At 49.4% G+C, this 272,335-nt stretch overlaps 9 protein-coding genes, 1 non-coding gene and 1 pseudogene across 46 annotated transcripts in view; 2 read left to right on the forward strand and 9 right to left on the reverse strand.

Annotated features, from left to right (window-relative positions):
* The window catches only part of PKN3 (protein kinase N3), an 11,664-nt gene extending 4,755 nt beyond the window's left edge, over positions 1 to 6,909 (reverse strand). For 2 of the 9 annotated variants that reach the window (XM_060154204.1, XM_060154201.1), the window contains exons 1-11: positions 6,547 to 6,897; positions 4,305 to 4,545; positions 3,963 to 4,108; positions 3,208 to 3,319; positions 3,007 to 3,134; positions 2,618 to 2,801; positions 1,047 to 1,193; positions 854 to 963; positions 601 to 744; positions 109 to 184; positions 1 to 20 (exon numbers count right to left, since the gene is read on the reverse strand). The exon at positions 1 to 20 is cut by the window's left edge and continues 443 nt beyond it. In XM_060154204.1, the coding sequence (XP_060010187.1) occupies positions 1 to 20; positions 109 to 184; positions 601 to 744; positions 854 to 963; positions 1,047 to 1,193; positions 2,618 to 2,801; positions 3,007 to 3,134; positions 3,208 to 3,319; positions 3,963 to 4,108; positions 4,305 to 4,545; positions 6,547 to 6,570 (1,332 nt within the window). In that variant the 5' untranslated portion in view covers positions 6,571 to 6,897. Of the gene's footprint in view, positions 26 to 108; positions 185 to 600; positions 745 to 853; positions 964 to 1,046; positions 1,194 to 2,617; positions 2,802 to 3,006; positions 3,135 to 3,207; positions 3,320 to 3,962; positions 4,109 to 4,304; positions 4,546 to 5,392; positions 6,298 to 6,546 lie in introns of those variants that run through there. The other 7 variants (XR_009541482.1, XR_009541481.1, XM_060154208.1 and 4 more) reach the window with 7 other exon arrangements.
* A 3,087-nt stretch (positions 6,910 to 9,996) lies between these two features.
* SET (SET nuclear proto-oncogene) lies at positions 9,997 to 17,982 on the reverse strand. Of its 2 annotated transcripts, XM_060154218.1 has the most exons (9): positions 17,544 to 17,982; positions 16,563 to 16,670; positions 15,953 to 16,010; positions 15,148 to 15,290; positions 14,707 to 14,810; positions 14,496 to 14,609; positions 13,491 to 13,661; positions 13,243 to 13,389; positions 9,997 to 11,815 (listed from the first exon to the last, which is right to left on the reverse strand). In XM_060154218.1, exons 1-9 carry the CDS (start codon positions 17,614 to 17,616, stop codon positions 11,792 to 11,794), a joined length of 942 nt encoding a protein of 313 aa, XP_060010201.1. In that variant the 5' UTR covers positions 17,617 to 17,982; the 3' UTR covers positions 9,997 to 11,791. The 2 variants fall into 2 exon arrangements, with proteins under 2 accessions (XP_060010201.1, XP_060010202.1); XM_060154219.1 differs by lacking the exon at positions 16,563 to 16,670 and having other exon boundaries at positions 17,544 to 17,979.
* On the forward strand, positions 17,615 to 28,852 carry LOC132523130 (cold shock domain-containing protein E1-like). Its single transcript, XM_060153676.1, has 3 exons — positions 17,615 to 17,629; positions 18,190 to 18,274; positions 27,936 to 28,852. Exons 1-3 carry the CDS (start codon positions 17,615 to 17,617, stop codon positions 28,535 to 28,537), a joined length of 702 nt encoding a protein of 233 aa, XP_060009659.1. The 3' UTR covers positions 28,538 to 28,852.
* Positions 28,853 to 42,235: 13,383 nt separating this feature from the next.
* Positions 42,236 to 62,616, forward strand: DYNC2I2 (dynein 2 intermediate chain 2). Its single transcript, XM_060153677.1, has 9 exons — positions 42,236 to 42,532; positions 53,331 to 53,579; positions 59,122 to 59,231; positions 59,726 to 59,883; positions 60,462 to 60,571; positions 60,982 to 61,149; positions 61,347 to 61,579; positions 61,910 to 62,067; positions 62,283 to 62,616. The coding sequence occupies exons 1-9, from the start codon at positions 42,236 to 42,238 to the stop codon at positions 62,519 to 62,521; spliced, it is 1,722 nt and encodes a 573-aa protein (XP_060009660.1). The 3' UTR covers positions 62,522 to 62,616.
* On the reverse strand, positions 62,614 to 123,578 carry SPTAN1 (spectrin alpha, non-erythrocytic 1). 8 transcript variants are annotated; one of them, XM_060154169.1, is made up of 58 exons: positions 123,461 to 123,578; positions 112,253 to 112,492; positions 111,154 to 111,279; positions 106,982 to 107,122; positions 106,605 to 106,751; positions 105,117 to 105,250; positions 104,809 to 104,953; positions 104,577 to 104,731; positions 103,753 to 103,888; positions 101,436 to 101,537; positions 100,425 to 100,562; positions 99,807 to 99,917; positions 99,165 to 99,242; positions 98,899 to 99,054; positions 98,467 to 98,671; positions 97,526 to 97,707; positions 96,925 to 97,168; positions 96,602 to 96,724; positions 95,811 to 96,028; positions 94,940 to 95,032; positions 94,506 to 94,640; positions 93,288 to 93,436; positions 92,144 to 92,203; positions 90,834 to 91,032; positions 88,725 to 88,829; positions 88,267 to 88,290; positions 87,453 to 87,488; positions 85,269 to 85,316; positions 84,416 to 84,507; positions 83,995 to 84,139; positions 83,708 to 83,889; positions 83,057 to 83,156; positions 82,739 to 82,936; positions 82,491 to 82,637; positions 81,325 to 81,428; positions 81,057 to 81,219; positions 80,647 to 80,661; positions 78,880 to 79,011; positions 78,470 to 78,607; positions 77,549 to 77,653; positions 75,465 to 75,673; positions 74,507 to 74,627; positions 74,201 to 74,322; positions 73,782 to 73,914; positions 71,966 to 72,064; positions 70,304 to 70,463; positions 69,579 to 69,655; positions 68,738 to 68,947; positions 68,062 to 68,358; positions 67,557 to 67,669; positions 67,172 to 67,189; positions 65,989 to 66,051; positions 64,702 to 64,756; positions 64,044 to 64,240; positions 63,861 to 63,914; positions 63,629 to 63,775; positions 63,397 to 63,544; positions 62,614 to 63,085 (listed from the first exon to the last, which is right to left on the reverse strand). In XM_060154169.1, exons 2-58 carry the CDS (start codon positions 112,487 to 112,489, stop codon positions 62,960 to 62,962), a joined length of 7,497 nt encoding a protein of 2,498 aa, XP_060010152.1. In that variant the 5' UTR covers positions 112,490 to 112,492; positions 123,461 to 123,578; the 3' UTR covers positions 62,614 to 62,959. The 8 variants fall into 8 exon arrangements, with proteins under 8 accessions (XP_060010152.1, XP_060010155.1, XP_060010154.1 ...); XM_060154172.1 differs by lacking the exon at positions 92,144 to 92,203; XM_060154171.1 differs by lacking the exon at positions 85,269 to 85,316.
* An 11,548-nt stretch (positions 123,579 to 135,126) lies between these two features.
* On the reverse strand, positions 135,127 to 180,076 carry GLE1 (GLE1 RNA export mediator). Of its 4 annotated transcripts, none has more exons than XM_060154209.1 (16): positions 179,918 to 180,076; positions 174,707 to 174,928; positions 168,725 to 168,835; positions 164,998 to 165,146; positions 164,679 to 164,739; positions 164,190 to 164,444; positions 148,982 to 149,213; positions 148,275 to 148,387; positions 148,045 to 148,114; positions 143,157 to 143,299; positions 142,862 to 143,052; positions 142,227 to 142,356; positions 141,352 to 141,456; positions 138,359 to 138,441; positions 137,505 to 137,568; positions 135,127 to 136,317 (listed from the first exon to the last, which is right to left on the reverse strand). In XM_060154209.1, exons 1-16 carry the CDS (start codon positions 180,014 to 180,016, stop codon positions 136,249 to 136,251), a joined length of 2,097 nt encoding a protein of 698 aa, XP_060010192.1. In that variant the 5' UTR covers positions 180,017 to 180,076; the 3' UTR covers positions 135,127 to 136,248. The 4 variants fall into 4 exon arrangements, with proteins under 4 accessions (XP_060010192.1, XP_060010194.1, XP_060010195.1 ...); XM_060154211.1 differs by having other exon boundaries at positions 142,862 to 142,898; positions 143,135 to 143,299; XM_060154212.1 differs by lacking the exon at positions 143,157 to 143,299 and having other exon boundaries at positions 142,862 to 142,898.
* A 1,940-nt stretch (positions 180,077 to 182,016) lies between these two features.
* ODF2 (outer dense fiber of sperm tails 2) lies at positions 182,017 to 212,807 on the reverse strand. Of its 11 annotated transcripts, XM_060154181.1 has the most exons (22): positions 212,622 to 212,754; positions 211,348 to 211,487; positions 209,885 to 209,975; positions 208,920 to 209,036; positions 208,518 to 208,643; positions 201,819 to 201,989; positions 200,735 to 200,895; positions 199,821 to 199,950; positions 199,129 to 199,260; positions 195,716 to 195,787; positions 194,539 to 194,610; positions 194,301 to 194,417; positions 193,481 to 193,666; positions 192,847 to 192,956; positions 190,977 to 191,112; positions 188,542 to 188,652; positions 188,292 to 188,396; positions 187,103 to 187,261; positions 185,656 to 185,756; positions 184,008 to 184,170; positions 183,459 to 183,584; positions 182,017 to 183,011 (listed from the first exon to the last, which is right to left on the reverse strand). In XM_060154181.1, the coding sequence occupies exons 2-22, from the start codon at positions 211,377 to 211,379 to the stop codon at positions 182,823 to 182,825; spliced, it is 2,607 nt and encodes an 868-aa protein (XP_060010164.1). In that variant the 5' UTR covers positions 211,380 to 211,487; positions 212,622 to 212,754; the 3' UTR covers positions 182,017 to 182,822. The 11 variants fall into 11 exon arrangements, with proteins under 11 accessions (XP_060010164.1, XP_060010162.1, XP_060010161.1 ...); XM_060154179.1 differs by lacking the exon at positions 211,348 to 211,487 and having other exon boundaries at positions 208,575 to 208,643; positions 212,622 to 212,807; XM_060154178.1 differs by lacking the exon at positions 211,348 to 211,487 and having other exon boundaries at positions 201,840 to 201,989; positions 212,622 to 212,807.
* A 7,319-nt stretch (positions 212,808 to 220,126) lies between these two features.
* On the reverse strand, positions 220,127 to 221,192 carry LOC132523132 (peptidyl-prolyl cis-trans isomerase A-like; annotated as a pseudogene).
* Positions 221,193 to 222,585: 1,393 nt separating this feature from the next.
* Positions 222,586 to 234,391, reverse strand: CERCAM (cerebral endothelial cell adhesion molecule). Of its 2 annotated transcripts, none has more exons than XM_060154190.1 (13): positions 233,693 to 234,391; positions 231,351 to 231,461; positions 231,058 to 231,175; positions 230,365 to 230,499; positions 230,006 to 230,210; positions 227,422 to 227,541; positions 227,087 to 227,163; positions 226,887 to 226,993; positions 225,869 to 226,001; positions 224,369 to 224,496; positions 224,047 to 224,250; positions 223,402 to 223,654; positions 222,586 to 223,091 (listed from the first exon to the last, which is right to left on the reverse strand). In XM_060154190.1, exons 2-12 carry the CDS (start codon positions 231,422 to 231,424, stop codon positions 223,402 to 223,404), a joined length of 1,554 nt encoding a protein of 517 aa, XP_060010173.1. In that variant the 5' UTR covers positions 231,425 to 231,461; positions 233,693 to 234,391; the 3' UTR covers positions 222,586 to 223,091. The 2 variants fall into 2 exon arrangements, with proteins under 2 accessions (XP_060010173.1, XP_060010172.1); XM_060154189.1 differs by lacking the exon at positions 233,693 to 234,391 and adding an exon at positions 232,897 to 233,119.
* A 6,977-nt stretch (positions 234,392 to 241,368) lies between these two features.
* On the reverse strand, positions 241,369 to 241,577 carry LOC132524011 (small nucleolar RNA U3). Its single transcript, XR_009541778.1, has one exon. It is a non-coding gene; the product is annotated as a small nucleolar RNA U3 (small nucleolar RNA).
* A 9,756-nt stretch (positions 241,578 to 251,333) lies between these two features.
* Positions 251,334 to 268,033, reverse strand: URM1 (ubiquitin related modifier 1). Of its 7 annotated transcripts, XM_060154197.1 has the most exons (6): positions 267,933 to 268,033; positions 263,812 to 263,882; positions 255,527 to 255,608; positions 253,965 to 254,013; positions 251,911 to 252,012; positions 251,334 to 251,585 (listed from the first exon to the last, which is right to left on the reverse strand). In XM_060154197.1, the coding sequence occupies exons 1-6, from the start codon at positions 267,965 to 267,967 to the stop codon at positions 251,574 to 251,576; spliced, it is 351 nt and encodes a 116-aa protein (XP_060010180.1). In that variant the 5' UTR covers positions 267,968 to 268,033; the 3' UTR covers positions 251,334 to 251,573. The 7 variants fall into 7 exon arrangements, with proteins under 7 accessions (XP_060010180.1, XP_060010183.1, XP_060010177.1 ...); XM_060154200.1 differs by lacking the exon at positions 251,911 to 252,012; XM_060154194.1 differs by having other exon boundaries at positions 251,334 to 252,012.
* Between the last annotated feature and the right edge of the window lie 4,302 nt (positions 268,034 to 272,335).

The following is a 272,335-nucleotide window of genomic DNA, read 5'->3' on the forward strand; positions in this document are numbered from 1 at the left end:
TGGGAAGCCCTCAGGAAGTCCTGACCTGGGGCAAAAGGGGGCTCAGTCCCGGGGTCTCCTAAGGGTCCCAGCCCTGCTCCCTACTGGCCAGCCTTCTCCACTCCACACCTCTGCGTTTTGAGAAAATGCGCTTCTGCCTCTGCAGCCGGGGCCTTCTCTCAATGACAGGGTCACAGAAGGTCACCTGCGGGGGCAGGGGGCAGGGCTGAAGACCAGTCCCCTCCCACCCCACCTGCCACGGGCACCTCCTCAGCCTCCAGGTTCCCAGCCTGAGCCCATGTCAACAGACACAAGAGCCAGAAGGACTCAGAGAGATGGATCCAACATCCTCATTGGGACCAGTGGGGAAACCGAGGCCCGGAGAAGAGAGGTGGTCCAGGGTCACACACGCGGCAGGGCAGACAGGACAAGGATGCAGGCCGCTAGGCTCCCATGAAGTCCTCAGAGAGGGGCAGGGAATCCTTCCTTCCTCTAGATCTCCTCCCTCTGGGCTTCAATTTCCACTCCTACGTGTGGGTTCAGAGCACAGGCTCAAAGGCCCTTCTTTGCTCTAACGGAGCCAGGGGCCCACGAGGTCAGAGGGCAGGGGCCAGTGGGCACCTGGACAAAGAGCAGCCCCTGCGGCACCAGGCTGAGGGAGAGTTGGTGACAGGCATTGTCCAGGAAGTCCTCCAGCCTCAGGAAGGCCACGCCACACAGCTGCCGCCAGTCCCGCCAGTGCACCCCAATCTCCAGCTCTCGGGCCTGCAGTGGGGAGGCCAGGTTGAGGGGTGGAGCATGGCACGAGCCACTACCTGGCCGGCCTTCCACCCTACGGCCCATGGTCACCCCTGTCCACACAAGGCAGCCTCACCCGCTCCAGGGGGATGACAAAGGTCTGGTCCCAGGACTGCTTGGCCACAGGCCCCCAGGCCGTCTGGCCCACAATGCGATTGTCCACCTTCAGCACGGCCAACACCTCACCTGTGGGGCCAGAGCCAGGGCTCAGGGCAGGCTGGGAGCGGGGGTCCCTCGCTGTTCCCCAGCTTCCCGTGCCCCCTACTCACTGGCCAGCTCGCCTCCACCACGCTGCTGCTTGGCCCTGCTCCAAAGCCAGCCCTGGGAGGGGGTCCCGGCCAGCGCGGCCACGGGGGAACGTCCAGGCACAGCTGTCAGCAGCTGCTCACAGCCCAGGAGATGGACCTGCAGCGTCCCTGCCAGGGAGCATGGTGGGGGGCCGTTATCAGGTGCCATCCTCCAATGGACCCCTGGGACCCCAGGAACGCTACCTTCTCCTGGAGGTATAGCTAAACACAGACCTTGCCCACATTAGGCCTCGGCAGCCACCTGCCACCCTTGGGGCCAGCCAACTGGTCCTCCCCTCCTGCACACTTTCTACGTGTTGGAAGAAGCAGGGACACACAGGCAGAGGAGTGAGACTCAGACCTCAGCCGGGTTGCACGGGACCGCAGCGCGTGGCGACACACTGCTCAGGGCTCAGGGCCTAGGAACAGCGCCACGGCAGGGATGAGAGCCCAGGGAAGAGCAGGAGGCCTGATTGGCGGACCTGTCCCACCGCTTCCCCGGGCCCGTCTCCCCATCTGCACAGCGGAAAGCAGCGCCAGCTCAGCCCTACCTCCTGCAATGGGCACAAGCGTGTTTTGCCAACCAAGCAGATTCATTTTAGGGTCATTAGAGATGTGTCCCTCAAAGGGTAGAGGAAGCAGTGGGACTCTGGCCGCCCTTGAGGACATACACTGGGCCTAAGAGCACCATTTAGGGAGTCTGGGCCTGGGGTTTACACTCTGAGAGACCTCATAAAACAAGGCAGTGCCAGGGTGGAAGAACGATTGGAGGAATACGGGTATTCAGCCAGAGGACAGGATGTGGGGCGGCCCCAAGTACCTGAATTTTAGGCCATTTAACAAGCCCTTACCCCCACCTTCCCCAACTTGTCTACTTGGCTAACTCACATAAGCCCTTCAAGGCCAAGCTCAGACACCACCCCCTCCAGGAAGCATTCCTTGATTCCCCAGGGGCCGGGTGAGGGGGCCCATCCAGCCGCTGTACTTCCCCTTCTCAGCTCTGCTCACAGTGGGATGGGGCCCGTCCACCCTGCATCAGCTCTGTGCTGGCAGGGACTGGGCTCTCTAGTTGGCACCGTGTCCCAGGTGGGAAGTTCAGGGCTTCCAGAGTTGACACTGTTAGATTATTTGGAGGCAGATCCAGCTTGGGATAAGGAAGAACTTTCCAACAGCCCAAACTGCCTGGGACTGGGTATCAAGGCCTCCAGGGCTATGAGCTCGCTGACACTGGCAGTTTGAGCACTCTCATGGTTCCTCACTTAAATAATAGCTTCACCGACTGAGCGATCAAAATGCCTGCACGGTGCTGAGCACTTCACACGCAACAACTCACTGAATTTTCGCAGCAACCCTATGAAATAAGGTGCCGTTATCATCCCCATTTGACAGAGTGAACAACTGAGGTCTGGAGAGGGGATGTCAGTTGCACAAGGTCACACAGCTAGGGGATGGTGAGGCCAGGATTGGAAGTCTCCAAGATTCTTCCCCACTGTGGTTCAGGCTCCTCCCTGGAAGGGAAGGAGAGCTCTGAAGTAGGAGGGACTCACGGGTACCTGTCATGGCGGTGGGCTTCACGAGTGTCCCTGAAGGCTGGGGGTTCCCAGACACAGCAGTCCGCAGCTCCCGGGCCACTCTGCCACGCAGAGGGTGTGCAGGAGGCAGTCCCTCCAGCAGCTGCTCCAAGGCCAGCCGCAGGAGGTCCAGTTTCTGGGAGGACTCCTGGAGCTGGGCCTGAGCCTGCAGAAGGGATACAGGGCCATGGGGTAACGGCGGGGGCAGTGGCTCAGGCCACCTGGAGACTCCCTGGCTGAGGTCTAGACAAGAATGTGCCTCCTGTTTCCTCATTGCCACCCCTCACAGCCAGTCCAGCGGTGTCTCCCGCCACTGCAGAGGGTGGTACCACTCAGAGAGGAGCAGCAGTGGGTGGGGACCATGATCTGACCTCGGCTAGCACCTTGCGGTCCTGCGTTCGCCGGCTACCGAGCAGCTTCACCACGTTCTTGGCGCCCTCGGCCACAGCAGCCTCGATGCGTAGCCGGTGCCGCAGCTCCTCCACCAGCAGCTCCGGTCCTGGGGGGAGGGGGTCAGCCCTCAGGCCCATGCCCGGCTCCGCTCTGCCCATCCACACTTCTCAAGACCTCACCTGGCTCAGGGGACCCGCTGGCCTCCAGGCTGCTGATCTTCATTCGTAGCAGGGCCACCTTCAGCTGGCTGTCCTGTAGCATCTGCTGGGCGGCTGCCAGAAGCTTCCTCTCCTGTGGGGTTGTAACATATGCCCCCTGAGGCCAGGACCAGGCCGGAGCCTCCCTGGTCAGACCAGGGACTGGAGCAAGCCTCCCCCATCAGTCCAGAATTGAAGCTAAGCCTCTCTCGGTAGGCCAGATACTACAGCCAAGCCTCCCTTTTTAGACTAGGTCTGGAGCAGACCTCCCCCATCAGACTAGACAAGGGAGGGCTAAGGTCAAGCCTCCCTTATTAGATCAGGGTGAGCCTCCACCTCATGCTGGGGGTTGGGACAGGTTGGGAGTTGGGCTGAGATTCCCCATTAGACTGGTGTTTTGCCTTCTCTGTTAGACAAGGGGTTCGAGCCATGCCTTTCCCACCAAGCTGAGATTTGGGGTTCTGCCTCCCCCGTCAGACTAAGGGTGAGACTGTCTCTCTTACAGGGTCAATGGCCGGGTTGCATTTCCCTATCAGAATAGGGGCTGGTAGTGGGATGAAGTGGGAGATTGGGATTGACATATATACACTAATATGTATAAAATAGATAACTAATAAGAAACTGCTGTATAAAAAAAATTCAAAAATTCAAAAAAAAAAAAGAATAGGGTCTGAATCACCATCTTCTCTAATAATCTGAGAGCCAAATCTCTTCCCCTCAGATCCCAGGGGCCTTACCTTGGGAGTGCCACTGGCATACGTGTGGGTCATATTCTCGGCTCCCTGCTTGACCTTCAGCTCTACCTGCAGCTGCCTCTGTAGAGCCTCCAGGTGTCGGGCCCTTGGCTGCTCTGCCAGCGGACGAGGTCCTGAGGCCGCAGGTTCTGTGTGCAAAGAGCATGGGGCTCATGAACCCCTCCCCCAGAGCCGAGAGCCCCTCATGGCCTAGCTCTCTCCTCCCTGCCCCTCCCGGGCAGGGGCTACAAGAGGAGGCTCTGCGAGAGGTCAGGGCCAAGGCCAAGGAGCTGGGTCAGCCTGCCGCCTGCTGTCCCGAGGGGCCTGCTCAGATTCCGCACTCACCAGCCGGGCCAGGCCCGGGGCCAGGCAGCAGGATGCGGGCATGCAGCTCCCGCAGCTCCCCGTGCAGCTGCTCCAGGCGGCGGTTGGAGGACCGCAGCAGCTGCTGCACGTGGCCCAGGTGGCGGCGGTCGGTGGCTACCCGCCGCAGGTTCTCCACACCCTCCTTGATTTTCAGCTCCTTCTGGATGGCCCGGCGGATCGCCTCTTTCTCATCCCCTGGGGGCCACTGGCCCGCCCCAGGCTGGAAAGGCAGAGGCCTTAGTCCCCTCAGTCCCCACCTCCACGGCCTCAGCTCATCACAGGCGGAGGGGAAGGGAGGCAGGCGCAGTCAGCACCCAGGACTGACACACACGGTTTGGGAAGCATCTATGAGCTTAGAGCTAGCATCCCTAAGCCAGATGGAAACCCCAAGGCTATTTATCCAGCCCATGCTCCTGTCCTGTGCCATCAGAGAGAAGAGTAAGGGGGAAAAAATTGTTAATGTTTACATGGTGTTCTGTTCTAAGAACTGTGCAGACATTAACTTGTTGATCCTGACAGCAACCCCATGAGGTAGGTGTAGTTATTATCCCCATTTTATAGATGAGGAAACTGAGACACAGAGAGGTTAAGTAATTTGCCCGAGGCCACAACACAGGGAAGGAGATGCACCGTCATCTCTTGGGCCCCAGCCTCTCCCTGCCGGTCACGCTTACATCAGGCTGCTCTCAGTCTGGGATCCAGGCTAAGGTCTGGGGACCAGAAAAGAGGCTTGGCACTGAGAAGGGCCCCACCACCACCACCAAGGTCACGCAGACAGGGAAGCCTGTGGCCTGAGTGGAAGCTAGGGCTGTTCCCCTGATCTTCCGACACCCCAGCTGGCAAAGCAGAGGCACAGAGGGGTTGAGGAGGTCTCCGGGGCCCACTCCCAGCTCAGCTCCTGGGAGGAATTAGAAGGCTCTCTCACTGCTTCACCCCAAGCGAGAGCAAGAAAGAGGAAAAGCTCCTTCCCAGAGGCCATTTCAAACCAACGGGTGCTGCTGCTGACCTCAGCCCAGGGTAACCCATGATGCCCCCAACCCAGGACTGCCTCAGAGCCCTCACCTTACCTCTCGGCTCTCCATCTCCCGAGCCCAGTGGAACCTTGGGGACCCCCACCCCAGGCCTCCGCTGGCCCTCTGGCCCGTCTGTCAGAGGGCAGGGGCGGGGCTCAGGAAATCCTTTGAGGGCCCTAGGCCAGAGGGCCAGAGCCAAAGGCCTGAGCAAACAAAGATCCCACGGAGCTGGGGGCCCGGCACCGGGGTCCTGAGTCACCCAGCTGCCGCTGCTGGGCGGAGGTTAACAGGAAATCGGAAAATATGTACAAGCCACGGCTGGAACAGGCAGAGGGACCTCCGGAGGAAGGGGGAGGGAGGGCACAGACGCAGCCCTGAAAGTTGCCCAAGGGGTGGGGGCACTCTAGGAGTCTTGTGGACAACACTTCACCCTTGACCAGAGCCCATGGTCCTGCCTGCTCTGGGCTGGAATCCTGCCAAGTGCGCACACACCTCTCCCTTTCGGCTCCGCGGCTGGGGCGCTATCTTGTGCACAAACGTCCCCACACCCATTTGCTCTGGGCTAGTATCCCACCTCTCCCCACACCCCAATAAGACACACAGCCTCGGTCCCACGCGAACCTATTGCCAGCTCCGGCAAGAACCCCGCCCCCTCGCCATTTGGTCTGGAACCCTGTGTACCCGAGGGTTCCCCCGGGAACTGGGTAGGCCCCTTCCTCTGGGGTCCCCACTCGCCGCCTGCCTGTGTGCTCTGGGAAGGACCCCACGACCGCGAGGGAGTGGCACCCTCCGCCTGCCGCACACATTCTTCTCCCCTCCCAGGACCCGTCCCTAGGTGCCTGCACGGCCCCCTTTGCTTTCGCAGCGGATGCACATCGGCCTTAGAGTGTTACCTGGAAGAACGTATTTTAGGAAACTTTGGGGCCCACCCTGGTGGCCCTGACTGCGGACTCAGACGTGCTCATGGTTAGGCCTGACTGGAGGCTCTGATTCACTTGGAGGTGATTTGGGGACGTTTCCAGGAGGCAGGAACGACTTACCCCCAATGCTCAGGTCTGCCCTGCGAAGGTGTAGGGGGGGCGCAGGGCAAGGGCTGGGAAGGGACACGGGGAGGGGCTGGGGACGCGGCCGGAGCCCGGGGCGGTGAATGAGCCTCCCCCTACCCCCCGGCCCGCGCCCGAGGCCCGTCCCCTCCGGGCGCCGTTCACCTGCTGCGGCGCCCCCTCTTCCATGGCGCCGCTCGGGCAGCTCGGCCCCTCCTCTCGACCACTCCGGTTCCGGAAGCCCGGGCCCCTCCGCCAGGGCTTTCAAACTTGAAACTTCCCGGGAAGCGGCGCCCGAGTCGCGGGATCGGGCGCCCCCTCCCGAGGTCCGCTGGCCCTCGCGGGACCTGGGATCAGCGCCGCCTCTCGGCCGCGAGGGATCGAGCCCGGCTCCTGACCCAGAGGCCCCGGCGCCTCCCCCGGATCCGATGTTCCGAGGGATTTGGAGCCCAGCGCCCCTCATCTGAGGCCGCGGTTCCCGCTCCTTGAGACACTGACCCCCGCCCCGCGATACAAGGGCAGAAAAGGACATTTCCCGGGCCGGAGTTCTCCAGCTGCCGGGTCGCGCGCCCAGAGGGGCGGGCCCGGCTGGGGACAGCACCGCCTGCCGGCCGCGGGGCAATGCCTGTGTGGTCTGTCCTCTCTGGGCCGGGTCAGCCTCTTCCTCGGAACCCCGCCGCGACCTGGCTCCCGCCCGGAGTCACTCTTCCTCTCCCATGTCATTGGTGTAAAATGGGCTAATCCCATACCTGTCGCCCCCCAAGGAGGCTTGGCCCTGTCTGTAATCACTGTAAGAATGTATGCGTGGGAAAACAATAAAGCCTTACCCATATTACACCAAATTACAAACGAATCCAAAATCCCTCAGGACCCCCGCCCCATCACTTGACTAGACTGGAGCTTTCTGGTTCAGCCAGAGCTGCTCAGCCTTTGCCCTAAAGGGCTCATCTAAACAGAATACACATTTAAACCTTGAGAAAAAGCCACCATTTCAGGAAACTAGCCTGCGCTAGGCGGTTCTTGCAATGGCTTAGGTACGTAGGGGACCCTGGTTCTTTACTGCCTAGTCTAGAGTTGTTTAGGCAATTCCTGTTATCCTATGCTCACCAGCACTTTGTGCCAGGACTTTACTGGAAGGAGCCTTGTCCAAGGGGCCGGAAGTGAGTAAGGCTCAAATACTGAAGGTGGCTTATTTGCTGACTTGGAAGAGGTGCCCTCCAGTGCTTTTATAGGAGGAAACCATGTCAGTTCCACTTTGCTCTATCACCTCCTTCACAGTGGACTGGAAAGTGAAATCGGCAAAACATGGGCAATCCTGGGATTGTCCTGCAATGGGAAATCAACCAAGTGACATGAACATATGCTAAGGAGACTTGGTTCACTGGGGGACATGCCGACTTCATAATCAGAGCCAAGTGCAACACTTTTACACATATACAAATCAGAATTATTGAAGGTTAGACATTTAACAGCTAGTAAGCAAGCTGGCCAGGCACATGGTAAGCTCCTTTAAGTGGGGGTTATCGAAGTGCCCTTAGCTGAATGTTAACAAATAACTGAGAGGTAAAAAGACTACCAGCTTCTGACTGTAGGTCATGGGTTTCAGAAAAAAAACATCAAACGAGCAAAGCTCTGCCTTTCAGGAGGGTATCTAGTTCCCATCTTGAGGCTCATTTATCCAATCCTCCAGCCAGAAAGCTGAATTACGTGCAAGAACAATGATTTTTAAGTTTGCTGTGAAGTGTTTCACTGTCTCAGTGGCCACTGAGGGAAAGGGGTTCAGAAATAGAATACATCCACCTTTCCTAATGAACCCCAGGCTGGACAAACCTATAGCCCTGGGCTGATGGATGAGTCTGACAAGACAGCTGCATCTTACATGTCTGATGGTGATGGTGCTTCATAAAATTGTAATTCTTAGGAAAATTGAAGTTCACATTTAACACCCAGCGGGTAGTGAATAGCCCAGACGAACTCTGGCTAACAAGCTATTAAAGTTGTGTAACATCAACCTGAAAGGAACTGTCCCAGCAGGCTACATAAAGAAACATTTACCCCTTTCTATACTTTTTTTTCCTTCCTGGTACTGCAGACATCAATCGATCTACATTTAGATTTGCCTCCCTTGGGTAGTATCTGAGTATGCAATGTTACTAACTAATCAAGTTGTAACACACCCTCCACTTTAAAAGTCCTCCCTGTTCTTGTTCTCATCACAAAACTGCAGTCCCTGTCCCCTCAGGCCCATTAAAAATAAAACTTGTAAGTCTTCATTAAATGAAATCCTGCAAGTCTTCGTTTTTTGCAATAGAATCCCATTCTGACAATAGCCAGAAAGGGTTTATAAGCAAAATATAACAAAAAAGGCAAAAAAAAAAATTTGTGTTTATGGGACCAAGTGAAACCATGAAACCAGTTGTGTTATAAAGCAGTAATGATAAAGATTACCAAATTAATATACAAACACAATTATACAGTCCTCTGAAGCCCCCAAACTCCCAAGAATCCATCAAGTAAGAGACTCCTACTTTTCAGCACCCAAACAGCTAACACAGGTGAAGCAGGGCAGATGCCAAGCCAATCTGTCAGCCCAACAAGACACTGAGGTACTCCAGACATTTAAACTCTACATTTTAGAGCCAGCATTGGTTGAAATAATAAGGGCCTGTCATGGAGGTCAGAGAGCACAGACTAAAGTCTTAAAAAATATCAGTACATCACTGGAGAGACAACCTCGATTGCAGAGCATTCCGTACAAGTTTTTAAATTAAATGTAAAGACACATTACAAGCTACTGTCCTCTCTGCCCCAGTTCATGCAGTGAAGTTCCCCTTGTAAGCAGAGTATGGCACAGCTTTGGAAGAGGATGTCCCAAGAGAAATGAGCTAAACAGCCACTATTTGCTCTTTCCTTTTTAGATGTCCTTGTACCAAAGGCGCTTTGAGCCATTCACCTGGCACTTCCCAAAACATACTTGCCTAAGGGCCAGCCCAAGAACTCTTGCAGTTGCAAACAAAGCACACTACTTTGTAGCCATCTTCCAGTACACTAAGTTTGCCCCTTCTGCCTTCTCACAGCCTAGCACTCCTTCAGATTTACGGCCACAGCGGAAGCTAAAGGGTTGTCTCAATAACTGGGAAGAAATTACCTTTAGGGGCTCCTATCTTTTGACCACATTCCCCAAAATAAACATTGTAGTTTGATTAAATAACCTAACAGTGCCATGACCTCACCAGCACATTAAAAACCAGTTTTGGTAAGCTGTCACTCTGTGAAACAAAAATCACAGGCTTACTTCATGAGTATTACTTCAAGTGACTTGTTTTTCTTCCATAGTGAAAAGTCCCTTAAATGCTGACTTCAAAATCAAAATACAGGAATCCCCTCACGAATCTATAACATTCCAAGTAACAGTAATTTGTCCATGACTTCCAAACATACCTTTCCACATAGACGTACCTATGATCTGAAGCACAGCTCTCCCCATTTCCCAGTCACTACGAACGGAAATAACAAGACCAGAAAACAAAAACAAAGCAAAAACTAGCTCATCATCTAAATTCAAAAGCAAGTACCAACATTTCTCTGTAAAACAAGGAGAATGACCCCAGCCAAAAAAATCTTTATGTTCCTTTATTGGAGCAAGATTCCTGACCAGTATACAGTGATGTATTTGCTACAGAGACCTGTGCAGAAATTACATACTATCCATCTAGACAGGTTTTCGTTACACTTTGCCTACTGATGGAATAGTTCCATTTATAAAGTTTTTATACATCAAAAAGCTTTGAATTTGACCAGACGGTCCATTAATTCATCTCTGAAAAAGCTAAGTGGCATTTAACTTTAGCTACTATACTTTACAGCATTAAAAAGCTTATGCATTAGGTAGCTTCTCAAAATGTGATTTATGCACAATGGCATTTAGCAGACAGAGCAGAGTCCATCATCTCCCCCAGATTCACACAGACAGGTCTCATTTGAGAGCTATATGCTAAAAGAGCTGGTACTTTGAGACAAAAGTACTCCTAACCTGAGTTTCTTACCACCAATACGGACTTCTTACTCTGAAAGCCTGTCTTCTCGGCCACATTTTACAGTGCCGGCGAAGACATGCCAACAATCGTCCTGTGTATGAACTCGGCAGTAGAGCACCAGGTCTGTCTGATGGTGGTGGCAGGCACTATTATATCCAGGTAAATAAAAGCCCATATTTTGAAATGGCAATTTGAGATACAAATCAAGGGTACAACATATTCAGAACTGAGCTTTCAGCAATCTGATATCCCAAACGATGTGAAAAATTTCAGAAACTGATGTCAAATTGTACCCATATGGGTTCCCAGCTATGGAGACATTAATACATTGATTCAAATCCCTTTACTCAATCAACATAGCCCTGAGGTCATCCTGCAAAGTGCATATCAAAAAATACGAAGTTAAGGTGACAAAGTTTGACGGTAACATTATACAAGTCAAACTTGCAAAGTCATATTAAGTATATCTGTTCTGAGAGAAAAGCATCAAATCCTTTGTGTACACATTTAGTTTTATTGTAACAAAGCAACTTGTACACTTTTAACGTTTAAAACTGAGCATCATCTTTCCTTTCCAGTGAAACAAAAAGAAAAATTTAAAAATAAACAGGAACAAAATTACAATAGAGAATGTCAATTGCAAATAAGATCCTACAGGTTCTGCTGATTCTCCCATCGAGTGGCAGGGCTCAAGTCATCATTAGGAGAGAATTTTATTTTAAAAGTGTCATCTTAAACTGCAAGGATGTCCGTTAAACATCACAATTAAACATGCCAAAGGAGAAGCCATGTTGTCAAAATGCCCACTTAACCCACCCAAACATCTCAAACCCACCCTTTGCTGACCTTCTATAACCCCATTTTTTTAAGTTTTTTTTTTTCTTTTTTTAAACAAGAGAAAGTAGACAGATACATGTTGGTAAATGCTAACTGTCCATATTCACATAGAGACACAGTGTAATCTCTGAGCCCAATATACAGAGAAAGGAGGAAAAAAGCTAGAATTCTATGCACTACTACACAGGGGCCTAGCACCCTCCAGCTTCCAGCAGAGCTAAGGGAGCAGAAGGTTTTTCTTTTTTCCCACAGAGCATGATGGTGTTGATTCCATAAAGTTTTTGTTGAGACAGGAAGGGATAAAAATGAATTTGGAACAGAAAAGGGTAGAGATTCTTTTCCCACTGAATTCTGCTCAAGGTATTTCCCCCCAAAATAAGTTGTGAGCCATGGTATAAAGGAGAAAAGAGACCTCAAAAACAGGGCAACTGAGCACAAGAGGAGAAGGAGAAAAAGAAAAAAAAAAAAAGACTGCAACTTGCTCCCAGGGACTGGAGAAAATTAAAAAAGGAAGGTTGGAATCCATCAGTGTTCCATTAGTCATCTTCTCCTTCATCTTCCTGTAAGGAAAAAAAAGCAAGCAGTTAATCTTTAGGGTTAATTCTAAGGCCAGTCCCCAATATTCATATGGACCATGATGGACTCCACAGAACATGACATGCCAAGGGAAATTAATTTTAGGAACCTCTACCGTGGTCCCTTGGTATGTGCGAAGGATGGTTCAGAACCCTCTCCACATACAAAAATCCTTGTGGGGGGGCGGGGGGACGACTTCCCTGGCAGTCCAGTGGTTAAGACTCCATGCCCACTGTAGGGAGTACAGGTTTGATCTCCAGTGGGGGAACTAAGATCCCGCATGCCGCTCAGCATGGCCAATAAATAGATAAAGACATATAAATTTTTAAAAATTTAAAAAAATCCTCAGGATGCTCAAGTCCCTTAAATAAAATAGCACAGTACTTGCATGCAACTTACCCATATACTTTTAAAATTGTCTCAGATTACTTATAATAACCAATACAATGTAAATAGTTGTGAATACAATGTAAATAGTCACCAGCAATTGGCAAATTCAAATTCTGCTTTTTGGAACTTTCTGGAATTAAAAGAAAAAAATCTGTTGGTTGAATCTGAAGAATGGGAACCCACAGACACGAAGGTCAAACTATACATCAGGGCTTCCCTGGTGGCGCAGTGGTTGAGAGTCCGCCTGCCGATGCAGGGGAGCCCCAGTCTGGGAAGATCCCACATGCCACACAGCGGCTGGGCCCGTGAGCCATGGCCGCTGAGCCTGTGCTCCGCAACGGGAGAGGCCACAACAGTGAGAGGCCCACACACCGCCAAAAAAAACCCAAAAACAAACAAACTATACATCAGTCTTCATCAATTCTTTTTTTTTTCCCCAGGGCAACGCAGCTTACAGATTTTAGTTCCCCGACCAGGGACAGGAGCTGGGACTCAGCAGGGAAAGCACCCGAGCCCTAACCACTGGACCACCAGGGAGCTCCCCAATCTGCATCCCAATCTGATTCTTGATTAAAAGACCCAGTGATGTTTCAGACAAATTAACTTTTCAGAAGTAACCAAATCAGACATCTTTCAGACCAAGTAATACAAACCAAAACTCACTCTATCCCAATATGATTGTTAAGAATTTTATAGTTTGTCCAAAACATGCGTATTTTTGTTATTTGGGAGATTTCTCAGAATTTGAGCAGCTGCACTGTCCACAGCCCTTTCATTAAGTACTGGCTAGGGAATGACATAATTGAACAGTTATAAGTGCTAACCACAAAAGCAGAACTAATTGAATCACTGATACAATGAGCTTATCAAAATTTTCAACCTTGGACAAAACAGCCTATCTTTTCTACAAGTCTTCCCACAATTTGTTGGGTCAGTTCCACCATACAACATAAATAATCTCCAAAGTAACATGGTGAATTCTTTGAAGATTTTCTTTTTGGATTTAACCAAATCTTTTTACCTCTCCTTCCTCCCCCTCATCATCATCTTCATCTTCTTCACCTTCATCCTCATCCCCTTCTTCATCAATATCTTCCAATCCTTCTTCCTCTTCATCATCATCATCATCTTCTTCTCCTTCCCCCTCCTCATCATCCATGTCTGGAACCTAGGGAAAAAAACACACACAAAAAACAAAGAGTCACCTCAAGAACTCATTTTCAAACAAATGAAACAAGTGCAACCTTGAAAAGAACACTCTCAACTCACCAAGTAGTACTGTAATGGATTTGGCCAAATATCATCTTTGATGACCTCTCCTAACTCATCTGCACCTGCATCAGAATGATCAGTAAACCAGGTGAAGAAGCTTTCTGGTTCCTCATGCTGTCTCTTCCTGCTGGCTTTATTCTGAGTTTGACTTGAACGTTTTGTCAAATCCTAAATGAAGATGGAAGAACTTTTGACACAGGCTCACTACACCTTAAATACCTATAATTTAAAGAAGATTTTAACCCAAAAGCAGAGCAAAAACTGGATGTTACATTATCTACACCATTATTCTTATTTTAAAAAAGTTACAAAAAGTACAGCTAATAAAGAGAAAGAGAAGCCCAAGAATTTTAGGTCTACAAAGAACGCCGTCAAATTTATATGTCAAGCTTCTCTTGAAAGTTACCATCTAGACTTGGCTTTTTTTTTTAAACAAAATTAGTTCCACTTCAACAACCAGTATCTTAACACAGTATAATTTAAAATATATTTACTACTTAAACACAGAGAGGGCTTCCCTGGTGGCACAGTGGTTAAGAATCCGCCTGCCAATGCAGGGGACACAGGTTCGAGCCCGGGGCCGGGAAGATCCCACAGCCTGCGGAGCAACTAAGCCCACGTGCCACAACTACTGAACCCGCGCTCTGCAACAAGAGAAGCCACCGCAATGAGAAGCCCGCGCACCGCAACGAAGAGTAGCCCCCACTTGCCGCAACTAGAGAAAGCCCGTGCGCAGCAACGAAGACCCAACGCAGACAGAAATAGGTTTTGGGAAACCGCACGTTACCAATGTAGAAACCAAAATGATTTAGTCCACCTCAACAAAAACTTGCTCTATAATTTATAAGACCACAAGCTACTGTATTTGACTTTAACAAAATAGACATTTTTATATTTTAAGGATCTGCATTTAACACATCACAAAAACACCAAATATTTAATTAAATGGTTCAACTAGATCAAACTAGAGAAAATATCAATGCCCAACAATCCCTCAAATACCTTTCCGGATTTCCATTTGATTTCAGTGGACTTTGAAGATGGATCACCACTCTCATTCAGATGAAATTCTTTGGAGAGAACTTTATTTTCAAAGTAAGGGTTTTCATCAAAATACTACAATAAACAGAGAATTAGAAATCAATACAAAACAGCCCTTCTAACCAATACTCAAGTTGATTTCCATAGTGACAAACAAGTTACTGATACTTACAAAATCTATTCTGTAACCTGATTTAATATCTTCAAATTCTGTCACTTCAACTCTTGTCAAATAATGCAGCGCCTCTTCATCCTCCTCCCCAAGCAGTGCAGACACTAGATCAGTAAATAGGCCAAATGATTATTAAACAAACATTAACAAACAACTCAAGCAATCCCTTTTAAAATTTCCCGAATTTGGTTTCATAAATCCATTATAAACTGAAAACCAAATGGCTCAGTGTCAGAGCTGTCACTTTCTTTTATCAAGTAATTAAACAGAATCCCAAATTAGAATAGGATCTCTTCTAAATAGAAAGGATGAATTGCAAGCCTCTCCCCGTTTCAACCTCTGCATGTAATCAACATGGTGGACCAGGTCCTCAACCAAGGCCCCTCCACTCTCTAACAAGTGGACACCCACACCCTTTAATAATGCTTTGCCGCAACATACCTTGTGGATGGTTAACAAATGTTGTTACCCAAAAATTTGGGATTTTGGCGATCAATTCCGACCTCTTCTGAAAAAACGGTTGGCGGAGTTTGTTATATTTCTGTTCTACTTTCAAAATCTCCTCACTGGCTTGTTCGTTAAGTCTGAAGCAAATGAAAAGACATGTTGACGAGGACGGTACTTAACAAATACAAAAATTGCTGAGATTACAGAATATTTACTCTTATTAGCTTTAGAACAACGCAAAGTACGCATTTATAAAAACCAAATCACCTAGATTTTTGTAGCCAGAGACCCAAGTCAAAATTGAGATGGCCATTTGATCAGCTTTACCAACAGGCACTGGACAATTGACAGTCCTGACGGTGCCCAAACAGCATTTTGGTAACTTTGTATATCTATCTACTCTGTTACCAGGCCAACTTCGATTGTTTCCCTCAGGCAGATCAAGAAGAAAAAAAAAAGCTGCCAACGAAGTAACAAAGTTATAAGGCGAGTCAGAGCAACAATGATGCCATAATACTAAACTATCACAATAGCACACAACTGCAACTCAGACAACTTGTAGGCTTCGAAAGCAAACCCTGTCTTTACAAGGTCAATGTATTTTAATCAGAAACTTTTTGGTGACTGTAAAATGTTTCACAGGAAAATAACACTGAATCCTCATATTGATATTTCCAACTAAGTTATAATCATCTCCACTTGGCCAGTAGATACAGATGTATTTGGCCATAGTTTCAATATTTACCAAACCATAAGATGCATGTCAGAAAACTTCAAAGCAAACTGAGAAAAACTTTACCTGTCTATTTCATTTTGTACTTCATCAATATGTTCAATTGCTTCTTGCTGTTCTTTTTCTGCAAGAAAAAGCTGCATGAGACTCAATACTAATTTGAAAATAAATTTAACTGCTTTTCCTTCCTGATGTTAACAGTCTGTGATGTTATATCAATAAAGCTGTTTTAAAAAAAAACTTGCCTACTACTACAAGGCATGCTTTCCACGTGTTCATGTGTATAGTTGACAAATTACTTTTCAATTAAGACTATTCACAAATCATGCTGTTAGACTAGTCAAAATGTTTGACTGTAACGCTTTTACGAGTTCTATTACAAGACCAATTAAAGTTTCTATAATGAGATAATAAACGCTATTCAGAGATCCTTAAGTTCTCTTTAAAAAAATCACATAAGCCTGCAACAGAGTAGCACCAGCTATTAACTAGAATACGGAAACTAACCCATGACAATAACAAAAATTAGGACACCACCTATCTCCATGGTGAAATCCCCTTTTACACGAAGTTGAAACTATTGCTCAGTATTGATTACTATTAAGACATCAGACACGCCTACAAAGATAGGGAAGGCCCTGGGAACTACCTCACCACCGTAAACACTCGACTTTACCTTCTAAGAATATGAACCCCCGGATTCGAATCCGACCTTTCTCGCCCCTCCAACCCAATTTCAGGCGGGCTGATCTCAAGAGGCGGCCCCGCACGACTTTGGAGCACACTTACAGGGAGCAAGCATGCAGTCAGAAACTATGGGCCAAAGAACGGAGAGGAGGAAAAGGGGGTGTGCTACGGGAAAGGCACCCTTTTGTCCGGTAAAGACCGCAAAACCTACAAAGCTAAGTGGGCGTGAAGGGGCCAGATCGCGCGGTTCATTTCCGGCAACCAGCCCGGGTGGTGCAGCCCCCCTGCCGAGAAAGCCTTTACGGAAAAGGCCAGTAGGTTTGCTCCGAGCCATTGTAAAGACCCTCCGACGCCCCGGTCGCCGCGCCAGGTTTCTCAGCGCGCTGCCGCGACGAGGTGGCCACCCCACGTGGGGGCTGCCCGGGGCCAGCCAGAGCATCCTCCGAGCAGCTCGGGCCGCGGCGCGGCCGCGTGCTTCCCCGCGCCCCCACCCCGCCCCAGCTCGAGGCAGAGGGCCGCGCCGGGGCCGGCCTCCGGGTGGGAGTGTGGGGGCGCCGCCCGCGGGCCGGGCGCGAAGGGGGAGCCGCGCGGAGGCCCGGGCGCGGGGCCGCGTCCGGCCGCACCATGTGGCGGCGACGGCGGCTGATGGGAGCGAGGCATCATGGCGGAGCACAATAAAGAGAGGCTTCTCGGGAGGGAGGGAGGGGGAGGAGAGCGAGGGAGGGGGGAGAGGAAGGGGGGGTCTCCTCCGCCCGCGCCGAGCAGGCCGCAGCGCCCCCGCCTCGCAGCGCCGTCCGCCGCCGCGGCGCCACCCGGCCCCGGCCCCGCGCGCACAAAAAAGGGCGCCGAGGCGCGCGCCGGCCCGTCCGCCCGGCGCCCCCCGCGCGCCCCGGGCCCCGCCGGCGGCCAGCGGCCGGGCGGGTGGCGAAGATGGCGGCGCGGGCCGGCCCCCGCCTCGCCTGCTCCTCACCTGAGGTCTCGTCGGCCCCGTCGTGGTTGGAGTTGAGCTCCTTTTTACTGACTTTGGCCGCCGGCGCCGACATGGTGCTCTCCGCGGTCGGGGGGGGAGCGGGGAGGGGGAGAGAAGGGAAGGCGAAGGGGGCGGGCAGCGGCTTCCCCTCACGCCACACGCGCGGGCGCTCGCTCGGTCCGGCCGCCTCCTCCCGGCGCTCGCTCGCTTTCCCTCCCCCTGGCTCGCGCGCGCTGCCCTCGCGGCCTGACGACGAGGGGGGGGCTGGGGTTGCGTGCCGGGCCCCGGCCCGGGCTCCTGCTTACGGAGGGGAGGCGGCGGCGGGCGGGCAGGCTGCTCTGCTCCCTCACTCACGCTCCGCGCTCCAGCTAGCTGCTCGATCTCCCCGAGCCGCCTCCTCCTCCACCTCCTCCTCACGGCGAGGGGCGGGCGGCAGGGCGCAGGCGCGCCAGGCCCCGCGCGCACGCCCCGCCTCCGGCCAGAGAGGCTCGCGCCGCCTCACCATAGGCTAGGGCGCCAGGACCAGCGGGCGGAGCCGCGGCGAGGAGACACAGGGCCTGGCGAAGAGGCGGGAGGAAGGAACGCCGCGACGTACGGGGACTGCCCCCCGCGCCGCGCTCCCCTCCCCCGCTTTCCCCTTCTCCAGCCCGACCCGGGACTTTTGCGCGCTACGGGCGCGCGGCGGCCCAAGGGGCGGGGCCTCGCCAGGCTGCGCGCAGGCTCCCAGGCGGGTATGTCACGTGGTGGCGGAGCGGCTTCCCCTGTCTGCCTGGTGGCGCGGGGAAGAGGGGTGTCTGAAGCCCCCCGAAAGCGCAGGCCTCGTAGTAGCCTGGCTTCAGAGCACTGGAGCCCAGATATATATCCACCCCGGGTTCTGCACTCTGGGACACTACTGGGGCGCCCCTCCTCGTGGGGGAAGGAAGGCGCCACCTCCATCCTATTTCCCAGAGAGGGAAGCTGCCTTCGGAGTCAGGCTTGTTTGCAAAGCCCGAAGCTGCCCAGTCCACTCACAGGGAGGGCCTTTTCCTGCCTCTTAGTCCAAGCTCTGCCCAGCAGGCTGTGTGCACTTGGGCAAGTCATTTTCCCTCTATGGGCCTATTTGTTATGAAATTACAAAATTCAAGAAAGGCTGACAAACGGAACGTTGTGTTAAGTGGTGATGTTTAAGCAGGGCCACGCTAAAGTGGAAGTCCTCTGAAGGCAAGGAGGTGCCACATTCATCCGCGGGTGCTTTTGACCCAATTCAGTGCCTAATTCAAGGAGCTTGCAAGAATCCGTACAGAGTGCTAAGCGCCACTCCCAGCAACCGCGCCTGCATCGCACAACTGCAAGATGGAGTCGGCTGTGTTAATTTCATTTCGCTACGTCAGAGAACAAGGCCTGCTTTAGAAGCCAAGTCTTGAAACAGGAAGGCCAAGGCATTTCTGTTTAAACTATGCTTTCCAGGTAATGCAAATGTACCACTCACTGCTCTACTCCCTCCTGCAGGGCCCCAAGACATGGACACAAAAAGTCTGAAATCTCTCCTTGGGTGTTTATAACCAAAACCAGGGGTTGGATTATTTGCCTTCCAGGACTCACATGTTACTATCAGTTCTTAAAGCTCAAGCAGTGTCTTTCATGTTCAAGATAATCCATTGGTGGGTGATCGATAAATGTTAAGTGGCAGACAGTCCATGGGAAGAGAATACAAATGTCTTCTTGGGGCTTTCCCCAAACCCCAGAAGTTAATCTTTCTCCTCCAAACCTTATTATTCTCAATTGAGTCCAGCTCAATCCATACCCATCCCAATTGGACAGGATTTTTAAGGGAAGAATTATTAGCACCAATGAGAAGCTGGGAAATGTTTGACAACCAGCTCCCAGAAGAGAAAAAAACACACCAAAAACCCTGATTTGTAGCATTTGCTGATTTCAGTGATGTATAAATACTCCTACCATGGCAAATTTCCTGCTACCACTTCTTTTTTTTTTTTTTTTTCGGTGCGCGGGCCTCTCACTGTTGTGGCCTCTCCCGTTGCGGAGCACAAGATCCGGACGCGCAGGCTCACCGGCCATGGCTCACGGGCCCAGCCGCTCCACGGCATGTGGGATCTTCCCGGACCGGGCACGAACCCGTGTCCCCTGCATCGGCAGGCTGACTCTCAACCACTGCGCCACCAGGGAAGCCCTCCTGCTACCACTTTGATGTCACTGAAGAGAGATGGAAAGAAATACCAGGCTCCAACTTCCCTGGTGGCGCAGTGGTTAAGGATCCACCTGCTAATGCAGGGGACACGGGTTCCAGCCCTGGTCCGGGAAGATCCCACATGCTACGGAGCAACTAGGCCTGTGTGCCACAACTACTGAGCCTGTGCTCTAGAGCCTGTGAGCCACAACTACTGAGCCTGCTTGCCACAACTACTGAAGCCCGTGTGCCTAGCACCTGTGCTTCGCAACAAGAGAAGCCACCGCAATGAGAAGCCCGTGCACTGCAACAAAGAGTTAGCTCCCTGGGCTTCCCTGGTGGCACAGTGGTTGAGAGTCTGTCTGCCAATGCAGGGGATGCAGGTTCGTGCCCCGGTCCGGGAAGATCCCACATGCCGCGGAGCAGCTGGGCCTGTGAGCTGTGGCCACTGAGCCTGCGCGTCCGGAGCCTGTGCTCCACAACAGGAGAGGCCGCAATGGGAGAGGCCACAACAGTGAAAGGCCCGCGTACCACACACAAAAAAAAGAGAGTAGCTCCTGCTCGCTGCAACTAGAGAAAAGCCTGTGCGCAGCAACGAAGATCCAGTGCAGCCAAAAATAAACAAATAAAATTAAAAAAAAATTTAAAAGAACAAAAATACCAGGCTCCAGTGCACTGCTGAAGCATGTAGCATGGGCCACAGGCTGTGATAAATACACGCATTTCCTTCTCTTTCAGTCCTCACAAAATACAAGACAGGTATTTATATCCTCATTTCACAGATAAACTCAACTTTTTTTGATACAGGTGGCAGGACCAAGGCTAATGGATAACAAAGCTCCTGCCCTAAGGACAGAGTTTTTCCACTTTTTTGACATGAATTACAGTAAGAGGTACATTTGACATTAGGACCCAGTACACACCTACACACAAAACAATGCTTACCCTCACTGAGTGTGATGACTCTTAATCTTCTATTTTCTTTAAATGCAGGTCACTCTCCACTAAAATGATTTCATGACCCACAAATGGGACGAAACGGTCTGAAAAACACTGTGCTGAAGGCTGCTTTCATACACAAAACAAAGCCTGCTCACCGGTTGGTACCAGTGACCCATAGCATCTCCTAAGTGACTGATCTACCAGTGTTTCCCATGTATCTGCAGGGGCTCCAGGGAGCCTTTTAATGCCTTCTGGTTAGGCAATGGGCTTCAAGGCTCCCACCCCAGCCCTTAGGACCATCCTGTTCTTCCAGACCTTTCCCACAGCACTTCTCAAGATGAATTCAAGGAGCACACACTAGGAAGTGGAAGAGAAAGAGAAAGCAAAAACGCCAAGTTTCAGTAAACAAGGGAGTGGCGTGGACACACTAAGAGATAATTCACCCACCGAATTATTCTCTGTGGTCTCTCTCCCCTCCAACCTTAGGAGCTCTGCATTCTCTCCTTGGCCTCTCACCTCACTCTCAGAATTCCTCTCCCTTCTCCTTCCCAGCTTCCTTTGAAGGAGGAGAATCCCACAGCTTAAAGATTGGAACAGAGATGCTGGCATTCCCTGAAATGCAGCAGTGTCCCAGGATGAACCACCTTGGAGGGACCGTGGTTGCACCCTGCCGTCCCTTCTGGTACTGTTAATTTTCCCAAGAAGCTAAACAGAAGGCGACCAGAAGGACTCATCCACATTTTGCTGCTCACAAGTGGGAAAGAGTTTACTATCCGTCTCAAGAGCACTGGTGATGAGCCAATCGCTGTCTTGTGTTTCACTTCCACTTAAGCCTCACAGCAAGCCTAACAGATACGACTGAGCCCATTTTACAGACGAGGAAAGAAGCACAGGTTATGTCACTTTCCCAACGAAGTCACACAGCTGGATGCAGCCAGGTTTCGAGCCCTGTCCAGCTTTACCACATCGGGACATCGGCTGGGCAGGAGGTCTTTGCACCTCATTTGGAAGGGGATGGACTGAGACCCATTAAACGTAAACTTTCCACATCACCCAACAGATCCACAGGAGCTCTGCAATGAGGGCTCCTCACCCACTGCTCCTTCCACAAGCAAACGTGGACCTCAGCCAAGTGAGCAAATTAGGAAGATTCGTGGACTCCAAGCCCCTCCCCTCTATGCTGAGCCAGCTGGCTGTCACTTCCTGGGGCAATGCTGTCCTGCCTTCCAGGACCTATCCAAACTCACCCTCACCCCCTCCAGCTGCCCCCCTGCCGCGAAGGCCCCACCACACCCGCGATCTATCTGGGAGGCCTAATCACCAGAACAATGCAGTTTGTGCTCAACTCCAAGCTGTGTGTGTGCAAAACACAGCCCTCACCTCCAAGTTAAGTGTTAATGGGGCGTGGGGCAGACATGAAACCAACAATTGGAATGTACAGGCCAGGCTGGGGTGACTCTGGGTGCTGCAAGGGCAGAAGGGGGCTCCTAACACACAGCAGCTGTCGCTCAAAGGAGAATACCTGCAAGGAGTGACTTTCCAGCAGGAAGCTGCAGAACGAGTAGGCATGCACAGGTAGGGAGAGGAGAGCGATCCAGGCAGAGGACAGACAGGCTTCCCGGCCCCGAGGTGAAAGAATGGAGCCCCAGGAGGTGAAGAGAGGTTAAAGGTGCTGGAGGGAGCCTGAACCTGGAGAGGTCGGCAAGGACCGGGTGGGCAGTGCCCCGGAAGTCTCTTAGTCAGTACGTCGAGGGCAATGGGAAGGCTAGGAAGGGTTTTAAGCCAGGGAGTCACATGATTGGCTTTGCTCTGCCTGGAAGGGAGGAGGAAGCCGGAAGCAAGAGGCGGAGGAGGGGGCAGTAATCTGGGCCAGAGTTATGGGCGGGCAGCGACAGCAGGAAAGAGGTGGACGGATATGAGGTGTTGAGGAACCACCAGGACTCAGGGATCTGATGGCACGTGGAGGAGAGGAGAGGGGTCACCCGTGTTTCCCCCAGCCTCAGGCTGGCTACTGGTGTCACTTGACCAAGACAAAAGGAATGAGTTTGGGGGCTGGGAGCGTAGGTGTGGGGTTGGGGCCAGGACCGAGCTCACGCGTGCTCCAGGCCTCCCACTTTCACCCCTTCTGGTTCTTCCTTCACATACACCTAATCCATGCACCCCATGCTTAAAACTCTTCAGGGGAATTTGCAGTCATCTCAAAAAGTGTGGGGCAAAAAAAAAGAAGAAATCACCTAGAAGTCAATCCTTGCAAATCCTTTAAATCTCCAATAAAACGTAGTGTCCGGACGTACCTTCCTTCGGCAAGTTCGGAGAAGCAGACTTTTCCTCTGGCCTGGAGGCAGGAGTCCGTCTCGGTTTCTTCGGTTTCTTTGCTTGGGGTGGAAGTGAAGACTGGTGTTTGGGGGCCATGCTGGGAGAAAAGCCAAGAATCCACCCAAGGGAAAAAGCTCGTACCAGGAGCTCTGAGAACTAAGGCTGCCCCAGGTGACAAGAGGTTTAAATATACACTGGAGCCGCCTGGAGGGGATATTTACGTGACAGTGGGACACACCCATTCCCCCTCCCCCAGCCTCAACCTCCTACCCACCCTCCAATCAAGATCAACTTCTTTTACTTGCTCTTTGCTTTTCTCTCTAAGGGCTTTCTCGGCATTGGGGTAGGGGGGCGGAGGTGTTTTCCTTGGGCGGGGAGCAGTTCTGTGCTTTCCGGGACCCTCCTGGTCTTGACTTGAAGCACCAGTGGCCCATCCCCCAGTCCTGTCTCAAATATTCTCTGTAGGCAGCACTGCCCACATTGAGAACTGTACTCTTCTTTTTTCCTCTGGCCTCCTAGAAGATTTAAACGTGCTCTTGTCTCACCTCACCCTGGAACATTCTTCAGTCTCCCCACTCCCACCGCCTTGTCTGGCTAACTCCTTCCCAACCTCCATGTCTCAGCTTGGAGGGATAAACGAATGTTAAAATAAAGGAATCCAGGACGTCCCTGGTGGTCCAGTGGCTAAGGCTCCCGCTCCCAATGCAGGGGGCCTGGGTTCGATCCCTGGTCAGGGAACTAGATCCCACATGCCGCAACTAAAAGATCCCGCATGCAGCAACAAAAGATCCTGCGCTGTGCGCTGCAACGAAGATCCTGAAACTAAGACCCAGCACAGCCAAATAAATAAATATTTTAAAATAAAAGAATCCCAGTCGAGTATTAGAAAGCAAAAGGAAAAGCAGGTACCCTTGAGAGGACTTGGGACAGCCGTTCATTCTTCTCTCATTTCAGGTACGATTAGAAGGTTAAGAGTTTGAAGAACCTGTAGAAGGCATGTTATCTGGCGGAGGGGTCCCAAAACCCAATGCCTGTCAGGTAACAGCTATGAGTAAGGCAAGCAACTGGAATTCACAACAGCTGGAGGAAGGTAGGTTGGTATAACCACTCTGGAAAACGTGTGCCGGCTCTATCAAAGCAGAGCCTGGGCTGAGTTACTCTTACCCAGCAGTTCTACCTACAGTTCCCGCCTACATGCTCAACAGACATGCATACCTGTGTGCGCCAATATGTGTGACAAATGTGTGCAAGAATGTCCATAGCAGTGAGATTCTTACTAGCCAAAATCTGGAAACAATACAGATGTCTACCAACAGCCGAATAAATAGGTTTTGAGATATTTATACAACGGAACATGATAAAACGATGAGAACAAATGAACTACAGCTATGTGCCATCGTGTGAATGCAGCCTACAAACATAATGTTGAGTGAAAGACACAAGACACAAAATAGGACAGGCTGTGTGATTGCACTTATATAAATTACAAAAACAGACAAAACTGATCTATGCGGTTAGAAGTCTGGAGTGTGGTTACCTTTGCCCTGGGGAGGGACATCATCTGAGGCGGGATTAAGGGCCTTAAACCTTTCTAGTGATGCCCAGTTTCTGGATCTGGGGTTTGCTACACCAGTGTGTTTGGTTTGTGAACCCCAAGCTGCCATATCTTTGATTCTTCTAAAGAACAGCCAGAGGTATACATTTTGTTTTCAATCTTTTTTTTTGGCTGCTTCAGGTCTTAGTTGCAGCATGCTAGTTGCGGCAGGCGGACTTCTTAGCTGCGGCATGCAAACTCTTAGTTGTGACATGCATGTGGGATCTACTTCCCCGACGAGGGATTGAACCCGGAGCCCCTGCATTGGGAGCACGGAGTCCTACACACTGGACCACCAGAGAAACCCCAGAGATACACATTTTTATACGAAATCTCTGGATTTTTAGAAGCTAGCAACTAGGGCTTCCCTGGTGGCGCAGTGGTTAAGAATCCGCCTGCCAATGCAGGGGACATGGGTTTGAGCCCTGGGCCAGGAAGATCCCACATGCTGCGGAGCAACTAAGCCCGCGTGCCACAACTACTGAGCCTGCGCTCTAGAGCCCGCATGCCATAACTACTGAAGCCCATGTGCCTAGACCCCATGCTCTGCAACAAGAGAAGCCACCGCAATGAGAAGCCCGCGCACTGCCACAAAGAGCAGCCCCTGCTCACTTCAACTAGAGAAAGCCCATGCGCAGCAATGAAGACCCAATGCAGCCAAAAAAAAAAGTTAGCAACTAATTAAACTTTTTTTTTTTTTTTTTTTGCTGTATGCGGGCCTCTCACTGCTGTGGCCCCTCCCATTGCGGAGCACAGGCTCCAGACACGCAGGCTCAGCGGCCATGGCTCACGGACCTAGCCGCTCCGCAGCACATGGGATCCTCCCGGACCGGGGCACGAACCCGCGTCTCCTGCATCAGCAGGCGGACCCTTAACCACTGCACCACCAGGGAAGCCTAATTAAACATTTTAAAACATACTTTGTGGACCAAGTAAAGCATGTCATCAGGCCACTTTCAGCCTATGAGCCATGAGTTCACAACCTCTGAGATAGTGCAATGATTTTCCTTTTTTTTTTCCTGTTTGTTTTCTTTCCATTAATTACCCTCTTAAAATAAACCTAAGGCATAAGTCAGTGATGTCAATACTGATAAAAAGCTGAGCTATTTCTGGAGGAAGACTGAGCACCACCAACATCTCTTACTCCCTTCCATCCCTCCATTCTCTGACAGCTTCTGAGGGACTTTGGGCTTCTTCTAAGACATTTTAGTTTCACAGCTAGGCAAGCTGAGACCTGAAAGAAGTGATTTACCTAAAGTCATGAGGAGAATAACTGAGTTAAAACTGGAGCCCCAGTTCTGGGGTCATTTTATCACAAGGATGCACTTTCTAACCAGCCTAAGTGTCAGTGTTTACACCTGTAAAATGGATGATAATAATACCTGCCTCTTTGTTTCAGGATTTTCAATTAAGGACAAAGAGTCATCTTTCTCCTGTTTTTACCAAAGAAACTGTCCAAAACAACAACATGGAAAACAAAAACAAAAACTCTCTTTTGATGAAACTGGGAGTCAGCTAAACCCCAAAGCACAGAATAGGTGGCTGGATGGGCAAAGCAGTGGAAAAGGAACAGGATGTATGCAGGAAGAGAGGACAGATGCCCTAGCTACAGATTTCTGGGAGTATCAGAAAGGACACTTCTGGCAGCTGAGGGGCAAACCCTAAATCCCTTGCTTGTAGCAGCCAGAAGGGAGTGTACTGACAGGATGCTGCACCAGCTCAGTTCCTAGAAACAAAGGAGAAGGGGGTCAGTGAGGAGTAGCAAAAGGAGCTTCATGAGACCCATACAAATTCCAATTACCTTGAGATTCCCTTTTATCACCCACCAACCTGAGATCCAAAAGTTAAAAACAGCCTACCTGGGAGAAGGCACCTTAAATGGATACAGTCCCTTGGGAGGGCAGTTTAACCGTCAGAGTATCTATCAAAAGTGCAAAAGTACATACCCTTGACCCAGAAGTTCCCCTTCTATTTTTTATCCTACAGATAAATGAGGTGGCACCTATGCAAAGCAATTCACTGCAACATCATAAAAGTGAAAGCTTGGAAACAACCTAACAACTTCTTTGGGCTTTGGGTGACCAAAGGGTAAAACCTATACAGTAGAATGAGCTGCAACCATTAAATCAAATAGGGAAAAAGAGCCATGGTGAAGTGAAATAAGCAAGGTCCTACTAAGCAGGTAGTATGTTACCATTTGTGTAAAAGGAAGGGTAGGAAAAAAATACATGTTCACTTATTTGCCTGTATACTTGTAACACAGCTCTTAAAGGACTCCTGCGAAGGTGATAACTCAGCCATCCCTGGGAAGGGGACTGGGTGGTGAGAAATGAAAGGACAGGGATACAGAGAGATCTTTCACTCTTCACCCTGTTGTACATTTTGAATTTTGAACCTGTGTATATATTACATTAAAACAAAACAAAGATTACCTGAGCTCTAGTACTTAGAATCACTTACATCACATAAGAACAGCACCCACTTGGTACACGTCAGCTTAAATTCAAACGTGCAAGACCCCACCTTTCCTTTCCTCCACAGCTTCCAAAAGTTGAACTTCCTGGATTCCCAGAGGTGTTACCAGGCAACTGTGCAACTCTGCTTCATTCCAGAACTGGCTTCAGACAAGGTGGAGGCAAGGCAAATGACCTCCCTCCGCTCCACCCAAAAGTTGACAGGATCATGACGTTCCATAACCCTGAGGCCAGGCTCTCCCTGGGAACCAGAATTTTCCAAATCATCCCAAACACCCGTAGCCGTATGAGAGGATTTCAATAGCATTATCCTTTGAAACCCTCCCATCAACCTTTCCAGGACAGTATTATGTCCTTATTTTACAGATGGGAGAATCAAACCAAATGAAAAATTGACAGCCAGAGAATCTTGTCCAAAAATCAAAAGGATAGGAATAGAAGACTCAGGATTCAAACCGGTGTCTTTCTGGACTTCCTTGGCTGTCCAGTGGTTAAGACTGTGCTTCCAAAGCAGGGGGCACGGGCTCAGTCCCTGGTCAGGGAACTAAGATCCCACATTCTGCGTTTCTTGTCTTAAATGGGTGCCAGGGCCTGAGGGTCATTTGGTGCCTCTTTCATTGCCCTCACACTGTTCTCTGGCTCCTTGGTACTTATTAAAAAGTTAATAATAAGGAATTCCCTGGTGGTCCAATGGTTAGGACTCAGCACTTTTACTGTCCGGGGCGGGGACTAGGGGAAGGGGAGGATGGGGTGGTGGGGGTAGGGGGAAGGGGGGCGGCCGGTTCGATCCCTGGTCAGGGAACTAAGATCCTGCAAGCTGCATGGCGCGGCCAAAAATAATAATAATAATAATAATAGTCTAAAAAAAGTTACACCGGTATCCCACCATCAAGAGATAGGAGCTACTATTCGCCCCTTGAGGCGTGTTGATCCAACACGGACTGAGTACCAAGGAATGATTGAGATCATGGATGAAGTGGATATGAAAGGTGAGGTCTATCCATTTGGCGTAGTTGGGCTGGCCAACAAAGGGGATTGCCTACAGAAAGGGGAGAGCGTCAAGTTCCAATACTGTGTCCTGGGCCAAAATGCACAGACTATGGCCTACAACATCACACCCCTGCGTAGGGCCACAGTGGAGTGTGTGAAAGATCAGTTTGGCTTCATTAACTATGAAGTAGGAGATAGCAAGAAGCTCTTTCTCCATGTGAAAGAAGTTCAGGATGGCATTGAGCTACAGGCAGGAGATGAGGTGGAATTCTCGGTGATTTTTAATCAGCGCGCTGGCAAGTGCACTGCTTGTAATGTTTGGCGAGTCTGCGAGGGCCCCGAGGCTGTTGCAGCTCCACGACCTGATAGGTTGGTCAATCGCTTAAAGAACATCACCCTGGATGATGCCAGGGCTCCTTGCCTAGTGGTTCTTCGTCAGCCAAAGGGACTAGATAACTCAGTGGGATTTGGTGCCGAAAGAAAGATCCGTCAAGCTGGTGTCATTGACTAACCACATCCACAGAGCACATCATTAATCCACCATGATCAAGTTGGGGGGATTCTGGTGAAGGGTTCTGAATATCTCCCTCTTCATCCCTCCCAAAATCTGGAATACTATTCTATTGAGCTATTACACCAGTTTTAACACCTTCCTCATGCTATGTTTAAAAAAATAAATACATTTAAGAAAACCATTTAAAAATTATGCACAGTTGCAGCCTGGAGAACTTAAGGTGGCGCCTTATAGTATCAATTTTAGGAGCTTTATTTGGTTCATTTAATGCAACTGGTAATTGCAAAATCCACTTCGCCTGTGTAAGTGAAAATTATAGACTGTTACCTTGTTGACCCTGTGAAATTCTGCACTTGATACTTAGTATGTACTCTACCTTCATTACTTCTGGCAAGATGTTCTGCCTTAGCACTCAGTTGCATTCTTTTTCCTTTTCTTTTCTGTTCATTATGCTTTAATTCTGAGGACCATATTATGGTAGAATATATTAAAAATTACAAAAATTTGTATAGGCAAACCAATTCTTTAAGTTGTGGCCAAATGTTATTTTTCATATCATTTATAATCTTGTCACAGTCCACTTAATGAAGTTTGGTTAGATTTCAGTGAAAATTATCTTCCAGGGTAGTTTTTTCCCCCACCTGGGAAGGGGGGGTAACTTTACCACAATTAGTGCATCTGGTACAGAATTTCATGCAAATGAGGTGTGCCAGCAGTGTGATAATTTAAACGTATTTAAACAAAAACAGAAGGATGAATGCACAAACTTGCTGCTGCTTAGATCACTCCAGTTTCTTTTACTGCTTTCAAAACAAAACAAAACAAACAAAAAATAATTTAAAAGTTGTGCCTGAGGGCTTCCCTGGTGGCGCAGTGGTTGACAGTCCGCCTGCCGATGCAGGGGACGCGGGTTCGTGCCCCGGTCCGGGAGGATCCCACATGCCGCGGAGCGGCTGGGCCCGTGAGCCATGGCCGCTGAGCCTGCGCGTCCGGAGCCTGTGCTCCGCAACGGGAGAGGCCACAACGGTGAGAGGCCCGCGTACCCCCGCCCCCCCCAAGAAAAAAAAAAGTGCCTGAAAAAAAAAAAGATAGGAACTACTAACAAAACATATATGTCCTATAATATGTATTTGTGTGCAGTTTGAACAGGATTATTGTACAAAGCTGGTTTTTAGTCTAATTTTTTCCATTAACGATTTTTCTTTTTCTTTTTTTTTGTTTTTATTTTTTTGTTTGTTTGTTTTTTTGCGGTACGCGGGCCTCTCACTGTTGTGGCCTCTCCCGTTGCAGAGCTCAGGCTCCGGACGCGCAGGCTCAGTGGCCATGGCTCTCGGGCCCAGCCGCTCCGCGGCATGTGGGATCTTCCCGGACCGGGGCACGAACCCGTGTCCTCTGCATTGGCAGGCGGACTCTCAACCACAGCGCCACCAGGGAAGCCCAACGATTTTTCTTTAACATCTTTTCATGACATTATATATACTCCTGTGACAACATTTTTCATTACTATATTGTTTTCTGTTGGGTAAATGTCTTATAGTTTATTTAACCAAAACTTGACAATAGAAATTTAAGATGTTCCTACTATTTTGTTATTATAAGCAATGTTGTGATAAACATCCTGGCAACTAAATCTTGACACATATGATTATTTCCTTAGAATACATTCCTAGAACAGCAATTGTTGAGTGGGAAAGTATGTAAAATATTAAGGGTTTGTAACATGTTGCCCAATTGTCCAGCTGCTCTCCTGCAGTGTTTGTGTATATTTCACTGAACCCTGCCTCATTCTCTGAAGTTCATATTCAGTAGGTGGAAAATTTTATCTCAGAAAAAGTTTTTCTTTTCTTTTTTTTCTTTTCTTTTTTTTTTTTTTTTTTGCGGTACGCGGGCCTCTCACTGTTGTGGCCTCTCCCGTTGCGGAGCACAGGCTCCGGATGCGCAGGCTCAGCAGCCATGGCTCACGGGCCTAGCCGCTCCGCGGCACGTGGGATCTTCCCGGACCGGGGCATGAACCTGTGTCCCCTGCATCGGCAGGCGGACTCTCAACCACTGCACCACCAGGGAAGCCCTGATTTATTCTTTATTGAAGTACAGTTGATTTACAATGTTGTATTAATTTCTGATATACAGCAAAGTGATTCAGTTATACATATATACATACATATATATATACATACATATATATGTATGTATATATACTCGTTTTGGGGGAATTTTTTTTGGCCACATCGCATGGCACGTGGGATCAGGATCGAACCTGTGCCCCCTTCAGTGGAAGCGTGGAGTCTTAACCACTGGACCTCCAAGGAAGTCCCTATATATTCTTTTTTATAAAAAAAATAAATTTATTTATTTTATTTTTGGCTGCATTGGGTCTTCGTTGCTGCACGCAGGCTTTCTCTAGTAGCGGCGAGTGGGGGCTACTCTTTGTTGCAGTGCGCGGGCTTCTCATTGCAGTGGCTGCTCTTGTTGCAGAGCACAGGCTCTAGGCTTGTGGGCTTTGGTAGTTGTGGCACACGGGCTCAGTAGTTGTGGCTCGCTGGCTTAGTTGCTCCGCAGCATGTGGGATCTTCCCGGACCAGGGCTCGAACCCGAGTCCCCTGCATTGGCAGGCGGATTCTTAACCACTGCCCCATCAGGGAAGTCCTATATTCTTTTTTATTATGGTTTAATACAGGATATTGAATATAGTTCCCTGTGTTATGCAGTAGGACCTTGCTGTTTATCCATTCTGTACGTAATAGTTTGCATCTCTAATCCCAAATTCCCAATCCATTCCTCCTCCATGCTCCCTCCCCCTTGGCAACTACAAGTCTGTTCTCTATGTCTGTGAGTCTGTTTCATAAATAAGTTCATTTGTGTCATGTTTTATTTATTTTTAATTATTAATTAATTAGTTTTTACTTTTTGGCTTGCTGAATGGCTTACAGGATCTTATTTCCCTGACCAGGGATCGAACCTGGCCCTGTACACAGCCCCCCCACACCCTGGCAGTGAAATCGCCAAGTCCTAACCACTGGGACTGCCAGGAAATTTCCTGTGTCATATTTTAGATTCCACATATAAGTGATATTATATGATATCTGTCTTTCTCTTTCTGACTTACTTCACTTAATATGATAATCTCTAGGTCCATCCAGGTTGATACAAATGGCATTATTCCATTTTTTTTTTATGGCTGGGTAGTATTCCATTGTATATATATATCACATCTTCTTTATGCATTCATCTATCGATGGACATTTAGGTTGCTTCCATGTCTTGGCTATTGTAAATAGTGCTGATGTGAACATCGGGGTGCATATATCTTTTCAAGTTACAGTTTTGTCAAGATACATGCCCAGGAGTGGGATTGCTGGATCATATAGCAGCTCTACTTTTAGTTTTTTGAGGACTCTCCATACTGCTTTCCACAGTGGCTGCACCAATCTACATTCCCACTAACATTGTGGGAGGGTTCCTTTTTCTCCACACCCTCTCCAGCATTTGTTATTTGTAGATTTTTTTTTTTTTTAAGTTGGGTTGACTGCGCAGGTCTTGTTTGCGGCATGTGGGGCGTGCGGGATCTTTAGTTGCGGCATGTGAGATCTAGTTCCCTGACCAGGGATCGAACCTGGGCCCCCTGCACTGGGAGCGCCGAGTCTTAGCCACTGGACCACCAGAAAAGTCCCGTTATTTGTAGACTTTAATCATGGCCATTCTGACCAATGTGAGGTGGTACCTCATCGTAGTTTTTTTTTTTTTTAAGATTTATTTATCCTTTATTTTATTTTTATTTTTGGCTGGGTCGGGTCTTAGTTGTGGCATGCAGGATCTTTCGTTGCAGTGCATAGGCTTTTCATTGCAGCGTGTGGGCTTCTCTCTATAGTTGTGGCGTGCAGGCTCCAGGGCACGTGGGCTCTGTAGTTGTGGCGTGTGAACTTAGTAGTTGTGGCGCGTGGGCTTAGTTGCCCTGCAGCATGTGGGATCTTACTTCTCTCACCAGGGATCGAACCCGCGTCCCCTGCATTGTAAGGTGGATTCTTTACCACTGTACCACCAGGGAAGTCCCCTCATTGTAGTTTTGATTTGCATCAGAACAATTTTTCTTATCTTTCTTGACAATGGCATTTCTTATTTTGTAAATAGCCCATTCATATCAATTTGCCCAATTTCCTGTTATGATGTATCTCTTTTCTTCATTAATTTATAAGTGTATTTTATATATTAGGCATATAAACCTCTCTTTTACATATTGCAAAATATTTTCCCTAGGTTATTTGCTTTGCATTGTATTTTTAGTGGGGTTTTTTTTGTTTGTTTTTTGTTTGTTTGTTTGTTTGTTTTTGTGGTACGCGGGCCTCTCACTGTTTGGCCTCTCCCGTTGCGGAGCACAGGCTCCGGATGCGCAGGCTCAGCGGCCATGGCTCACGGGCCCAGCCGCTCCACGGCATGTGGGATCTTCCCGGACCGGGGCACGAACCCGCGTCCCCTGCATCGGCAGGCGGACTCTCAACTACTGCGCCACCAGGGAAGCCCCTTTAGTGGTTTTTAATTTTTTTTTTGAGACTCACTAAAGTATTTTATTTTGATGTAAGCAAGGCTCTCAAGCTTTTCTTTTAAAAAAAAAATTATTTATTTGGCTGCGCCCTTAGTTGCGGCACGTAGGACCTTTTAGTTGCAGCATGTGGGATCTAGTTCCCTGACCAGGGATGGAACCCAGACCCCCTGCACTGGGAGAGCGGAGTCTTAGGCACTGGACCACCAAGGAAGTCCCAGGATTTTCCCTTTAAAAGATGAGAATTCCCTTGTCTGAGACTTTGAAAATTGCAAGGAATTGATAGCTCAGCCTTTTGTGGAGTGGATATTATATGTTGTCAGGCACTGAGCTAGGCCTTATGGTTGCAGAAATGAAAACGATATGGCTCCATCATTCAAATCTCATAGACTAATGGAGTGTGTGTGCTTGCAGGGATTTTGAGGGCAACACCGTTTATTGAGCAATTTAAGTATTCTATTCCGCTCTGAAATGTCACCTTTGACATACATTAAAAAATATACTTGGGCTTCCCTGGTGGCGCAGCGGTGAAGAATCCGCCTGCCAATGCAGCGGACACGAGTTCGAGCCCTGGTCCAGGAAGATACCACATGCCACGGAGCAACTAAGCCTGTGCGCCACAACTACTGAGCCCGTGCTCTAGAGCCTGTGAGCCTCAGCTACTGAAGCCGGCACGCCTAGAGCCCATGCTCTGCAACAACAGAAGCCACCGCAATGAGAAGCCCACGCACCGCAACGAAGAGTAGCCCCTGCTCACCACAACTAGAGAAAGCCTGCGCGCAGCAAGAAAGACCCAACTCAGCCAAAAAAAAATAAATTTATTAAACATGTATGTATATATACTTAAGTCTGTTTCTGGACTTGCTGTTCAGTTGAATTGATATCTATGATTATCCCAGTGTCAATTCCATATTCTATATTATTATTTTACTTGGACTATTTTCTTTTTTTTTGACTTCAACTTTTTTAAAAAATTTATTTATTTTATTTATTTTTGGCTACATTGGGTCTTTGTTGCTGCACGCGGGCTTTCTCTAGTTGCGGAGAGCAGGGGCTACTCTTCATTGCGGTGTGCGGGCTTCTCATTGCGGTGGCTTCTCCTGTTGCGGAGCATGGGCTCTAGGCATGCGGGCTCAGTAGTTGTGGCACATAGGCTCAGTAGCTCTGCGGCATGTGGGGTCTTCCTGGACCAGGGCTCGAACCCGTGTGCCTTGCATTAGGCAGGCAGATTCTTAACCACTGCGCCACCAGGGAAGCCATCTCTCTCTTATTTTTAACAGCTTCTTTTAGGTGTAATTTACATGCTGTATATTTCACTCATTTGCAGCATAAGGTTCAATGATTCTTGGTAAATTTACAAAGCTGTGTAACCATCACCACAATCTGATTTTAGAACATTTCCATCACCCCAAAAAGAAACTTTATGCTCATTCCCACCCCCAGCTCCAGGCAACCACTAATCTACTTTGTGTCTCTATAAATTTGTCTTTTCTGGACATTTCATATAAATGGAATCATACAATATGTCATCTTTTACATCTGGCTTTACTTTATCTGTTTCTTAATATGTAGTGAGCCTGACTTCTTGCATTATTCTTCAGTTTTAGGAAATTTCTCGGGCATTTTTCAGAGTAAAATGATTGCTCCAGAAGAAGTTGTTATCACACAGAATTAAACTATAGCCCCAGGACTTCCCTGGCTATCCAGTGATTAAGACTCCACGCTTCCACTGCAGGAGGCGCAGGTTCGATCCGTGGTCAGGGGACTAAGATCCCGCATACCTTGCTGCACGGCCAAAAAATAAAATGAAAGTTAAAAAGAATACAAATAGGGACTTCCCTGGTGGCACAGTGGTTACGAATCCGCCTGCCAGTGCAGGGGACACGGGTTCGAGCCCTGATCCAGGAAGATCCCACATGCCGTGGAGCAACTAAGTCCGTGTGCCACAACTACTGAGCCCGTGAACCACAACTGCTGAAGCCCGCACGCCTAGAACCTGTGCTCTGCAACAAGAGAAGCCACGGCAATGAGAAGTCTGCACACTGCAACAAAGGGTAGCCCCCGCTCACCACAACTAGAGAAAGCCTGTGAGCAGCAATGAAGACCCAATGCAGCCAAAAATAAATAAACAAAATAAATAAATTTATTTTAAAAAGGATACAAATAAATAAACTATAGCCCCAGAATAATTACATACATCATAACCTTACAAGGTAACTGATTGAAGGGTCTCTTCGTGTATTAAACCAGTTTGCTTCCTAAAAACAAAAGACATATAACTCAGCTGCATGGCAAATCATTCTTCCTTTCTGAACCTCAGTTGTTTGTTTGTAATCTGTATAATGGGGACTGTAACACTTGGAATCGTGAATATCCACTTGCTTTACCTCCACTCTCCCTCTGTAGGGCCACACCAGCCCCTGGTGTGGCCCTACAGAGGCCACAAAAAAGCATGCGCAGAACAGGTACGTTAATTATGGCTACATTTTATTAAGCTCTCTCAGGTGCCAGATGCACTGAATGTTCACAATGACCAGGTGTGGCAAGTATTGTAATCATCCCACTTTATGTGTTCACTCAAGGTGGGCACATATTTATTGATGACCTACCTACTGTGGGTGAGCACTGGCCTGGCACAGGTAAGCTTGAAGCCAAAGAGACAATGGTCCCAGCACATGGTAGAGTGAGGAGACACACACTGCACAGCAGAAAACAAACAGTGAATGTGTAATACCAAGTTAAGAAGGCAGCCAAGCAGGATTGCAATGGAGAATAACAAGGAAAGCCTCTTTCAATCAAGTCTTCAGGGAAGGTTGGTCTAAGAAGAAAAATCTTGTCTCGGACTTAAAAAATAAAAAGGAGGGAATTCCCTAGCGGTCCGGTGGTTAGGACTCAGTGCTTTCTCTGCCATGGGCCTGGGTTTGATCCCTGGTTGGGGAACTAAGATCCCGCAAGCCATGCGGCACCGCCAAATTAAAAAAAAAAAAAAGGAGCCAGCACCTTGCAGGGCTGGGAGAGAAACATTCCAGGCCAAGGAAAGTGAGGCTCAGAGAGGGACAGGAAGGGCACAAAGTCACACAAGGACTACAGAATAAGCCAAGATTTGAAACCCTAATGCCAGATGCCAAACTCCCCTCCATGACATTCTAGTAACCGTCGTTAACCCAGCTAAGTGTGGGGACTCACAGGAGGTCCGAAGAAAAATCAAGGCCTTGTTTGACCCTGAGTGGACGGATGGCTGCTCAAGGCTGGGGCTGAAGCTACAGCAATGCTTGTGAGTGCGGGGAGGATTTATCATCCTGGGCTCCCGGTTGGGGAAGGGGCGGGAGTTGTACCCCATTGTCCTTCCCTTCCTTCCCGCTCTCAGACTCCAGCTCTGACAAAGCTGTTTTAATAAGTTTATTAAGCCTTTGTCTTAATCCACCTTTGAGCAGGGGACTTTCCTGGTGGGGGAGGGATGGGGCCTGTGCTGGGTGGAAGCAAAGGCCGAGAGGCAGAAAGCGGGCAGGCCAAGAGGGAATCTTGAGGCCTGAAGGGATTGAACTGACTTCTCAAATGTCACCTCCTCCTAGAGGTCTTCCTTGTCTGCCCTAGATAAAATAGCTTTTCCCAGATGTACCCTTATCCTTCTCTGTTCCCTTCCCCTGCTTTTTCTTCTAGTCTTTGACTTATAGTAGGCATTCTATTAGTATTTGTTGAATAAAATAGTTATTTGTGCTCTTCCATGTGAGAGGCATGGGGTTGGGCCTTTTATCACCACATCCTTCCCACCCCACCCTCCATCTCCCCAGTAGTAATGATCCTAGGCTTCTTCCAAGCCCTTTTTACCCTGTAATTACTTATATGTCAAGGCTCAGAGTGTAAATTCCAAGAGAGCAGAACTGCTTGGTGGTGTCGGCTGCTCCTGAGCACTGTGTCTGACACGTAGGGAGTGTAGGATAATCATTTGCTGAATAAATGAATGAATGAGTGAATGAATGAATGAAGCCCTTACCTGGGCTGGTAAAGGCCTCCCAGGGCTGAGCTGGGAAGCCTGCCTATGTGACTTTGAGGTAATGCCTACTGCCCAGAACTCCATGGGATTTTCCTCTTCTGAGCGGCTCTTATTTCACTGATACTGCCTTTACTCTAAATAGTTCTGGGATTCCTCTTGAGTAAGTGTCTCTTAAACCTCAGAGCACAAAAGAATGACCAGGGAAATCCCAGAGCCCACCTTAGAGATAATGAATTAGCGGGGCTGTCCTGGGCTAAGGGAATCTAGCTGTTCACAATCCATTCTCCACTCTACATCCAGGCATCTTCTTAAAATACATAAATCCAATCAAGTCACTCCCTTGCTGAAAACCCATCACTGGTTTCCTGGTGATCTAGTGATAAAGTCCAAGCTCCATGTCCCTCTAGCATCTTCATGGTCTGGCCCCTGTTCACATGCACCATCAAGGCACCAGGTTCTCTGTTGCTTTGGGGACTTCTTCGCAGAGTTCTTCCTTCTGCTTGGAAGACTCTCCCCCTCTTCCTACTCGTAGTTTTCATCTTCAGGTTGTCCTTGCCAGGCTGACTTCTTTTTCTTCAGACCTCAGCCTAGAAGCCCTCTCCTCCCTGAGGCCCGATCCGCAACTGCAGAGGGCCCTCTGCTGGCCACACATACCTGGCCATCGCCGAGAGCTGAGGCACGGTTTTGTGACTGACTCTCTCTCGTGCAACTGTAAGCTTGTTGAGGGCGGGAACCATCATAGTTCCCAGAACCTATCACAATGCCTAGCTCATAACTGGTGTCAACCCGGGGGAAGACGGCACTGATTTAGATGGCCAGTCGTGTGTGTGTGTGTGTGTGTGTGTGTGTGTGTGTGTGTGTGTGTGTGTGTGTGCTGAGAACCTACCCTGTAACTTAGGACTAATCTTTCCCATCCTTTAAGGCCCAGCCTTCCTTTGTGTGGTCTCTCTGATCCCTTATGGCTTGGTGGTAATAATAATGTTAATAATTAAGAAGTACTGATAAATACTGATAACATACTATGTACTGCTTTTTGTGCTTGCTTTCCAAGTATTAACTCATTCAGTCCTGTTTCAACCCAATGGGATAAGCCTAGCAACCTAATTTTATAAATAAGAAAATTGAAGCATGGAATGATTTAAAGAAAGGAGCATGGTCTTTGGAATCAGGCAATTCTGGGTTTTAGTCCAACCTCCAACTCACCAGCTATGCATGACCATGGGCAAGTCACAAAGGTCTCTTAGCCTTCGTTCTTTCCCACATCTGTGAAATGTGAGTTGTAATAATACCTGACCTATCAGGATGTTGTGAGAATTCATGCAAAGTGCTTATAGCACATATTGAGAACTCCATACTCCAGGAGGTGTTATTATTATACAATTGTTTTGTCCTTGGAGCATGGTAGAGACATTCAGAAGTTGAGTTGTTTTACTAAATAGAACTGAATGTTCCTGAAAGAATTGTCACCAGGGTTTTAAAATGGGGATGTCTTCTTTTTTGACTCTTTGTCTCCTTGAATATATTTGAACATTCTCTGAACACACACTGACTGAACTTTTTTGCAGCAAGAAGTAGAGGTAGGAAGCAGGAGTCTTCCTGGAAATGCCCTGGTAGGCAGGGTGAGGCCTAGTTGAGATTTAAAAGGGGTTCTGTCCTCAGGAATTCCCTGGCGGTCCAGTGGTTAGGACTCCAGGTTTTCGCTGCTGAGGGCCCGGGTTTGATTCCTGGTTGGGGAACTAAGATTCCACAAGCGCATGGCAAAGCCAGAAAAAAAAGCGAGTGGGGCTCTGTCCTACGTATAAGGCTAGAAACTGTTCTTACTGATGGCTAGACATTCATTCAATTAGTCTTTACTGTGTGTCAGGCACAGTGCTGGGCTCTGGGGACATCTATGTTCCCCATGCTGGAGGAGCTGACCCACTGGGGAAAAGACAGGCAATACCACCTTGTTACTAAATTACAATTTTGAGGAGTGCTCCAGAGAAGAGAAACTCAGTCCCCTGAGAGCCAACAATAGGCTTGGGATCTGGTTTCGAAGTAAATAGGAGAGCAGGGAGGAGTGCTCCAGGCAGAGGGAAAGTACATGGAAGCCAGAGGTCAGGTGGAGGAGTTTGAATTGCTGTCATGGTAACAGGGAATGGCCAGAGTGTCTGAGGCTTCAGGATGGGAAAGAGAGGGCTGGAGAAGCACCACAGGGCCACTTGCTGCCCAACTGCACGTTCTCCTCCCCTTCCTCCTCTAGTGAGCCCTGCTCACCCTTTCAGCCTCCTCCTTTCTGGCATGTATGCCTGCTCAAAACTCTCCTACCCTGGAAATGTTTCCCCAGCTGTCCTGTCCACCCAAGGTATAATACTCTTTCCAGCACGCTAAGCATGTGTCTGTTCATTCATTCCCTCCTTTCTTTTCATAAATAAACCACATAAAACTTGAACCTTACAAAGAGAGGAAAACTTAAATTACCCAGAGGCATCTGTTATCCATATTTGGATCTATACCCCTAGGTTTTGTTAGAAACATATATTGTTATAAAAACAGGATACAATGTATATAAATTGCATTTTATAAAAACTTTAATATCCTGCAAACATTTTGCCACATTTAAATAGCAAATAACAACACTCTTAATGGCCACCTGAGATTCTATACCATGTACCATAATTACTCAACCAAAGGCTTACTATCCATTCTTTCTCAAATATTTAGTGAATACCTGTTGTGTGCCAAGACTTTGCTTGGAAATTTAGGCTGACTGGGCTTCCCTGGTGGCGCAGTGGTTGAGAGTCCGCCTGCCGATGCAGGGGACACAGGTTCGTGCACCGGTCTGGGAAGATCCCACATGCTGCAGAGCGGCTGGGCCTGTAAGCCATGGCCGCGGAGCCTGCGCGTCCGGAGCCTGTGCTCCGCAACGGGAGACGCCACAACAGTGAGAGGCCCGCGTACCAAAAAAAAAAGAAATTTAGGCTGACTGCAGGATCTTGTTATTATCATAGTAATACTATCGTAAATGAATAGTTGCTGAATATCCTTGGGTCTCAATGTCTCTGTGAATCAGATGTTGATTCAGGAAAAATTCCCAGAAGTAGGATTTCTGGATTAAAGAGGAGGCACACTTTAAGGTCAAATTACCCTCCAATTAAGTTTTATCAAGTTACACTCACGCTTACTTTCTATGTTCAGCTTCCCAATACTATCCATTACTTTCTCTACTTCCTCCTTTCCCTCCTAAACCCTCTTCAGGCTGGCTTTTGTTCCCACTACTCTCGTGCAATTGTTTGGGACATTTAATACTATGGGCCACCCTTTTCTTCTTCTTGTTTTTAAAAAATTTTTAAATTTATTTTATTTTTTTATTTTTGGCTGTGTTGGTTCTCCATTGCTGTGTGCAGGCCTTCTCTAGTTGCAGTGAGCTGGGGCTTCTCTTTGTTGCGGTGTGCGGGCTTCTCATTGTCGTGGCTTCTCTTGTTGCAGAGCACGGGCTCTAGGCGCGCAGGCTTCAGTAGTTGTGGCACGTGGGCTCAGTAGTTGTGGCTTGCGGGCTCTAGAGCTCAGGCTCAGTAGTTGTGGCGCATGGGTTTAGTTGCTCTGCGACATGTGGGATCTTCCAGGGCCAGGGCTCTAACCCGTGTCCCTTGCATTGGCAGGCGGATTCTTAACCACTGTGCCACCAGGGAAGCCCCACCCTTCTCTTCTTGAAATAGTCTCCTTCCTTACTCAGGTGAAGCAGGTCTTATTAGCCTCATTTTTACAGCTAGGAAACCAAGGCCCAGAGAGGTACCAAGTCTATTAAAGAGGACATAGCACTGTTCAGGCTTCATATCCAGGCCTCCCGACTTCCACAGCCTTGAGCTTCTTATTTTTATTTTTTTTTAACGTTTTTTATTGATTGCTGGGAAGATGTTTTCATTTATTTATTTATTTGGTTGTGCTGGGTCTTAGCTGCAGCAGGCAGGCTCCTTATTTGCGGCTCACCAGCCCTTTAGTTGTGGCAATGTGAACTCTTAGTTGCAGCATGCATGTGGGATCTAGTTCCCTGGCCAGGGATGGAACCCGGGCTCCCTGCATTGGGAGTGTGGAGCCTTAACCGCTGCACCACCAGGGAAGGCCCATTAAGCTTCTTTTTGAATGTGATTTTTGGAACCCTTGGTGATGTTTGCAAGTGTTTCTAGTGTTAAGAGGGCCTCACCAGGAGAATTTTGTTTGGTTCTACTTTCCTTCTAGGAAATTTCTATTGCATTCCATTCTTTCCAGTGTTGCTAATCTAATCGGTCCTCACGGCCTTGGCTGGAACAGGGTCCCAATGAGGACTCAGTCGTGGGTACAGAGGGGCCTCTGATTGGGCAGGTTTCCATCCCTCTGAGAGTTCAGGGAGAGGAGGAAAGCAGCCCAGAGGACCTGGCCAGAGTATTCTTGCTGAGAGGCTCAGAACGGGGCCTTGGGGCCAAGCAGCTTTCCGGGGGGTCTTGGGCAAATGTGATGCAGGCTTTATGGGTGATCTGGGGCAGTTATTTTTCAGACAATCAGCACCCTCAATCGACATGTAACAGTTGATTCCTCATAGTTACCTTAAGGATTATTAAGATCAACATACAGAAAGCTCTGGGTTCTACCTGACACATGGTAGATACTCAGTAATTGGTAGTTGTGCAGGCCTTTAACTTCGGTTTAACAAGCATTTTTCCACATTCGACCTCATTTGGGCCTTCCAACTACTCAACCACACTGGATCCGCATATGGTTGTTTAAAATCGCCATTCTGTTGTGGCAGAAACTGAGGATCAGACGGCTAGCACTTGGCTTCAAGGTGGTCGCCAATTGGAGCTCTGCTGGAGCACTCGGCAGCTGCGCCAGCTCTGCACCCCGAGGCCCCACAACTCCAGCCCGCCGCGACCACAGCCCCCCGCCCTCGCCTCTGCGCCTGGCCGCTTAGCGCCATCTTTGAACTTGGCACGAGCGCGTCGCTTCCGCACTTGTCTCCCCACCCAGAGTAGACGCGCATGCCCCAAGCGGGCTCCTTCTGCGTTTGGAGAATCCAGAACTGGTATTGCTTGTCGCACGGTCGGAAAAGAATAATTTATCTCTTCTTCTTGGATCTTGGGGTGCGGGGGGAGGAGGAGAAGGAGGTGGAGAAGGAGGAGGAGGAGGAGGCGCGCTGACAAATTCAAAAATGGCGCCGATAGCCTCACCTTCCCAGCCTTCCGCTCAGGAGGAGCGGGGGCGAAGGTTGCGTCGGACTGCGCCGGCGCCGGGGTTGGGGGGGCGGGGCGGATCCGTCTCCACGGTAACCCGCGCGCAGCCGGGGCAGCTCTGCCGCGCGGGAAGCGCGGGTGCTGAGGCGCTGGCTTCAGGCGGGGCTGCGAGCACCGAGCGGCCCGAGCGGCCCGGTCCGCTGCAGGACGAGACCCTGGGCGTGGCGTCCGTGCCCTCGCAGTGGAGGGGCGTCCAGGGCATCCGCGGGGAGACGGTGAGGGCGCGGGTTTGGCTCGGGGCGACGTGGGCGGGAGTGCGAGGGGCCTCGCGCGGCTGCCGGCCCAGGTTCTGAGGTCCCACCGTTTTATTTTTATATTTTAACTCGCAGAAACTAACCCTTTGGGATACCCTCGTCTCAATTTCCCCAGTCTTTGAATAGCAACAAAAGAGTTTTTCTTTAAAACCTCTAAAAACCCCACGTTTTGAAGGATTTCGTGTGAACTGCGGTTTTTAGGCATTTCAAACTAACTTTCACTTAAAAAACACGACCAAACTGCATTTTCAGGTCGAGACACACCCGTTTTCTAGTACGTAGTTTAATCCAGAGCACAGAGACGAGGTGGTCTGAGATGAGGGCAGGGCTGCAGGGAGGGCTTCTGAGGGATGTGTGTGTAGACTTGGAGCCCCTGCTGCGTCGGTGGCGATTCCTCCGTCACCAGCGGGTGAGCTCCCTCCCGGAGCTTGTCTGCATCGGACAGGAAATAAACTATGTAATAAATAAGTATACTGTGTGTTAGAGGTGAGCAGTGGACATGGACAAAAGAAAAAGGGCGAGGGATTAGAAAGTCTGGGTGGGGGAGTGAGAGGTGGGCTGCAGGGCGGGCCTCATGGAGAGAGTGATGTTTGAGCGAGGACTTGGAGTGAGAGAATTCACCAAGTGGATACCTGAGGTAGAACAGTCCAGGGAGAGCAAACTTCAAGTGCAGAGGTCCTGGGGTTGGAGCCAATCTGGTGTGTGTGAGGAGGCAGGTGGGGCTGGAGGGGAAAGAGAAGGGGAGAATAGTTCCAGGTGAGGTCAGAGAGGGTAAGGAGAGGCAGGTCAAGTATAGGGCTTGCTCATCATTGTAAGGATGTTGGCTTCTCCTCGGTGAAAATGAGCATTGCAAGGGGGCTGCATATTTCCCAGCAGAGGAAACTCAGGCTTAGCTTGCCACACAGGTGTTAGAACCTGCAGAGACCATGTCCTCACCAACACCAATACCAATGAGGTTTCTATGATGTCGTACTCTTGAGGACAGGTTTCTTGCCTCTGGCCAGCAGTCTGCAGGTCTCAAGCCAGATTTCATCTGGCTTCAAAGCACTTCACACTTCGCCATGCTGGATAGAAATGGTTCTAGTTAAAAGCAAAGGCAGCGGATAGTTTAGTTATATCTATCCATCTTTACTGAAGGTAAATGTGTAATTCACATTCACTGGCTTTGAAAAACTACTTGAAATAGTTCTTGTTTGCTGAAGATTCAGATTTAATTTAATTTTTTTTTTGGGCTGCGTTGTGTCTTCGTTGCTGCACGCGGGCTTTCTCTAGTTGCGGCAAGCCAGGGCTACTGTTTGTTGCTGGTGCGCAGGCTTCTCACTGCAGGGGCTTCTCTTGTTGCAGAGCACGGGCTCTAGGTGCGCGGGCTTCGGTACTTGCAGCACGCAGGCTCTAGAGCTCAGGCTCACTAGTTGTGGCACACGGGCTTAGTTGCTCCGCTTTGGTACTTGCAGCACACAGGCTCTAGAGCTCAGGCTCGCTAGTTGTGGCACACGGGCTTAGTTGCTCCGCTTTGGTACTTGCAGCACACAGGCTCTAGAGCTCAGGCTCGCTAGTTGTGGCACACGGGCTTAGTTGCTCCGCTTTGGTACTTGCAGCACACAGGCTCTAGAGCTCAGGCTCGCTAGTTGTGTGGCGCACGGGCTTAGTTGCTCCGCGGCATGTGGGACCTTCCCGAACCAGGGATCAAACCTGTGTTCCTTGCATTGGCAGGCGGATTCTTAACCACTGGGCCACTGGGGAAGTCCAAGATACAGATTTTAAAAGATTCCAGGTTGGGAACCATTGACTCAGTCTAACTTTTTTTTTTTTTTTTTAAAGAATGAGATCGAGGCTTGTTGATTTTCTTGTAGCTATAGTTTTAACCCGTAGGGCTCTAAGAACTGATTCTAATACTTGAGGTGTAAAGGCTTTCATCTCAGGTGTTTCAGTTGAATCAGTCTTTCCTGTCTTATTAAGGAGATTCTTTATTAAGTTGTAAGACTGTTGCAGGGGTCAGAGGAAAGTGGTAAATTGCTTTTTCCAAATTAACTTGTTTCTCTTTATAGAAGTTTCTCTGTCCAAAATTTAGAAAAAAATCTGGATAAGCAAAGACTGGAAATAAAAACCACCCCACAGTCTCATTGCCCAGGCATTTGGTTTATACCTGCTCCTTTTTTGTTTTGTCTGTTTTCTCCCATTTTTTTTTTACAAAAATGGAATCACACTGTACATAATATTTTGTAGACCCACTTTTTTCACTCAGTACATCCTGAACATCCTTTGTGTTTAAATTTTTTTTATAACTTCATTTTATTTAATCAGTCCCTTTTGAAGGACTGTTTCCAATTTTTCTCTTATCGACAAACCCTGTGATGAGTGTTTTAGCTAAATTTGTATGCAGCTTCTTAATTTTTTTTTGTAAGTTACTTTGGAAAAGCCGAAAATTGTTCTTTGCTTGGCCCACATAGTGGTGCAATATTGGAGTGTACTTTTACGTCCCAGTGATGAATTTTTTATTTTTAAGTATTAATGATCTTTGGCCTGATTTGACTTTTCTTGTCCTGTTTCGATTGGTTCACAGAGGGACAGGGTCCTGGACTTTGGGACCAGTCTGTGGGTTTGAGTGCACAGACTCTTTGGGGGCTTGGCCTTGGGCCAGTCATGTGATCTCTTCTGCAAAATAGGTCTTGGTAGAATGCTTCTGTGGGATTAAACGAGAGGCTCCTAAGAAAACAGTTTGAGATCCCAGCTCTGTTCAGGTGGGGGGGATCACGAGTGTCAGTGCTCAGTCAAGCAGCTGTGTGAGATGAAGGGCTCCTGATTGCCTTAACCTTACTCATCTGCTTTCTCAAACTTGGCTGCCCTGGAATGCCCTGGAGAGTCTTGAAAAATATGAATGTCTGGTCCTTACCTCCAGTGATTCTGGTTTAATCGGTATGGTGTGACCTAGGAATCTGGTTTTATAAAAGCTCCCCAGGTCATTCAACGTGTGGCAAAACTTCAGAACCACTAATTTAATCCACCCTACTCTGCAGCAGAGTTACCTTTCTGAAGCCCATTCTGACCCTATCAGAATGTAGGGTGCATTTTTCCATTTTTTGTGGTGAGATACTTATAAAATTTACCATATTAAAGTGTAAATTCAGTGATATTAAGTACATTCACAATGGGCAACCATCACTACCATCTAGTTCTAGAACTTTTTTATCAGCAGTTGCATTTTGGGCATTCTGGTTTGTCTCCTTTGGACTCTGAGCTCCCAGAGGGCAGGGTGTGGGTCTTGTGTACTTTTGTATGTCCCAGAGGCCCCCAGGAAATACTGAATTGAATACTTATTCTTGTGTCCTGTCATCCATGGGCATGGTTCTGATGCATTTCTCCCCTCCTGCTTTGGCTTGGCTGGTTTTTTGGGTTTTTTTTTGCGGTACGCGGGCCTCTCACTGTTGTGGAGCCCACGCGCCACAGCTAGAAAGAAGCCCATGAGCCACGACGAAGAGCCCACGCTGCAACTAAGACCCGATGCGGCCAAAAATAAATAACTATTTTTTTAAAAATCCCCCAAAAACCAACAACAAAAAGAACGAGAGGTCATACCTTGAAGTACCTTGATGTTGGTTCTGGGTTCAGTTACCTGCACACTCTTGGAGGTCTCACACCAGCGAGACAAGAGACAATGTAACTGTCTATGTTGCATCACAAAATCACAAAATCTACTCAGCTCAACTTGTTTTTTTTTTTTTTTTTTGGCTGTGCTGTGAGGCTTGCAGGATCTTAAGTTTCCTGACCAGGGATTGAACCGCGGTCCCAGCAGTGAAAGTGCCAAGTCCTAACCACTGGATTGCCAGGGAATTCCCATCAACTTTATATCCAAGATAGTCCCATCATACAGCTTCTGCTAGTTAACATCAAAATGTATTTCACACCAGGGTCAAATTTTGTTGGTATGCTGATAAAGAGCCGCTGAATTAGGTCAGGAGTCATCTCGGCTCCCATCACACCTGAGTATCATCAGGTGTGTGTATAAGTCTCAGAAAGGACATGGAAGGGAGGGCTGGGAAGAGACCTGAGGGGAAGGGAGATTCTGGGAGGGAGGGGGGGCAGCAGTGAGCCTGAATGAATGTGGCAGTGACAGTGCCGAGCCATGTTCACATTGGCAACATTTCTCAGCCCCTGAGGAGGAGCCCTGTCTCACCCCATCCTACCCAGGTGAAACCTGGGTCCCCAGAGAAGGGGAAGGGGGGCGATATGAGCACTGTCTGCACCTCGAGGGCAGAGATGAGGGCTCTGGGGCCTGGGGTGTGGCCATGGGAAGTATATAGCTGAGGGGCTAGGCCCACATCTGGGGTCTGAGTGCCCTCCCCATGGCATCCGCTGGGGGCATGTTAGCAGAGCAAATTCTGGGACCCCATCCTAGACCTACTGAACCAGAAACTGTACAGGGAGGAAGCAGCAGTTTGTCTATTAGGAGCCTCCCGGTGATTCGGGGCCCTGCTCATTGATGACGCTAGTCTAGAGTGGTCTCTGAGGTCTTCTTCTACTCTGGAGTCAGGTGTGCGGCTCAGGTGGGTTTTGGGGGTGAAATGATGGGCTGTGTGCTCCGTATTTGCTGGTAGTGGTTACTGCCGAGGGGAGTGAGGGGGCTCAGCCTTCAGCTGCATGGTGTCCCAGACCCCTGCCTATTCTCTGTGTGTTTCTGTATTTCGTCATCCTCCCAACCCCCATTTTAACAGATATTACAAAGGGGTGTGTCTCACGACTGATGTGTATATTTAATATAGTTTCCTCCTGAAGAGCTATTACTAAATAATTGGTATGTTTTATTTATTTATTTATTAAATTTATTTATATATATTTTTTATTTTGGGCTGCGTTGGGTCTTCGTTGCTGCACACGAGTTTTCTCTAGTTGGGTGTGCGGGCTTCTCATTGCGGTGGCTTCTCGTTGCAGAGCACGGACTCTAGGCACGCGGGCTTCAGTAGGTGTGGCTCGAGGGCTCTAGAGCGCAGGCTCAGTAGTTGTGGTGCATGGGCTTAGTTGCTGTGCAGCATGTGGGATCTTCCCGGACCAGGGCTTAAACCCGTGTCCCCTGCATTGGCAGGGGGATTCTTAACCACTGAGCCACCAGGGAAGTCCCAATTGGTATGTTTTATAATCAGTAGTCAAGGAGATCTAGAAGGTATATTTTTAATAAGAAAGTGACTGTGTTCTACTTACGACCACTGCATGTTGACACCGTGTGAATGGGTTTCTTTTTTTAAAAAAATTATTTATTTATTTTAAAATTTTTGGCTGTGTTGGGTCTTTGTTGCTGCACATGGGCTTTCTTGAGTTGGCGGGGAGCGGGGGCTACTCTTCCTTGTGGTGCGCGGGCTTCTCATTGCGGTGGCTTCTCGTTGTGGAACATGGGCTCTAGGCGCATGGGCTTCAGTAGGTGTGGCACGCGGGCTCAGTAGTGGCTCGTGGGCTCTAGAGCGCAGGCTCAGTAGTTGTGGCGCATGGGCTTAGTTGCTCCGCGGCATGTGGGATCTTCCTGGACCAGTGCTCGAACCCCTGTCCCCTGCATTGGCAGGAGGATTCTTTTTGTTTGTTTGTTTGTTTGCGGTACGCGGGCCTCTCACTGTTGTGGCTTCTCCTGTTGCGGAGCACAGGCTCCGGACGCGCAGGCTCAGCGGCTGTGGCTCACGGGCCCAGCCGCTCCGCAGCACGTGGGATCTTCCCAGACTGGGGCACAAACCCGTGTCCCCTGCATTGGCAGGCGGACTCTCAACCACTGCGCCACCAGGGAATCCCCTGGCTGGACAGTTTCTGAATGAATGAATCATGCATAGGCACTGTCGACATGGGATTCCTTTAACCTTTGGGGCTAAAGGTGGGGAAGAGTCCTGTTCTCTCACAGAACACCCCTCTGGGCCACTGTTGCCACCTGTTGCTGGAGAGTGACTGGTCGCCTGGCCCATGAGGGCCGTTTCCTCAGTCATGGGAAGTGTTCCTGAAATTGATCGACCAGTCCTTGAGGCCAGCAGCGGCATCTTATTTCCGAAGTGGGGCTTTGTGAGGTGGTGGTCTGGGAGACAGAGCCCTCCTGGGTATGGGCTAGGGCTCTGGTAGCAAGTAACAGAAACCAGCCAACCAGCTCCCGTCGGACGCTTTTCTTTAGGATGCAGAGGTGTCTCCTGGGCTTGGCATGGAGATGCAGCTGGCCCTGAGGAAGGCGCAGGAATCAGAAGCTAGGCGGCTTTGGGACCCTCCCTCCACCTCTCAGCTCTCCTGTTGCCACACCCCCCGTGAGGCCTATCTCTGCACGTCTCCTGTCTGCACTGTGGCGCTGGCTGATTGTTGGCACTGTGTTTCAGTTCTAGGCATGTGCCGTTTATCTTGTTGAGTCTTTGTCTCAGGTGTGAATTTCCCTGAGAGAACCCAATTGGCCTGGCCTGGTTAGTCTCTGCTTCTCGTCCAGTCGGTAGCTACAGGCCTGGTGTTTGGGCCCAGCCTGCATCATGGGTAGGAAGTTTTTGGAAAAACTGGCCCTTGTGGGGAGGGCAGATTCTCTAGAAGGTATTTCCTCACCATTCTGGGCCTCGGTTTCCTTCGTTGGCAAGATGCAGGAGCCCTGACATTCTGGGTGTCTGTAGGCTCTCTTGGGACCGGAGGGCAGGACTGCCACCTGGACTCTGCTCCCTGAGTCCCACCGGCTTCCTGCTCCGCTGAAGGCTGCACAGTTTGAGGATCTTGGTTTGGGAATGGTTCTCCGGTTTCTTGGCCACATGTCCCAGTGTGATCGAAGTCTGGCTGGGTCCCACCTGTTTTCCCCTGCAGTGCCTCTGAGGTGCAGAAGGCAGGCGGCAGGCCCAGCATCCACAGTGGTCACCTGCCCAGGGAGCAAGGATCCTGCTCACCGCGAATTCTTCCTCTCACCTCTTAGAGGGCTTATTATGGGAGCCGCGCCCTGGCGACAGCCACATGCTGCCTGGCATGGAAGGCACCACCCTGTATGTGGCGGCCGTGGGCAAGCCCTTCCCCCGGAGCCTCCGGACCTCATCCCTAGATGGGTCAGGATCGGTTGTGAGTTATGTGTATCTCGAACCGTGGGAGCTGACTTAGGTGTCCCAGAGTGAAGAGAGAATAATAGTGGCTTCTTACCAGTTAACAGAAAAAAATTATGGCTGCAGTGTCATTGGTTTTAAGTTTTTTAGTTAAGTTTTAGTTAAGTTTCCCTCCATAAATTTTCCTTAGTGTTTTGGCATCTGTTATTTGCCTGAATAAGCAAACAGCAAAGGAACACTAATAGCAATACCTGAAAAGTTAAGAGCTTGTTGTCTCTTTGGACATTTTTGCTTGTGGTTGTGACCTTACATTAATTTTTACATTAAGACATTCATGTAACATTCTCTTAGAAACATTGTTTTGAGTTCATCTGATGTGATTAGTAGCCAGGATTTTAGACTGAGAGAAAACACCTTGACTGAGAGATAATTCAGTGTCGTGTGTCAGAATGCCTGGATTCAAGCTCTGTTGTGATTGCCTCTTTGCTGTGTGACCTTGGGTGAGTTACTTAACTTCTCTGTGTCTCAGTGCCAACCTTAGAAATGCAAAAAATAGGATTTACTTTATAGGGTGGACGTGAGCATGAGTAAGATGATACAGGTAGGGGCTTCCTTGGTGGCGCAGTGGTTAAGAATCTGCCTACCAATGCAGGGGAAACGGGTTCGACCCCTGGTCTGGGAAGATCCCACGTGCCGCAGAGCAACTAAGCCCGTGTGCCACAACTACTGAGCCTGTGCTCTAGAGCCCACGAGCCACAACTACTGAGCCCACATGCCACAACTACTGAAGACTGTGCTCCTAGAACCCATGGTCTGCAACAAGAGAAGCCACTGTAATGAGAAGCCCGCACACCACAACGAAGAGTAGCCCCTGCTCGCCACAACTAGAGGAAGCCCACGGGCAGCAAGGAAGACCCAACACAGCCAAAAAAAAAAAAAAAAGATGATACAGGTAAAGCTATGGGGACAGTGCCTCAATTAGGACTTAACAACTGGTACTGTTACAATCTTTGAGGCTTCCAGGAAGTTTGAGATTCACCCACAGTCTTTTAACATTTTGTCTCGGCATGTTTACTTTCTTTTTTTAAAAAAAATATTTATTTATTTATTTGGTTATGCTGGCTTCTTAATTGCGGTACGTGGGCTCCTTAGTTGTGGCATGCAAACTCTTGGTTGCAACATGCATGTGGGATCTAGTTCCCTGACCAGGGATCGAACCTGGGCCCCCTGCATTGGGAGCTCGGAGTCTTAACCACTGTGCCACCAGGGAAATCCCATTGGTGTGTTTACTTTCTGATTCCTGTGCCCATCCATTGATTGATCAGTGTTCACGCTCCCTCAGTGGACTCCTCGTCTTGTGGCTTCAAGTCACATCTGTGGTTGGATGCTTTCTGGAGCCTCATGCCTTGTGACCGGTCTCAGAAATCCTCGACGCCTCCATGGGGATGTCTGAGAGGCATCTGTCTAAAGGGGGTCTAACAGAAAGCCTTCTGTGTTCTCTTCTCCTGGAATTTGCCCTCACTTTCAGTTCAGGGACACCCCATCCACTGGTTCTCATCATGGTCCTGTGGCTTATACTGCGAAGGAATCCCTAGCCCTTTGTCCTGGCTCACAGACTTTCCGTTGCCTGGACTTTGCCCTTGGGCTGCCCTTCCTCACCCTCTGCTTCCAGGTACGCTGCCTGCCGTCCAGCCTCTAAGCATGGGGCCTTTTCTTCGTAAGGTTTTGTTCTGTTCTCCCCCCAACCCTTTCCTGGGACCCTTTTTCCTGCAGCTTTCCACTTGTCCTTCACACCTTAGCTCAAATGCCATCTCCCCAGAGGCTCCCTCGCCATCCCATCCCACTTGCGTCCCCAGCTGTTCCCTTCTCTCCCACACCTCTGCATCCATCTAGCGCCACTTGTGTTCCATCATGTTTTTCTTGTGTGTTTATTTGCCTGTCCCCAACCCCTACGTAAGCTCCTCGGGCACAGGAATCTTGCACGTTTGTTTTCTGCTATATCCATAATAGCCTGACAGCACCTGGCAAGTAGATGTTAAATAGAGAAATAAAATGTGTGTGTGTATATTATGAATGAACTTGTACTACCTGTCAAATACCATGCAAAGTGCTGGGGATGTAAAGATAGACAGGGTTCTTTCTTATTTTTTTTTTTTTAAATTAATTAATTTTTGGCTGTGCTGGGTCTTCGTTGCTGCACGCAGGCTTTCTCTAGTTGTGGTGAGCGGGGGACTACTCTTTGTTGTGGTGCGCGGGCTTCTGTTTGTGGTGGCTTCTCTTGTTGCGGAGCACGGGCTCTAGGCACATGGACTTAAGTAGTTGCCCCAGGCGTGCTCAGTAGTTGTGGCACAAGGGCTTAGTTCCTCTGTGGCATGTGGGATCTTCCCGGACCAGGGCTCGAACCCGTGTCCCCTGCATTGGCAGGCGGATTCTCAACCACTACGCCACCAGGGGAGCCCGGGGCTACTCTTCATTGTGGTGTGCGGGTTTCTCATTGTGGTGGCTTCTCTTCTTCTTTCTTTTTTTTGTGGTGGCTTCTCTTGTTGCGGAGCATGGGCTCTAGGCACGTGGGCTTCAGTAGTTGTGGCACGTGGACTCAGTAGTTGTGGCTCGTGGGCTCTGGAGCACAGGCTCAGTAGTTGTGGCTCATGGGCTTAGTTGCTCCGTGGCATGTGGGATCTTCCCAGACCAGGACTTGAACCCGTGTCCCCTGCATTGGCAGGTGGGTTCTTAACCACTGCTCCACCAGGGAAGTTCTTATGCTGGAGGAGCTCAGAGTTTAATGGGAGATGGACAAGCAAAGAGAGAATTAAGTTGAACGTGAAGAGGAGCATGGTGACAAGTGCTGAGTTCTCCACGTTCTAACAAGAGCTGTGCCTGTGTGTGGCCAGCCCCCTTCCTTCAGGCTTACTAACACTGGCCTGGTGCCCAAGTCTGAGCAGAGAGCACAGGGGTCCAGGTCTCGTCACTGTCCTGTAGGTGCAGGTGCCTGGTAAGTGGCCACATGAGGAGAGTCTCTTGTAGATGAGAGTAATCTCAGTGGTATAGGGGCCCTCACTTGGTGAAGATTGGTCATGTCCTCAAGAAAGGGAGGCTGCATCTCCTTCCCTGATCTGATGTCTGTCCTTCTGCCCAGATAAACAGGGGACAAGGAATTGGAGACAGGTGGCAGGGTGGAGAGGAGTGGCAGCTGGGGAGTAGTCTGTCTTCTCCCAACTATCTCATCACGGACACACATGTGTCCTTTGATCACGGTGGCACCTTGGAAGGTACCCTACTGGAGAGGGCTGGCTGCCAAGTTGGGGGAGAAGAGGGGTGTTCTGTTGGTGACCAGGTCTGAGGTTCTTCAGCGCTGGCTAAGACAGCCACTGCTGGCCCTAAGATGACCTGATTCTTCTTGATGTCCATATTTTCAAAAAGGGCCCTCCCATGTCCCCTCCAAATAGTGTCACCGAAAGTCCTGGGTCAGGCCCTCACTGGGTCACCCTAAACCACTCACTGTGGCTGGGGGAGGGACCGAGTGCTCTGATTGGCTAGCTGGAGGTCAGGTATCCCTCTCAGTGGGTTGTCTTCACCCATGCCACAAAGAAAGATGGACTATTTACTAGAGGAAGGGGACAGACAGAATGAACTGCGGTCCATTGTTATTTATTCTTGGGGGAGGGTGAGTGCCCTGCGCAGGTGATGCTGGGAGTACATCTGGCTGGTGACTGTGTTTCGATCTCCTTCTCCAGAAAAGTTGCCAGACGGCCAGCATTGCCACTGCTGAAGCGTCCGCCCAGACCCGGAAGCATGCAGATGCTGAGGTGCAGACCGAGGCCCCTGAGCCGGCCAGCCTGCAGTCTGTGCCCCAGTATGATGGCCCCCGGCTTGTGGCCTTTCTCCGGAGAGTGGAGGCCATGGTTACCCGAGAGCTGAACAAGAATTGGCAGAGCCATGCGTTTGACGGCTTCGAGGTGAACTGGTCCGAGCAGCAGCAGACGGTAGGGATGGGCTGGTGTGGGCCTGGGATGTCTCAGGTTGAGGCTCTACCCCATTTTTAAGTCTTTCTTTTGTGCCATGCAAATAATAGTAACACCACCAATAGTAATAACAGCATTCACGGAGCTCATACTTTTTGCCAGGTACTAAGTTAAGAAGAAGTCACTGGGCCGTCCCTGCTGCCCTTGAAGTAGGTGCCCTTGTTATCTCCATTTCACCGCTGGTAAGCGGTAGAGGCAGGATTTGAACCTGGACAGTCTGACTCTGGATCTTATTTTCTTAACCACTCAGCTGTGTTTCCCCAGGCACTCCCTGTGCCAACTCATCTATCCCTCAGGACAACTGTATGAGGTAGTGCTATCCTGATATCCAATTTATATTTATTTTTTCTTGGCCACGCCGAACAGTTTGTGGGATCTTAGTTCCCCGACCAGGGATCAGACCCAGGCCCCTGGCAGAATCCTAACCACTGGACTGCCAGGGAATTCCCATGATCTCCATTTTATAGATGAGAGTCAGAGGGGCTAAGGGACTTGTCCACAGTCATACAGCTGTAAGTGGCTGAGCTGGAGTTTGAGTCCTGGTCTGTCTGGTCTCACTGCCATGCTCTAGTGACTTCAGCATCGCCAAGTCTTTCTGGTCTCGAGGCACAGCTCAGAGCTGTCACCCTGTCAGCTCAGATGTCCAGTTGGGTACACAGCCTCTGCTTTGAGATCAGGTAACCTCTGAATGAAGGAGGGCCCCTTGGTGGCTTTTGCTCCACCCTGGTGTTGCCTGTGGACAGGCTGCTGAGCAAGCAGTAAAAACTTTGCTTATACAATGTTTTCTTCTTTTAGAAATGGAGGTAATTCTGTATTCAGAGGTCATAAGCCCTCCTCTCCTCCCCTCCTCTTGTATCTTCCTTCTATCTATTTCCAGATACATAGTTGCCCTGTTCCCATCAAATCGTTGATAGGTATGGGAAAGTCGGTTCATTTGAGAGAAATCCTCAAAATCCCTCTGAAAAACAGTTGCCAAGTCCACACCCAAGTGTGGAGTCGTCGTATCTTTTTAAGCAGAGCACAAGAAGGAGGTAATGAACGTTACAAGCTCAGCTCAGCCTGCCCCCTTTTACAGTTGCATTCAGAGAGGTTAAGCTTTTGTTCTTAATTGTTGAGGCTTTTCCACCCTTCTGTGCAGTTAGTTTGGTCCACCTGTGTCTTACTTTCTCCCCCTTTAAAAACTATTCTTTTCTGATTACAAAAGCAATACATGTTCATTATAATAAGTTGAGTCATCGCAGAAGTACAGAACATGTAATACGTAGACAGTGAGTGGGAGCCCTGGTTCAGAGGCCTTTCCCATGCTACACTGACACATAGCATTAGTGCTACTACGGTTGTCATTAAGAGCATTTTAAACAAAAATGGAAAGCACTGTACATTTTGTGACCTTTCTCACTCACCAGAGCTTTCCACGTCAGTTCCTGTAGAGGGGCCCCAGTCCCTCTATAACCTGCATCACATCCCACTGCACAGACACACCAGCCTTTCTTGAGTCCCCTGTTGTTGGACATCCCAGCAGCAGCTTCACTTCTAGACACGTGTCCTCCGGAAACACGTGAATGGGCAGGGGGTTGGGCAGCACCCTCTGGGTGGCCATGTGGCGTGTGGTCCCCTCATGGCCCTGAAGTTTCTTGCCTTTCTGAATGTTGGGCAGAGGAGTAGTGCTTTCAGATTTTGCTGTTATATGATAGAACTGAAGTGAATCTCTCTCTCACTTTGTTTTTCTTTTGCATCAGTATTTTGATTAGTTCTTCCTGGTGGAATTACTATTTTGGCTCACATGTCTGGTTGTTCTGTCTCTACTCCAGCTGTCTAGGTGTTGGCCTTGACATTTCACTGCCATCCTTGGCTCTAGTAGCCCCGGAAAGCCTGAGATGCCACTCTTTTTTTCTTTTCTTTTATTTATTTATCATTTTTGGCTGCGTTGGGTCTCTGTTGCTGCGTGCGGGCTTTCTCTAGTTGCGGTGAACGGGGGCTACTCTTCGTTGTGGTGCGTGGGCTTCTCGTTGCAGTGGCTTCTCTTGTTGTGGAGCACGGGCTCTAGGTGTGTGGGCTTCAGTAGTTGTCGCTCGTGGGCTCTAGAGCTCAGGCTCAGTAGTTGTGGCGCACGGGCTTAGTTGCTCCCCAGCCATGTGGGATCTTCCCAGGCCAGGGCTTGAACCTGTGTCCCCTGCATTGGCAGGCGGATTCTTAACCACTGCGCCACCAACGAAGCCCTGAGATGCCACTCTTTTTTTTTAAAATTTTTATTTATTTATTTAGTTTTGGCTGTGTTGGGTCTTTGTTTCTGTGCGTGGGCTTTCTCTAGTTGTGGCAAGCGGGGGCCACTCTTCATCACGGTGCACAGGCCTCTCACTGTTGCGGCCTCTCTTGTTGCGGAGCACAGGCTCCAGATGCGCAGGCTCAGTAGTTGTGGCCCACGGGTTTCTCTGTGGCATGTGGGATCTTCCCAGACCAGGGCTCGAACCCGTGTCCCCTGCATTGGCAGGTGGATTCTCAACCACTGCGCCACCAGGGAAGCCCTGAGATGCCACTCTTAATGAAGGACTGTAACTTCACAATTCTAAAATCAGTGACAACATGGTTGAACACTTCAGAATTAGAGATGAGGAAGAGGTGACCCAGGGCACCCCCTGAAACCTTTGACCTTTTTGCTGTGTCGTGTCCTGCCTCTTGTTTCCATGTGGGTGTGGCTGACTGCTGTGAGGCACTGTGACCAATCTTGGGGTCTTCTCTCTTCAGAAGCAAAGCCCGTTCTGTGTTGTCACGTTGCTACAGATGTCATCCATCTGTGTATCTCTCTATCTCTCTGTTTCTCTATCCATTTATTTATTTTTAATATTTATTTATTTGGCTGCACCGGCTTTTAGTTGTGGCACGCGGGATCTTCGTTGCCATGTGCAGGATCTTTAGTTGTGGCATGTGAACTCTTAGTTGAGGCATGTGGGATCTAGTTCCCTGACCAGGGATCGAACCTGGGCCCCCTGCATTGGGAGTGTGGGGTCTTAGCCACTGGACCACCAGGGAAGCCCCTATTTATTTATTTTTTATTACCATTTTTTATTTTATTTATTTATTTATTTTTGGACGTGCTGGGAGGCTTGCGTGATCTTAGTTCCCTGACCAGGGATCGAATCCCGGCCCCCAGCAGTGGAAACGTGGAGTCCTAAGCACTGGACCTCCAGGGAATTCCCTATTACCATTTTTTAAATTGAAGTATAGTTAATTTACAATGTTGTGTTAGCTTCAGGTGTACAGCAAAGTGATTCAGTTATATATATATTCTTTTTCAGATTCTTTTCCATTATAGACTTGTTTCCTTTTTAACTGCTACATGATGTTTCACCATAAACTTTTTTTTCTGGAGTCAGGTTTGCTGAGGTATATTCTCCATACAGGTAAACTCATCCTGTGTGCTGTGTTGAATCTTGGCAAACACATACCCATCAGTGAAGGTATAGAACAGCCCATCTATCTCTTCTTTTTTTAAATTTTTATTTATTTTTGGCTGCGTCGGGTCTTCGTTTCTGCCCGCCGGCTTTCTCTAGTTGCGGCGAGTGGGGGCTACTCTTCGTTGCAGTGCGCGGGCTTCTCATTGCGGTGGCTTCTCTTGTTGTGGAAAACGGGCTCTAGGTGCGCGAGCTTTAGTAGCTGCGGCACTTGGGTTCAGTAGTTGCGGCATGCAGGCCCTAGAGTGCAGGGACTTCAGTAGTTGTGGCGTGTGGGCTCAGTAGTTGTGGTACGCGGGCTTCAGTAGTTGTGGCTCGCAGGCTCTGGAGCACAGGCTCAGTAGTTGTGGTGCACGGGCTTATTTGCTTCGTGGCATGTGGGATCCTCCTGGACCAGGGATCGAACCCATGTCCCCTGCATTGGCAGGCGGATTCTTAACTACTGCACCACCAGGGAAGTCCCGAGAACGGCCCATCTTTCCATCTCTCTGCATTCTCATCTTTGGATTTTAAATTGTACTGATCATTGCAATTATAAATGGTGTTATGATACATTATGTATATAGTTTATTTTTAATATAAACTTTTATCAAATTTATAAAACATGCATAAACACATGCACAAATTACAAGTGTTCAAGTCCATACTTTTCACATAGTGAAAACATTTGTAGAACCAGGACTGAGATCAAGAAATGGAATGTCAAAAAAAAAAAAAAAAAAAGAAATGGAATCCCAAATCCCCAAAGGTTTTCTCATGCCTCGTCTACTTCCTGGCCCCACTGTATGGCTTTGTTTTAAAATAACAGATTTATTGAGATATAATTTACATCCCATATCATTCTCCATTTGAAGTGTACAGTTCAGTGAGTTTTAGTATATTTCCAGAGGTATGTAACCATTGCCACAGTCAGTTTTAGAACATTTTCATCACCTCCCCAAAACAGAAACTCCATATCCATTAGCAGTCACTCCCCATTTCCCCCGCACCTCCTGGCAACTGCTCCACTTTCTGTCTCTGTAGATTTGTCTCTTCTGGACATTTCATATAAATGGAATCATATAACAAGTGGTCTTTGTGATTGGCTGCTTCTGCTTAGCAGAGTGTTACCAAGGGTCCTTGTGTTGCAGCGTCTATCAGTGCATCATTCCTTTTACGGCTGAATCACGCTCTGTTGTAGGGATGTACCACACTCCGCCATTACGCATCGAGCTGTGAGCATTTGTGTACAAGCGTGTAGGGATATACCACACTCCGCTATTACGGATCATGCTGTGAGCATCTGTGTACAAGCGTGTGTTTCCAGTTCTCTTGTGTATATACTTAGGAGTGGAATTGCTGGTCCATGTGGTAACTCTAACATCTGAGGAGTTGCTAGACTCCTCAGCGGCTGCACTGTTCTGCATTCTCACTAGCAGTGCACAGTGCAGCTTCTTACAGATTTTGGATTCTTTCCATTGGATGGTTTCTTTATATGGGGTTATGAGGTCAAGAAGTGTGAAACTATTCACAGGAGTTTTGGTCTATGGTGCAAATACTTCCTGGAAAGTGTGTCTGTGGTGCAAAATCCCTCGCCGTGGCCGGCATCGCCGGCCTTCTCGTTAGCTGCTGCTGGCCACCTATGGGCTGAGAAACAAGGTGCCAGAGTTTAAAAGAAAATGTGTGTGTGTTTAAGTACACATAACGTAAATTTACCATTCTAACCATTTTTAACTGTACAGTCCTGTGGCATTGAGTATATTCACATTGTCGTGCAACCATCACCACCGTCCAGCTTCAGAAGCCAAAGCTTTTGAAACAGATGTGAGTACAGGGTCCAGCTCTGATCTGGAGCCTGGAGTCTGTCTCAGTTCCCAAGGCCCTTCCTTCTGGGTTTCTGGAAGCATCCTGTTAGGGGAGATGTTGGGATGAAGGCTCCACACTTTCCCCTAGGGCTGGACGGTGGCCTTGAATCACTTATAGGGATTGGGAGGCCCAAGGATGTGTGTGGTTTTTGTTACACTGCTGGGCGGCTTTGGGGCTCAGGGTTGGGGGTGGTTTGTCTCTTGCAGGTGACCTGCCTCCACACCCTGGGCTACCCCCCAGCCCAAGGACAGGGTCTGCATGTGACTGGTGTCTCCTGGAACACCACTGGCTCTGTGGTGGCCTGTGCCTATGGCCGGTGAGTGGCAGCAGGGCTGGGTGTGGGGCAATAGAAGGCCCTCAGACCCTCGTCTGAGCCTCTGTCTCCCCGTCTGTGCAGTAAGGGGTTGGCCCAGAGCTTGGCCTTTCTGGGAGTCTTCCTTCTCAAGGCTGCCTGGGCATCAGGTTGGCAGGAAAAGAGCAGGGAAGGGACTCCCAGTGCCCACCTGCCAGCACTGGGCAGTGGGCCCCAGGCCTGCCTCACCTGCTCCGAGAGCTGTCTCCTGATATGCCCAGGTTCGCCCAGCTGGAGACCCTTTTCCAGAGAAACTCATGCCCTCGGGGTGCCTCAGAGGAGCCTCTGCCGCTTTGATACCGAGCACAGTGTCTGTGTGTGATGGGGCTATAGAGGCTCACCTGTTTGGGGGAGTAGGGGGTGAAGGTGGGTCAGGTGATAGGAGCACAGTGGGGACAGGGTGGGTTGGGATGAAGCCCAGGCCGAGGGGCAGAGCTAGCTCAGGCACGTCTGTGCAGGCTGGATGACGGGGACTGGAGCACGCTGAAGTCCTTTGTGTGCGCCTGGAATCTGGACCGGCGAGGCCTGAACCCGCAGCAGCCGTCGGCGGTGGTGGAGGTGCCCAGCGCCGTCATGTGCCTGGCCTTCCACCCCACGCAGCCATCCCACGTTGCAGGTGAGACGACCAGCCTAAGTTGCCTCTGCTTCCCACCCTGCAGAGGGTGGCCAAAGCCCTCCCTTGGGCCCTCAGCCCCTGGTCACGGCCAGGGCAGGTCTGTGGGGGAAGCAGAGACCACAGGTGGCCCTGACCCCTGGGCTCAGGTGAGGATGCTGGGGGTGCCCGTGCTGGGTGCAGAGCTTGGAGGAGGCGGCAGGTCCTTAGCTGAGTCTTGAGGGGGTGTGGGCCGTGCAGAGGTGTGGCCTGGTCGGGACAAGAGGCAGGATGAAGCAGGCACCCTTGGGGAGTTGACAGAGGTGATGAGCTGTGCACGTTGGGGAAAGGGGGCAGATGAAGCTGGAGGGAATGGAGGGTGCTGGGTGGGGGATGGTAGCCTGGCAGTGGGAGAAGCTTCCTGGGGAGGGGTACAGCAGGCTGGAGTGTGAGGCCCAGGGACCAGGACGTTTCTTCCTCAGGACTGTTTTCGAGAAAGTGGCCCCACGTCCTGGCTGAGTGGGTGGGAAGGGTGGGGGCTCGTCCAGGAAGCTGGGCTGCCGCGTGGGTCGGCTCCTGACCAGGCCGTCTTGGTCCCGTAGGGGGGCTGTACAATGGCGAGGTGCTGGTGTGGGACGTGAGCCATCCGGAGGACCCACTCCTCTGGCGCACGGGCCTGACGGACGACGCGCACACGGACCCCGTGTACCAGGTCAGAGCAGCGGCATGCTTGGCGGGTGGGGAAGCACGTCCTCCCGGGCTGCGCCTTGCTGTCGCGGGCCTGCTCCACGACGCGGGGCAGGAGAGGGGGCGCCTGCTCGCCACAGCCAAGGAAGAAGGTCACCAGGGAGCTGGCAGTGAACAGCTGCTTCTGGCATTCTCAGAGCTCCCAGGCCATGAGTCACACCCGCCCCTTCTATCAGAGCCACAGTCCCCACTGTCCTGCTTTTCTGCTGGGACTGGGGGGACCGTGGAACCCTCTGGTGGGTGAGGCGGCTCCCAGGCCTCCCCGCATAAGTCTCCCTGGAAGAGAAGGGGAGGGGGGAGGGGAGGGACACCTGGTCTTGCTGGGAGATGGAGCAGGCGTCCCTTCTCAGCTTGGCCCCGCACACTGTTGTCCAGGTGGTTTGGCTCCCGGGGCCCCAGCATGGCCACCGCTTCCAGGTGCTGAGCGTGGCCACTGATGGGAAGGTGCTGCTCTGGCTGGCGGTCGGGGCTGGCCGGCTGCAGCTCAGCGCGGGCTTTGCCCTGGCCGTGCAGCAGCTCCCCAGGAGCACCAAGCTGAAGAAGGTACGAAGGGGCGAGGCTGCTGCCCTGGAAATGGGCCCCCGAGGCAGCCCCAGGCTGTGGGACCCCTGAGCCAGTGAGCCTGGGGGCAGGCAGGCGGGAGCCACTGAGGGCCACAGCGTCCACGCACGTGCCTGGGCTCCTTGGGGACACCGTGAGCGGATTCCCTCTGCTCTGCCCTGCTGTTCTTTTCTCCACAGCCTCCCCGGGGGGAGACCGAGGTGGGTGCCACAGCAGTGGCTTTCTCCAGCTTTGACCCAAGCCTTTTCGTGCTGGGCACGGAAGGCGGCTTCCCGCTCAAGTGCTCCCTGGCAGCGGAGGAGCCCGCCCTCACGCGGATGCCCAGCTCTGTGCCGCTGCGGGCCCCGGCACAGTTCACCTTCTCTCCCCACGGTGGCCCTGTTTACTCTGTGAGCTGCTCCCCTTTCCACAGGTAGGGAGGGCCGGAGCCTCCTCCGTCAGCCACAGGGCCTCTGGCACAGGGAGGGTGAGGGAGTCCCACCAGGCCACACATAGCTGCTTAAAGGACCTGCGGTCTGCCCTGGGCCTAGGTCTTCCCCATTTGAGCCCCAGTATCCGGAGCTCCTGGGGTTGGCGCCAGGTAATCGGCCCCTTACTTTGGAGGAGGACCCCAGGTTTGGGGGCCTAGGGAGGCCTCTCATGAGCCTGACAGCCCATGAGGAGTCGGGCAGGAAGCCCCCAGCCACACCTGAATCCCCAGCGCTCATCCCCTGCCTGGCTGTCTGCCCTGCATCCTGTCTAGGAATCTCTTCCTGAGCGCTGGGACCGACGGCCACGTCCACCTGTACTCCATGCTGCAGGCCCAGCCCCTGACCTCCCTGCAACTGTCCCACAAGTACTTGTTCGCTGTGCGCTGGTCCCCAGTGCGCCCTTTGGTGTTTGCGGCTGCTTCTGGAGAAGGTAGGAAATGGACACGAGGCTTGGATGCGTTGAAGCTGGCATAAGCCCAGCCTGTACCTGGAATTCTGGGTTGGGGAGACTCTACGTGGGGTGAGGATGACTTTCATTGTGTGGGGTGGAGAGCTGAACTGAGTAACAGCCTGATCTTGTGCACAGGAAACTGTGAAGAGGCTGCTGCTCTGGGCCTCTCTTACCCCATGAATCTCCCCTTTAAGGTGATGTGCAGCTGTTTGATCTCCAGAAAAGCTCCCAGAAACCCACAGTTTCGATCAAGCAAACCCAGGATGAAAGCCCAGTCTACTGTCTTGAATTCAATTGTCAGCAGACTCAGCTCCTGGCTGCTGGCGATGCCAAGGGCGTGGTAAAGGTGTGGCAGCTAAGCAGCGAGTTCACTGAACAAGGACCCCAGGAAACAGAGGACTTGGACCAACTGGCAGCAGAGGTGGCCACCTGAGGTGGGGGGAGTCCCAAGTACAGAGGCAGGTGGGGTGAGGCTACATCTGTGCTGTACGTTTCTGATGGAAGCTGAATGAAGACACGACAAGCTTTGGGGGGAGTCATTTATTTGTCTTTTACATGGAAACAGAAAACTGGGAGGGAGAACAAAAGAGGAACTAGCCAGCTGCTTAGATATTTCTGCAGTCGGAATGGGGCAGCTGGCTTCACGACAGGAAGGGGTCCCCACAGCAACATGGCACCGGCAACTGGACCAGGAGCAGTTCACTGAAGCACCATTTTCTACTAAGTCTCACCCCAAGCTAAGCAGGTTAAGGTTACAATGGAAAGCAGCACTGTCTGGAGGATTTTTCTTAAGAGCACAGAGATGAGTTGACATGCAGCAAGGCGATGGCAGGGCAAGCGGTGTGGGCCAGGCTAACCTAGGAGCAGAGGATCAATTCACGAAGAGCGAGCGGGTAAATTCAACGTAGTCAAAAGCAGTGGGGAGTTCGCGGCCCTTGCCGTCCACGTAGGGCTTCATGTGGGAGACGCAGTAGTCGGCTTGTTCCCGAGTCAGGTTCTGGAGGGCAAGGTGGCACCTGTCAGCCAAGCCCCCACCAGCCATGCCCACTGAGGCCGGGGGACGAGGCCGACTTCAAGAACGTTAATGCCCAAGCTTCAGGACCTCTGCTGCTACGGCCTTTAGCCTGGACTGAGTTTCATTTGAAACTAGGGATAAAAATGACTGCACCCAGCAACTAACGCTCAAAACCGGGGTGCGTTACTCTAGACTCGGCTCTGCCCCTAACCAAGGGGGCAACCTTGCCTGGGCTTCACTTTTCAAAGGAACCCCTCACCCCCACCCCAAGCTAGGGAAGCAGAGCCCCAGACCTGGTACAGCTCCTCCTTGGTCACGTAAGGCTTCCCTTCGGAGCTCAGGGCCCGGAAGGCACTCTCGATCTCCTCACTGGACTTGACGTTCTCGGTCTCACGGCTGATCATGAAGGCCATGTACTCTTGCAGGGAGACGTGGCCGTCCCTGGGGGGCCAAGGTGCAGTGAGCAGGGAGGGGGTGGTAGGAGCCACGTGCAGAGCTGCTTCTACCACATTCCCTGATGCTCACCTGTTTGGATCCACAGTGTCCAGGATGGCCTCGAACTCGGGGTCGGGCTCCCCTTCCTCCACCATGGGCAGGTCATAGCCCAGGGAGCGCAGGCAGGACTTGAACTCCTGGTGGTTCAGCCGGCCAGACTTGTCCTTGTCAAAGTGTCTGTGGCACAAGGCCGAGGGCTCAGCACAGGCCCTGCTGCTGAGCCCACCTCCCCCGCCAGGAAGGGCGCAGCGCATATACTCACTTAAACATCATGCTGAATTCTTTGAGGGCCTCCTCGGTCACCCCGGTCGTGTTCCTGGAAGAAAACAGAATTAGGGACCGGATACTCCACCCCATACAGCTAAACTGACTGCTGGACGTGGGGGCGACCCTGCTTCCCACGGCCCCTGCTGCTGCTGTGCCCACCCGGGGAAGCTGCAGGTACCTGGCCTGGATCTGCTGCTCCAGGTTGTGCTGCATGCGCATGCCCAGCTGGTCGAGCTGGTCCCACTGCTGGGCCAGGCCCACGGTGCTGTGCTCTGTGTACTTGTTGTCCAGGATCAGGGCTTCCTCCATGGCCGCCCCCAGGTCCTCAATCTTCTTGAGCTGACTTCTCATGGCTCGAATCTCCTGGTGCTTGCGCTGCAGGGGTGAGGGAGCAAAGATGTGTGGGACAGGGGCTCTTGCCTCGGTTACCAGGCCCAAGAGCCTGCTTAAACAGCCCTCCTCGGTCTCTGCACCCCCAGCCTGAGACCTGCGGGGCTGCCTGCAAGGGGAAAGTGGGGATGGGGTGAGGTTGAAGGAATCCAGCAGCCTCAACAGAGGAAGAGGCGTCAGTGTGACAGTCACACATCAGTGGGTTGACCTGCCAGGGAAACAGTATAAGTACTGAGGACCAAAGGAGCCTCCTTCTCTCCCAGTAGGGCTCCTGGTAGCAACTGTCAAAGACAAAAAACTCTTTAAAATGAGGGAGGTCCTGGGCTGCTTTGGGGAAAGGGGGTACCTGACCAGCCCACCTTGTACCCAACCTGAAGCCAAGTAGGCCTGCTGGCAGTGGTGGGATGAAGGGTTTTAGGCGGGCCAGAAACACTAAGGGCACTTACTTTGGTAGCTTCAAGCTGGGATTCGAGGGTCCCGGATTCTTCCACCATGCAGGACCTAAACACAGAAGCACAGTGAGGCAGGAGGCCCGATTGCCAGCTCGAAATTAACTTCCCTCAGATAAAAGTGCCTGCAGTCTCAAATTCCTCTTACTAGGATATGAAACCTCTCTGCTACTGTGTATCTTTTCTTCAGCAGCTCTGGGAGCCAGGGAGGGCAGGTAATACTTCTCCAGTATACTGGGAAGCTGCTGCCTGATGTGGTGTGCCACGTGATAAGGCCAACAGATAAGCCAGGGCTGAGCCCCCATCCAGCCTGCTCCCCGCTCCCCAGCTGGGACCCCTTCTCATGTGGCTGGCTCCTTAAGCCCACCCAGGCTGTAGCGTGGTACCTGATCCAAGCTAGGCCCTTAAAGGGTACCTCAGGAACTGATTTTAAGTTCCACAGGAACAGAGAGGGGCTGCAGGCCTGGCAGCATGCTTCCTCTGCAACCACGGGGAGAAGGATGCCTGTGCAACCCTTCAGACAGGAGACCTGAAGGTTAGGGGAGGCTGGCAAGCCACCCCAAGAAGTCCTGGAGTCTCCTGCAGGCTCCTGAGGGGAGCCACACTCTAGGATAAGTGACAGCAGTGGGAGGAGAGGCAGTCAGATGACCCCTTGACATGGAAACTGGGGTGTGAAGATTATGACCAGATTTGGGTTTGGTCCTGCCCAAAGGAGAGGTGGCTACGACTAAGCCCCAGATTCAGGTTCTATCATCTACAGACACAATGCCAGAGGCTCCTTCCGGGGCTAAGTTCTGAGGAGCAGGGGGCCTCTGGGGAGCCTCTATCTTCCCAACAACAGTGTGAGGTCACAGAGGCTACCAGTGAACGAAGACAAATGAGGTTACGTGCAGGGATGAGTCACACTGTGTGTGTGTCCTGGGTGGGGTTTTAGCCCGGCCTCCCCTGTACCCACCTTTGCCCCAACCTACCCTTTCAACACCCAGCAAAGCCAGCATTAGCTGTGAAATGTCCCTAGGTTCAAAGTGCTCTAGCAAGGCAAGGCACCAGGCTTCCTCCTACCCCAGCAGGTCAGACTCACAGTCACGCCATGTCCCCCCAGGAAAAGCACACCCCCAGGACCTGGGGGCAGGAGGCCGGGTGCTGGTGCAGTGGGAGGAGGGCAGACCCCTCCTTCCCATGCGGCCACTGGCGGTGGGTTAGTCAGAAAGCAGAGCCGCCTGGGGAAGTCAAGAGTGCACTGGTAAAACCACAGCGAGGTAAGAAGAGAAAGAGGAGAAAAACCTTCCAGACAGATCATCCCCAACTTCATACTGATAGACACGAATGACCCGACGATACGCTATGCTATTCAAAGAAAAGAAACCAAATGAATACACCAGCGGAAGGGGAGGCAAGAGCACACCGAGACAGACACACACCACAAGGCCCAAGCTGGTCAGTGCACAGGCAGGGCCACGGTACAGGCCAAGCCGACAGCCGGCCTGGGAGGGCAGGCAGCCTTGGGCGGCTCGCGTGGGGACCGGGCAAGACGGGACAGGGCTGGGAGGAGCCACATGGTAAGGGGAGCATGGCACCTCGTGGAGACAAGTCCAATGCCAGCAGACACGGCCACGGGCACTGGGGAGGAGAACGGACCCCAGGGCAGCTTATGAGCTCGAGCCGAACCTGTGATCCCAGGATCCTGCCCCACTCTGCCTTCAGCACGTGCTCGCATGAGCGAGGGTGACAGTCCTCCCACTGCCTCCTTTTAACGCCTGATGTGTCTGCCTGCAGGGCCTCGGGAGCGCTAGTCTAAGCCACCATGGTCCCGGGAGAGAATGCAAGGGTGCCCGATCTGGGCAGAGGCCAAGGCCTCCTGGGGAGGCCCCACTGGCACCGGGCAGGACAGCCCTGCTCCTCTCGGGGCTCCTCCCAAGTCCTGTGTCTCTCCATCACCCAGAAACCCTGAGCAGCTGGGCTTCCTCTTGAGGCAAAAGACAGCCTCAGCCCTCCGTGGGGGCACTGGGGGAGGAGGGGTCAGTGCACAGACGGGGACTTAGTGCACCAGCTGGAGCCCCTCAACAATGTCATCCTATTTCACGCCCATGACATGATCCCAATGGACACGTGGGGGAACAAGGCAGAAAAGAAGTCCAGTATAATCCCAATGGCTGAATAATGGGGATTCTCAGAGGCTCTGGACTCCAGCTCTGGCTTTCGGGCCCCATCTTAGAGAACCCTTGGAATCTGAACAGGAAGGTGGGAGCAGCTCCCCTCCCCACACTGCAGGCCGTCAGGGACAGTGGGCCATGGGTGCCAGGGAAGGGGGCGAGGGTAGGGCGGGGGACGTGCAGCCTGCCCCAGGCAGGAAGGTCCATTCTGGGATCCTCTGCAAGCCAGGCCACGAGGGGACAAAGGGCAGAGGGACAAGCACACTAGACACCATCACACCACAAGCCCGGAGAAATAAGAAGTCAATATTAACCCATCGAGGAGATACGTTCTGTGGAGATGGGATCCAAGCAGCCACAAGACAAGGTGGTGTCCGGACAGCAGCATCGCGAGGTGGGGGACAGAGGCAGACACAAGAAAGAAAACAAAAACAAAACCAAGGTCATCAGTACCCATGCTGCGCTCAACCCTGTACCCCTGTCACCGTCGCTGTGCAACCACGGGCGACGCTCAGTCCCACCCAATCCAGGACATCCAGCGACTCCACCTCTGGAGACGTTCCTTCGAGCACCCTCCCAACTCTGCCCACCCCTCTGGCTCCAGCCAGACCAGACTGCGCTCCTAACCCTTCTTTCCACACTCTGGAGCCCGAGGCCTGGGCATTCAGCCCCCAGGACCGAGCACTCCTGGGGCCGCACCTGGTCTCCTGGATCCACTGGTGGAAGGCGTTGGCGTGCTGGGCAAACTCCTGGCGCAGCTTGTCGTTCTCCTCCTGCCGGCGCTGCTCCTTCTGCAGCTCCAGCTCCCTTTCCTAAGGACCGAGGGAGGAAGAGGCGTGTCATCCCCGCCCCGCTTCATGGACAGGCTCGAGGCTCAGCCACTGACCGGCTCGTCTCAACATTTGAGAGGAACAGGGCGTAGTTTTCTGAAGCTACTCGGGGGGTCAGGGAGGACGAGCTGTTCATCTCAACCCACAGACAGCACGGAAGGCGTCTGGGAGGCATTCACCAGCCCGCTTCCCCAGAGACCTCACAAGACGCTGGGGGGTGGGTGGGAGGGCCGATCACAGCCATGCAGGCCAGCGGGACCCACACAGGGTGACTTGTGATGAATGAAACTGCGCTTCCTCCCCCATCTCCTCGCGCTTCAGCCAGGAAGGGCTTCCCTGCCCAGCGCCACACCCGGCCCAGCGGAGAAGGGCACCTTGATGATCTTCTGCAGGTTCCTCCAGGTCTCCTCCAGGGCCTCCATGGTGAACCAGGTGTAGGGGTTGGAGGCCACGCGGAAGCTCTTGATCTGGCGGTCCAGCTCGGCCAGCTGGTTGAAGTCGGCCTGGGCCGAGCTGAGCGAGGAGCGGAAGGCGTCGTGGGCCTCACGCAAGGCCTTGATCTCTTCCAGGGAGTTGCAGCGCACCGGGTCTGTTAAGTCCTCCTCTGCGTTTTCAAACCAGCTGTTGAAGGCGGAAGCCTTTTTGGCAAAGGTCAGGAAGAGGTCCTCCACCTGAAAGCAGAGGAGACTGAGTCAGCACAGCTGCAGGGGCTGTGTGGACCATCCTTGGTGGGCGGGTGGGGGGGCGGTGGTGTGGGCACCAGGAAGGCGAGGGTCGTCCCCAGGGTGTCGGGCTTGCTCGGCTTGGCTCGGCTCAGCTCTCTGCCGCCCTCCTCCCACTGCTGAAAAGTCCTCCCTCTTTCTCCCCTTTCCCTGGGGCGTGCAAGCTCAGTCTTCCCGGAAGCTTCCGAGCAGCAGCCTCCTGAAGACAAGGGTCCCCTTCCCTTGGTTTACGCCGACTCCACAGCCCCGTGCAGAACCTCTGTCCCGGGAGAGGGGTTTGCTTTCCCTGTGCGTTGAGCTGGTTGAGCTAGGCCGGGGCCAAGCTCACCTTGCGGAAATGACTCTGCGCCTCCAGCAGCTTCTTCTTCCGGGTGGCTGAGTTGGCCAGAAGCTGGCTCCACCTTTTCATGAGGGCGGCGTGCCGGGCCTCGATGGCCTTTGACTGGATGTGCTTGGCGGCCAGCAGCTGATCTTTGAGGGCAGTGATGTTGGCGATGCCCTCCTGCTGGAAGGCCTGCAGGCCAGCATCGAAGGTTTCCTGGAACGAGGAGCGAGAAGGCAACATGCAGGGACCGCACTGAGATGAGACCGTACGCCTCCCGGCACCTCAGCTCAGACGGCACCTGCGTCTGTCCAGCCAGCTGCCCAGGCCAGACTGTCAGCCTCGAGTCCCCACCTCCTCCTGACCCTTGGTCACACCTTGGTCACCACTTTGCTGTATCTCCTCCAGACCTCAGGTCACTGAGGCAGCTCCTCCCAGGCCCTGCTTTCAGCCTCGGGCTGAGGCACCCGGGCTCCCCCCACTACCTCTGCCAAGAATACCCGCCCAGCTCTTCACCAACCACTTTCAGTTTACCCTCCATGATCTAGCTTGGATGTCACCTCTGGGAAGACTTTCCCGTCAACGCCTGCCTGCTGGAAACTGAGTCAGACACCTCTTGAGTGAAGTCCACATCCTGCTGTGCTCTGCCCTGTTAGCACCCATCAGGCTGCAGCTCAGAGGCCTAATCTGAGAGCTTCCTGAGGACCAGGAAGCTTGTTCACTGCTGGCCCCTAGGGCCTAATATAAATAGTCAAATGTCTCAATGAAAGATGCTAACCATCACTTATTCACCAGGAAATACTATTTGAGTACATTTCAATCAATCAACAAAGCAGCCACGACTGACCTGTTTGGTAAGGAGAGTTTGGACAGAAGATAGATCTCGACCATAATCATCTGTCTTCAAGCTGTTCTCCTTTTCACCTAGAAAACCAAGCATGGGAAATCAACCATCCCTTTTCAATGTAACAAATTTAAAAGAAAAGAAGAAAACTGAGGCACCTATTATTTTGCTTACATTTGAATTCCAATACTACTGACAGCAGTCTCTGAACCCAAATGAGCTGGCTCCTCCCTGTACCTGGGCCCCCTTCTACGTCTGTGTCCTGAAGGGGCTGTCCTAGATGCTGTTCAGTCGCTACTGATGCGACAGCAACTACCAAGGTCATGTGGGTCCTGAAATCGGTGCAGTTCCTCCTCGCCTGGGGGCTGGATCACACCCTGGACCCGTGTAGCTCGGGGACGGCGCCGGTGCAGGCTGGTCCGGCTCGTGTGGCCCTTATTTGTGTTGTGGTGCCCACTGCTTCTTTCAGTGTTACAGGACCTTTGTTTCGTTAACCCTCGTGCCGGCCCAGGGGCACTGCCGAGGCTCGGCTCTCTGCCTCAGGACCCTGTCTCCCGCTGCCACCAGTGGTCTACCCGGTGGCAGGGGTCTCTGATACGCTCACATTCCAGCGGTTTCTTCTCTGCAGAAGAAAACCAGCTGCGTAGGAAGCAAACAGGCTGTGGTTCTGAACAATCTTCCCGGCCCGGGAGGGTAAGAGGTTTGGGCAGCGCCGAGGCCATGCTTACCAATCCAGGACTCCACCACGTCAGCCTTCCAGTTGAACTGAAGGAAGGCCGAGTTCTCATCGAGCTTTGCCTTTCTCTGGGCGGCAGCTTTCTCCAAGTCTGATACTTTCCCATTCAGGCCCTTCATCTTTGAAGAGATGTTCTCCTCATGGTGATTGTTCTAGGCCGTGGAGAAGGCACACCCTGTCAGCCTGGCCCCTGCTGCGGTTACCTGATCTGCACCCTCCCTGCAGGGCGCAGGCAGGCTTGTAACCTCTGTGACAGGCCGTGCTCCCCTGCCCACCGCCAGGAGAATGGGGGAAGGCTTTTCTAAGAGCCTTAAAGAGATGAAGACTGGCAATTCTACTCCTATAAGTAATAATGAGGAATGTGATAAAATGTTAAGTCACGATGATGTATTCATTAGTGTCATTTCTGACAGCAAAAACTTAGAAAAAGCCTAAATAATTATGACTCAATGGCTACTATACGTATGCAATAAAAACAATGGCTTGGAACAATGTTTTCACACTGTGGATATTAAAAATTATTAAGCCCCAAACACTCTGATGCAGTCTTGGTTAAAACTGTATGTGAAAACACAAGCCATAAGTCAGCATAAAATTCAGAAAGAAACTCAGGGAGGAAACGAAGATTGCTGTTGGAACGAGAGCACCAGGCTCTCTGCCCCAAGGCTGAAGGACATTCACAAGCCGTCATCTCACAGGTGGGGCGCACTTGTGTGTGGGGAGTCGTACACAGGCCTCATCTACGCGGACATGGTCTGTATCTGAAATTAGTCTCCGTTAGGTTGTTTGCCCACAAGAGTGAGGAGAAAAGCTCCCTAGTGAACACAGGTTTTAACTACAGTTACCTCCTGTGGACCAAATCTCTAGTCTTAAGGCCTGATCACCAGTGCAAATTCTGTGATGAGGAATTTTATTTACTCATTATGTGTTTGTGACAGGAAATCAGTCGATAGAAGTCATTTGTCTCGTGCAACTACATGTCTTGTGGACCTCGTGACAGATCACGGCACCGCGTTTAGTCTGGATTTCAGCTGGGGAGTGACTCGACTTCACTGCTGCTGAGAAAGCACCAAGACCCCTTATTTTTTGCTTTCTCCCTAGAAAGCTGTTTGAATGAAATGAACCTTGTGATTCTGACAGACACATTTATAAAACATCCTGGATAGCAGCCAGGTTTCACACAGCGACGTACACCCACTGCACAGCTGCCGTTTAGCCTAGTGGATGCCTCAGCATGAGGAGAGTCTGGAGGGTCCGGCACGGAGGTCTCACTGGGGCCATCTCCGGTGGTGGTCCTATGGGTGACTGTTTTGACCTGCCCACTTGTGTTTTCTACCACCTCTATAAAGAGCTTGTATTCCTGGAGAAGTAAACTAGAAGAGCAAACACACGGGAGTGCCAATGTCACAGCAGGGATGCTTCTTTGCTTAATTAAAGCAGAGAAAAACAACTGCTGCAGAATGGCTTTACTAACTGCCTTCAAGAAGGGTGTAAATATCCAGTTAAACACGGAATGCAGGAATGGAGCCGCTACCGGTCTCCACGCAGACCTCTGTTTGGTGAGTATCCCAGGGGAGGAGCTTTGCGGGTTGTGGTACCAGCACGCGGTGTCCCGGAGCAAGAAATGAGGGTCTTACCAGCGGGCCAGGCTCACCTTCTTAATGAGGTCTTGTCCGTTAGTGCAGACGTCATTCACCCGGTCCTTGTGGACAGTGAAGTCTGTCTCGAAGGCTTCATGTTTCTTCAGTAAGCCCTGGAGGGGAAACAGCAAGGCTCGCCACTGAGGGCCTGGCACGTGCGTGCGGTGGGCCAGGCCCCGGGGCCAGAGGAGCAGGACTGGAAGGTGCCCTCGCACGCACCCCAGTCCAGCTGGGGCTAAGACAACAGACAGGTACAGGGTAAACAGAAAATCCTACAGCAGTAAAACGAGGATACCGCGAGCATAACCAGAGGCCTTTCTGAAGGGGTGAGGCTGCCGCCAGTCAACCAGCACAGGCCCCTTTCCCTGTAGGAGACCAGAGAATGGACACTGAGCAGCCTTCAAATAAGCACCAACAGAACAGTGACACCCGCCCTAGGGTTTAACCGGAGCACATCTCCTGCGGGACCTCCCAAATCTTGTCTTTTCCTCCGTACAGCTGAAGTGCTGGAGACAACACCCCTCGTGTCGGCTTCCAGGGAACACAGCAATGCAGAGGACAGGAAACCACTGACTGCATCTGCCTCCTACCTGCGTCCCCCAACTAGCTGAACAGGATTCCCACTGGGAGGAGCGCAGCTCTGGGGCTACCCTGACCCTCGGGAATGCTAACTCTGCTTCCCCAGCTGGTGGCACGGACGGAGGAACACCCGACCACAACGTGCAGTTCCTCCTATGAAGAGGGGAGTCGCCTCACCCCCGAGACCCAGGGCTGCTCTGTCCCACAGGCTACGCCTTAGGATCCCTGCAGCCTTGCCTTTGCCTCTTTGAACGCTGCCTGAAGAAGCTGATCTAAGCTGCCCGATGGTGAGAGGCCACGTGGAGGGGACTGAGACGTCCCAGCTGGAGCCCCCTGAGTGCCATCACCATGCACCTCTCAGCCCAGAGGCCTCCTGCCTCAGTGCAGCTGTGTTGGGGGCCCCAGTGAGAGCAGCAGAGGCAATGCCCATCAATGCACAGAACTGTGGGAAATAAACTTGTTTTTAGGGTTGTGACACAGCAATAGGTAACCAATGTATTTAGGAAATATGTTACGGGTTGAACTGCATCCTCCCAGAGATATGGGTCCAGACCTTAGCACCTAAGAATGTGGAAACGAGTCCTCTGCAGGTGCAATCAAGTTAAGACAGGTCATCAGGGCGGGTCCTAATCCAGTATGACTGGTGTCCTACATATATAAGAAGAGGGAAATCTGGACACAGACACAGGCAGACAGAATGCCACGGGGACACAAAGACACAGAGGAAGACAGCCATGCGAAAGCACAGCAGAGGTTCGAGTCACGCTGCCACAAGCCCAGCTACCAGAAGCTGGGAGAGGCAAGAAAGGGTCCTCTCCTAGAAGCCTCGGCGAGAGCAAGGCCCTGTCGACACCCTGATCCCAGGCCTCTGCCTCGCCAACCAGGACAGAACGAGTTTCTGTTGTTTCAAAGCCACTCAGTTTGTGGTACTTCGCTAAGGCAGCCACAGGAAACTACAAGGTTCTAGTAACCTGTGGTTAACGATACCAACCATACTGCTGGGCTGACAGCAGGACTCCATGAACTGGGGCTGACAAAGTCACCCCAATTTTGTCTACAGAGGGGCAGCGTCTCTCGCGTGGGATCTTGAGGACCGAGACCCGCCAACGAGACGCCGGCTGCCGGCTCTGAGTGCTCTCCTGGGAAGAGCACGGCCACCGAGCAAGCTGGCAGGAAAAGGGTGGGGCAGGCAGCTGCTCGGGGGCGGGGGAGGGGGGGGAAGCAGCAGGCAGCACCTCCAGTTTCTCTGACCTGGATGGCAGCAAGAGTGTCTCCATAATCCTCACTGGCCACCAGGGTCATCTTCTCATTGATCCAGGCTTCCTCCTCCTCCACGTTGGCTACAAACTGCTGATACTCCAAGGACTCTTCTAGCCGCTGGCCCCTAATCACAGGGGACAGTATGAAATCAGCCATAATCTCCTCTAACCTGGACGCTTACAAACACGAATGTCGAGCGTGGGACATAAACGGTTCACTCGAGCCCTAACACAGAGCAGCGACTGCTGGTCCAACACGAGATCCTGGAACCATATGCTCGGTCCGGATTCACGTAACGGGACCGGCTCGGCCTGGGCCCGTCAGAGCAAGCCAACCGCGGCGCTGGTACAGCCAAGAGGAGGGCCCCGGGGGCGCAGGAGGGCCCCGGCGCCGCCCTCCGCCGCGCTCACCGGGCGGCCGCCAGCCGCTTCAGCTCCTTCCAGTGCTCCACGAACTGCGCCAGGCGCTGCTCTATCTCCTCCTTCCCGATGGTGTTATCATCCGACAGCTTCTTTCCGGTGTCCAGGACACCCTGACAGGCAAGAACGACTGGGTCAACAGATGCTTCCAGGAAAGCGCCTCGACATTAGACTCAGGCCTTCTCCACCCCGCTGTGGGATGAGGGGCTATAACCACTGTAGAGACCTCAGTGAGACGAGCTCACCTGGGCCCATTCAAGTCCCGCTGCCCGCTCGGTCGGGAGAGGCCCGCCTCACCTGAATCGCCGGCTCGTGGGCAGCCAGTTCTGCCTCCAGACGTTTGTGTTTCTTCCTCAGGTTCTGGACGCCCGTCAGGTCGCGGCCATAGTCCTCCGAGCTCACCAGCAGCTTCTTCTCCCTGGGCAGCACAGGAGGGTGGTCAGCCTCTGCACCTGCATGTCTTCAGCTGGAGACGTGCAGTCGAAGAGCGTGAAGCTCACGCACCCCGTGATGTCCTTCACCTACATCTACCCATCTCTCCGGGAAAGTCCTTCAGAAGCCAGGCTTCTGGGGGAAAAAGCCTCTACTTCCCCAATGAACAGTGCCCACGTACGTCTCCAGGAGCACCTCCTGTGTCCGACTCTGCAAAGGGTCGGGGTGCACTGGAGAACAAGGAGGTGCCGCTGCTGTCGCCCTATCAATCCTACCTGATCAAATACACACGTATCACACGCGGTAACATATGAAAATGCTAATGTAAACAGTGTTTTAAGGCAGTGAATTGACAGAATCCTGTCCTTAAAAATGGTCTGTTCACAGGCTACATCATCTGGCAAAGGCAGACAAATTCTGGGGGAGGGCAGATAAAAACAAACAAGACAAACTTTTCTTCCTGCAAGTAGCAAGCTTCCCCAGGAGATCAGACCATCTTTCCCAGATGGGAACTCACTCATGTCGCCAGTGACCTAAGGGCAGGGACTAGACAAGCCCTGGACACCATCACACACACCGCCACATGGAGGCCATGGCCGACCACCATCACCACATGCCCAGACACCAGGAGGGGAAGCCGGGGCGTCTCACCGCGGCCGTGCGGTGAGGCTGGGACCAGCTGGACACAGCTGCCGAGTCCGTGCCATTTCTGACCCACTTCCCGTCTCACCACCACGGTCCAGGAGAGGATAAGCCCGGGGTTCCTAATGCCCTCCGTGAAAGGCTCCGAGGGCACCGAGGGCACCCGGAGCGGGGTGCGTACTTGATCCAGGACTCCTCGTCGTCCATGTCCCGGAAGAACTGGTGCAGGCGGTGGGACTCGTTCAGCCTGGCTCGCCGGGAGGCCGCCATGCTCTTGATCTTCTGGAAACGGCCGTTGATGGTGTCCCGCTTGTCCTTCACTTGGGAGGTGTCGAAGGCACTGCTGGTCATCAGGCTGTCTGCCTGGCTGTTCAGGTCCTTCAGGCGATCCTGGGCAGGGGACACGATGGAGGGGTCAGAGATCTGGGGCACCCACGAATATCTGCTCGTAAATCAGAACTCGGGACTTCTTCACTGACAGGTTGGTTTAAGATTTATTCAGGTTACTCTAAGTGTGGTATGTGGACCCCGAGAGTTCTAAGAGATCAAAACTACTTTCGTAACAATACAAAACATGATCTGCCTTTTTTACTGTGTGAACATTTGCATCGATGGTGCAAAATCCAGGGTAGGGGTGGCGCTGCTCAAGGCAGTGGCAAACTACGAGCAGAAATCCAACTCTTCGCTGCCACGCACTCCCAGTAGAAATCGCTGTTTCACTTAAGAACATCCTTAAACAAGCAGCAAGGTTGTTAATTTTATTAAGTCTCCGTCTTTGAGTACGTGTCGTTTTAATATCCTGTCTGATAAAACGGGGAACCCACACGAAGCACTTCCGCCGAGTGCCGAAGTTCAATGACTGCGCTGAGGAGAAGCGCACGTTCCGAGCTGAACTGGCCACTTCTTCCACGGAACCTCAGTTTCACTTGAAAGAACGGCCAATGGACAAACTATGGTCATTCTGACTTTGGGAGCTGACAAATACTTTGTCGAGAATGAATAAAGTGAACCTTTCACTTTAAGGAAAACTGAGTTTGCTAATGATAAAATTCAAACTTTCATGAGGAAATTAGAATTTTGGAAAATTGGCATCCACCTCCGTGAGCCTGACAGCTTCCCGATACGTGCAGATTTTTCCGTTGAGACTGGCTGTGATGTTAATGAACGTGATGTTTGATACCATATGCAGACACGTGTCAACATTTAGAAGAACTGAACTCTGCGAATCAACACTTCCCAAATGATTCTGTAACCTCAGGCGTGAGTAAATGATCCATTCAAAGTCCAAGATGGACCAGTGGATTTACATATAAACAGTATGAAAAGCTGACAGTGTTTCCGAGTCCACTTTCCAACTAACCTTTAGAAACTACCACCTACTGAGCTGGATGTAGTATCAGAAAGTATCGACAATTATCTGAATTAAAATACTACTCCCTCCTCTACCTGTGTGAGGCTATATTTTCATCACACACAACAAACTGAATTCAGAAGCAGCTCTAAGAATCCAGCTGTCTTCTATCAAGCTGGACATCAAAGAGATTTGCAAAAAATGTAACCAGTGTGACTCTTCTTGCTATATTTTTGTTTTTGGAAAAACAGAGACTTTATACATAAAAAATGTTACTTACGTTAACTTGTGATGGGTTTATTATTTTAAACGAATGAACACATTTTTCTCAGTTTTCTTACATTGCTACAATTCATAGACCTTATTCAGATTTCACCAATTTTTATATGCATTTGTGTGTCCCTGAGTATGTGCAAGTATTTCCATGCAGTTTTATCATATGCGTAGATTTACGTAACTACCGCCAAGATCAAGATATGGACCTTGTTCTGAGAGCACAAAGGAACTTCCGTATAGTTTTTACAGTTGTACCCCTACCCTGTCCCTAACTCCTGGCAACCACGTATCTGTTCTCCATCTCTATAATCTGTCATTTTGAGAATATCATATAAATGAAATTATACAGTAGGTAACCTTTTGAAATTATTTTTTAATGTTTTTGAAATTGTTTTAAAAAATTTAACTCTAAAAATTTAATTTTTAATAATGGCAAATTCTAATAGATAAAACCTACATAACTAACTCTCCTAGGGGCTCTCAATAATAGTTTGGAGTACAAAATGGCCCCGAGACCACAGCGTTTGAGCACCTTGGCTTTAAGGGATGAACATCACTGTCCTTCCCCGAATGCACCAGGTGCCTTAGAGTCACGCGCGGCCGTGTCCCAAGCCCGGCCTGGCGCCCCCTCTGCTTACCTCATGGGCAGAGATGTCCGCCTCCAGCAGTTGATGTTTTTTTAGCAGGTTGTTCACAGAAGCCAGGTCTTTGCCATAATCCTCAGAGGCCAGCAGGGCTTCCACCTGGCAATGAAACATGAAAGGGAAGGCTGCCATCTGGAGCGCATCCCTTGTCCTGGCAAACCCAGGATGCCCACTCGTCCCCCAGGCTCCCCCGTCTGGACAGCTGAACTGCCCTACCACAAGCTGCTGCTGTGCCAGCTTGGCGTGGACCCTCCCCTGGGCAGAGAGGCAGCAGCTTGGGCAAAGACTAATGTACAGAGATGTTCACTGCAGCAAAACGTATCCCCCAAAGCTGGGAGCACCAGTGTGGCCAACAGTATGGGAATGGTTAAATTATGGCCTAACTCTGTGATGGTCTAAGGCAGTTATTCAAACGTTCAGGAAGACTTTTCATGACTTGAAATACCACCACCAATACGTACTGATGAAAAATTACGTCATGAGCTCAAATACACATGAAAGAACTGTTACACAAAAAGTCACGGAAATAGGTGTAGACCAGAGAGATACAGAATAGTGGTCTTTAAAAATGTTTTATTTCTTTTTACTTTCTGTACTCTCCAAACAGTCTACAGAGACCACAGGACTAACTCTGGACTCCGGGCTCTTTGGTTCTGGTTTCTATCTGGGCACCGTGACAGCGGCCTGCACACAGACCCCCCCACACACTCCTGTTTGCATTTTCCTATGGAAACAAGTGACCCATGTCCAACCAGAGATAAGCTCTCTCTTGTGTAAACATTCCCTCCCTCTGACTACAAACCCCTCAGAGTACACAGCTCACACTTGATGATGATTTCTGTTAAAAGGGACGTCGGGAGAGCCCTGCCTTTCCACGGAATCCTCCAGTGGGGAAGGGAAGCCCCGCGGCCTCACCTCAGAGAGCCAGAAGTCGAAGTCCTTGATCCCAGTGTTGAAGTTCTGCTGCTTGTTGGCTTCTTTCAGCTTCTGGCTCTTCTCAGCCGACTTCTGCACCAGGAACTGCCACTGGTCAGCTAAGGCGGCCAGCCGGGCCTGGGCAAGAGAAGAGAGCCGTTGGACATGGCCAACTCCACGGTCAGCGCCCTCTCTGGAAGCCGACCTGACGCCCCTCACAGAGGAGGACGGAAGATGCTCACAGGAGCCACTCTCACTAGCATCCCCTCAGCAACGCAGCCAGAAGTCTTCTGTTTATTCTCCTAAGACTGCATTCTAGAGTCATCATCAAGCTGACGGTAACGCCGAAAGTCAAATCCAGCTCCCTCTTCTTCCCGGGCCAGGAGGAGGGGAGCTGGGGGACGGCGTACCTTGACGGCGTCCTCGCTGCCGGCACAGGCCCCGCGGTCAATGAGGGAGTTGCCCATGTCGATAACCCCTCGAATCCGGTCCGCATTGGCATGCAGTTCTGCTTCGAAGGCCTGATGCTTCTGGTGCTTGCTCTGAAAACACCAAAGAAACCCTGCCACAACCTTTCGAAACCAGGTCCTGCTAGGCTCTGTCTTTTCAGGGAGAAGGGGTTCTCAGAAGGGAGGGAGTGGTAGCAGACTCGAGGAACTAGGGGCAAGTGTCAACATTTTTACAGAAGGTGATCTCAGAATCTGTGTGAAATACTTTAGGGCTCAGTCTGATGGAAGTTCAGCAGAAGGTCCGAGCTTGGAGGAAGGAAATGCACCAGCTCAGGAGGTGAACTGTGTCAACTCCTAAGTCAGCTGGACTAGCTATCTGTGAGTGAAATCCTAGAATTATACACTTTCTAACATTTTGCAGGAGCTGGTAACGGCCAACTGTAGTTTTGGATCTACTTGTGCATCAATTTCCATCCACGGCTTTCTCCTTAGTGGAAAGCAGCTCTAACTAATGACACACATATGGCCCTCTCATCACCTAAGGTGGCAGGCACTATGAAACAAGGTGTCCGAGGGCCAGCCTCCCCTCCGTCGACAGAGAAGAAGGCTACAGCTGCCGCAAACCCCGGCTTTGCCGGCTTCTCATCTGGCAGCTGCAATCAATCAAACCTGCTGGATTTGTCAAAATCCACGCTTGACTGTACGTAAGAATTTCTTTTTGCTAGAAGAGAGGGCTGGGAGGATGATGGGCATCTGAGGCTGGGGGGCACCACGGGAGACAAGTGGGAGGACGCAGCTGTGGGGCAGTTCTGGGTGAGAAATGCGGGGTTGCAGGCAAGAATGTGATATGGGGAAAAAAGAACTAAAAGGAAAAAAGCAGTACAACTGGGGAAGGATTCTGCATCAAATGTTTCATTTCAGGGGCAGCAACTGTCAAAAGATGGAGCCATGTGGCTGGCGAAATGCAGCACCAACCTGAAGCGTCCCTGCACCAACTCTGCGCCCAAGCCCAACTACAGAAACCAAAAGGCTCAAATGCCCACGCATCCTGACAAAAGCCCCTCTTCTTCTGTTTCTTGTTCTGATCGTTCTTTGGCTCAACTCCCATCCATTCTATTTCTTCATTTCTTCCAACCATCTAGGCAACTTCTAAGCTACGCTTTGACTGGAAAGTCTCTTTCCCTGCCCCTTGGGTAATGTTCACTTTTATCTTAACCTCTCACCCCCAGTTCCTCTTAGACTTAGGAAGCAGATCACCTGCCTCTCTGTGGATCTCCAGCTGTCCCTCTCCAGTGGCCAGCACTTCTGGATGCCAGACTGCGTGGGCAACGAAACTCTCACACCTGGCCCTGCCCTAGTCCACCGAGAGCCACGAGCCCAGAGCAAGAGGAACCCAAGTTTACGCAGAAAAAGCGATTTCATTTTTTAAAAGAAGCACACCTCTTAAAAGAAAGCAGTCAGCTACTGCCCCCCAGATCAAACACTGTGCACAACCTGCCTAAGTGATAAATTAGGAGGGGGAGGGGGAGCGAAGGGCTGCAGGCTAATTACAACAGAGAAAGCCACATCCCACGGGGACACTTGAATGGAGGCTGATGGATGATTAGAAATGAAAAGCATGGATGAGGCGACACCGGCAGAATCTACAATTGCGAGAATCTACACACAAGAGCACAAACACTGGAGCTCGTTTAACTAGAACTCTTAAAAAAAAAACATAAAACTTACCAGCAGCTTGGAAAGCTACAAAAATAAATTAAAATAACGAGAGTTCAGTACACTTATGTGAATATGCACATCAGCTATTCAACAGAAACTCATTTTGCTGTCATACTTCCCCTGGGAAGGTGAGCATTCAGGAACAGCAAATACAAGGGGGCCTTTTCTGCAGACTCTTTAATAGCAGACACGGTTTCAACAGAGGCAAATGAGGAAAGCGGCTTCTGAAACGGCTCTCATCATTTAAGTGAGGCTTTCCCACGGGTTCATCTTATTAAAATACTTTTTCTCGGCATCACTGAGGGTACGAGGAAGTTGTCTTAGAGGTATTTCCCTCTTTTAAAGATACCTTATTTTAACAAGATCTACTCAATAACATAGGCTACTTTGGAGATAAACAGCTAATCTGTTCAGCTCACCTGGATGTTGGTAGGATCCTTATATGACTCATCACTTGCAGTCTGTAATTTTTCACTGATCCAAGCCTCAATCTCATCCACATCCCGGCTGAACTGTTGGAGAGTCTGCGATTCTCCCAGCTTTGACCTTTTCTCAATCATCTGGGCTTTCAGACGTCGCCACCTGAGAAAGTGAAACCGAGAGCAAAGGTGAGCACCCCACAGAACTAGACAGGCTGGGCCGCTCACACAAGGGCGGCAAGACCCGTCGGCTGCACAGACCACCCACCTGTCCAGAACCTCGTTGCGCCGGCTGGAGATGTCGCCTTTGGCGTAGTGGCCGCCGGCGATGAGCTGGTCGGCAAAGGACTGCAGGGCGGCGATCTTCTCCTCCTGTCGGCAAACAAGAGGCGTGAGGTCAAGGCGGGCAAGATGACTCTGCCTCGCCTGGACTGTAGGTCTCGAGAAGAGAACGGTTATTTTGGGTGACTAGCTGGTGATACGATCAGAATACACTGACACTCTAGAAGCAGGAGTGTAAAAAGCCAGAGGAAAGCTTGATTTCAATCATTATTAGAGTAGAGTTTAACTCAAGAAGATTCCAGGTCACGCTGGGGTGGGGCCGGGGCTTGAGCACCAGCAGAGGTCACGTACAAGATTAGGTTTCATAAGAAAACATTGTCCGATTTTCAACAAAATGGTTTCTAAGCCAAGGAGTTTTGCATCTTTCTAGTTTACGTTCATGGATTCACTTACCTACCCATAAGTTTGTTTTTCTTCCCTTTCGGTATAAAAATTTTTCCCTGTGGCATCTCTGTTATTAAAACCTCAGAAATGGGACTTCCCTGGTGGCGCAGTGGTTAAGAATCCGCCTGCCAATGCAGGGGACACGGGTTTGAGCTCTGGTCCGGGAAGATCCCACATGCTGCGGAGCAACTAAGCCCGTGCGCCACAACTTCTGAAGCCCACTCGCCGAGACCACGTGCTCCACAACGAGAGAAGCCACTGCAGTGAGAAGCCCGCGCACCGCAATGAAGAGTAGACCCCCACTCTCCGCAACTAGAGAAAGCCTGTGCGCAGCAACGAAGACCCAACGCAGCCAAAAATAAATAACATAAAAAAAGACACAAATTGGATAACATGAACATTTTTAAAAGTATGCCTCAAACGAACAAACAAAACCTCAGAAGTGCCAGAATTTATATATAAAGTTTAAAAAACTATTAATGCACGTCACTTTTCCTAGAATGCACAGCTCTGCACTGGACCCGATGGGGATTACGCTGCTTCCTCTGTAGTCAACGCCAAGTATTTTAATTTGAGGATGCTGCAAAAGCTCTGCAGCTGAGTTAAGCAAACAATAACTATTTTTTTCTCTTGTCACTGAGAAGGGAAAGGAGAATACGCCAACAGAGAGACCGAAGATGTCAACCTGGAAAGGTACGAAGGCCTCACCTGGACGTTAATGGCTTTGTCGAAGTCCTCGTGTTTTTTGATGAGAGCCTCCACGCTGTCCAGCGAGTCCCCTTTGTCTTCGGTACTCAGGAAGGCCTCCCGGGCAGCCATCCAGCTCTCAGCCTGCTCGCAGTCCCGGTGGAACAGCTGAAGAGGGGACGGGCAGGTGAGAAGACAGAGCCTGTGGCGACGAGCTACCTGGTCAGAAACCCTGCAGCAAACAGGAAGCTACTGTCCAGCACGTGTACCTGCAATTCAAGGCACTGATCCAACATCATCCGGCGCTGGACCCAGGCCTTCTCCAGGTCCGCACGCTCCTGATCTAGAATATGTAGTTTCTCCTTGATCTCGGGGCTGGCATAGTGCCCATGGGCCAACAGCTGCTGCCCAAACTGCTCGAATGCCTGGAAAGTGCCAGCCCTGGCGTCAATTTCCGTCCGGTGCTCCTGCCAAGAGGAGGGAAGGGATTAGGTACCGGCAGGAGCTGCCCACTCTCACGTCAGCTGCAAAGGCCCTCCCAGCCTGGCAGGGCAGCCACGTCTCCGCTGCTCCGCAGGCCCACCTACCTGGTGTCGTTCCAGCAGGGCCTCGGCTCCGGTGACATCCTTGGCTAGCTCGTCTGAGGACACCAACCCTCGGATTCCATTGATCCAAGACATGAGGTCCCTGGAAACCAGATCCACAGAGGAATGGCTGTTACGCTACCTGGCAAGCAGGCCTTCTGCCCAGGAAAAGAGAGAACTACATAATTCTTATCTCAGAGGGCTACTTGGGGTTAATCTAGTTAATCTACCGAATGGGGCCAGAACTCCAGGCAAAGTATTTCAAAGCTTCTTGTTTGTCTTATTGAAATAATAAGAAAAGAAAAACTCAAGAATTCCTCAGAGGAAGAATGAACAGGTTTATAACTAAGATCTTCTCACCCTACAGAAAAACAGGTTCTTACAGACAGTAGCTGTGGTTAAGTTTTCTACAGCTTCAAACGCAAATGCTTTTCTTTAGGATTTTTTTTTTTTTTTTTTTTGCTGTGTGGCTCGTGGGATCTCAGTTCCCCAACCAGTGATTGAACCCACACCCCCAGCAGTGAAAGTACCAAGTCCTAACCACTGGGCCTCCAGGGAATTCCCAGGATTAAGCCTTCTAAGTGCTAGATCCAGGCATGCATTTAATCCAGCTAGAAAGCCCTCTGGCCCAGAGCCAGCGAGCCGGCTTCTTACCGGAAGTCGCTGAGGAAGCGCTGCAGGTCGTGGGAATCGCCCAGCTTGGCCTTGCGCTGGTCGGCGCGCTTGCCCAGGCTGCTCCATGCCTGGTTCAACTCGGTGCACTTCTCCTGCAGGTCCTCTGCCGACTCGGGGTGGGACTGGATCAGGCGCTCGGCTGTTTCCCCAAGGGAATTCACCTGGGGAAGAAAGTGGTGAGCAGCAGGGAAGGAGGGAGCGAGCGCAGCCTCGGGCAGAATCGCAGGAAGTCGGCTCCACACGCACGTCCTCGCACGTCCTCTCACCTTGTCGCCGAGGGCCGCGAGGTCCCTCTCAAAGCCCTCGTGCTTGCGCTGCAGGGCTTGGACACTGGCCAGGTCGTGGCCATAATTGTCTGTGTTTAGAGCCTGGTTCTTCTCTTCGATCCACTCCTTGGTTTCGTCAGCATCTCTGCAGGTGGGACACGCGTTCAAGTTAATGAGTGCTGAGTACGGCTGCCTTAACCTCAGGTCAAGTAGGGAAACTTCATTTCACTGGCACCAGCACATGTGTCAGTGGCCCAACAAGCTCTAAACAGCAAGGAACACATATGGATCCGCTTAGCGTTACTGACTGAGAGCGCCCACCAGGTGCGAGAGCACAACCATCGACAAAAGCCAGCCGTTACCGTCGGCATGAACCCAACTGTGGCCTGCTCCCCCCGTGCCAGCCCCGGCCGTCCCTCACCTGTGGAACCTCTGCACTTCGTGGGCGCTGCCCAGGATCTGGCTCCGCTCCTCGGCCAGCTGCTGCAGGGACCGCCAGCGTTCGTTCAGCTCCTGGGGGAGGACAGCAAAGCGTCAGCCACACCAGACTCTGGGAAAAGGGCCAGAACCAGAGGAATGGTGGCTTAACGTGAAAGGAAAGGCTGGGGCACAGATGATTTCCTGTTTCCAAGCTTCCTAGTTCAGTCGATGAGCACGCCACAACAGCAAAAGTCCAGAAAGCCAGACCCTGCCACAGCTCGCCGGACGCCACGGTGCGAACACTCCACCAACACCTGACTTGCAATCACCGCGGAAGCAGCAGGAGAGACGCCGCTGACTTATCTTCACTCTCAGCGCCTAGCCTGGTGCCTGCCTCAGAGCACTGCTTCCTAACAACAACTGAGTGGACAAATCCCCAAGTCTACTGCTCCCCAACACCCCGCACGACTGCATCGCTGGGCAGCAGCAGCAGTCCAAGGAGCACAGCGCAGCTGCAGGACCCTGTACTGGGGAGACAAGCCAGCTCGGGGTCCAGAAAGGAGGCAAGAAAGGCAGTCACTGCCTTCCAACACTACGCTCCTCGCAGCTCCGGGCCCTCCTGGGGGTGAGGGAAGGAGCTCACCAGGCTCATCGCCAGGACCAGGCAAGCTGAGCACAGCCTCCTGCCGCACAAAGAGAGTAAAGAGAGTCCTGGCCAGGACACCCTCGGGCCCAGGAGAGTGACAAGTGCTACAGTTCATACAACTAATTAGGAGAAGAGCCTTGCTGAAGACAGGAGAAGGAGACAAGGAAGGAGACCGGGGAAGACAAGGAAAGCTGCCATGGTTTCTTACCTTGATGGAATTAAAGGTGGCCACGGTGTGAACCATCAGGCGAGCAGACTATGTGGGGAGGAAAGCAGAAGAGCAAACTAATCAAGTGTCTGCTGATTAAGAGAGAAATCTGAGGTGCAAGTGCTATTAATTAGGTTCCAAATGTCCACCAAAATGACTGTAAAAGGGTACCATCAAATTTCTGAGCAGAGCAGCAATGAGAGTATCAACAACTAGAAAGTCAGGCAGAAACCCAAGTGCACAATCACACCCAACTCAATGATTCATTTTACTTGAAGAGTGAAAAGAGCGGTGAAAACCACAATTAAAACGGCTGGTTGGACAGGAAAAAAAAGGCTCAAAGACTATTGATTGGTGTCTTTTTCTTGTCCCTACTACAGGAGAACAGTCCAGAAAACACACTTAGCTGAATAAATGCTGGAGGCTGGGACTATTTAAATAGTCAAGGACACCACTAATTTCATTTCTGTTCATGGTTACTGGACTGTGGTTCCTTCTAACAGTATCCCCCTTGAACTAAGGGCAACAGCCTTACTAGATGAAAAAGAAAATACGCTGGTAAGTTAGCTTCCTTCTCATCAATGTAGTCACTTCTAAAAATCAAACGCCCCTTGGGATCTCAGAGCCTGCCTAGTTTTATCAGAAAGAAACCCTACTTGGCAGGCACTGTGATGCTCGTAATCTTCAAGTATGTAAAGAAAAGGAGGAGAGGAGCTTGGACGCAGGGAAGTTAGGCTCCTAGGATGTTCCTGTGACACACCCAGTGAAGTGCTCAACCAGTGTGGGTGCGTACAGGGTTCGGAAAGCAGACACCCATTGTTTCGAATCCTTTTCAGAAACAGGAGGTACTGACTGGTGTTTGTCAAGTCATCTGGAGTGTGTTTCTGAAAAAATACCTGTTACCAGAAAAACTCTGGCAGGAGATCAGACAGGTAAGGGCGCTGCTCATTCATGTCACCAATGACTGAATTTTGCTATGCAACGAAAATTAAGATCGAGAAAAGAGGAGAAAGCTGAATCCAAGGAAAAATGTCCCCTTCCTGCCCATCTGGAGCCTATTTAATAAGCAGAATGGTCAGAGCCTGGAGGGCTAAGGAGGCCAAAGAAACAAACCCCTTTCAGCCTAGGTCCTCACAACAGGTCACACCTCATGACAGGGCTGAGAAGTACCAACCTAGGGACTGGTGTGGGGAGACTTTTTGTTTTTAGGTTTTCATGCTTTCTTCAGATTTTAGGAAGGTGTACTTTCATAAAGTAGAAATCTGCTCTTTTTAGCTTGTCTATAACTCAAGTGGCATATTCCTGAAGAGCTGGGTCAGGAGGAAAGATGCTAGAATTGGCATTTAGGCAACTAGTTCCATAATCACGGCTATAAACGCTTCACGTGAAAAAGCTCATCCCCTGTCCTCCTGGAAGTTATGCCCACCCTGGTCAAGCACCACCCCTGGATCTCTCTGGAATAATGTCCACTGCAGCTGGTAAACATCTGGTGTCCCCCCTTTATGTGTCTCGTCGGATGTGGACCTTCTCTCAAGCCTTTCTTAGGCCCCGGGAGGAAGCGGTCAGGCAGACGATGAGTGGAGCTTACTCTCCTTTTCATCCTCACATCATGTGTCCTTTTGGGCTGTAGTCCTATTGGTGGGACCATGCCTGACTATGCAGTGTGACCTCTGTGAACTGCAGTCACCCCTGTAACCTTGGTACCCAACAGGGAATGATCCCAGGACCCCCCGAGGTACTAAACTCCACAGATGCTCAAGTCCCTTGGAGCCGGCGCCCTGTATGGGCGGGTTCTGCATCCTTGGATTCAACCAACCATGGATCGGATGCTAGTATTTTCAATTGTTGGTTGGTTGAATCCGAGGATGTGGACCCACGGATGTGGAGGGCCAGCTGTGTACCCTGGCAGCGACAGTGCATGATAAACTCGACCTAACTGAATTTGTGCTGAGCGTCTGCAGGGAGACATTTTGCTTCTGTGTATTAAGCACCCCATTTCAAGACATGACAGATTCCAAGAATACAACACCAGGGTCAGAAAGACACTGGGCCAAACAAGTCCAGAAACAACCACAGGCTCAGACAAGCCTAAATACTCAGATAACAGGCACGCCAGAAAAGGATGTAAAGTATTTCTGTTCCTGGAAAACCTTTGGAAATAATAATTTGCACAGAAGCTCTTACCTTCCACGGGGAGGCCGTCTTGGAATCAGTTTCATCCTATTCAAAGAAAAAGGAGGCATTTAGGCAGCCAAGCAACTGTGCACAAAACAAAGCAGCCCCAGCCTTCCCTCTGGACGACAGGAAGTTCACAGAGAAATCAGCTGGAACAGCAATTCCCTCTGTGACTCAGAACTCAACACTGGCTGGCAGCAAACTGCAAGGCTGCTCGAGGGAAACGAAGCAAAGAAACAGGAGAGAAAAGTTCTTCCTTTTTTAATGCAGTAGGAGAGATGGAGACAATGGGGAAAGTTAATAAAATGTCCCGCTTTTCTTTATGTCATATTCAGAGGACTCTTTGAAGAGGGATAAACACACCTAAAGAATTGCTGGGGAGGGAGATCAGCTCAGTGGTTTGTGACCGCCTGGAGGGGTGGGATAGGGAGGGAGGGAGGGAGGGAGACGCAAGAGGGAAGAGATATGGGAACGTATGTATAACTGATTCACTTTTAAAGCAGAAACTAACACACCATTGTAAAGCAGTTACACTCCAATAAAGATGTTAAAAAAAAAAAAGAATTGCTGTGGAAAAAATTCTAGGTAACTGAACAGAGAAAAACTCTTTTGATCTTTGGAGGATGGCCAATAGAGACCAACTTCTGTTATTTTCTTTTCTTTTTTTTTTTTTTCTGCTATTTCTTTTCCACAGATTTTTACACACGAAAGGCATCTCTCGAGGTTCAAGAACAGAAATCCTTATGAGGCTCTTGACTTTATCCTCTTCCCAAGAGCTAATCCTTCTCAAGTTCAAGTTCCACACGGGGCACCAGACACTTACCCTGGGCATCGCGCCGTACACCTCCTACAAGCAGAGAAGAAAACCAGTTCTATTATTAGAGGAAATACACACTTCTAAGTTACACTCATCACTGTCATGTCAAACCTGGAGAGAATTACAAAAAGACAGGCAGCCTGACTGGCCAGAGGAACTTCTTAAAGTCTATAGAGAGACCAAGTGTTCCTATGTAATACCTTTTCTTTATGTAAGGGGCTGCATGAATTTATTACTAGTTAAGGGCTAAAGGAACATTCAACAACTTCTACAATATTTAATGGGCATAAGGAGGACAGCTGTTTTTCCCTCCCATCAAAGGTAACCAAGACAGTGCAGGTCACACAGAGAACCAGTGCCCTGGCCACACCCTGTGCTACGGAACACGCGTGCTAGGCTACGCAGGATGAAGGGGGAGCCAAGCTGCTTCCTTAACAGACACCGTGCAGGGGCCAGACCCCCACCTGCTGCTGCACTGCCTGCACCTCCTCCGCCATGAGACCTTCGGACTCCAGGTCTTCAGCCACCTTGTTAATGTCCTTCAGCCGTGACTCATTGGCCTTGAGATCCTTCAAAGAAAAAGACATAATAACTAAAACCCATTAAGAGCAATTCAAAGAAGAGCAACAGGTACTCATAAACTATGGTTTGAATATATAAATTTCTGTCCAATAGGTATCTTATAGTTTTTCTACTCCTTGACGGTCACCTAAATCAGAAAATGCTGATTGTCACTACCAAGGAAGTAAGAAAACAGCAGGGCATCGGAGACGTCTGTCTCATGTTTACTGAACTACCTGTAGTTAATAATAATCCATTATTGGGACTCCCTTGATGGTGCAGTGGTTAAGAATCCACCTGCCAAAAAAAAAAAAAGAATCCACCTGCCAATGCAGGGAACACAGGTTGAAGCCCTGGTCCAGGAAGATCCCACATGTCACAGAGCAACTAAGCCCGCAAGCCGTAACTATTGAGCCTGTGTGCCACAACTACTGAAGCCCACACGCCTAGAGCCCGTGCTCCGCAACGAGAAGCCCACGCACCACAACGAAGAGTAGCCCCCACTCGCCGCAACTAGAGAAAAGCCCACGCACAACAACAAAGACCCAACGCAGCCATAAATAATTAATTTTAAAAAATCCATTATTCTGGTTGGAGATTTTTTTTTTTTTTTTTTTTGCGGTACATGGGCCTCTCACCATTGTGGCCTCTCCCGTTGTGGAGCACAGGCTCCGGACGCGCAGGCTCAGCGGCCATGGCTCACGGGCCCAGCCACTCAGCGGCATGTGGGATCCTCCCGGACCGGGGCACGAACCCGTGTCCCCTGCATTGGCAGGGGGACTCTCAACCACTGCGCCACCAGGGAAACCCTGGTTGGAGATTTTTTAAAAACCTTTCTTTGTAGGGGACAGGACACATGTCAAAACTGTGATGAAATTTTAGTGCTAGCCACTCTGGGAGAAAAGCCCCTCAACCCACCTGAATTGGTTGTAAGAATACTTTTTTATTTGGCCATACCGTGCGACATGCGGGGGTCTTAGTTCCCTGACTGGGGATTGAACCCACACCCCCTGCATTGGGAGTGCAGAGTCTTCACCACTGGACCGCCAGGGAAGTCCCAAGAATACTTTTAAACTGAGGAATGGATAAACAAGATGTGGTATATACACACCACGGAACATTAGCCATAAACAGTTAACAGATCACTGATCCATCTACAAGGATGAACCTTGACAACATTATGCTCTGTGAAAGCTGTCAGCCATAAAGTACATGATCTATGATTCCATTTATAGGAAATGTCCAGAATACATAAATCCAGAGACAAGAAGCAGCTCGGTGGCTGCCAGGTGCTGGGGGGGAGGGGAGGGGGGATAAGGAGTGGCTGCTTAATGGGTCTGTGGTCTCCTTTAAAGTGACAAAAAATGTTCTGGAACTAGACAGAGGGGATAGTAGTGCAACACTGTGAATGAACTAAGTGTTTCTGAATTGTACCCTTTAAAATGGTTAACTCTATGTTACATGAATTTAACCCCAATTAGAAAAACTACTTTTACATGTTTGTATGTTAGGTTTAGGAAAGTTCTTTTTTTTTTTTTTAATTAATTTATTTATTTTTGGCTGTGTTGGGCCTTCGTTCCTGGGCACAGGCCTTCTCTAGTTGCGGCGAGAGGGGGCCACTCTTCATCGCGGTGCGCGGGCCTCTCACTGTCACGGCCCCTCCTGCTGCGGAGCACAGGTGCCAGACGCGCAGGCTCAGTAGTTGTGGCTCACGGGCTTTGTTGCTCCGTGGCATGTGGGATCCTCCCAGACCAGGGTTCGAACCCGTGTCCCCTGCACTGGCAGGCAGACTCTCAACCATTGCGCCACCAGGGAAGCCCTAGGAAAGTTCTTAAAACAACATGTAGAAAAAACTGCATGTATTTCCTCAAAACTAAACTGGTGTGAGAAAAGTTTCGATTAAACTCGTTTAAGAATGGCTACAGAAATGAAGGAATATAATCACTGAATTTTCATTCTGGTAATCCGCAGCAAAAATCAAGAGAACCAAGTCCCCGAACAACTTTCTGTACCTTCTGGAAGTCATCGAACTTCTTCTGCAGCACTTCGACCTGCTCCAAGTCTGCGCCGACCTCCTCGCTCGTCAGGGCCGCTTCCTTCTCGTTGATCCACTGCTGTAGCTCATTCGCTTCACGGAACAGCATAAACTTCTTACAACTCTTCTCCAACATGCCTTTACGCTTCTCCCCCAGTTCCAGCAAAGAATGGTACCTGATGTAATTCGAGAGGGTGACAAGAGGGGGCAGGGGAGACAGTTAGCTTCCCACAGTGGCAAACTACCAGCTGTCTCCAAGATGTGGGTCCCAGGCTGTGAGTCGGTAACGATGATGCCCTGGTGACAAAGTATCGGAAGGCAGACGAAGACCCCGAGCACCCACAGACCACCTCAGGGACAAGCACACACGGCACTGTTCACAACTGGGCGGCTGGGTGGCCCGGCACACTCATGCCCAGCCACGTGCGCACTGACATCACAACCACAAAGGACCGAAACCAAGCGTTTGGCACACCACCACAGGCTCCATGCGACTACAGCTGCGAGATGAGATGAACTTGCTGCGCGTAATGTATACAGAGGGCTTGTTCTCCTGCCGTGTGATTCTGCCAGCAGCCCCCAGGCGGTGGGGGAAGGTATGCTGAGCTATCTTAAACAGCCTCCTACAGGATTTTAGTATCTCCGGAACAGTAGGAAATTTCTACTGTTTCTAAAATAATACATTTATTTCTCAGAAAGTTTTGGCCACTTCAGAAGGAGAAATCACATAAATCCCATTTCATTAGCTGAACGTTTCTTATGAAGAGACTCAAATGACACTCTCACCCTGGGGAACTAAAATACAAAAGACTGAACTTCTGGTATCTTTAGAGATGTGAAAATGACAAACTTAGTACAACTGAGTTAAAATTCCAAAAAAAAAAAAATCTAGAATCCATTCTAAGCTTCCAGAAGTGAAATAAAAAAGGAACGAATTACCAAGTATCAGAGCACTTTACGAGGCATGTGGTTTCCTGCCTACTGAGGGCTATGGCATCATCGGCCTCCGGGTCTGCTGAGAGCGGCTGGTCCAGCACAAAAGCCACCAGCAGGGGAACCAACAACACTCCGAACACACAGCTGCACAGAAGCAACCAACGAGAGAAGCGGCCACAGCTGACACAGCTTCACCCAAACCCCTTCCCTTGTGAGCGAAAGCTGCTGCCGGAGACGGGCCCCTCCCGCCCCTCGCCTTCCTGGACCCACGAGCGCCTTCAAGAGAAGCGGCAGCGGGAGGATGGACGGGGAGCCAAGGGCGGCGCTCGGCAGAGCTTCCGGCCTACTCACAGTTCTTCCACCTGTTTCATACGCAGAGACACGCTGCCGGCCTCCTTAGTTACGCGCGTCCTGCACAGAGGGGCACAGCAAAAGCACGCACGGATTAGTGGGTTAATCCACGGGGATGGAAGGCAGCGGCTCTGATGGGTGCTGTGACGGCGGAGGCTTTGAGTGGGGAAAATTAGGGAGTCATTCAAGAGCTCTTGGAAGCAGGCCAGGCCGGGAGTAAAATCACAGTAAGGAAAGAGCAGGAAAATCACATTAAATTAGGGGGTTAGTTCACCTTCGTTTTCCTGACGTCTGCCACGCTTAAGGCAGTAAACGTTCCTGTGCTAGAAACACTGGTCACTTCGCAGAGCCAGGCCAGGGGATACAGTGACCGCCCCGAGGAAGAGACTCTCCTGAGGGCTAACACGCAACTGTAGTCAGATATCTGGTCCACTGTTTTGCTCTCGTGTTTATGATCCAGGCCAAAACCTCTCATTCTTGTCTTAACAGTAACAGAAAATATCTAATTAAGTGTATAAATAACCGATCTTCGCGGGGATCATCAGGGTCAGAAAAGTTCTATTATTCTAAACTCTAGTGAGGATGTATTTTCTGGATCTCTCCCAAGTGCCTAAAGCCTTTGATTTCATTGGCAGAGTAAGATATACCCTAAAGGAGGGACATAGGTCTTTATGGGGGCTTAGCTACAGGAAAGAGGACAGAGCCGATTCATAAAAAGTATACTCCATTCTCAGAGCACAAAGTCGACAGACGAGACGCTCCCTACGCGGCCTTTTACAAAGGGCAGCGCCGGAGGCGTGTGGAACAGCTAAAAACCCATTTCAAGAACATCTCCTGACCCGAGGACAAAGACTGAGACGGTAATAATTTGCAAATGTCTAGGAAAAGAAACTTGCCAATGCAGGGGAAGACAACAAAACAATGGAGAACAAAGGTACGGGTCAGGGATTTTAGGTTCCAACAGCGTTGTGTGGGTTAGAAGCGACTTGGGAAAGGCAGGAAGCGTGGTTCTTGAGTGCAGACAGGCATCATAAGAGCATTTGCTCTGGAGCCTCAGGACGCTGCCTAAACCTCAGCCCATGCGCGACGCAGACTAAGCCCCAAGCGGCGCTGGGCCCTTCGTGCCCGATGGCGAGACCCTTACTGGTTGTCGATCTGCTCCTGCCGCAACGCGATGCTGCCCTGCTCCTCCAGGAGGTTCTCCCGGGAGGCCGACTGCGCAGGGTCCAGCTTCTTCACGTACGCGGCTGGCACGAAACCCTGACGATCGTTCACCTCCACTTTCCACCAGTCCTAAGTGGAAAAAAAGAGAGACTTGAAAGCCAATTCCTCCCCTGAGGAAGGAAGAACCCAAGGAGGCCTGTGTGCATACAAAAGAAAGCTCTAATCACGGCAAGAGAATCCCGTGACGTGCCAAGTATGCAGACGGTCACAGTGCAGCCCCGATGACTCGGGACAGGAAGGCCAGCCTTCTCTTCGCGTAGACGCCCTGCAACTGTGCTAATACTGCAGCCATGAGCCACGCTTAAGTAAGTTAAGTGAAATTAAATAAAAACGCAGCTGCACTTGCCACACGTGAAGTACTTCACAACCACCTGCGGTTAGCAGCTACTGTAGGGCCAACACAGACATAAAACATCCACCACCACAGAAGGTTCTACTGGACGACGCTGCTGTTGAGTAAATCAGTCAGACCGGAGGGTTAGTTGAGGGTGAGAGTCAACATAAAGACACCAGTCAGGTTTTCTCAAATTCCCACGACTGGGGTAAGCTGAGGGTGTGGGAATAGGAGGTTCTTGACAACGGCCGGGCCGAGGACACTTCCCCAGCCTAGACCGAGAGGGGAGGCAGGCTCTTTGGGGATCAGTCCTATGACACGTGGAGGACCATGGACTCACTCCAAGGACACTGCCAAACCAGAATGTGTCAGGCGAGAAACGCTGATGAACCAGGCAGCATTTAACTTTGAGAAGACGGAGCCTACGGGGTGACGTTGGCGCCGTCTTCAACTGTCTGCTGTAGTCGTACAGTCTAGAACCAACAGGTACAAGCTACAGAGGAGCACACTTTGATCCAAGAGAGAAAAAAAATTCCACTTGGAATTTTTTTCAATGGTGAAAAAAGCTACCCTTGAGAGGGTGGGTCATTACACTAGCTTCCGGGTATTCAAGGAAACAAGACTGGTCATCTTGATCACAGGCAAAACAGGATAAACCTGTATGAAGTGGGAGGTGGACCAGGGAAGTAAAGTCTTCAAATTCGAAACCAGCCTCATCCTGGAAAGACACACTCGCAAGACGCCCAACTGAGCGCAACTGGCGGTGCTGATGGAGACCCGCCCACGGCCTCTTTCTGCGCTTGCCTTGTTGGTGCTGTTGAGCAAGGTGAGGATATCCCCTTTCTTCATGGTGACCTCTCGAGGGCTCTTCTCCTGATAGTCGTAGAGCGCCAAGACCAGCTCCTTCCCGGTCTCGTCATCCATGGGGGCCACTTGTTGCTAAAAATCCAAAGGAAGGGCAAACAAAGTTACAGGATGTCCCCGGTGTGGCATCTAAGCCCACGGCGGACTCCAACTTCCACAGCTGTCCCAAATTTACCAAACACACCTTTGTCAGAGCTCTTCTCTGAAGCTACCAACAAAATCTGATTCAGGAAGTTCAGCTGTCTTGGGGTCTTTGAGGTCACAAGAACAACACCCATGACCGTGACACCTGCTGGCCGCATCCGGGTCCTTCATCTTCCCCAGCCCCCCAGCCCCCAGGGAACTCGCAGCTGCTGAACGGAAGCCACACTCACCCGGCATGACTGGGCCTGCTCTCGCAGAGCCTGGATGCTGCTGCCATAAGCGCTGAGATCCGACATCAAAGCCTCGTGTTTCTTTAGCAGAGCCTGGAACCAAAATAACACACGGCGACCCTGAGCAAGAAGCCAGAGCCGCCCTGCTGCCTCTCCCACACGCCACCTGCCTCTGAAATCTGTTTAGTTACCCGGCGACCTGATCAGTCCTCCACTCTCTCCCCCTTTTTGATAAACATTTAATTTGGAGGAAATACTGTGATTTCTACTATAATCTTTTCAGCCTGCCTTTACATGCTTAACTAGGCAACCCCTGAAACACATGAAGGGACATAAAGAACAACATCACACGTACAGCAGATCCACCCCCATCCTAAGAAATAAACATTCCCGACAAGTGGCAGCTCCCTCGTCCAGGGAACCCCGTTCCCCGTTCCCCGCCACACTCGGTGCTTCTCCATTTTCCTCTACCGCCACTTCCAAAAATCATCTCAGGTCGTGTCAATATTCAGCTCACTGTGGTTTTTGTGAAGACTGACAAGAGAAGAGGTAGGCACACGGCTACACCTAGACCTTTATGAATAAAATTTAAGGGGTCCACTAAAAAAAGATGACTAACAAAGAACTGTGTTTATGTACGTATGTGTATGCAGGTGGGGGAGGAAAGATGAAACAAGAATGGAGAAATGGTCACGGCTGATGGTGAAAGGCCGTCTCCTCTCTTCTTTAAGTATGACTGAATTTCCATAGTAAAAAGGGAAAAAAGACGCTGAAACACTTTGAAGGGCGACAGCCGTGAGGCTGCACCTTCCACGTGGTCATTCTCCCAGCCAGCCCCAGCCCGAGCATGGCAGCCCCCAGCTCGCCTCACCTCAGCCGAGTCCTCGTCCTTCCCATAGTCGGTGCTGCCGACGATGGGCTCCTTCTCCCGCATCCACGACTCGGCCTCGTTGGCATCAGCGAAGTACTGCTGGGCCTGCAGCGAGTCCTCCAGGTCCTGACGCCGCTGGGAGGCCTTGGATTTCAGCGACTCCCACTTCTGGTTCAGCTCGTGGAGCTTGGCCTTCACGTCCTCTGCAGCAAAATGGCCTGCGAGGTAGGCAGGGGAGGGAGGACAACGAGAAGCAGGTGGACACGTTGCAGCAGGACAAAAACGTCCTCTGTGCGCTCGCAGCACCTACGACACTACATCTTGAGGAGCCAGGCCCCTTCATATTTTCAGTTTTACGAGAGGTCCAGGTTCCAGCCCAACAGATCTGCTTGTCTTCTGCCTCCTCAAAGCATGAAGTCTATCTAGACTCTAAGAAGGAGGGTATCCCTAGTTGGTGTCAGTGATGTTATCATAAAGAAACAATAAAAATAATAGCCCCCACGCCCCCAACTCCCAGTCACGGAGACTCACACTTGCCGGGCACTGTCTCAGGCTCCTCAGTGTCTGACCTTGTTTAATCCTCACAACTGTGGGAGCAGGTGATATCATCCCCACCTCACAGGTAACAAGTCCAGCTCAGAGAGGTTATGGGCAAGTCAAAGTCATAGTCAGGAGAGAGCGGGGACGGTCTTCAACCCTACAGCCCAGCCTGACTTGGGCCCACGCACTCAGCCTTCCAAGAAGAGTGCCGTGAGGAATGAGAGTGAAGCCACTTTTCCAACGACACTCACCTTCATCCACCATGGCGTTCCCCTTCTGTGTAACTGCTTTGATGCGGGGCTCATGTCCGGCAATCTCTGCTTGTAGGGCTTGGTGTTTCTTTAGCAGATTCTGGACTCCAATTAAATCTTTGCCTGAAAGAGAAACCACTCCCAAGTCACCCAAGCCATCAAGAGAAGAGGCAGCATAACTGTCACTTAGCTTCCACCACGGTTTACCTAAACTTCCAGTTCAACTTAAACTTGACCTTGCTCACTCTGACACTGGTCCCCTTCCTGCCATAAGGGTAGAACCCTTTCCCAACTGGATTCCTGTCTGATGGCGGGAGGCTGACCTCTGTTGGTGGATGCAGCAATGGGTTCTTTCTCTCGAATCCATGTCTCCTCATCCTCGACGTCACGGAAGAGCTGCTGCAAACGCAGAGAATCTGCCAGCTTCTGCTTCCGGGCAATCATGGGCTCCTTGAGAGCCTCATAGCGGGCCACCAGGGCTTCCTGCTTCTTCTTGATGTTTTCAGCATCAAAGTGGCCAGCATCCTGGAACTGGCGGGCCTGGATGGTGATGCCATCGATTCGATCCTGGGAACAGGTAGGACAGAGTCTTGAAAGCCTGGCCCAGCGTGGGGCAACTATGTTCTGGACATTTCTAGGCTGACTTTATTACTTCAGGTGTGGTTTGCTCACATACCGAGAAAATATAACACGGTTCTTTTCCCATACCCAAGAGCATTCTTTCTGCCACTGTTTCCCCTCATTCTGGGATCCCAGAAAGGTCCGAGGGAAGGCAGTCTAATTTGAACAGAAGCATATAGCGCACACATGGTTCCCTAAGAAAATCAACACACTTCATCCCTCCCCACACCAGCTGCTCTTGACCGACTGGCCACTCTCACTCCTGTGCTCACTGGCCCAAAAGCCGCGCCCAGGTCCCCGTACCTGGTGTGCTGCCACATCGGCCTCCAGCAGGGCGTGCTTCTTCTGGAGGTTCTGGACATTGGTAAGGTCTTTGCCGTAATCGTCCGAAGCCAGGTGACCTTCCACTTCGTACAGCCACAGTTCGATGTCCTCAACGTTGCGATTAAACTGCTGCTGCTGGTTAGCCTCACGGAGCTTTATTCCTAGTCACGGAGGCAAGTTTGATTTCATTAGTTAACACCGTCCTTCTGCCAGTGTGCTCTCAACAATGGCACCTCGCAGAAGGACCACGGGGCAGGATTCTAGTTACAGAGTCACTGCTATCAAGAGGGTAAAGAAAAACCGCAGCCTCTGCTCCACCTTTTAGATGCTGAAGTGGAAGTCGTTTAAGAAGCCTTCTAACCCCCATGGGATAGGGGCTGGCGAATGGTTAAGTGCCCTTGGCTCCCGGCTGAGCTCTGACTTTCAGTGATGAGGCCCAATTCAGTCAGGCCCAACGACCAAATCATCCCCTTCTCACTCAGGCTCCCTGCCCTCCCTGACCAGCACGCTCAACCACATTCACCAAATCAGCAAAGCATCAGGAACCCAGGGCAGGTGACTCCTACCCAGGAAGTGAGCCCGAGTGCCCAGGTCACCCAGCTCAGCTTGCCTGGGTGGCACATGTCCCCAAAACACGGAACGAGGGAGGAAGATTTAATTCCCCAAACGGCCTCCCATAACCCCGTGCACACCTCCTCTATTTTTTTTTTTTTTTTTTGGCGGTACGCAGGCCTCTCACTGTTGCGGCCTCTCCCGTTGCGGAGCACAGGCTCCGGATGCGCAGGCTCAGCGGCCATGGCTTACGGGCCCAGCCACTCCGTGGCATGTGGGATCTTCCCGGACCGGGGCACGAACCCGTGTCCCCTAGATCGGCAGGTGGACTCTCAACCACCGCGCCACCAGGGAAGCCCTCCTCTCACCTTTTAGTTCCGTGGCCTCCAGCAGTTTCTTCCACAAACTGATGACCTCATTCATTCGAGCTGCCACCTCGTCCTTGGCATAGTGGTTGACGTCAATCAGCTTTTGCCCGGCTTTCTCCAGGGCGTCAATGCGGCTCTGGTTTGCCGAGAGCTCAGCCTCAAAAGCCTGATGTTTCTGTACCTTCCCTTGCAGGTTCGATGGGTCCTGCCAAGGAAAGGAAGAAGGGAGTTCTATCTTGAACCTAAGGACATCAAGTTACGCTGCATTACCCTCACACTTATCTTTATAGGGAGACATATAAAACGACCAGCTTACATTAAATAGTGTATATTTTGAAATTTCCAATTTCTTTATTTAGCTACAGTTTAACTGTGAGTGCTGTGTTTAGCTTACTAACCAAGTGCTACATGGCAATGCTAACAGGACATTACTTTATAAGCTTCGTCCGTGGCGGTTTTCATCTTCTCATTGACCCAACTCTTGAGCTCATCAGAGTCACGGAAAAACTGCTGCAAGTGGAAGGAATCAGCCAGTTGGGCCCGGCGATACATGGCTCTCTCGTGAAGGGCGTTGCGGCGGCTCAACAGCTGGAAGGCAAGGCTCGCTGTGAATCTCCAGCTCTTACCCCCCCGCAGATCAGGCTCAGAAGGGCCACCCACGGATAGAAAGGAGGTGTGTAAAGAGGCTGCACACTTACCGCATCTCGGCGAGTAGCCACATCTTCCATCGCATAGTGGTTGTTCTGTATTAGCTTGGTGGCAAACTCGTCTAAGGCCTAGGAAAAAGAATAAGGTTCTTCACTGGTGAGCGACTCTTCCACAGCTTGGACCCCAGAGGAAAGTGCAGAACAGGGCACGGAATGCTCTAGACCTGAACACAGGTCAAGGTTTTCACTCTGAGGTTTGCTGTGACAATCTTTATCCCTCAACTGTTGAGTTTTTGCTTGATGTTCTTAGAGGGCACAGAGTTACGCTAGCTTCACTCAGGACTGGACACGTTAGCTGCAGCTAACGTCACAGCAGGAACTGACGGAGTCAGATATGGGTCAACAGCCTTTCAATTCCTACTTCTAAGGTCTGTGTTCAATGGGAAAATATCTCTTACATTAATGCTTAATTACTTTTAGAGGAAGGTAATCTCAACTTGGAGGTTTACATCAAGAAAATGACTTCATTCTAGAAGTCGTGCTGTGTCTCCAACAAGGTGGTCAATCATCACCGTGAGACTTTAAGCACCCGGAGCCTTCACTGAACCTGCTCAGGAACCTTCTGGAACAAGACGAGACCTCTGCTGACTCTCATGATAATCTGAAGGCACTGACAGCAGGGAGGGGTCTTACTGTAATCTTCTCCTCCTGGGCACTGAGGGATTTCTCGAAGTCCTCGTGCTTCTTGAGAAGCGCTTCCACGCTATCCAAGGAATCTCCCAGGTCTTCATTCAACAGGAACGCCTTAGAAGAGGAAACAAAATGTTGAGATAATGTCTGATTCCTTTCACCTCCTAAGGCTGGAAAGCAAAGGCTATTCTGGCAGAAGGACAAAAGGAAGGAAAGAAGTTCTATGGCTATTACACCTTCAAATCTCCCCCAGAAAGCCAGAAGCCTCTTCAGATTCCCTTAAAACTAATCCAACAAGAGCATGAAATCCTTATTCCACATTCCACTGAAACTTTTTTCCAATAGCTTCTGTTGCTTCTATTAGATTTAAATTACGCATAATGCTATGTTCTAAAGAAACAAAATCTCTTTAACAAAACACTTCACGCCATCACACTCCCCTGAAAAACTGGGGCCTTTTCTGAGGGCCTTTCAATCTCGGCAGCAAGGACCGTGCTGGCAGAGCCCACAGAAGCTGGCAACCCTCCACCTGACGCAGAACTGAACCACTGGTGATCCCCGCACAGAATGTGCTAACTGAGCAGCAGACGGAGCAGGCGGCCGGTTCCCATCCCCAATCACCTCCTGTTTGCTCATCCAGTTGTCCACCTGCTCAGTGTCGCGGTAGAAGAGCTGCAGGTCCATGCACTGCTCATACTGCTGCCGCCGCAGCTCCCACAGCTCCAGCAGCGCGGCCCGCTCCTCGGAGAGGATGGTCAGCTGGGAGGGAGAGGGGGCAGGTGGAGGGAACCTCAGTGCCCACGGCCGCTGGGCAGACTCAGAGGCTGCCCTGGCATTTCCAACCCTCTGCCAACCTTCAGGCCTCTGCTCCGATTTAAATAAGGGAAGGAGAACATTTCCTTGCACATGTCAGGCAAGCCACAAGAAACCACAGATCCTGAGCGGCTTGCTGAAAGTTGATGTTAAACCTAAGAGGGGTGGCCCTGCTCGAATGAATCTAGAATTAATTTACTGCCACATTATCACAAATAATGTTAGGCAAAAATGGCAAATAAACCCCTAGGTAGAAGAAAAAGGGCATCTATGTAAAAGTGAGGCGGCATAAATGGAGTAGGGGCTCTTAGGTGAGAGACGTCAATTGAGTGGTACTCCCCAGAATATGCTGACTAGACCCAGGAATGCCCTAGGCTTAATTTTTAGGCTCTAAAGTTAATGACAATAAAGTGTGTCTTTGAAATGTCTCTTCTTGGTCTCTATAACATTAAAAATATGTATCGTTATCTAATGTTCGTCAAGCATCTTCATAAAGATACTTTGAAACTCTGGAATTATACACACACATACAAATAATACAAATTTGTTTCCTCTTGGCTCCAACTACTAATGCAGGACTCAGCTCCCTGCAAAGCCCCCTTTAAGTAGGAAATGTGTTACATGTATCCCAAACAAATGGAACTTTCTCTCCCTGATCAATCACCACACATCTTCTTTTAAAATCTCTGGAGCTGCTGCTTCCAGGCGGAATCTCTTGTGTAAGTTTTCTCACACACCAGGGTGAATGCAACGTCTGGATATTTAAGGCTGGTTAATAGCTTTCGGAGACTTAGTAAAAGAGTCTTTCTCCTCTCTTACCTTCTCCCTCACTTCATCTGAGGCGTAATGACCAGCAGCAAGCAGGGCCTGTCCAGACTCATCGGCAGATTTAAAGCTATCTTCGTGAGCATCAATTTCACCCTAAGGGGGGGCGGGGGGGAGAAAAGGACAATTTATGCCCAGCATCTTGTAAAAGAAGAGGAAGTTACTGAATTACACATAATCATTACAAATCAGGAATATCACGTCTAGAATGAGGAAAAAAATCAAAGATAAGGCCAGGTTTCCAAATAACAGCCTAGGTCATCGAACAGGAGAGCATCATTTATTAAGAAGTCTGTTTCCTACTGGCTTTTTGTGCCACCTGTCAAACTGTCAAGTTTCCACACATCTATAGGGTCTGAGCTCTCTGTCTTCTGTTCCATTGGTCTATTTCGGGTCTTTCTTGTGCCAGATGGATTTCTTTTTTTCAACATTTAAAAAAATTAATTAATTTATTTTTGGCTGCGCTGGGTCTTCGTTGCTACGCACAGCCTTCTCATTATGGTGGCTCTTCTTATTGCGGAGCACGGGCTCTAGGTGCGCGGGCTTCAGTAGTTGTGGTACGCAGGCTCGGCAGTTGTGGCTCATGGGCTCTAGAGCGCAGGCTCAGTAGTTGTGGCACACGGGCTTAGTAGCTCCACAGCATGTGGGATCTTCCCGGACCAGAGCTCGAACCCGTGTCCCCTGCATTGGCAGGTGGATTCTTTTTATTTTAAATAAACTTATTTTATTTTATTTTTGCTGCATTGGGTCTTCGTTGCTGCACGTGGGCTTTTCTCTGGTTGTGGCGAGCGGGGGCTACTCTTCGTTGTGGTGTGCAGGCTTCTCATTGTGGTGACTTCTCTTGTTGGGAGCATGGGTTCTAGGTGCGTGGGCTTCAGTAGTTGTGGCACACGGGCTCAGTAGCTGTGGCGCACAGGCTTAGTTGCTGTGCAGCATATGGGATCTTCCCGGATCAGGGCTCGAACCAGTGTCCACTGCATTGGCAGGAGGATTCTTAATCACTGCGCCACCAGGGAAGTCCTGCCAGATGGATCTGTTTATGATTTTATAATACCTGGTAGGGTGAGTCCCTCCCCTGTTCTTCACAATTATCTCAGCTGTTTTTGATTTTTTTTCTTCCAAATTAATTTTAAAATCATCTTGTCGAGCTTCCCCGGTGGCGCAGTGGTTGAGAATCCACCTGCCAATGCAGGGGACATGGGCTCGATGCCTGGTCCAGGAAGATCCCACATGCCGCGGAGCAACTAAGCTCATGTGCCACAACTACTGAGCCTGTGCTCTAGGGCCCGTGAGCCACAGCTACTGAGCCCGCGTGCCGCAACTACTGAAGCCCATGCTCCTAGAGCCTGTGCTCCACAGTGAGAGAAGCCACTGCAATGAGAAGCCCGCGCACCGCAACAAAGAGTAGCCCCCGTTTTCCACAACTAGAGAAAAGCCTGTGCGCAGCAACGAAGACCCAACACAGCCAAAAATAAATAAATTAATTAATTAAATTAAAAAAAAAATCATCTTGTCTCATTCCAGAAATAAAGGCCTTCGCCTGGAATTGCACTGAATGTATAAATCTTGGGGAGAATTTGTACCTTTACAAGAGATCATTCCATCCCTGCCCATCCCTTTATTCAGTGTTTCTTTTCTTCCATCAAAACTTTACAGCTTTCTCCACGGATGTCTTACACACTTTTGTCAGATTTATTCCCAAGTATCTTATATTTTCCGATGCAATTATAAGTAGGATTCTTTAAAATTACGCTTCTAACTGCTGCTAGTGCATATCTGACTGTTGTATATTAATTTTTTATATCTAGCACCTCTCAGAAGACCTACAGTAATAATAATTTTTAAAATCTTGTTTAGCAGTGTTTTCCAGAATTTCTTAGCCATAGAAACCCCTTCTTCTTAAGGTAGAGCCTATTAAGATCTCATAAAACTAGTTTCCCAAGGACACTCTCTGGGGATATAGCAAATCATGAAACTTAAATTCACTCAAACCAACTATGAAATTCAGCATTTAAACAAAGACATTGTTTAAGGTGTCACAGGACACACGTGCAAAACAGTAGCACCTCCACCTTGCCAGAGCTTGGCCCTTTGCTTTTAGGAACCGTAGTTATTCTCCTGACATGTAACTCCCTTAACCATCTATTAGAAGAAGGTAAAGCAAGTCTCCAAAGGCAGAACCAGCCACAATCCCTATGGCGAGAGCTACCTGTGAGCAAGGTTTCAGCCACTTCTGGCTATAAGTGACAGAGCTACAGTGATGCCCTGTTAAGCTCGTGGCCTTACTTTTGGAAGACCGTGGAGACCTTACCTTGTGCTCCTGATGCCTATCCAGCAGGGCTTCGGCCCCAGCCACATCGTTGGCAAGTTCATCTGCATTGATGAGGGCTTTCATCTCAGTGACCCAGCTGGTAAGGTCTCTGAAGTCGGCAAGGAAGCGCTGAAGCCTGGGAAACCAAAGGTCAGTGAGGAGAGGTCTCGAGGGGAGGCCCCAGATGGAAGATGCCGCCCTAGAGCTCTGAATTCATGTCCTCGGATGTCTTAATGAACCACACAAACTCTAGCCCTCGGAAACATGGGACTCCTTCAATCTAGACTATAAAGGAAAGCAGAAGAAGGCTGAAATCAAGCCTTTAAAATTTAGGTTCTGTCTATCACTATAATTCCCCAAGCTTGTCCCTTATTTTCAACTTCCTTGTCACTCCCCAGTTCAACCCTTAGTTATTAGTAAGAAGCATTCTCTCCCTTTCAATCCTTGATTTACTCAATTTTAACAGAGTATTTCACATGATGCTCACATTGCTAAAGAGACTATTTCCATTTCTATTGGTTCTGACACAGTGATATGAGATGGAAAAAAGATGTGTATAGTTATAAATATTATGTGCGTATATACAAACACTACAAAGTTTCCAGTCTCCAAATATAACACAGAAATATATTAATATACAATATAAAAATATATAACAAATACAGTAAGAAAAAGTCATCTGCCTTTTCTTACTAGAGGAAAGCTGTCAAGCGATACAGAAGGTTTCTCAGCAGAGCGAACTGACCGTCAACTCTGCCTTCCTATCGCCTCTAAAAAAAACGCCCCCTGGTACGGGCTGCGGGGCCCTGGAGGAGCATTTCTACCTGTAGGAATCGTTGAGACGTGCGTGTCTCTCTGCGGCCAGGGTGCGGATCTGCTCCCAGTTGGTGATCAGCTCCTCTCGCTTCACTTGGATCTGGGTGGCGCTCAGAGGGTGGGACTGCTGCAGGCGGTCGGCCTCGGCGCACAGGGCTTTGACCTGCAGACACACTGTGTCAGGGCTGCTCTCCTGACCGGACTAACTCACTTATAGAGTCAGCTGCCTTCAAAACCCACCTTGTCCTCCAACGCAGCGAGATCTCTCTCCAAACCCTCGTGTTTCCGAAGCAGAGCCTGGACGCTGGCCAGGTCCCGGCCAAAATCATCAGAGGCCATTAACTGTTCCTTCTCCTTAATCCAGCTGATGGTCTCGTCCACATCCCTACAGCACAGAGACACCTGTTAATCCACAGTTACGACATCCACCTGGGACTGGGACGCCACGCGGGGCCAAGACCCAGTCAGCCCCACATCTTCCTAGCCTCGCCCTGGGCCTCACCACGCCCCCCGGGAGACCCCTTCCCGCAAGCCCCTCAGCTCGGTACCTGTTAAAGCGCTGAACCTCGGCTGCCCCGAACAGCTTCCCCTGCCTCTGGAGGGCCAGTCCCTTCAGCCGCTGCCAGGCTGCGTTCACCTCATCCTGCTTCGTCTTGATGAGCTCCTCCTCGGGGTGCTGCTCCTGAGCCAGGAAGGGCAGAGACTGAGCTCAGACCAGCACCTCTGGCCCCACCAACTGTGCGCCTGGCCTTGGCTCCCTGACGCGGCCGCCTCAGCAAACCTTACTGTTCTAAAGAAACACTGGCTTTCTGTGTGGAATGAAGGGAAGCTCATTCAAAAAGAGCTTCCATCGCTTGCTCTATAAAAAGGCGAGAGCCATTCTCTGCGCCCTGGAGCTGTGGGGCAAGTCTCTCTCTGTGCATCAGCACCAAGCCCCCTGCTTAGTTAAGGCCCTTCAGCTGCACCTCTGTGGCGGCCTTGTCAACGCACCGCTCGCCCGAGCTGCTCCAAAGTTCACTGTTTCAAACGTCACGAGGCTATTAATAAGCATTCCTGCCCAGACACATGGTTTTCCAGGTCTGTTCCTAACTTCAGACTGGAGATATTCCTTTCAAAGTATGCTTCCCCACTAACCACATTCTGTCTTGTTTAAATAAAAATAACATGTAAAGTAATAAGGTGAAGCACTTCCGGGTTGCGGGATCCACCTGTGAGATCTCGGGCTTGGCCTGCCTGCTCTCCTCAGCACAACCCTGGGACGGCCCAGGATTCCGGGGACAGCTCACTCGCCAGTTGGAAGGGTGAGATTACATCTGAGGAATGCTGGCTCTGGATCCAAAAGGGAACAAGTACCGGTGCCGAAGGATCTACATACATAAAATGTGTACCTCGCCCCCCAAATCCAGTTTTCCCTAAAGCAGAAACTCCCGAGTTCATCCTACTCGATGTCTCCGGAGCCCTGTGGTAGCAGGTGAGAATAAAGCGGCAGTGATAGGACCGCACATGCATGCAACTGGGAGGGGCTGCCCCACTCCCCTCTTAATGGCTCCTGAGCTCCCGGTGGAGAGCCATTCATCACAGGGCTCCCCAGGCTCCCGGGAGCCCAGGGAAGCTCCGACTCAAAAAGGAAGGGAAGAGCAATCAGGCAGTGGTGGACGTCCGCCAACCCTACGAAGCTTTCACCACCACACCCTAGTCTGAGAAACCCCGACACCCAGCTTCAGCAGCCCAATAAAAGCTTCAGCCCTACCTGAAAGTGGGTGAAGGAAACAGATCAAAGGAACTCTGCCCTTCCTGCCCACGGCCACAAGTTAGAAAGCATTGTCCAATTTAGGAGTGATCAGTATTGCCGCCTTACTTAGACCTAAACAGAACTCTTAGACATGCTTACCAAAACCTGCTCACTCAGAAATCAGGGACCCAATCAAAACTTCTCTTCTGGAAAAGTTAATGTAATGACGGTACATTACATTAATGTTCAAGTAAAGGAAGTTAATGGGACGATGCTGTGAGAAGCACAGCACTTCCCTATTTACCTGAATGAGCTTGGCGGCAAACTGGTTCACTTCATTAACTCTTTCTTCGTGGGCAGCCATGTCTGTTTGAAACTCTTCAAATTTCTTCTGTAAAACCTCCACATGCTCCAGGTCCTGGCCCAGCTCCTCAGAGGTCACAATTGCCTCCTATTCAGGGACCACAACAGAGCCAGAGTCACCAAAGAACACTTGGGAACAACGGCTTCCAGAACCCCATCACGAAATGGGCTCCGGTAGGGGCCGCGGCAGCTTCGGCAGACGCAGTTTTTTCTGTGTGCTGCACTGCCGCTCTGCCGGCTCTCAGCTGCAGACGTGGAGGGGTCTCGTCCCCTTCTTTCCTCAAGGCCTCCCCAGCACACCTTCCTTCTTAAACGTACCTTGTCGTTGATCCAGTCCATCACGTCCTCACATTCTCGTAAGAACTGCACCAGCTTCTGGGCCTGCAGTAGCTTGATTCCTTTCTCCCGCATCTTCTCCAGAAGTAATTCCCATTGGCGGTGCAGCTCCATCAAACGAGTCTGGAGGGTAAAGAGCCCAACCCCACAGATTACAACCTTTCCTGTGGGATCTGGCTCCTCCACAGAGTTCCAACAAGTTAGAAACCTCACAGAGCTCTGAACAAGTCTTTTTAAGAAGACAGATAATCCCTACACTGAGGGGAAATTGTAAAGTTAACTGAGAAGAGGAAAATGCATACACTTCACAGTGGTTTGGTAGGTCTTAACGTACAAAATAACTGACCTTTCGTAGGTAGATGTATTCTAGTTTATGCCAAGGAATTTATTATTTTGTAATTATCAGTTATTATTGATATCACATTATTTGGTAAGTATTTAGGTAATGTTTTTAGTTATATTAACTGTTAAATTATTACGGTGGGATTTCTAGGTCATAAGACTACTGGGGAAGGAAAGATGAGGTGTGATCATGCAACCGCAGCAGGAATCACTTAAGTGTGTGTTCTGAATTCACGGAGGTAAACGGGAGAAAACAAGATGTCCCATAGGCATCATACGTGTAAAGAAATAACTATGAGGCACAAGTAAAGAGGAAAACCTTAGTATAAAGGTAAAAAGATGGGGTCCTGAAACACAATCAGCTGTCAAAGAGGACTCCTGGCAGAAGCTGTTTTGGTGTTTCGTGAAAAGATGCAGCTTGTGGTACACACAGTACATCCCAAGTGAGGTTTACATCAAGCTGCGCCCAGGTGGCAGCCACAGGCCCAAACAGTCACTTCCCAGCATTTTGGGTTCTCACGGCACAGTCCTAGTAAGGACTCGTCAGGAACCAGAGGGATTATCATCAATTCAAGCTTAGGCGATGCAGTCTGGCATTCTAACCCAATCTCTAGGTGTTGATTATGCCTACCCAAGATACTGGGAGTTTCTGTATAACACAGACAGAAACAAGTGACACAAACACAAACACTACCAGGAGAGAAACCTGGGATCCACCCATCGTTGAGATGCCACTCCCCGCAAACTGAAAAGTTGAAAGCCACGGGATAGTCAACATGGGTGGATTCTCTTAGGAGCAAGTACTGGTGGTTCATTTGAAAGGAGAAAGCACTGGGAGGAAAATAAAGGCTCACACAATTCACTTCCACCACTACAATCACTTCCATCGCTGATGGTTCAAACCGGAGTCCACCACTGAGAAGGAAGTGAAAGGCATTCCCAGGCAAGGGGGAAAAGGCAACCAACAGCAAGTCAATACTCCACCTACTCGGATGTGGGAGCCAATGTGGGTGGCGGTCACTATGGGGCGCCACGCCGTCCGGTACGGTGTGAAAGTCTAAACCGGTGACAGACAGGTTATCCAGGACACAAACAGTCTTCACAGCCCACCCATCTTCCTCTACATTAATGCTGCCTGCCTAACTAAGCTACTGCGTTACTGGGCCAGGTCAGTTACCAAGACAGGGCGGCCATGGGGCCTGGGGGCACGGATGCAGGGATTAAAGGAGAACGCTTTGCTTTTTTTTTTTTTTTTTTTTAATTTTTTGGCCGTACCGCGCTGCATACGGGATCTTGGTTCCCCAACCAGGGATCGAACCTGCGCCCCCTGCAGTGAAAGTGTGGAGTCTTAACCACTGGACTGCCAGGGAAGTCCCCCTTTTGCTCAAATTAAAATGAGGCCACAGAAGGCTCAAGAAAATCCTCACCTACAAGTCAGCCGTCAGTCTCTCACAAATCTCATTTCCATACCCTCGAGGGAAGAGCCGGGGCCAGGCCTGTTCCAGGACTGGAACAACTTTCCCACTCCCAGTATGTCTCCTCTTGTCAATACTGCAGTTTTGACAGAAGCCAGTTTCACAAGCTTGCTGGTGTCTGAGAGCGTGAGTGGGCAGGGAGGCAGGTGCGCTTAGGGAGCGCGTGGACAGCGGGCAGGGTGGAGGAGAATCCTGGCTGGCTCAGGCAAAGTTCTCAGCAGGGGCCTGAGCAAGCAGCAGCAGCTTTCAGAGAAGCAGTTGGGGGAAAAGAAAGCTGACAGGAATGAAACTCGGGCTGGGAAAATAAAGTGAATAACTGTAACTAAAGAAAGGAGTAGATTGAAACACTGGTTCTGTCACCTATTAGCTGTGGGAACCTGAGCAAGTTGCTCAAAATTCTCTGAGCCTCAGCTTCTACCCTTCTATACTATGGCGACCTTGCAAGCTTCTTGTGACGATTAGAGAGAACGTATGTAAAAGTCCTAGCAAAGTGTTCGCACATAAATAGCTATTAACAGCTTCTCAACAAATAGTAGCTAACAGTAGTTTCAAAATTTTTTTTTGGATAAATTTATTTATTTTTGGCTGCTTTGGGTCTTCGTTGCTGCGTGCAGGCTTTCTCTAGTTGCGGCGAGCGGGGGCTACTGTTCGTTGTGGTGGCACATGGGCTCAGTAGTTGTGGCTCACGGGCTGTAGAGTGCAGGCTCAGTAGTTGTGGCACACGGGCTTAGCTGCTCTGTGGCATGTGGGATCTTCCTGGACCAGGGCTTGAACCCGTGTCCCCTGCACTGGCAGGTGGATTCTTAACCACTGTGCCACCAGGGAAGTCCCTCAAATGCTGCTTTAATAAGATCTCTAAACAGGGAAGAGGGGAATGAAGAGAGCTTTGGGTCTCCCTCCCCCACATTAATTACTAAAGACAAACACTTGATCTATTTCTCATATTTCCCCATCTGTAACCTGGTTAAACTAACACAGAGCAGCTGAATCAGCAAATCGGCACTCTGGCTGATTTCATGTACAGTAAGACTATATACAAAAGAGTGGGGAAATGAGCAGATGCATCCTTGTACTCTCTTGGCCGCGCCACGCAGCAGGCGGGATCTTAGTTCCCCAACCAGGGATCAAACCCATGCCCCCTGCAGTGGAAGCACGAAGTCTTAACCACTGGACCGCCAGGGAAGTCCCACGTCTTTGTATTTAATTGCAGAGACACGCATCATATTGCCTGCATGGGTTGAATGTAGTAATTAAATAGCTGGCATATAGCATTTAGAATTTACTTTTACTGCCTGTTTACAATCATTACTAGTAATAGTTTATTATTAATAATAAGCTTAAGGCTAATTGCGAGTCTTCAGTGTAAGACTGCAGAGTATATTAGAGCAAAAGAGACACAGTGAGTATTTACTAGACCAGAACCTAAGGGAATGAAATCCCTGTGGGTGTTCCACTGTGCATCTCAGGGAACAGCAGAGGATGAGACATTTCTAGCTGTGGCTTTCATCTTAGTCTTTGGGACTGCCTTGACAGGTCAAGGACTGAAAAGGTTGGTCCCTCAATGGAACGAGACTTTGGATGACAAAGAACAAAGACAGATAAGAAGGAAATCAAAGACAGATGAGAGCATCCAGCTATGAGAGACTAAGCATGCGTACTTCATCCTAAAGAGGCTTGTTTGCCCTTAATACCTTGGTATTGGAAATGTGAAACAAAACAGAGAGAGACCAATTACTGCCCCAGCCTCGACAAATGGCACCCAAACAAGCCAGACCAAGTCTGAGGACTCCTGCTTCAAAGTAAGCTACATGGCCACGGTCACCGACCAACAGGTACCACACGTCATTCCTCACAGCTGGACCTTTAACAGGCTTGCTGACCAGACCTCAGTAAATCCCTCCTGGGGCAAGGTACCAAGATCCAGAGAGCAAGCTTTCCGACAGAGAACTTTATAGTGTCTGTGATTAATCCTATTTATCTTTGTGTCCTAATCCCCAAATTCACCAATTTCACTAATATGCTCTCCCATCCAATTACCATCTGAAAATGTTAGAAGTTTAATATATGCAGTCTTCTTTAAAGTCTAATTGCATCCTAATTTGTTCTACAAAAAGAACATTAATTTCCTCACTGAGTACACAAACGCTTGTTTATAGACCTACTGAATCATCATATTACAAAAGCAGGAGTTGGTAACTCCATCAGGATACTTCACAAATTCCTTTAAAAGGCTAGAAAAATCTATCTTTTTAGGAACCCAAATTTACATGTAAGCATGAATCCACATTCCTCTACCAGAGAGGAAGGCCATCCACACCAGGCACGGCTCTTACTCACCCTGATGGTTTCAGATGCAAAGTGCCCTTCTGAGATCATGAGGTTGCCAGTTTCATCCAGCTTCACAATGGCTCCCGAGTTGGCCTGCACCTCAGCTTCAAAGGCTTGATGCTTCTGCAGCTTGCCCTGTTGGTGGACCGTGAAATGAGCCATACGTGCTCCTCGGCACGCGTCATTCTGCGCCCAGCTCCCTATTATTCCTCCCCTCCTGCATCCCACTACCTCTCTCTATGGACGCCTCACTCAGCCTCCCAATCATCCCCCTACCGGTTCAATTACTCAAATGCTCTGCCTGCATCCATACTTGCCCTCTGAAAGCTTGGCCATCTAGGACCACAGCTTTGCAGACAGCAAAAGATGCTACAAGATATCGTAATTTTCTTGTGTATCCGGAAATGAGCCTTTATGGACATCCAATCCCTTTTAGAAATACAGAACCATACTGAGAGGCTGCTTAGCATGTAGTGTTTATCTTTGATGAATCCATTCACATTCATTCATGATATGACTTCTTTTAGCTTGCTTTAGAAACCATACTCTTTGATTGATTTGATACATTCCACTTCTTAATACCTCCCTTTACTCACATGCTGAGCTGGGCAGGGCCTGCACCTAAACCAGCGTTCATCATTTTCTCTTCTCAGACGACTTTGGCATAGTAAAAAAAACCATGGGTACAACCACTGTTCCACTTGCTAAAAAAAAGTCTTTCACCAAAATCAACAAGAAGAAAGGCTTTTTTTTTAAACAGCTATACAAATTTTCACCAGCAACAACACTGTTAGCATACCTTTCTCAAAAACACATATTCCAAGAGATCAAACCAGACCCTCCCTGAAAAATGATGAAGGATCACCAATGGCTGTAAGGCAGCGGGTTGAGAACCATCGGCTTAAAGCATCCGCAAAAGATAAATTAAAACCTGCAGGATTCCACATTCATGCTCACTAATACAACCACTAAGGGCTTTTCAGAATAGTGAGTTAGTCCTTCCTTATGTCTGATCTACATTCAATCGCTCAAGGTCATAATTAGCTCTGTATAAATTCGGGGCCAAGACATTTGAGCTCTGGAGTTTTGGGAGGCACCTCAGACACACCTGCAGGTTGGTTGGGTCTTTATAGTTCTCATCAGATGCAATCTGCAGTTTCTCCTGAATCCATTTCTCCAGCTCCTCAGCATCTCTTTGGAAAAACTGGAATCGGTACGAATCTTCAAGCTTCTGGCGCCTAAGCGTCGAAAGCTCCTTGAAGCGGTGGTATCTGTCCAGGACCTGCTGCCTCCTCTCCTGGATGTCCTCTGCTGTCTCCAGCACTTTGACCCCGCTTGGGTCCATTTTCTGAAAAGACAGAAAGTCCTGAAGTAAGCACATGACACCAAAATAGACTTAATGGCATTAGCCTCTTGGAAGGAAATAAAGAATTATGAGAGCCTGAGCAGACAAATGAATTGAAAGTGGTCCCTTCTCAGGAGCTAAGAGTGAAGCCCAGGCCCCATTCCCTCATAAAAAATGGCTGCCCAAGTGGGCCCCTCAGAGGATGCCTCACCAACACTGCAATGAGACCAGGCGAGAAATGTGAAGGGGAGAACTATGGTTTACACTGTCAATTCTACAGAGCCTTGAGAATTCAAAGGAAACACCAACTGTGGAGCTCAAAGAATTACTGAGAAATCCATTCAACAGTCCTTTCATCTGGTCTGTGCATTTCATGGTGCGGAGATTAGAAAACATTTACTCTTTTTTTTTTTTTTTGCGGTACGCGGGCCTCTCCCATTGTGGCCTCTCCCATTGCAGAGCACAGGCTCCAGACGCGCAGGTTCAGCGGCCATGGCTCACGGGCCCAGCCGCTCCGCGGCATGTGGGATCTTCCCGGACTGGGGCACGAACCCGCATCCCCTGAATCGGCAGGCGGACTCTCAACCACTGTGCCACCAGGGAAGCCCGAAAACATTTATTCTTAATTCAGCTTTTCTACCTTTCTAGATCTCAGCCTGTTATTCACTGAAGAAAAGGGAATGATTATCAAGTAACTTGAGTCTTTTTTTTTAAATTAATTTATTTTTTGGGGCTGCGTTGGGTTTTCACTGTTGCGTGTGGGCTTTCTCTAGTTGTGGTGAGCGGGGGCTACTCTTCGTTGCGGCGTGCGGGTTTCTCACTGCTGTAGCTTCTCTTGATGTGGAGCACGGGCTCTAGGTGCACAGGCTTCAGTAGTTGCGGCACGTGAGCTTCAGTAGTTGTGGCTCACAGGCTCTAGAGCGCAGGCTCAGTAGTTGTGGCGCACGGGCTTAGTTGCTCCGTGGCATGTGGGATCTTCCCGGACCAGGGCTCGAACCTGTGTCCCCTGCATTGGCAGGCAGATTCCTAACCACTGCACCACCAGGGAAGCCCAGTAACTGAGTCTTTAACATCAAAATCCAATTGGATTTACCTAAAGTAGTGGATTTCTCAGTCACCCCAAAAAGTCAATCCTACAATCTCCTTCAGGCTGGGCAATGAACAGGCTTTGCTTCATCCGAATGCACAGAATTAAAAGAAAATCACAGCGTATCTTAAAAAAAAAAGGTGTGGTGAAAGATTTATCCTACCTGACTCTTACCTGCTCCAGTTAACAATAAACACAGGCTAATTGAGTAGGTGGTACTTCCCCATAGCACTCAATCTACCCCAACTTTAAACTCTCAGATCTGGACAGTTTCACCAACCTTTAATGTCAAAAGAAAATCTGACCTATTTATGGGACAAACCCAGAATATGCTCCCTGCTCTTCTCTCAGGAATAAGCCATTTTATCCTCTAACCAAGGAAGGACGCACAGAAGGAAATAGGTACACACTAATGACAAAGAGCATGTAAATTTGTCAGTAACATGTGACCTTGTACGAGCTGCCTTCCCTCTCTGTGTCTCAATTTCCCAGAATGACTGAAAACACCAGTTGAAAATGAGATGGTCCCAAGACTCTTCTAACTTTAAAATTACGTTCTACAGAGAAGGGTCTGTGACCCGGTAAAAAAGCAGACCAGATAAGCTGATGGTCTCTCCAGCTCTTGTTCCATAATTTATACAAGATATAAAAACTGTGCTGCCCAGGAAACATATGTGACAGCTCTTCCCGTTACCCTGTTCGCCTGGCCCAGCCGATGGGAAAGGAGAGGCTGGCTAAGGATTAGGTCTGGAGGCCACTGTGTGCCCCCCACTCCCTGCCCCCATCCAGCTGTGAGATAAACAACACTGCTAAGCTCGGGGCAAAGTTTCCAGCTCTTCAGAGAGAAAAGCAGCTTTAAGAGGTGTCAAGAAAAGTTATCGACTGCACCTAGCCAACTCTGAGGCCTATCTTTTCTATGAAGAGACCTAGATTCCTAGGGAGAGAACGTGAGGGGATTTTAGCCCTATCACCATTCCTTCCAAATTACTCTCCACATATTAACCATTTATCTTTATTGGTTTTCTCCCACAAAGTCCAATGTATCTGTTTGACTATAACAAGAAACATATTCTTTGCCACGTCATTCCCATGCTTTAAAACCTTTCATCACTCCCTTCTGAGAGAGGAAAGAATCTACCTCTTTAGCTGAACCTTCCAATCTGGCCCAGCACACCTGACTGATATGTCTCACCCATGCCCCGTACCTTCCTGGCACAGAGAAATACTCTCTTCCCAAACACATGATTCTCTCTAAAGACTCCAAGTCAGTTGCTCAGGCTTCCTTTGCCCAGAATGTTCTGTCTCTCCTCGGTCCGGATAACTCCCATTCATGTCTCAATAGGAGCTGAAATGAGGAAGCTGCAGGGATCTGGCCTCCTTACCAAGCTGTCCTCAAGGCTCCTTCCCTCCCTCCTTCTCTGATTTAATCACATTTTTCTGCAGATTTACAAAGCACTTGCACATACTTCTCACGGTATAATGAGACTGAGCAATGTAATCTTTGTTGTTGTGTCCCGATTTTTCTTTTTTTTTTTAAAGATTTTTTTGATGTGGACCTTTTTTTTTTTTTTGCGGTACGCGGGCCTCTCACTGTTGTGGCCTCTCCCGTTGCGGAGCCCAGGCTCCAGATGCACAGGCTCAGCGGCCATGGCTCACGGGCCCAGCCGCTCTGCGGCACGTGGGATCTTCCCAGTCTAGGGCACGAACCCGTGTCCCCTGCATCGGCAGACGGACTCTCAACCACTGCGCCACCAGGGAAGCCCAATGTGGACCATTTTTTTTTTATAAATTTATTTTATTTATTTATTTATTTTTGGCTCTGTTGGGTCTTCGTTGCTGGGCATGGGCTTTCTCTAGTTGCGGCGAGCGGGGACCACTCTCTGTTGCAATGCGCATGCTTCTCATTGCGGTGGCTTCTCTTGTGGATCACGGGCTCTAGGCACGTGGGATTCAGCAGTCGTGGCACGTGGGCTCAGCATTTGTGGTTCACGGGCTCTAGAGCACAGGCTCAGTAGTTGTGGCACACGGGCCTAGCTGCTCCGTGGCATGTGGGATCTTCGCGGACCAGGGCTCGAACCCGTGTCCCCTGCATTGGCAGGCAGACTCTTAACCACTGCGCCACCAAGGAAGCCCAATGTGGACCATTTTTAAAGTCTTTATAGAATTTGTTACAATGTCGCTTCTGTTCTCCATTTTGGTTTTTGGCCACAAGATCTTAGCTCCCTGATGCCCCACATTGGAAGGCGTAGTCTTAACCACTGGACCACCAGGGAAGTCCCAATTGTATCCCGATTTCTAGCAGACAGATGTCATTAACAAATGTTTGTTTGAGTGCTGGAGAAGCAGCTCTGAGCTCCTCTGTGAAGGGTGGAGAGAGCTCAGTAGTCCACCCCAGTTTCATTTCTGTATCGTCAAACTGGAATTCTGGCCAGGTAACAGCTAGATTTGGTGGCTGAATGAACAGCTGGAATGTGCTGACTGAAGCTACAACACGGGGCGTCAACCTAATGACCAGACCTGAATTACTGAGCTTGGGTGGTCCGCACCCGGATAACCGCTCTTTTCACGCTGGCAGGGTGGGACCTTGGGGAAATTGAGTTCAGGAAGGCACAATTTTGTATCATCCATAGATAGCTGTGTCTGAAAAAAATAGTTTCTGTTCTTAAAATGGGCTTCAAGAGAGTCCTTAAACCCAAAAACTGAGGGTAACCTTGACAAAGGAAACGTCTGTTAAGAACAGGGCCGTTCTGGTTTACGCTGCCGCCCTAGGACATCAGCCTCTTTGGGATCTTGACAAGAATCCCTACCGGTCCGGCCACATTTACGATTCACTCGTTCACCTGCGTGACCTGCTCCAGGCATACCTTACATCAAACTCCCTCATCAAGCCTAAGTTACAGGCCCGGGGCAGGTCCACTTCCCAAACCAGAAAGTTCCCTCTGGCCGAAATGTTCTCTTCTCCCCCACTCCCAACTCGACCATTAATACCATTCAAACCCCTCCAAGTCTAAAGCAACTACGCTGTCCTGTCTGCAGCCCTGAATCAGAAGCCCTCACTCCCTCTCTGGCCCCCTTAGAGCAACTTCACGTCACATTCTGCCACGTGATTACTGTCTTCTCCCTGCGTTTTTGTAAGTTCTCTAGGGAATTTAGAGTTCCTAAGGGACTATAAAAGAGACCTTATCTTACTCTCTGACCACAGAACTCAGCACACATTTAGATAGTCAATTACACTCTGAGCTTAGAAATAGAGAAACTGCTGTCACTTCATTATTAAGTGGTCAGGAGACAAAAGATCATCTAATGAGCAAGTTGTAGAGCTAGGGTGACCCAGGATGCTCCAGTTCCCAGACCAGCATGCTAGAACCAGTGATTCTTAACATGATCGGAGCTGACACACTCTTCATTAAAGGCTGTTCAGTTATTTATTAATTCCCTTTACTACCTCTTATCTTTTCCATCCCCACTTGAGGGGGGGGGAAGCGGGAAGGAGCATATATGAATCATTAAAAAAAATCAAAATTAATGTTTTTAAGATTGAGTCTTCTTAAAGTTAGTAAACAATTGGTGTTAAGAATAATTTATATACTTCTTTTGTTCTCATCTCTCCGGAAACAGTTAGGTGGAGAAACAGTAGGAAACTGTGTGTCTAATTCGCTTGCTTATAAAATTTCCAAGGAATGTATAGCCAGTTATGCATGTAACAACAGCTCCACTGTATGTGCCTTTCTACAAGATGTCTCAGTCTTTAGAATGTCTATGGCGTTTGTCCTGCCGCCCCAGATGACAGGATTCACTGCATTTCCTTTAGCTGCCAGGGAAATCTCTAAACGATCACATTCGGAAGCAGCCCTTTCTGATGAAAAAAGAATTCCCAGCATAATAATACTGAAAAGGTTCCCCCTGAGCGAGCCCCTCGGCCTGGGTTGCGCTTGCTGATCTGACCCTACCAATCCAGGGAGACAGTCCAGCGAGGCCCTGCTGAAATTAACCAACCTAAAAGGCCCTCTTTGTCACCCCAGTGAAGTAGAACAAGTCAATTCTATACCAAGTGCTTTGGTCAGGCAATAATGGACTTTTCTTTCCTGCAGTAGATCAGCTGACGCCAGTAGGTGGGAGCTTGGCCAAGTCACAACTGGCTGTCTCCGGGGAGCTGGGCATCTGAAAGTCAGCACTGCTCTCCCACTGCTGTGGGCACTCAGAGTTTTCATTTGCGTGATTACAGGAGCCAAGGATGACAGGGTAACGGCAGTTCCTCCCCACCCCTTCTCCTGATAGGGAGCTGTCTCTATACAAGTTCCAGTTTCTCTTTGCTCCTAAATGGCTCATTTCCACAGACTACATTAAACACAGGAGAAAATCTCCTATCTCCAAAGAACTACTGCCATCCAAAGGTGCTACGACCTCTCACCCAAAACTCTGTGAGAGTTAGTGGAATTTTCTGGACTCTGCCTGTGTGCACCGTGTTCCCCGAGGCTGCTGCACACTGCAAGAACTCCACCCCAGGCCAGAAATGTGCAGCTGACTGATAGGGTGGACTCCACAAAGAATGCCCTGGGCTGTTCCCAGCCTTAACGGGATTAACACCTTTTGAGAGCTAGAGAGGAAGACTTTGGGAAATGTGCCATAAAAAAAAAAAATCTCCAACCATACCAGCCTATCTAGCTATTCCACTGACTGCCTAAAAACCGCAAAGGAGCCACATTCCAGGACAGCAATCAACTGACTGCTTATCTCAACTCTGATTTTGTCAATCAGGTCTATGTTTGTGGCTAATGAAGGAGGGGAGACAAAGGGCTAAATGTACTCTCTGTTTAAGGACAGCTTCCCATTTAAGGGAACTGAAGAAAAAAGGTCATATTTTGGCAAATAATTATTAGAGAAGACTGGCTATTTTTAAATGCTGCTGCAATGCAGCATCAAAATGTGAGCTGCATCATTCAGCAAGTAATGTGAATTGAGCACAGAGGATAAAACAGGAATTACAGCTATGTCCTCTACTGTAATAAATAAAAAGAACTTGTCCGTATTCTTACAATACAGCTAGATCTCTGAGAAGAAAGCCAAGATATGAATCTCGGCTAGAAAGTTCTGGTTTAATCCAAAGTCATGCACGAGAATGACTCCTCATAACCAACACCAACTTATACACATTATCAATGGAAAATGATTCCTACAAAAGAAGCCAGCCATTAATTAATATCTTTGTCTTCTTGACAACTGCCAACAGACAGCTGTCCGAGGCAGTTCTTGCTATGTACTTAGGGAAGTTTTTAAAGCCTTACCCTCATCCACAGAAGCTATAAGACCACTGTGCAAGGGGAGGTGTCTGTCTGCGGAGGGCGGGGAGAGGCAGTGGGTGGGAAGAACACTGTTAAGCAACAGAAAAGACTGTGGAGACACACACTTTCAAACCAAAGGTCAAATGCTTCCAACTCTGCTCACTTGGCACCTGCAGTGAGTGAGTAGCTTAGGACACCCTCACGCAGATCTTGGAGAGTGGAAGAATTCACTAGTCAAGAGTTTCCCTCTGGAACCTCAGAAGACAGTAAAATTGTCATGAAGACAAGAGGAGTGCCTATTTGGAAACAAAGGTCTGGGAGTGCCGACATCTTAGCGAGCTAAATGTGGCAGACAGGGGCGTTTGGAACACTGCAAGATGAATTCAGACCTCAGGCAGGACTCAGATATATTGTTTGCAGGGAAAGGGATTTTCAGGACTAACAGGATGAAGAGAGCATTTGGCTCTATGGAAAAATTCATAAAGATCACCCAGAGCAAAATGTCAGAGGAACCATCCATCAGTTCTGTGTTTGTTGCTTAGTCAGAGCCCAAAGGTGCAGAACCAACAATGCCCTTTTTCCCCGGCTTAGAAAGCCAGCACATTTTACATTTCCAAAGCAGGAGAACTACATCCACGGATGCGGAAGGGCTCCCCGAGAACAAAGCACCAAAGAATTGGTGAGCACCATAAAATCTGATGCCAACTGATTCTCAGATTAAGTGAATTAAGTCAAAACCAGCTCAGCTGCAGATTTTAGTGGTAGACCTGAGGGTAAGCAAAGAGGTAAATGATATATAAATTAAGAATTTTAACCATGGAAAAAACAGAAATATTTTTGCTTAAACCGCATTCCAATCAGGATTGTAGATCTGCACGTCAGCCTTCAAATTGATTAATTCATTTCAACTTGTTAGCAGGATTCTGCGGAGGTGAGCAGGGATTTAGCTTAAAGAAGCAAAAGATTCATACTGTACTGCATCAAAATCCAGAAACGCCAAGCAAGGTTGAGAAAACTTACTCCTGAATGCCTCCCAAACACTACCTTGCTGCTACTTACCTTTTATAACCTGTAAAATCCAGATGAGAGGTGTTTAAGTGCAAAATATTGTTACTGAGATTCAAAACAGGAAAAAGGTATAACGTGCCCATTTTTATAAACCTTGTTTAAACAATTAACCAGCCTGATTTATAAAAGGGCTTGCCTTGGATTTATCACCCATAATCACTAGAAATTTGCAGAGCTTATACTTCTGCTTATGGGATATCAAGACATTAATTTTAAGCATTTTTCTTTCTGAAAAAGGTCCAATTTAGCAAACACGTAAAAACTGTACACAAATAAAAACATGGGTAGTGAGCTTTTTTATAAACAAGAAAATCCAAGTTCCATTTCATTATAAGGATTGTGGCAAAAAAACGTAAATCAATGGAAACAGGAAACAAACCCAAGTTTACGATACTTGTCAAATTGAAAAACACTATTTTTACATGTTTTCAGATTACTTTTTCTAAATATCTAAGATAATGTGTTTAGTCCCTTGGTTTTTAAGAACCAAGTAACCATCAATGAAAAAAATTAGCAAACAGTACATGCAGACACCAGTAGGGTGATAAGAAATTAATATATTCATGCCTTAAAGAGAGGAAGGTAAAAAAACAAAGGCTTTGGAAATTTTAGAATAAATCTACTAAGACTTTTGTTCATGTAACACCAAAGAAAACAAACAAAAGCCCAAACCCTAACCAATTTGCTTAACAGGTCATGCAGGAGGGGTTTCTTCCCCCTCTCTTTGGATCATTCAACCTCTTTGACACATGTGTCTTCACTGCAAGCCAGGCAAAACCGAAAAGGTAACACACTTCCCGCATGCTGGTCAAATACCTGGACTCTGCGTTTACGAAATGATGACAGCATGATGGAGGAATGTGGCGTCTGAAGAGGGAGGGGGAAGAGCAAGGTAACAAGCTTCTAAGGGCAAACTGAACACGATAATTTCACAATGAAGACAACAGGTCTTTAAAAATATATGAATACAGGTAAAAATCAAATTTTAGCTATTTTCCCAGCGCCCTTCTCATTCTACAGAGCTTCTAAACCAGGAATTGAAAATGCAGAAAGAACCAAGGTTCTCTGGTCTGAGCAGATGCGCTGCCTTGGCCATGTCATACCCTCTTCTGGGTCTCAGTTTCCCAATTTTCAAATAATCCTGAATACTAAATATCCCTTTTCTAGACGTGCACTCCCCCAACCCACGTTCCGATACATTAGCTGAGATTCCCAGTACTAGATGATTTCTGTACCCCCTTCCATTCAGTAATAAAATAGCATAATTTCGTGAAGTCATCAGAAGCAAGAACGAACTCAAGCTACAAAGATCGACCTTGGGCCTAGTTTACTGGGACACTTCCTTCACAAAATACTATTTCCTGTTCAAAACCCATACAAGAGGAGTATGCAAAAGCGGTGGAAGGGAAATACAAGCGCAGCTGCTTCTACCCACTGGCCCCAAGCGATCAGTTCTGTGGGCCTCCTCTGCATTCCTGGAGTCGGCATTTGCCATCAGGGTGCTGCATTCTTCTACCTACTCCGACCACAGCTGATGGGCTGCAGCAGACCCACCGCACGACTAGCAGAGTCCTCGCGTAGCCCACGGAGGATTGATTACAAGGCCGGATTCGTGCCCACTGTCCTTAGTGCAGGTTCAGCAACGACAGGACTGTGGACTACTCCTGACACCCACTTCTCAGCATCTGCAGCCGCCCCCCCACAGCCACCCCCGCGCCCAAGGGAAGAAGGCGGGTAAAGGAAGAGCAGAGGAAAGTCTCACCCAGGGAACCAAAAGATATACTTAAAAACAGCTCTCCGCACCTAAACCTGTTCATGAGATTGCTTGACAAGCTCATATTGTGAGCCTGTGACGTATCAGGTTGCTAATTATTCAATTCCTACAAACGCCCTGCCAAAGACCAAAAGCATATCGGAGAATGTTCCCCAGCTGACCGTTTACTGCAGGTCTGCCTCACACCTGTCCAGCAGAGAGCAAATCCACCTTCTGAGTCTCGGCTCTCCATCTAGGTCCCTGGATAACAGCTAACACACTTTGAGGGTCCCTTTGAGTAATATTGGCCCAGTTACTAAAAAAGGCTTACTGTTAATTTCCTGCACAGAGGCCCTTACTGCAGCCCGTTTTTATTTTCCTGCAGCACATTTTTGAAACTCGGACTTCAATTTGACCTTTCAAAAGCTGACATTAGCTGCAGACAAAAGGGGAAATACATGACTAGTCTGATGAGTTGGAACCTTGGCTCGATGGCTTCATGCAGCTGAGTGTTCCCACCGCTTTTCTTCAGGTTTTCTGTTTCCTGGCTGCAGACACTCCCACCCTTCCATCTTTGACACATTCTGTTTTAGTTAAGTCCAATTGCTATGACGACGCAATTTCTCAACACATTCTGAAAATATTTCATATGGTCTCTCTTCTCTTCTTCCCTAACAGCCATCATGGTAAGTTTTTCTAATATGCCATGATGAAGACAGAACAAAGGGCCTACATAGTTTAGGATCTATTATACAAAAGAGATTTGACAAGGTGTTGGGCAGTTCAAGCATCATCTCAACCCAGCTTCCTGAGCTATTCAAGCTTTTAATTTAAAACATATTCAACCCTTAACCTTGACAAGCCCTTTGTTTAAAATACATTTTAACCCAGTCCCTCAGAGACTTTTAAAAGCAATTTTCTTTGGGAAGCATCTAATGAAATTCGCAGGGACTGCTTTCAAACAAAAGGCTGCTCTATCATTCAACACCGGCATGGCTGTAAAATTTCTGACAAATAATAATTATGTCCTTGACTCGAAAGACCCGGTCTCGGGGCAAGAAAAAAAAAAACAACTCTAAGCTATTAAGTTATTCAGTTTGGGTCGCATACAAAGCAAGCGCCGCACCTACCTGCTATTTACACGCAAATCACAGTTGGGAAAGAAAAATATGTTTATTACAGATAAGAAACGGAGATGGCCGGTCTCGGACCTCTCCGTCCAGAGAAGGCCAAGAACCGCCACACAGGATGAAATTAAGGTCAAAGAGCCCTTTACTCCCGGATTTTTCTCCTTCAAGGGCTGGGCCGGCATTGCTGGTGGGGATTTGAGAAAAGGAGCTGCACAAGTCGCTCCCCACTGAGGGAAGGGATTGGGGGCGGTGGGGGAAGCGCGCTCTGCGGAGAGGGGGTTGGAGAAACGATCCGGACCAGGAAGCCCCCGCCCCACCTGCCGCAGCCGGATGGAGCAGGGCGGGGCCGCAGCCAGGCTGGGCTGCGGGGAAGGACCCGGCGGCCTCGCCGCCCCCTCCGCCCAGTCAATGACATTCCAGCGGCCGGCGCCCAGGCTCGGCCCGGCGGCTCCTCAGCAGCCCACGCACCACAAGCCGGTCGCGGCCGGCTAGCCCGGTTCCCCGCCCGACGGAGGGAGCGGCGAGGCCGGCCGGGCTCACCTGTCCGCGCGCTGGCCCCGCCCTGCCCCAGGGGCCGTCCGGCTCCCCGCCCAGGGGTCGGCCGCCCTCGGGTCTCGCTCCCGCCCTGAGTTCGCCCGCTCCCCCTCTCACCGGCTCCTGGGGGTGGGGGCAGTGGGTGCGTCGGGCCGGGGGTGCTGGAGGAACCGACGGGGCTCAGCAGCCTCCGCTCCTCCCTGTTCGCTCCGCAGCGGGTAGTGGCGGCGACGCGCGCGCCCCGCCTCTTTTATAGGCGGCCACGCGCGTTCCGGCGGCGGGCGGTCGCGAGCTCGGGGGAAGCGCCGCAGCGCGGCGCGAGGGGCGGGGGCGAGCGCCGGCCAACCAAAGGGGGCGGAGCTCCCGCCTGCTCGCTGCCCGATCACCCGGCGGAAAGGGCCGAGAACTCCCGGAAGGAGCCGAAGCGGCGATGCGGCGGAAGAGTCGAGCCCCGGGAGGGACGCGGAAGGGTGGGGAAGGAGTAGTGCGCGCGCCAGGGGTGGGGGTTGATGGTGCAGTGGAGTCGCTGCGTCCGCCCAGGCAGGCAGAGACGCTCCAGCCGCACCGCCCTCCCCGCAGCTGGAATCCTCCAATCCTGCCCCTCCTCGCCCTGCAGAGAATCTTCGGCAGCCCACCCCTCCGCCCCTGGGAGCCCTTCCAGGACTGCAGCGAAGGGCGGGGCAGGGCCATCGCCGCAGTCTGGCTGGGGATGCTGCGCGTCCCAGCCGGAAAAACGCCCAGTCCCAAAGGGTGAGATCACCCGTGTGTTTCTCTTCCTCCTTCCCCCTTTCCCTAGGAGAAGGCTGGTGCCGGGGCCCCAAGTCAGCCTTCTCTGGTGGGAGTTGGGGTCAAGAAACCGAGGATGATTTGGGGCTCCGGGTTTGAGAAGGTGGTAAGAAAAGGCCGAATCCGATCATAAAAAATAAAGCCGACTAATTTGGTGTTTATGTCTGTCATTCCGAGATTTGAAGAGTTAATAATTTCTTATATTCTTACATCAAAAGCTTTCGGACAGCTCAGCAGTGGAATAGGATGCATTAATTGTATTTTATAAATGAGACATTGATTCTTCTCGCCATTATTAATTGACCTTTCCTTATGTACCAAGCACTATGCTATGTGTGTTACCTTTTTAAAAAATCTTTTTGCAATAATTTTATGATTTAGGTATTATTTCCTCATTTTACAAAGGAGCCCTGACATGGAAGCTAGGTCTCTTGCCCTGGGTCAGGCAGCTAGCAAGAGGAAAAGCAAGGATTTGAATCCGGGCAGTCAGAACCTTCTTTGAAACAGTGTGCTATACTGCCTTGCCATAGGAAAGGGAGGCATTGTGATGGTGGATGCTGGAATGCTGAGAAAAGAAAAACAGAGGATTTCTGGAATTTCTGTTCCTTATAGTCTTAGCAGTTTAAGGGCCTGGCTCTGTAGCTAGAAGCCCTCAAGTAGGATGCCCTTTCCCCACCCCCATGACAGCTGGGCGACAGCCATAGAGTAGCATCCAGGTCATTCCTGTGCAGTCAGGCAGACCAGGAGCTCTGCAGCTCAGGAAGGCCTCAGCCTCCTGGTTACCAAGCACTCTCCCCTTTAAATAAATATAAAGGCACTAGGCACTGCACCAGAACTTGGGCTCGGGCCCAGCCCTGAGCTTCTTGATCCTCAGTAGTTTGGCTTCTTCCCTGTGCCTGGGATCTGTAATCGGGTTTCTGAGCTGCTCCGACTGGAGCCCTGATAATGAGGAAACCGCCCCCCGCCACCATTCCCTTACTCTACCAGAGTGCAGAGAAAAGGAAAGGAGTGGCCACACCCCAGAAGCGGCTTTACAGAATCTGGAGGAAAGACATAGGAGCTGAGAGGCATTTCCTGCAATCCTCCATGTAGAGAAAACAGGACCGGGTAACTCCTGCCTGGGGTGTGCATTTCTGGGAACAGCTGATGGCGTCTTCTCCAGTGGGTAGCAGCAAAATGTTGAACCAAATACTCAGCTCTGGGTACAAAATGGCTAACACAGTCATAGCTCTCCAAAATTTCCAAGACCGTCTGCTCCAGCAAAGAACGGGGCTCAAGGCTGTGGACAGAAGCTGCAAAAAGGAAGGATTTTTCTTTTATATCAATCTGGCCTCCTAGTGAAATGGGGGTTTTGCTTTTACCAGGCGCAAAACAGATTTGAGATCTTAGAGACAGCTTCTGTATTGATACAGAAATGACAGTCTTATTTGTCGATCCTTTGTCTGATCTGAAACGTGGCCAAAACCCAGTGCCTCCAGCCCTGTGTAGTGCCCACCCAGTCACCCACCCCGTCCGCATTTGGCACTGGAAATGAGACATTTAGAAAGCCCTTCTTCCTGTGTTCTACTGTCTGCCTACCTCACCTCCCACCAATTTCACCATATGCCTGACACTCTGCTAGGTGTGGGGAAGGAGATGATAAAGGAGACACTGGCTTTCTTTGTTTTCTGAGAGCCGCTCATTCAGAACAAAAACAAAAACAAAAAAGGGTAGCATAGCGGCTCTGTAACCAATCTAATCATGTCCATCCCAGCCTCTTGCAAAGGTGGGGGTACAGTTAGGACTGAATTCCGAGCTCCTTTTTCTTTTTTGTGTTTTTGGCTGTGCCTTGCGGCTTGTGGGATCTCAGTTCCTTGACCAGGGACTGAACCTGGGCCACGGCAGTGAAAGCCTGGAATCCTAATCACTAGGCCACCAGGGAACTCCCCCAAGCTCCTTTTTCTATTCTAGCAGTTCTAGGAAGGTTTGATATGTGCCCTAAGCTTAGGCATTTAGGTAGTCCCAATACCTTTTTGAGTCATTCGAGAAGTCAACCATTGGGAAACTAACTGTAATGATGTTTTCACATACTCTGGCCATGGCAATTTACTTGCCCACATTCCCTGGGAGAACCTCTCTCTTTCTCTCTCTAACACACAAACACACAAGCGCGCGCGCGCGCGCGCACACACACACACACACACATACACACACGAAAGTTAACAGGCAAGCACTACTCTTTTTTCTGCCCCTCAAGAAGGGAGCCGATTGGGAAGTCACTCTGGCAGGTGCACTGTACTTCTTCCCAGATGAGATTCTGCAGTGTCAGAGCTGGCAAGGAATAGCACAGATCTTCAAAACAGTGACTGGAAGAACCTTGAAGACATTCTGCTAAGTGGAATAAACCAGACACAAAAGGACAAATATTGTATGATTCCACTTACCGGAGAACCCTAGAACAGTCATATTCACAGAGAGAAAGTGGAGCTGGGGTTGCCAGGGCCTGTGGGGACAGGAAAATGGGGAGCCAGTATTTAAGGGGTACAGAGTGGCAGTTTTGCAAGATGAGAAAGTTCTGGAGATGGATGGTGTTGATGGTTAACACAACAGTGTGAGTGTGCTTGATGCCAGACAACTAACTGTACACTTAAAAATGGTTTAAACTGTAAATTTTATGTTAAATTTTAAACTGTAAATGTTACATTACTTTACAATGACTGCCTCTGAAATCAGGGGCCACATTAGAGAAGAGGCCTGATAGCTGCTGGGAGCATGGACTTAACAGGCTGGTTTGCCTAACAGGACTGTAAGTGACAGCAGAGAGGTGAGCCCCTCACTCCCCTGGCACATCTTCCTAATCCAGCTGGCTTATTTCCCATATGTACTCTCACGGGACCACCTTTTAAGCCCCATCAGTCCCTCTCCTTCCTATTCATCCTGAACACACAGAATTAGTTTCATAAACCATGTGAAACCTTCTCAAAAAATTCTAGTAGCGGACTTCCCTGGTGGCGCAGTGGTTAAGAATCTGCCTGCCAACGCAGGGGACACAGGTTCGACCCCTGGTCGAGGAAGATCCCACATGCTGCAGAGCAACTAAGTCCGTGCGCCACAACGACTGAGCCTGTGAGCCATAACTACTGAAGCCCACGTGCCACAACTACTGGAGCCCCCATGCCTAGAGCCCGTGCTTTGCAACAAGAGAAGCCACCACAATGAGAAGCCCATGCACCGCAGCCAAGAGTAGCCCCCGCTCGCTGCAACTAGAGAAAGCCCGTGCAGCAATGAAGACCCAATGCAGCCATAAATAAATAAATACAACTCTAGTAGCTTCCCACTGCCTACCGAATCACCCAAACTATTTTATTTTATTTTATTATTATTATTTTATTTATTTATTTATTGCAGTAAACGGGCCTCTCACTGTTGTGGTCTCTCCCATTGCAGAGCACAGGCTCTGGACGCACAGGCTCAGCAGCCATGGCTCACGGGCCCAGCCGCTCCGCGGCATGTGGGATCTTCCCGGACCGGGGCACAAACCCGTGTCCCCTGCATCGGCAGGCGGACTCCCAACCCTTGCACCACCAGGGAAGCCCTATTATTATTTTTTATATAAGTATTTTAATTTATTTAATTAATTTATTTTTGTCTGCGTTGGGTCTTCCTTTGCTGCACGTGGGCTTTCTCTAGTTGCGGCGAGCAGGGGCTACACTTCATTGCGGTGTGTGGGCTTCTCATTGCAGTGGCTTCTCTTGTTGCGGAGCACGGGCTCTAGGCATGCAGGCTTCAGTAGTTGTGGCACGTGGGCTCAGTAGTTGTGGCTTGCGGGCTCTAGAGTGCAGGCTCAGTAGTTGTGGTGCATGGGCTTAGTTACTCCTCGGCATGTGGGATCTTCCTTGACCAGGGCTCGAACCCATGTCCCCTGCATTGGCAGGCGGTTTCTTAACCACTGTGCCACCAAGGAAGTCCCCACCCACACTATTTTAATAGAGATTCCGGAGCCTACACAAACTTTCCACAGCATTATTTCCTACTGGTCTTCTCTAGACCTGAGCTTAGCCACTTCCTAAACAGGTTATTTATTCTTCCAACTTCATGCTTTTGCTCATACTTTCCCCCTAAATTAGAATGTCCTTCTTTCCCAACACCCACTCTTCATTTCTGACAAATCTTACCCATTTTGAGTTTATGTAAGTAGAACCTTTCTGGAAGAGCAGTTTGGCGATATGGATCAGCATATGAAATTTGCATGCCATTTGACACAACGTTATATTTAGGAATACAACCTAAGAAGGTAGAAAATATATTTAAGAATGTTAATAATTGTAAAAAAAAATTAGAAGCAGCTAGTCACCAACTGAAAAATGGTTAATTAAGATTCATTAATTCAAGACTACACTGGTGATATAGTTCATACTGATTGACTTGAAAAATATCTAAGATGTTACTGAACAGTGGCAGTCAGTTACTTAAGAGCTATTTACTTAAGAGCTATATTTGTATATCCATGTATATATGCACAGAGATGATTAAAGAGATGTTCACAGTGGGTACCTAGAATAAAAGGCTTTTTGGACTTTTTTATCTCCTTTTAAAAAATTTACACATAGTTTTAAGTATCTGGATGAAGTACTATCTCAAGATACTTTCTTGACCATCCTAACCTCCAACTAAAGCATTTCAAAAAGTATATTCTCAGAAATACTAGTCCCAAGAGAAGCTCAAGAGTTCTGTGGTAAGTTTGGGAAACAATATGAACTCTTGGAGGTTAATTCAAAGTATCACAGTTAAGGCACCAAAAAGTCCTGCAAGAAAAGTCCTTTTTCTTTTCTTTATAATCTAAACATTTTATCATGGAAGATTTCAAAGATAAACCTAGAAAATGGAATAGTACAGTGAACCTCCATCTGTTCACCACCCAGCTTTAACAATTATCCACATCCTGCCATTCTTATTTCATATAGTACTTCACCTAGTTTACCTTTAACACAGTAGCTGCCAATCTCCTTTGCTGAACTCTTTTTTAGGTTCCTGCAGAAAAACTTCCTGGACGAAGCTGACCTAGATGAAATGGAGCTTTCTTCTGCACTATGGTAACTTTTAGTTCAAACCATCAAGCACTCCAAGTTTGTAAATCTCGCTCTCCATCGAATTAAAATTCTACCCCCCAGTCACCTACTTCACTTTAGGTAGGAAGCATTTTGCAAAACCTGTTTATTTTTTAAAATATTTACTTATTTATTTATTTGGCTGCATCGGGTCTTAGTTGCGGCACACAGGATCTTTGATGCGGCATGCGGGAACTTTTGTGGTGGTGCGCAGGCTCCAGAGTGTGCGGGCTCAGTAGCTGCGGCACGTGGGCTTAGTTGCCCTGTGGCATGTGGGATCTTACTTCCCCGACCAGGGATTGAACCTGCATCCCCTGCATTGAAGGTGGATTCTTAACCACTGGACCACCAGGGAAGTCCAGCAAAACCTGTTTAGAGTCAACTTTCCATCCCTGCTACAGGTTGATGGCTTCAAGGTCACCTTTGGCATCACCATCCTGTTTTCATGGTTGTAGGTTCTAGAGCTTGAATTTGTCACCTCATCAGAATTGTAGGCCTGATTTTGTTGTTGCTGTTTGTTTTTATTTTTAAGTGGGGGAGAGGATTATCTTTTTTTTTTTAATATGTTTATTTAGTCTGTGTTGGGTCTTCATTGCTGTACACAGGCTTTTTTCTTTAGTTGCTGTGAGTGGGGGCTACTCTTCCTTGCGGTGTGCAGGCTTCTCACTGCGGTGGCTTCTCTTGTTGCGGAGCATGGGCTCTAGGCACACAGGCTTCAGTAGTTGTGGCACGTGGGCGCAGTAGCTGTGGCTCGTGGGCTCTAGAGCTCAGGCTCAGTAGTTGTGGCGCATGGGCTTAGTTAATCTGCAGCATGTGGGATCTTCCCAGGCCAGGGCTCGAACCCGTGTCTCCTGCATTGGCAGGTGGATTCCCAACCACTGCGCCACCAGGGAAGTCCCAGCAAAACCTGTTTAGGGTCAAATTTCCAACCCTGCTACAGGCTGATGGCTTCAAGGTCACCTTTGGCATCACCGTCCTGTTTGCAGGGTTGTAGGTTCTAGAGCTTGAATTTGTCACCTCATCAGAATTGTAGGCCTGATTTTGTTGCTGTTGTTTGTTTTTTTTTTAAGTGGGGAAGAGGATTATCTTTTAATTTTGAAATAATTTCAAATTTGTAAAAAATTATAAGAGTAATAGAAACAAATCCCATACACCCTTCAACCAGATTCCCCAATTTGTTAAAAATTGACCACATTTGCTCCATTATTCTGATGGTATATACTTACACATAGACACACACGTGTAGATATTTTTCCCCTGAATCATTTGAGAATAAGTTGCAGACGTCATGCCCAGTCACCCCTAAGTACTTTAAGAACAAGTACTTTTATTTTTATAACCACAATACAGTGATCAAAGTCGGGAAATTAATGTTGACATAATGCTGCTATCTAACATAAAGACCTTATTCAAGTTTTGCTAATTGTCCCAACATCCTTTACAAGACAAACACACAGAATGATCTTTTTTTTCCTGGACCAGGTTCCAATGCAGCATGATGTACTACATTTAGTGTAAACATCCTGAAGGAGCTAAAAGAAAAATGTTTCTTGACTACATCATCTGTGTAGATTGATATTTAAAATAAATGGAGCCTGGCTGTAAACTAGATGATATTATAAATTCCTCTCTAATGGGTGTTTCTGGAAATCCATCACATAGCTGGGAGACCATAGCTTTCATCTGGTTTCTGCAGGTCCACAGGACCTAATATCAGGGATTCATTAATGGCACAGAGAAAAGGGAAGTGAATGGCCAAGCCTGATAAGGCACCTGTGGGAAGCTCTGGAGCTCTTTTTTCCTGGCACTGAGATAGAAGACATTCAGACTTAATTACGTCACTGCTATCACCACAGGAAGCTTGAGAAGTGGGGGAAAGCTCCCAGCACGTGGATGGGAAACCTCCAGAACAACTCCATTCTTCTATCCAAGAGATGTGTTGGGTTTCTCTCCCATTGGAACTTCCAATTCATCATCAAATTTGCTTTAAAATGATGTAGAACAGGATTTCCCTGGTGGCGCAGTGGTTGAGAATCCGCCTGTCAATGCAGGGGACACGGGTTCGAGCCCTGGTCTGAGAAGATCACACATGCTGCGGAGCAACTAAGCCCATGCGCCACAACTACTGAGCCTGCGCTCTAGAGCCTGTGAGCCACAACTACTGACGCCCATGCTCTGTAACAAGAGAAGCCACCGCAGTGAGAAGCCCACGCATGACAACAAAGAGTAGCCCCCGTTCGTTGCAACTATAGAAAGCCCACGCGCATCAACGAAGACCCAACGCAGCCAAAATAAATAAATAAATAAATAAATAAATAAATGAATGAATGATGTAGGACCATGATAAGACAAAAATATGGGCACTCAGCCTAAGAAATGAGGTCAAACTTGAAAGGAGGCAAGTAGGCAAGTGAGCGCTTGAATTTAAAGGCAAATGCAGTCCTTGGTATTCTACTCTTAGAAATCTGACGCTACCATCCACCAGGAGTCACTGCTATCGGCCGGCAATCTCTACCTCTGGAGGCAACGCTATCAGTGAGTATTGAAAACCTGGCCTCTGCGATGCTCTCCTTTCTTGGTTTACCATCAAGAACCCAATAGGAATACCAAGCTTTAAATGACACGTGCAAGACTGTTAAACATGTCTAGAGAAAGAAGATTCAAATATTGTAAGAGGTGTCTGCTATGGAGTGGTACAAATTCAAAGTGGAGGAGACCTTAGAGATCATCTTGTCCAGTGATTTTTTTATATATTTCATTTTTGGCAGAACTTTCCCATATATAATGTTACAAAGAACTCCAATATATACAGTACATAAAGCAAAAATGCTGTGGCAGAGAGAATCCCAGCATTCCATGCAGGCCCATTAGTCCTATTAAAGGCTGTGCAAATGTGAGCTGCTTAACTCCAGTAAGAGGCACTGCTCACCTCCTGGTTCCATTTTCATAGTTATTAATAGAACAGCTTTCCAGCAGATGGCAGTAGTAGGAAGGGAAGCCTTTCAAAAATTTGCACAAAGCCTCCATATGCTGACTGACTATACAGCTGAGCCCCATCCACTCAACACCCAAGCACCCAGTGCTTCCCAAGTTGTTCCATCATGATGCACAGAAAATGCCATTTGTAAAGCACAGGTAGAGAGAGGAAGTGCAAACGGCCACGGGCCCCATGGGCTACAGAGATCAGTATGCTATGACACACAGCAGGGAAGCTCTGCCCTAAGGCACCGCTACTGAGCACAATTTGAAAACTACTCATCTGGTGACTGGTCCAATTCTTGTGTTTCGCAGGTGGGGATACTGAGGTTCAGAGAGTGGATGACCCACTCAAGGTCACAAACCTAAAAGTGAATTGAAAATCTGAAAGATGCCACCAGAAAACTACTATAACTAATCGATGAATTTGGTAAGGTTGCAGGATACAAAACTAATGCACAGAAATCTCTGGCATTCCTATACACTAACAACGAAAGATCAGAAAGAGAAATTAAGGAAACAATCCCATTTACCATCACAACAAAAAGAATAAAATATCTAGGAATAAACCTACCTAAGGAGGCAAAAGACCTGTACTTAGAAAACTATAAAACACTGATGAAAGAAATCAAAGATAACATAAACAGATGGAGACATATACTATGCTCCTGGATTAGAAGAATCAATATTGTGAAAATGACTATACTACCCAAAGCAATCTACAGGTTCAATGCAAATCCTATCAAATTACCAATGGCATTTTTCACAGAACTAGAACAAGAAATTTTACAATCTGTATGGAAACACAAAAGACCCTGAATAGCCAAAGCAATCTTAAGAAAGAAAAATGGAGCTGGAGGAATCAGGCTCTGACTTCAGACTATATTACAAAGCTATAGTAATCAAGACAATACAGTACTGGCACAAAAACAGAAATATAGATCAATGGAACAGGACAGAAAGCCCAGAGATAAACCCACGCATATATGGTCACCTTATCTTTGACAAAGGAGGCAAGAAAATACAATGGAAAAAAGACAGCCTCTTCAATAAGTGGTGCTGGGAAAAATGGACAGCTACATGTAAAAGAATGAAATTAGAACACTCCTTAACACCATACACAAAAATAAACTCAAAATGGATTAAAGACCTAAATGTAAAGGCCAGACACTATAAAGCTCTTAGAGGGAAACATAGGCAGAACACTCTATGACATAAATCACAGCAAGATCCTTTTTGACCCACCTCCTAGAGAAATGGAAATAAAAACAAAAATAAACAAATGGGACCTAATGAAACTTCAAAGCTTTTGCACAGCAAAGGAAACCATAAACAAGACCAAAAGACAACCTTCAAAATGGGAGAAAATATTTGCAAATGAAGCAACTGACAAAGGATTAATCTCCAAAATTTACAAGCAGCTCATGCAGCTCAATAACAACAACAACAAAAACCCAATCCAAAAATGGGCAGAAGACCTAAACAGACATTTCTCCAAAGAAGATATACAGACTGCCAACAAACACATGAAAGAATGAATGCTCAACATCATTAATCATTAGAGAAATGCAAATCAAAACTACAATGAGATATCATCTCACACCAGACAGAATGGCCAACTCAAAAACTCTAGGAATAAATGCTGGAGAGGGTGTGGAGAAAAGGGAACATTCCTGCACTGTTGGTGGGAATGTAAATTGATACAGCCACTATGGAGAACAGTATGGAGTTTCCTTAAAAAACTAAAATAGGGGCTTCCCTGGTGGTGCAGTGGTTGAGAGTCTGCCTGCCGATGCAGGGGACACGGGTTCGTGCCCCGGTCCGGGAGGATCCCACATGCCGTGGAACGGATGGGCCCGTGAGCCATGGCTGCTGAGCCTGCGTGTCCAGAGCCTGTGCTCCGCAATGGGAGAGGCCCACATACTGCAAAAAAAAAACAAAAAAAAAACCTAAAATAGAACTACCATATGACCCAGCAATCCCACTACTGGGCATATACCCTGAGAAAACCATAATTTAAAAAGAGTCATGTACCACAGTGTTCACTGCAGCACTATTTACAAAAGCCAGGACATGGAAGCAACCTAAATGTCCACCAACAGATGAATGGATAAAGAAGATGTAGCACATGTATACAATGGAATATTATTCAGCCATAAAAAGGAAAAAAACTGAGTTATTTGTAGTGAGGTGGATGGACCTAGAATCTGTCATACAGAGTAAAGTAAGTCAGAAAGAGAAAAACAAATACTGTATGCTAACACATATATATGGAATTTAAAAAAGCGGTACTGATGAACCTAGTGGCAGGGCAGGAATAAAGACATAGACGTAGAGAATGGACTTGAGGGCACGAGGGGGAAGGGGAAGCTGGGATGAAGTAAGAGAGTAGCACTGACATATATACACTACCAAATGTGAAATGGATGGCTAGTGGGAAGCTGCTGCATAGCACAAGGAGATCAACTCGATGCTTTGTGACGACCTAGAGGGATGGGATAGGGAGGGCAGGAGGGAGGCTCACGAGGGAGGAGATATGGGATATATGTATACATACAGCTGATTCACTTTACTGTACAGCAGAAACACAACATTGTAAAGCATTTATATTCCATTAAAGATGTGGGAAAAAAAAAAAAGTGAATTGAACCCAAGTCTCTAGACTCCTTCCCCAGTGTTCATTCCATTGTGTCCACATCAAAAGACTTTAATTCTTTCCCATCTGGTAGATAAAACAGGGTCAGTTATTGGTACATAATTCCACAAAAGAAATGACAGAAAAAAATCAGTTTTCCCAAGGTGAAGGTCAAGAAGACAAAAAAGAGAAAAACACACCACTCTATACCTAGACTCGGGCACCACCATGCCCCTTATGATTTACACAGCTCCAGTTACAGGAAGTTGATCATACTGAACAGACTAGATACCAGCAAGGGGTTTTTAAAAATCAAGCTTTATTACTTATCTTTTGGCACTACGGTCAATAATTCACAGAATGGGTCGCTTCGAGCGACTCAAGATTACCAGAGAATCCTCCACAAGAAACACAACCCCACATACAACATTTACCACAGAGGAATAGATCCAAGAGAATGAGTCTTTCCATAAAGCAAATCTCAACTCTTATCTGAACAGCCAGACTCTGGAGTTTTGTAGTGGCTTTAGTCAGGCAAATCTATCATCATTCATTACTCAGAACATGTAAAAAAATTATAAGGCAGTTCTCAATTCTTCCCCAAATCTTTATTAAACCCCGACTCACCACTTACGGATGCTCAGCGCATGTACAATGTTGCAAGCTCCACCTCAGCCCATCTTAACTCAAATTGAAAAACAAAGTTTGGTTCACGCATGCCGACTCATCCAGGAACCAAATTCCAAAGCAAGAAGACAAACAGTGTTTCCTGGTTCAATATAACATGTGTTAACAGTCCTAATCCCAGACACTAAGCTACCTCCGATGCAGTCTGGGACTGACTTAGCCCATGTCTACACCAGGCATTTCTTCTGAATTTATAATTACTTCACAAGCTGACTAAGGTAAAACAAACATAACCCAGTCCTGCATGTGAGGGTTTGGGCCTCATCTATTAACTGCTACTTTAAAGGTGACCTTGAGTCTTTGCTCCTCCTGGGAATTATTCTGAACGGGGTCAGCATGGGGGGAGGGGCTGGGGTGTGGTGGTGGAGTGAAAGCCACTTCAGCTCAGAGTGAAATGGTCAAGGTATTAACCTACCTTCTGAAAGATACTAGAGACAAAGGAAATCAAGGGTGAGATCAAGTGCTAAACTCTTCTCATAATTTTTTTTTCAAATTTTTTGCAAAAATGAGAAAGGCCAATTCTGCTTACTCTGCCATGCGGACTCCTTTAAGAAGTCATCACACCTACTAAAGGACCTCTTAGATCTGTGACCCATGAAAATCTGCTCTCCTAGTGACAAGGTACAAGTACACAAAACACATATTGACATGACTTCTCCCAAATACAGCTGTCTTCAGTTGCTTTATTATTGTCCCTTTGCAACAAAATGGTGATGGTGGGCGATGGAGTAACATCAGGAACGCCAGAAGGAGGAAGTCAGAAAGCCCTTGGGGACAGGAATCTCCTTGCGCTGCAAACATTTCTGGTCAGGGAAAGACAAGGAAAACAGAATGATTCTCTGATAACACTGCTTCCAACACTTAAAGTTTGGAAGAAACTTTGAGGGACAGCAAGTGGTAGTAAGTCCTATGGATATAGTACATATATATACAATGGAATATTACTCAGCCATAAAAAACCCAAAATAATGCCATTTGCAGCAATGTGGATGGACTTGAGACTGTCATACTGACTGAAGTAAGTCAGAGAAAGACAAATATCATATAATATCGCTTATATATGGAATCTAAAAAAAAATAGTACAAATGAACTTCTTTACAAAACAGAAATAGAGTCACAGATGTAGAAAACAAACTTATGGTTACGGGGTGGGGGGAGGGATAAATTGGGTGATTGGGACTGACATATACACACTACTCTATATAAAACAGATAACTAATAAGAACCTACTGTATAGCACAGGAAACTACTCAATACTCTGCAATGACGTATATGGGAAAAGAATCTAAAAGAGAGTGGATATATGTTTATGCATAACTGATTCACTGTGCTATACAGCAGAAACTAACACAACATTGTAAATCAACTATACTCCAATAAAAATTAATTGAAAAAAGAAAAAAAGGTTGTCTATAAGACTTCTCCTTCTGCATGAATTGCAGTGGAGGACAAATGCCAGGGTATTGTTAATGTCTGTCCCACTCTCATCTCCCACAGCCTGGCCTCACCTTTCACTACTGCAATTTCCCCAACTGGGCTACTGGAAACTGGAAGTCAGTTGGCTGTCTTGGCAGACATACCAAAACGTAAAGTTTTTTGGCACTTGGAAAAAGGAGAGGAGTCTGGCTCAAACTGTAGTCTGTTTTCGTGGAGAAAAGTGACCACACATACCTGTTCCCTAGACCTGAGACTGAGAAAAGAACCTTGGCCAACATGCAAAAAGTGTATCAGTGAGCTAAGATTCACTACATATATTTTATTCATCTCTTAGGAGAGCTTTTCCCCACGGGCAGTATGGACAATGACGCGTAGGAAGACGATGAAATAGCAGCCCTTAAGGTGAAGAGGGGTGGATGGACAAAACAGTAGGGTTGGGAAAAATCAAGAGGAAGAGACCACAGTCAGAGTCTGGATGTGCAAGACATGTCAGACACAGGTGCACTGGAGGCCGACAACAGTCTGGGATGTGCTGGTCTAAGGGCATCTTACCTCCAAGAACTGCTTGAGGCGTATGAAGGAACCCATCTGTCCTGAGCTGGTGATGGCTTCAATCCTACAGGGAGAGAAAGAAGACAGGTGAGTCACACCTATGACTCACACTTATCTTTTGGAGGAGTTAAGAGACCTGCTGATCTGGAGGAAGAGGCAGATCAAATGACTCACAGACATGTCTTCTAGACTGGATGCTGTCGCTCTACTAAATGGTCTCAACATTTTTTTCTTTTCTTTTCTTTTTTCTTTTTTCATGCCCCCTGCAGTGGAAGCATGGAGTCTTAACCACTGGACCGCCAGGGAAGTCCCCTTATTTTTTTCAAATAAGTGGATAAAGGAAAAGAGAGCACTGTTCCTTTCCAAGGTCTTTGTGATCAGGTGGGATGGGTGCTGCCAATGCCTTTCCCCACTTTGAAAGGCCAGTGAGCTGAGAGGAATGAGCAGGGTCCTTGAAGGTTAAAGCCACAACAGAGTCAAGCAAACTGGCTGACCAATCAGTTTCACCAACTGATTTACTGAGGGAGTTTGCCTCCTTGGTTTCATTCATGACTGCATGTAATCACCATCCCAGATTATCTGGGGGAGTTTAGAAAAGAAGAGAGTTTAAAAAATGTCAGGTATCTGAATCCAAGATCTTCCTAATTTGTTTTTTTTTATTTAGTCAACAATATTTAAGAGAGACTTCAGAAGCGTTTATTCAAATAACAAAGAGGAGATGGATGGGAGCAGATGTTACACTTAACACAGGTGCTTAACTGAGTCAGAAACAGCATGTAACAGCAGCCACAGTATCTGACGTCATAAGTTTTCACCTACCAAACCCCCTGGTGTCTACCCAACAAGTCGAATACCTGGGGAAGTAGTCCTCTTTGATGAGAAGTATCATCTTCCAGAACTGGACCTGGTACTGCTTCATGAGGGCATTCCCACACACCTAGAGGGGAAGGTGGGCACTGTCAGAGCAGAGAATGAAAATTCACACTCATATGAGAGATCCATAAAGGACAATCAGACCTTTGCCTTTTGTGCCTATCAAGAATTTCAACCACGATGCCACTTAGCCAGCTAAGCAAGGGAATTAAAATCCAGCTTTCTTCTGAAGCATTTCTCATATACAGTAATACCTCCATTTAACCAGACTGCCAGGTAGCCAGGTGTTTCAGAAAACGTGAATCAAACTTAACTTACTATTGATTCTATGCAACAGGATAGAAAGCCCAGAGATAAATCCACGTACCTATGATCAACTAATCTATGACAAAGGAGGCAAGGATATGCAATGGAGAAAAGATAGTCTCTTCAATAAGTGGTGCTGGGAAAACTGGACAGCTACATGTAAAAGAAGGAAATGAGAACACTCCCTAACACCATACACAAAAATAAACTCAAAATGGATTCAAGACCTAATTGTAAGACCAGACACTATAAAACTCTTAAAGGAAAACATAGGAAGAACACTCTTTGACATAAATCACAGCAAGATCTTTTTTGATCCACCTCCTAGAGTAACAGAAATAAAAACAAAAATAAACAAATGGAACCCAGTGAAACTTAAAAGCTTTTGCAAAGCAAAGAAAACTACAAACAAGATGAAAAGACAACCCTCAGAATGGGAGAAAATATTTGCAAACGAATCAATGGACAAAGGATTAATCTCCAAAAGATATAAACAGCTCATGCAGCTCAATATTAAAAAAACAAACAACCCACTCCAAAAATGGGCAGAAGACATAAACAGACATTTCTCCAAAGAAGACATGCAGATGGCCAAGAAGCACATGAAAAGCTGCTCAACATCACTAATTATTAGAGAAATGCAAATCAAAACTACAATGAGGTATCACCTCACACCAGTTAGAATGGGCATCATCAGAAAATCTACAAACAACAAATGCTGGAGAGGGTGTGGAGAAAGAGGAACCCTCTTGCACTGTTGGTGGGAATGTAAATTGCTACAGCTACTATGGAGAACAGTATGAAGGTTCCTTAAAAAACTAAAAACAGAATTACCATATGACCCAGCAATCCCACTACTGGGCATATACCCAGAGAAAACCATAATTCAAAAAGACACATGTGGGCTTCCTTGGTGGCACAGTGGTTGAGAGTCCGCCTGCCGATGCAGGGGACACGGGTTCGTGCTCCGGTCCGGGAAGATCCCACATGCTGCGGAGCAGCTAGGCCCGTGAGCCATGGCCGCTGAGCCTGTGCGTCCGGAGCCTGTGCTCCGCAATGGGAGAGGCCACAACAGTGAGAGGCCCGCGTACGGGGAAAAAAAAAAAAAAAAAAAAAAAGACACATGCAACCCAATGTTCATTGCAGCACTATTTACAATAGCCAGGTCATGGAAGCAACCTAAATGCCCATTGACAGATGAATGGATAAAGAAGATGTGGTACATATATACAATGGAATATTACTCAGCCATAAAAAGGAACGAAATTGGGTCATTTGTAGAGACGTGGATGGATCTAGAGACTGTCATACAGAGTGAAGTAAGGCAGAAAGAGAAAAACAGATATCGTATATTGACGCATATATGTGGAATCTAGAAAAACGGTACAGGTGAACCTGTATGCAGGGCAGAAGTGGAGACACAGACACAGAGAACAAACATATGGACACCAAGGGGGGCAAGTGGCTGGGGGTGGTGGTGGTGGGATGAATTGGGAGATTGGGATTGACATATATACACTTATATGTATAAAAGGGATAACTAATAAGAACCTGCTATATAAAAAATAGATAAAATAAAATTCAAAAGAAACCAACCGAACAAAAAAAACCCTTAACTTACTATTGATTGTAAAGGTTGACATACTTCCCATATTGTGACTTCAGGGGCTTTAAGGTGACTAGAAACTGTTGGTGTTATAGGCCAAATGGTCCCAGATTTGTTATGGCCTGTGCCCCAAGCCTTTATTCTTTAAGAACTGTCTCCTTTCCACAGAAACCCTACCTTTTCCCTGTAGTGGGGTCCCTAATGGGCAGAGAGGACTATACGGAGCCTCCTAGACGAGACTGGTAATCTGTGACCCAAGCTGGTTAATCATATTTTCTCTCCTGGGAATCAGCAATCACAATGGTGGGACATTAGTCCCATTACACTGGGTGACCACACTGAGGCTGAGGGATATAGCCCAGGAGGGCATCTTCTCCACTACGCACAGAAAACTTCAGAAAGTTGGCTTATAGAGCAAGAAGGAGGCAACCTGCAGGAAGAGCAGACATGGAAGACCACGTGGTCCCAGGGGGAGGCTGCCTTGGTACCTGGTGACATTCCAGTTCCTGGTTCCAGGCCCTGATGAGATTCAACCGCACATCCTACCCTTGATTCTGGAGTGAGTCACTTCTATATCCCTAAAACAAATTCCTTTTCACTTGTACTGGGATGTACAGTTTTCTGTTCTTTAGAACGAGAAGACAACCACACAGCGAAGGAAAGTACACTGGGAAGAAAAATCAAAAGCTAGCTTTGTCTTGGGGATCAGGAAAAAATTTATGATACTGGACGCTAATGCTGTTCACCGTTAAGTCTCTATTTCTTTTTTTTTTTAGCTCCTAAAATCCTTGTAATTTCCTAAGTGATAAAGGTAAAAAGAACATCTTTTGTTGTATATATATTTATGTATTTTTAAAATTTTTTGGCTATGCGGCATGCTTAGTTCCCTGACCAGGGACTGAACCTGCGCCTTCGCAGTGAAAGCGCGGAGTTGTAACCACTGGACTGCCAGGAAATTCCCATTAGTCTCTATCTCTATATTCCTTTCCCAGTCACATCACACAGTGGCCCAAGGCTGCTTCAACCACTGGCTCTCTCTCGTGTGATAGCTGTATTACGTACCTCCAAGAAATCAAAGAGGAGGGTGGCTGTCACATCTGACAGGGGCTCCATGTTTAAGATCTGTGCCAACCAGCGCCAGCCATGATTTAAGCCATGAGGGTGAATCTGGGAGGAGAGAGTCGGTCACTGTTTAATCTCATTTTATGCAGAGATCTAAATTTCCACCATTATCAACCAGTCATTACCAAAAGGACATGAACCCCCAGATCAGCTAATCTAAGCAGCTGCCACAGGGCACAAACAACACAAGCCAAACAAACTCTGTTTTTAAATACTGCATACACTGGTATCCATATTCTTCACAGCATCCCTGCAACACAGGGCTGTCAGCTTCAGTTTCAGGGATTCCACAGTTACTCTCATAGACATTTTATTTATTATTCTTGGTACCTTTAGCACAGAACCTGGGACATAGCAGGTGCACAATAAAAACTTCTTGGATTCAATCAACCTATATTCCTTTCTCTTTAGGTTTCCAAGTCCATCAACTTCTCCAACCCTCTAATCTCCATTCCTTGAAAAAAGAACTGGGCTGGCAGGTCAAAGCCCTGGCCCCCAGCCGTGGCTCTGTCATTGACGAGTGTGTATCACTACAGCTTGCTAAGCCTCCGTCTGTCCATCTGTGAAGTAAGGTATGTGACCCAGATGGCCTCTAAGGCACCAATTAGTCTCTGAACAAATGACTCTGATGATCCGAAAGTTTCCTAATAATCAACATCAACTTCTCTGAAGAGTACCTATGAAGCAGCAATAGTCTTTAACTTATCATGTGACTGGACTGCCTCTCTGAAAGGTCAGTATTTCCTGCAGGTAAGATACACTAACGTGGACTCTGGTCCAACCTCTCATTATCGATACTAAGCCGCTTATACTACCTCTTGTCGGTTTCCGTACGGCCACCGGAGCTGGATGATGGCAGCGTAGAGACGGATCATCCCGGACATGCGTTTTAGAAAGCTGTCTTGCTGTTCTACTCTGCAATCCATCACTTTGTAGCCAAGCATCCTATGTGGGAAGAAAATATTCAATGTGACAAGGCCAAAGTGAGGGTGACCAATTACTTTCTATGGCTAAAAGTAACTATATTATTACTACATTTTGCATTATTATTAATACATTTTTACATGCTACTCACATCTATTATCAAATCTGTGCATCATATAAACCCTGAGAGGTAAATTCCCAGGAGGTAATGGATATCATTACCCCCATTTACAAATCATGAAAATAATGTTTAAAGAGATTAAATGATTTCCCCATTTTTGCAAATCTATTAAAAGACAAAGCAGGGATAAAATTCTAAGACCCCTGGATTCTAAATCCAGTGTTCTAAAGCCACCCAGTTTGCAAGACAGTAAGCCTTTCAAAGACAGTTTGAAAGACACTGTATTCTCTGATAGAATGTTCAAGGTACATAAGAGATGTTCTGAGGAGAGGAAACAAATCCCAGTTCTATTTCTATTTCATTCATCACTCTAGGGATAGTGAGTAAGGAGAAAACCAACTTCACCTCTGATAATCTTCCAAAGCCATTCCCTCTTTGAAAGCTGGATAGAAAGGAACAGAGTAAGGACACTTCTTGTGCAGATGAGCAAGGATGAGGTCCCCCACTCTGGGGTGGAGCTCCCAGATTCCGGACGCCACGACTGCGATGGGGAATGCTGCTTCATGATGGGAGGCCACTTCCTCCTCCCCTTGTTTCTGGGAGCACAGACAGGGGATGATTTTAAGTTAATACTCTAGAAAGGTTTAAAGGTTGTGCACCAGCCTCTTCTTCCCATACCTTTGGCAACAAGGTTCCTCACCACAAATTTCTCTGCCAGTTTGTACTGGACAAAGTCCAGGCCCTGTGGGTTAAGTGTGACGGACACAGAGCGCCCACCAGACTGAACGGGTTTTCCAGAGAGTAAGCTGTGGATCTTGTCAAAGATCTCCTTCAGCTTTGAGCCTGGGTATGAAAGACAAAGTTAGGGAAAAGATACAACTGCAGTCAATCTATTTTTTTCACCACCGCAGTAACAAATCCTCTATACAAACCCAGCTGTGCAGCCCTACAGAAGGTCAAAGCCTAAAGCCAAAATACAGATGCGGAAAAATGTATGACAATCAAATCCATGATGTGGGGGATGAGAAAGTACACAAAGCGTGGTACTATTTCGAAGGAATTCCTTATTTGCAGAGTCAACTAATTCTGAAACTGACACAGCCGAGAGATAAACAGTAGTATAGAAATAGGTGTTGAATTGTTACAGATGCCACGGGTGTGGCTGATGTCCCTAGAGAAGTCATTTGCAACTCTAGGGAAAACCTTCTAAAGGATCTTCCCCAACTCACAGTGATTCCCCCCTTCTCTTCGACCTGCCTTCCTCCATCCTCAGCAACACAGAAGCTACGTTTGTATTACAGATCCTGTGTGCCCCATCTTCCACACTGGCTAGTTAGATTAGGACTAGTCACACTGAGCTGATCAGCCAGCTGACAGAGTCGATTCCTTGAAGTGGCCACTCCTGTGACATGTACACATGTAAGCAGTGGGGCTCTGGCCCTGCTATGTGGACCAAAGAACAGCAGTCTACAAAATTAGAATGGAGGTGGACAGAGGGAAGCCAAGAGGAGAGAGAAAAGGGTCCTAAAATTTCTGGCTCCTGAGATCCAGCTCCATTCCTGCCATAGGTTCTGTGAAACTGCTATCTATCTATCTCTCTATTTAGGCTGCGTCGGGTCTTAGTTGCTGCACATGGGATCTTCCTTGTGGCACACAGGATCTTTTCTTTAGTTACGGCGTGCGGACTTCTTAGTTTCAGCATGCAGACTCTTAGTTGTGGCATACATGCGGGATCTAGTTCCCCAACCAGGGATCGAACCCAGTCCCCCAGCATTGGGAGCACAGTGTCTTACCCACTGGACCACCAGGGAAGTCCCGAAACTGCTTTATCTTTAGAACAAACCCCCCTACCCCACCCACTTTTTCTTTCCTTTCTTTTTACTTTTCTTTCTTTCTTTTTTTTTTTGCTTAAGCAGATCTGAATTAGTTTCCATTATTTAAAATCAATGTTTGAACAAATACAGCATCTCCAGTTTAGAAATACCCTGCCAAATTCCTAATCACTTTAAGAAATATTTAAAAATCTCAGAAATATCCTCCCCAAACCACTGATTCAGTTCCATTAAAAAAGGGGAGAGGGCTTCCCTGGTGGCGCAGTGGTTGAGAGTCCGCCTGCCGATGCAGGGGACACGGGTTCGTGTCCCAGTCCGGGAAGATCCCACATGCCGCGGAGTGGCTGGGCCCATGAGCCATGGCCGCTGAGCCTGTGCGGCTGGAGCCTGTGCTCCGCAACGGGAAAGGCCACAACAGTAAGAGGCCCGCGTACCACAAAAAAAAAAAAAAAAAAAAAAAAACGGGGGCGGGGAGAGAGCAGCAGCACATTTCTTAGGAAGTAAGAGAAGCAGGAAGAAACCAAGAATTAAATAATGAGATATCACAGAAATCTCAAGGCTAATAATCCCAGAAAAACAGAAACAGAGACTGTAACCTTACTGAGATATTAAAATATGTACATTTCCACACAAATTTACTCAGCTCACCTTCCTGCTAAGTCATACCCTACTATTCCTTGACTGACGGTTTCAAAGGGCTCCACTGGCCAAATCCCCAGCCAGCCCCTCTCCCCGTGGCTCTCCAGTTAGGAAAATCAGGTCCCAACCCTATGCCTGATATGGCCTCCCACATCCCATATGTCACAACGGCACCATATCCTTCTTTAAATTCTGCTCCGAATCTAACTACTCATGGACACCCACCTTTCAAGAGGCAGCAATTAGGTCACCTCTCTCTCAGTCATTCAACATTTACTGGGCACTAACTCTAGAAAATGTTTGTGTCTGACTGGGCTGTAAGCTCTTAAAGTGCTTACAATAATGATGGAGACAAAGGGACATAGTTATGGAATAGGCAGGAAAATGAAGAATGGCAAAACTAGAGTCTAATCAGATATAGAGAATGAACTAGAAGAAGCAGTCAGGGGGATGACTCGCAGGTTTCAACTAAGGTGACCGAGTAGATAAGGTGCTATTGATTACTTAGAGCGAACAGGAGAAAAGGCAGGCAAGAGGAAAATGATGAGTTCACATCGGAACATTCTAAACCTGACAAAGCTGAGGGGCATCTAGGCAGAGCTGCCCCTCGGCTAGCTGGAGCGAGGGAACCTGAAGCTCAAAGGAAAGGAATGACCCAGAGACCGATCTGAGTGTCATGTGTGCAGAGGTCAAGTCTGACACCATGGGGGTTCTTTAGAATGAGAAGAACTTCAGGGTAGAAGCACATCCCTGAGGACACACTTACCACTGATGTGGGGGCAGGAGACTGAGGAACCCACAAAGGAGAAAGAGAGGGAGGAGGAGAAGCTGGAAATTAATGATGCTGCAGAAGCCAGAGGAGTAGAGGTGATGGAGGGAATAATCAACGGTACCAAAAGGCAACATGGGGACTTCCCTGGTAGTGCAGTGGTTGAGAATCTGCCTGCCAATGCAGCGGACATGGGTTCGAGCCCTGGTCCGTGAAGATCCCACATGCTGTGGAGCAACTAAGCCCGTGTACCGCAACTACTGAGCCCATGAGCCACAACTACTGAAGCCCGCGTGCCTAGAGCTCATGCTCTACAACAAGAGAAGCCACCACAATGAGAAGCCCATGCACCGCAACCAAGACTAGCTTGCTGCAACTAGAGAAAGCCTACACATAGCAACGAAGACCCAATGCAGCCAAAAATAAATTAACCAAAAGGCAACAAGAAAATTAGAAAATACTGAGAAGACACAGAATCAAAAGAAACAGATTTTAGAATGTGAGTGACAGGCATGTTTAAAGGGAAGGGAGCCTGTAAAAGGGAGTAATTTTGCAGAAAACAGGAGCGATCTCTCTTGAAGGAGATGGGAGGGGATAAGAATAAGGCTCCCGAGCCTCGTTCAAGGCTTAGGCAGAAGGCTAAGTGTGGGCCGGAAGGGTAGCGCACCTTTTGAAGCAGGAGACCAAGAGGTAAATACAGCTGTGTATCGGTGGAAGGGGGTGCATCTGAGGATCTCACACCTGGCGTCTCAAATTTTCCTGATGAAGGAGGAGGCAGGGCTGCCTGCGGTCAGCTGAGGGGTAAAGACCTGAGGATGAGCCTGAGGAGAGCAGCGAAGGTGTGGAACGGCTGTTCAGTCAACCTCGTCCCCGTTGCCTTGGCTATCAAAGGAAATGGCACTTTCAATCTAGAAAGTGATACGTGTCTACTTATTTGACCTTGCCCTGTTCCAGAAGGAATTCCAGGCAGCCACGTGATGTGGAAGTTCTGTCATGTAGCCTCTCAAGGGCAGGAACTGCAACTGCTTATGCTTTCTGGGCAACAAGTTACTCAAGGGAACTGGGACCCAGGCTAAGTCAGAGCAGCTTGCCCGCTGCATGTGCTCCCCAGCCACTGGGCAGCACAGTCTGTACTGTGGAGGCTTCCACATCTGAGCTCTGTGAAAATGAACCTCTGTTTCTAAAGAATAGGAAAAAGGGGTCTTTCCCCTGTCTGGTTCTTCCTAAATCTCAGTCTCTGGAGAGAAAAGGAAAGCATTCTCAAGTGTTAACAAGCAGGCTTCGAGTCTGGAAAAGCTAATGTTGTAGGACAAAAAGCAAAGAATACAAGTCACATCCTCGGTTCTCTTAGGGGTGCTTTCTGCAATAACTTCTAACTTTAGGTAAGAGCCTTCCTAAACAATTCACATTTTTTTCTTTTTGGCTGCCTAGGGTCTTCATTGCTGCACACGGGCTTTCTTTAGTTGCAGCGAGTGGGGGTTACTCTTTGTTGCAGTGCACAGGCTTCTCATTGTGGTGGCTTCTCTTGTGTAGCATGGGCTCTAGGCATGCGGGCTTCAGTAGTTGCAGCATACAGGCTCAGCAGTTGTGGTGCACAGGCTTTGTTACTCTGCAGCATGTGGGAACTTCCTGGACCAGGGATTAAACCCGTGTCCCCTGCATTGGCAGGCGGATTCTTTTTTTTAAAATTAATTAGTTTGTTTTTATTTTTGGCTGTGTTGGGTCTTCGTTGCTGCACGCAGGCTTTCTCTAGTTGCGGCAAGCAGGGGCAACTTTTCGTTGCGGTGCAAGGGCTTCTCATTGCGGTGCAAGGGCTTCTCATTGCGGTGGCTTCTCTTGCTGCAGAGCATGGGCTCTAGGCACGCAGGCTTCAGTAGCTGTGGCACGTGTGCTCAGTAGTTGTGGCTTGCGGGCTCTTGAGCGCAGGCTCAGTAGTTGTGGCGCACGGGCTTAGCTGCTCCGCGGCATGTGGGATCTTCCCCGGCCAGGGCTCGAACCCATGTCCCCTGCATTGGCAGGCAGATTCTTAACCACTGCGCCACCAGGGAAGCCCCTGGCGGGCAGATTCTTAACCACTGCACCACCAGGGAAGTCCCCAGTAACTTACTATTAATATATAGCTTATTTTTTTTAATGTGTCAACAAACACATAATGATTTCCTTCTACATGTTGAAAGAAAACAAAGGAGAGTAAGCTATATGCATATAGCTTATATACCTAACCCAACGGTCAACATTTGTTGAAACACATTCTATTTATAAGAACTTTACAGATAAGTGGATTTGGAATCTCAAAAAATACTTGTACAATGTAGTGAAGGGCCGTGTTCTTAATTCCTCTGACCAACCTGCAATGGTGGAGATCTGGCTCACTGGAATGGTGGCAGCCTTCTGGAGGTCCATCTTGATCTTTTTGGCCTGTCAGAACAGAGCAGTGAGAAGGCAGACAGTGTTCTGAAGAGCTGAGTAGACGCCCTTAGGGTTAGGGAATGTGACACGCTAGCTACATTCCTCTGGGACACGAGGCTGTGGGCAGCACCATGTGGCCCAGAGAATTCCCAACTCCCACCCCTCCTACCTGACTGTCTTTGCTGTTGCTCAGTCCCTCAAAGGCCAACACACACTGACTGGAGGCCTCCTGCAGCTGCTGGTACCACTGCATTGTACTATCTTGCACCTTCACCTGGAGGTCTGAGGGATGAAAGAAAGGCTTTCATAATAGGAGAATTTCTTAAACATTTAATATGAGCCAGGTACTGTTCTAATCACCTTATACATGTATTAACTGCTTTCACTGTCATAATAATCCTATGAGGTAGATTCTATTATTATCTTCATGTTACAGATAAGGAAACAGTCATGGAAAGGTTAGGTAACTTGCGAAAGTCACGTTGCCAGGAAGTACAAAAACTAGATTCCCACTGATCTGGCTCCAAAGGCAGCGTTCTGAACCACTATGCTATATCGATGCTCTTATGTATTCAATAAACATATATTCTATAATACTTATTTAAAATACTCAGTATCAGCAATTTGGAATAATACATCTACTAGAATTATACAGAATTTCAAGTCCTCGCGGCAAATGCTGGAATGTGACGTGAGGCTTCACATCAACGAAAACCAAATTTAATTCACTGAAAGTACTGAATTTTACATTATTTAAAAGTTCTGGTAAATTGTCCTGTAGCTTAAATGTAATATTCAAAACATGTTCTTGTTTCTTTTCCCATTCTGAAACTTTTACACATCAAGTTGAAGGACCATTTCCACACCGAGACCTACCTTCATTCAGCTTCCCTCCTGGGCCCTGCCTGGAAGCTGGGGGCTCTTTACGGACCTCTGGCCCCTGCTGCACCTGTGACTCTTGCCGCTGTACCTGGGCCTCCTCTTCATCCTGCCTCCTCCTGTCCTCACAGGCCCTGGCGATTTCCTGCTGCAAGTTCACAAGGAGGTCCCGCATTTCCTGCAGCGCTCTCTCAGCCACAGCTTGCTCCTCTGCTGTGGGAAAGCCGTTCTGTCACAGCGACAGAGGCAGAGCTTAGTGGTTATTTCCTAGGTACCTGAGGTGCTGAATCATACCTCACACGAGTTCACAAATTTCTAAACTGGAGTTGTGCCAGTGCAGTACCCACATTCAACACGTTGGTACCTACTGCTTTCCTGTTCTCTTGAAGGTAATACCGATTTACCATCACATCCACAGGATCAACGGAGAGATTTTTCAATGCTCTCACCAACCCTGGCTGGAATAACTTTTTTTTTTTTTTAAGATGGTATCCAATTCTTTTTTTATTTTATTTCATTTAACTATTTATTTTTTGGCTGCGCTGGGTCTTCGTTGCTGCGTGCGGGCTTTCTCTAGTTGTAGTGAGCGGGGGCTAATATTCCTTGCGGTGCGCGGGCTTCTCATTGCAGTGGCTTCTCTTGTTGTGGAGCACGGGCTCTAGGCGCGCAGGCTTCAGTAGTTGTGGCACGTGGGCTCAGTAGTTGTGGCTCCCGGGCTCTAGAGCACACGCTCAGCAGTTGTGGCGCATGGGCTTAGTTGCTCCACGGCATGTGGGATCTTCCTGGACCAGGGCTCGAACCTGTGTCCCCTACATTGGCAGGCGGATTCTTAACCACTGTGCCATCAGGGAAGCCTGGAATAATTTTTTAAAAGCTTGTGGCAATAGTCTAGATCAAAACTGAACCAGCTTTACATTATTCTTAGAATGACACCTCTTTGGTTATAGTGCATTATTCCTTTGAGTCACTGACAAATTTGAGTTCTTTATCTTTTATTAAGAACATCTGCTCATAAATGAGCTCACATACAAGTCCAACGAACATGCACATTTCTTTTAGTGTGCTATTTTGTCAGAATTTCACTCAGGATTTTAAAATGAATTGAGAAGCTCTGCACCATTTTCTATGTTCTGTCCTATCAACATGTTTCATAGTTTTGCCTGTTAAATCAGCAAGGCCTCTACTGTGTTGTATATTTGAAAGGTGCTAAGAGAGTAAATCTTAAAAGTTCTCATCACAAGAAAAACAAAATGTTTCCTAGTTTCTATGGTGACAGAAGATAACTGGACTTATTGTGATCACTTTGCAGTGTTTATAAATACTGAATCACGGTTGTACACCTGAAACTAACATCATGTTGTCAATTATACCTCAAAAAATAAGGCAACAGTGGAAACAGTAAAATGTTACGATATTTGCAATATACTTAAAACACCAAGATCTCTTATTTTTTATTAAAAAAATTTTTTGGCTGAAGTATAACTGACATACAATATTATATTAATTTCAGGTGTATATGCATCATGAATTAAGTCCTCTTTTTTTCACTTTTTAAAATTTTTATTTTGTATTAGAGTATATTGAGTTACAATGTTGTGTTAGCATCAGTTGTACAGCAAAGTGATTCGGTTATACATATACATATATCCATTCTTTTTCAGATTCTTTTCCCATATAGGTGACTACAGAATATTGAGTAGAGTTTCCTGTGCTATACAGTAGGTCCTTGTTGGTTATCTATTTTATATATAGTAGTGTGTATATGTTTTTTTTTTTTTACATCTTTATTGGGGTATAATTGCTTTACAATGGTGTGTTAGTTTCTGCTTTATAACAAAGTGAATCAGTCATACATAAACATATGTTCCCATATGTCTTCCCTGTTGCGTCTCCCTCCCTCCCACCCTCCCCATCCCACCCCTCCAGGCTGTCACAAAGCACCGAGCCAATATCCCTGTGCCATGCAGCTGCTTCCCACTAGCTATCTACCTTACTGCGTTTGTTAGTGTGTATATGCCCATGACTCTCTCTCGCCCTGTCACAGCTCACCCTTCCCCCTCCCCATAACCTCAAGTCCGTTCTCTAAGAGTTCTGCGTCTTTATTCCTGCTTTACCCCTAGGTTTTTCATGACATTTTTTTTTCTTAAATTCCATATATATGTGTTAGCATACGGTATTTGTCTCTCTCTTTCTGACTTACTTCACTCTGTATGACAGACTCTAGGTCTATCCACCTCATTACAAATAGCTCAATTTCGTTTCTTTTTATGGCTGAGTAATATTCCATTGTATATATGTGCCACATCTTCTTTATCCATTCATCCGGTGTGTATATGTTAATCCCAAACTCCTAATTGAGCCCTCCCCCCATCTTTCCCCTTTGCTAACCATAAGTTTGTTTTTGAAGTCTGTGAGTCTGTTTCTGCTTTTGTAAATGACTTCATTTGTATCATTTTTTAGATTTCACATATTAGTGATATATTTGCCTTTGTCTGAGAAGTCCTCTTATTTTATTTTTATTTTTCATTTATTTTTTTAAAAATTAAATTTTATTGGAGTATAGCTGATTTACAATGTTGAATTCTTATTTTATTTTTTTAATTTATTTTGGCTGAGTTGGGTCTTTGGTGCTGAGTGCAGGCTTTCTCTAGTTGCAGTGAGCGGGGGCTACTCTTTGTTGCGGTGCGCGGGTTTCTCATTGCGGTGGCTTCTCATTGCGGTGGCTTCTCTTGTTGCAGAGCACAGGCTCTAGGTGCGTGGGCTTCAGTAGTTGTGGCACATGGGCTCAGTAGTTGTGCCTCGCAGGCTCTAGAGCGCAGGCTCAGTAGTTGTGGCACACTGGCTTAGTTGCTCCACAGAATGTGGGATCTTCCCGGACCAGGGCTCGAACCTGTGTCCCCTGCATTAGCAGGCAGATTCTTAACCACTGCGCCACCAGGGAAATCCCTGAATTCTTATATTAAACCAACTTGTTCCAGATAGTAAAACAACAGCAACAAAAAAATTCTACAGGATATTCATGATAAGTTTTGTCTTTTAGGTATTAGAATGTATTATAAAGCTATATCAATTAAATTATAATGATCCTGATATAAGAATAAAAACACATCAAGGAAACAGAAAAAAATACTGAATAGATACATGTACATGTATAACTGAATCACTTTGCTGTACACCTGAAGCTAACACAACATTGTTAATCAACTCTACTCCAATATAAAATAAAAATTAAAAAAAACCAAAACTGAGAAAGAGCTCCTAGGATACTATTTAGCGTGATAAGAGATATTTACAAATCAGGAGGGAAAGTGGTAGTAAAATAGTGTGAATATTTTACAGCATAAAGGTCTTTATCTCCCACCAACCATCAAATAAATTCCAGGTGGATTAAGTGAGGGGAAAAACCCCAAAGCATTCTTACATCAAAAATGTCATAAAGGGGCTTCCCTGGTGGCGCAGTGGTTGAGAGTCCGCCTGCCGATGCAGGGGACACGGGTTTGTGCCCCGGTCTGGGAAGATCCCACATGCCGCGGAGCGGCTGGGCCCGTGAGCCATGGCCGCTGAGCCTGCACGTCCGGAGCCTGTGCTCCGCAACGGGAGAGGCCGCAACAGTGAGAGGCCCGCGTACCGCAAAAAAAAAAAAGAAAAATATCATAAGGGCCCCCGGTCACTGCAACTAGAGAAAGCCCACGCACAGAAACGAAGACCCAACACAGGCAAAAATAAATAAATAAATAAATAAAATAATTTTTAAAAATGTCATAAGGGCTTCCCTGGGGGCGCAGTGGTTAAGAATCCGCCTGTCCACACAGGGGACACGGGTTCAAGCCCTGGTCTGGGAAGATCCCACATGCTGTGGAGTAACTAAGTCCGTGCGCCACAACTACTGAAGCCCGTGCACCTAGAGCCCATGCTCTGCAACAACAGAAGCCACCACAATTAGAAGCCCACACACTGCAACAAAGAGTAGCCCCTGCTCGCTGCAACTAGAGAAAGCCCGCGTGCAGCAACAAAGACCCAACACAGCCAAGAATAAATAAAAATAAAAAATAAATGTATAAAAAAAAAAGATAAAGACCTTAAAAAAAAGTCATAAACTATGGTTGCAACAGAACAGAGTGCTAAGCAGTTACATAAAGAATGAAGAAAACTACATGTTTCAAAGCAGTGATCTCCAAGATAAATTAAGGGCAAAAAAGCAGGGTCCAGAACAGTGTCTATAGCAAGTTATCTTTTATCTGGGAAGGGACACACACACACACACACACACACACACACACACACACACACACACACACACACACACACACACACACACACACACACACACACACACACACACACACACACACCCATATATATGTATATTTATGCTTTTTTTTTTTTTTGGCTTGTGGGATCTTAGTTCACTAACCAGGGATTGAACCTGTGCCCCCTGTGATGGAAGCGTGGAGTCCCAACCACTAGACCACCAGGAAATTCCATGTATTTGTTTTGTTTTTGTTTTTTAATAAATTTATTTATTTTTGGCTGTGTTGGGTCTTTGCTGCTGCACGCAGGCTTTCTCTAGATGCTGTGAGCGGGGGCTATTCTTAGTTGCAGTGCGCGGGCTTCTCACTGCGGTGGCTTCTCTTGTTGCGGAGCACAGGCTCTAGGTGCACAGGCTTCAGTAGTTGTGGCACGTGGGCTCAGTAGTTGTGGCACGTGGACTCTAGAGCGCAGGCTCAGTAGTTGTGGCGCATGGGCTTAGTTGCTCTGTGGCATGTGGGATCTTCCCGGACCAGGGCTCCAACCCACGTCTCTTGCATTGGCAGGCGGATTTTTAACCACTGCTCCACAGGGAAGCCCCCTGCTTTTGTTTTTAAAGAAAAGATACAACACCCAATACGCTAACAGAAACAATCACTGGCAGATAGGACAAGAACAGGGTGGAAGCAAATGAGAAGAAAGCCAGACTTCTCCAAATATACCTTGTTTTGTAGTTCTGACTCTGGAATCACGTAAATGTTTTCAGTAAGTATAAAATAAAATTAAATCCAGTTGGAAAAAACTCTTAAAAATCAAAAGCAAAAATGAAACAAAGAACCCAACTGTTTATCAAGTTGGTGGCTTAACAGTAAGAATGATTTCTTTCTTTCTTTCTTTTTTTTTAAATAAACTTATTTATTTATTTACTTTTGTCTGCGTTGGGTTTTCGTTGCTGCTCTCGGGCTTTCTCTAGTTGTGGCGAGTGGGGGCTACTCTTCCTTGCAGTGCGCGGGCTTCTCATTGTGGTGGCTTCTCTTGTTGTGGAGCGTGGGTTCTAGGCACGTGGGCTTCAGTAGTTGTGGCTCACGGGCTCTAGAGTGCAGGCTCAGTAGTTGTGGCACACAGGCTCAGTTGCTCCGCGGCATATGGGATCTTCCTGAACCAGGGATAGAACCCGTGTCCCCTTCATTGGCAGGCGGATTCTTAACCACTGTACCACCGGGGAAGTCTCAGGAGAATTATTTCAAGTGAAATGAAACAGTAATTTAATCATACATCCCTTAGTGGTATTTAGCTGTAGGCAAAAAGAACTGCAAATCTTTTTTTTTTTTTAAAGATTTTTTTGACGTGGACCATTTTCACAGTCTTTATTACAAAGCCTTTGTTACAATATTGCTTCTATTAGTTATGTTTTGGTTTTTTGGCCGCAAGGCATGTGGGATCTTAGCTCTCTGACCAGGGGTCGAACCTGCACCCCCTGCACTGGAAGGGGGAGTCTTAACCACTGGACCGCCAGGGAAGTCCAAGAACTGCAAATCTTTTTTTTTTTTTTTAAATATTTATTTATTTATTTGGCTGCTCCTGGTCTTAGTTGCGGCATGCAGGATCTTTAGCTGCGGCATGTAGGACCTAGTTCCCTGATCAGGGATCGAGCCCGGGCCCCCTGCATTGGGAGCACAAAGCCTTAGTCATTGGACCACCAGGGAAGTCCCAAGAACTGCAAATCTTAAACTGTGATCAGCAATCATATTGTTAGTATTGGTATTATTATTTTGAGATTACATGTTATGAAATTACACATATATATTACATATATACACACCTATATTTTACTATACACAGTAGGGTAAGGTAAGTAAGTAGTGTTCATTAATTTAGAAACTGAGATTTTCAATATGTGATAAAAATGATACATGCATAAAAGTAAAGAAGTTAAATAAATGCTGTAACCCTTTACTACACTCAAATGGAAAAGGTCAGCATTAATTAATGATGCATTTTCACCTAAAAAAAAACCCACAACACACTTCCTAGTTTAATCCATTGAAAAGGTCTAAAAACAATGACAAATCCTAGTAACTAATCTGTGTTTTCTAATACCTTTACCCATTAACAAGTAATAAGGCTTTGTGAAGAAATGCCCGATTCTAGCTCTGGAGAAGAAAATGTTCAAGATGAGGTAGAAACAGCCAGCCTGCTTTCTGCTGCAACAAGTACTACTGGGGCCATGTCCAAAGGACAGAGGAGCCAATGTGAAGGTGTTTGCACTGGACAATTTGAACAACAATGAATCTATAACAGACTGAAACATATTACACTTCAAGTATATAAAATTCGTATGTTCTTAATGATAGGTAAAAGAAAAGAACCTCAAGTCATTGTGGGAGAATACTAGAAAAGCAACTCAACACTCTGAAAACGGATAAAGGGAAAGAATCAATCATTTATCCTTCCTTCCCTATATAGACTACCCTTCAAGATAAATAGTTTACGGGGAAATTTTCTTCTCTGTAGTAGAATTCTAGCTAATAAATGTAGAAAAATGATAGCATTAGAAAAACTCAAAATTTACCACCCCTACTGAAATAATAGATATAAGTAATGATCAGCAATGGCTACTACATCATTACCTAAAGGCTCAGAGGAATCTTTAAAATGGGAGATAAGCCTGACGATATCTGAAGCCACTGGTTGGTCTTAACATCACATATGGAAATACCATCAGATACTCTACGCCTCCCGGTGTGATACAGTAACAAATACACACTCCCAACTATGAAGTACTGTTGCAGGGGGGAAAAATTCAAACCTGGACCTGACCAAGCCTCTAGACTGCACTGTGCAGTAAGGTGGCCACATAAGGCTCTTTACATTTAAGTTAATTAAAAACTTTTTAAAAGTTAAAATTCAGTTCTTCAGTCACACTAGTCACATTTCAAGTGCTCAATAACCACATGTTGCCATTGGCTGCTGTATTGAATAGCACAGATATGGAACATTTCCATCATCACAGAAAATTCTCTTAGCACTGCCCTAGAGAAAGTTACAAATTCACAGGAAATACAGGGAATAAAAGAACATATTAGGGACTTCCCTGGTGGTGCAGTGGTTAAGAATCTGCCTGCCAATGCAAGGGACATGGGTTCAAGCTCTGGTGTGGGAAGAACCCATATGCCACGGAGCAACCAAGCCCATGCGCCACAACTTCTGAGCCTGTGCTCTAGAGCCCGCGAGCCACAACTACTGAGCCTGTGTGCCTAGAGCCTGTGCTCTGCAACAAGAGAAGCCACTGCAATGAGAAGCCTGCTCGCCACAACTAGAGAAAGCCCATGTGCAGCAACGAAGACCCAATGCAGCCAGAAATAAATTTATAAAATACATCCAAGGGGAGAAGCAAGAAGAACTACAATCCTGCAGCCTGTGGAACAAAAACCACATTCACAGAAAGATAGACAAGATGAAAAGGCAGAGGGCTATGTACCCGATGAAGGAACAAGATAAAACCCCAGAAAAACAACTAAATGAAGTGGAGATAGGCAACCTTCCAGAAAAAAGAATTCAGAATAATGATAGTGAAGATGATCCAGGACCTCGGAAAAAGAATGGAGGCAAAGATCGAGAAGGTGCAAGAAATGTTTAACAAAGACCTAGCAGAATTAAAGAACAAACAAACAGAGATGAACAATACAATAACTGAAATGAAAACTACACCAGAAGGAATCAATAGCAGAATAACTGAGGCAGAAGAAAGGATAACTGACCTGGAAGACAGAATGGTGGAATTCACTGCTGTGGAACAGAATAAAGAATGCAAAGAAATGAAGACGGCCTAAGAGACCTCTGGGACAACATTAAACGCAACAACATTCGCATTATAGGGGTCCCAGAAGGAGAAGAGAGAGAGAAATGACCTGAGAAAATATTTGAAGAGATTATAGTCAAAAGCTTCCCTAACATGGGAAAGGAAATAGCCACCCAAGTCCAGGAAGCACAACAAGTCCCATACAGGATAAACCCAAGGAGAAACATGCCGAGACACATAGTAATCAAATTGGCAAAAATTAAAGACAAAGAAAAATTATCGAAAGCAGCAAGGGAAAAATGAAAAATAACATACAAGGGAACTCCCATAAGGTTAACAGCCAATTTCTCAGCAGAAACTCTACAAGCCAGAAGGGAGAGGCATGATATACTTAAAGTGATGAAAGGGAAGAACCTACAACCAAGATTACTCTACCCGGCAAGGATCTCATTCAGATTCGATGGAGAAATCAAAAGCTTTACAGACAAGTGAAAGCTAAGAGAATTCAGCACCACCAAACCAGCTCTACAACAAATGCTAAAGGAACTTCTCTAAGTGGGAAACAAGAGAAGAAAAGGACCTACAAAAACAAACCCAAAACAATTAAGAAAATGGTCACAGGAACATATATATCGATAATTACCTTAAATGTGAATGGATTAAATGCTCCAACCAAAAGACATAGGCTTGCTGAATGGATACAAAAACAAGACCCATATATATGCTGTCTACAAGAGACCCACTTCAGACCTAGGGACACATACAGACTGAAAGTGAGGGGATGGAAAAAGGTATTCCATGCAAATGGAAATCAAAAGAAAGCTGGAGTAGCTATACTCATATCAGATAAAATAGACTTTAAAATAAAGAATGTTACAAGAGACAAGGAAGGACACTACATAATGATCAAGGGATCAATCCAAGAAGAAGATATAACAATTATAAATATATATGCACCCAACATAGAAGCACCTCAATACATAAGGCAACTGCTAACAGCTATAAAAGAGGAAATCGACAGTAACACAATAATAGTGGGGGACTTTAACACCTCACTTACACCAATGGACAGATCATCCAAAGTGAAATAATAAGGAAACAGAAGCATTAAATGACACAATAGACCAGACAGATTTAATTGATATTTACAGGACATTCCATCCAAAAACAGCAGATTACACTTTCTTCTCAAGTGTGCACTGAACATTCTCCAGGATAGATCACATCTTGGGTCACAAATCAAGCCTCAGTAAATTTAAGAAAATTGAAATCACATCAAGCATCTTTTCTGACCACAACGCTATGAGATTAGAAATGAATTACAGGGAAAAAACCGTAAAAAGCACAAACACATGGAGGCTAAACAATCGTTACTAAATAACCAAGAGACCACTGAAAAAATCAAAGAGGAAATCAAAAAATACCTAGAGACAAATGACAATGAAAACATGATGATCCAAAACCTATGGGATGCAGCAAAAGCAGTTATAAGAGGGAAATTTATAGCTATACAAGTCTACCTCAAGAAACAAGAAAAATCTCAAATAAATAATCTAACCTTTCACCTAAAGGAACTAGAGAAAGAAGAACAAACAAAACCCAAAGTTAGCAGAAGGAAAGAAATCATAAAGATCAGAGCAGAAATAAATAAAATAGAAACAAAGAAAACAATAGCAAAGATCAATAAAACTAAAAGCTGGGGCTTCCCTGGTGGCGCAGTGGTTGAGAGTCCGCCTGCCGATGCAGGGGATACAGGTTCGTGCCCCGGTCCGGGAAGATCCCACATGCCGCGGAGTGGCGGGGCCCATAAGCCATGGCCGCTGAGCCTGCACGTCCGGAGCCTGTGCTCCACAACGGGAGAGGCCACAACAGTGAGAGGCCCGCGTACCGCAAAAAACAACAACAACAACAACAACAAAAACCTAAAAGCTGGTTCTCAGAAGATAAACAAAATTGATAAACCATTAGCCAGACTCATCAAGAAAAAGAGGGAGAGGACTCAAATCAATAAAATTAGAAATGAAAAAGGAGAAGTTAAAACAGACACCGCAAAAATACAAAGCATCCTAAGAGACTATTACAAGCAACTCTAAGCCAATAAAATGGACAACCTGGAAGAAATGGACAAATTCTTAGAAAGGTATAACCTTCCAAGACTGAACCAGGAAGAAACAGAAAATATGAACAGACCAATCACAAGTAATGAAATTGAAACTGTGATTAAAAATCTTCCAACAAACAAAAGCCCAGGACCAGATGGCTTCACAGATGAATTCTATCAAACATTTAGAGAAGAGCTAACACCCATCCTTCTCAAACTCTTCCAAAAAATTGCAGAGAAAGGAACACTCCCAAACTCATTTTATGAGGCCACCATCACCCTGATACCAAAAACCAGACAAAGATACTACAAAAAAAGAAAATTACAGACCAATATCACTGATGAATATAGATGTGAAAATCCTCAACAAAACACTAGCAAACAGAATCCAACAACACATTAAAAGGATCATACACCATGATCAAGTGGGATTTATCCCAGGGATGCAAGGATTCTTCAATATACGCAAATCAATCAATGTGATACACCATATTAACAAACTGAAGAATACAAACCATATGATCATCTCAATAGATGCAGAAAAAGCTTTTGACAAAATTCAACACCCATTTATGATAAAAACTCTCCAGAAAGTGGGCATAGAGGGAACCTACCTCAACATAATAAAGGCCATAGATGACAAACCCACAGCAAACATCATTCTCAATGGTGAAAAACTGAAAGCATTTCCTCTAAGATCAGGAACAAGACAAGGATGTCCATTCTCACCACTATGATTCAACATAGTTTTGGAAGTCCTAACCACGGCAATCAGAGAAGAAATAAAAGGAATACAAATTGGAAAAGAAGAAGTAAAACTGTCACTGTCTGCAGATGACATGATACTATACATAGAGAATCCTAAAAATGCCACCAGAAAACTACTAGAGCTAATCAGTGAATTTGGTAAAGTTGCAGGATACAAAATTAATGCACAGAAATATCTTGCATTCCTATACACTAATGATGAAAAATATGAAAGAGAAATTATGGAAACACTCCCATTTACCACTGAAACAAAAAGAATAAAATACCTAGGAATAAGCCTACCTAGGGAGACAAAAGACCTGTATCCAGAAAACTATAAGACGCTGATGAAAGAAATCAAAGATGATACCAACAGATGGAGGGATATACCATGTTCTTAGATTGGAAGAATTAATATTGTGAAGATGACTATACTACCCAAAGCAATCTACAGATTTAGTGCAATCCTTATCAAATTACCAATGGTATTTTTTACGGAACTAGAACAAATCATCTTAAAATTTGTACAGAGACACAAAAGACCCCAAATAACCAAAGCAGTCTTGAGGGGAAAAAACAGAGCCGGAAGAATCAGACTCCCTGACTTCAGACTATACTACAAAGCTACAGTAATCAAGACAATATGGTACTGGCACAAAAACAGAAACATAGATCAAAGGAACAAGATAGAAAGCCCAGAGATAAACCCACGCACCTGTGGCTAACTCATCTATGACAAAGGAGGCAAAGATATACAATGGAGAAAAGATATACAATGGAGATATACAAAGATATACAAAGCTACAGTAATCAAGACAATATGGTACTGGCACAAAAACAGAAACATAGATCAAAGGAACAAGATAGAAAGCCCAGAGATAAACCCACGCACCTGTGGCTAACTCATCTATGACAAAGGAGGCAAAGATATACAATGGAGAAAAGACAGCCTCTTCAATAAGTGGTGCTGGGAAAACTGGACAGCTACATGTAAAAGAATGAAATTAGAACACTACCTAACACCATACACAAAAAATAAACTCAAAATAGATTCGAGACCTAAATGTAAGACCAGACACTATAAAACTCTTAGAGGAAAACATAGGAAGAACACTCTGACATAAATCACAGCAAGATCTTTTTTGATCCACCTCCTAGAGTAATGGATTACTCCTAGAGTAATGGAAATAAAAAAAAAAAAAATGGGACCTAATGAAACTTAAAAGCTTTTGCACAGCAAAGGAAACCATAAACAAGATGAAAAGACAACCCTCAGAATGGGAGAAAATATTTGCAAATGAATCAATGGACAAAGGATTAATCTCTGAAATATATAAACAGCTCATGCAGCTCAATATTAAAGAAACAAACAACCCAATCCAAAAATGGGCAGAAGACCTAAATAGACATTTCTCCAAAGAAGACATACAGATGGCCAAGAACATGAAAAGCTGCTCAACATCACTAATTATTAGAGAAATGCAAATCAAAACTACAATGAGGTATCACCTTATACCGGTTAGAGTGGGCATCGTCAGAAAATCTACAAACAACAGATGCTGGAGAGGGTGTGGAGAAAAGGGAACCTTCTTGCACTGTTGGTGGGCATGTAAATTGATACAGCCACTATGGAGAACAGTACGGAGGTTCCTTATAAAACTAAAACTAGAATTACCATATGATCCAGCAATCCCACTACTGGGCATATACCCAGAGAAAACCGTAATTCAAAAAGACACATGCACCCCAATGTTCATTGCAGCACTATTTACAATAGCCAGGTCATGGAAGCAACCTAAATGCCCATTGACAGATGAACGGATAAAGATGTGGTACATATATACAATGGAATATTACTCAGCCATATAAAGGAACGAGTCATTTGTTGAGACGTGGATGGATCTAGAGACTGTCATACAGAGTGAAGTAAGTCAGAAAGAGAAAAACAAATATCATATATTAACGCATGTATGTGGAACGCATGTATGTGGAACCATAGAAAAATGGTACAGATGAACCGTTTGCAAGGCAGAAGTTGAGACACAGATGTAGAGAACAAACATATGGACACCAAGGGGGGAAAACCGTGGTGGGGTGGGGATGGTGGTGTGCTGAATTGGGCGATTGGGACTGACATGTATACACTGATGTGTATAAAATTGATGACTAATAAGAACCTGCAGTAAAAAAAGAAAAACAACTAATACTAAACTTTCTTTGGGTTATTTGTATGGAAATATGTTAATATAAATGTTTCAGACATTACAAAAAAAAAAAAATCCAAGGGTTAGGGTTAGCAATTGCCTTGAAATTTTCCAGAATGTAGGAAATTTTATAGAAGAAATGATCCAGATTCTTCAACAATAGCAAGAAAAAAGAGAGAGATAAGGGAGTCTTAAGATTAAAAGACTGAAGTAAGACACAGCAAACCAAAAAGCTGAACTTTGTATGGATGTTAATTTTCCAACCAATTGTAAAAAAAAAAAAATTATTGAGACAGCTGGAGAAATTTGAACACTGGCTAGATATCTGATCATATAAAATGAATTATTAGGTTTTTAGGTATGATATTAGTGTTTTGGTTATGTAATAGAGAGTTATATCTTTTAGAGATACATACTAAATTATTTTCCAGATGAAGTAGTATGTTTGAGATTTACTGTAAAACCATCTGGAGGAAGGGTTGCAGGTGGCAGCATAGATGAAATGAGATTGCCATGTGCAGATTCTTGAGGGAGCTGGGGAATGGGTGCCAAAAGGTACATCATGCTGTTCTCTCCACTTCCATGTAGGTTTGAAATTTTACAAAAAGAATGGTAAACAAAAGCCAAAAAGAGAATTGAAAGGTAACTATAAACTATAAATTTCTGCCTCAAATACGATAAATGCTTAAGGTTCTTAATATTTAGAACTCACATAAGTTGATTTTTCAAAACACAAACTGGTAGAGATATGAACAAAGGGCAAAGAACATAGAATTTAGGAATTCCCTGGCAGTCCAGTGGTTAGGACACCATGCTTTCACTGCCGAGGGTGTGGATTCCATCCCTGGTCGGGGAATTAAAATAAGATCCTGCAAGCTGTGCAGCGTCGCCAAAAATTTAAAAAAAGGAAAATAAAAGTTAAAGAAAGGGGCTTCCCTGGTGGCGCAGTGGTTGAGGGTCCGCCTGCCGATGCAGGGGACGCGGGTTCGTGCCCCGGTCCGGGAGGATCCCGCGTGCCGCGGGGCGGCTGGGCCCGTGGGCCGTGGCTGCTGAGCCTGCGCGCCTGGAGCCTGTGCTCCGCAACGGGAGAGGCCACAGCGGTGAGAGGCCCGCGTACAGCAAAAAAAAAAAAAAAAAAAAAGTTAAAGAAAAAAGAAGAACATACAATTCATAGAAGTGTGAACTGGTACAACTTTAAGATGCAAATCAAGAACCTTAAAGTTGGGACTTCCCTGGTGGTTCAGTGGATAAGACTCTGTACTCCCCAATGCAGGGGGCCCAGGTTCAATTCCTGGTAGTGAACTAGATCCCACATGCATGCCACAACTAAGGAGCCAGTGAGCTGCAACTAAGGAGCCCATGTGCTGCAACTAAAGAGCCGGCGGGCCGCAACTAAGACCTGGTGCAACCAAAAAAACAAAGAAACAAAACAAAACCTTCAAGTTCTTTGACCAAGTAATTCCATTTGTAGGAATTTACCTCAAAGAAATAATCAAAAATACAGATGAGACGTACACAAAGTGATATCACTGCAGTGTTACTCACGATAGTGAAAATACAGAAACTTAAATATTCACCAATAGGCATGCTTTTTCAATAAATTTTGGTATGGTTACATGTTGGAAGTATCCGACTTCATCTGTTCATCAAATATTTATTGAATACCTATTATGTGTCAAGGCAATACTTGCAGGTTTTAACACTGCAATGACTACAGTAACTATGTGTTCAAAATACCATATCAAATGATAAAAAGCAATATACATTTCTGTAAGGTTTTAATTTTTATCATAAGCGTAGCAGGCGTTCAGTTTATATTAATGAATGAACTAAAGTATTTTGCAGGTGGAAGAAACAAATTTTTTTTTAACCTAAGAAATTATATCTATATTAGCCCAATTTAGGGTGATATCACACACACACACGCACACACACCCACACACACACACACAGGGAAAAAAGAAATATAAAGCACTAACAGTGGTTATCTCTAGGTAAGAGGATGACAAGCGGTAATAAGAAGGTATTATTTTTAAATCACAAAACAGTTTTGCTTTCAATGTTCTTCATTTCAAAGACAGAGTCTTCCTGAAGTCCCCTCACCTCAGAAGTGGCCCGGATGATCCCCGAGATGAGGCCGCACAGCTGATTGCCTCGGGTCCGGAAGGCAGACAGGTCGACCCTGGGCAGGTCTCTGCGCTGGTCGGCGGCGTCCAGCTGCTGGCTGAGGTGCAGCACCTCCTCCTGCAGCGCGTAGAGGTTCCGCAGGCGGATCTGGCCTTCTTCCTTCCGGAGCCGCTCCCGCTCCACATGCTTCAGGCGCTGCTGCTCTGCCTCCCGCAGCTTCAGGTTGAGAATCTACAGGAAGGGCGGTCAAATTAAGGGCTCCTGGGCCTTCTCTGTCTACATTCTTCCAGTCCTGTGTGGGCTACCTATTTTCACAGAGAGGCCCAGAGTGACAAAAGGACTGCCCCAAGTCAGCCACACAGTGGCATGACAGGGGCCAGGTCCTCTGTGACTGTGCTGGAACCCAACTCCTCGGGCACGTCACCCAGACACTGAACACCCACACGGACTCTCCCAAGCTCTGACCTTCGCCCTGTGATGATGCTCAGCTTTCAGCTTCTCTTGCTGCCCCAGGGCTTCTCTGGAGCTGAATGAAAAATGGAGGGAGGAAGAGTCAGGGATGCTTCCTAAAATTGTTTTACCTCTCCTAAAAGCCTCCTCTCTTTGTGTTGCATTGCTCATCTTTCCAAGGTTGGTCATTTTTCTAGGTTATAAGTTTCTCTGGCTATTTTATTTTGATACTTAAGCACTCAGAAGAAGTTCAACTCCTTCCCTTTGGGTTTTATGTAGGGAAAGAGTTCCGGTGGACCACGCCGACATTCGCGTTGTAATTCAGGGAACTCACCTCTTCTCCATCACTTCCCGTAAGTCCTGGAATTCTTTATGATGCTTCAGTTCCTTCCGCTCATCAAAGCGCTTCAGCTGCTCAGATGCCATCTCAGAGAGGGCCCGCGCCTGCCTCTCCTGCTCCTCCTGCCACTGCCTCAAGCCCTCCTGCAAAGGATCAAAACCAGCTCTCTGCAGCTCCATTACACCCTGCTCATCTACCCCATGGGCTGCCCTCCCATCAGCCCTTAACTCCATCAAAGATACTTCGGGGCATGGAATCATCTGCCTACTTCTTGGAACCTTTGCTTGAGTCACGTCTCCGCTTTGGGTTGATCTTTAAACTCAGCTGTTGTGGAAAGCTTTTCCAATTTGCCCCATATGGTTTATGTCACTCCAGTATAAGCTAAGAATGGACGGGTATTCACCAACGCAGTATCAAATAGCCCTGCACTTTTAAGCTTCCATCCTTAAGCTTACTGTACTCTTTTTCTGTTTTGGCCACATTCTACAGCTTGTGGGATCTTACTTCCCTGACTGGAGATCGAACCTGGGCCCTCGTCCGTGAAAGCATGGAGTCCAGTAACCACTGGACCACCAGGGAATTTCCATCCTGTGTATTCTTATGAGAGCTTCAGGGTAATCTAAAGAAATCCTTATTCTAATTCGATAAACATGCTATGCATACTCCTATCTCACTCCTTCCCTCAAGTTATTATCTCTGCCTAGAGTCTTTTCCTCCACCGTCACTTAGCAAAGTCCCATTCCTTTATACCTAAGGGTACCAGGTATTCCATTTATTATTCACGAGGGTACTCTCATTTGTTTTTTTTAAAAAAATAAATTTATTTATTTATTCATTTTTGGCTGCATTGGGTCTTCATCGCTGCGTGCAGGTTTTCTCTAGTTGCTGCGAGCGGGGGCTACTCTTCGTTGCAGTGTGGGGGCTTCTCATTGCAGTGGCTTCTCTTGTTGAGGGGAGCACGGGCTCTAGGTGCACAGGCTTCAGTAGTTGTGGCACGCAGGCTCTACAGCACAGGCTCAGTAGTTGTGGTGCACGGGCTTGGTTGCTCCACGGCCTGTGGGATCTTCCTGGACCAGGGCTCGAATCCATGTCCCCTGCATTGGCAGGCGGATTCTTAACCACTGTGCTACCAGGGAAGCCCTCTCATTTGGTTTATAAGAGCAATTTGACATTTTAACTATCAAATTTTAAAGTGTATATATCCTTTGGCACTCATTCCATTTTAGGACTTTGTCCTGAGGAAATACTTGCATATGTGTGCAAAGATATATGTACAAGGGGACTTCCCACATGCCACGGAACAACTAAGCCCGTGTGCCACAACTACTGAGCTCACGTGCCACAACTACTGAAGCCCCCATGCCTAGAGTACGTGCTCTGCAACAAGAGAAGCCACTGCAATGAAAAGGCCGCGTGCCACAACAAAGACCCAACGCAGCCAAAAATAAATAAAATAAATAAATTTATTTAAAAAAAATAGATATATGTACAAGGATGCTCATTGATAATGAGCATCCTTGTTGATAATGGTAATAAATTTGAAACAATTTAAATTAACAGGGAAATAGTTAAACATATTACAGTAGGTCATACTAGAAAATACTCTGCAGCCTTTAAGGAAGATGACATGCTTTATACACTGGCATGGTGATATGTTAATATATATTGTTAAGATATTAGGCTATTGTTTTTGTTTTTTTTTTTGCGGTACACAGGCCTCTCACTGTTGTGGTTTCTCCCGTTGTGGAGCACAGGCTCCGGACGCGCAGGCTCAGCGGCCATGGCTCACGGGCCTAGCCGCTCTGCGGCATGTGGGATCTTCCCGGACCGGGGCACAAACCTGTGTCCCCTGCATCGGCAGGCGGACTCTCAACCACTGCGCCACCAGGGAAGCCCTAGGCTATTGTATTTTAAAAGTTATTTTAAAACTTCCAGTAGGGCTTCCCTGGTGGCAAAGTGGTTAAGAATCCGCCTGCCAATGAAGGGGACACAGGTTCGAGCCCTGGTCCAGGAAGATACCACATGCCGCGGAGCAACGAAGCCCGTGCGCCATGGCTGCTGCTGCGCTCTAGAGCCCATGAGCCTCAGCTACTGAAACCTGCACATCTAGAGCCCGTGCTCTGCAACAAGAGAGGCCACTGCAATAAGAAGCCTGTGCACCGCAGCGAGGAGTGGCCCCCACTCGCTGCAACTAGGGAGGGCCCATGCACAGCAACAAAGACCCAACTCAGCCATAAATAAATAAATAAATAAATAAATTTACAAGAAGGAAAAAAAAACTTCCAGTAGAAGGCGGCGAATTGAACACAAATATATATCTCCTCTCCTCTGAGACTGTTTAATTAAAAGTTGGGAAGAAAAAAAAAGACTCAACAACAGAGAGCACATGAGGAAGATTATCAGCAAGGAAAACCTTTCTACTCGCATCTGGAGGACAGGAAGTCCATGCAGAAGTGATGATTGAAAGAAGAGAGCTGAGAAAACTCAAGAAGAAATGTCTTTCTCTCTCTATCTCCATTGCTACCCGCTCCCCTCCAGTCTAAGCAACTGTCATCCTTTTTTATCCAGTGTCAAAGTGAATGCTTCAATGACTGTTGCTGTCTCTCACGCAGATTATAATAGTCTTCTAACTATATTTTAGAACCTTGGTTCTATGTTTCTCCCTCCAGCATACAAACTCTATGAGGACATGGATTGCGTCTACTTTGTTCACTGTTTTTTTTTTTTCTTTTGTCTGTGCCACGCAGCTTATGGGATCTTAGTTCTCCAACCAGGGACTGAACCCGGGCCATCAGCATTGAAAGCATGGAGTCCTAACCACTGGACCGCCAGGGAATTCCCTGTTCACTATTTTATCTAGGCCTAGAACAAAAGTGCTCAATAAGTATTTGGTGATTCCATGAATAAATGAATGAGGGTAGATGCTAGAAGACTTTAAATTTATAAACTCATGTACTCTTTAAAAAGTTTTACAGGGACTTCCCTGGTGGCACAGTGGTTAAGAATCTGCCTGCCAATGCTGGAGACACGGGTTCAAGCCCTGGCCCAGGAAGATTCCCACATGCTGTGGAGCAACTAAGCCCCTGCGCCACAACTACTGAGCCTGTGCTCTAGAGCCCGCAAGCCACAACTACTGAAGCCCACGTGCCTAGAGCCCGTGCTCCACAACAAGAGAAGCCACCGCCATAAGAAGCCTGCGCACCACAACAAAGAGTAGCCCGCACTCACCGCAACTAGAAAAAGCCTGCGTGCAGCAACAAAGACCCAACACAGCCAAAAATAAATAAATAAAAATTTGAAAAAGAAAAAGTTTTACAAAACATGCATTGTTTTTCTAATAAAAAGAATAAAGTCAAATAAACTAATTAAAATAGTGCTATTCTTTTTTCAAGAGGCTGTTAAGGTCAATCTTCTCAGTATAACCTTATCTGACAACAAAGATCATCTTCAAATTTTGGAGAAGTAAATGGAAGCCAGGAAAGCCCAGGTAATTTTCCCAAAGTCACACGTAAAATAGAAGAGGTAGGATTTGAAACCAGATTTGACTTTAGAGAGCTTACTCTTGACTGCTATGTTATGCTATCTCCCCAGCTGAATCAGAGCTACTAGTAGGTGGGGCACGATGATTATTAGTACATGGTGGACATTCATAATCCCTGAGGAACTGCATTTAAACGTGGCTCCCTAGGGTCACGCCTGTCTTACTTCAAGGGTTACTTACTGCTCCTTTCATTCTGTGCAGCAGCTCATACATTCGGATGCAGCCTTCCACTTTGATCCCCTGGGAGGACTGAAGTACCATAGGTTCTGTATGCTGGGACTCGTATTTGTCCTATACAGACAGAAGATGGAAAAATTAAGCTTTTAAGATGGTAAAGTTGGTGTTATTCAATCTGAACAAAAATCACATCCTTACTTATGAACAACCAGTAACAACAACAAAACAATATATGTTAGAACCAGTGTGCTTTTCATGATATTGACCTTATTCTAATTGGTTTCCTTAATAAAGTGGATGTTTTTGCTTTGTACAGTTTTTTGTGCTTTTTTTTTTTTGCTTGCTCGTTTGTTTTGATTTGTCCAGCACATTTTCCCCATTTCTTCTAATAAGTGTCCGTTTTTGCTGGGTTGGTTTGGATGGAGAAACCCCAGCCCACATCCCCGATTCTTCCACGCCCCCTAGTGTCAGGGGTCACTAAGCATGTGACCAGCCTGGCAATCAAAGTATTCTATTCCCTTGTACCCAGTATCTACTTCAGGAATGAGGCTTATGACCTAAGCTAAGCCAGAGTCCATCTCTGAATTTTCCTGATGGAGCTATTTGGGATGGCTTTCTCTTATTCTGGGGATGCTAAGCTAAGAAGATATGTGTCTAGGGCTACCAAGAGACATCCTGCCAGACAGTCTATCTGAAAGATGAAACCAAGACGAGTTAGACAGAACTGAGAAATGGAGAAGCAAAGCCCTGGGTCTGAGTCACTGAATCAAGTGAGAAATAATATCAAGGACAGACAAGCAGAAAATAGATCCTCTAGATCTAATTGATTCGAAATGCACTCCTAGATTTCCTGGTTATATGAGCTAATTAATTTCTCCCCTGACTCCCTTGTTTTGCTTAAGCTAGTTTAAACTGGGTTTCTGTTACTTAAACACCAAAAATTTGTAAATGATACAATTCATTATATAAAGCCATCCAAAACTTTACTTAAACCTTAAGAATTATGGAATTTTATACCTGGAGAGGACCTTGGCAATGTAGTCCAGTACCAGATTTACAGATGAAGAAACTGAGGCCTAAGGAGGGAAAGATGACTGCCTGAGGGCATGCCACACTATTAGCAGGATCAGAACTAGAAACTGCTGCCTCTGAGTAGCTGCTCATAGAAACTTAAATTTTTTTTTTAATTTTGAAATAATTATAATTTACAGGAAGTTGGAAACAGTAAATTGATGGTACGAGCCACAGAACTTATTCAGATTTCACCAGGTTTTACAGGAATTCATTTGGGTACGTGTATAGTTTTATGCAATTTTATCACATGTGTAACCACCATCACAAAGTACAGAACTGTTCCATTACCATGAAGCTTCCTTGTGCTACACCTTTATATTGCTAATCTGTTCTCCATCTCTATAATGATAGCATTTCAAGAACGTTAAATAAATGGAACCATACAGCACAGAATCTTTTGAGATTGGCTTTTTTCACTTCGTATAATGCCTCTGAGATCCTAAGTTGTTGCATATTATCAAGGACTTGTTCCTTTTTATTGCCAGTCGTATTCCATGATAGAGATGTACCAGTTTGTTTAACCATTCATCTGTTGAAAGACATTTCACTGTTTCCAGCTTGGGGATATAATAAATAAAGCTCCTATGATCACTGGTGTACAGATTTTTATGTAAATATAAGTTTTGATTTCTCTGGGAAAAATGCCCAAGAATGCAACTGCTAGGTCATATAGTTAAGCACCTATTTAGTTTTATAAGAAACTGCCAAACTGTTCTCTAGAGCGCCTGTACCGTTCCACATTTCCACCCAAAATACACGAGTGATCCAGATTCTCCACATCATTGTCAGCATTTGGTGGTGTCACTATTTTTTATTTTAACCATTCTGATAGGTGTGTAGTGCTACTTCGTCCTGGTTTTAATTTGCATTTCTTTAATGGCTAATGATTGTGAACATATTTTCATGTACTTATATTGTCTATATATTGTCTTAGGTGAAATGTCTGTTCATATCTTTTGCTCATTTTCTAATTGAAGATTAGAAAGTTTTTGTTTAACCTCTGAGTTTTAAAAATATATTCTAAATATATATTCTCGATATATATTTTAAATATATTCTAGATACATAAACCTTTGTCAGATAGGTCGTTTGCAACTACTTTCTCCCAGTCAGTAGCTTGTCTGATCATCCTCTTCACAAGGTCATTCACTGAGCCACGCTTTTCATTTGATGAGGTCCAATTTATTAATTTTTCCTTCTATGGATTAAGTTGTTTTTTTTTTTGCGGTACGCAGGCCCCTCACTGTTGTGGCCTCTCCCGCCACGGAGCACAGGCTCCGGACGCGCAGACTCAGCGGCCATGGCTCACAAGCCCATCCGCTCCGCGGCACGTGGGATCCTCCCGGACCGGTGCACAAACCCGCATCCCCTGCATCGGCAGGCGGGCTCTCAACCACTGCGCCACCAGGGAAGCCCGATTAAGTTTTTAGTGCCAAATCTAAAAACTCTTCACCTAGTCCTAGGTTCTGATTATGCTTTTTTTTTTCCCTAAAAGTCTTATAGTTTTACATTTAAGTTCATGATCATTTTGAGTTAATTTTTATGTAAGTTGTAAAGTTTAGGCTAAAGTTCATTTTTGTGTCTATGATGCTCAATTGCTAGAAATATTTTTTAAAGACTAATATTTTAAAAGATGAAGTGTGAAATATAAACTAAAAAGTAAACTTTTTATGTATGTAATCATGCAGTCTTTCATAATATGAATAATCATCTCTGTCCTGTATTATTTTTTAGGATTATTATTTACTGTACAATAAATTCTTTCTTATTGTGAACAACTCTTGCAAAGACATTTCTCCAAAGAAGATACACAAATGGCTAATAAGCACATGAAAATATGCTCAACATCACTAATCATTTAGGGAAATGCAAATCAAAACCACAATGATACACTTCATGCCCACTAGGATGGCTTTTGTAAAACAAAACAAAATAAAAACAAACAAACAGACAAAAACAACCCAGCAAATAACAAACGTTAGCAAAGGTGTGGAGAAACTGAAACCCTTGTGCATTGCTAGTAGGAAAGTAAAATGATACAGCTGCTGTGGAAAACAGTATGATGGTTCCTCAAAAATTTAAACATAGAATTACCATATGATTCCTCAATTCTACTTCTGGGTACATACCCCAAAGAATTGAAAACAGGTACTCAAACTAATACATGTACATGCGTATTCAGAGCAGCACTAGTCACCAACAGCCAAAAGGTGGAAGCAAGCTAAACGTCCAGTGACAGATGAATGAATAAACAAAACATGGTACACACAGTGGAGTATTATTCAGCCTTAAAAGGAAGGAAATTCTGACACATGCGACAACATGGATGAACCTTGAAGACATTATGCTAAGTGAAATAAACCAGTCACAAAATGACAAATATTACATGATCCCACTTATACGAAGTACCTAAAATGGTCAAATTCATAGAGACGGAAAGTAGAATGATGGTTGCTAGGGACTGGGGGTAGGGGGAAATAAGGAGTTATTTATTTATTTATTTATTTATGGCTGCGTTGGGTCTTCATTGCTGCGCATGGCCTTTCTCTAGTTGTGGTGAGCGGGGGCTACTCTTCGTTGTGGCACACGGGCTTCTCATTGCGGTGGCTTCTCTTGTTGTGGAGCATGGCACGTGGGCTTCAGTAGCTGTGGCATGCAGGCTCAGCAGTTGTGGCTCGCGGTCTCAGTAGTTGTGGCTCGCAGGCTCTAGAGAGCAGGCTCAGTAGTTGTGGCACACAGGCTTAGCTGCTCCATGGCATGTAGGATCTTCCCACACCAGGGATCGAACCCGTGTCCCCTGCCTTGGCAGGTGGATTCTTAACCACTGCACCACCAGGAAAGTCCTGGAGTTATTGATTAATGAATGTAGTGTTTTTAGTTTTGGGTGATGAAAAAGTTCTGGAGATGGATAGTGGTGACGATTACACAACACTATGAATGTACTTAATGCCACTGAATTGTACTCTAAAAAATGGTTAAATGGTAAATTTTATGTCATGAATATTTTACAATTTAAAAAAAGGTTTAAAATTTAAAAACAAATGTTCATACCCTTTTATCTTTGACGCCAGTCAAATCATTTGGGCATTTATTTTAAGATATTAGCCAGAAGACATATTTTAAGATTAAAAACGGAAAGATCTCTCTGCAGAAAGTTTCTCAGTGTAATATCTTTAAAAGCAATGAAATGGAAAAATATAAATGCCTAATAATAAAGGAGCAGTTTAATAAATTACAGGATATTACATATCCTCTAAGTAGACATTTACAAAGGTGGAAATAACGTGAACAAATAATTCAAATAGTTCATGAACAAAATAAAGTTAGGAAGGAAAATCAGAACATGAAAGTGCACATACAATTTAATTATGCCAAGGTACAAGGATGCAGGCATATGAAAGTGGAAAGAAGTAACTGATGACTGAAATGATGAAACCATAGGGAGATTTAACTTCTTCCTTTTGTTGAATTGATAATATATTTTCAGTAAACAAAAGTCTGCAGTGAGTATGAACAAAAAGAACAAAGACCTTTGTCTTTTGGAAGCTAAACGTGAAAAATGTAATCTCTGCCTTTCTAAAGAGTTGCCTAGTCTTATTTTGCTGGCACAAAAATCTAAAACTTGAAAAAGCACAATAGTGCTTAGGAGTTTTGGGCTTCCCTGGTGGCACAGTGATTGAGAATCTGCCTGCTAATTCAGGGGACACGGGTTCGAGCCCTGGTCTGGGAAGATCCCACATGCTGCGGAGCAACTAAGCCCGTGAGCCACAACTACTGAGCCTGTGCGTCTGGAGCCCGTGCTCCGCAACAAGAGAGGCCGCGATAGCGAGAGGCCCGCGCACCGCGATGGAGAGTGGCCCCCACTTGCCACAACTAGAGAAGGCCCTCGCACAGAAACAAAGACTCAACACAGACAAAAATAAATAAATAAATAAATAATTTTTAAAAAAAAAAAGAAAGAAAAAGCACAATAGTGCTTAGAAGTTTAGAAGACTTTTTTTCTATTAACTCTTGTTATACTAGTTGTTATATCTTACTTTGATCCAGAAAGGATTTAATGCAGCTTATAAGGGAACATAAAGCATAACAACAGGACTTCCCTGGTGGTGCAGTGGTTAAGAATCCGCCTGCTGGTGCAGGGGATATGGGTTTGAGCCCTGGTCCAGAAGATCCCACATGCCGCGGAGCAACTAAGCCTGTGCACCACAACTACTGAGCCTGCGCTCTAGAGCCTGCAAGCCACAACTACTGAAGCCCGCATGCCTAGAGCCTATGCTCCGCAACAAGAGAAGCCACTGCAATGAGAAGTCTGCACACCGCAACGAAGAGTAGCCCCCGCTCGTTGCAACTAGAGAAAACCCGTGTGCAGCAACTAAGACCCAATGCAGCCATAAATAAATAAATAAATATGTCTAGAGATACAAAGAAACAGAAGAGAAGAGAAAAGAGAAGAGCAGAGCCCCAGCAACAATTTAACTGTTTTAAGTAGGAGAAACAAAGGCAGGAACAAAATAGAGCCAGAAAGAAGGTAAAAACTCATACAGAAGCAACAATAAGGTATGTAAATCTAAGAGCAAGTATAAAATTTACTCTAAGCTTTCCAGCAGCCAACAACAAAAAGGGAGACCTTGTTGAGTTAAACAGATGCAACGCTCATGAGAAAAAAATCCACTTGCTCATGAAATTAATTACTATTCTTGGTACTAAGAATAGAGAGGAATTTCTCTCTCTGGGTCTTCATAAAGAGAACGCTGGGTGATGTGGAAAACACTGTCGCTACAAACAGCTACAAGAATTCGAAGAAGCAACCATTATTTTCTCCAGAGTAAGGTCACTGTAGTATGACAATGTTAAACACTTCAACTTTGCAGCCACCATTGTCTTTTGTCTTAAACCGATCAAAAGCCTTACCTTGGTTCCATCTGGTGTTGCTGAGGAGACTGGTGAGAAGGCAGGGTCTCTGACAGGAGTTTTGGGAACAAATGAAGGTTGGCCGAGGGCTGAAGTAGATCTAGGGGATGTTGAAGTCTCAGAGGGAGGTGGGTTCTCTTGCATATTGGGTAGGACATGATCTACTACCCATCCAGAGTAAGAAGACAGCTTGGGAAGAGACATACATTCTTCTAAAACATCCTAGAGGGAAGAAGAAGGTTAAGCTCAACTTGAATGTCAACTGATCTAAGCAATCAAAAATAATTTTGTCCTTATAATCCACTACATGCTTTACTGAAAATCTAAGAAGGCCTAAATAAATATATACATACATACATACCAAAGACCCAAAGTAACTGTATTAACAATCAGAGATGAAGAGAAAGTACAGTAGCTTCTTGATAATGACCTTGACTATTATCCTTTTAGAGTATCAGACTAAATAACCCTAACTACAGAAAAAGGAACAATGCACAAAGATGGTCATTAAAGCAGATTTGAGGGCTTCCCTGGTGGCGCAGTGGTTGAGAGTCCGCCTGCCGATGCAGGGGACATGGGTTTGTGCCCCGGTCCGGGAAGATCCCACATGCCGCGGAGCGGCTGGGCCCGTGAGCCACGGCCACTGAGCCTGTGCATCCGGAGCCTGTGCTCCGCAACGGGAGAGGCCACAGCAGTGAGAGGCCTGCGTACCGCAAAAAAAAAAAGCAGATTTGAAAGCAATCTAAAACGTTGTAACAGAAAAGAACATGAAAGGAATTTTGAAGTAAACTATGGTATACACACTCAGTGAATATTAGTCATTTAAAAATGCCAATTGTGAATCCTATGTAAGGTTCAAATTTTTCCAGTTTTATTGAAAAATAATTGACAAACACCACTGTAAAATTTTAAGGCCTAAACACGATGTTTTGATTTATATATATTGTAAAATGATTAAATAGGTTCAGCTAACAACATGCATCTTCTCATATAGATATAATCAAAAGAAAGAAAAAAGGAAAAAAAATTTCTTCTTGTGATGAGACTCTCAGCAGGTACTCTCTTAACTTTCCTATATATTGTATAGCTGTGTTAGCTAACAGTTGTCAAGTTGTATATTACATCCCTAGTACTTATCTATCTTATAACTGGAAGTTTCTATTATTTGACGACCTTACTCCATTTCCTCCTCCCCCAAGATTCAATTTTAAGTGAAAAAACAAGAGTATAAATAACTATGTCTACAATGATATAAAATAAATACAAATAAATACCCTAACAAATTTGAAAGAAATATACCAGAAGTTAAGCTTGGGTGATCAGTGACATATTTCTACTTGTTCTCATTTTCTGTATTTAATTTCTAAATGAACATGTTATACCTTTTAAAATGAAAATAAGCAAATAAAAAATAGGCATAGAAAAGTGCTTACTAGGGACTTCCCTTGTGGTGCAGTGGTTAAGAAGCCCCCTGCCAATGCAGGGCACATGGGTTTGACCCCTGGTCCAGAAGATCCCACATGCTGCGGAGCAACTAAGCCCGCGCACCACAACTACTGAGTCTGCACTCTAGAGCCTGTGAGCCACAACTACTGAAGCCCACGCGCCTAGAGCCACAACTACTGAGTTTGAGCTCTAGAGCCCCCAAGCCACAACTACTGAGCCTGTGTGCCACAACTACTGAAGCCCATGCGCCTAGAGCCCGTGCTCCGTAACAAGAGGAGCCACCGCAATGAGAAGCCCGCACACCACAATGAAGAGTAGCCCCCACTTGCCGCTACTAGAGAAAGCCCACGCGCAGCAATGAAGACCCAATGCAGCCAAAAAAAAAAAGTTCATTTGGATCATATTTTAGATTCCACTTGTGATATCATATGGTATCTGTCTTTCTCTTTCTGGCTTACTTCACTTAGTCTGATAATGTCTAGGTCCATCCATGTTGCTGCAAATGGCATTATTTCATTCTTTTTATGGCTGAGTAGTAGTCCATTGTATACATATACCACATCTTCTTTATCTCTTCATCTGTCAATGGATATTTAAGTTGATTCCATGTCTTGGCTATTGTAAATAGTGCTACTAACAACATTGGGGTGCATATATCTTTTCAAAAGGGAAGCCTCATACACTGGGGTGCAGTGTATGAGGCTTCCCTTTTCTCCACATCCTCTGCAGCATTTATTATTTGTAGACTTTTTAATGATGGCCATTCTGACCAGCATGAGGTGGTACCTCAGTGTAGTTCTGATTTGCATTTCTCTGATAATTAGCGATGTTGAGCATCTTTTCATGTGCCTATTGGTCATCTGTATGTCTTCTTTCGAGAAATGTCTTCTGCTCATTTTTGGAATGGGTTGTTTGTTTTTGTTATTGAGTTGTACGAGCTGCTTGTATATTTTGGAAATTAAGCCTTTGTCGGTTTCATCGTTTACAAATATTTTCTCCCAGTCTGTAGGTTGTCTTTATTTTGTTTATGGTTTCCTTTGCTGTGCAAAAGTTTGTAAGTTTGATTAGGTCCCATTTGTTTATTTTTGCTTTATTTCTATTGCCTTGGAAGACTAAGAAAACACTGCTATGATTTATGTCAGAGAATGTTCTGCTTATGTTTTCCTCTAGGAGTTTTATGGTGTCATGTCTTATATTTAAGTCTTTAAGCCATTTTGAGTTTATTTTTGTGTATGCTGTGAGGAAATGTTCTAACTTCATTGATTCATGTGCAGTTGTCCAACTTTCCCAACACCCTTCTGAAGAGACTGTCCTTTCTCCATTGTATATTCTTGCCTGCTTTGTTGAAGATTAATTGACTGTAGGTGTGTGGGTTTATTTATGGTCCCTCTATTCTGTTTCATTGATCCATATGTCTGTTTTTGTCCCAATACCATGCTGTTTTAATTACTGTAGCTTTGTTGTATTGTCTAAAGTCTGGGAGGGTTATCCCTTCAGTTTTGTTCTTTTTCCTTAGGATTACTTTGGCAATTCTGGGTCTTTTGTGCTTGTATATAAATTTTAGGATTACTTGTTCTAGTTCTGTGAAAAATGTCATGGGTAATTTGATAGGGATTGCAATAAACCTGTAGATTGCTTTGGGTAGTATGGCTATTTTAATAATATTAATTTTTCCAATCCAAGAGCATGGGATATCTTTCCATTTCTTTGAATCATCTTCAATTTCCTTTCCTTTATCAGTGTTTTACAGTTCTCAGAATATAAGTCTTTTACCTCCTTGGTCAGGTTTATTTCTAAGGTTTCTTTTTTTTGGGGGGGGATGTGACTTTAAAAGGGTTTTTTTTTTTAAACTTTCCCTTTCTGATATTTCATTGTTAGTGTAAAGAAATGCAACAGATTTCTGTATGTTAATCTCATATCCTGCTACCTTGCTAAATTTATTTATCAGTTCTAGTAGTTTTTCTGTGGAGTCTTTAGGGTTTTCTATAGATAGTACCATGTAATCTGCATATAATAACAATTTTACCCCTTCCCTCTGATTTGGATACCTTTCTATTTATTTCCCTTGTCTGACTGCTGTGGCTAGGACTTCCAATTCTATACTAGATTAGGAGTGGTGAGAGGGGGCATCCTTGTCTTGCTCCAGATTTTAGCAGGAAGGCTTTCAGCTTTTCACCACCACTGAGTATTGTGTTGACTGTGGGTCTGTCCCACAATAAAAGTAGCTTTATTTGTCCCATAATAAAAGTAGCTTTTATTATGTTGAGATATGTTCCCTCTCTACTCACTTTGGAAAGAGTTTTTATCATGAAAGGATGTTGAATTTGAGACAACTTTTTACTCTTTCTTTACGCCAAAATAAATTCCAGGAGCAAAGTTTCAAATGTAAAAAATAAACCCATAAAAAACACCATCAACGGAGAAAATAATTTCAACTGACAAACTAGAAAAAAAGATGCAATATATATCACAGATAAAGGAATATTATTATCCTTAATACATAAAGAACTTATAAAATATTAGCAAAACCCCAATAGAAAAATGAGCAAAAGACATAAACTGGCAAATATACACACACAAGGTTACAAGTAGTGGATCACAACTCATTGAATAAAATAGGAACCCATGAGGATACTGATATAAACAATTAAACAGAAGGAACCCATGAGGATTCTGATATGAATAATTAAACGGAAGAGAAAAGAAAGCTCTTCCTTACAGTAGAACGCCAGCTAACAAACGTAGGAATGGTAGCTATAAAGAAACACCATTCGTCTACATCACAGAAAAGACTGATTCAGGAAGAAATCACCAATAAATGCTAACGGTGGAGGTTTGATAAGAAAAAAATATTTTGGTGTAACCTTGGACTACCTCCCAACAAAATACTAAGAAGTTACAAAAGGGAAAATGATGAACTTTAAGTGAATTTTACGTGGAAATATCTGGAAGTTACCGTTGTAACCAAGTGATCAATGTGAGCATCACCAGTGTTGGGATGGGCTGAAGCATCTATGTGTGACTGATGTGACTTACTGAGGACACAGCATCATTTCTGTGGTAGTCCTGCTAAGAATGCATAATCTGAGTCTACACCATACAGATTCAGGCTGGAATTCATCCTATAGAATGTAACATATGTATTCTTTAAAACCGTCAAAGACATGAAGACAGAAATGCTTTAGAAGTGTTTCACATTTAAGTCTGAAGAGACAAGACATCATACCTGTAGCTAGATTACCAGCAACTCGGGAAGAGGAGTTATGCCTTAACCGTCTCTATATTCCCCCACCTGCGCGGTCTAGTACAGGGCTTTGCGAATCTTAGACGCAGTGACCACGCCCCCATTAAAGTTCCCAGGTCCGTCCAACTTCCGTCGTCTAAAAGTTTGGTCATTTCACTGGCAGCAATAAGTTAGGTCCTGTTAACCGTTCACCACTAAATCTGGATCTCCTAACACAAGAGACGCGCAGTAAACTAACTGACCCTGAGAGGCCAGGATTGCTTTGACAACATAGGCGCAGGCACCTAACGCCAGCTGCGGGGAGCAATGAAGCCTTCAAAGAGCACGTCTTAAGGGGAGCTCCACGGAAGGCTAGAATAGGCGAGAGACGGTGGTGCACACACGGGAGTCAAGCAGCAAACCCGGGCTGTTACAAGAACGCACCGGTTCCCTGGCGCAGGACATGCCAAGGGCTAGGGAAGAGCAGAGTCCCGTGACGAGGGGCAGGAAGGACCACCGCCCCCTTTGGGGCCACTGCTCACCTCGCCCCGCAACAGCCAATCGCGGTGGTAGCAAATGCGACCTTTCTCAGACCTGCGCAGCGCCTGCAGGGTCTCCCAGCAGCGACCCTCGGAAGGCATGGCCTGCCCCGCTACAGGTCTCCAGGGGCGCCGCTTGAGACAAAACGAGTCCTCGAATCAGCCGACCGGAAACAGGTGCTCGCTTCCGCTTCCGGGGCGCACACGTAGCGACGCAGTTCAATCCCGCCCCTAACGGCTGCATGGCCCCACCTCCGGCACTGAGCCCGCCCACCAACGCGCCTGCGCACAGGGCTTGGCCCGAGGCTCGCTCCCCTGCAGGGAGCTACGACCTGGGGGCTTCAGAAGGCTGGGCCTTCCGGGTTGTAGAAAACTGAACAGGTATTGATGAGCATGTGGAGAAATTGGAACCCTCATACATACGCTGCCAGTGGGACTCTAAAATGGGTCAACTCCTGTGGAAGACAGTCTGGCAGTTCATCAAAAGGTTAAAGAGGGACTTCCCTGGCAGTGGTTAAGACTCGTGCGCTTCCACTGCAGGGGACGCGGGTTCCATACCTGGTCGGGGAATTAAGATCCCGCCTGCCTGCGGCCAAAAAAGTTACCATTAACCCAGCAGTTCTACTAAATATATACGCAAAAGAAATGTGTCCACAAAAAACGGTAGAATATTGAATTACTTGTAACAGCCAAAAAATGGAAACACGTGTGTTCGTCAACCAATGAGTCAATAAAATATGGTGTATCCACAAAATGTGATATTATTGGGCCATAAAAATGAAGTACAAATACACGCTACGACATGAACCTTGAAAACATCGTGCTGAGTGAAAGAAGCCAGTCACAATATGGTATGATTTATGTGAAATGTCCAGAGTGACAAAGCCAGAGAAACAGACTATTAGTGGTTGCCAGGGGCTGGGGGGAGGGGAATGGGCAGCAGCTGCTAATGGTATGGGTTCCACTGGGGTGTGATGACAATGTTCGAGAATTAGCTAAAGGTGGTGGTCGCACAACTTTGAATATACTAAAAGCCACTGAATTATACACTTTAAAAGAGTGAATTTTATGTGAATTATCTCTCAGTAAATGAAATGTTCACCATTGCCTGAGGCCAGCTTTAACTAGGACCCTTTAACTTTTGACCCTTTTGCCCATTTCATGGGATCTCAGTCTGAGGCAGAAAGGAAAACTCTCGAGTTTGAAGCAATGTAAACATTTCCCACAAACTCTCTGGACTTTTTGGAATACAACATTTTACGAAGAAAAATAGAACGCTCTTGGGAGAATCCCAGCAATGGACCGGAAAAGAGGTGCTTCCCGCACCATCGTTACAAATAGCAGAACCCTGCACTGAGGAGGTTTTCATTAGTTTGGCAAACTAATGAAATGACAAACTATACAGAAATGAATGCACATCGGTGTAAGTTTGCCAACTGTTTTTTCTTAGGAAGAGCTTTCATACATTGTATGAAAGTTCAAGTCCATTTGTGTTAAGGGTGTGAAAATAGGCTTGGTTTTGTGGCAGTGGTAGCCGGTAGTAGTGATTTCAGTGACCTTCCTTGGCAAAATTAAAAGCTGGAAATAAAATTAAAAACAAACAAAAAACCCCAAAACATTAAAAGCTGGAAACTACGCATGTCTCCAAAACGGGGGGGATGGGGGGGTGGGGCGGTTCTGGTAGTGGAATCCAGATGGCTGGGTGGGAGCCATTGCTTTTGAGGACATAGGGGAACTCCTGGACTTGGGTTAGAGTGGCTGAGAGAGAACCAGACTGGATCTCCCAGAGGTCAGTACCAGCATAGTACACCAAATTTGTTCTCTTCTCTCTGAAGAATTTTTTTTTCTTTTAAATACAGGAAAATGTGAAGAGAACAAAAATAGCCCATAACCTTATCATTCAGAAAACAATTAACATTAAAAAAATAGTAATACATACACATCCCATCTTCCTCCTAACAGCTAAAGTAGGCTGCCCTCACACACTGAGCAGTGCCCTTCAGTGTGTCTCCTCCAGGCCTTTCATGGGATTGTAAGTGAAAGCACGCAAAGGAGAAAGAGCCAGCCTGGCCAAAATGAAATGAGGAGTCTCACACACCAAGTCCTTTAAAAACGTTTACTGGCTCTCCTGCAGCATTTTACTGAATCATTTTTAGAAGAGGGCTGGGGCGGGTAAAGGAAATCATCCGATGGAGACTTAAATACTGATTATAAAAGCTTTTTGTAAAACAACATACATGTTTCAAGAATAAATGCATTCCACAGATACAAACCTGGCAAAGAGAAAAAATCAATGAGATTGGGATTGTACTTTTACAAGGCGAACTGGACATAAGCCCTCGAGTGTCTATTGGCAAGTGCGTGAGGGCAAGTGGCCTTGAGGAAACTTGGCCATGAGAGGTTTCCACTGGGCTTGGGAGGGGAGCACCTTGGGGAAAACACCATACCCGTGAAATAAGGGAAACAGCAAGTGAACATGAGGAGCAGTGAGGACCTCTGGCGAACAGCTCCTGCTGGTTCAGGTCAGGGAAAACCCAAGAGACAGTCCTAAAAAGAAGAGAGCTGTAAGGGAACTGGAGGGCAAGTCCAGTCCAAACATTCTCTTGGGAAAGGAATGAGCAAAGTCACGGTGAGTTACAATCTGACCCTAATAGTAGTAACTTTAAGGCCTGTCAGGGTAATTAAAAACTTCCGTCAGGCGATGCTGTCAGAGAGGAGAGAACGAAGTGGGTTCTGCTTCATCCCCTGCTGCTTCAGGCACTTTTCTGGAGCTAGTAGCTAAGACAAGATCCTGAACATACTTCATCACAGGACGAGAGAGGAAAACCAACAGGCTTTCTGGGTATGGCTTAGCAAAGCCTCAGTTCCCACGGCATCCATCCGAGCTCCTAGCCCAAGAGTGGCTGCCTTAGGCAGGAGGAGACCGGGAGCGGATGGGAGAGCTCGTTAGGTAGGAAGTGTAGGGACCATCCCCAAACACGTTGGCATAGGACGACTTCAGGAACTGGACGTAGTTCTGCATGCTGCGGTTGGTGCTCTCCGACTGCTCCAGGCGGTCTTTCAGGTCTTGCAGGCGGCTCTGGTAGCGGCGGTCAGCCTAAGAGGAGGAACGGGGGCGGGGCCAAGTGTGTGTGACATCCAGAACAGACAAACCCATAGCGACAGAGACTTTATTAGTGGTTGCCAGGGGTTGGGGCAGGGGAATGGGAGTGGCTGCTAACAGGTAATTTTCTTTCTGAAAATATTCTAAACCTGGATTGTGGTGATAATGGCACAACACTGAATATACTCAGAACCACTGAATTGTGCAATTTGAATGAGGGAATTTTACGGTAAATGCTGTCTTAACAAAACTGTTAATAAAAAAGGGGGTTGGCCTGGGATATCCTGAAGGGATGGGAAAGTGATGCGAGAAAAATAAAACCGTGTCATATTCATAAAAACAACAGAACATCTTGCCCTGCAGGCGCCAGGAAGCTCAGATCTCAACCCACTCCCTTCTTGTCTGCTCCTACCCCGTCCTCCCACCCCCAGCCTGACTCACATCATCCCGGCTCCGCCGGAGCTGGCTGAGTTCAGTCTTGGTCCTGCTCAGCTGGGCCTCAAGGTCCAGGATTTTGTTCTGGGCTGCTCGCTCCTTGGAGGCTGCGTGCTCCTTGGTTTGTTCCACCTGCCAGAAACGCACAGAGGTGGGGCTGGCTTACCTGGCATGGGGAACACCTGGTAAAGAGAAGGCTGGGCCGCTCCCACTAACTGGTCTCGCTGCGGACAATTCTCTGGAGCCTCAGGGCAGGAGCAAACTATGGGGACAACTTCTGCAACCCCGCTTTACCTGCCCTTTGCCAACGCTCCATGAGTCATCACCTAAGACGTGGTACACCTGTCTGATGCCCACTCAGGCAGCAATCAAAGGAGCGGTTGTGAATAAAGTGCCAAGTCCTTTACGATAATTGCTCACTTGATCCTTATGATGATTTCATGAGGCAGGTACTACTTCTATGTGCCCATTTCTCAGATGGAGAGATAGGCTCAGAGGGGTTAGGCAATTTGTCCAAAGACACAGAGATAGGTTAGTAATAGAATTGAGACTGACCTGCCTCCTGGCATCTTCAATGGCGCTCTCCAACTGCCTCGCCAGGGTCCCACATTCCCGGGTTTTCTCTTCTAGTCGCAGCTGGGACTGGTGGATTGCCTCCTCCCTCTTGGCAATCACCTGTAGGAACTCGATATTCTGGGCACTGGTCGCCTCCAGTTTCCTAGGTGAAAGCATTCAATCAGATCCTGCTCGTCCCCCTGCCTGTCGGGTTCCACACAGCTGGGGGCTGCCAGCCACCCCGGGCTGGGGTTCTCATCACACCAAGAATCTCCAAGGAACAACAGGAATAAACCAAAGAAATCTGCTGAGCAGCAAGGCGGCAAGGAGCTGTACGAAGAGTGGGAGAAGCACAGACTGACCGCGGCTGTGCTAAGTCTGTATGTCATCACGTGTAATACAGCAACTTGCGGCTCAGGCAGGTGGGTTCCATCATGATTCCCACTTTACAGATGAAGAAACTGAGCCGAAGACAGCTGAAGTCATTGGGTGAGGCCAGCACAGCTAGCACGTCTGTCACCGAAACCTACATGCTTAACTTCTTCTGTTCACTGTTGCCTCCCTCAGCAAAGGGACTTCAGCTGCGCCACTCGACATCATACATGACCAGCCATGAGGCAGCAGTGACCATCCCATGTGTACACATGGTCCCCGCTGCACTTCCAGGGCACCTTCCAATTTAAGGAGCTCTGCAAGTCCTGCTGAATCCAGCTACACCTTCGAGGCCAGCAGAGTAGAGCTGGAGCCCAGGGCAGACCACCTGCTTTAAGTCCCTGCTGGCAGGCTGTGTGAGCCACCTGGGCCAGTTACAGCCTCCTGGGACCCCAAGCCTTTCACCTCTGAAAACTGAGGCTCCAGCCCTCATTTTACAGATGCTAAAAGCCCTGGAGGAAGACAGTCTAAGTCGCAGCTTTGCCAAGTACCAGCTATATGACCTTGGGCAAGTCACTTAACCTCTCCCTGAGCTCAGTTTCCTCACATCTAAGATATCAACTCGTATATACTAACATATATGGCACATTTTTGCATGCCGGGTAGTAATGCTAAGCCCTTTGAGGATTATCTCATGGAGGACTCACAATAATCCCATGAGCTGGGTTGTTATCCCTACCTTGGTCCCTTTCTCAAGGTGAGTAAACAGAGGTTCAAAGGGTGAAATGACTTGCTCAAGATCACAATGCAGGTTAAGTGGCCAAGTTGGGACCAAGGCCCAGAGCTTCTGATTCCAAAATGTGTCCTCTTTACCCGACTGCTTCCAACAGTCCATGAGGAACAGGGAAGAACAGATCAGAAAGGTTTTGGGAAGGACGATCGGGAACAAAGAGCAGAATGGGGGGAGGCCCCCACCGCAGCGTCCTGGCCCTGTCCGTTTGCTTGGACGAAGCGTGCCTTTCTGATAGGTGATGCCTATGGATGGTCTGACCTTGATCACACTGCTATGGAGCGTCCCCCCTGGCCGGAGAACGCCTTCCTCTCTCCCACAATGCCTACCACTGCAATGGAAGCAGCTTTTCCTCTAAGGTCTGCCTAGTACCTTCCAGGGCCTTGAGTCCCTCAAACACTTCTGCACACTAGGCCCAAAGCAGCTAAGTGGCTGAAAGTCTCAGGTCCTAGGAAGAGGACAGAGATGGGACCAAGTGCCTCTAACCTCTCCAGTTCGTCCACCTTCAGACTCAGCTGTTTATTTTCCTTCTGGGAAGCCTGATGTTTCTCTCTTGCCATCTCCAGCTTGTCCCCCTGATGTTCGATCTAAAATGACAGGAACACAGACTGGTTTACGAAAGAACTTCCCGGTACAGCCCTCCCTTCTCCCTGTGACCTGTCATCCACACCCAGGAGAGAGGCACACTGCCCTCAGCAGGCATCTGAGTCTCAACGCACAACCTGGAGGAGAGGGGAGAGCGGGGACAGGTTAGGCCCGACCCCCGAGACTGAAGGCTTTCCTGCGCCGAGAGAAGCCAGCTTCGATCCTGAAGAGCCACGACGACACTTCCTTGATCAGGAGAGGCCAGTCAGTGGGATCTGGGCGGACGTGAGAAGGCAGAAGTAGACGGCAGGCCTAACTGGCCCACATGACACACCACGGAGCTTTACCGAGGATGTAGTTGGGACCGCTGAGTTCATTCTTCTTAAATGGGGACAAATGCAGGCAAGGCCACAGGAAATCTACTGAGTCCTTCAGGCTGGCAAGTTTGAGAAGTTATCCAGAAGGCTGCTTTCTGCAGAAGCCTCAGACGTCTGGGCCTGAAAGGCCCTGAGAATGCTCAGGTTCAAGAGAAGCCTGGTGATTTAAGAGTGCTGAGAACCTGGGCTTGGGAACCAGACAGAGCTGGCTGGGTTCCAATCCCTGTTGACAAGTATTAGCTCTGTGACCTCAGGCAATGACTTCTCCCCTCTATGCCCTGGGCTGCTTTCTGTAAAATGGGGAAAATAAGACCCCTTACAAAGTTCCCGGGAGAATTCAATGAGGGAATGCTGGAGCACCGAGCACGTGCTCAAACAATGGTAGCTACTTTCACTGGTACTACAAGGAAGCAGGTTAAGAGAGGGGAAGGGTCTTGCCCAAGGTCACAGTGCAGACGAGAGGCATAGCATTTCTTAGACACCGTAGGCTTGGTTCCGGTAACCCAGAGGCAGACTGCTTCTGGTAGAAAGGAAGTCCTCTTTCAGGACCCCTAGCTCAGGCAAGGGGTCTGTTAAGACTACGGAAAGGCAGCTAAAGCAAGAGAAAGATGGAAAAAAAGAAAACCTATGGCTTGGTGTCTGCTGGTGGCGCATGGCTGAGGGCAGCAGCGGAGCGGGAAGGGCAGAGGCTGGCGGAGCCTTGGAACCCTCGGGGAGGGGCAAGAGCAGGAGGGCCCGGCAGCTCCAATCGAGTGGCGGCTCCTATAACTACAATCACATTGTGCAAACACAAGGCATTTGGCACACCAGACTTTTATTTCACAGCACTGATGATAGCTCACTCCTCTGAGAAAGCGGCAGCCAAGAAAAAGGAAGTGGTCCTCCCTGGGGGCCGGGGGGCGTGCAGCTCATCTTGGTAAGCGGGCCCCTGCTCGGGCTAGTTCGTGGGAACCTTTCTGCCAGTCCCTTACCCGGCTGCGCAGGTCTGATATGATGGCTGTGAGGTCGATATTCTTCCTCTCATAGCCCTGCAGCTGGTCTTGGCACTCTGCCAGCTTAGCCTCCGTGATCTTGAGAATATCAGGCAGCTGCTGCAGGTCAGCCAGCTGGGACTGGAACTGCCTCCGCGCCTGGAGTGGGAGAGAGGGGCCCACCGTTGGGAAGGGCCTGGCTGTTGAAGAGGCCAGGCAGAGTGCTTTGGATTTAGGGCAGGGCCGCCCTTAGTCCCCAGAAAGGATCCTGAAAGATCCACGGGCAGAAGTGCGGCCTCCCTGCAGGCCACTGAGGGTGTCTAGCTGATCTCTGGGGGGACACACTTGGCCCTGACTGGCCACTTGAGCCTGCCACTCCTTCAGTCATTGAAGAATAATGGCAACCATGTAGCAAACTCCAGGACCCAGGCATTACTCATTAAATTCATACAACAACCTATTAAGTAGGTGCCGTTATCCCCATATAAGGACGCTGAGGAGCAAAGGATCATTTGCCCGTGGTCACTCAGCTACAAATTGGCAGAGTCAGGATTCAAGTCTAGTCTAACCTCAAAGCCCCTGGGAAGGCAATCACAATGCTCTAGGTCAGAGGGAAAGCTACGGCCTATCTGGGCTTAGTGCATCCTTGTATTAACGAGGAGCCTGAGGACTAGAGAGAGGCAGTGACTTGCCCAAGGTTATGCAACAAGTTAATGGCTGAGCCTGGACTCAATCCATCTCCAAGGTTACTATTAAGATGACCCCTTTGCTTCTAGAGAGACAAGTCATCTCTAGAAGAATAAGGCTCTTTGGGGAAGGGGACAGGAGGAACACTTTCGGTTGGCACAAAATAAAGACACCACACAGAATGAAATAGGCACAGCTAAGGCCTGACAGATCTGTGGATTTGAATCCACTTGGATGTTCCAAGCAGGGGAACTTTTTTTTAAGGAAAGTGAAGAAAGAAGGTAATCAGGATGAGAAAAAGGGATAATGAGGAAGCAGGAGAGAAGGAAGAGATGAGACGAGGAAGGAGAGAGTACGTACACAGTAGAGTGGACCAGCCCAGCAATAAGAACCTTCATGAATCTCTGTCATCCACATCGGAAAGGGCCAATGACAAACAAGACGGACAGACTGACAGACATGGGACTGGGTAGGGGAAGAGAGCGAGGAAGGGGAACAATACCGTTTCAATCTCTTTGTTCATCTCATCTTTAAGGATCTTGTTCTCTTTGTCACAGCGTTCCAGCTGGGCAGCCACTTCATCAGCCTCCAGCCTGGTCTTCATCACCTGGGGACCAAGAAAGCATCGGGCCATCTTGGGCAGAGCCAAGTTTTGGTGAAAAACACCTTCCCAGGAGAGGCCTTATGGTAAGTCTCCATCCCAGTCTGCTGGGAGGCGCTGCCCTGGCAGGCTTGGCACCTGAGAGGCCTACCTGACTCTTATAGTTGTCAATCATTCCCTCGTAGTTCTTAACCGATGCCTTCAGTTGCTGAACCTCGACGTGCGCCTGGCTGAGTTTCTCCTCCATAGGGGTGAAGCTAGCCTAGAAGGGATGGCTCGTCGGTCACCAGCGGGAAGGTTCCGGGGCAGGTGGCCATCCCAACCCCAGCTCCTACTCCGAGGGGCCAGCAAAGGGAAGCCCCACCTACTCAAACCCACACCAGCAGTTTTCCTCAGAGAGGCACCAGGGCAGGATTCCTGATAAGACCAACTCAAGTGCATACAGATGCAAATAAGAGACTCCTGTGTTTTTTGTTCTTATTACAAAAAGCAGTACATTATGGGGGAATTCCCTGGCGGTTCAGTGGTTAGGACTCAGTTCAGCACTTTCACTGCCAGGGGCCCGGGTCCAATCCCTGGTTAGGGAACTAAGATCCCACAAGCCTTGCGGCTTGGCCAAAAAAAAAAAAAAGAGCACTACATTATCACTAAAGAAAAGGGAGATAAAACCAAGAAAAATGAATCATGATGCCTTATTATATGGCTATATATTGATAACCGTGTAGCTATTTTATTTTTTCCAATAAGAATGGGATTATGATATACTTACTGCCTTGCAACGAACTTTTTCAATTAACAAGTAAGTTGGGAACTACTTCTCTCATCAATGAATGTTCTCCTACAACCCAAATGCTCACCTTAGCAGATGGGACAAAATAAATCACGGTATCTCAAAAAAATAACAAGCAATCATTTAAAAGAGATAAAGCAAAAAAAAAAATCGAAAAAGATATCCACGGAATATGGTTGAAGGAGAAAAGCGAGCTGCAGAATAATGGCTGGATGAATGGATGTGCATGTGTTTGAATGTGTATGTGAGTATCAGGGGAAAAAACTGGAAAAATACACATCTACGGTAACAGGGACCTTCACTTCTATATAACGTTTCTGTGATGTTTTCAACTTTCACTATGAGCATATTTTATCTTTGTAATGATAACAGCTAGGAAAATACACTTCTACAATCATTTTGAACAGTCACACTGTGTTTCACCACACAGACATACCATACTGCAACCAATAGCCCAGCTAATTGTTAGACACGGGGCTTATCTGTCAGTTATCCAACAATTGCACTACAAGAAATGAGATACTACTATCCTCCCACCAGAGTGGCTAAAATGAAGAAGATGGACAATACCAAGTATTATCTCACATATCCCTGATGGGAGCGGAAATCTGTACAACTGCTTTACTATTTGGTGACATCTACCACAGCTGAATTTGTGTACACCACCTGATGACTTGGCATTTCTATTATACTTCAAGGTATAGAAACTGTAAAAATACACCAAATATATGCACCAAAAGAGGTACAAAGACGTTCTACAACCCAAATATCCACCGACAGGAAAATGGATAAACACATCGTGGTACATTCACACACTGCACTGCACTGAGAATGATGAACTGCCACACATGACATGGGTAACTTCCACAAACATAATGCTGACTAAAAGCCATAAAGGCCAGGCACAAAGTTCAAAACCAGGCAAACTAATCTGCGGTGACAGAAGTCAGGATAACCGTGCCCTTGGCAGGGGGTGTCTGTAACTAGGCAAGGTCACCGGGGTGCTGGCTTTAAGGTTCAATCAGGGTGACTGATGGACAAAGTTACATTCATTTTGTGTACCTTTCTGTATTATACTTCCTTAAAATCAATTTTACTTTAAAAAAGTCAGTAATAAATAAATAAATAAATAAATAGATCTAGATGTTATTGCCCAGATCAACTAAAAACCAAGATCCAACCTGGCTCTGCAACATCTACCTCTTTTCGGTTGCCTCTCGCCCTCGGTGTGCTGGGAGGGTGTAGAGGGAGTGGTTAAGAGCTAGTGGTTAGAGCCCCAGGGTCAGACTGAGGTTCAAATCCCAACTCCAACGCTTCCAAGGGCAAAATCTTGGCAAGAAACTTAAACTCTAAGCTTCAGTTTCCTTATTCTGTAAAGTAGAGATAATAATTACACTATTGGGAGGCTAAAGTGAGAATTAATGCATGTGAAGGGGCCCAGTAGTGCCCCAGAAGAGTCAATGTTAACCTCAAAGTCAGGTCCATCTCACGTGCAGGGGCTGACTGTCATGCTAAGCACTTCACATGCATCACCACCTTCTCACAAGGACCTCATTTCCTCCCGCTGAGGAAACTGCAGCAACACAGGAGGAAACGTCCCGTTCAGGTCCTGCAGCTCTAAGAGGCAGAGTCAGGACTTGAATCCAGGTCTTTCCGACTCCAGAACAAGCCCTCTTATCACGCTGCTGCCTCCAGGCCCTCTGAAGGCCCCGGTGGTCATCTCTGGGGCCCAACCAGGAGTACCATCAGCCTCTGCTCTCCACCCAACCGTCCTGGTCCCGGCTCTCACTACCGACCTTCAGCCTCTCATTCTCTAGCTTGAATGCGGAGTACTCGGCAGTCTGCCGGTGTAGTCTCTCCACCAGGCTGTCCCGGTCTTCCCGCATCTTCTCCTCCAAGGTTTGTTGTTGGTTTACAAGATCTGTCACCCGGCTGGAAGGTCACAAAGTGAAAGCAGACAGAATCAATTCCACAGGTTGTGAGCAGCCCTGGACTTGGTATGGAGTAGGGCCAAGTGTTCCTACCCAGGTCACCCATGTCTCTCTTCTTGGCACCTGCCTGCTCCCCAGTCTCCACCCTGAGGAGCAGCTGCCCTGCCACTGCCGCCTGTGGCATTCCCAGGTATCCCACTTCGTATTAACAGCCTTTTAAGGTTTGTCTCTCATACCACCCCCTCCAAGAAGCCTTCTCTGTTGTGATCCTCCCGTGAGGCCGAGACACTCCCTGAAGACAAAGTCCAGAGACACAGTCCCTCCCCAGCTCCCCACGGCACCCCCTGGATCTCTTAACCCGTTAGGAACTGAAGGTAGGACAGAACTCGCAGGCCCAGTGGTCAGGGATAACCCCAGGCACCCGTCTCCCTCAGACACATATTCCACTGGGGTTCTGTCTCCTCCAGTCGAGGGCAGGTGCCATGAGCAATAACAAGGCACAAGCTTCCCTTGCTCCCTTCCCCTACCCGCAGGCCCTCAGCAGGGCTATAATCCAAGAATAGAGACTGAGGAGAAGAGCACTGGGGCTTTTGACTGTAGACCCACCTGATACTGCAGAACCTTTGCACAGTGTATGTTTTCAGTATTGATAAATTACAGTTCACCACTCAGCAAATATTTAGTGAGTACTGACTAGGCCCAAGGAAACACCTTGTATTGGTTTACTGGCAAACTCCTACGCAACTTTATTTTTTAGTTTTTAATTTTTTTAATTTATTTATTTCATTTATTTATTTTTGGCTGCGTTGGGTCTTCGTTGCTGCACACGGGCTTTCTCTAGTTGCGGCGAGTGGGGGCTACTCTTCGTCGAGGTGCGCAGGCTTCTCATTGCGGTGGCTTCTCTTGTTTCAGAGCACGGGCTCTAGGCGAGCAGGCTTCAGTAGTTGCGGCACGCGGGCTCAGTAGCTGTGGCTCGCGGGCTCTAGAGCGCAGGCTCAGTAGTTGTGGCACACGGGTTTAGTTGCTCCACGGCATGCGGGATCTTCCCGGACCAGGGCTCGAACCCATGTCCCCAGCATTGGCAGGTGGATTCATAACCACTGTGCCACCAGGGAAGTCCAATGCATTTGTTTTTTTACTGCTGTAACCTTCAAGGCCAACACATAGCCTGTTATATAGTATGCTCGATAAGTATCTTTAAATGAATGATCACATGACTATAGCTGACTCTGAGAATGGTCACTGTTGACAGTTCACCAGTGGCAAGAAAGGTATGAGTTCAGTCACCTTCAACTTGAGGCCACTTTTGCCCCCTACTCCCAGGCCATACCTCTGACCTACTGACTGGTGGACAAAATGACTGAGAGAAGACAGAGGGATTACCAGCTGCCCTGTGCCCCAAGGACAGGAAGGAGGATACCTTCCTGGGTGCCTGTGCCCATTTCCCATGCCGTGCAGACTGGGGACCAGCTCAAGCCCAGGTGTGAGCAGAGAAGGCCCCTGCATAGTGCCTGCCGGGGGTAGGACGCTGGGGCGGGGGCTGGCACCAGGACCCAGGGTCCAACCAGAAGGCCCACCCCAGGGCCGCCCACAGCTCAGTCCGATGCAGTCCCTGACCAGAGGAGCCCAGATGGCAGCTGTGTGAGCGACGTGGGCTGTCGCGGGTTGCCTGGCGCCGTGCACTGGCGCACCCCCTCCTCCCATTGGCCCACACGCCCTCTCCTAACAGACGTACTCGTTCAGGACAATAATTTCCAGCTCGAGGTCCCCCTTGTCTTTCACAACTTGGTTGTAGCGGCTCCTCCATGATTCCAGAGTGGATAAAGCTTCAGCAACATAAAGATCCTGGGAACATGGGACAGAAGGGTCCATCAGCCTGGTGTCACCGCTGAAGCCAAGCGAGCTGGGAGTCACCCCAGGTCACCCCTCACCCTGATAACTTCAACCTCACTCCTGAAATTCCTTCCTAGAAGCACTGAGAGTGAAGTGGGAGCCCAGCTGTTGCTTTTCAGTTTCCAGCATCCCACGCACCCTGACTGCAAATCCTTCCTTAACTGTCATTCCCACCCACAATATGGATGTGGTTAAAATGTCCCACAAACCCTCCACTTGTCTCCAGCCAGCTGCCCACCCCCATCGTCATCCTTTTACCCATTTACTGCCCCCCCACCTCTCCCTCCACCCAGCAGCCAGCAGTCCTCCCAACTCATTCACCCTTTTCCACTGCCATCTTCCTCTCCGTTCGCCCACCCGCCCGGCCACCTCTACTCAGCCTTTCACCTCTCCCTGCTCAAAGCAGCCATTCGCTGGCAGCCAACCCACCCCCGACCCTTCACCGTCGGCCAGCCCTTCTCGGGGAGGCCTGCTACCTTGTCAGCAAGCTGCACGTGCAGCTGCTCAGCGTACTCCTCACTCTTCTCAGCTCGTTCTTTCTGGGCTCGGATGGCCCTCTTCAAGGACTCTTTGTCTCGTTCTCCCTTCTGCTTCAGTTCCTTCAGCTGCTCCATGATGGCCTCCACTTCCACCTTATGCTGGTTTCCGCTGCGCTCCAGGTTCTGGGAGAGGACGGCCCGGGAGTAGGTGCGGGGAGAGGGACAAGGAAGGCCAGGAAGGGGCAAGGCAGAGAGTAGAGGTGAGAGGGGACGAGCAAAAAGAAGGAATGAGGGAGAGAGAACTCAGGTCAACTGTGTGGAGGCATAAAGCTCCCACAGTGCAGAGCAGAGGTGGAGGCCCTTCCCAGCTCTCCATAGCACCCCTCCCATTACTGAACCCACTGGGGTCTTAGTGTGAAGATAGAGCTCTTCTGGAATCCTTCCTTGAACTCAGCATAGTGGTCAGAGATATTCCTCAGTCCCTCAGCAGAGCTGTGACCTCAGCAGGTCCCTGGCTCAAAGATGCAAGCTGCATTGGAGCCCACCCCCTACCCCATGGGTAGTTATGAGAACTAAAGGCCTAAGGGATTAAGTGATTGGCTCAGGGGCATGGCACCCAATTGGTCACCGCTGGGAAGGGCACCCAAGACCCTCAGGGTCCACTGCTCTTGCCACTGGCTCAGAGTGCTTTGGCAACAGCAGCCCTGTACACCTTTAGGGCAAAGCCTTCCTGAGTGTGAGAGCCTTGGCCAGGTCACTGCCCTTCGAATGCCAGGCCCCGCCCCCTCCCTTCCCCACTTGTGGGGCTGGCAGGTACCTTGATCTGCATGCAGAGGCGACTGTTCTCTGCCTCTTTGCACCGAAGCTGTGCCTGCAAATGCCCACGCATGGTCTCCATGGACTTCGAAAGCTCAGATGCTGTCTTCGCTTGAGCCTTTGGAGAGACAGAGAACGTGGCAGAGCCGGGGTTTGAACCCAGCTCTCTGGTTCCAGAGCGCACTCTACCCACTAAGCTCTGCTGGCCCATATAGAGGAGCAACAGCTGGGGACGGTACCTTCTCACATTGTATTTCCTGGAGGAGCTCTTCCACCTCCTTGTCTTTGTCTTGCAGCAGTAATAGCAGGCGCTGGAGAGGGCACACACACACTGTCTGAGCTCCCTGCGAAGGGTGAGGAGGCCCCGCCCAGGGAGGACAAACACTCCTGTGAGTGCCTGGTCACTGGGCCCAAGTCCCAAATACATTGGCCCAAGTCACAGAGACCCTAGCAGGAAGCACCCAGCATCTCTATCACAATTTTTTACAACAATTTAAAATAATGCTAGTTGTGGGACACACTGAAACACAGACTCACAAAACACTAAGGAAGCCCCATAATCCCCCACCCAGAGATCACCATTGTTAGCACACATTAAAAAGTCAGATACCTATTTTGCACTATAACCACATTTACCATAGTGTGATTAAATCTTCTATATCTTTTGAAAAAGCACCTTAACATTTCAATTTACGGATGTATCATAATTTGATAAGGCTCTCGAGCTGGGAATGTAGGTTTAGGCATTATCACCATGACCGTTGAATCCCCTACAGCGATGTTCGGCCAGGCACCGAGGGCCAAGGGCCAAACCTCGGGAACCATGGTCTCTATTTCTTTCTTTCTCTTGGAGACTCCCAACAGGCATTAATACATGAAAGGCTCCAAAAGGTATTGTAGTTAAGCAGCTGGTTTAACTTGTCATTCAGGCTGGGCAGCAGTTCCCCAAATTTATTTGGCCATGGATCAACCCCCCCTTTTGTTTCTTGTACCCATTAACACCTTGAGGAACTCAGGGTTCTATGGAACAGACTTTGGAACATGCTGCCTTGGGAGAGATTCCTTGGGAGGATTGGAATTGTTGAGTCAACAAGTCTGTACCATAATACAAATACGGAAATTCAGGGAACAGACTCTGACGATTTACAAATCCATCACCGTCATCACCATCCCTCATGCTGATGTCCAGCTTGGTGGTTCAAGCTCTCGAGTGATTGACTAGACAAGCCCGGTGGGGCAGGAGGGACAAGCCCGGTGGGGCAGGAGGGACGGGGATATGTGTTTCATGATTTCACAGATCATGAAACTAAGACCCAAAGAAAAGTCAGAGCGGGGCTCCAGCCCTCCTGCTGCCACTCAGCACCTCTACGCCGTCGCCTATACCCCCTGGAGCAGGCAGGGGGAGCTGTGTGTTACCGCTTTCTCGGAGTCCGCCTCTGCCAGCCGTTTCAATAATGTTCCTTGTTGCTCCATCAACTTTTCGGAATCCTTCAAGGGAAGGCAGGGAAAGCCAACTCATTAAGCAATAAACTGACATGTCTACATCCTCTAGGTCCTGTTCCTTTTCTAAAAATTATACTTCTAATGATAGAAGTAGTAAATTATATTCTCATTATAAAATATTTAATGAAAACCGATAAAGTCCCCCTCATCCCTACCTCCAAATCCAGCCCTGCTGTTATGAGTTCGGACTGTCCTGCCCATCCTTTCTCTATGCATTTATACGTAGCTACACCTAGAGAAGTATCTTTTGGGGGATGAGGGGTAGGAAGGGATTAATGTGTAATTTTACCAAAATGATATCATACTGTATTTTTGTGTCACAACTGGATTTTTTAACCACAGTTTTATTGAGATATAAATTCAGATACAAGTCACCAATTTGAAATGTATAATTCAATGGTTTGTGGTATATTACATTATAATTTTTTTAATTGTGGTAAAATATAACAAACTTTTTCATTTTAAGTGTAAAATTCAGTGGCATATGGTACATTTCCAATATTGTGTAACCAGCATTACCATCTAGTTCCAGAATTTTTTCATCACCCTAAAAGGAAACCTGCACCTGTCAAGCCGTCAGTCTCCATTTTCCCCTCCCCCCAGCTCCCCCCAAACCCCTAATCTGCTTTCTTTTTTAGGGGGCGGGCGCACCACATGGCTTGCAGGATCTTAGTTCCGGGACCAGGGATTGAACCCAGGCTCCAGCAGTGAAAGCACTGAGTCCTAACCACTGGACCGCCAGGGAAATCCCCAACCCCTAATCTGCTTTCTGTCTCTAATATGCCGTGGCATTTTTTAACTTCTCCCCGTAACCTTTGGGCAATAAGGTGGTTCCCAGGCTTTGCAGCTGTAAACACAGCAGCAGTGGACATGTTGGGCACGTACTAAGTGTCTCTCCAGGATTGATACAAAGAGTAAGAATGGCTGGGCCCGAAGATCTGTGATTTGTGGCAGGTGACATGCCCTGCAAAATGCCTGCACTGACGCACACAAACAGGACGTGAGAACGCCGGGCAGTAGCCAGCCTCTGCCTGTTGCCAGTCTTGCCAGCATGAATCCTGCTGTTTTAGTTTGCATTTCCCTATTTATGCATATGCTTATTAACCATTTAAGCTTCCTCTTCCCTGGACTGCCTGCTCACACCTTTGCCCACTCTCGCACAGGGCTGTGTCTTTGAACTGTCTCTATTCTTCGCAGTCACCTAAATAAAGTGTCCCTAGAAGAAGTCTCACCCCCCTTTCCCTTTCAGTCCCACAGGTCACCTTCGCAGGCTAAGAGAAAAGGACTTCCTGGTCCCAAAGTTTCCCAGGAACCTAGGAACTGGGGGAAGACAGCATTATGGGTTCTCTAGCAACAAGAGGAGGCAAAGAACGTAGGACGAAAACCTAGGCCAGGGACCCAGAGCCTGAAGCTATTCTCACTGCCCCGACAGGCCATGCCCTCTGAGCCTCCAGGGGACTCTACACAAACTAATACACCATCTCACCAAATCCCCTGCTCTAAGGAGCCAGGCACTATCACCACCCCCATTTCACAGACGAGGAGATCGAGGCTGGGAGAAGTGAGGTGAGCTGCCTGAGATCACACAGCCAGAGATGGCAGAGCTGGGCGCTAAGCCAAAGGACTCCAGAGCCAGAGCATTCCCCCAGCACACTGAGTACTCCCCAGTAAGCACCGCAGCAGGGCTGTGGTCCTGAGGGCCACATGGGCGGGAGGAGGCGAGAGCCTGTACAGAACCTGGAACGCCTGCTGTGGTGGGAGTTTAAATTAGCTGACCCTTCACCTCCAACTGGAGATTCTGGGATTCCGGGATTCCCGGATTGTAGGCGCTAAGAAGGTGAAAAGGGAAAAAACTGGTAGGAAGACGTTTTCTGAAGCCCCGTCCCCCCCACCGCCCCCAGTCCCAGGACAAACAGCAGCGACAGCCACCATTTACCAAGTACCCACTGCATGCCAGGAGTACGCACAGTCCTCGTCCACACATCACTTCTAAGTCCCTCACAACCCCACATGGAAGATGCTATTCTCATTTTATAGGTGGGAAAACTGAAGCCCAGAAAGGTAAAAATCACCCACCCATGAACACTGAGCTGGAAATGAAACAGATAAAACTATTTTAAGAGAATAATTTAGCTATAACTAGTAACATTCATAGAAATATATTCTGGAAACCCTCAAGTACACCAAGATAGTACAGACGAATGCGCAAAGTAACACTTGTAAGAGCAAACAACCAAAAATTGTCTCCATCAACAGAAGAGTGGGTAAATAAGTTGTGGTATTGTCATAAAATGGAATAGAGCAGTGAAAATGAACTACCTTAGGTTTCAAGGATAAAAATGGACAGATCTCATAAAAACATTGATTGAAAAAAGCCAACTCAGAAGAAAACATATGGAACAATATCATTTATGTAAAGTTTGAAAACATGCTAAACAATACTATATGTTTCTTAGGGATACATATATAAGTGAAAAACTCTCAGATTCCAGATGAAGTTTCCCTCTGATGTGAAGATGAGGTTACTGCCAAAGGAGACACCAAGAGGGATTTAACCATGTAGACAAGGTTTTGTTTGGAAAGCTGGATAGTGGGTACACTTTTACTTATTTTAAATATTAATTTTTAAACTACAAACAAAGGAAGTTGACACTGTTTTTTTAAAAAAGTTAAACTAAAAAAAATATCTCATCAGGACGGGCTTTTTTTTTTTTTTGACTGCGTCTCGAGGCTTGCAGGATCTTAGTTCCCCAGCCAGGGATCGAACCCGCGCCCACGGCAGTGGAAGCGCCGAGTCCTAACCACTAGACCGCCAGGGAAGTCCCAGCATGGGCATTTTGAGACTCTCGGTATCCCTTTGGTTTAGAACCAAACAGGAAGAGAGCTGTTTATACTGTCAGTCTTTTCAGAGTCATTTGCTAACATAAAATATATTTCAGAGACCACCTTTTAAGAAAACAAACTGATACCATACAATGTGTCCGCCAGCCATTAAGCCGCCTGCTTCACCAAAACTCAGGTCTGGTCTTCTCCCCGCTTTGTCGCATGACCCCTGGGATGGGCTGAACCCCTGCCTGACTCTCCACTGCTCTTCTGACTTTCAAGGTCCTTCCTGTGCCACCAGGCCCACTTCAACAACGAAGACAGCACTCGTCTACCAGATGCCCAGCATTTCACATGAATGATTTCAGCAAATCTTTCTATGGCCCCCTCAGGTCAGGCAGGCACCAAGAATATTTTCTTTTTACAGACAGGAGCCTGCGGTGCTACAGGGCCACGGCTCCGAGTGAGCACTGGGTAGGGGTGCGGCTAGGACTGCAGCTCACCTCTTTGCAGTGCTGTTCCCTTAGCAGTTCTCGGAGGGTGCGGTTGGTCTCCTCAAATGTGCTCAGCTTCTGCAGGAGAAGTTCCTTCTGCCTCGTTAGGGTGTTGATGTCCGTGCAGGTCATTTGTTTCTCCTGGAAGACAGCAGGCAGTCTTGCCAGGCATGGGTGGAGAAGGGAAGAGCTGGCACAGGGAGTCCCCATGGGGAGCTTAAGAGGCATTGGTGCCAGGCAGCCCAGGCAAGAAGAGCTGGGCAAAGGCAGGCTTCCCGGAGGAGGCAGACCTGGAAGGATGGGCAGGTTCTGAGCCTGCTGAGAACACCAGGTGGGGAAAAGGGCAGGAGAGTTCAGTGTGGGCGAGTGCAGTTAGGGCGGGCTTCTTGGACGAGGTGCGCTTCCTGGACGACAACATTTGGTGGCTGATACTGGCAGGAATCAGACACGTGCCTTGACTCACTGTGATCCCAGAAGACCCACGATGACATCTCAGAGGCCCTGGCTACCAAAGGTCAGCCTCGAAGGTCAGGCCCCAGAAGTGAGAAGAGGGGTGGGGGTCGAGGAGTTAAGTGTGCCCTGCCCTGGCCTGAAGATGTCATAAAGTCAGCATGAAGGCTGCGGAAAGACCCCGCCACGGCGTGCAGCTGCCCCCGCTCTGGGCCCGGCCCCGGCACTGGGCGGTTGGGCTGGCCACCTACCGTCTTCAGTTTCCCGATGGTATCCTTCAGGGCCATGACTTGTTTGGCCGCAGCAGCCCCATCCATTTCAGCCTCCATCAGCTTGGACATGAGGCACTCCTTCTCCTGCTGGAGGTGTTTCTTCTGAAGCCTGGGCCCAGAAAGAACAGGGCTCTGTGAGCCCTCCCAGGCCCCTGCCCACCTGGAGCTCCGACGCTCACCTCACAATGCCCTGCGAGGCTCATCTCCTGGTCAGGGAACAGTGGGGGAGGGGGCAGGGATGGCCCTTCTGGCCCGAGTGGCCTTCTGGAAGGACACCTGGTCACCAGAGCAGGGCCTCCACACCGGGGGACATTATGCCACCTGCTTGTCTCTCAGACAGAAATCAGTGTCACCTCGTTCCCCAGCCACTGCCATGGCCACCTAACTACCATCTTCAGATCCACTTTTGAGCCCTCCCCTCCACTCTCCCCAATGGAGCCAAGTCTGGTCACACCACTTCCCGCTTCGAAAACCATTCTGTGGCTCCCAACCGCCCTCGATGCAAACACCCCGAAGTGGCCACCAAGAGCCGGCCCCTGCCAACCTCCGTGGCCCCCCTTCCCCTCGGCCCACCCTCTCCCCTTGCTCTGCCCCGCTTTTCATTTCTTAGTCTCAAACTCCTCCCGCCCTGGGGCCTTCCTGCAAGATGTTCCTGCTACCTGGCGTGTTTTCCTCCCCCGCACTCACCTGCCTAGCACCTGGCCATCCTGCCGGACTCCCATTGTTTCCAGCAAGGCCTCCCTGATGCCCTCCCCCCGGAACTCTGCGGGGCCCTCTTCCCTGACCAGGAATCATGAGCGCGTTAGTGACTCTGTTGAACACTGTAACCCGGGCTAGGCTGGTGCTCGGGCAGCCCCGCAAGAGGGAAGGTGCCCAGGGCAGTGCCGCCTTACATGGTGAAGTCCTTCTCCTCCTTGATGCGCTCGATGCTGTGCCGCAGCACCGTGTTCTCGTGCTCGGTCTCGGCCAGCTCTTGGGCCACCTCCTCCAGCTCCTCCTTGCGTTCCTCCAGGAATCTTTTGGCCATCTGGCGCTCTCCCTTCTGCGTCTTGACCTGTGCAGGGGCATGCAGGCAGGGGCCACTGAGGGGAGGAGCTCCTCTCCACCGCATCTCAAGGTCCGCTGCTTTGGACAAAGCAAGGGGCACCTCCGATTGAGCACTCCATACTACTGAGGTCCTTTGGGCGCAAGCTGAGTCAATCGTCACAAAGACTCTGGACAGACGCGATTCCTCTCATTTCCTCGTCACTGAGGAAAGGGAGCAAAGGGAGCCTGAGTGACTTTCCAGTTGGGGACAGAGCCAGGATACAAACGGTTGTTCAGCTGGCACTCCACGGGAGGAGAGATGTCACAAAAAGGCCCCTGCCCCTCGGGCTGTGGAGAAAGGCGGGCCTGTTGCCAGGCAGCCACCAGCCGCAGGTTCTCCAAGAGGGCCCTGGGCCCCAGTCGCAGGGGAGGACTAAAGACACAGGCCCCGTCAGCAGCCGCAACGAGGATTCCACGGCAGCTCCACCAACTTATTAGTTGGGGGCCTTGGACTTCCAGGTTGTTTCCAATTTCATTGCCACATCCCACCCAAAGACACAGCCCAACAACTGGGGACAAACTTCCTCTGCCTGTTTGGGGCATTGTTTTCTGTTTTTTTTTTTTTAACTTTTGTATAAAATGGAAAACAGAGGCCCCAGTGTCCCAGTCACTACATCTCCAAGACAGGGACAATAATACCACCGGCTTCGTTTACTGTAGTAAAAAATCAAACCAGGCCATCCATACAGAGCACCAGGCAAGGTCAGGGCCAGGCCTGGGCTAAGTGCTTGATGGAAAGGGATCCCAGGTTGCCCCGACTACCTCCCCAGGGGCACCTGAAACCCTGGGAGGCCTGCAGAGGCAGCTGGAAAGAGGTGTCCACCAGGAACTCACCCGGCAGTCCCAAGTGTCCTCGGGACACTGGCCAGCCCAGCCCCCTACCTCCCTCACCTCAGACTTGAGACAACCAACCGCGTTCATTAGACTGTCAATCTTCTTATCATAACGGTTCATTTTACAGTGACCCGAGTCGTCATCTTCGGTAGAGAGGTCACTTAACCGCATCACTGAGACCAGCTTTTCTGAAGATGGTGGTGTGATCTCCAGGCAGTGAGGTGGATTCTGATGTAGAGGAGGGAGAGACACATGAAGTCATAAGGCAGAACTGCAACCATTGGTCCCACCATCCCTGGCTGTCCGCTGAGCAGGAAGAGCTAAAACTGCTACAGGGCAAAACCACAGAGACCCCAAGGGGAAGGGCACACCGACCTTCTTGGTGGAACACTGCCTCATTATCTACCCTTGTTTGTTTTTTTTTTTTTTTTTTGCGATACGCGGGCCTTTCACTGCTGTGGCCTCTCCTGCCGCGGAGCACAGGCTCCGGATGCGCAGGCTCAGTGGCCACGGCTCACGGGCCCAGCCGCTCCGCGGCATGTGGGATCCTCCCGGACCGGGGCACAAACCCGTGTCCCCTGCATCGGGCGGACCCTCAACCACTGCGTCACCAGGGAAGCCCCCTACCCTTGTTTAAATGTTGTTTCTGAAGCTCTTCTAACATAGAAATAAAAAGCGTGTGTTACACAACTACTGAAGCCCGCACGCCTACAGCCCGTGGTCCGCAACAAGAGAAGCCACCGCGATGAGAAGCCCGCGCACCGCAACGAAGAGCAGTGGCTACTCTTCATTGCGGTGCGCGGGCTTCTCATTGCGGTGGCTTCTCTTGTTGTGGAGCACGGGTTCTAGGCGCGTGGGCTTCAGCAATTGCGGCACACGGGCTCAGTAGCTGTGGCTCGCAAGCTCTAGAGAGCAGGCTCAGTAGTTGTGGCGCACGGGCTTAGTTGCTCCGCAGCATGTTGGATCTTCCCAGACCGGGGCTCAAACCCGTGTTCCCTGAATTGGCAGGTCGATTCTTAACCACTGCACCACCAGGGACATCCCCAGTGTCAAGTTTAAAATGAAGGATATAACAAATTGGCAAAAACTGTGATTCCCAAAGTTGGCAAAAGTTGGGGGCAGTAAATATTTTCATACACCTAGGGTAGACATGAAATATGTCAAAAGTCTTTTAAATGAATATGAATACATTGGATATTGTATGAATACATTGAATATTGTGGATAGTTGCAAAGGCAAACAAATCTTCTATAACAGGTATTTTAAGGACAAGTGGAGAAATTTAAATATTAACCAGATGTTATATGATTAAGAAATTAAGTTTAAAAAAAAATGAAGTGAAGTTTTTAGGACTAATCACTGTTATTTTGGTTATGGAGAAAATGTTATTAGAAATGCATACTGGATTATTTAGGGTTAAAATGGTATTTCTAGAAAATATTTACCTAAATACATCAGCTTAAAAAAATAATTTTTAAAATGCATGTCCCCCTCAGAGAAGTTTATGCAAAGCTGTATAATACTTTCAAGACTTCAAAAAGATATTCTAATCTGGGGGCAAGTGTTTCCATGTTTTTTTTTTGTTGTTGTTTTTTTAACTGTCTTTTAATTAATTAACTTATTTATTTGGTTGCACCGGGTCTTAGGTGCAGCAGGCGGGCTCCTTAGTTGTGGCAGGCAGGCTCCTGAGTTGCAGCTCACAGGCTCCTGAGTTGTGGCATGTGAACTCTTAGTTGCGGCATGCATGTGGCATCTAGTTCCCTGACCAGGGATCGAACCGAGCCCCCCTGCATTGACAGTGCAGAGTCTTATCCACTGCACCACCAGGTAAGACCCTCCATGGGATTTTGATATATTGAATTTGACTCTCTCATTCTATACATTTATTCCATTGTATTAAGCAATTGCTATTTCTCATTGTTTGCACCGTTTTTTCCTTCTCGTAAGCTGAGGTGGCTAAACTTCTGTGCTAATTTCCAGGGAAAGATGATGGCTATCAGGAATAAAAGGAAGTGTTTTATTTTTTTAATTTTTTAAAAATCTTTATTGCAGTATAACTGCTTTACCATGGTGTGTTAGTTTCTGCTTTATAACAAAGTGGATCAGCTATACATGTACATATCTCCTCCCTCTTGCGTCTCCCTCCCACCCTCCCCATCCCACCCCTCTAGGTGGTCATAAAGCACTGAGCTGATCTCCCTGTGCTATGCGGCTGCTTCCCTCTAGCTATCTATTTTACATTCAGTAGTATATATAAGTCCATGCCACTCTCTCACTTCATCCCAGCTTACCCTTCCCCCTCCCAAAGGAAGTGTTTTATATGGGTGTAAACTGTTACGTCAAACAAGTAGGACTCATAGGGTGCAATTTAAAAAATGTATGTGCCCTTTGTCCCAGCAATTCTATTTTTGAGGAATTTATCAAGAATATCTAAGAATGTGAATTAATATTTAAATTCAAGGCTAGGGTATAGATAAATGTACAGCAAGATAGTATTGGTTAAATACTTAACAGTACACAAATGTACACATAATGGAATAATGCCTTAAAAAAATAATGTGCAATATAAATATAGTCAAAATATGTGGAAAAAAGAACATTACAACAATAAGTAAAATATAATCCCATTGTTACAAAAATCAAAAGAACACGTCTATTCACAAGAAAAGATCCAGAAGTCTTGCACCTAGAAGTTACATGGGTCTCTTCTCAGGGTGGTGGAATTACAGGTGGTTTTTACTTTCTTCCTTATGCTGATTTAGATTTTCTAATTTTTTCTAATTTTCAACAATGACTGTGCATTGCTTTTATAAGAAAAAGAGTTATTTTAATATATAAAAGAAAGACAATAGGAAAATGTATAGACAGTATGATTACAATTTGAAAAAAAAACTCCGCATGGGAAAAAGTGATAATAAATGTACCGAAATATTAATAGTTTTAGGGTGGCAGTGACAAGAACAGGACTGGTGATGTTGTTTCTTGAGCTGGGTCTTTGTAAAAATTCATCAACACGCTTCTGATGCATGTACTATCCTGCACTTTCCAATGAAAAGGTTTTAAAACTTAATAGTAGCCAGATTAGAGTAGTAGAATTACAGTGATTGTCTAGTTTTCTGTATTTTCAGCTTTCTGTCATAAAAATAGATGACTTAATTAGTAATAGGGTAGAGAAAAAACCCAGACCTGCTTTCTCCCAAAGATCTTATCTTGTGTACCAGGAGGGGTTTTAAAAATGAAACACGGGGACTTTCCTGGTGGCGCAGTGGTTAAGAATCCGCCTGCCAATGCAGGGGACACGGGTTCGAGCTCTGCTCCAGGAAGATCCCACATGCCGCAGAGCAACTAAGCCCGTGCGCCACAACTACTGAGCCTGCGCTCTAGAGCCCGCGAGCCACAACTACTGAGCCCACGTGCCTAGAGCCCGTGCTCCGCAACAAGAGAAGTCACCGCAATGAGAAGCCCATGCACCACAACGAAGAGTAGCCCCCGCTCGCCACAACTAGAGAAAGCCCACGTTTAGCAACGAAGACCCAACACAGCCAAAAATTAGTTAATTAATTAATTTAAAAAGAAAGAAAAGAAACATGAATCCCCACAAGCACATAGCAGCTTCCGGGGTCCATGTCCAGCTCCACCACAAACTCTTCCTCCTGTGGTCTTTTCTCTCTTGTCCATAATGGTAAGGGCAGGCTGGGGCCTCCCAGGAACATGGAAGGCCACTGAAAAATGGAAAGGGGCTGAACTAAGAGGACAGCATGAAAGACAGCTACTGCTTGAGAGATGGTAAGTCACATCTCTGGGCCCCTCCGTTTCTAGAATTCTGTGGCCCCAGGACTGGAAGGGGCACTGAGCTTTCCAGGGGGGACCATAGTCCTAGAACCCATGTCAACAGGAAGTCCATTTCCACAGTGGCATGACTTTGATATATAATTTGAGAACTACTAAGTCTCTTCATTAAAAAAAAAGAAAAGAAAAAAGCATTTTAAATAAAATATAGTATGTTTGTTATAAAGAAATTCAAGCAAACCATGAAAAGATAAAGCATTAAAGCCTCCCACCCCAGAGGTAATCACTGCTTACCACTTCTTATATTTCCTCCCCAGAACAGGTTTGCACATATAAACATATCCATACACACATGGACACACAGATGCACTTTTCTGCACAAATAGGGCCAAACTCTCCGTGCTGTGCCACTTGGTGCTTCATTATCATGTAGAAATATCTACCTCAATCCTCTAGTGGTTGCATGGCATTCCATTGTATGGATGCATCATAATTTAACCAATACCCTCCTGACAGACATTTAGGTTGCTTCTAATTTTTCTCTATTGCAAACAATGCTTTAGTAAACATCCTGATACACACACAGATCCCTGTACTCTTCTGTGACTTTTAGCATCAATTCCCAAGTGTAGAACTATAGAATCCATGTTTGGATGGATGCTGCCAAACTGCCTGCAGAACGGCTGAATCGGTTTCACAATCCACTCAAAACTGTCCAGGGGGACTTCCCTGGTGGCGCAGTGGTTAAGAATCCGCCTGCCAATGCAGGGCACACGGGTTCAAGCCCTGGTCCAGGAAGATCCCACATGCCGCGGAGCAACGAAGCCTGTGCGCCACGACTACTGAGCCTGTGCTCTAGAGCCCGCGAGCCACAACTACTGAAACCCGTGCGCCACAACTACTGAAGCCTGTGTGCCTACAGCCCATGATCTGCAACAAGAGAAGCCACTGCAATGAGAAGCCCGTGTACCGCAACAAAGATCCAATACAACCAAAAATAAATAAATAAAACAAATAAATTTAAAAAATATATATTAAACAACAACAACAACAACAAAAAACTGTCCAGGGACTTCCCTGGTGGTCCAGTGGTTAAGACTCCGCACTTCCACTGCAGGGGGCACAGGTTCGATCCCTGGTTGGGGAATTAAGATCCCACATGCCACGCTGCGTGGCCAAAAAAAAAAAACACAAACAAAAAACCATCTAAAAAAGATTCATTGATACCTCCCATATGCTTGTCAACACAAGATATTCATAATCTTTTCAACTTTTTTCCATTCAATAAAAATGATAGCTTGTTTTATCTAAAATGTAGTTGTTTCTAATTTACATTTCACTGATTATTAGTGAGGTACACATAGTAAAAAAAATCCAAAAAGCATTTTAATTCCAGTCTTCCTTGCACTTTATATAGAGAGATATGTCAGAACACTTTTCATTTATTCCCTAGAATACCAAACTCTCTTTGTCTCTTAGGGATAACATGGTAAATCAGGGAGTCAAGAGAGTGAAGTATGACTCTAAACTTCAGAGTAATTACTATTATTTCTAATTTTAAAAGTAATAAGTTCTCAGAAAGATAATCTTTCAAAATAGATCAGGGGCTTCCCTGGTGGCGCAGTTGTTGAGAGTCCGCCTGCCGATGCAGGGGACACGGGTTCGTGCCCCGGTCCGGAAAGATCCCACATGCCACGGAGCGGCTGGGCCCGTGAGCCATGGCCGCTGGGCCTGCGCGTCCGGAGCCTGTGCTCCACAACGGGAGAGGCCACAGCAGTAAGAGGCCCGCGTACCACAAAAAAAAAAACATATATATATACATATATATATATATATATATATATATGATATATATATATCTTAAGGTATAGTCATCCCTTGGTCTCCACAGGGATTGGTTCCAGGACCCTCATGGATATCAAAATCAAAGGATGCGCAAGTCCCTTGTATAAAATGGTGTAATATTTGCCCATAACCTAGGCACCTCCTCCTGTATACTTTAAATTAGCTCTAGGTTATTTATAATACCTAATTCAATGTAAATGCTTTGTCAGTAGTTGCTGGCACACAGCAAATTCAAGTTTTGCTTTTTGGAACTTTATGGATTTTTTTTTTTTTCTTAAATTTGTGGTTGGTCGAATCTACAGATGTGGAACCCGTGGATACAGAGGGCCAACTGTAGTCTCAAGCCCTTTACTTGTCTCAATAATAAGATCTTTGTCTAAAACACAGTCACAGGCCTTGTCTTGTCAATGAGTTTCTTCACTGCAATTGACTAGAACGTAAGCGTAAGGAAGGCACAGCTGCCAGTTTGCAGCTGTAACCCCAGTGTGCAGCAGTGTCGCAAGAAATGCATGAATGACTGCACGGATGGATAGATGGACAAGCAAAACGTTTTGAGGTGTGGCTAAAAAAAGACAACAGTTCTCTTGGAACCTTGGCAACTCACACGGAAGGCAGTTATTCCTCAGGAGATTATTCCAGTGGTTTTGATGACATCTATGGAATACGTGCACGGTCTCTTATGGGGGTGACCGTAAAAGTGAAGATGCTTTCTTGGATATGTACGTTCTGGTATATATTTTAAAATTATGCTTTGGCACTAGCAAAGTTACGTGGGGCAAGACATGTAGCTCCTCACATACAAATCAGAGAGCCTACGAGTACCGCCTCTAGAATGAGACACCCCTGAGTCCTAACTCCACCTCTGCTACTCTCTCTGTGAGACTTCACCTCTCTGAGCCTTGGTTTCCTCATCTGCACCTTAGGAGAGCGGGACCTACAGCATTGCAGTGTTGGCAGGACTCAAGAAGATTCCCACACTTTCAGGGTTTAGCAAGGCGCTTAGTAAGCGGGACCTACTGGGATGTCTCTGAGAGCTCCCGCCGACCCTGAACCATACAGAGTATGAGGCCTGCTAGAACCTGACCAATTGGAGAAGAAAAGCCTGAACGAGAATGAGCCTACCTCCCACTTGCATCCCACATGCCGGGTGGATGATTTTCCAGGGGGCATCCAAGGTACCTTGGTTTTCACCCGGACACTCCGCCGCACATTCACGGTGTCCCCTTTCATTCCGCGCTTATGTGATTTCTGTGGAAAGGGACAAACCCAGGGTCACTTCCCCACGCAGCTGGCCGTGGCATCACTCTGGTGGCATCTGCTTCCAACTCTGCTGGGGAGCCGCTTCTGACTAAGGCTACTGCTGCCACTTCCAGGTGACCGTCCTACCTTCCAACCAGGCAACTGAGCTCTGAAAGCGAATGTGTCTGTCTCTCAAATCTCTGGAGTTAGAAGTGTGAGGAGGCCCAGCTGGGAGGTGTCGCCTTGCTCCACAGCCTTGGCCTTGCCCCCCTGGCATGCTCCTACCTGGCTGTTGGTCGCTGATGCTTTCGGGAGTTTTTTTATGTGGACATGGACAGGGGTGTTCTCATCCACGTGAACATGTAAGGGGGGAGTTGAAGAGCGGTCCTTCATGGTTCGCTTCTGGCAGGTGGGGGAGGACAACACAAAAAAGGTTGATCTGTGGATGAGTAAACTGGGCGTGAAAAACCAAGCTCACAGCCTCTGGGGGCCACTGAAAGCCTAGCCACCAAGCGAGCAGGACAGCAACCAGCACTACTGGCATGCGGGCAGGAAGCAAGGCGGGCGTGCCATTCAGCAGGCTCCTGCAGAGATCCCAGCTGAAGACCACCGGGGAGATGCAGGTCCGTTCAAGAGAAGGGTCTATGAGACCCACAAGTTCTACAAAAGAGCCCAAACCCAGGCCCCGGGGTCCTCAGAGCTGCATCTCTTTCCGAGCCTGCTGGAATGCACAGCTCCTCCTGAGATTCAGCGCAGCACAGATGGAAAGCAGGTGAGTCCTCCTACACCGGAATCTGAATGGGGCATGCGGATTAGCACGCACAGAACGGTTACGGTGCAAAATACTTCAAGCAGCAGGTAGCTAAAAGATGGTGAAGACAGAAAGCTGGAGGAAATGCCGAGATGAGAAGGTTGTATGGATTCTAAAGGCCACTTAAGCAGGGCTGAACACATACCCTTCGCCTACCACCAGCTCCTGTCAATCCCCATTCTTTTTTTTTTTACTTTTTTCTTTTTTCCTTTTTTTTTGGAAATTCTGTTTTCAGATTTTTGAAGTTTGTCTGGAAGGATTAGGCTAACACAACCTCCTCACACCCGGCAGCCTTGCCACCGGCAAAACCAAATCCAATCAATCAGCAGGCTATGCATGAAGGCACCTGACAGAGCACCTGGCCACCGGGCTACCAGCAGAAGCGTTTCTTCTGGCGGGGCCACAGACCACGGGGCTGCTCCGCGCGCATGTCACCTACCGTCACAGTCACACTGGGTGAGCCACAAGGTGTCCTCAAGACCTTTTTCTGCTTGAGACTTGTTACTCTGTTCTTCTCACACGATGGAAACCTGTACCCAGGCATAAGAAGCAGATTATAAGCAGAAAACTAGGGCTCTTCTATTTCTTAGATCTCCCGAAGTTATATACTACATATGGTGTCTAACAAGTCCACGGCTAGGAGAACCAGTGTGGAATCATTTGGCTCCCTGTACACAAGCACCAAGCTCTCATGGTGTGCCTGGCAGGGGGATGGAAGCAGGGGGTGATGGGCATTCGCAGGGCTGGCCTTTTAACCTGCCATCGCATCACACATATTGTGACCTTTTACTGAAAAGCCCAGCTGTCATCCTGTCTGTCAGGAGACAAAAAAAGCAGGCAGCATGTGGGCAACAGCCAACATGTTAGTCTGGCCAAGGGCGAAAGTGCCCAGGACACTGGCTGGAACAATGCTCAGTGAATGACTGCCATGAAAAGACAGAGGCATAAGCTCAGGAACAAGGTCTCTGTGACTCAGTTTCATAAAATTAATAGTCAAATATTCAAATAAGAGGATGAAAAATGACCATTTCCCAAAATATTCCATTTGCTACCCGTTAAGCCCCTAAGAGGCAGGGTTATTTTTGCTTTTACGGATTTTTTTTAATACCACGTGTAATTCATCTTATACATAAACAGCCCCATCACCAAATCTGCAGATAAAGCAAAAGTTTAATCTCCAAAATCTGGCAGCAGTCAATCCAAGAATTCCAGGACGGGAAGGGACTTGGAAAGTACATTTGATCCATCCCACTGCCTGATGACAGCCCCCAAAATATGACCTTGCCCTCGCCCTCCATTATTTTGGAAAAAATAATGCAACATAAAAATTCTTTAGCACTTTAGCATACATTTTGCTGTATGTATATCACACCTTGATATAAAAGAAAAAAATTTTTTGAGTCCTACTAATCATTTAGCCAAGGAATACCAAATCTGTGCAGATGGGTTTTTTTTTTTCCCTCCTCACTTAGAACATTTGTTTACTTGAAGCCAATAGATTTGGGAAAGCTCTCACCCTCAGCAGGTTTTCCATCAAACTACCTGGATTCCACCAAGATCTGACTAACTGCCGCGTCCACCTCTTACGTGGTTGTTATTTATTTACACCTAACCTGCTTTCAAAAAGGATCTGAACCTAGTACTCCAATGACAACGATGGTGATCCTATTTGCTACCAGGAACTGGGGCACCTGAGGAGGGAGGGCCAGAGGGAGGCAGAACTGGGATTACATGCGTGCATTTTCCTCTTTCCTCTTAAAAATTATTTTTAAATGTTTTGGTCCAGGCTTTCAGTACACAGAACAGAGAGCTGAAAAGAGAATCCTCCAGTGAGCCTGGCCTGGGAGCCCCTGCCCGCTTTTCCCTGCCCTATGGCGGAGGCGCCCCCCACAATGGCAGTACCTGGGGGAGCCGCCTGAGGATGACGCAGACATGGTTAGGCATCAAAGCCGCAAAGGTGGGCAATTGGGTCAGCAGGCTCTGCTCAGGGGGACCCAGAGGGGCGTGTCAGTGAGAATCTCAGGGGCCGGGCATCAAACGTCCTGAGGGGAGGAGAGTGTAAGCTTTGGGGGTGACAGTTGGATGAAAACTTGGGAGGTGCTCCTCTGCTGTCCAAGTCGCACAGCAACTGACTGTCCTGCCAAAGTGGGGGGAGATAGGAGAGGCTGAGCGACCCGGTGGGCGGGGCGGTGAGAGCTCCCCTCCCCAGGGAGGGCCAGGGGGCGGAACTTCGAAGTAAAGGACCACCACACCCAGGCCCCACGCGGGAGGGAAGGTGGGTGGCCACCAGGGGGAAAACCTGAGATGCTGGCTCGCGTGCGAAGAGGGCAGGAGAGAACCGCTAGGCTCCAAGTGGGCCCCAAAGGGCCGGAACCGGCGTAGGGAGCGGGAGGGATAGTCGGGGCGGAGCCAGGGCAACTGTCTCCTAGGAGAAGGGCGTTCCCGGCAAAATAGACACCCGAGAAGACCAATAGTATTTGAAGGAGGAAGGAGCGGAGGCTGCAGGGGGAAAGGGGCGCTAAGCAGCGAGTGGGTGCCCCGACGGCAGAGGGAAAATCCTCCAGGGCGAAGCAGCGGCCGCTGAGATTTAGTATCCGAGTTAGAGCGGGTTCGACGTCGGGTCGTGCAGGGAGCGCGGCGGGAGAACCGGGAGGCCCGCTGGACAGGTGAACCCACCCAACGGGGTAGGGCGCCCCGGAGGCGGTCCCCGGGGACTGCGCTGCCTACGAGAAGCCGTCAAATAACTGCCGGGCCGAGGCCCTCAGGGAGGGCGAGGCGGACGGGGCGACGCCCACCGGCGGGCAAGAGGGCACGGGGCCAGTCTCTGTCGGCGGAAAGAAGGGACGACCACCCACCAGCGGGCAGGAGGGGACCAGTTTCTGCCCATAGAGAGAAGGCCGAAGCCTGGAGGGAGCAGAACCCTGCCGGTGGCCAGGTGAGGAAAGGCCCGCCCGTTAGCGGGAGGAGGAGAAGGCCCGCGCCGGTGGGCGGGGCGGGGGGCGAGATTCTGACGGGAACTGGACGAGCGCGCCGGAGGGTGCCGGCGGGGGCGGCCCGGGGGGGCAGCGGGACCCGGCGACCTCGGCGGGGGCCACCCCGCCCGTGGGGACCAGGCCCGGCGGCGGCCGCGGAACGCCCCGGAGCGCCCTGGCTCCCGCCTGCCGGCGGCCTCTCACCAGAAGCGACACGGCTGCGCCCAGAAACGCCTCCTTATGAAGTCGTTGAAGTCAGAGGCCAGGGTCTTGCCATGGAGACGCAGCGGCAGATTCAATCCAGCTCTGGCAGCGACTCCTCCCCGCTTTCTCCTCCTTTTCCGACAAGCGATCGGCAGGTCGCCCATTGGCCAGTTCAAACCCCCCCGGGAGCCTCTCGGGTGTCGCCATTTAGGCCCAGCCCCTGGCGTCACAGAGATGCCCCGCCCCACCAGAAGCTCCACCCCCTTCCGGGCCACGCGTAGCGTCGCTAGGGAGACGCGCGACGCCACTGACGGGCCTGGCCCGGGCTTGCGTCGCCCGGGCTTGCCTCACCGGTCAAGACGAGCTTTCCCCCCTCCGCCATTTTTACCCTGCCTTCAGCCCTCATCGGTTCCCCAAACTCAGAGGAGCGCCCAACTTCTAGCCTACTCCCTCTGATTCATATTAGGCCACTGGGCTCAGGGGTCAGGAAACATGTTACTGTCCGGAGCTGCGCGCTGCTTCTGGAAATACAGCCCTGTCTCTTCTCCCCTGTTGGTGCAGAGATGGAGCCCGCTTCTGCACACCACCGAGACTCTCTCCCCCTCCCACATCGCCTGTCTTTGTCCAGGGGGGAGGAAGGGTCCGCGTTCCTCTTGCTCCTCAGTGCCCTCCTGCACACTGTATGCTGCTGTGTGTACACACCTACTCCGTTGAAGTTCTCGCTGAGTCTCCATCTTCTCAACTATGCTTCACTGTCAGCCAATCATGGGGGGCTGTCACGTGGCTCACGCAGCCGCCCTGGATTCTGGGAGACTTTAACATCCTCAGGGCCATCCTGGCCTCAGTTCCTTGACATCCTCATCTCCATGACCTTCTCTCCACCTCAGCCATGTACTCCCAGGGTCACACAACTGGTCCACCTGAAATCTTAAGTTCCAGCTCCCCCCTCTCCAAACAGAACTCATTCTTTTGCCTTCCCGCCTACTGTCTAATGCTTATGGCGTTCATTCCTCAGTGTTAGGGAGCCCTCCACTCCCTTGCCCCGTTCATTTTCTCCCTGTTGAAGAAATGATGGATCCCCAATCCTTATTGTAATCCAACCACCAGAGTCTCTGCAAAGATCAAATGCACAAATCATTTCCTCCACCCTCAGCTGAGCCCTCACCACTGCCCAGCAATGGTTTAATTTATCCCTGGACCCCCTCCTCCTCCCCACGTTGGCTTTTTATTTATCTATCTATTTATTTATGTATTTTTGGCTGAGTTGGGTCTTTGTTGCTGTGCGCAGGCTTTCTCTAGTTGCGGTGAGTGGGGGCTGCTCTTCGTTGTGGTGCGCGGGCTTCTCATTGCAGTGGCTTCTCTTGTTGCGGAGCACGGGCTCGAGGCGCAAAGGCTTCAGTAGTTGTGGCTCGTGGGTTGTAGGGTGCAGGCTCAGTAGTTGTGGCGCACGGGCTTAGTTGCTCCGCAGCATGTGGGATCTTCCCGGACCAGGGCTCAAACCCGTGTCCCCTGCATTGGCAGGCGGATTCTGAACCACTGCGCCACCAGGGAAGCCCACCACGTTGGCTTTTCCAAATCTTTGCCTCTTCCCCATCCCATATGACAACTCTCCTTTTTCATAGAGAAACAAATTCATCCAGTGGAATTCTCTCCACCTTCTCCCACCTTCCCCCACCTTATCCCCCCCGCTTCAGAAGAAGTGATGTCATTTTTGCTGCCCAAGATAACCTTCTTGTTTCCAGGCCTAGGTCAAACATCTCTGTAAAACATCTCTTGCCAGCCCCAACACAGAGTTGTTGATCATTTCTCAGTGCTCCCACATTCAATGAACCAACATTTATGAAGTCCCTACTGTGTGCTAAGCCCAGGGTGAGGGACACCAAACCAACACATCCCACTCGGTCTTCAAGGAGTACACAGCCAACCCCTCTGACATGACCAGATGAAATGATTAAAGCTTTCCCCTCCCCACCCACTGAAGGATTTTGCCTCTGTGGTTCTGTCCCCTACCCACCATCTGAGGAGGGTTTTTCTCTGCCAGTGCAGTTCTTCGGGGCTTTTGTGATGGAGAATCTGAGAATGGACAGGACTGAGAGGTCACCACCCTCAACACACACACACACATACACACACATGCATACACTGGAAGCGAGTGACAGGAAGGAGGAGGGGGAAAATCTTAGAGACAGGCAACAGGGAGGAAGGGGTGCTGAAGACGGGGCACAGGGACACCTGTAGTGGGTGAAGGACGTGCAATGGGAAAGAGAACAGGATTTTTTCTTTAAATATTATTTATTTATTTATTTATTTGTCTGCGCCGAGTCTTAGTTGCAGCTTGCAGGATCTTCTGTGCAGCGTGCAGGATCTTCTAGTTGTGAGATCTAGTTCCCTGACCAGGGATCGAACCCGGGCCCCCTGCATTGGGAGCTCGGAGTCTTAACCACTGGACCTCCAGGGAAGTCCCAGAGAAGGGGAATTTTTAAAGCATAGCTGTGGTCTGTTATCTGCCCCTTTTGTGGTGTTTGAGAAATGCAGGTAAAGAACTTGAGTTATTCTGATATCACTTTGTTTTTTTGTGGGGGTTTTTTGTTTTGTTTTGTTTTGGCTGCATCAAGCGGCTTGCAGGAAGGACGTGCGATTGGAAAGAAAACAGGAATTTTAAAAAATATATTATTTATTTGGCTGCGCTGAGCCTTAGTTGCAGCTTGCGGGATCTTCTTTGCAGCATGCAGGATCTTTTAGTTGTGAGATCTAGTTCCCTGACCAGGGATCAAACCCGTGACCCCTGCAGTGGAAGCATGGAGTCCTAACCACTGTACCGCCAGGGAATTCCCTGATATCACTTTGGATTGCTGGACCGTGTTTTCTGAATTCAAGCCGCTCCAAGCCTGGCCAGCACTGGCCACTTTTTTTTTTAAGAGCACTACCTAGCACTGATGAGGACATTGGGAAATAAGCAGTCTCACACATTGCTGGTAGGTTTAAAAATTGATGTAACCGGACTTCCCTGGTGGCGCAGTTGTTCAGAATCCGCCTGCCAATGCAGGGGACACGGGTTCGAGCCCTGGTCCGGGAAGATCCCACATGCCGCGGAGCAACTAAGCCCGTGCACCACAACTGCTGAGCCTACACTCTAGAGCCTGCGGGCCACAACTAGTGAGGCTGCGTGCTGCAACTACTGAAGCCTACGCGTCTAGAGCCCGTGCTCCGTAACAAGAGAAGCCACCATAGTAAGAAGTCCGCACACCGCAATGAAGACCCAATGCAGCCAAAAAATAATAATAAAATAGATAATAAGACAGATCAATTGTTGAATGTGGAAAGGTTTCCAAAACATATAGCTGAGAAAAGTAAAAGGCAAGGTGCAAAGCTGTAAGTCGACCATGATGATGTAGATATATATTCACAGAGAAAAAAACTACAAATTTAGGGTGGAGGATACATGGGTGTTTCTTGTATTACACTTATATATCCTCTTTTTAAAACTGTGAACAGGGACTTCCCCGGTGGTCCAGTGGTTAAGACTCTGCGCTTCCACTGCACAGGGTATGGGTTCGATCCCTGGTTGGGTAACTAAGATCCCTCATATCGTGAGAGGCGGTCAAAAATTTAAAAATAAATAAATGAAATAAAAAATAAAACTGTGAACAAAAGAGGGTATGTAATGTGTATTAGTTTCCTAGGGCTGCCTTGACAAAGTACCACAAACTGGGTGAATGAAACAACAGAAACTAAACAGAACTAAACAGTTCTGGAGGCCAGGAGTCTGAGATCAAGGTGTTGGCAGGGTCATGCTCCCTCTGAAGGTGCTTGGGAAGGATCTGGTCCAGGCCTTGGTCCTAGCTTTTGGTAGTTCCTTGGTAGCGGAACTCCAGTCTACCAATGGCCTTCTCCACGTGTGTGTGTCTGCATCCAAATTTCCCCTTTTTATAAGGATAACAGCTGTAGTGGATATTAGGGACCCATATTTCTCCAGTATGACCTCATCCTAACTAATTACAACTATAACAAATCTATTTCCAAATAAAGTTGCATTCTGAGGTACTGGTGTTAGGACTTCAACATATTAACTTTTGGGGGACACAATTCAACCCAAACATAATGCATATGTTCCATTTAAAGATGTATAATAAAATCGGGACTTCCCTGGCGGTCCAGTGGTTAGGACTCTGCGCTTCTACTGCACGGGGCATGGGTTCCATCCCTGGTCAGGGAAGTAGGATTCCTGCATGCTGCACGGTGCAGCCAAAAATAATAATAATATTAATAACAATAAAATAAACACTAATGGAGCACCACCCAGCCACCCAGCTTAAGTAATAAAAGATTTTTTTTTTAAATTTTTAACCGGAAGACACTATCTCAGAATGTTAACACTAACGATTTTAGTTTCCTCATTCTGTTTCTCTAAATTTCAACAATGAACCTGGGCTTTTCTTATTCGTTGGAAATAAACACAGGTGAAGGAGGAGTTGTTAGCTCCAGCGCTGGACCCCAGCCCTGCGTGCAGCTCCTGGCAGGGGGATGGCCCGAGTCCTTAGGCTCTGGAGCAGCCTTACCATTTGCCCTAGGGCCTGATTACCAGTTGTTTCCATCTTAGAGCACTTCCTCCAGGGCCCTGATGCAATGGCCACAGCATAACCCTGGGGAGAAGGAATCCGTGCTCCAAACAGGGTCTAGCTTTTTCTTTCAGGTGACTTGAGAGATTTCAAGTCCTGGGTGGAGTAGGGAGAGAAAATTCTCCCAGGCCCTATCAAGGATTGGCTCCTCTTGGACCTTTAACCAGCCCCTCAGTGACCCTGGGCCTCTGAGATTGGATGGACGCTGGACTCAGTTGAGAAGTGAGTCCAGGTTCTACGGTGGCCCAAAGCAGCGGTTCTCAAAGTGGGGTCCCTGTACCAGCAACATCAGCATCACCAGGGAACTTGTTAGAAATACACATTGTTTAGGCTCCACCCCAGACTTACTGAATCAGAAACTGGGGGGCAGGGGGAGCAGCAATCTGTGTTTTAACAAGTTCTCCAGGTGATTCGGATGCACTGTAAAGTTTGGACACTAAAGTTTGAGAACCACTTCCCGGACCATCTGGGAGTGATCTTGGAGGGCAAATCTGGTCATGCCCCTTCATTTTAATGAAGGAAACACATTTTACAGAGAGGAGAAGGACCTGGCTCAAGGGGTACAGATAATTAAGTGGCAGAGGTGAAATTGGAAATTAGATTACCTGTTTACAGAGACACCCTCCTTCTCCCTGCCACACTTTTTCCTCTGACTCAGGCAGACCACCCAAGTCCATCCTGATTCACGGTCATCATCTGGAGGGTCACTGTGATACCAGTGACCCTCAGTGCAGCACTCCCTCTGTGCCAGGCACCGTGCTCACCTGCATTAGCTCAATGAATCCTCACAACATCCGGTGCAGACCACCCAAGTCCATCCTGATTCACGGTCATCGTCTGGAGGGTCACTGTGATACCAGTGACCCTCAGTGCAGCACTCCCTCTGTGCCAGGCACCACGCTCACCTGCATTAGCTCAATGAATCCTCACAACATCCGGTGAGGTCGGCTTGAGTGTAATCCCATTTTACAGAGCAGAAAACCGAGCCTCGAGAGAGGTCAGGACACTTGCCCATGGTCATAGAGCTAGAAGGGGCTGAGACAACTCAAGCCAGTTTTCCCTGCCCACAAGGCCTACGCTGTGACTAGTAGGTTTGCAGGGAGGGCTCTTCTCCAGTATCCCTTCATTTTTTTTTTTTTTTTTTGGCCGCCCTGCTGTTTAAGGGATCTTAGTTCCCCCACCAGGGATTGAACAAGGGCCCTCAGCAATGAAAGTGCGGAGTCCTAACCACTGGACCGCCAGGGAATTCTCCAGCATCTACAATTAGGCTAAGAAACCGGAAGGAAAAAAAGAGCTCCCCAAGCAGGCGAAACAGTTGGCAAACAGCCAATGCCCAAAAGCTGCCATTTAGTCATAGCAAAGCCCCTTGTCTCTTGGTTTGCACACTATTGTGGCAGTAGCGGGGTGGGGGGAAGAGCAGATTAGAAGTGGTCCAGCAGGAGCGAGAAGGAGACCTGGTTCTTGCCCCGACCCATCCCCACTCTCACTTTCTTGCAGTTCCCCATGCCTCCCCCAAGCAGTGGGTATGCCTTGGAGAAAGACTTCCCAGGCTTTTTTCAGAGCAGGGCACCCACAGAAAACCAAAATATTTACACAGCATCTGAGTAGTCTGGTGGGTACTGGGGGACGTTTGGAAGTCTTGATGAAAATTTCATACTTCATTCTTCATAATATATATTAGGATTAGAAACTGTGCTATAAAATATTAGGGAAGACTTTAAAGCTCAGTTTTGTATAAAACTTCCAAATAAAACATTATACTGGATAAAAGAAGACAGACACAAAAGGCCAGGTACTACATGATTCCATCCAGGTGACAGTTTGGAAAAGGCAAACAGATCAGTGGTTTCCAGGGACTAGGGTGGGAAAAGGGAATCGACTGCAGAGAGGCAGAGGAGAACTTTTTGGGAGGATGTATATATTCCGTATCTTCACTGTAGTTCTGGTGGCATGACTTTACATCTGTCAAAAATCATCAAAGTACAGAGAAAGACAAATACTGTATGATATCACTTATATGTGGGATCTAAAAAAAAAAAAAACAACAAACTGGTGAATAAAACAAAAAAGAATGAAGAGTGGCCCCCGCTCGCCGCAACCAGGGAAAGCCCTCACACAGAAACGAAGACCCAACACAGCAAAAATAAATAAGTAAATTAATAAACTCCTACCCCCAACATAAAAAAATAAAATAAAATAAATGTCCATAATTAAAAAAAGAAACACACCCCTAGATACAGAGAACAAACTAGGGGTTACCAGTGGGGACAGGGAAGGGGGAGGTGCAGTAGAGGGTTAGGGGAAAAACAGGGTTATTATGGAATTATATGAAATCATGTGTGTGAAACTTTTGAAAATTGTAAAGCACTATAGAATTTAAAGACTCATTCATTCCAAAAAAAAATCAAAGTAAATTTTACCGTATGTAGATTTAGCTACAGTTCCCAAACCTGTCAGCTCCTCAGGATCACCTGCGATAGTTTTGTTGAAAAACAGTCAGGCCTCACCCACAACCTACTGAATCAGAACCCTGGGCAGGAGAATTAGGAGGGGGCAGGAATCTGCATTTCAACCAGCTCCCCAGGTAACAGGTGGTGGAGTGTGTGGTTTGGGGCCAGGACTTCTGGGTCAGGACAGGGGATGCCAAGCTTCTATCTCCAGCCCAGACCCGACCCCTGAATCCCAGGCTCGTGTATCTAACTCACTGACACCTGCACCTGAATCTCAAATGTAGCACATCTGAAAATGATCTCCTGACCCGCCCCAAGCCAGTCCCCTACCCCACACTCTGTAGTTTTCTCCATTTCTGTTGATGGCAGTTCCATTCTTCTAGTAATTTGGGTCCAAAACTTTGACATTATCCTCAATCTGTCTAGGTCTCTCTGTTGTTGTTTAGCTTTTATTTCATAATCATAAACTTAACTCTGCAATTCAGCTAGACTTGGAGCGGGGAATGGAAAATGTGAAACCCAAAGCACTGCAGCAAAAGCACAAAGATTATAGGATGTCACGAGCAGATGAGGGTGAGGGATGCTCTACTGAGCTACGGAAGGAATGGGCTGTTTAAGATAAGGCACGAGTCGGATTTACTAGATTTGTCCACAGACAGCAATGGTGAGCTTCTTGCTGGTCTTGCCATTGCTGGATCCAGCGTGGTCCACGGCTGCCACACCGTTCATGACCTTTTCTACCTTGCCAAAGACCACACACCTGCCATCCGGCCACTCAGTCTTGACAGTGCAGATGAGAAACTGGGAACCACTTGTGTTGGGTCCAGCATTTGCCACGGACAAGGTGCCAGGACCTGTGTGTTTCAGGGTGAAATTCTCGTCATCAAATTTCTCCTTGTAGCTGGATGCCACCAGTGCCATGATGGTACCACCCTAGCACATAAATCCCGGAATACTTCTGTGAAAGGAGGACCCTCATAACCAAATCCTTTCTCCCCAGTGCTCAGAGCACGCAAGTTTTCTGCTGTCTTTGGAACTTTGTCTGCAAACAGCCTGAAGGAGATGCAGCCCAAGGGCTCGCTGACAATGTGGAAGAACACAGAGGGGTTGACTATTGCTAGGCAGCGCAGGGAGCAGCTCCCAGCGGTGGCGTATCAGTGTCTCCTCCTGAAATTCTGCTGCTGCCTCTCACCGACCCCACTGCTAATACCCTGGTCTGGGGCACCATCATGTCTCACTTGGATTATTACAATGGGTTCCTAACCCATCTACCTACTGCTACCCTGGATCCAACTACAGTTCATTACAGCAGCCAGGGTAATCATGTTAAAATAAAAATTAAATTGTGTCATTTGTCTGCCTCAAACCCTCCAGGGGCTCCCTGTCTCAGAGTAAAAGCCAAAATGACCTCCAAGGCCCTCCGTGCTCTGGCCCTGACCTTGGCTCCCTCACCTCCAGAACTTGGCTCCTCCTTGCTCGTTCTGCTCCAGCCACAGTGGCATCTTCCCTGTCTTTTGAACCTGCCAGTCCTGTTCCTGCCTCAGGACCTTTGCATATGCTGCCCCCTTGGCCTAGAATGGTCTTCTTTCCCATATCCCCATAGCTTGTCCCCTCACTTCCTTGAAGTCTTTGTTCATGTGTTAACTTCTCAGCTCATACTTGATATTTCCTCCCTCATTTTGTTCTGTAGGACTTAACCTCCAATATTTGCTTCTCTGTTTTTGTCTGTCTCCCTCACTAGAATGTCAGCTCTATGAGGTCAGGGATTTTTGAGGGACAGTTTTATTCACCGCTGTATCCCTAGTATCTAAACATGGCCCATAGAGGGTGCCCAATAAATGTTCATTTTAATGAATGAAAGGGACACCTGGAGCCTGGAAGGGAGAAGTGACTTACTCAAGGTCATAGCCATCCAGAATCAATAGCTTTTGGTCTTGGAATGAACAAAGCACCAATGCCACAGCTCTGGCCTAAAGTCCTTCTCAGAGCCATGCCAAGCTCTGGAACCAAAGCCAGGCCAGCAGGACCTCATCCCTGGTACGGAAGGAGGGAAAGCCCAGCCCCAGGGGGTGCCTGACTGACTGTGCCAGGACCCAGGGGCTTACAAGACCAAGTCAAGGGGCTGCATGGGGGAGGGGCTCCTCTGAAGGAGGAAACCTGGAGATGGCAGGTCCTGCGCTGGTGGAGCCACAGCAGCTACGGGCAAGACAAGGAGTCGCCTCCCCATCCCGTCCGGCTGCCTGAGCACAGGCAGTGGAGACAGTTGCTGGGCCTTCCAGGGGTGGGGAGAGAGGAAGGCCGGCAGTTCCCAAGCAGGAGAGCATTAGAAGGTGAAGCTGCTGCAAGTAACCCAGAGCACAGGGGGCGGATTCCAAATGCCCCAGGCGCCCTTCCCATTGCTGGCCCCAAACCAGCAGAGGGCGCCCTGGCCCACAAGGTCCAGGTTCTGCCACCTTGCGCCCTCTGGCTGCCACACTAGTTAGGGCAGGAGGGGAGCCCTGGATCTCCCCAGCCACTTCCAGGGGAGGGGTTCCAACTGCCCAAGTGAAGATCCAAAGGCAAGGAGGCCTCAGCAGCCCTCGGTCTGGCCTGGGCCCACCCTGGCCAGCAAGGTGAGGCCAGTGATGACCACGACAGCCGCAGTGGGTAAGCACTCACTGTGGGCTGGGCTCCAGGCCTGGCTACTTTATACCCACCTGGCCCATGAGATACTTCTCCTCCCACCTCCACTTTACCGATGAGCAGACTGAGGACGTGATGCCAGATCGATCGCCTGACTCCTTCTCTAGGCTGCCCTCCCCTCTCTGTCTCTCCACCTGCTCATCCACAGATCAGGAACGCCTCCCTCCCAGCCCTCAGGACACGCAAAGAGGCTCAACCATGAGTTAAAAAGCATAAAGTGCAATACCAGCCAGCTTTTATTGAGGGCCTACTGTGTGCTGGGTCCTCCTCCCACCTCCCTGCACTTCCCACTGGCCAGGGAAGAGGGTGGCAGGTGAGACCCATGTGTCAAGCTGGATAGGGAACTGAGGTGGAGGTAGAAGGTGGCAGAGGGGCCCCAGCAGCTGGGTCCTCAGCTGGGGGCAGGGCTCCTGTGTCCGCCCAGCTTGAAACTGAAGGCTGGGGGCCCTCCCTTCTTCCCTCCACCCCAGGCCCGGAATCAGGCTGGCAAAGTAAGAGGGCCTGCGAGCCCTGCCCTTGTGCTACGTGACCTTTGGGGAAGGGGACCCGTCTCTGAGTGGTTTCTCCCAATGGAAGACGAGTCCAGAGGGCAGAGTGGCCATGCCCAAGGTGGCAGCCAGGTCTCTACTGGGTCTATGGTTCCTGGTGGCGGCTCTTGCTCTGCTCCCTGGACAGCTATGGCCTATTCCCTGGTACTTCTCTGGAGTCACCAGCCTGACCTGGTGGGACAAGAGAGGTAAGAGGAGAGAAGTAGAAAGAACTAGAGTTGGACAGTGAGAGACAGAGACAGAAACAGATACAGAGATAGTGAGAGACACAAAGAGATAGAGATGGGCAGAGAGAAAGAGAGCGAGAGAGAGGGAGTTAGAGGTGGACAGAGAAATGCAGACACAGTCAAAGATACAAACAGAGACAGAGAGAGAGAAAGCCCGAGACAGAGAGAGGGAGAGAGAGAAGACAGCTGAGAAGAGGAAAGGGAGACCCAAACACAGAGTCAGTCGTTGAAGGCGAGAGAAAACCGAGGCCCACCTAGAGCTCATCCTGGGGGTGGGGATGGAGGCTGTGCCCACTGCTGCCGGCCAGGTCCAGGCGGGGGTCCCGCAGGGTCTTATAAGAGCCACTCCAGCTGATGAGGCGGCCGCTGTCATCGTCCCAGGGCGAGGACGTCTCTGTGTCGCTGAGCCACTCAGCGTCCCCCGCGTAGTGGGTGGGAGCAGCGAGCAGGGGCCGGGCTGAGAAGGCCCGCAGGTCCCGCGGCCAGAAGTGTGCCTTGTACTGCTCACTGGGAGGCGGGAGGCTGGCTCAGGGGGGCTGGGGTAGGCCCCTCCACCCAGACCCATGTCAGCCCGGAGCCAGGCACCTCACCCCCAGAGCACCTGACCGCCCTCCCCATCTAATCCTGAGGCAGGATTTCTCTTATCCCCATTTTCCGGATGGGGAAACTGAGGCACAGAACAGGAAAATCGCTTGACTGAAAACCACAGGGCATCACAGAATTCACACATAGATTGGTCTGACTCCAAGGCTAAGCTGGGCTATTCCTTGGTGACCAGAAGGAAGTGACTCAGCCCTGCCAGCCTCAGTCTCTCCACCTGCCCAGTGAGGGGACTTACTACTTGCTGAGGTGGGCTCTCGAGATAGGCTGACCCTGCCCTGCCCCCATCTGAGGCTCACTTGGGGTGCTGGTCAAACATGATGGGCAGGAACTCATCCACGGGCAGCATTCGGCGCAGGGGCTGGGAGGCCAGCAGCTTGCGGGCGCCAGCCAGGCTCAGGACGTACGCCAGTGTCCAGTACGAGTAGCCAGCTACCACCAGGTGTGGCAGCCCCTCCACGGCTGCCTCCTCCTCAGGGTTCACCTGCTTCCGGCCGAGGTAGCTGCAGGTGACACCAGGGGTCCCAGGAGTCACTGTAGATGTCCCAGGACCCCTCAGGAGGAGGCAGACCCCTGGAGGCCCACCCCTCTCCCTGGCCCCTGGGGGCACTGGCTGCCTACATCAGGTCCCAAGGAAGTTTCTCCGCCTCCACCTCCTTCATCAGCCGCTCCAGCCGCATCTTGAAATTGCTTTCAAAACGCACGTCGTCCTCAAACACCACGACCTGGGCCAGGCCCCGGGCAACCACCTGTGGTACACGGTGGGGGAGGCTCTTTAGACCCCTCCCACCTGGCTGACTCTGACAGACACTCCTGGCCTCAGTTACAGGCCAAATGCTCAGCCTGGCTGCGTTGCTCAGCTGCTAAAGGCTGGGCGGGGCGGGGGGGGGGCCTCCCTTCTTCCCTCCACCCCTGGCCCTGAATCAGGCCGGCAAAGTAAGGGGGCCTGTGAGCCCTGCCCTTGCGCTACGTGACCTTCGGGGAAGGGGACCCGTCTCTGAGTGGTTTCTCCCGATGGAAGATGGGTCCAGAGGGTAGTCTTGCTCTCCAAGCAGATCACAATGGCAATCAGAACCCTTGCTGCAGTCACTGAGCACTGGGGCCACAGTGCTCATCTCCAGGGACCCTCAGGAGGCATGATGTCCCTGTACTGCGGCAAGGAGATGGAGACACAGGGAGATGAACCCACTCGTCCAAGGACACACAGCCAGGAAGTGGCAGAACTGGGATCTGAACCACATCTGCTGGACTCCAGGGCCTGGCTCCTCACTTCTGCCTCTTGGGCTTTCCTCGAGGAAGCTAGACTGGGGGGTGGGGGGCTGGGGGGGTGGAGGAAGGCCCTAGCCCCACACATCCCTGAGAAAAAATACTTTTTGTAACTGTTGGAAATGTGAAAAGAGCATGAGATCAGCTCAGTAAGTGGTGAAACGTACATCATCCTTCAATCTGTTCAGAGGTAGCAGAAAAGCAGAAATATAAGCTCACACGCCCATATTCTGGCTACAGTAGAAAATAAAAACAAGGAGTGAGTCTGTGTTCCACCTCCTGGAGGGGGCGCCCCTTGGAGGGCCAGGCCCGGGTCCTCTCCTGCTGTGTCCAGGCAGTGACCTCTCCCAGGCACTCACACCCCAGCCCAGGGCTGAGGCTGCTTGGCCAAGCCCTAGGCCTTTCTTCTTCCCACACAGAACACACCCAACTCCTTCAGCCCCAGGGCCTGTGCCCGCACTGCCTTCCTCTGCTGAGAAGCCTCCTCTCCCTGCCCCTCAATGGCGAGGCCCACCCTGACCCCACAGGAGGCCAGGAGGCCGGGCCAGTCCGCACTCTCGAACAGCCTGTATATCCCCGCTCCACGGCAAGCTTAGTTCTTTCTTGATTTCTGCGCCTTGCTCTGGTCCCTTTGCCCCAGGAGGGACCGGCTGCATTCTTCTTGTTCACCTCTGTGTTCTCAGAGCAGAAGCTCTCCTAGCACACAGCAGGTGCTCAGTGGAGACCACAGGGTGAATAAGGTACAGGGCTGGGCCCTTAGGAGGCTGAAAGCTGCTGGCCGGGTCACTGTTAGTGTGCTCGGTCAGGCCCCGGCCACACGAGTGCTAGCACAGAGCAGTGGATGGGGGTCCTCACCTCCTCCCAGATGGAGTAGTGGCTGAGGAAGCAGCCCACCTCGCCCTTGGTCAGTGTGCGGCCCGAGTAGGGGTCCTGGTAGCCGGGAAGCAGGTCCACGCCGAGGCTCCTCATGACACTGCTGTTGAGTGTCCTGAGGCAGATGGTATAAGGGGGTCAGGGGTGCCCGCCAGGGACCTGTCCAGGGGGAACTGGCCTGTGCAAGTTGGGGACAGTCACACTGGAGTCTGGTTGGAAGGAGGCTTCAGTCTTGTTACTGCTTCGTGTGGCCTGAAGCCATCAGTGACTGGACCTGGAAAGCCACTGCCACCTCGGGCGGGGGGGATCCTAAGGGGAGGGGGCAGCAGTCTGAGGGGGACACACCCCAGGATGAATGCGGGGAACGCGGCGGATACTTCTTAGGCAGCAGCCCAAGCAAAGGATGGACATCCTGCAGTCCACAGGGCCGGGGCGTATGCAGCAAACAGCAGTGGGCACGTGGGGCCGTGTGACCCCTGGTTGCCGGGGGAACACAACTGGCCTGCTCCCACCCTCGCCCCGCCCATCAGGGACCTAAGTTCAGAATGGAAAAGAGTAACCCTGATAATCGTAATGAAGACATTTTTTTTTTTTTTTTGAAGACATTATTAACCTTTGGGATACTTACTACATTTCAGGCCCTGGCTAAACCTTCACTGAACCCTTACAAGCCCCTAAGAGGAAGGCAGTTACTCGCCGTTTACACAGTAGGGCTGAGAGATGGAGGTCACACAGCTGGTGACCACGCCCAGAAGCTCCAGACCCTGGGCCTTAACCACTGTACTCTCCTCCCTCAGCTGGGCTGAGGGAGGGCACCCTGTCCTGTTCTGTCTGCCCTGGGACTCCCCAAGACAGAATTACTCAGGCCCTGTTTGAATACCTCCTAGAACGGCAAACTCATTCAGCTCACTGTCTGCTTTTCCCACCCCCATGGAGCTGTGATGGACCACCCGGTCCCCACTGGCTGCCCAGGGTCCTGTCCCCACCCAGGAAGCCTCACCGGCCGTCCACGGCATCCACCAAACGCCCAGAGATCTCCATCTCCCAGAGCGAACTAAGCATGCGCTCTCGGCGGTTGGGCCGGCGGGCCAGGCTGATGACAAACACCTGGAAGAGGAGGGGAGGCAGGGGAGTGGGTGCAGGGGGAGGGGAGAGCCCACCCACCTCCTGGCCCCAATCCTGCAGGCCGGGAGGACTTACCTCATCAAACCCCATCTTGCTGGGCCTCTTTGGGGGCCGGGACACATGAGCTGAGGCCCACATGGGGGGCCCATCCACTGCAGAGGAAAGCACCCCCCCATCATGAGTCCCTACTGGCTCTAGTCAGCGGCAGCCCTGCAGTCCTAGCCCCCCTCGTTCCTGCCCCCTGGCAGAATACCCAGCAGGAGATCACAGAATCCACCTGCCTCCATTGTACGGATGGGCAGACTGAGGCCCAGGGGGAAAAGGGACTTGCCCAGAGTCAGGGAATGAGTTGGGGAGAGGCTTCAACCCCAGCGGTGGGGAGGGGGGACACACCGGCTCGCAGCCCTCACCCAGCGCTTCCAATATCAGGTGGATGAAGTTGACTCTCTCATCCTCCAGCCCCTGGTGGGATTTCACAGGCACGTTCATGTACCCATAACGGTGCTCGTTGCACACGTGGGCCGAGACCCCTGCGGAGAGAGGCCGAGTGAGCACTGGAGTGCAGGGTGGGGCTCTCAGAACCCAGATGGGAGGTCCTAGGCCCAGTCCTGCCAGTGACCCACCACATGAGTCCTGTCTGGGACCCGGCATTCCCACCTGGGCTTGGAGGGAGAAACGGCTTGGCTCAAACAATATCTAAGGGATCTTCCTGCCGAAATGGTTTATTCACGCAATAGAGGTGTCTAGAGCACCAGCTGGCTGCTGGTGGTGAGAAAGACAGACAGTCCCTGCCCTCAGGGGATCAAGGTGAGGAAGGAGCAGGCAAACTCACACCTGGCTACAGCCACCTGATGCCACCAGGCGTTGCTCCACCCCCTAAATCTTTCCCACCTCTGCCCAACCCCCCTCGCCAATCGAGCACCATCACCTCTTGCCTGGATCCCTACACTTAACCCTACCCCCTCGCCTGCCCCCACCATGCTGTCCTCCACCTGGCAACCAGAGTGGCCTTTTTTATTCCTTCAATGTTTATCATCTTTATTATAATTATTTATTTAGCCTTTGTCTTCTATAGACTGTGAGTCCTCCAGGGCAGGCACATGGTATCTATTAAAAAGTTAACTCCAAGGCTTCCCTGGTGGCGCAGTGGTTGAGAGTCTGCCTGCCGATGCAGGGGACACGGGTTTGTGCCCCGGTCCGGGAAGATCCCACATGCTGCGGAGCAGCTGTGCCCGTGAGCCATGGCCGCTGAGCCTGCACCTACGGAGACTGTGCTCCGCAACGGGAGAGGCCACAACAGTGAGAGGCCCGCGTACCACAAAACAACAACAACAACAACAACAACAACAACAACAGGAGAAAAAAAAAAGTTAACTCCAGGCCCAGCATTGAGCACAGAGCCTGGCCCAGTGCAGGTGGTGGAAGCATGAATGATGGAGACAAAACCCCTGTTCACGAAATTCCTACAAACCGCTGACCAATAAAGAGCAGCTGATACTCAAAGTAGAGGTAGGAATGAAAAAAATAAGGAAATAGGGAATTCCCTGGTGGCCTAGTGGTTAGGATTCTGAGCCTGGGTTCAATCCCTGATTGAGGAACTGAGATCCCACAAGCCGCCCGGTGTAACCAAAAAAAAAAAAAGGAAATACTTTTGCTTCTTCTCATTTTTTTCTCCATGTATTTGTTTCACCTTCACTCTCTTTCTGCACTTGATTTTTTTTTCTTCCTGCATCTCTGCACTGCAGATGTTGCTAGTACCTCATGCACACACACAAAAAAGATGACACTCAAAAAAAAAAAAAAAAAGATGACACTCTTCTCCCTGGACACTTCTCACACACTGCTTGACCAAGTGCAACACTTCTTGATTAAATCATCACTTCTAATTCACCTTGACCATGAGCAGAGTTCTCCACCCACCAGACAGCCTTCACGTCCTTGCCACCCATGAGTGCACACCATGAAATACATTCTCTGTAGCCTTCTCAAGATCTTTATTCCAACAGCAGTATCTCTGTCTCACTCTCAACTTCGACTCTTCCTCAGAACTGGGTTTATCCCATCCAAACCCAAACACGTTTTTCTCTTTTTGTTTTTTTTTGGCTGCGCTACACAGCTTGCGGGATCTTCGTTCCCGGACCAGGGATCAAACCTGAGTCCTCAGCAGAGAAAGCAGAGAGTCCTAAGCACTGGACCGCCAGGGAATTCCCCAAACCCAAACACTTTCTAGTAACCTTCATCTTAAAAATAACCACTGACAACAGAATATTTTCTAGTGTTCAGATCCAATCACGTGATCCTCTGATGGCTGCCCGACACCCACAGGCTAAAGACCAGATGCTTGCCCATCAGGTCCACACAAGCTGGCCCCTGCCTACCTTTCCTGCCTCAGCCTGCACCATGCCCCCTTTGCTTACTGTGCTCCAGCTGCCTGCCTTCTTGCATCCCCTGCCACCACAGGGCCTCTGCACCTGCTGGTCCCATTGCTTAAAATGCTCTGTCCTGCTCTGTCTACCTTGTTAATGTCTGCCCATACTTCAGATCTCAGCCCCAAAGTTTACATCCTCCAGGAAGCCTTCCCTGACAGGTTAACTCTAGTCTAAGCTCCCAAAACACCTATAATCAAAAAGCTCTTCTTCCGGTCATTGTGACTGGACATTGATTTGTGTGATCCTTTGACTGACTGGACTGGAGGATCCAGGAGGTCAGAGACTGCCTGATTTTACTCACCACTGTCTCCCCAGTGCCTGGCACCTGGTAGGTGTCCCATAAATATTTGCCTAATGAAGGAATACGTGAAAGTGCCATGGTGGGGATGGCCAGAAGGACATCTAACCTACTGGGGCGGTGGGCCCAAGAAAGGCTATGACCTGGAGGACACACAGGAATTAAAAAGATTAATTGCAGAGTGGGGAAGAGCACACCAAGCAGAGGGAATAGCATGTGCAAAGGCCTAGAGGCCTGGGAGAAAGGCTCAAGGAGAGCTGTCCTCACCAGCAGCCTGACAGGCGTAGGCGAAGACGATGATGTCGTCGAAGGGCCAGGTATAGTTGGGGTGAGGGGGGTAGAAGCACAGCTGTTCTGTCCCCTCCGCCCGCAGGGATACCAGGAAGGTGGAGTGGACCATGGGGACACGGAAGCAGCCCCGGCGCTGGCGGTTCTTGGTAGGGAAGTAGTCGGCTGTGCGGCGGTAGTAGCCCTGGGGAAGGGGTGGCTCCGGGCTGTGAGAGGGCGCCCCTCCATCCCCAGCACACTGCTCCCCTGCCAGGGCCCACAGACCCTAAGGCCTTCAATCTCTCCACGTCCCTCCTCTCAGACCTCAAGCCTCCTGAGGCCCCCGAACCCGGCCTTACCTGAGGGGTGATCCCACACCAGAAATTGGAGTAGTAGGTCTGAGAGTCCAGCATCGGGGCCACCACGGGCAGCCCCTGCTCGATCAGAAGCCGCAGTGTCTGGTTGTTGGTCAGAATGTTGTCCGTATCTGCAAACTGTGGGGAGGGGGATGTCACAGGCCCCAGCCTTGTCTGGGCTGCAGTCCCCCAAGGATTCACTGAGTGGGATCCCTCCAGATTTCCAGAAACCCAGAAAGTCTCCCAGGATCCAATGGGGTTCCCTCAGAGAGGTCTAACCTATAAACCAGTAGATCCGTTTCTGGACCAAGAATGTAGTCTGGGGCACTGGCTTGGGGATTGGGTCCAGAGATTATACCCGAATTGCTGATCTAAGAACTTTATCTGAAGTTTTAGGAAGTAAATCCAAAGACCTACTCTGAGCTCTAGTCCGGGGAACTAGGCTCAGTTTATACTCTGGGCTCTAGCCCAGGGATCGAGTCTCAGTATATACCCTGCACTCTGACTCAGGGACCCAGGTTTAGTACCAAGTCTGAGCTCAAGCATAGGGATCCAAGCTCAATATCTGATCTGGGTTCTGACCCAGGTTGCTAGCTGAAGGAGCCAGCCTACAGGTGGTTAAGTCACGCCAAGATTTCTGTCAAGGACAGGTGCCACCACCTGTGGGAAGCCCAATTGTAGGCCAGGCTTTCTTACCAGGATATAGTCAGCCCCCCAGTCCCTGGCAAAGGTCAGGGCTTCCTGTTTCAGCTCCATCAGAAACTGATGCCTTTCTTTGGTCCAGTGCTTAGGGCCCGCTTCGTCTGGGTAGGACCTGAGGGGGTAAAACGATGAGATGTTCCCATGCGGTAGGTGCATGTGGTGTCCCTCTCTGCAGGGCAGTGGACAGAGCCCTGGTCTGGAGGCTGTGGCTCGGGGCTGTCCCTTTCCTTCTCTGGGCTGCAGCTGTTATCCATCTTCCCCAGAAAACGTTCCCCTCAGGTCACCACCTGGGCTCCCCCTCAGGCCTCCAGACCACAGCAGCATAGTCATCGCCCACAGCAGCCAGCCACTCCTGCAGCATCTCTGTGGTGTTGTCCACGTTGTGGTCTGTGGCACACCTGAGGACACAGGAGGAAGAAGGGTGAGGGGGCACAGCCACTGAAGGACCAAACCCTGAGGCAGCCTTGACCCCCGGAGCACCAACACTTGCAGGGCTGGCCTCTCCTGGGAGCAGAGGAAGCAGGTGTGCTCCAGAGGAAGGCAGGAAGCCAGGTCCCAATCATAGGTCTGTGATCCACTGTGTGACCTCAGGCAGGTTCTGACCCTCTCTGGGCTTCACTTTCTCCCTGTAACTTTAAGCTGTCCTGGCATGCTCAGGGGCTGAGATGACAGAACTCAAATGCATTTTGAAGGATGAAAAGTACCTCAACTTTGAGGAACATACCTGCCACATTCTCTGGTTACCTTCCTTCCCTGCTGTGTGACCACAGGTCAGTCCCCTCCCCTCTCTGAGTCAGGACTGGACAGAGGAGCTGCTGCTTCCCTCCACCAGATAGTTGTAATAACGACCAAACCACACTCTGAGCGTCCCTGAGAAATGCTGATGGGCCCGAGCTCCGTTGCCACCACGAGTAGCCTCTCTGAAGGGGCTCTCATGACAGAGCGGGGTGCAGGGGGCTTAGCCAAGAGCCCAGGTTTTAGGTGATACTGCCCCTTTAAGTCAATTCCCCAGAAGTGAAGATTAACTACGTGTCAAGTCTTCTATGGGTGGGAACTAACTAACTCCCAAACTGGTAATTGTGGGCAGCCTCCCCAGGCCACTGGCTCCAAACCCAGCCCAACTTCGGTGTGTTGGGGAGGGAGGGTAGTTTGGTCATTTCTCTCAGTTTATCCCCAACCTCAGCTTGGGACTCCTCCCTGCTCTGGCTTCCACAGACTGTGGCCTCTGATTCCAGTGCCCTGCAGGGACGCCTAGGGGGAGAGACTGCAGGAAGGGGGCTTTGCCCTTGGCCACAGGACCCAGCCCCTCTCCTGAGAGAGGCTGGAACCAGCCCAGGGGAAGGGGGAACGGGTGTGACTCCCCCATAGGGCAGCATGGAGCCCAGGGCTGAGAGCACCCTCACGGGCTCCCCAGGAACCCGGAGGCCTGCTGGTCTGTGCCACATCGGGCCCCAGGGGACGCCAGCTGCTCCTGTCTGCTCCGCTCCAAATCAGCCAACCACAGGTCCCACGGGTTCAGTTTCAGCTCTGAGGGCTAGGGCAAGAGGGACTGGGCCCAACTTACACCCAGAGGAGGTCCCAAGAGGTGGAATAGGGGCCAGAATTAGGGAATGGTGTCCCTCTGTCAACCTAAGGCCTCAGAGGTCAGTCTGCAGGGCCAGGGGGATAAGGGGTCCTGTCCGGAGACACGGGTTGCGGAGGGCCTATCTGCGAGGGAGGGGCCTGTCTGGGTGGTGTCTGGGCAGCGAGCAGATGGGGCCATCTGGAGCCCGGACTGTCGGTGGGGTTGGGGGATAGATGCCCGGTGGATGCCGATGCCCGGGTCTCTCTCACCAGAGGGCCATCCTGGCCCGGGGGTAGTCCAGCCGCTCCAGCGCGCCCAGGTAGTGGGGCAGAGAGTGCTCGGCATTGCGGGCCAGGATGGCAAGGACCACGGCGGGCAGCGGCGGCTCTGCGACGCCCGCAGCCTCGAGCCGCGGCCCCAGCAGGAGCAGCAGCTGGAGCAGCGGGGCAGCGGGGGCAGCGCGCATGGCGGGCGCTCTGGCGGCTGCGGCGGCCCCCGGGGCTCCCAGCCCAGCCGAGGGTAGTGGGCGGTGCGGTGCGGCCCAGCCGGGGCGGGGCCTGGGGCCGGGGCGGGGCCGAGGCGGGCCCGGAAGGGGTTGTGGGGGGCGCACCCCCCAAAGAGTGGACTCCCACTCCTAACCCCTATTCGTGGATTCTCAAGTGTCCTCTCCTCGACCAGGGGCATCGCAGGGCCAGGGCCCGGACACCCGCCCCGGACGCGATCCAGGAGCAGCTCCCTCCCGGCTGGAGGGTCGTGGGGGACGGCATCCGAGCCGCCCGGGCATCTCAGAATGCTCGACTACGAATCCCTGGGCGTGCAATCGCCAGAATCCGGCTCCACTGAGCGCCCCTGAATCCGGATTCCCTGGCCATCCATCTGACCCTCTGACCTGAGCCGCAGACGGGACCCACTGGGCCGCGGCCTTTCCGGGTTCCCCAGCTCCAGCCCCCTCCACCGCCCCCGGGCGCCCTCTGGCGGGCCCAGACAGAACTTCTCAGACCAGCCAGCCGACGCGTGGGCGGACAGAAAGACCGGCTTGGGGGGCGGGGAGGGGGTCCCCCTGACCTGCAGACGTCATCCCGCCGCGGTCCGAGCCTGACGTCCCCCGCGCGTCATCGTCCTCGCCTCCGTCGCCAGCACTGGCACTGCTCCGGCCCTTTAGGAGAGCAAGGCCTACTCTTAGATTGAGTGTAGAACATGGGGCACCACTCAGCCCCTCACGGTGACCCAGCCCCCTCCAAAGCAGTGTGACTCCTGTGTCTGGTCAGAGTCGGGGTCCTAAGGCCCCTGCTGAGATGGAAGAGGGTCCCCAGACTCTCTTCGGGCAGGGGAGGGGAGGGGTCTGGAGGCACCAGCGGTGGGTTCTAGCTCCTCTCTACCACCAACCTCAGGCAGGTCGCTTTCCCGGAGCCTCAGGGCCTCCTGGGTAGAAGGGCTGCTAACAGCACCCACCTCGGAGGGTTTGCAAGGATTCCTTGAGAGCGTGAATGCACTTCATTCTATGCATGGGGCCTGGCAGGCGGGAAGAGTTCCTGGGGCTGGAAGACAGAACTGGAGAAGCCAGCCTCTCCTTCCATTCAGCCCCTCACCCATGGGAACCTACTCTCCTATGGCACCTTTGGGTCCCCCTTCAGGTTCTTCCCAGGGTCAGGGAGGGGGGCTAAGCCACTGCAAGAAAAGGGGTGGGGGCCCAGCAAGGAACAGCCTGGTGATGGGGCAGCATGTGGAGGCATCAGACCCCAGAGTCCTGGTCTCCAGCCCAGCTCCAATGCCTCCAACAGCTTCCAGCGGGGGCTGCTTCACAGCCAGTGCCCTGCAATGGAAGGCCTGAGGCCCCCTGAAGCATCCTGGGGAAATAATGAGTCCCTTCCCTTGCATGGCTGCCTCTGCTGGAAGGCACTCCCAGCCCCAGAAAGGGGATACCCTTTTTTTTTTTTTTTTTGTCATGCTGAGCAACATGCAGGATCTTAGTTCCCTGACCAGGGATTGAACCCGTGCCCCCTGAAGTGGAAGCGTGGAGGCTCAACCACTGGACCGCCAGGGAAGTCCTGGGGATACCAAAGCAATATCCCCCACCTCACCCATCCCAGGATCATCCCAGAGCCTCTGCCCATGCTATTAGTCATGGGGCTTCCAGATTCTTCTCTCACCTCAGTCGTCGTCCTCCTCCCAATGCACTGACCCCTCCCATCTTCACCTCTCTCCCTCCCCAGTTCACCCAGTGGTCTAGCCTGTCACTGACTCCCTTGCCCCAGGGTTCTCCCATCATTCCTGCCTGAAAAAACCCTACAGCCATCTTGCTTTGGGGCATGTTAAGACTGCTGCACACTCCTGATCTCCACTCTCCATTAGACTTTCACTGAGCCCAACAATCCAGTTTCCCTGTGCTGCTGCCCCTGCTCCTCTGTGGCATTTCACACGCCCGGGTCTTCTGAAGCCCTCACTCCACTCCTTCTCACCCAGTGAAAATCTTCCTGCCTTCTTTGGAAAAAGAGAAGCCATCACCTGAGAACTCTTATTTCCAGCCTCCAAACCTTCCACGCCCTGCGACCAAGCTGGCCTGTGCTCTCACGGCCTATTACCATGGAAGAGGCACCTCTTCCTCATAACAGAACCATCCTTGGACTCCAAAAGCCATTCTCTTGCCCTTCCTGGATCACCAACATCCGTCTCTTCTGGATCCTTCCTTCAACATTCCAAAGGACTTAAACCTCCCCCAACTTAAAATGTGAATACAGGGACTTCCCTGGTGGTCCAGTGGTTAAGACTCCATGCTCCTAATGCAGGGGGCCCTGGTTCGATCCCTGGTCAGGGAACTAAATCCCACATGCCGCAACTAAAATCCCTCATGCCGCAACAAAAGATCCTGCATGCTGCAACGAAGATCCCACATGCCGCAGCTAAGATCTGGTGCAGCCAAATAAATAAATAAATATTTTAAAAAAATATATGAATACAGTCAGCTGCCTGCCTGTGCTTTGCTCCCGGTCTCACTTCCTCACCTTCATTCGCTGATTGACACACACCAAGGCTGCTCCAGCCAAACTGCTCCCGTCAAGACCGGCATCCTCCTGGCCCCTCATCCAAGAGGGTTCCCTCCAGCAGCTGACCTCATGGACCACTCCCTCTTTCTGCAAAACTGACATGTGTCTCTGCTTCTCACCTGGACCACATTCCATCTGTCTAAAACAGAACCCCAGTCTTTCCCCCAAACCTGCTCCCACTCCGGTGGCCTCCCTCAAGCTGATTACAAGTGCCTCTCTCTCAGCCCACTCCTCATCCTGGCTAGACCACCTCAATGTCTCCTGCACGTGGCCACTTGCGCGGCTCAGGGCATCAGCACCACTCATCTGGGCTACAGCACCTGCCAGTACTCACCCCCGCGCCCGAGGCTTTCTCCCTGGAAACTGTTCTTCACGCAGTGGTGCTTTCTCAACTGCATGGTGTTACACCCTTTGGGGGCTGCCATTGCCCTCAGCATAGAGCTCAAACCCCTCAAGGGACAAGGAGGCCCTTCGTGGCCTGCCTGCTGCTTCTCCAACTCCTCTGACCTCCCCTCCCCTATCTCCTGCTCCAGCCAAATTGGACTATGTACAGTTTCCAGAACACTTCATGCTTGAAGACCTTCCCACATCCCTTTTTTTTTTTAATTCCTCTGCTTGAACTGGGCCAACTTCTACAGGCCCTCTGGAAAGCCTTCCCTGATGTCATGTCAGGGGGACCTACTCCTACAGGGAATCCTATATAATCCTATTCATTCAGCAAATATTTATTGAGCACACGCTATGTGCAGGAAGAATTCTAGGTACTGGGGATACAGAGGTACAGACAGTCTCTGTTCCTAAGGTGCTCACATTCTGATGAGGGAAGGCAGACAGGAAACAAGCAAACTGATAAATTAATAGATAACTTCGAAGAACAGTAAATGCTATGAACAAAATAAAACAAGGTAATTAGAACAGAGAGTAGCTGAGGGTGGGAGGCAACATTGAATAGAGGGGTCAGTGAAGACATTTCAGAGCAAAGGGGAGCCAGCCAAGAGCAGATCTGGGGAAGAGTGTTCCAGATGGAGGGAACAGGTGGGAACAAGCAAGGAGGCCAGGGTAGCTGGAGCAAAGTGAGCAAGGGGAGTGTGGTAAGAGGTGAGGACCACTTAGGGCCTTAAAACTATGGCAGGATTTTGGATTCTTTTGAAAAGTGCAACACGAAGACACTGGAGGGGGTAAGCAGAGGAGTGACAGGATTCCTCTTAAAAAGATCGCTCTGGCTGCAGCTCAGAGGGTGGACCACGGGGGCAAGGACGAAAGCCCAGGAGATCCTGGTACTGGGAGAGATGACGGTGGGCAGGGCTGAGATGTAATGGAGGCAGAGTCCACAGCCTTATGGGATTAGATGTGAGAGATGGAGCGAGGAGTCAGGATGACTCACAGGGTTTGAAGTGGGCTGGGTGGTGGGATAGGTTCTGAATGGGGAAGACCTGAGAAGCAGCAGGTAGAATGTGAAATCAGGTTCTGCGTTGGACCTTATTTTGAGCTGCCTTTTAGACTCGCAAGTGGAAAGGTCACATGCCACGCCTGCCCAGCTGTGAGTTCTGAGGCAGGGACCCGTCTGCCACTTTCACCATTTTATACCAGCCCTAGAGCAGGGCCAGCCGGGCACTGGGTGGGCTCTCAATAGAAACATGATGAGGTCATAAGAACCTACTGTATGGCACAGGGAACTCCACTCAATGCTCTGTAATGACCTATATGGGAACAGAATCTAAAAAGGAGTGGATATATGTATATGTATAGCTGAATCACTTTGCTGCACAGCAGAAACTAACAACATTGTAAATCAACAATACTCCAATAAAAATTAATTAAAAAAAAGAAATATTATGGGGTTACTGACTAGGGTGGGCCGACCAAGCACCTGTGCTCCTACTTACACTCATTTTTTTGCCTTCACATATAATAATATGGCGTACTCTGCAAAGGTAATACTGCGCCAAACCCACCGAAATTCTAAAGCAGTGGTTCTCAAAACATGGTCCCTGGACCAGAGCCAGCAGCAGCGTCACCTGGAAATTGTTAGAAATGCAGATTCCTAAGCCCCTCCCCATATCTACTGAATCATAAACTCTGCGAGTGGAGGTTAAACCAACAAGCCTTTCAGGTGATTTTGATGCCAGCTCAAGTTTGAAGCTGCTATTCTATGGGCCTAAGGCCTCATTCTAGGGGTCACGTAGGACCCCAAAAATGATTGTTTTGGGTCCATCTGGCTGAATAGGACCCAGACCACCCTGGACCAACACATAGTTGGGCTCTGGATTCCCCTCCCCACAGCATCTTCACTCCCGTCCCTCAGCCATTGTAGTTCTGGCCAAAGCCAGGTGGTGGCGCCAGTGCCTCAGGCTCCACCCTGGCTTCCGGAAACAGAGACCCTGGAAGAATTGTCCCCCTCCCCGGCACCCTTCTTCTCCCCTCTGGGAGCCTCAGCTCCAAGGTCTGCCTACAGGCAGGGACCCTGAAGAGTGACCTTCATCAGGGAGAGGGGCGCTGAGGTTGGCACACCCAAGGTGAAGGCCAACCCCCTCTTCCTGGAGGTTAGGAAGGTGGGCTAGAGGAGCCCCCTAGGTCAGAGAGAAATTAGGGGTGTCTGGCCTGTGGGGCTTGGGGGTCAGGAGCCCTGGCAGGTGGCTGTGGTCCAGTGGACCCTGGTCACACCCCCATTAACCCTCCACCTTCCCTGCCCAACCTAACGCGAGGTCTCAGGTGCCGTTTCCCTGCCAATGGGTGGGGGCAGCCTAAAAGTACCCCAGGGCCCACACAGAGCCCCAGGGTTGTGGGTCCTCACAGCCTGGCAGCCAAGCAGGATGGGAACGGGGGGCCTATGGCAGGGGGGATGCACGGATGGAGTTCTTACCAGCTGCGAGCTTCACATCTCCTGGGTTGGGGGCTCTCTGGGCCCCTGTCCTGCTTTGTGGCCAAGGGAGCCCAGGATCCTGGCCAGAGCAGGAGCCCACACCCTGCTCCTGGTCCTGGTGCAGCTCGGCAGATGGGGGTTCAGGAGCCCCAGTAGGCTCCCTCCTACATGAAGTTCCAAGCCCGGTTCCAAGCGGACCCAGGGCTGAACGCCAAAGTCTTGCCCCCCATCTGCTCCCCTGCCCCTCATCTTTCCTATTTGAGGGGAGACTGAGACCCCCAAATTCCAGATGGAGTCACCACTCCGCTTAGACATAGCATATCTTGGTCTCTGGTCGAGGAATCTGCCCATGCCCCCTTATCTTCCAGGGTCCCACCCAATGCCCACCCCACCCCCAAAGGACCACCCTCTCGCTCTTGGCCATGCCCTCCTCTCCCAGGAGCCCAGATGTGGAGCTGTTCTCCTCTGAGAATCTGCCTCTGTCCTCAGGAGGCTGGGTCCAGGCCAGCTGTTTTCCTCGTGTAGCCAGCTGTTTTGCCCATCAGGAAGCAGCCCTGGCTCCTCTGCTAAAATCGTGGCAGTCCCGCTGGGCCAGGGCCCGGGAGCTGTTAACTCCTCTGGGGCCAGGCAGCCCCTTCCCCTCCCAGCCTGACCCCTTCTGCCTTCCTCTGACCTGCAGGAGTATCGTGTCGCAACACTTCTAGAAACCCCCAAGCAGACCAAGCATTGCTATCCCCACCCCCACTCAGCAACTGCTAACCCGCAGCCCCTCCCTCCTCTCAACAGAGCCTTGTCCTCAGGTGACCCCAGGTGAGAGGAAGGTTCAAAAGGATAGATGTTACCCCATTCAGAATAATAACAGTAATAGCTATCATTAACTGTCTGCTGTGTGCCAGGCATTGTGCTAAGTGCTTGAAATGTATTACCTAACTTAGTTTTCACAACAACCCTGTGAAGTAGGGAGTATCTTCATCTTATAGATGAGAAACTAGAGGCATGGTGAAGCTAAATCACTTGCCCAAGCCCACATGGAACTGGGGTTTGAAACCAAAACCGGGCTGCCTGCCTCTCTCTGCCGACCCTGGTGGTCCTGGAATCCCGGTTGGTGTTGCTATTTAAGTTTCCCCGAGCTTCTCTCTCTCTGATCTGGGCCTCAGTAGCACCATCTGTGAAATGGGAAGCTCACGGGTGGAATTACCACCACCACCCACTCCGTGGGCTGAGTCCGGAGCAGTGCCAGGCTCTGCGCTCAGCACCTTCCAAGTATTTATTAGTGGATCATTCCTCTCGGTGGCTGCGGTCAGCCTGGGCTAAGATCCCAGCTCTGCTGCTTCCTGGCCGCCTAGTTTTGGGCAAGGGACTTTACCTCTCGGAATCTCAGTATCCAAAGTTAGAAAATGGATAGAAGAACAATATCTACTGCGTCCTTGATTTTGTTGTGAAAAGGATGAGATAATGCAGGTAAAGCGGTTAGCAGGTACCTGACACAGAGAGAGTCGGTGGGAAATGTTGCCCCTTTACTATCACGACTATAAACGACAATCCGGAAGGATCTGAGTGGCCCACCCACCATTGTGCGCCCCCATGCCCAGCACGGAGCGGGCACATAGGAGGGCTCTGTCATTTCTTGTGAATGAATGCACCCTGGTCCAGTGATACCCACGCGAGAGCAAAGGCTGCGAGAAGGGGCACAGCTTATCCAGATCACACAGTTAGCGGGGTAGAGCAGTGGGAATCCCAAAGCGCCCTTAACTCTTCCTGAGCCCGGAACCTGGTCTGCCGGGAAGGGGAGGAGAGACAAGGGAACAGGGACAATCCCAGGGCTGAGACGGACCAGAAGGTGACTGGGCTGTGGCTGGGTGGGATCTCAGGGTCTGGGAATGACCCCTCAGGATGCAGTGACCCGTGCTCTCCCCCTTTGTCCCCTCCCCCCTGCCCACCATGGGTCAGCTCCCTGGTCCCAGCCTAGACATCTGGAACTGGGGCAGACAAAGGGCTGCGAGGAGGGACAATAACCTTCTGTCCATTTTCAGATGCCGGGCCGGGCCTGGCCAGGGCTGGGGGCCGGAGCCCCGGCAAGGCGGTGCCAGGCCCCCCGTGGGCAGCGGACAATGTTGGCAGTGATGGAGAGGAGGCATTTCAAAGCGTTTTGTTCCCGCTGACCCCCTCCCCCCAACATCTCGCCCCAGCTCGGGGTGAGGCCCCAGCCCCACCCCCAGCCACCCAGGCCCCTGCTCCGGGCGGCTTGGGGACCGGCCACATTCTTGACCTCAGGGGAAAAGTTTAGACTCTTTGCGCCCTGGGCAACAATAACAGTGTCACAGAACTGATTTAGGAGCAGCACTTACCATCACAAAGCGACAGACAAAGAGCCAGGGCTGAGAACGCGCCGGGCCTCTGCGTCTACTCTTCCAACCGCTGCTCGCTTCTCTCCTGGGCACTGCCTGGGCAGGACTGGGAGCCAGGGCCCGACCCTGGGCACGGAAAGCCAGGGCAGGACTCGAGGTGGGAAGGAGTGAAGGAGAAGAGACAGGGGATCCAACAGGGAATGAGGGGACCTGAGAGCTTTCCTGCTGAGAAAGCCCTTCCCCACTCTGGGCCTCAGTTTCTCTCTCTGTAACGAGGAGGCTAAACGATAAGGCTGAAAGCAAGAGGCTCCGATCCTGCGGGCAAAAGGGTCTCAGTGACGATGATGATGATGATGATGAGAGGATTTACCACTTCATTCTGGGCACTTCACAGGTGCCAGGCACTGTGATCACTGACCCCTTTCTGCCTTAAGCCACCCCCCCACACTTTTTCTTTTTCTCTTTTTCTTTTTTTTAACGATGGCGAACACTCAGGCAGCATCCTCTGCCTCTTACTCTCCCAAGAGAAGAGCGATTATCAACGGCAAATGGCAGCTGCAGAAGCAACACCAAGAGCAGGTTTCACACTCAGGAGAGAATGCTGTGCCTCCTCCTCGCGGTTTCCGGTGCTCTACACATTCAGAGAAACTTTTCTAGTAACAAACTACAGACATGATTCCTCAAAGTAGAGTTTTTCATCCGCTTTTATCATTTAATCCTCACCAACCGCACAAAGCGGGTGTACCATTAACCCTAGTTTACAGTTGATAACTGAGGCTCAGAGAAGTTGAGTCACTTGTCCAGGGACACACAGCTTGGAGGTTATGGAGCCGAGACATGAGGCAAGGCTGGTTCTCTTCTGATTATAGATTATACTGCAGTGGGAAGGAGAGAGGGACAACGAGGCAGCTGGACCCTGCTGAGTCCTGGGTGGGAAAGCCTGTCCTCCCAGCCAGAAGGCTATGAATAAATAAATGTCTGATTATCCTCAGGGGGAACTCCATCCTTGGAGCAGGTGCCTTTAAAAACTAGAATGATTCTTGTCTGTGAGCAGAGGTTGGCCTGGGCAGACACCCAGATGCGGGGACTGGACACAATGACCTCTAGTGGAGACCTCCTAGGAATTAGAGGCAGGATAGGAGAACATTTAAGGGCTCAGGGCACTGGAGCCAGGCTGTGAGTTCGAATCCCAGCTCTGACTTTTCCTGGCAGTGGGTCCACGGACAGTTACTTCTACTTTCTGTGCCTCAGTTTTCCAATCTGTAAAACTGAACCCACCTTTTAGGAGTGTGGAGACCATTCAGCGAAGTATATGCAAGGCCTTAGAACAGCATCTGACTCAGTGAGGGCTGCCTGTTTCTATTCAGGAAGGTGCCATGGCCAGGGCACCTCAAGGTGGGCACTTTGGGGACCCTGCAGCAGGCAGTCAGCTGTTGGCCTTGCTTTCCAAGGAGTGGTTGGGCTTTGATTACAGCATAAGGGACTACAGTTAGACCCTGAGACCTAAGGGGGCCACATTCTCTGGGATCTGTAAGGTCGAGGCCAAACCATGCCTTCTCATCAGAAGAGATTGTGGCTTCTCTGATGCCTGGGCAGGGGTTGCTTGGCCCTGGGCATGGTGCCTGGAGAGAGGATAGAAAGGGAAGGATGCCCTGGGAGGTGCTATCCAGAGTCTGCCCTCCCCCAACTGCCCCTGAAAGCCAGAGGGACCAAACTGTATGTGGAGGGCGAAGGCAAGGTGGCCGAGCACAGCGCCCAGAGCACAAACAGTACTGCCCTTGGCGTCATAAGGGGGCCTGGTGGGTTTGAGTTCCAGTTCCACCAACTCGGTGTGTCACCCAGGATGAGTTGCTACCCCTCTCTGAGCTCATTCCAAAAGTCTTTTAGGATCCAAAGTGTTCAAAGGAGACCATCACAGGAACCTCTGTGATTCCATAGGTCTTAAGCAAAAGGTTGGCTTGGAATCTAGAAGTCCCGCTCCCAGACTCCAGCCCCTTCTGTCTCCCTTCATCCCCATATCACCTCCAGCTCTTCTAATCATCCTTTTGGTTCCTCTCACCAAACTACAAGTGCCACACGCACCGCAGACAGAGGGTGAGACAGTCCGACAGAAAATGTCACAGATTTCTGGGGACGCATAGGGAGCCCCGACAAAGCCTCCCGCTCCCTCACTGCCCAGCTGTGGTTCCAGAGGAGCACTCACCTGGGCAGAGCATCTTGGGGTCCCCTCGGCCCGGGAGGTGGATGGCACTGCTGGGGCCATCTCTGGCACAAGGTGACTTGCCTACCCAGTTCCCGCTGCTGAGAAGGGCTGGTCAGGCAGGCCCTCAGGTGCTAGCCCGCCCTTCCCGGGCACAGATTTTCCTGGCATCTGCTGGGCAGGAAGGGCACTGGCTGGGGGTTGGGCAGGGGGGCAGGGAAAGATTGGGGCGAAGGTGTCTCCTGGAGGGCTTGTCCCCAGTCCCTAAACCCACTCCTTTTCTGGACACTGTGGGCTGAGGGTCCAGGAAGCCATGGGCCCTCGGGAACCAAGGGAGGGTTGACGGGGCGAGGTTGAGACGAGCCCAGTCCCCTGCCCCATCCTGTCCCCCGCCCCAGCAGGCCAGTACAGCCCAGGCTGAGGTGTTTGCTTTTCCTGTCTCCACACTGACTCCATTCAGAGAGGCCTTTTTCCACCCCGGGCCAGTGGCCAGGGAGCCGGGGCACCAGGGAGAGAGATCACCACCCCACCCTCCCGCCTTTGCAACCCCTTCTGCCATCTTCACTTCAGGAACCTCAGCCTCAAGAGCTTCCTGGTCTGGGGGGGACTACGGCAGGGGGGCCCACCCTGGAGAAGAGGAAAAGAGGGAAACCAAATGGAAACGAGGGTGGTGGGGGAAGAGGGGTGCGAAGTGAGGTCAGGAAAGACGAGGAAGAGGGACAGGGCTGTAGGAGGGCCAGTGGGGAGAGCAGGGCTCCTAATGCAGGGAGCCCAGGCAGAGGTGGGCGGGACGGGGGGCACAGAGCCCGAGCCACGGGGCAGGGGGCTGGCACGGGAGGCAGGGAGCACCTTTACAGGCTGCCCCAGGGCCGCCCGCCTGGGCTCTGTGCCGTCGAGGCTGGGAGCTCCTGACTGGCCCCTGAAGAGCAGCCTCCTCCTGTCTCTGGGACCTGGGCCCAGGCGGGGCTGTGACCTGGTCTGGGGCCTGGGGAAGGAGGAGGGTGAAAAGTTTCCCCAAGTCAGAAGGCCACGGGGGAGGCATCTCAGGGGGTCCTGCTCTTTGCTCTCTCTGACTGTCATGTTGGTACATAAAGGGGGTAGAAAGGTCAGATGTGGTCTTTCAGGCCCGTGGGAAAAACTCTGCCCATTTCCCTAATCCATATTTATTGGTGTGAGACAGTGGGGTGAGAGGAAGCCCCCTGCCCCCACCCGTCGCCCCAGCCAGGCCAGGTTAGCACTAAGAACAGGCTCCATGTCACCCAAATCCTACTCTTTGTCTCCAGATTGGCTCCAGAGTTCTCCCCCTTTCCTCCTCCCCTTTGCTCCCCCCACCCCCCTTTGGGGTTGCCAAGCAACTGTGGAAGGGTAGCTGAGATATTTTCTTTATTACAAGCAAAGGCAAGACAGCATCATGGCTCCAGGAGGGGAGCAGGGTAGGGGCTGGGGGAGAGGGCGTCTTGTGCTCTGGGGGAATCTCGCTACCTCAGTCTGCTCATGGGCATGGGCAGTGGGGAGACAGGGCCTCAGAGCCCAAGAGAAGGGGGAAGATGGGGAAGATGGAAGGGAGTGGTGGTGGTGGGCTGGGTGGGTGCACAAATGTTGACCCAGTCTACATCATGCTAGAAGAAGCAGCAGTGCTCAGAGACCCAGGCCAGAGCCCCTCACCTGTCACCCACCAGCTGTGCATCCTAGGCCAAGTCACTTCCCTTTTCTGGGCCTAAGGCTCCCCTTCGATAAAATGAGGATAGTAACATGTATTATCTTAGTTAGTGCTTACATTAACCCCATGAGACGTTTATTTTCCCCATTTTATGGGTTTAGGAACCTGAGGCTCAGAGATGCGACGTGATGTGCCTCGCAGGTAAGCGGCAGAGGTGAGATTCTTGAGCCCCGACCATTTTCTTAATTCCAGCTTTACTGAGATGTAATCCACATACCATACAATTCGCCCATTTAAAATATACAATCTAATGGTTTTTAGTGTATCCAGAGTTGCACAACCATCGCCACAATCAACTTTCGAACCTTTACATCACCCCCAAAAGAAACCCCATACCCATTAGTTTTCACTCCCTGTTCCCCCCAAACGTCTCCTCCCTTCATCCCTAAGCTATGATTTTTTGCTTTCTGTTTCTATAGATTTACCTATTCTGAATATTTCCATAACTGGAATCAGACAATATGTCTGAGTCCCAGCTCTTAACTTCCAATGGCTCCAACATCACCGGGTGCTGGGAAAATAGACGTGTCAGATGGTGGCTTGGGTACGAACATGGCCTTTGCTGATAGACAGACTTGGATGTAAAACCTGGGCTCTCCTGGAGCCCGCGCGTTGCGACTACTGAGCCCACGTGCTGCAACTACTGAAGTCCGCATGCCCAGAGCCCGTGCTCTGCAACAAGAGAAGCCACCGCAATGAGAAGCCCACACACTGCAACGAAGAGTAGCCCCCGCTCGCCACAACTAGAGAAAGCCCGCGTGCAGCAACAAAGACCCAACACAGCCAAAAATTAAAAAAAAGTATAAATAACCTGGGCTCTGCACCTGGGGGCAGTCACTTCCTCTCTCTGGGCCTCGGGTTCTTGGTCTGTACAATGGGAACAGTAACAGCGTTCCTCACAAAGCTGTCATAATCCATGAGAAGTGCTTAGCCCAGTGCCCAGGACTTAATATATGGTCGTTTTGAACTGGATTACAATGACCCATGCATCCGCCCATCTATCTATCCCTTTACCCAGGCATTTAATAAAAGTTAGCACCTTCTAAGGGTCTGGCATTCTTCTAGGTGCTGGGGATGTAGCAATGAATAGGACATGATCCCTGTCCACGGAGGGCTTACATTCTAGTGGAGAGACAAATTCGACAGTGGGTAAATATCAGGCTTTCAGAGAGGGATACGTGTAATAAAGACAATGGCACAGCATGATGGGATGAAGCATCCCAGGTTGGGGAGGAAGGCTTCCCTGCCCTTCCTTCACTCATCTCATGGAGGGGAACATCTTTTGTAAACGGAAATATACTATGCAGGGTGTAGAGGTTCTTAGGATCCCCTCTGAGTGGGGTCAGTGGCCTGGCTTTGTCATCTTCTGAGATTGGGGATGTATCAAGTTGTCAATTCATTTCCAAGGCAGGTTGCTCAGCTCGTCACCATGTAAGAGCACTGGCTGCTCTTAGAGAACTCTGCACGGATGGGGCAGTGGGAGCCACGAGCAGGCAAGGGCCTGGCCTGGGGAGACACACTGAGTCATAGCAGGGCTCTTTCCTCTCTCCCGGGCCACGGTGAAACCGGATGAAAGGGAGCGTTTGGGGACAGGACTCCAGGGTTGGATATATCTGGATCAGAGATGCAGCCTGACCGACCTGTTGCCACAGCTGTTTCCTGTGCACCTGCCTGCCAAGCTTTGGTCATGAGCCTGCCTCTGAAGTACAGAATCGAGGCTGCGGCATGAAGGAAGCCCCTTTAGTGAGCACCTCACAGCGATGCGTCCAGCTCCATACATAGAACCTCATCTGAGTGGCTACATTAGGCACCCAGTCAATTCTTTATTCATTTTCTCTTCTATTCAGCTGTCCCAATGTCTGCTTTTTCATCCATCTGTCTATCCATCCACCCATTCATTGAATTATGACTCCTATACAGCATTCATTCATTCATTCAACAGACAATTACTGAGCGTATCCTTTGTGCCGGGCAGTGTTTGGACTAGTTCCTGGTTAGATGCCAAGTCCTGGTAGGAACGGCATGCCTAACTGGCGGTGTGGGAGACTTTGCCACCTTCTTCCTGAGAGCTGGTCTTTCTTAACAAGGGAGAAGGGAGAGAGCAGAGGCTAGGAAGAGTTGAGTGCATGCCTGAGCCTGAACGTGTATATATGTGTCTGTATATGTTGGAAGATAATGATAAAACCTGACTGCAAGCAAATGCAAGGCATGTTTGGACCTTCCCAACACCATGAGCATCTAATAACCATCTCTAGGGACACATGATGGTTGATGGGGCATGATGGCCCCATTTCACAGAGGCAATAACTAAGGTTCAGTCTACTGGAATTCACATGCCTGGAAGCCCGAGGCAATGCTGCCTCTCCCAGCTGTTTTCCCACATCCTCCCCGTTGGAATGAATCACTCAGTCTTCTATAATCCCAGAGAATTTTGCTAATGCTTCAGTTAAAGGGTTTTCCCCTGGCTCCGCTCCTTTCACTGGGGCTGGCTCCTTTTCTGTGTGTCTGTCTGTCCACTGGTCCACTGGATGGATACTTCTGGACAGGCAGCATCAGACTCTGTTCATCTTTCTTTCCCCCTCCCCCCAGGCTCCAGCGTACACACAGTACACCACAGGTGCTCACTAAATGTTACTCATTAGTAACAAGACTGTCAAAAACACAGCTGGGGACTCTGCTCTGCCATCACCTAAGTCCAGGTCCCCCCACCAGCTCTCACCTGCAAACCAGCAGTAGCCTAACTGGTCTCCGTCGCTGACCAGCTTGCCCCTATCCCGCCCCCCTGCCTCCCATTTGCTACACTCCAGGGCCAGCACACCTTTAAACATGTAAATCTGAACTTGTCAAACCTCTCAGGATCCCCACTGCGTTTAGGGTAAATCACAAATCCTTCCAGTGTCCTACAGGGCCCGGTGGGGTCAACCCCAGCTCCAACTCCACTTCCCCTTCGTGCTCCAGCCACGCCAAATCTCCTTCCTTCCCAAAACTCACCAAGTCGTTTTTTGCGTGTTAGCTTTGGAGGTGCCCTTCCCTCCTCCTGGAACAGTGCCCGCCTCGGCGCTCCGCCCGCCTTCACCTTGCTGGCAGCTCCTCGGGGCGGCTCTCCTTCCCTGGTGCTCTGTTGTGCATCTCCTTTGGGGACATCTGCCCATGCCGAGTCCCCGACTAGCACACAGTAGGCATGCTATAATATCTGTTCAGTGACTAGCAGGAGGACCCTTCTAGGCGCCTCAGTTTCCCTGAGGATGAGGGTGAGGGGAACTGACCCTTTTCTGCCGGGGGCTGATGGCTTTAAGTAGCTCTCACATACACGGAGAAGCCTTCCTCCCGACCCACTCGTGCAGAGACCACTCTCGTCCTCTCTGTCAAGGCTGTGTTTCTGCCAGGCTGGGGTGGGGCTGGAACTGGATTATAATTTATCAACAGACACGGGGTGCCTCCTGGGTTTCACCGTTTGGAGTGCGCATTTACGCCAGTCCCCCTCCATATCTGCCACGTAAAGGCTGGGAATCTGTAGTGTGCGGCGGGTTCCAACTCTGGCTCCATCACCTTCCAGCTGGGGACTAGGGACTTAACTGCCACCAATCTCGGTTTCTTCATCTGTAAAATGGGGCTGATAACAGTGCCTACTTCCCAGGGTTGTTGTGAGGAGTCAAAAGGCTCCTACCTTTAAGACGCTTAGTGCTTGGTACTTACAGTACTTGTCACAGTTATTGTTGTTATTATTTTTATCAGATGGAGCATTCACAGGAGTTAGGACCTGGTTAGCCGGGGTTCCCTCTCTATAAAACCTTGACTGCAAGTATTACTCCCCAGAAGCCTTATTTTTTCAACTTCCATAAGAAACTCCAAGAAGTTCACGCGGCTCGTTTTTAAGTCAGCAACGGCTTTTCAACGATGGGTTGGGGGGAGGGCACTGTACTAGGCTCTGGACGCACAAAGATCATCAGTAAGACCCACTTCCCGTCCCAGAGAGGAAAACAGATAAAGCAATAATCACAGTTCAGTGGGGCATGTGGCGGTGGCCCACAGACTGTGGGGAGAAGAGAGGATTTCAGGGCATGGGCAGGGACGCTTGGGGTGCCTGGGGAACCCTGGGGTAAATGGAGAGCAGAATGCATGGGAAGAACGACCACAAAGTCCCCTCCAGGGTGTGAGATTCATTGGGAAAGATAGGCTGAGTGAGCTCTGCAGGTGAGGAATTGGGTCTGTATCTCCCAATAGACTGAGAACCTTCTTTGTCCCAGACCCGGCTGGGGTGGGCTGGGGTGGGGTGGGGGCATACCAGACCTAGACAGAGCCCCTGCCCTCCTGGACCAGTGTGGCTGTCCAGTGGAAGAGACAATGACAAGAATTAACAGATTCCATGCTCCTCTCACACCCTCCTGCTCCCCCACCCCCATCCCCACAACCCTGCTAGAGCTGAGGCATCCAGGAGCCTGCAGGAGGTATCCTGAGAATAAGCCCTTGTCCTTGGCCGCAGAGAGGGCAGTCTCCAGATCCCTAGTGGGAGTGCAGTCTCTCGAGATGGCATCTTCAGCCTGGGGGTTGGGACTGCATCCCCTCCTCCCTTACCCTGCAGCACAGCCTTTTAAGAGGGTGACCCTCTGACCTCTAGACCGGTCCCCCTCACCCTCCAGCTAGAAGCCCCTGGGGCAGGAGCTTAAGGCAGGAAGGCCCCAGAGGCCTCAGGTTTAGATGCAGATGGAAGGCCAGAGTTGAGCCTTAAAAGATTCTGGAGTCCCCTGGGCTCTCCTGGGGAGCTCAACCAAGGCCAGGGGCCTAAGTTGGGTCCATGCGAGTGCAGGGCCGAGATGCGGGTGCCTGGCCCAAGAGGAGGGAGGGGGCGATGTGCAAAGGGTTCAGGCGAAGGAGCTGGCGGGACACTGGGAGTCTAGGATGCTGGGTGGGGGTGGGAGGGCGAGGGGTCCGGCCGGTGCAGGGGGGGCGGCCCCCGGGGAGGGGCACGCTATGTCTTTAAGAGCTGCCTGAGCGCAGGTTGCAGCTGCCTGGCCAGCCCGAGAGACAGCGGAGATTCATTACCCGCCGACACAATGACCATTGATGGCCCCGTGGCGTTATTCAAATCCAGTACCAATTGCAGCCGAGCCCCTTTCTCCGCGCCAGGCCCGTATTGTTGGAGCGGCCCACTAAAAGCCCGCCCCGGCCCCGAGCCGCCAGAGGCGCCCGCTCGGGCTCAGCCCTGCGCCTCGCCAGCTCGCCGGCTCCCAGCCCGGCTCCCCGGGCGCTGCAGGTGACCCGGCGGCGCATTCCAGCGCTCCCCGCCGTCCCAGCCACTGCCGCCACTGCTACCGCCGGCGCCCCGGCCGCGACTCAGCCACAGGGAAGCGGAGAGCGCCCGAGCCGGTGCGTGCGCGGGGCTGGGCGGGGGCGGGAGACCCACGAGTCCAGCAGCCCGGACCCCGGGTTCGGAAACGCGACCCGGCCTCGGGTCCCTGTTTTCCGGATTCCCGGCGAACCCGGGGAGCCCAGGCTGGGGGCGGGGAGAGGGGAGTCGGGGGTTCCCCGGGACTGACAGAGGAGAGTCCCCCGACCTGGGGCGGCGTAGAGACCCAACGCGGGCTACTCTAGGGACCCCGGGCCGCGATCGAAGGAGACACGCGCCAGGAGCGACCGGGATCCCCACGCAGGGTCGGGATCCGCGTGCTTGCTCGTCCACCTTACCGCGGGATGGGCCGCGACTGCCGAGCATCTGCGAGGTCCGCGAATCTCCGGAGATCTGGTCCGGCGCTTTTAAGGAGCGAGGCGGAACCCCGCAGGAGACCGGGGCCCTGAACTCAGGGGCTTCGCCACTGATTGTCCAAACGCAATTCTTGTACGAGTCTGCGGCCAACCGAGAATTGTGGCTGGACATCTGTGGCTGAGCTCCGGGCACGACAGGGGCGGGAGCCGCAGGGACCGAGCTCAACGCGGGCGAGACTCCTCGGGGTGGCGGCTGGCTGGACCCAGCGCGAGGATCGCGGCCCTGGCCAGGCGCGCGAAGGAGGGACACCGGTCCCTGTCACCAGCGCCGCCATCCTCCTCCCCTCGTCGTCGTCCTCGTTCTCCTCCTCCTCTGCGGGTGACCAGTCCTGGCTGGCGGGGTCCTCCAAGCGATAGCGTCGTTTTTCCCTTTTTCAAATTTCGGCCGGGAACGAAGCTGGCACGCCGCGGCGCGGCCCAAATGTGGTCCGGGGAGCTCGCCCTCGGCCCGAGCCGCAGAAAGTCCGGGACGAAAGAAGATGCCGGCGGACTGCGCTTGCTAACTCGTTTTGAATTGATTCTAACCCATCCTCCCCCACCAGTATCCCCTAAGCAAGCCTAAACCGACCCCTAAATCCCAAATAAACCGACCCCTCCCGCCAGCCCCTCCAGACCGACCCATGGGCTGAGTCTCCTCCAGCCGCGGCTGGAGTGGGAGAAGCGTCGGGAATGATGCGCTCATTGCCCCAGCGGGGCAATCGCCTCGGCTTTGGAAATAGAACTTGGACAAACGAATTCTTTTCATTAAAGACAAATTTTTGGAGATAGTGGGGCTTATTTATTTATTTCCTCAAAAGTGGGTTCAGGAGTTGCGGGGTGGGGGGGCAGTTGGGTGTCACCGGGTCTGAGCCCAGGTCATCTATCCCTGACCCTTTTCGCGCCCAAGCTGAAAATGACCCAAAATGCTTGGAGTGTGGCCCTGGCCAATTTCAGCCGTGATGCTGGCATCCCTCGTTTCGGTGGAGAACCTGGCTTCCCCAGCACGTCCTCCTGCCCTGCTCCTCAGCATTAACTGGCGCGCTGTGGAGGAAGGGATATCCCGTTTTCACCCCTCCTCTCCCCAGTGCAGGCAGGAAAGGATTCCTCTCGCCCAGTTCCCAGGACTTGGAATCCTGCGGGGGTGGATCCAGGGGCACTCCGAAGCTCAGCGGGGCTGGAGGCTGGAAGGCACTTCCAGGTTACAAGAACCGGGACAGGTGGATCCTTCAAGTGAGGCTGTCCCTTACCCTGTTCCCTAACATGCAGACCCCGACCTCAGCACCTAGTGCGGGCTGGTCATACAGCCTCTCCCTAGACAGCACCTGCACCGTAACCTCAACATGGCCACTCCCACACACACACATACCCAGGGGGCCTCCACCTGCAGCAGTGCTGGAGAGCAGCTCACCAGCCTGGGGTCGTCTGCCCACAAAGCCTTGAGAATGATGTGCACACACCACCGCCAACACTGTTAGGACAACCATTTGGCACTTTCGAGAAATTCCACCTTAAATTATTAACATTTAATGGAAAGCAAAGTTTGGGGGCGGGATGATGTTAATGCCCTAATTTTTTTTTTTTTTTGAGGTCTCCCTCCAGCAAACAAAGCTTTTCCTCCAGGTCATGGGAAGTGGGGCTCTGCAGTCTTATCTATGCCTCCTCCGTCCTGAGGCCGCTGGCTGCAGCTGGTGGGACAAAGCCTGGCCTCGGACAGACGGGTAGGGAAGTATCTCGGGACGCAGGCTGGTCAGCACAGACCGGCTCTGCCACCCCTTCTCCAGATGGCCCGTCCTATCACCCTTTCTCGGAGTCTGGATAGTCTGGCTTGCAACCCCTGCTCTCCTCTCGGGTGAAGGGAAGTTCTGAAAGCCCTAGGCTGAAGACAGAGGTTGGACCAGAGACCACGGCTGGGGGAAATGTGGGGTGCCACCGGTTTCTAAGGACGAAGTTCCAGGCAAGGCCAGTAAACAACCTAGTCTTTTATTTGCCCAAGGCCAGCTGTTGCAGGCACTGAGGCCCCAAGACTTCCAGAAGGGATGGAGGGAGGAGGGGTGAACCATCCTGCCTACCAGGTGCTGCCTGCCCCCATCCTGCTTCCTGCAGGAGGAGAGAGAGGAGATCAAGTGTACATTTGTGCCATCAAGTATCTCCGCAGTTTTCAGATACTATAAAAATTCAGTTGTTGTTGAGAAGGAAACTGAGGCACATTGACCCCCCCAAGCCTCTATCTGCCAGTCCAAGGTTTAGCCGACACCCTCCTTCTCTCCCCGCTCAGCAGAATGAGCTGCACGCTGGCAGCCTCTTGCCGGGAGGAGCGTCTCAGGAGCCCATCTGGTGGCCTGTGTGGGGGGAGGCCAGCCAGGGTCAAGCACTGTGGGTGGGGGAGCAGGAGGAAGGGTGCGGCTGGAAGAGCAGCTGCTGTGGGGGGGGCAGCACTGAATAGGGGACCCCAGCTGGGGCTCCACAATGATATCAGTGGGGGACAGGCAGAGCCCTCTGCTGTCCAGATGGGGAAACTGAGGCGGAGACCCCTCCAATCTTTGAGAAGGGAGGGGCCTGCCATCAGCTATTCAGGTTCATTCATCTTCCCCCAGGAAGGCACCACGGCCCAGGAGCTGGAGTGCCTCATCAGCGGCCACTCAGTGTTTAGACTGAGACACAGGAGTAGAGAGCTGCCGGGTCACCTGGCCGCACAGACCCCTCCACTCCTGACAAACTAAGGGGCACCCTCCCCCACCTCAGCTGCTGGGAGAGGGAGTGCCGGGCTCGGGCGCCTGCCCACCTGCCTGCCTTCCCCTGCTCACGTGCCTGAGAAAGGCTCATTTTTAGCACCTGGCCTCTTTTCCCTGCCTGGAGGGAGCTCAGGGGACAGAGTAGGGAAGAAAGCAGCCAAGGGAGACAGGGAGATCTGGAAGCAGGGCCCAAGGGGATGTCTGATTGTTCTGTTCTCCCCACCCCAAGGGGGCCCAGGCACAGAGAAGGGCCCTTAGCCGCCGTGCAGCGTGGATATGAAGAGGATGCTGTCCTGGTCCTGAAGCTGGTAGTCCAGCTCACCCTGGTCCAGAAGAGAAATAAGAAGACCGTCAAGGGCACTTTTCCAGTTTCTCCCCAGGTGTTGAGAGGGAAAGAGGGGGAGCCTGGCTGCTCTGGGAGAAAAAGATAGGATCTACCAGAAAAAAACGGGTACCCTATACATTAACTACTAGCAAATCTCCAGGGTGGAGGAGAGCTCATCACTTCCCCCAGCTACCCATTCCTTCCTCACTTGGGGTGGGAGACTCAAGTAGCCTCAGTCTGGAGGCCAGATCGGGACAGAGGATTACGTAGACACCCTATTTGTGTCTCAGGAGAGGCCCAAGGCTTTCCTACCAAAGCAGTGAGGGGAGTGGTTGAGGGAGGGCTGTCCCCTGAGGTACTGACCAGCAGTTCCCAGTCGGCATCGTTAATCAGCACCAGAATCCCTGGCCGCCTGTGGGAAAGATGGTGGTGAGTAGCAGGGCGTGAAGGGCGGGAGCTGGCTGGGGCAGGGGCAGAGGCTTAGACATTTGGGCCGCAGGAGTGTGGTGGGAGCCTTTTCTCTCGAGGGTCCCCATTAAAGTTCTCCCAGGGAGTGGAGGCGATAGGAAAGTCTGAGGGCCAGATGCAACACAGGTGCAGATTCCCCTGCCACCTCCCAGACCTCAGGCAGGTCATTTTGTTGCCCTGAGCATCAGTTTCTTCATCTGAAAACAGGGTAAATCACAGCGCCTTCCTCACGAGCTCTGCGGGAGCATGAAGTGGGATGATGCGTGTGAGGTGCTTGCTTGCCAGGGTCTAGCATGGGAACCCCTGGTAGCAGCCTATCTTTCCAGGGGTCTAACCTCACTGTCCTAGGCCTCCTGCATGCGCGTCCTGGAGAGGAGGCTACCTTGGCTTTTCTGAATCAGGGAAACCTGCTAGTGGCCCCAAGCCCCTGAAGGCCTGAGAGCAGCCCTGCCTGGAGTAAGGCAGGGCAGGCCGATATTTGGACAGGTACCTTAGCCTGGTTCCTGCTGGCAATGACCCAAAGAGCATTGCTGTCCTCGGGGGTGACCTCCACGACTGTTGGACCATGACCTGAGCCACAGGCTGGATGGCAGCCCTAGCCCCCAGGGCCTACTGGTGAACCTCTGCTTCGAGGCAGATGAACAAGTCCCACAAATGCCCTGGTCACTTCTGTGACATATCAGGCTGGCCTTGTTGTAGGAGTATAGTGACTTCGTGGCACATGGAATCTGGATCTTTTCCTAGGAGGCTAAGCTGGGCCTGGGACAGATACAGAAGCTTTGGGCTGGGCTAGGGGTGTCCCCAGTGAGCATGAATGTGCATGTGTGTGCACACACATGCAGTGACTCCCTGTAATCCTAGACCTGCACTGTCCAGTCCGGTATTTACGAGCCACATTTAAATTTAAATTCCATTTAAGTAACACTGAACACTTAGTTCCTCAGTCACACTGGCCACATTTCAAGGGTTCAATATCCTCACGTGCCTAGCAGCTACCGTACTGGACAGCACAGATAGAGAACATTTCTATCATCACAGAAAGTTCCATGGGAGAACACTGTCCTAGGTTGTCAAGCGATGAGAGAGACCTTGGGTAGCATCTTTTCCTCAGTAATGTCTGTATGGAGAAAGTAGCTGAGGCCCAGAGAAGTGAAGTAACTTGCCCAAGGTTCCACAGCAAGTTTGTGGCAAGCAGAAGGTGGAACCTAAGTTTTTTGATAAATTTACCAGTCTCCTGACCCAGGTTTTGAAAAAAATCCCCAACAGTCCAATGTGGTAACAAGAAAACTGAAAATAAACTTCAACAGAGCTGGACAGAGGCAGCCTTTTCCTTGGAGGGCTAAGAGGAGGATAAAGGGAGAACAGGACCCGGAGAAGGTTGTGCTTGAACCAAGGACAGGGGCTCAAACCTCCTTCCCTTCACCTGCCCTCCTCAGAGAAGGGAGAAAGGGACTCACACGCTGTCTCCCCGGATGAACAACTCTGGCCGCTCTTTTAGCAAGTTCTTCTTGATCCAGACAAGGAGGTTCCGGATGTCCCCTGGAGAAGAAGGCACAAAACAAACTAATGTCAAATCCAAATGATTCCTGGCCCTCAGGGCCTTGCCTGGACCAGGAGGAAGTGAATATGGGGCTGAGAGGGCCTCTTTTAGACCGGGCTGTCATGGCCCCTGAACTAGTGGATTCCCAAGGTGAGGAAATGGACCTGGAGAGGTCTTCAGAGAAAAGTGGCATCTGGCACTGCTGAAAGCTTGAAGAAGAGGCAATGGGGATGCAAGGCAGACAGCAAGAGGAATGGTCACGTCTGAAAGGGCTGAGAGACAGACCTCCACCCACTAGCCCTTGAAGATGGTCTGAAACCGCCATGGGTAGGCTTCTGGGAGAGCCCCTCCACCTTTATCTCCCCAGCCAGTCCCAGATGGGGAGCATTCGGCTTTGCTCTTGGAAGGTCTGCATATATTTCCCTTTGTCAGGGAAGAAAAACAATTGCTGAGCCGATAACATCATTTAATTTCCTCTGACAGAAGGAGAGAAGGATCCTTCACCAGCCGGAGACGCTGACAAATCACTGCCCCTCTACTCCCCCTTCACAGAGCCCTCCAGGCCAGGGGCGGCCACCCTGAAGAGGCAAGAGGTTCAGGGTCGAAAGGGCCTCTCCTGCTCAGCTGGACACTGCGATCTGCCTCTGTGGTTCTGGGACAGCCACCAAGCTCGGTACGTCATCTGGAGGCTCAGAGCCCCCCGTCTCCCAGGCCTTCTCTCCTTCTCTGGGAGCCAGGTCCCAAGCCACAGCACACTGAAACCTGGCTCTATCATCTCCTCGAAGGCTATGGCTCTCAACGATCTACGGCTCAAACAGAGCATCCCTGAGGCTGCAGGAGTAGCCTTCTCAGAGACTAGCTGAGATGACAGCTAGTCTCTGAGAAGCCAGCAGAGGGCTGGAGGTTAGCCATCCCCATCCTGAGTCAACGTCTCAGAGGGGTCTCTGTCCTAGGTCCGTGCCTGAGACAAAGCTCAGGGACTAAGCTGGAGAAGGGTCCAAGCAGTGCCTTGGTTTCCCTAACTGGAGGTGGACTCCTGGCACGCAGGCGAGGGAAAGGCTGCCAATTAAGGAGAGGCCCAGCGCGTGTCACACACAGCACCAGCCTTGGGCAGGGTTTTATGGCACTCAGGCAGGCTGCACCCTGGATGGACTGGTTCACTCTGCTCTGTGCCAGCTTCCTTGGATCGTACGCCAGTAGAGCACAGGGCCATGGGCAAAGTGTCCACAGACTGAGACTGCGCCTTTCAATTTTAACTCCTATTTTTAAACAAAGCAGATGGGAGTCTTCACGGTCCCTGGAGTGGGCAGGGGACAGGGAGTGTTGCCTCCAACTAGCTGCAGTCCATTTAGACTCCTGGCTGGGTTCCTCCCAGAGGCCTGGGTTTCAGAGGTTTCCCCTTGGCCTCCATCTTGGCACTGTCTGGTGGGCCGCCAGCCCATACATCTTGTGGCCGCTCGATAGAGCCGCCGGGGTCTGACACATCCATCAACCAGCCCCGGCAGGCGGGGTTGTGCCTGTGTGAGCAGAGGCACTGAGGGACTGGGCAGTGCCTGGCCTGAGGGCCACCAGCTGCACCTCCACAGCCCCCACTGGCCTGTTCAGAACCAGGACCCAGTTGGGTGGCAGCCCTGGCTCCCTCCGAGAGGGGATTTCTGCTCCACTCTCGTAGGCTGGGGGTGGTGGGGAGGACTAATGGTCATGTTGGGGTCATCCAAGTGATGGCACCATCGTGGAGGCCCCAAGGGGTGGGCTTGGGGGGAGTCTGCTGTGGGTGCTGGCTCATTTATCATGATGCTTCTCTTTGCTGAGGTCATTCCCTCCCTCCTCTGCGCCCCCCAGGCCTGCCCACATTCTTGATAGCCTGTTACCATGGTGAGGCCACTGCATCACCACCCGTATTGTTCCCCCACGCCTGGATTTGGGGGTGGGGAGAGGTGGAACTCCCGACTCCCTTCGCAGGCTGCAAGGGCCACTCCGCCTAGCCTGAAACACACCCCCAGGGACATCGTGCTAGGCTTGCCGAGGCCCAGACAATATGCAAATAGCCTCCAAGCCAGATGGTCAGCTTCCAAAGGCACCCAGGGGAGGAGGAAGGGTTAAGCAGAGTCAGGGGCTGGTGGCTCGGGGATGGCTCTGGGGAATCTCACTTGCACCTTCCCCCTCTGTGTCCTCCTGCCTTCCCATTGCTACCGATGGTGGCTTACCTCATGGGATCCCATGAAATCACTCACAAGACAAATATTTACTGAGCAGCTACTACGTGCCAGGTGCCAGGGAGACGGCGGAGAGTAAGGCGGACACAGAGCCTACCCTCATGGAGCTAAGAGGCCAGCAGGGGAGACAGACATTACTTAATTAGTCGTGACAAACGCCCTCTCCTTTGTGTGGGATCAGGAAGGGCTCCCCTGAGGATATTAACACTGAAGCTGAGGCCTGAAGGATGAGAAGCGTGGGATGCAGGAGTGTGCCAGACAGAAGGAAGAACATATGGGAAGACCTGAGGCAGGTTGGAATTGGCAGGTTCAAGGTAACAGAACAGAGAAGGCCAGAAGATCAGCCTGAGACAAGGCCAGAGAGGTAGCAAGGGCTGGACTATGCAGGGCATGTGTGGGCCTTGAGAAGGGGCTGCTTGGGAAGAGGCCTCTCCCTCCTCGGGAGCCCCAGGGGTATTTCCTGAGTGTGAGCCCCAGCATGCAGCAGGGAATCTCTCACACAAAACGCCCCTGAGACGTTTACTGAGCACACGGACAACTGTGGACGGAGCGGGGGAGGAGGACTGGTTAAGAATGGGACTCAGCCCTGGGTCTGAGTTCGACTCCATCACTTCCTAGTTATATGACCTTGGGCAAGGAATTCTCTTGAGCTTCCTTCTTTGTCAATTGGGAACTGTAAGAATGCCTCATAGTGTTGTGAGGCTCAAATAAGATGGTCCACATAGAGCTCTTGGCACTGTGCCTGGCATAGCGATGCTGTAATTCTTCTACGAGCCAGAGGAAGAACCTGTACCCTCTAATCTCTCTTGCTGCCCTGAGCTTCCACATGCTCTGCCCAGGGGCCTGGCACCTCGAGGACATGCTTAGGAAGCTCTGGAGGGTGCGGTACAGTGAACTATTGAACAGACACTGCTGGGACTGGCTGGGGTTTTCTGTGGGATCTACTACCTTTCTATCAGACCTGGAGAGGGAATGAGAGAATGGGGGCATTGGGAGAGTGGCGAGGGGGCCCCAAACACCGGCCTTCCCTCCACTTTAGATTTTCAAACTCCTAAGATGCTCCCTGGACAACCCAGGTGGAAGGAATCACACTCTGAGGGCAGGCAGCCCAGGGCAGGGAGATGAGCACCCCAGTGTAAGGTTTCCAGTGCAGGAAGCCTTGGGACCTGGCCTGCCTACTGGGGGAAGAGCAAGTGATGGGAGCTACTGCTCCCATGGCAGAGGGGTTAAGAGCTCGGGTTCTGGAGCCGGAAGGCCCTGGGCCGTGCACTAGATGGCCCTGGGTGGGATATCACTTGACCTAAGTCTCAGGGTTATCCTCTAACAAATGGGGATAATAATCCAAACTCCTAATGCCAGCAGCAGGCCCAGCAGTGTCAAACAGACCAGACAAATGCACATTTGCCCACAGTGACTCAGGATTGCTTATCCTGTGGGCTGCCAGAACCTTCTCCTAAAGGCTGCTGGGAAAGGGGTACCACACATGCCCCTCTTAGCACCTACAAAGGGTCCCACCAGAATCCTGTGCCCCAGTGGATTTGTCCTTGTCTGGGGACAATAGCCACCCACTGTGGCAGGGCCCCCGTGGTGTCCTAGCTCTCTGGTCTCATCTGATATTGCATCTCGGCTGCGGTGGACCCTCATCCAGCCTCTTCTAGAAGGCCTCCGGGGAGAGCTTTTCTCCCAACCAGAAATCTGGCTTCCTGTCCCTCCCACCCACCGAGCCTGGCTAGTCCTGGGGACCACGCCAACAAATGTGGCTCCGCTTCCCCACACCATGCAGACTTGGGAGAGACGGATCCCCTACGTCTTCTCTTCCACAGGTTAAGCCGTTCCTGTCCCCACCAAGTCCACCAGGCTCCAGGACAGGGCTCTTCTGGGAGCCCACCCCAGGCCTTAGTTGAAAGGGGAGAAGAAAGAGCTGGGATGGGGGGAGTAAAAGACAAGAGAGGGTAGAGGGAACATCAGAGGGTCCATTTACAAGTGAATGGGGGTAAGAATGGAGCAGTTTGTGGGCTAAACTGGCCTCAGAAGGAGGTTTACAGATGTGCGTGGGGACGCTCCTCATTGTTTAATTAAGCAGAAAGTGGATCTTTTCAAAAGCAATTTTGCACAGGGACTGAGAGTGGTTGGGGGGAGAGGAGGGTGGTGGGGAGGGGATCAGCAAACAGGCCCCAGAGCAGAGAAAGGAACAGCTGGCCCCAGAGAGGCTGTGAAATGCATGCTAAGCAGTTTAAAGCGCCTGGGAGCTCCCTAGCCGACCCTGCCTCCCGCGCCAGCCCCCCTTTAATACAATGGCAGGGCAGAGGGGCAGGGAAAGGTGAGGCAGACGAGTCTCTTCCTGGGGGCCAAGGCAGGTAATGCCCACACTGGGACGGCCGAGGTTTTGGGTTTGCTTCAGGCCACTGACCAACCATGGGCTGCGAGCCTTGTGTTGAAGGGATCCTTGAGGCATAAAAGCCAGCTCTCGGTGGCCAGTGCCCAAAGCTGGTGGGTGCCTCCCAACCCTGGCCACTCAAGGCCTATTCCATGGAGGTGGCGGTTAAGGACCCACCCCCCTTTCCCCTGCACACACAACTGCTCATTGGATCAGTGCACCCTGTTTCCCAGAACCATATACTTAGAACTGGAAGCAACTTTTCCAAACTGCAGATGTCAAACAGATAACCAGCTCACTACAGACTAAATCCAGCCCAACTTCCCATTTTACAGGTGGAAAAAAAGAGGCCTGCAGAAATAACTAATTTGCCATCACGCGCTGCCAGGGCTCCTCTCTTGCGATCTCACCCACTTTGGCCTTGCCCAGCCTCTTCTCCCAAGTTGGCTGGGTTGGAAGCTCTCCCCTGGCCCAGGACCCAGGGCCCTGTTTAGTCCCCTTGTTTGTGAGCCTTGTCACAATCCATGATCTTATGGCTGCTATTTTCTCTGCTGGAGTCTCCAAGACCTGCTTGGCCAAGTGGCAGCCCCTGGGCTGGGAAGGCTGCCAGATGGCAGATCTGGGCACGGGCTTGGGGGAAAGAGTGTTACTTTCCCAGTGGCACCAGGCCCCTGCCCTCCTGTTGGGTTCCGTGTGCCAGGGTGAGGCCTGGTAGCTGCCAACCAGCTCTGCGGCTGTGATGTGACTTACACCTCTGGGCACAGAAGGGCAAACATGGAAGCCAGAGGTAGAGATCCACAGCCAAGGGTCCAAAACTGAGCACATGGGCTATTTCCGCTTGCCGCTCCTGCTTCCTTTTCTTTATTCCAGAGTGGGAAAGATAGGCCCCCACCTGCCCCCTAAGCAGTAGACAGGGGATCCAAAACCTGGGTCTCAGCCCAGCCTCCCTACTTGAGTAACTCTGGACAGGTCACTCTCTTTCTCTCTCTCTGTGAGGTTTGGTTTCCTTGTCGATAGATAATATATACTGGGCTCATTATGAAAATTGAAATAAATAGCTGTTGGAGGCATGAAAGAAAGTGTAAAAACTGGAAAATACACTGCACGTTTGAGATGTTATGTGATTCAGGGAACCTCTTGGGATAAATGGTAATGGGTTGGGGCTTCCCTGGTGGCGCAGTGCTTGAGAGTCCGCCTGCCGATGCAGGGGACACTGGTTCATGCCCCGGTCTGGGAAGATCCCTCCCACATGCCGCAGAGCAGCTGGGCCCGTGAGCCATGGCCGCTGAGCCTGCGCGTCCGGAGCCTGTGCTCCGCAACGGGAGAGGCCACAACAGTGAGAGGCCCGCGTACAGCACAAAAAAAAAAAAAAAAAAAAGGTAATGGGTTAGTGGTAACATGCAAGGACGGCGGCGACCCTGACATCTGCTTCTGAACCCCAGCTCTGCCATTTATATAACAGCATGACCTGGGGTAAGACTTTTGACATCTCTGGGTTTGGGTTTCCACTTTTTAAAATGGGAATAATAATGATAGCTACCACCTAAGAATTTGTGACACTTATTGGTACAACCAGCTGGGGCTTTGCCTACCATGCCACACTCAGCCTGTGCCCCTTACAACACTGGCCTTCCTTCAGGTCCTTGACCACCCCAAGGTCTTCTGCCCAGGGGCTTCACAAGTGCCATCCTCTGTACTTGGAGTGGGCCCCCTGCATCTCTACTCTCCCTCCAATTTATTAGGGTGGCTTCTTTCCGTTCCTCAGGACTTAGCCTCAAGGTCACCTCTGTAAAGAGGCCTTCCCTTACCACCCTGTTGTCTCATTCAAAGCACCCTTTTGTTCTCCTCATGCCAGTGATGACCACTTGTTCAGTTACGCGTTTGCGTGTTTACTTCTTCACTGCCTGGCTCCACTTCCATTACTCTGTAAGCTCCATTAGGGCAAGAACCATATCTGTTTTGCTTACGACCAAATACCCAGCAACTAGTACAGTGCCTGGCACAAAGGAGACATTCAAAAACACGTGTGCCAATTACAGGAAAGAATAAAGTACTTACTTCCATGCCTGGCACTTGGTGCCAATGAATGAATGAATGCAAGGGGCTGGAATGATTAAACTCGGGGACTTGCATGCCAAGCAAAAGCAGGGGGAAATAAATAATAACTTGTGATGTTTTAATAACTTCCCAGATAAGTCTTTATGGCTGAATCTTTGAGAGGCTTCTGAGAGCCCCTTGTTCTCTACCAAGGCTGCATAGCCATCTGTCAAACTAAGAAACCATTGCCTTTATCATCTTGGGTCTTACCCCACCAGGGACACAATCCCACAGTCTTGACATTTAACCCCAGCCTAATGCCCACACCCAGCTCCAGGGGGCAGTACCCTCTGTCCCTTAGTGAGTGTCCCCTGGCCTCTGAATGTGGCACACAAACCCGCCCTATGCCACTGCTCTCCAACCCAAGGGAGGGTCAGAAACAGCCTTGGTAGCCAGTGAATCTGGGCAGTAACTGTCTGACTCTTGGCAGATGCACATCCAGCCCCAGAAGACTCCTGTCAAACCTCACCTGACCATTTTCTACTGCTCACCGCCAGGAACCTCATTCCCCTGCCTCCTCATAGAACTGAATTCATCTTCTTCCCAGAAGTATCTCAGCCCTAGGTGAGACGTGCTCTTGTCCCTGAACATTCTGCTCTTGCTAGGATCCACTGCTAGGGCTGCAGAGCACCTCCGCAGTTGCAATGTCCAGCCCCTGCCTCTAGGTTACACTGCTATTTACCCAGCTGGACCTCTGGAAATCAACTCCTCACTCCCTCCCCCTGTCTGAAGGCAGGGTCTGTCTCCCCAGTGCCCGGTACATGGTCTGCAGCATGGGAGGTGCTCAGTGCACATTTGCTAAAGAAAGGTGAACAGGTGTTTGAATGAACACATGGAAATACCCCCGTCTCCCTTAGTCAACCTCCCTCCTCTAACCTCCTTTCTGGCTGGATGCTTTTCTTCTCATCCAAATCCTGTTCCCACCACGTAAGCCCATCTGCATTGTTCCATTCTTGACGAAGGTTACCTCCTTCATGAGGACATCTCTCTGTTGCCGTCCAGTGCATGGTACAGCTGGCTGACACCTTCTAGCAACCCTGAGAGATAGGGATTACCATCCCCACTTCACAGATAAGAACACTAAAGCTCAGAAAAGTGAGGTGACTGGCCTAAGGGGCTAAGGGGATTCAAACTCAAGCCTGTCCAGGGAGTTCCCTGATGGCTTAGTGGTTAGGATTCCGGGTTTTCACTGCCACGGTCTGCATTCAATCACTGGTTGGGGAACTGAGATCCCACAAGCTGCGTGGCGCGGCCAAAAAAAACCAAACCAAAACAAACTCAAGTCTGTCTGAATACAGAACCCGCGCTCGTAAGGACTAAGCTAGGCCATCTCCTCCCTACAAAGCTGGCTGATTGCGGAGAGGATGCGGGGACAACTTGGAGATCTCTCTTCCTTCCTCCTCACTGGCCAGGGAAATTCTACCCATTCTCACTTGAACAGGGCTGAGTGACCCTGTGGAGCAGCTCCTGCCCAGTGGCCCCCAGAGAGGGGCTCAGAAAGCCCATACTCACAGGGTTCCTCCTGTCCAGGCAAGGTGACCTGATGCTTCTTCACACCGTCAAACAGGAGCTCCGCACCGCCTCTGCAAAGGAGGGCCAGAGAAAGAGCTGGGTGAGCTCCTGCAAACGCCTCAGAGACTGAAAACTGAGGAGGAGGGTGGCTCCAGAGGCCCAAGAGATGCAGAGCCCAAGGTTCAGGAACACCCTGGGTACCAGTGATCAAGTCTCAAATGTGGCTTCCTGATGTGGTAAAGCAGGAGAGAAACAATTTTTATTAATATTTAAGTATCCAAATTTGCAGATTCTTGTTTTTATTCCTCTGCCTTAGCACACAGGGGCAGAGCACAGGCTTTGGAGTTGTGGGCCCTAAGATGGAGACCAGGCTCTACCTGCACCTGACGGCGAGGCCCTGGGCACGTGACTTCATCTTCTGAAGCCTTAGTCTTTCCACCTGCAAAAATGCTGAGAAGCTACCACGTGGCACACTAGAGACCCTGCGTATCTAGAGGTTTCCTTTGGCTTGGCGATGCTTTGAAATTTCCCAGCCTGTGCCCCACGCCCACCCCCGCTGCTGGCCTGGTGGGCGCACCACAGTGCTGGAGGGTAAGAGACCCCACTGGGCTTAGCAATAACCCTGCCATTTGCTACAACATTCTTCCTCTCATTTCATCTTCAGGGAATCCCAGGGAAGGCGGGAGGGAGGCGGGTATTATTAACTCCAACCAGTGGAGAAGCAGACTGGGGCCAGAAATGACTTGTCCAAGGCCAGACAGGCAGTGGCTGAACTAGGATTTGAATTCTAACTGGTTTCTCACAGAAACAACCAAGACTCCCCCAAAGGTCAGGAAGCCCCTTGAGGGCAGAGTCTGGTTCACTTCTGTGTGCCAACACCTGGCCAAGGGAAGACTGGGACAGCAGAGATGCTCAAAGCCAAGTGCAGAAGCCAGGGCTCAGGATGCAGACACTTGGGCTCTTTCAGTGCCCCACACTGCTCCTCCCCCTGGGTCTCTCCATTCCCGTCTCAGACTTCACATGGATCTTAACTGAGAAGGCCTTAACAGACTTTTGACGGATGTGATGCCTCCCACCCCACCACCCTTCCCCAATTTCAGAGAACAGAGATGTCCTGAGACAGTCCACTGGGAGGCAAAGGCAAGGCAAGCATTGTCATGGGGGAAACATGGGGCGACTGTCATCCAAACAAGGTCATGCTTTGTTGATGCAGAAATGTGGAGGGGGAGAGGAGGCCCATCTGTGGTCGTGCACAGGGCCATTTCAGCTGCAAGCCCACACAGAGCGTCCATTTATCCCCTTCCAAGAGCCTCGTTCTCTCCTGGGTGGGGGCTGGCACATGGAGCAGCTGGGGTGGGGGAGGGTGACAGGCAAGGGGCGACAGGAGTTGGGGGTCAGAGGAGTGGGAACTGGAAGCACGGGGATCCAGGCAAACAACTCAGATTGGCCAAACCTGGTGGTGCCAGGCTCAGAGGCCAGGGCTGTTTTTCCCTTCACAAGCGGATGAAGAACTAGTCTGGCTCAGAGAGTGACCTGTCACTGCTGGGTTCACTAGCCCTCGAGGGAGGGGTTGACATTTTTGTTGTCAGCACATCTGGAGGGGAGGAAGGTGCATGCCCAGCTTCTAGAGTGATTCAGGGAGGCAGGAGGGGCCTGTTTTGGTCCCAGAAGAGAACCAAAGCCAGACTCTTATGTTCTAGAGGATTTCCTATTCAAACGCAATTAAGGCATTACAACCTAAGATACCTGTCTTTCCTCTGCTCCCCAGTACTCGGTGGGAGGTGTCTGTTGGTACCAGTGACTGGTACAGACATTCCCAATATGGCCTCCACTTTTTCTAGTTTATCTTCATCTTTTTACCTTATATATTTGTATTTATTTCCCCTCCACCTGCTGGCCTGGTACACAGCAGGCACTCAATAAATATCTGATGAATGAATGAAAATGCCCATTTCCCTCACTTCTTCTCTGACCTCAATGGCATTCCCTCCCTTTGCCAATACCTCCCAGACTAAAGGAGGACGAAAAGGGAGAAGAAGAGGGCATCTCACATCTGTACTACATACTCTGCATCCTCTGTGACCTGAGAAAATGCTCTGTTCAGAAGGCAAGATGAGGACGGCAGAACTGGTCAAGGACAAGAGGGAGAAAGGTGGGCGAGGTCTTCTAGAGCGTCTATCAGAGCTGGTGGGGCTGAGGGGACCACATCTGCTCAGAGGAAAGAGGCAAAGGCCTAACCCAGACTCTTCAAGGATTGGTGTGGAACTGAGGGACACAAGGGAGAGAATGATGGGCAAGGCAGCTTCTTTGCAAACCTACTTAGGTTCAGAATAAAGGATGAGGGAAGTCTGCTAAGAGACGTAGGAAATGAAAGAAAGGCCGGGGCAAAAACATGCATTGAGACAGAGACCAAGAGGGAAGGAATCTGGGCTTGGCATACATATTGGGCATTCTTGCTTCCCGAGAAGCTGCAGTTCTCAGGGGACACCGGGGTGGTGGGTGAAGGGAACGCTGTCTTGCCTTGCCAGGGTTCACTACTGCTCTTGGGGGTAAGGGAGGCTGAGAGATGCTCAAACCAGAAAACGGGTGCTCAAGCTAGTCTGTAAGCTCTGGAGGGCAAAGACCGTATCTTCCTCATATGACTTCCCCACTGCTGCCAGCACAGAACCTAGCAAACAGAAGACATTTCTGAGGAACAAACACCATGTCTGACTCAGTGAGCATGACAGGTAAGCCGGCTGTAGATAAGCCTTAACACTGGCAATCTGCAGCTTCTCCCTCTTCAGCTCTGCTGAGGCCCGTCAAAGCGGCAGGGATCCTCCTAGAACCCCCAGGCTATGGGGGTGGGCATAGCCGGGCAAAGGGTCAGAAAAGCAATATAGTCAGGAGGCCAGACAAACATAGTTCTAATTGGACCCGTGGGGCCAGACAATATCATCAATTAAAATGCAGTTAACATTCATGAGACTACCCCCTTGCAAGGGCCAGAAACGCTGAACGCTGGAGGGCACGGACAAAGTTCTATTTATCTTTGTATCCTCTGTGCCTGGCTCACCGCCTGGCACATGGTAGGCACTCAATAAATGACTGGTGAATGGGCTATGCAATGAAGGAAAAACATGAAAGAAACTGGGGGCATCCAATGGAAGGAAAGGCATCTACGGGCAGAGGTTTTAGATTCCCATCCCGGACTTTTCCTTTCACATAAGCCTTGTCTTGTTTATCTTCACACACAAAGACAAATCTAGTCCCAGCTTTTCCATGGGACTCTGGAAATTATGTCACCCATCTCCTAGGGTCTCAGCTTCTTTGCCTTCTCTCTAACCTCTGCAGTTTCTCTCAGCTCCGAAATCAGATGAAAAACCTTCTGTTTGTAGGAGGCAGAAGATAGTGGCTTGAGGAGACTTCCTCCCTCCTCTGTTTCTTCAGTTATTGGTGTGTGTGCCCCAATCCTGCACTTTTCATCCTGTGCATACTGTACTGTCATCAGGGTTAGTCTCCTCCACTGTGCTACTACCTTACTTAGCCCCGCACCGCCCCCTGACTCAGGAGCTGCAGGAGGCACTCAGTAATATGACTGGTGAGTAGCAGGTTTACTGAATGTACTGAAAGGGGTTCAGGTCTGTTCAACACCCCCAAATCTTGGGAAAGGGAGGAAAGGAATCTCGTCTTGGCCACACACCCCACGAGAAACAAGGCTCCAAGAACCGTGTAAACGGAAATTGCTGCCAGAAGAAAGAAATCAGGGGCTGGAGGTGCTCCTTCGCGATCCGAGGAACTCAGATACCAGACACACGGGCCTGCTCCAAAACGGGGCTGACAACGAAGGTAGAGAGGCCGCCCGCTAACCATCAAGCCTTTTGAGTCCAGCAGGGCTCAGGGTACGGAGGAGAGCCCAGACCGCACCTCCACGCCCCGGCGTGCGCCTCTATTCCCGGACATACGGCCTCGTGGCCCAGGCGGACCAAACCTCTCAAGCTCTCCGAGGCGGGTGCCGTAGCTCAAGGAAGTCGCCGGGAGCCTCGGCGATTCGGTCGTGACAGGCCCCAAGGCAGAGGGAGGGGAGTTCCGAGCCCAACGACTTCATTCCATCCCCACGGCGCCCCAGCTCTGTGACTCACCCGAACTCCACCTGCACTGACAAGGGCGCTGCCATGTTGAGGAAGCCGCGCTCACAGGAAACTCTCTTCAACTTCCGACGCTACTGCCTCGTTTCCGGTTGCTGCGGACGGAAGAGGCGGTGCCAGGGAAACGCTCCTGCTCAGCTATTGGAGGGTGGCCTGGAGCAGGGAGCTGAGCTTGGAGGATAGTGGGCCCGGTTGAGGGCGTTTGAGTTGGTCCTTTTGTGAAGTTTAGGGATGGGGCTCCAACAACCAGGGCGGGCAGCGACTGGCATGAGCCGCAGCTAAGCGGAGGAGAGCTTTGGCATCTTGGTGCTGAGACTGTGAGCCACGTTACAGTTTATCTTGCACTAGTTACCAGTTCTCTTCAGTCCGCACACCGCTTGGACGAGCCCGTCCACTCGTCTTGAGTTATAAGTGACCCCCAAGTCTTTATTTCCGGCCCAGAAATCTCTCTCCTGAGGCATCGACTAGCAATCCAACCGCCCTGTCGATTTGGATTGCACTCATTCAACAGATATTTATTGTACGTCCTCCATGTGCCTGGCATTTTGGTTGGTGCTAATGGATGCGGGGGTGAAAGGGATAGGCAAGGTTCCAGCCCTTAGGGCACTCACAGTCTAGTGGGAGAAACTAATCAAATAAACATACGAGTCATGCTAATAAATGTAAAATCTCAAACTGAAAAATGATCTGGAATTGTAAGAACTTCAAAATGAAAATGGACTGGACTGGACTTGGGCTGAGCGCTAAAGCCTGAGTAGAGCTAACCAGGTGAATGTGAGGGGAGAAAAACCTCTGGGAGCATTCCAGCGAGAACAGACCGTGCAAAGACTCTGGGTGGGAGAACGTGCTGGAACACCAAGAGAAGGTGGAAATTGGGGAACAGAGGGCCTCGTAAGAGATGAGGCTAGAAAGGTGGGCAGGGGCCAAATCATGCCTTGCGAGCCAGGTAAGAATTTCAGTCTCTATTCTAAAAGCAATGGTAGACCTTGGAAGGATTTTGGGTGGGGCGTGTGTGTGTGTGTGTGTGTGTGTGTGTGTGTGTGTGTGTGTGTGTGTGTGTGTGTGTGTGTGTGTGTGTGTGACATTATTAGAACTGTGTTTTAAAATATCCTTCCAAAAAAATAAAAAAAATAAAAATATCCTTCCTGGGACTTCCCTAGTGGTCCAGTGGTTAAGACTCTGTGCTACCACTACAGGGGGCGCGGTTTCAATCCCTGGTCGGGGAATTAAGATCCTGCATACTGTGAGGCGTGGCATATAAATAAATACATACATACATAAACATATTAAAAAATACCCGGGCTTCCCTGGTGGCGCAGTGTTAAGAATCTGCCTGTCAACGCAGGGGACATGGGTTCGAGCCCTGGTCTGAGATCCCACATGTGTCAGAGCAACTAAGCCCGTGCACCACAACTACTGAGCCCACGTGCCACAACTACTGAAGCCTGCGCACCTAGAGCCCATGCTCCACAAGAGAAGCCACTGCAATGAGAAGCCCATGCACCACAATGAACAGTAGCCCCCGCTCACCACAACTAGAGAAAGCCCGCTCGCAGCAACGAAAATAAACAAACAAACAAATAAATAAATGTATTAAAAAAAAACCAAACAAACCTTCCTGGCTGCAGTGTGGAGAACGTTTGGGGGGAACAGGGAAAGAGACAGGGAGACCACTGAAGCCTGTTACAAAAGCCCAGGGCACAAAAGGGGTGAAGTGGATCTCCCAGGGCATCTAAACCACACTTCCAAAATCGAACCAAGCATTAGTAGAGAAGGTGGGGTAGCCTGGTGGTTAAGGGTGGATATAAGGATGTAGTCATCACTAAGAGCTGGGAGTTCAACTGCCGGCTTTACATCCAGGTCCCACCACTTCCTACTGTGTCTTTGGTTAAGTCCCTAACGTCTTTGTGTCTCAGTTTCCTCATCTGTAAAATGAAGACAGTAACAGCCCCCATAGGGTTGCAGTCAGAACTAAGTGAGTTCTTGGCACAGTGCCTCGCATCCTAAAACGGGCTCCCCCTGTTCCCCATCTCAAGGATACCACTGCCATCCACGGAAACACCCCAGCAAGACACCTTGGGCATTGTTCTTAATTCTCTTCCACACCCAGACAGTCACCACATTTGGACTCGTCTCCTTGCTAAGCTGATTTTGCGACCCCACGTTCTTCCATTCTTCCACCACTGCCACCCCCATCACCTCTCACCTGCACCTACTTCTCTGGCCTGCCTGCCTCCTACTCCCTCCCTCTGGCCTTGGCTTCCTTGTATAATTCGACTCCACAGACATCCCTGAGCACCTTCCGTGTATCAGGCACGGTTCCAGGTCACTGGCAAAATGAGGGCAAATGAGACAGCCCTGGTCCTCGAAAAGCACAGAAGAATCCTGTGGTAAATGGAAAGGCCCCAGTGGAAACTGAAACTTAGTCTCCCCAATCTGTAAAGAAGGTTTTGGGGCCAAATGATCTCTTAAGGTCTTTTCAGCAAAAATATTCTAGGGAATTCCCTGGCGGTCCAGTGGTTAGGAGTCTGCACTTTCACTGCGAAGGGCCTGGGTTCGATCCCTGGTTGGGGAACTAAGATCCCACAAGCAGCACAGTGAGGTATTAAAGCAGACACACACACACACGCACGCACGCACGCACGCACGCACACACACACACACACGCACACACGCACACACACATATTCTAAGATATTTCCACCGGCTCCTCCAAGGGCTGAGCTCTAGAAACCTTGCCTGATTCATCCTAGAGCCTTAGCTCATAATAAAGAGCTTCATACATTGTAGAGATCTGGTAGGTGCTTGCTGAATGAGTTAATGAATGAATGCATGAGCAAACACATATCAATCCCCTGCTCAAAGCCATTTAATGTCTTCTCTTTGCTGACAAGGTAAAGGCCTCTGACTTTAGCCCACCTCTATGAGTTGAATATCCTCTAACCCTGTGAACCGCTGCCTTCTGAGGCTGGAATGGGAAAGCTAAGGAGCTTTTGAAAAGCTTCATCCATTTGACAAACATTCATTGAGCACCTATTAAGTGCCAGGTCCAATGCTGGTGCTGGGAACACAATGGTGAACAAAACCAAGGGGTCCCTGCCTTCCTAGGGCTGACGTTTTGGAAAAGACACAGATGTGAAAATAGACGACACAGTGCAATCAGTAGCATGAAGGGGGAACACGGGGGCCTGTGGGAGCTGGAGGAGGGCCCTGTCCAGCCCTGGGGTTAGGCAAGCCTTCCCAGAGGAAGTCACATCGAAGCCCAAGTCCCAAGGAATTGTGGGAGGTGGAGGTGGGCAGGAGAGGGCATGTAGGGAGGCCAGAGGAGTGGGAACCCTTCCCACATTTCAACAGGCAGGGGCGCCTCCAGCTTCTCCTGGCAAAGCCCCAGAGACTGGGAGCTCACTTCTCGGTAAGTCAGCCCACTCTGAATGCCTGGCTCTCATTCTTAGAAAGTCCTTTCTCCTGACCCCAAGCCTACCCTACTCAACCTCCTAATTAGTAACAATAACAGTTTAACATGTTATACTCATTCAGCGAGTACTGACCCCCACTCTGCCTCTGCCAGGAGCTTCACATGCATGACCTGATTGATGCCTCACAGGGGCTACTATTAGCGCCATTTTTCAAATGTGAAAACTGAGGCTGAGAACCGGTGACTTGTTCACGGACCCCTACGTGTCAGGCCTCGACCCCAGGTTGTTGCGCCTTCAGGATCCCTGACCCTCGCTGCGTCCTGTTGGGCTTGGCTCACCCAAATGCCTTCCCCTGGGATCCACGCAGAAGAGGGGCTTGGGCCCCAACCCTGTCCCTCCAGCAGGCCGGCTAGCCGGGTGTTGGTCTCCATCCCCTCTGAAGCTCCTAGGGAGACAATGGCGGGGTCTGCAGGGGAGACGAGGGCGCGGGGGCCCCCCTGCCCGCTGCCCTTTGTCTCCCCGCCTGCTCCCCTCGTGCGCCCCGGGAGGCTGGGAGGCGCCTCTTGCAGGCTTCCACCTCCCATTCTTGTGCTAATTGGGTGTCAAGCTGAGATCAGTGAGAAAGAAATCCTCCCCGGCTCGGGTTAAACTGCCGCCAAAGATGAGGGCTGAGCCCAGAATATCATTAGGCCGGGAGGAAGCAGGGCCCCCTCCTCCAGGGGAGGGGCTGGCCACGCATTCAGGCCCCTTTGAAAGTCACTCGGTCGCCCCTTCCCTTGCCGCCAGCGCCTCAATAGGCCCCTCAGTGGTGTTTAACCTTCTTCCCAGGGATTGAAAGTGATACACCAAGCACTGGCCTGGACAGCCACTCGCCTGTCTAAGGGTGGTAGGACCTCTGGGACGCTCAAGGCAGGCCCCTTCCAGCCTCCCCGGCCCAGCCTGCAGATGGGAACACTGAGGCTCTGGGAAGGGGGCTTGCAT

This window comes from Lagenorhynchus albirostris, chromosome 7 (assembly GCF_949774975.1).
Source record: "Lagenorhynchus albirostris chromosome 7, mLagAlb1.1, whole genome shotgun sequence".
Taxonomy (NCBI): Eukaryota; Metazoa; Chordata; class Mammalia; order Artiodactyla; family Delphinidae; genus Lagenorhynchus; species Lagenorhynchus albirostris.

Bases quoted from the DNA above. Each gene is read 5' to 3' on its own strand.
- URM1 (XM_060154194.1), bottom strand. From the start codon at position 267,967: ATGGCAGCGCCCTTGTCAGTGCAGGTGGAGTTCGG. The intron at 263,883-267,932 runs GTGAGTCACAGA...CCTCCTTTGCAG, and splicing joins TCAGTGCAGGTGGAGTTCGG to AGGCGGTGCGGAGCTCCTGT. The intron at 252,013-253,964 runs GTCAGTACCTCA...TTGTCCTAACAG, and splicing joins ATGCCGACTGGGAACTGCTG to TGTTGGCGGTGGTGTGTGCA.
- DYNC2I2 (XM_060153677.1), top strand. From the start codon at position 42,236: ATGGCGCCGATAGCCTCACCTTCCCAGCCTTCCGCTCAGGAGGAGCGG. The intron at 59,884-60,461 runs GTGAGACGACCA...TTGGTCCCGTAG, and splicing joins GCAGCCATCCCACGTTGCAG to GGGGGCTGTACAATGGCGAG. The intron at 62,068-62,282 runs GTAGGAAATGGA...CTCCCCTTTAAG, and splicing joins TGCGGCTGCTTCTGGAGAAG to GTGATGTGCAGCTGTTTGAT.
- SPTAN1 (XM_060154169.1), bottom strand. From the start codon at position 112,489: ATGGACCCAAGCGGGGTCAAAGTGCTGGAGACAGCAGAGGACATCCAG. The intron at 81,220-81,324 runs GTGGGTGGTCTG...TCACTTTCTCAG, and splicing joins CGCAACGAGGTTCTGGACAG to GTGGCGACGTCTGAAAGCCC. The intron at 63,776-63,860 runs GTGAGTATATGC...CTTGTGCCACAG, and splicing joins GAATTCAGCATGATGTTTAA to ACACTTTGACAAGGACAAGT.
- LOC132523130 (XM_060153676.1), top strand. The intron at 18,275-27,935 runs GTATGTCACGTG...ATCAAGAGATAG, and splicing joins GCGCGCAGGCTCCCAGGCGG to GAGCTACTATTCGCCCCTTG.
- SET (XM_060154218.1), bottom strand. From the start codon at position 17,616: ATGTCGGCGCCGGCGGCCAAAGTCAGTAAAAAGGAGCTCAACTCCAAC. The intron at 13,662-14,495 runs GTATTTGAGGGA...ATCTTCATTTAG, and splicing joins TCAAATGGAAATCCGGAAAG to GATTTGACAAAACGTTCAAG. The intron at 13,390-13,490 runs GTGAGTTGAGAG...TTTTTTCCCTAG, and splicing joins ATCCATTACAGTACTACTTG to GTTCCAGACATGGATGATGA.
- ODF2 (XM_060154177.1), bottom strand. From the start codon at position 212,785: ATGGGCGACCTGCCGATCGCTTGTCGGAAAAGGAGGAGAAAGCGGGGA. The intron at 185,757-187,102 runs GTAAGGGACTGG...CTGTCATTTTAG, and splicing joins TATCAGACCTGCGCAGCCGG to ATCGAACATCAGGGGGACAA. The intron at 183,012-183,458 runs GTGAGTCAGGCT...TCCTCCTCTTAG, and splicing joins TCCGGCGGAGCCGGGATGAT to GCTGACCGCCGCTACCAGAG.
- CERCAM (XM_060154189.1), bottom strand. From the start codon at position 233,093: ATGCGCGCTGCCCCCGCTGCCCCGCTGCTCCAGCTGCTGCTCCTGCTG. The intron at 231,462-232,896 runs GTGAGAGAGACC...CTGTGTCCTCAG, and splicing joins CGGGCCAGGATGGCCCTCTG to GTGTGCCACAGACCACAACG. The intron at 230,211-230,364 runs GTAAGGCCGGGT...CCCCTTCCCCAG, and splicing joins GGTGTGGGATCACCCCTCAG to GGCTACTACCGCCGCACAGC.
- GLE1 (XM_060154209.1), bottom strand. From the start codon at position 180,016: ATGCCTTCCGAGGGTCGCTGCTGGGAGACCCTGCAGGCGCTGCGCAGG. The intron at 168,836-174,706 runs GTAAGGCTTTTG...CTGTCTGTATAG, and splicing joins CAACACCAGATGGAACCAAG to GACAAATACGAGTCCCAGCA. The intron at 138,442-141,351 runs GTACGTAATACA...CTTCCCCTCTAG, and splicing joins TCCTCTTTGATTTCTTGGAG to GTGTGTGGGAATGCCCTCAT.